General features: G+C 32.8%; 2 protein-coding genes and 2 long non-coding RNA genes across 5 annotated transcripts; 2 read left to right on the top strand and 2 right to left on the bottom strand.

The window, feature by feature from the left end:
* The first annotated feature begins 24,678 nt into the window (after positions 1-24,678).
* Positions 24,679-187,305, top strand: LOC143229545 (calcium-activated potassium channel slowpoke-like). The gene is made up of 28 exons (XM_076462028.1): positions 24,679-25,702; positions 83,458-83,519; positions 97,341-97,361; positions 105,120-105,216; positions 109,440-109,551; positions 113,016-113,167; positions 116,085-116,252; positions 119,718-119,809; positions 121,076-121,186; positions 124,084-124,189; positions 132,662-132,814; positions 138,304-138,459; positions 142,386-142,498; positions 144,295-144,453; positions 148,243-148,319; positions 159,048-159,101; positions 165,230-165,304; positions 167,988-168,014; positions 169,061-169,217; positions 169,712-169,801; positions 172,007-172,190; positions 173,879-174,103; positions 174,786-174,969; positions 177,300-177,401; positions 179,576-179,706; positions 179,855-180,049; positions 181,329-181,496; positions 182,044-187,305. Exons 1-28 carry the CDS (start codon positions 25,352-25,354, stop codon positions 182,122-182,124), a joined length of 3,603 nt encoding a protein of 1,200 aa, XP_076318143.1. The 5' UTR covers positions 24,679-25,351; the 3' UTR covers positions 182,125-187,305.
* Positions 166,992-171,386, bottom strand: LOC143229547 (uncharacterized). Its single transcript, XR_013015933.1, has 2 exons — positions 171,232-171,386; positions 166,992-169,780 (listed from the first exon to the last, which is right to left on the bottom strand). It is a non-coding gene; the product is annotated as an uncharacterized LOC143229547 (long non-coding RNA).
* A 19-nt stretch (positions 187,306-187,324) lies between the features above and the next one.
* Positions 187,325-215,365, bottom strand: LOC143229546 (enkurin domain-containing protein 1-like). The gene is made up of 7 exons (XM_076462030.1): positions 215,220-215,365; positions 206,221-206,357; positions 203,873-204,033; positions 203,399-203,584; positions 199,892-200,061; positions 191,868-192,004; positions 187,325-191,384 (listed from the first exon to the last, which is right to left on the bottom strand). Exons 2-7 carry the CDS (start codon positions 206,342-206,344, stop codon positions 191,224-191,226), a joined length of 939 nt encoding a protein of 312 aa, XP_076318145.1. The 5' UTR covers positions 206,345-206,357; positions 215,220-215,365; the 3' UTR covers positions 187,325-191,223.
* Positions 215,366-243,374: 28,009 nt separating this feature from the next.
* On the top strand, positions 243,375-255,151 carry LOC143229543 (uncharacterized). Of its 2 annotated transcripts, none has more exons than XR_013015929.1 (3): positions 243,375-243,565; positions 244,044-244,318; positions 254,979-255,151. It is a non-coding gene; the product is annotated as an uncharacterized LOC143229543 (long non-coding RNA). The 2 variants fall into 2 exon arrangements; XR_013015930.1 differs by having other exon boundaries at positions 243,384-243,565; positions 254,982-255,151.
* The last annotated feature ends 4,243 nt before the right edge of the window (positions 255,152-259,394 follow it).

Raw genomic sequence — 259,394 nt, 5'->3', positions numbered from 1 at the left:
ACTCTTTTACCAACGAATAGTGGGATTGACAGTCACATTATAACGCCCCCACGGTTGAAAGGGCGAGCATGTTTGGTGCGACGGGGATTTGAATTTGCGCCCCTCGGATTACGTGTCGAACGCCTTAACCCACCTGGCTATGTCGGGCCAAAGCATTTTCAGTAATGTTCTTTAACAGCAAAGGAAAAATTACAATAAGCCAGATAAGCAATAAGATTTATTTTAATGACTCTAATAATTAATTAGTCTACAATGGTTTGTCATTTAAAGACTTTTCTTACAACACGGAATAAGGAGAAAAAATATGCACTCACATAAATCTCTAATGATGATAATTTCAAGCGGCAAAATGATAGGTTAATACAATATTCATCAATTAGTGATGTCAAGAAAACCCACTTGTAGATAAAATATATATATAGAAACGGCTCGTTTGGGTTGAGACAATTTTTTACGCTCCTTTACGTAAAAATTTGTCTCAACCCAAACGAGCCGTTTCTACATATATAATATTCATCAATTGAAAATAGATAGTTTTATCGAATTTCTCTCTCACATTTCAGACTGGTAGTCACAACTCATGATTGTTACGAAATGTACGTGCTACTCAGTACTTCTTGCTACTAAGCAACAGTTGACGACTATAACAGTTGTAGAATTTTTAAAGTACAATGTAATACGATTGAAACTATTTGATAGATTTATTTCCAAGATTATTATATATTTTTAAAATTACTTTTGAATATTTATATTTAATTTTTGTTAATAAGAAAGTATTTTATTAAGCTTCTTGTTATGAATGGCAAATCTAGTATACTTCTAAGTGAAAAAAAATTCAGGCTCCATTTGGATACTGTTACCACTTGATGTACTTTAATTAGTGTAAACTTGTGAATCCATAAAGTCTTATGAAATCAAATCTGAAATTTAAATGAATGTAAAAATACCTCTGTAAACTTTAATTATCTATAAATTCAAACATAACAGTAGATGTCGTTGCCATAACACTCTCAAAAATGCAATTTGTAATTCATATTGAAAGATAAATGACACTGTCGTGCTATTCAAAACACATATATTTTATTCCTATTGATAGATGGCGTTGTTACATATTTATAACAATTACAAGCTCATTCTAATATAAAGTGTAACGAAAACAAATTATATTTATACATCTATGAAGTTCATTCTCTCTGTCTTCTTAACTAAGCACTTATTTTAAACAGCTCCTCATATATTTTAAAAGTTATGGCTTAAATCTTGAATCTGACTAGTGGCTCAGCGATATGTCCGTGGACTTACACGGCTAACAACCGGCTTTTGATACTGGTGGACACAGCACAGCTTGCCATCGTGCAGCTTTGTGCTTACTTAAATGCAAACAAATTAAACATAGAAAGCCGGAAAAATATAGAAAAACTAATAGGCCGCAATGGACAAATCAAGAGAATTGTGGCAAACATTCGTAACTAACTTCTTTCTAGGCCTATTGACATATATATATTTTATCAAGTTTACAAAATGTTAACCATTAAATATTTACTGAATGAATACTTTCTTCTCCATCAAGTAATAATGTATAAAATAACGTCATCGTGCATGTTGTTTATATCTGGTGGACAGATTATAGTTAAAAGTGATAAGAGCGCTAGGAGTAACCATGTTTGTTTCTTTTACTGTAGACACCTAACGGTTTTGAGAGGTGAAATACTTTAATAATATGTGTATTTGGTGCTAAATGTAAGCATGATTTACTCTGATAACATTACTGTTATCAAAGTTAGTAACAGTGGGTTTCTGTGACTGTAAACATGGCCCGGCATGGCCAGGTGGGTTAAAGCGTTCAACTCCCCATCGCACCAAATATGCTCGCCCTTTCATACATGGGGGCGTTACAATGTGACGATCAATTCCACTATTTGTTGGTAAAAGAGTAGCCCAAAATTGGCGGTGGGTGGTGATGACTAGTTGCTTTTTCTTTAGTCTTACACTGCAAAATTAGGGACGGCTAGTGCAGATAGCCCTCGAGTAGCTTTGCGCGAACTTCAAAAAAACAAACCGCTGTAAATTGTTTTATGCTTTGATGTTATCATAATAAATCTTAGTTTATATTTGTAAAAAAAAAAAAGTTTGTTTGTTTTCTTAAGTACAAAGCTACACAATGGGCTATATGAAGCAAAAATATTTTGATGTTACTGAGACATAACGTTTAAATCCTGCCCCCAAGAGACACAGCAATATGTCTGAGGACTTAAATGTTAGAAATCGGGTTTCAATACCCGCGTTGGGCACAACGCAGACAGCACATTGTCTAGTTCTGTGCTTAATTAATCAAGCATTTTAATCAACTATTGTTCAACTTAAAACAGTGTAGTTAATATCAAAGAGCCTGTATTATCTGGAAACTAACATAATTGTCATAATACGGATGTTGCTTATACCAAATTAACCATGCCAAAAATACGTTTGTGATCTCCCAGATTTTCTATGTAGTAAAATTTATATTATATATTATTAAGTACGTTAAACATCTCTTTAAATCTCTGAGATAAAATGTTCTATTCTTGAACCAAAAATATTCAATTAAAAAAACTCGATAAATAGTTTTCGTGTAATTTTCACTTTTCTATGTTGTAGTAGGAAATTATTTACTTTGAAACTAGATTATTTTACCTTTTTTTTCCATTCAACTGTAAATAATGTTTTTATTAATCAGTGTTATTAGTTGAATTTTATCTCAAGTGTCGAAAGTCTAGTTTCATGGAATTCCACGTTTTTTTAAGAGCTCGCTCAAAACACAAACTTATGACGCTGATAGATGCTGAGTCATCTCTACGCATGTTCACTTATCGATTCACAGTACTCGTGTTGTTTCATTGATTTTAGAAGCTCAATAAAAACGAAAGATCACCGCATTTGGACTAAAAGAAAAAAAAACAACACACAACAGATATACGAAATTCCTTCATCAGGTTTTAAAATTTCGAAAATTTAGATTGTTGAAACATTTAATAAACAGAAGCAGCATTTATCAAGCAAATAATTCATTTGTGAAAGTCCTATTTGTAACTGTATATTATTGCTACAGTAAAAAAAATAAATAAAAAATAACTTAATTATTACCAACACGTTCTTGCTGAAGAAAGAGAATCTAGAAATATTAAATAAGCAAACCGACTTTTGAAAAAATATATAATAATCTAATATTGACATTTGTAACATCTACCAGACAAATACCCTGTTCTAACGTATATCTTTACTTGACAAGGGTATGTAGTTAACAAAGTGGTACATCTGTTCTCAAAGGAATTTTGTGTTTGTAGTAACTGAGGTCGATAACACTGTTTTTGTTGTTTAAATTTTCGTTAGATTGCATTTTTTATTCTTGGCATAGTATAATTATACGTTAAAGTATTTCACAGAAGGTCAAACATCCCACTGCTGTCTGATAACTTAAGTTGTGCTTGGAAACCAATGGCAACAAGTTGTTTTCTAGGAAGACGAACGCCAATACGTTCCGTATTATATTTTGCTCTTTAGTTATTTATGAGTACAATAATGTTCGTAATTCAGAAGATCGATATAAAACAAAACAGACTCGTTCCGGTTCGAACTGGTTTACTGACATGGAATTAACATAGTAAAACGTCTTAACATGTGATACGCTGAAATTTATATAAATTCAAAGTAAAACATCCTTAGAAAGTCAAACTTGGATCTGACGACAAGTACATTTCGTAAATCTGATACATATCACGTATTTCTATACCCTCTTTTCCATTTACATTAAGAATACCAGTTTAGCCATGCTTTTTATACTATTTATCGAATTCATAGCAATAATAATAATAATGATATGTGTTCTCTGTATCATTCATAACTCTACACCAAAAAAAAAAAATACATCACACGTCCTCAACTATACGTCCCTTCTTAACATTACATTGATTATATCACTAATACTATAAGGCCTATGTAACCTTTCTTTGTTTACATTAAACACAAAAATAATATCACGAGTCTTCTAGATATTCCTTCTCGACGGAAAACTAAAAATACTCTCTTGGATTTAGCTTAATTATGCTAATAATGACACGTGCTCACTAATTCCTTCTTAATTTTACACTTAACATTACAATAATAATTTTTATACCCTCTAGCCTTTTTAATTTCACAGTAAACGTTCCAATAATAAGACGTGTTCCATATTTCCTTATTCACTTTACAGCAAGTGTTACGATATGTGGCACTATTTCTAATGGTGCTACTAGAAGCGGGTAGCTCCAAGCTGTGTTACTAGGTGTGGATAATTCCAAACTATGTTCTTATGGGATGAAAAATTACAAAATCTACTACTGGGAGTTTGTTTGCTTTTGAATTTCGCGCAAAGCTACAAAAGGCTGTCTGTGCTAGTCCTTCATAATTTAGCAGTGAAAGACTAGAGAGAAGGCAGTTAGTCATCACAATCAACCGTCAACTCTTGGACTATTCTTTTACTGAGATATAATGGAATTGATCGCACTTTATAATGTCTCGCGGGTGAAAGGGCGAGCACGTTTGGTGGGACGGGGCTATGAACCCACGATCTTCAGACTGCGAGTCAAGAGTCCTAACCACCTGGCCATGCCGGTCCCTACTACTAGGAGTGTTTTGAGTTTATGCGGCAAGAGAAGATGTTTCTTTATTTACTGGACTTGTTTGGTGATGAATGTAAATTTGTGCCATGTCATGCAAAATTAATCTTGTATGTCGTTTTGTATAATTCATAATTTAATATTATTTTCTGTTTTATAGCTAGTGTTAACTTTACCGTTTCATTTCAATATCAACAATAAACCATTATGTGAGTTTAATATTTCATGTCTTAAAGATTGTTTAATTTGTGTAGTCTACTTCATGGTTTAAGCATACCCTAGTGTACTTTGTAAATATATAGTTTTGAAAAGGGCAATTTTGTATTAAACTAAACTAATCAATCTCTAGACATTTATCTTATGCAACATATTCATATCCAGATACTAATTTCAGTTACATCTAAACATGAATGTCAAGTCATATCATATATATGGACAAGTTTCTTGACGTCTTGTTATAATATGCATAGCATATTCTCTGGTTTACCAGTATAAATATGCATACACTACTTGATCTTACACTCTTCAGAGAAGAATTTTCCTTGCCAGTCTAAAACATTTAAAATCTAGATATGTATCATTTAAAAAGTATTAAGTGAACGTGCTTGGGATTGGGTCATTAGATCTACTGGAGAAGTAATGTTGGCTGTAACTACGAATTACTGAAATGTTGAAAGCTTTTGGTTAACAGTACAAGATTGTTGTACACAATGAAAGAGATTTGTTATTTGTTAGATATTTCTGTGGAATGCCAACATCAGCCTGAGTCTGACAAATAACAGTAACGTCAGTAATAATCTCTAATCATGTATAAAACTCTTCAGTAATGTCTGTAATAATCTCTTCAGTAACGTCAGTAATAATCTCTAATCATGTATAAAACTCTTCAGTAATGTCTGTAATAATCTCTTCAGTAACATCTGTAATAATCTCTTCAGTAACGTCAGTAATAATCTCTTCAGTAACATCTGTAATAATCTCTTCAGTAACATCTGTAATAATCTCTAATCATGTATAAAACTCTTCAGTAATGTCTGTAATAATCTCTTCAGTAACGTCAGTAATAATCTCTAATCATGTATAAAACTCTTCAGTAAGTCTGTTATAATCTCTTCAGTAACGTCAGTAATAATCTCTAATCATGTATAAAACTCTTCAGTAACGTCTGTAATAATCTCCAACCATGTATAAAACTCTTTTACTCGTCATATTTAGGTCAGTTGATCTTTTTCTTCAGACATATACAGTCATGTGACATATATATCCCAATATCCTCGGAATAAGTTTAAGCATACTTTGGAAACAGGTCTTCTTTCAGAGTTAGTGTGAAGATGTTCCAGTCTCACCAGAACATAATCTTGTTGTGAATCTAGAGTGTTTCGGACTCACCAGAACATAGTGTTGTTGTGATTCTGGAGTGTTTCGGACTCAGTCGAGCGTAGTCTTGTTGTGATTCTGGAGTGTTCCAGTGTACAGGCCATCTGGAACTTTTCTGCTTAAGTTTTAAAAAAGTACACACACACACACACGTATATATATATATCATCTGAAAGGGTTAATATATTTACGAGGAAAATGTTAAATTTCGTAAACATTTATTAACTCATATTTATACGCTTTCAAGAGTTTTCTTAGCTTCTTGTGCCAATCAGTTTCAGTAAAAGTTCTTTTTTATCTGTGTTCTTGCAAGGCTGTAATATTTCTTCTAGACAGGTTTTACATAGACCCCTTAAAGGCAAAAGTGGATTATAGAGTCTACCTGGGGTTATATCTTGACAACTGACAGATCCAGAATAAGAAATCTCAGTAGTAATTATAACCGGATTACCAGCAGGGTACTGACAGATCCAGAATAAGAAATCTCAGTAGTAATTATAACCGGATTTCCAGCAGGGTACTGACAGATCTTACTGATCCATGGACTGAGTGATGTAAAGCCGACGTATTTAGCACATTATCCACTCTGTACGTCGTAAATAATTCTGATGACGTTGGCTCTGCCTCCACAGAAGGCATCACAGACGCCAAGAAGAGGAATACTTCATGACCTGTGAAAACACACTGTAAATCAATACTCTTTCCCTCATTGTGTAAAGCTCATTCAAAGATAACTATTTAGTTTCCAAGAGTTTCCAGTCGTTGCTCTTTCTTTTGGCTTTGTTACTGATGTACTACACTATGATATTTAAAACAGCCTTTAACTTACAATACACACTGACCATTACAGATATATTTCGTTATACTAAAATATTATATTGTAAATTTCACAGGTTGTACAATAAAGTTGTTTTAGCTATAGGTTAGAAAGAAAAAAAATGGTTTATTTGTTATTTATCGTTATCATTGTCGATGATTTATGACTTAAATTGGTGTTAAAATGAACGTCTGGCTAGTTATAAAACTCGTCGTCGTTCTTCCTCTTTTGTAACTTTGTTAATGAGATGTTTTTTCATATTATTTGTCCTCATCTTTTAACTTCACTCTAAAGAGTTGTGGCTGATTCAGTTTCATCTGACCTCCGTGTATCAGCCAGATGATGGGCGCTGACAACAAGTTGTGAAACATACACATCGTAAAAGGTGTAAATAACTGCATTTCTGTAACCTTCTGGATCATGCACTTGCTTGATAATGTGAAATAATCGAATCATATTAAGAAGAAGAACAAGCAAATTTGTTTTCAAAATAGTTGATATTAGAAACAAATAATTAGAAAATAATAAACTTGTATATCGACATGAGTTGTGTAATTTGTGATGAATAAACTGTCTTTGTTAACCTGAAGATGTCCTAAGAAGGTCGAAACGTTGTCCTTTACTTTATTTCAATAAAAATTTTAATATCCATACCATCTGTCTTCTGATACAGTTTTGAGTTGTGTAAGTTATATTACAATGTAACTGATTCATGAAAGACCACTGGCAACACTGCTTTCACATAACATTGCAGATAAGAGCTACAATATTTATTTTAATATAATAAACAGGTATGAAAAAATCTATAAAAATTACCTCTCTAAATATATATTATATTTGATTCTTACAAATATTTAATTTCCGTGTGGATTTTGACACCTCCCAGCGCATCAACGGTAATTCTGCAGACTTACGACTCTAAAAATTAGGCTTCGATAGGGCACAAAACAGATTGTCAATTGTGTACCTTTGTGCTTAACTACAAACAAAGATAAATATCATATCTTTAAAACTTTTGTAAAGTCACTGATGTAATGCTACTATAATACATAAATTCACTGATGCTATGTTACAATACTACATTGTAATGTTACAATAATATGTAAACTTGAAGTATAAGTTTCTAAATTTGTCAAGTACATTAGTAAGTACACTCTGAGTGAAACAAATCGGTAATGGACCTGTTTCTGTGTGATAATGTTTAAGCAGATTATCCGATATAATGTAGATTTCAGTCTAAAATCTCAATTTTTAAGTCAATGTTCTATGAGAAAAACGTAATAGTAGTTGTAATGTCAAATCGGATAAAACATAAAATTAGTAAGTGTTGCTACATAGATTTTTCTAAACTTCAATAATTAAAAAGCTGAAAACTTTATTTAAGTGACTGTATTTATTCTATAGCAAAGCATTTATTTATTAAACCGTTTGAGAAAGTATAATATCAGTATTGCTATATAGACTTCAATTAATAGCTTGTAAGTCAATGAAGACATAAGAATGAAAACAGTAGTAAAATCTGTGTTCTGACATACTGTACTACTTCTAGTTTGTATAGTTATAGTTATAATATCTACAGATAAAACAACTTTAAGTAGAAAGCCCTACTAAACAGAATGAATACGCAATTGTAGACATACAACTTTAGTTAATGTTTTTGTGTTCTGTATAACTAGATTTTGAATATTTTATGTTAATATGGGAAAAAAAACAGTTGTCTAAATAGATCGTAAGATAAACTAATATATGTACAGACATGAACTACAATGTACAAATAATTAAACTTTAATAGTTTAATATTAATTTTTGCTTATGAAAAGAGGGTTATATATACATGAATACATTCGTTCTACCTACTTTTCCTTTTGTATATATTCTAGTACTATTAGTTTACATGATTCAGACAAAAATTTCTGAAGTTATTTAAATGTTTTATGCTAATGTGGACTGTTCTTTAAGAAGATTGTAAATGAAAGTGATATATATGAATATTCATGAGGTATGCTATAGAAAGTTTCTATATATTAATTTTATGTATTCAGACGCTTTGTTTATTGTTGTTATTGAAGAGAAACTTGAAAGTTTAAAGTAACGGTAATGAAGAAACTAATATTGTATTAATAACTATAAAGATTTTACACAACTTGACAGAGCTTTACGTTGATCAGTACACCATCTTACGGTTGACAAATCAATAACAAAACATACACTCACTCAAATCCATATAGATTATCTCATCGTTCTCTAAAATTTTATGAAACGATCTGCCCTCTAGTATAACAATTTGGAACTATTTGTCCCTCTTAGTTTCGACACCATATTTCAGAACTATTATGTCACAGATCTCTCGGTTTCAAAAGACCCCTCACTCACTGAGGCTATTCCTTTACATACATGTGAGGTCGGTTAACAACTAAAATTTCAATACAAGCATGTGCCCTTTGTACTCTTCTTGAAAAAAACACTAATAATTCTATGATTCCATTACATCTTCCTGACATTGCAATAATCACATTAATAATAATTGACGTTACATTAAACGTACTAGAAATATGACTTGTTCTTTAGGATTTTAACTTTACACTGAATGCACTAATAAAGCCATGAGTCCACTCTATTTGTTCCTCACTTTACATTGAATATATATTATTTGCATCATTCTCGATTTTACACTAACTATACAGTTAATACAATTCATTCACTGTGCCTCTTCTTCGCACGAAACATGTCAATAACACTACATACCCTCAAAACCCATCCTGATTTTAAGCATACATTCAATATCAAGATACTTCCGTTAGACTATTCTACATTTTACACAAAACATTGTTGTCTAGTAGTACAGTATCATGTTTTCTTGCACATTACTAGATTTTATATTAAAAATACAAATGATAAAACGTATCTTTAATATCATTTTTCATTCTTACACGAAACGTGCCAACAACAACCCATGTCTTCCATACTTTTCTTAACTTAAATACACATATAACATTAGTATACTTAATTCCTTTTTGCTTTCAAGAAACATGGTAGTAATACCACATGCAATCTATAAATGCTTGAATTTGCACTAGACATATCAATAGAAGGAGTATTATTTTAATATTATATTAAAAGTACCAATAATATTTCGTGTTCTCTGTATTTTTCTTGACTTTACAATAAACATACCAATAATAATATGATTCTTTTACACCATTCTTGGAATTACACTAAACATAGCAGTAGTACCACGTATCCTATGTTTCTTCATATTTTATAGTAGTTTTTAAAATGTTATCAGTTATGTCATTACTTTATGACAGTCTGTCAACTTCAAGTCAATATCTTTATTCATTATTTCAGTGCTTTTGCCAACTCTGTTTTAATACGTTTTGCCAATTGTTATTCATGATCTTGCTAATTGTATTCCATTTATATATCAATTTGTTTACTTAAGTCTTGTTAAATATATCCCATTAGTCTTGGTGATCGCAGACCACTTATTTTACGAAGATTACATAATTAAAAAAACAACACATGGGGTTTAATTTGTTCATTATTTTTTGTATTTACCTTAATTATTATTTATTCATCCTACTATATTTTATCTTAACTGGTGAGTGTTCTTCTTGAATTAAGTCACTGATTCTTATTCTGTTTGGTATCATATCGATTTTGTACTATCTCATCAACCAATGCTCTAGTTAGAGTGGTCTTCACAAGAAAATACGCAATCCTTCATTACAGCAATTATAAGCACGAGTGACCCATAAGTTACTGTATAATTTCTAAACAACTGATTATTCGTAAAGTTCACCTTTTCGTCTATTTATTTGACTCGTCAAAACGATCCCTCGAAAAGAAGGGTTGGTTGGTTGGAGTTTATTGACGCAAAGCGCCTTGGCTATCTGCGCCAAACAACTGGTAAAAAAATTAAAAGTAAAAGTATAATTATTAAAATATGTTGCTGTTTGTTGTTTGAATTTTGCGCAAAGCTACACGAGGGCTATCTGCGTTAGTCATCCTTAATTTAGCAGTGTAAAACTAGAGGGAAGGCAGCTAGTCATTACCATCCACCGCCAACTCTTGGGATACTCTTTTACCAACGAATAGTGGGATTGACCGCCACACCATAACGCCCCCACTGCTGAAAGTGCAAGCATGTGTGGTGTGACGGAAGTAGAGAGCTAAGCGAGCCGATATAAATAGTACAATTGGTGTACTGCATAGCTTCTACATGCTCTAGGGCAAGGGAAATAACCTACAATTCGGCAGTTAACAGAGAAACTGTAGAGGGGATCCTGTGTGCAACCATGAATCACAACATACCATGGCAGAGTCCATAGAGTCCTCTGATTTCGAACCATCCATATAGATAGATATGGAAGGATGGTTTGAAAGATGTTCGGCAAATAGAAGTCGATACTTCTAATCGGAAGTATCTGCTTTCTTCAAATGATTCAAAGAAAAGTCAGATTTGGGGATGGTAATTAGCCATGGTGGGATGGACTGACCAAGGGATACAGCAATGTTATCCAAGGACAGACCAAATTCATCCAAATGCACCTGGATACGAAAGTGAAAATAAACAACGGCATACCATCTATTCTGATAAAGCATGACCCACTGAGGATGGAGAACACAACTCTAGGTGGGATGCTGTAGTAAGGATTGAAGTTTTGAATTACACAGTAAAGACAGGTGCAAACGGCAGAGGTAAAGATAAGGTTCATGAGACTGAGTGTACAGACTGCGCTGGAGAAGTGCAGAAGGCCCCATGCTGAGCCAAAGCCCCATATGGTGAACGGAATCCAACATGTTCAAGATCAAGGTCCTGGTAGAGCCATAGATCAGAGACCCATAACCTTGTTTTCATCAAGTGAGAGCATGATAGATCTTTAGCATAGAACATTGATCCACACTCCAATAAAAAGTGTGACACTCAAGACAAAGCCCTGTGGGATTCCAACTTTCTGTGGGAAAGAATGGGAAAGTGTTGAACTCACACAGACTTGGAATCGCCGATCCATTAAAAATGTTTAATAAAAATTGGCATACGGTCACGCAATCCATATGAGTGGAGGTCTTGCAGAATGTCATACCTCTACGTAGTATTATAAGCCTTCTCAAGGTAAAGATATATACAGAACCAAGATATCGTTGCTCGAGAAAGGTTTGCCTGATTGACGTTTCAAGTTGAATCAGGCGGTCCACGACAGAGTGCTGTTGTTGAAACTCACACTGTGTGAGCGAAAGGAGATTGTTTGATTCGAGGAACCATATAAGACGATCATTAACCATCCTACTTAAGATCTTACAGACACAGCTCGTCAAAGCAACTGGACGGTAGTTTGAAGGAATCTTGGGATCCTTCCCAGGCTTAGAAAAATGGAGGATAATAGCCTAACTCCAAGCAAAACGAAAAAAAAACTCATTATCTTGCCAGATCTGATTAAAAACAACCAGAAAATAGCAAGAGAGACAGAAAAGAGATGACACAGCATCTTGTAGTGAATATCATCAGTTCTGATCAATGTACTGCCCGACCAATGAAGAACTAGCTAAATTTCAATCAATGTAAAGGGGCGATTATAGTCATAGATGATCAACCCAGAAGGAAAGAGGCGATCGCTCTGTCCGAGTCTTGATGGCATAAAAGGTAGGGATGAAGCAGAAAAGCTAGATGCACGAGAAATGTTTTCTTCGAGAATCTCGGCGATGCTCTGGGCATCAGCAATTTCCTGGCCATCTGAGAGCAAAATCCAAGGGGCGGAAGTGGACTGCCCATTGACACACTGAATCTTGTCCCGTATAAGTTTGGAACTGGTAGTAGAAGAGATGCTAGTTGTGAATTTAATCCAATATTCCTTCTGGCTTTGACGTCTTACTTGCCAAGCATGTGCACGAACCCACTAAAAAGCTATGCAGTTTGAAAGTGTGGGTTACCTACGAAAGGTATTCCAGGCCCGTTTTGAGCCTTCTGTGTCATGTGGCAGGAAGGATTCCACTATGGATGAGGATACCATGGAAAACGCGTCGAGGGTTTAAGAATACATTGATCAGCTATCTGGATAATGCAATCAGTCACTGCTGCCATGCAATTGTCTACTGTATCAATGTGGCCCTTTTTTTTTAGGTATAGAAGTGGCTGGTGTAGAACGTTTTGGTTTATGGTCATGTAGTTTCTCTTTATTAGAAGAAGGTCTTTGGATCTCTATGGACTCTGCAATGGATCAAGGTCTCTATCAGTAGATGTAGAGTCCAGCAAGTGAGGTCAAAAACAAATAATCAATTAAGATTTCGGGGCCGAAGAAGAAGATGGACCCGAGGAAATGCCAAAAGCCAGAGTTAGAGGAATTGGATCCAAGGAGCCACTGAAAGGAATGGTGGAGACAGACATAGATCAGGGAGTCACTGAAAATAACGGTGGGGACAAACATAGGTCAGGAAGCCACTGAAAGGAATGGTGGGGACAGACCTAGGTTAGGGAGCCACTGGAAGGAATGGTGGGGACAGACATAGGTGTTGACGTTTACTTGTCAACTCTTTTAACTATGGAAGGCAAGAGACTCTTCGTGTGGTTTGAAAACAGCTCTGTCGGAGGCATGAAAAGATGTGTCTGCACTCCCAGAGTTTCAGTGGTTATTTGCCTTGCATAATGACGTCATGTATGTTAGATAAGGTAAAGTTTAATCGTTATTATACGAACTTCCTCCCAGCGGCACAGCAGTATATTTAAGGACTTACAACACTATAATCCGGGCTTCAATACCTTTGGTGAGCAGAGATAGATCATTGTATAGCTTTGTGCTTAATTACAAACAACATTAAAGGAACTTATAAGACTGGGGAGTTCGAAACTATATAAATCTTTAGTCGTTCTATATTAAACCTTTTAAGATATTGCGATTAGAAATATCTAATCCTAAGTATTCAAGTAAATGTATCGTGGTAAAAATAGTGGTTCAATGCTCAGCAAGATTAATATGTATAAAGCATTTAAAACCTTTACTATAAAATATGAAATGTAAAACACTATTAAAATATACGAAATTGTCTTAAAACACTATGCTGAACGTAATAGCGAAAATGGTAAACGTTTTGTTACAAATATTAATTTTGAATTTTGCCAAACCACTTGGCCCTACTTATGTATTCATTACCAAACTATTATTATTTCCACTAGGGAAAACTACATTTACTTCGCAATAATTCAAGTTGAACAACTAAACAATAATTAATTAAAAATAAGCTCAGAGTTGTGCATTTAAAACTCCCACATAGTTTTTTTCTAAAGTTATTTTGTAGAGAACGAAAAATAACATTTACCAGTATTGGATTTCCATCTACATTTCTTCATAGGCATTAAAAATGGATTATAATGATACAAACACAAATTAGTAATAGTTCTGTTAGAAATAAGTGAAATTTGAAGAACATTAAAATGGCTTGTCTTATCTCGTGCTTAAACTACAGACAGTAAATAGGTGGTATATCTGGACTCCACCCTTCATTGAAATATCGTAAAAACTGACATACTCTGACAATTACAATAAATCTTGATTTTTATGTTCCCGATTTCACTTCATAACTTCTACCAAAGACAAGATATATCCACGTGAAGTAAAAGTGAACTTTATGTTCTGTCATGCGCCAGAACTAAAATTTAACGACAGTTTCTTTCACAAACTCATTGTTTCTCCCAGCTTTTAGTGAAAGTGGTTTTGAATGTCATGGACTATTACCGAAACTGATTTACTTTTTGAAGTGTCATTATTCAGTGGCACTAAAGTTAAAACTTGTTTTAAAATAACACTTATTATACTGATCGCTAAGTGTGGAAACATTACTGCTTACCGACAGAAAATTGAGTATGTAAAACACCTAACACAACTGACGATATAGTGGTTGATAACACACAGGAAGTGTATACAAATATACTTTCGTTACCAGGTTCGTATAACAGTTGTGAAGACTTAACCTTTCAAAAAGCCGAGAAAATGTCAGTTTATATCAAATTTATTATGAAATCACACACACACAAAATGTCTTTAGTGCCATCTGGTTTGTTTGTTTGTTTAGATTTTTAGAGAAAGGTAAACAGTTACATCAGTACTAGCCATTCCTAATCTCGAACTGATAGGCTAGATGTAATACATCCAATCAAGAGCACACATCACCAATATTTGGATTACTCTTGTCTCATCGAATAGTAAGATTTGACTCTCACTCTTATAACGTGCCTACGAATCCTCATACTCAGAGTGTCACCTCTGGTTGGTGCCATCTGATTGTACTGAATGTGCCTCGAATTACTTAAAGAAATGCGGATACGTTTATAAAAATAATGTAGATATATAAAACAGAATTTTGATATTTCTAATTTAACGAAAAGAAACACTTGACTTACATTTAGTAATCTTGCTCACTCAGCTGCAATATTCTATTAATTTTGTTTTGTTTATCAAAACAATAATTTTCAATTGTTGCAATTTATCAGATATCTTAAAACTTTAGCACTAAAAACAAAGTAGGTGCAGTACCGAATTAAGCCGCTTCATTAATACGGGTTAAATTAGGATAGTGGAATGAACTTCAGTGTGATGTTTTTTCTTTATTAATTTATATGTAATTCGTAATTAGAAGTGTTCTTTTTGTTTTAATTGAGTAATGCAATATACTTCAAAGTATCTCATTCGAAAGAAAATTGGGTACAGCGATCGAAAAAAAAATTCAAAACCTAATTAAATAACCTGATTCTAAATAACTAAGAAATATCTTTAAGATAACTGATAGTAAAAAATTTATTTTCTTAAAAGAAATAATATTTTAGCAAGTGAAAATACAAGTTGAAGTACCTATTTAACGCACGGAAAAGACATAGGAATCGTGGAGGGGGTGACATAGAGGAGTCAGATCCGAATTCCGATCTCAATTTTCCTTCCTGTAGTCCTGAAACATACGTGTTAGATGTAGCGATAATTTTTCCAACAGTTTACTAGTAATAAGCGAACATATTCGTTTGTTAAATAAAAGCTTAAATTGTGCTTTACTGAAAAAAAAACTCTATTTAATTGACGTCGGTATAAACTGTTTTTTTTTAGTTTCAAAATTATAAAAAGCGTGTAATGTGCTTAATAATCGCTGTAAGACATCATTTTGTAAAACAGACAAGGATACTTTTACGTTTACTTTTATAGTAGAATAAAAGAAAAGGAGCTTGTTTATTATTCTCATGCTTTAATTGTCTATATAAATAGAAAAAAATATATATTAATTTATCTTTACCTAGAATATTCTCTTTTTTTGCAATCTGTAAATACAGTAAGTGTCTTGTTAGCATTTCTAAAGATACAGTGATTGGTTTTACATTTTTTCACTTCTTACTTTTGTCTTCTTTAATTACACAAAAAACGCCAAAGTGAAACTCCTGTCAGACTTGAGAAAAATCAAACATTTTAGAAATGTTCCGGACACAAAGAAAAAAACATAAACTAATTTTCAGAGAATGAAGGTTACTATATTCCTGACCCGCGAGAGATTTGAGTGTAGAGTCAAGCTCATCTGTCTTGAGAAACGTAAATGTTACCCATGCCAAGTCCCGCAGCTGGAAATATGAGTGGTAAATCCCTAAAGTAGAGGAATCAAGTTCGTTGCATGAATTGTATGTTGAAATAGATCCCACCTCTAACGCAGGTTAAGGTCTCATACATGACATACAGAGTATCATTTACTTAACTAAGTCCGTTGATAAAATTAAAAAAACGTTTTTCACCATATAAGCGATGGATAGAAATGCCACTCATTGAACATAATTTTTCAGCTTCCGAAATCTAATTTTCTCCGTAAAAATTACTAAAAGGTAGTAATAAATTACAAATATTTACAACATATTTATTTTCTAATAAATAAATTTAGTATTCTATAAATTGTTTAATTTCTAAGTTCAAGAGAGGTCCAGTTCAATCTACTCTTTGTTCAGTGTGTGTTGTTAGGTCATACTAGCTTCGCAAAATTTCATTTCTCATCACTAACCCTGAACACAAGTTAACAAAAGAGAGATAAGACGGACTTACATCAAAGCATGTTGACACATGTGTATGATATTTGTCTCATAAAATTAAAAATCCTAAATATTTTGTTATAATGGTTGATGAATTACAGTTGTTCTTGTGCTTAAGATTTGTTGACAAAGCAAACAATATTAAGAAAATATTGATAAGATTTTGTATTTTTCGTTCGGGCTGGTAACTTGCTGTTCAGTTATTACTGAATTATTTTGGTGAGGATTTATAGTTCTTGTTACTTGCAAATAATTTTCTAAACGGTGATGGTTTGGTGTCTAACAATTGTACAAATCACGAGTGGCTCATAACAACATATTAATTTCCACCACAATGTCACTTTTAAAATCTTCAAAATGAAATATTATGGATGAATACTTTACCCACAAATGGTATTAGTATTAGGGATGATTTTTAATTTCGTCTCACATATGGAAAAACAGTACAACTGTATCTATTTACCTGTGAAAGAGTAACATCCAAATATGTGGGAAATATCGAGGAATAAAACTCAAAGTCAAAAAGTCAAAGGCTGAAGCCACGAGAAAGAGTAATACGTAAACAAATCCGACAAGAAAACCCAGTTTCATAGAGTCAAGTTGTATTTAAACAAGGATGGTCAACAATATGTACGATTTTTGCCCTGAAGATTCAAACTCGGAAACATTGTAAAAAGAGGAAGACAATTCATAGTGCATTTTTGAATTTGGAAAATGCGTATGACAGAAGTATGAAGAAAAGTGGCTTGGAGCGGTTTGAGAAAGAAAAAAATTTCAAAAAGGTATGCCAGACTCATAATTAACATCTATATGGTCTATAACATCTATATGGTCTATCTTGTCGACCATATGCACGAACATTTATAGGGTACTCAAATAAAGTTTCGATAACAGTAGAAATGCACCAAAGATCTGCTTCGACTCCACACTTATTCATTCTTGTGCTCAATTTAATGTCGGAAAAGACTGACCAAAAATGCTATAGAACGTGAAGGATGTAGATGTTGTGGCTATACGCAGTGAAAGCCGAATAGAACTAAAATAAAAGGTAAACATGTGGAATAAACTGATGAAAAGAGATGGTCTGAAGTTAAATACGACATAAAATAAATATAAGGAATATAGTTTGTCATGATGCACAAAACGATAGAAACATTAACATTTTTAGATAACCTATAGCACGATCACAAAAATATAAATATCTATGATCGATAATTTGAAGCGACGGAAACATTGAGGAAGACATGAAAGCCGGAACAGCAAGGGAATGGATAAAATGACATGAGGTTACTGGAATCATGTGCAACCGAAAGATGCCTGTTAAAGTGAAGAGAATGGTGTGGAAATTACTTATCAGATTAATCATAATGCATGGGAATGAATGTTCGTCAATGTGGGGGGAGGAAACATGCACAAACGTTACATATGACAGAGTTGTATACAAATGAAAACCTTTCTGTTGTTGCTTTTAAAATAAGTGAAATAATACAGCATGGAGGTACTGATTCTAAATTTGGTATCAGTGCTTTGACGTCACATCAGATTTTCTCACAAAATTAATAATAACTCCTTCAGATGATTTTATGCGCATGATATAAACATAATATTATATGAAGCATTTAGAAGAAAAATTAAAATATTTCAACTTCATAACAAAAGAACTTTATTTATTGAAATATAAGTAACAGAACAGTAATATAATAAAATTTACAGGAATAATAATTTTATACTATTTTTTCATTGGCTAAATACATCATGATATGTGGATGAATTTCCTACTTCCAGATATGTTTTTTTAAAAAAAAAAAACAATCAATGAATGAGGCGTTTTACTTCGTAGAGTGAGCTATATTTAAGTGTATGCAGACATATTTGTCCAAATAATGATTGTCTAATTCTGAAGAGTAGTGATGTGATGGATAATAAGAAAATTAGCTTTCTGTAATCGTTTGGGGTAGGGACTAAAAATACAAAGTTTCCAAATAACAATTTAATTGTATACTGGTTTAGGTAGAGGGAGCTACTGGTCTTTAAATCATTTTTTTAAATTTCGCGCAAAGCTAAACGATGGCTATCTGCGTTAGCCGACCCTAATTTAGCGATAAAAGTATAGAAGGAAGCAGTTGGTCGTCACCACTTACCGCCAATTCTTATTATACTCTTTAGCCAATGAATAATGGAAGTGACTGTCACATTATAATGCCCCCACGGCTGAAATGACCGAATATGTGTGGTGAGACAGGTATTGCGAGTCGAGCGCCCTAGCCATCTAGCCGGTTTTCAGATCAAAAGGTTTATTGTGATGGCTTAGAACGTGTTTTAATTTTTTTTAATTTTACAAAATTCGAAGCTAGATTATAAATACAAGGTAGCTGGAAAGTGTTTAGTTTTTGTGTTTTACTTCAGGATTGAAAGTTGCATCAGTTAGTTTGTTTTGATGAAGTACTTGTGTGCTATCGCTTATGTTGAGCTACTATTTTTGTACAGGTAAGTTGATTTATTTTATGTTAGTTAACGCCATATGTAACGTAAACCTGCAAGAATTTATAAAAGTGTGTAGGTGTTCAAGCTTGTAGCAACACTAAAGTACAAAATAAGCGGTTTATTTCTTGTTTACGTGGACTATATTTTGAATTATTTTTACAGGTTAATTAAATGTATATGATATATTATAAAAACTCTAATGCTAGAATGACGTTACAACAGGAAAAACAAATACATTGCTATAATATTAAAAACAACAGTAATATTGCCGTATTTTGTTGAATAGACATTACTCATGAGCAGCTTGTGATTAGAAAGGTGGAATTTGGACGATTGACTCGTTATGTCCAAACATGTGCAGTCTGGTAAAAAACAGACGATTTGGGAAGTTATTAGGCCTAGTTAACTGGCAGTCGACTAGTTTTTTCCATAGTTCTTATCTGTTAGTTAGCTATTCGTCACGTTTACAATTTTCGTTTTGAATAGCTAAAATTATACGACAAAAGAACAGCCCTATTTCCCTATTGCTGCGAATACTACAGTGGTTATAGCAAAAGTGTACCATTTTCGACGTGTAGTATAAAATACGTTAGATATTAATCCGAATATTAATATACCAATAATTTGTAGTTTCGTACGTCTGTTAGCGCTGTATGACAATTCTATTCACAAGAAACGATTTTTACGTTACAGGATGCAGGCTAGGCCAAAAAATGTTTAAGAAAGCAAGAAATAAATTACTGTCATAAATAAACTACTACAGATTTAGATAACGTTATTCTCACCTTATTTAATTAGACAAAGACCTTATGTTTAAATATGTAGACTCAAAACTGCAAGAGAAGCGTTGCAGTAAAGTTAATGTAGTAACGGTCCATTGCCTGGTAGGAAATATAGGCCTAACTGATGGTGATGCTGAGGTTAGTAATACTAACATAGTAACTAGGAGTTCTAAAATTACCTTGTAAACTTATACATCTAGGAGTAAGACACATGTAGAAGTTCATAAAGTTATAAATTTTGATTCGTTACATGAAACTGATATAGAAAAGATAAACGATAAATGCAATAATATAAACTAATTTTATTCAGGCTAATGTTATTTTAAGGAACACATCTAGAGTAGTAAAAACACAAATGTTTAAGCCTATCTCTACATGAACTTCACAACTTTCGATGCTTAAGCCTAAATTTGTGTAAACAATAAGCTTCGAAAATAGATATTATTACCAAAAGATAATTTCACATACTGCAAAGCAAAATAAGTGAATATGACTGATTTAAAAAAGTGTAAGGTAAACATATGAAATCCATGAACTTTGTCAGTTCCTGAAACTAAAGTACTTTGGTCACATTATATATACAGTTTATTGTTTCTTTAGTTCAGCAATTATGATAACTTAGTTCTTAATTAAAGTCAATCTATGAAGCGCAGTAGCTTCTTGAGTGCCTTTATATTTAAAAAAAACAAACTGTATTTGAATAGCATGCCAAATGTCATACGGCAGGCTTAAAAATAACTAGTCAGTTTACGTGGCATACAACCACTATTAACTATACTAAAGGTAACATAATACTAAAGTTATTATATATAAATTATTTGCTTTAGATTAAGTACTCAGCTTCGTTGGGACCAGCTGATTTAATTCTTTATGGTCTATTTATCTTAGCTTTTAATTTTGACTTTTATTTATTTATTTACTTATTAACATTAAAAAATCGTGATTGTTAAGTGCAGTTAATTAGGAAATGAGAACTTGTACTGAACCATTTGATTTGAAATAATTCTACTTTTCATGCTAGTACGTTGATATGATAAATGATGATGGTTAGCTTACAGTTATTATAGCTGCAATGATACGACAGATCCATGAAAGAAAAAAATGAGAAAGTGAAACAAAATTATTCAATCTTAGAAAATAGAATAGTCAGAGCTATGGAGAGATGCCCTAAATATTAGTAAGTGAGAAACTTTTCCATTTCTGGTAATCAAAGACTAATTACTCTAAAATTGTTTTTCCTTGTTTAGGCTGACTTTTTTCTGATAAAACTCTACTTAGAATATTAGTTTTAGAAAAGGTTAAGGTAGAAACTGTATTTATGTCAATAATCTTTCCAATTTAGTGTAGCACATTCAGGCTAATAAGAAATGTTAGTGCTATCATGGTACACCATATTCTTTATAAAAGAAACATTAATACAAATTAAAGTGTAGTGTAATCTAGTTAAATAATGCATTAGTACTGTACCACAGTACATCAATTTGTGGCTAAGAGCAGATAAGTGCTACACCTATTTTATACCTTACTTTAAACAATAGCATAGCTATTTCTTATATCCCTTTCCACTAATAGTATCATTAATAACACATATTACGGTTTATGCTCATAAAAATCATTAGTATTATTCATTTACTTTAGGACTTTCCTTACAATATGGTAGCATAATCTACGTTATAGTTAAAGTCGACTAACAGCAACGTTGTGCTTATCATAACCTAGAATTTTTGTTTATTACCAGTATTGACACTAATTACATTAAAACTTAACTAAGATCAAGTGCATGAAATGTGTGTCCTCTTTTGGTAAAGAGCAACATTAGTGCTTTACGTATTAAACTTTATTCTGATTAGTAACTGCGTTAGTATTATTCATATAGTTTATTTTAGTTAACAGCATCGTTACTGTTTCTCGTATTATAATTTTTAATATTATTGTTCGTATTATAATTGATTTTTATTAATTGATTATTTGAACTACAAAATACAGCAGCCTGGTATGACAAAGTGGTTAAGGCATTCGGTTTTTCAGCCGTGGAGGCATTATAATGTTCGGTAGGTAAATCCCACTATTCGTTGGTAAAAAGAATAGCCCAAGAGTTAGCGGTGAGTGGTGGTGACTAGCTGCCTTCCCTCTAGTCTTAAACTGCTATATTAGGGACGGCTAACGCAAATAGTCTTTATGAAGTTTTACGCGAAATTTGAAACAAACAAAATACAGCTTATTTTAATGAATTGCATCATTGGTGCCATTCCTATTAAAACTAACCCTTCATACTATATTTAGTTTTGAGTAACTGTAACATTAACCATATTTTCTTATATTCCTCTTTGAATAATATATCATCATTACTATTTATATTATAAATAATTCACTTTGAGCGTTAACAACTCCATGGATCCTCGGATTCACAATTTAACCAGCTAAACTTTAAACCACAACCTACAGAGCGATATTAATACTGTTTATAGAATAACATATTCTAAATAACATCAACCCTAGTATTATTATTGTTCTATAGATTGTTTTCAATAAGAAAATGAGCTATTTATGCTGCAGTATTTCTAAGAACTTACGAGTGAAAACAAAGTAACATATGCAATGATACGTCAAACACACTACCTCTGCCTATTTCTGTTAGTAACAGTTTTATTCATTGCTAACTAAAACTTGTATTCCAGTTTAACAACTTCAGCTCTCAACAGCTACTTCCTCTATACGCATTCATGGTATTGACACGGAGATAAAAAGTTGATCTATCATATTTAGCACCGACAAGACTTTTCGACTAGCAGCAGGGTTCATCAGACTTGTTAGGACAAGACAGACGGAGTAGCTGTCGAAGCATTGTTTATATCATCAGATGTGTAAATAACAATTATTATGGTGTGAACTAGAAAATATAAGTGAATAGTCATTATTGTTATATTCATTTAAGTTTTTTTTCAACTAGAAGATAGGGATTAAAAACACAATATTTATTTATTTTCCAATTATTGTTCCAGTGGCAAATTTTGAGGGCTTTATAACACTAAACATAAAACTTCAATAATCGCGGTGGGCGTAACATAAATAACCTATTGTACAGCTTTGTGCTTAATAACATATTACATGGCATACTTTACTCGATAGCATTATTAGTACTGTGCATTGTGTACGATATTAAGGTTTATTTATTTGGTTTAATTTGAATTTCGCGCAAGGCTACTCGAGGGCTATCTGCGCTAGCCGTCCCTAATTTAGCAGTATAAGACTAAAGGGAAAGCAGCAAGTCATCATCACCCACCACTAACATTTGGGCTACTTTTTTTATCAACGAATAGTTGGATTGACCGTCACTTTATAACGCCCCAGGCTGAAAGGGCGAGCATGTTTGGTGTGATGGGGATTCGAACCCGCGACTCTCAGATTATGAGTTGAGTGCCTTAACCACCTGGCCATCCAGGGTTACAATATTAGGAAAAAACACACTAAAATTCTAAATTATAGATTCTTTCTATAATCTAACGAGCTAACACACCTTTTAAGCTCCGTAAAAATATATCAATGAATTAAAATCTTTAAAGAAAAGTCGTAAGATTTATTTAAAAATTAAAAGCAATCAAATGAGCTAAGAACTTTACACGAACTGGAATCTTTAAAGCTTTAATAAAACTGCTTAATAAGTAAGATAAAAAAAAATCGGTACAGATTTTCCCATGAATTGGAAATTTTAATACCTGTACAGAACTGTTCAAAATTTAAGATAATTAAAAGCCGCATAGATCTATCCATGAGTTAAAAACTTTAAAAATCACACAGATATTCCCACGATTTAGAATTTTTAAAGTTTACATATATTCTTGAGGTATCATATCTTTTGAACTCCGTACAAAGATGCTTTAGGCTTTTTAACTTTATATAGTTCAGGCTTTTTAGCTATCATACTATTTGTTTTGAAACTTTCGCCGATCTGTCAATGAATAAAACCTCCAAGATCCACATTTTCGTTCTTTTTAGCTTTCATTCCTGTTGAATTTTACCTTGACCTTGATTTTATCTTCTAGCTATCATTTTGAGCTTCGCCCAAATGTAACATTGAGTTTTTTTACTTCATGAACCTCAGATATATCAGAATTTATAGCTGCTATTCCTCTTGAGCTCAACACAGTTTTGCCCATGAATTAAAATCACCAAAATGCTCGCAGATTTGCGTCCTAGCTTGCATATTCAAAATATAAATAAATCTTGTACGATACTTAAGTGGAAAACATATTTCACCAATTAGAATATTAAAACCACGCACATATTTACCTACCATAGTGATCTAACCCCCTACAGCTTTATAAAGAGCTGCATCGGAGATACCGTATTAACAGAGATCTATCTATCTGTCTATTCTGAGCCAATATCGAAGAATCTCCATCACTACCTCTCACTGCTTCATTATTGATTGTATCCATGAAACGCGCAGGCCTACTACAGGAACATGAAGATTACATTTATTACAACGCTGCTTCTATAGAGAAAACAAATAAATTATCTCGCAGACAGGTTTCTTTGAAAACGTGATTCAGTTCGACTAATCATATACAAATGCTATACGCTATAACCTTATGACACTAAGATATTTTAGAGTATCTATAGCAGTATCTATCTCTTCTAAGAAATCCCACCGCAGTTATTGGCCTGGTTCTAGACAGACAGACAGATGGATACTCACAAGCACATGAAGCAATGGTAGCGCAGGATGCTCTATTGAACCATGGAGACAAGCCGCTTTTCAGGTTTAACAATTACAGCGCATGCGCGCGTTAACGGGTTTCGTGTCGTTTTGTTTTGAGTAACTTGCCACTGAGAGAGAGAGAACTCAAACGTTGAGTAGCGCTTTGGTTTTTACCAAGATGTGAGCATCTCTGTGATACTGTTAATTCAGTATTTTCAGTCTAAATTCGCCTTTGGTCAACACATTTATAATTTTCACTAAAAACTAAAAAAAACAACAGTAATACGTAACTGGTCAACAATAGAGTTGGAGGAAAGCTAGATAAAGGTAAAATTTCATATCTAATGTTTCTTTTCTGTTTCCTCACTTTGCTTGCAGTTTCGTGTGTTGCTTACCAAGTGGAGATTCGAAACCTGTTTCAGTTCTTGGAATACGATGCTACATTCCGCACAAGGCTCCTGGCAACATACGTTGAGGTAAATAAGTCTAGCTGAGAGAACCACCGTAATGAGCTCGAGCAGCAGCGCAGCGGCAAAAACGGACTTACTGACGACCCTCGACCCGGACGAAGAATGTATGAAGGAGAGAAAATGGTGGTGTTTTTTACTGTCGAGTATTTTCACCTTTCTCTCAGGACTAATCATTATTCTACTCTGGCGAGCTTTTGCCTTTGTTTGTTGCCGAAAGGAAAGCTCATCCGGTTCATACAGCCAAAGTGTAGTTAAACAACAGCCAAAAAGAGACCCCCATCATAAGGGAGACAAAGAGAACGAAGCCACAGAGATTGGCTTCATGACAGAGGCGAAGGACTGGGCTGGAGAACTGATATCAGGACAGAGCACGACTGGCAGGATTTTGGTAAGTCAAAGTAGAGCAAGATGTAGTTTTGTTTTTGCTAATGATGACAAACGAGATTGTCCGTTACAGTTAATACAAGTCACAGCAGCTAAAAATTTGGGGTTTCAGAAAATTTCTGAATTAACGACAGTTTTAGGAATCGTTATGATTATAATATTGTCCTCTATAGTTATACATATGAATATCATAAATGGGTACCTGCAAACACGTAAATTTAATGAAGAAAAAACAACTGATGTCAATTTACAGTAACATTAACTTTTAGTTAACTGTAAACAGTAATTACAAATTTCAAGCACTTCTGTTTTACAAATATCTTAGCAGTAATTGCTCCATACAGATAGTAGTTTACATAGTTTAAAAAAGCAGTTAATGTAAATACTAACCGTAAGATTTAAGCATTTACATTTAACAGTATTTTAAAGAATAATTACTTCATATAGATGTTGATTCACAGTATTGTTAGCCTTTCGTTTAAAGTGTAAATAACAGTAGTAAATTCCAGGCATTTACATTTTACACTAATAACGGTAGCTTACGGTTAAGCTGTAAACAGAAATTGCAATTATATTTTACAGTATTTTTCAGCTGTAGAATTACTATTACGCAATCGACGATATCTATTCTACTAGTAACACAAAACTAAATAAAAAGGGCTCGGCAAGGCCAGGTGGGTTAAGGCGTGCGACATGTAATCTGAGGGTCGCGCATTCGCATCCCCATCGCGCCAAACATGCTCGCCCTTTCAGCCGTGATGGCGTTATAGTGTGATGGTCCATCCCACTATTCGTTGGTAAAAGAGTAGCCCAAGAGTTGGCGGTGGTAGTGATGACTAGCTGCCTTCCCTCTAGTCTTACACTACAAAATTAGGGACGGCTAGCACAGATAGCCCTCGAGTAGCTTTGCGCGAAATTCAAAAATAAACTAAATAAAAACGATTGCTATAAAACTGGTGTTTTCATAAGATGGAAAGTTAGTTTGAATATTAAAGAATTAAAACTCGTATAACTCTTTTCTTCAAACTTTGTTAGATCAATGATAGAAAGCAGTCATACTGTGTAAAGCTTCCACGCTTACAACACCGTCATGCAGTGTAATAATGTTATATTGAGCAAGATTGTCATAATCAATTTATAAGCGCATTCATTACAGAGAAAATATGAGAATGTATCTATTCTTGTTAGCAAGACCTGATGTAAACTTATTTGTGGCCCCATGAAATATTATGACGCTGGATGTCTAGTTTGATTCAAAGTTGAGGCTCCTTCCTCTGAAGCTCAAGGGCCCCATGCAATTATATAGGTTATACCCTCTCTAAATGACCCGGCATGGCCAGGTGGTTTAGGTGCTCGATTCGTAATATGAGAGTCACGAGTTCGAATCCCTGTCACATCAAACATGCCCGTCCTTTCAGTCGTGGGAGCGTTATAATGTGACGATCAATCACACTATTCGTTGATAAAAGAGTACCTCAAGAGTTGGCGGTGGGTGGTGATGACTAGCTGTCTTACATCTAGTCTTACACTGCTCAATTAGGGACGGCTAGCGCGATAACCCTCGTGTAGCTTTGCGCAAAATTCACAAATTAAACAAATTAAAAATGTTTAACTTATTTCCGCGTATTTATTTGATTAATAAGATAGAAAACTGTCTTCCTTTTTCAACCGTAGAGTGCTGTGCAAGTTACATTTTATATTGTTAACCCTCGCAGATAACCCTCGTGTAGCTTTGCGTGAAATTCAAAAACCAACCTACCCTCTCTAATTAAGACATTGCCTGTTAGTTACGGTCATCAATTATGAATGCTGTTTTATTTTACCTCAGTTCAGAGGTTTATAAAAAATGCGTGACAGCATTATTTACTAAACCATTTTCTACTAGAAAAGCGTTCGCAATAACAAAGTTCCATAATTTAAAAGTGTGTTTTTTCCTTATAGCAAAGCCACCGGGCTAGCTGCTGTGTCCATCGAATAGAATCGAATCGCTGATTTTACGTTGTAAATCCATAGACTTACTGCTATCCCGTTGAGGGACTGATTTAAAACTAATAATTAAAACTTTAAATGTTTATGACGATCTATTCTGCATTCAGATTCTTAATAAAACTGTACTGTACGATATTACGATGAAACAATTTGATAATTGCATTTAATGATGTAAGGAGTTGAATTGTTATCTTTATGTTACCTTATGTGAAGGTTATATATACATTCTTTAATAAGCATGCAATAGTTCATTTATATAATTAGCGAAAATACCCAAATAAACATTTGAATATAGTTGCTTTGCTATACTTACATATAACTAAAATATTCACAAATTAAGTCTCTTGTTTATAACCAAAGTAACATAAAAATTATCTTGTCGTTGAAAGGTTGTATAATAAATAGTTACAAGAACAAAACGATGTACTTTAGTTATAGGTTTAGTTCAGGCGTAAATATTAAGTTAGTTAAGATTGTGATCAATCTCTGGAATCTACTTTTAATCAGATAATATTTGATGTTCTTAGAGTTAACTTATTTATGATAGGCACTCATCTTAATGGTGACATGTGAAGTAATAGTGTATTACTCAACGTTAATTAGTTTTGTTTACGCTACGCGTATGTGTATTCATAGTCACCAAAGTTAATTACGCTCTTCCAGTATAAATATGAAAAATGCTTGATTCTTATCTACTAACTTTAGAAAGAGATATTAAAATAAGGCCTATTTTTGTCACAAAGTTCAGCTTCACCTAGTTTTTCAATAACAAATTAACCTAGATCGTATATAAGTTGATCGTATTATCAATCAATGTTTCCCTTGTAAAAGAGATACAAAAATGTTATATTTCTGAGCTCTGGTTCTTTGTTTTTTTGTTACAAAAATAGCACTGATTAAGAAATCATGCCTCTAGAGTGAAAAATGAAAAATGATATTGAACCGTATGATATTTTCGAAATAAGCGAAGCTATTATTGGATATATTACTTTAGAGTTTAATGTAATATTTGAATAAGAAACAGTAACATTTGAGGTAACATATTTTATGAATATAGGTATATATTTCAGCGGTATAAGAACCCTTTTATTCGGTGGTTTTTCTCTTGTATAATGTGTTTTCATTTTTTACAATGCTATTATACTCAGATAGAGGAAATAAATACTAAAGAACAGACAGCATGTTTGATTCTCATTTATTTCTTTAAAGTTTCAATATCAGTTGACGTAGATGTAATTAAAATTTTCTTTTCTAGTATGATAGTTTTTCTTGCTCTTAATTTTAACACTTAAAACTACACGCTCTCTCTCTAACAAGCTGGCTAAGACAGTTAGTTTAATATGCTAATCTGTGTTTCTTTTTCGTTTATGCTATGCTTAATACGGCATTATCTTCAATAATTGAAAATGGTGTGACTGCTTCCACATAGAACAATGTACACCAACTTATTTTATAAATATAGATATATATTTAACCAGTATAAGAACACATTTAAAATTTTATATCAAGATAGGAATGAAAGTATAGGCAAAACAAACATAGATGTAAGGAAATATTTAATACATACGAAACCAAACAGTAAACATAATTCAATCTTTATATCGATACAGTATATTGGACCAAAGATCCTGAAACACAAGTATAATGTAAGATAACGAAATTGATTTATAGTAACGTTCATTGTAAAATATCTAATCCGTTTATAACAATTTTGGAAACTACATACATTTATTATAAAGTGACTTATCTCTCATAAAGTATTATGTTTGAACTACAATCGTAAATGATACAGTTGAAGAAATAAAACCAAAACTTTTATCTCTTCTTATAATATGGCAGTGGGATAAGCAGGTATTAGTAAACTCACGTCTTCTCTATATTTACTTGCTAGCTAAATTTGTTTAGTTTTCCACCCACTTACTCAGTCTAGAGAATAGTGTAGACGTTGTTCAAAGTTCCAAACAAGCATGCAGTTTGATACGCATGTAGCATTAACATGTTTTCTTTCTGCGAGGGAAGAATATATATGATCTGATGATGTTCATGGATTCTATTTAACTTGTACAAAACTGTTACAAATGGTATCTGAAGCAGATAAGTCATTACAAAGAAGATAGCAGCTCAGAAACATTCAGCAATCTTCCTGTAGCATGACTCTCCATAAGTTCAAAAGTCAGCTCAGAATGGAGGCATTGAATCATTTATATCTTTTTTCTATTTCGAAATATGATAAACTAATTCAAAAAATAAACATACTTGTACTTCTTCAAGGGTGAAACGAACAGAGATTGGTTAATTCTACCAGTTAAAAGTAACTCTACTGTGTTTAAACAGCCCCCTAATCCAACTGTTTATAATCTTCCCTCGAATTTACTAAAACACTTGACATCAAATGTTCTGAACTTTCTAAGCTTTCTAGACCTATATTATTTAACTTTTTGATCTTGATGTCATCACTACAACCTCTGCTAAAGAGAAATTACAAAATTGTAAATATAGCTTACAACAATAGCTTTACTTTTGAAAATCATAAAATGATAATACCCGTTTTGGGATAAAATTATTTTGTTTGCTTATATAATTATGGTAGTCATTCTTGAATTTTGATCAAGTTAGTTTTTCTTCCGGAAATGTATTTCTGCTAGAATATATAGGTTGTTTACAGTATTCTTTGAACCATAGGACAGACTTTGCTTTGGGCCCGGCATGGCCAGGTAGGTTAAGGCGTCCGACTCGTAATCTGAAATCGCGGGTTCGAATCCCCGTCGCACCAAACATGCTCGCACTTTTAGCCATGAGGCGTTATATACGTGACGGTCAATCCCACTATTCGTTGGTAAAATATTTAAATGCTAAATTACGGACGGCTAGTGTAAGACTAGAGGGATGGCAGCTAGTCATTACTACCCACCGCCGACTCTTGGGCTAATCTTTTACCAACGAATAGTGGGATTGACCGTCACGTATATAACGCCCCATGGCTAAAAGACCCTCAGATTACGAGTCGCACGCCTTAACACGCTTGGCCATGCCAGGTCATCTATGTTTTCAGAACAAATGCTTGCGTTACACATCTTTTGAAAAACGAACGAACACACAAGTAATTTACATCCTGTTAGATTGAAACCAAAATTGCTACGTTGCATTCTTTATCACTAAAAGAGAAAAATAAAATAAAATAAAAACGTGTGAAATAAAACAAAGAAATAAACCATTCGATTTACAGGTTCGTAAGCATTATGCCACTTCCAAAAAAATGCCCCTCGCTTTTCAACCACATTTGATCATGTAATTGAATGATTTTGCAACCTCTGTGAGAATAGTTCATAGAGGAATTCACTTATTGTCAGCGTCTTATTACCAACCCGAACTTTATAGGTTTGCCATTTTTTGCTGTGATATAAGCATATTCTCCCAGTTGTGATATGAATGAGAAACAGTCCATTTTGTGTGCTGAAGAAGTGCAATTTTGGTTAGAAGGGTGTAATCCAGTTGTTGTTACTTTGCAAAAGGTTTTTTTCTTTCTTAGACCATTTAAAAGCCAACAGTTACTTGTCATGCTGTAGAAAACAAACAAACTATAAATTGCTTCATCTGTAGCATTATTTTCTTAGTTGACTTCTTTCTACCACAAAATTCGTACACCATGTTACACCATGCATATATATTAGGTGGTTCAAAAAATAAAAAATAATGGCGAATTTGCATATCCAAATTTTAGTCACCTATAGGAATAAGAAACCTGTGTGTTTTACGACTTCAAAGTACTCTCCTCCCTAACGCACACACTTATCCCAACGGTGTTTCTACTTGTTGAAACAGTCCTGGTACGCTTCTTTTGTAATGTCCTCCAGCTCCTTCGTCGCATTTGCCTTAATCTCGGGAATCGTCTCAAATCTTCTTCCTTTCAAGGGTCTTTTGAGTTTGGGGAACAAGAAAAAATCGCAAGGAGCAAGGTCAGGTGAGTAGGGGGGTGGGGAAGAAGAGTGATCGAGTGTTTGGCCAAAAACTCACGAGTTCTGAGGGCTGAATTTCGCAGCAACGCGGTGCATCTTCAATTTTTCGGTCAAAATCTCGTAACAAGATCCAACTGATATCCCACACTCTTCAGCAAGCTCCCTGACAGTCAGACGTCGATTTGCCCGTTGTTGATTTTGTCGACGTGTGGGTCGTCAGTTGACGTGGAAGGACGTCTAGGACGCTCATCATCTTCAATGGACTGTCTACCATCCTTAAAACGTTCATGCCACTGGAAACATGCCGTACGCTTCATAGCAACATCACCGTAAGCCGTGTTAAGCATAGCAACAGTTTCAGTCGCAGATTTTCCAAGTTTAACACAAAATTTCACAGCAAGTCGTTGCTCCTTCAGGTCATTCATTCTGAAATCTGCCAAACGAAAAAATCGCACTTCACTTAAAACCGCGAAGCTAATACACAAATGAAGATATCTGCAATCGGGAAATGGCGTCGTAATCAGCTGATCTGTTCGAACCTAGCGACACCAAGCGGATTCCCCTGGAACCAACTGGAGCCGCGCAATTCAAACAGTCCGCATATTTTTTGAACAGCCCTCGTATATACAATTGAAAAACTAAAGCCTTCTTCTATTCGTTGGTGCTTTTATTTTTTTTAAACTTTAATTCTAATATTTCAGACCCTTACAATTAATGATGGAAAAATAGAAGTTACGCATCATTTTTATGCATGCATTCAAACTTGGTCATAATGCATCGCAAACAGCTCGCAAAACCAACCAAGAATGGGGCAAAGGAACCACCTATGAATGTACAGTACAGCGTTGGTTTCAAAAGTTTCGTAATGGAGATGCGAGTCTTGAAGTTGAGGAGGGCAGAGAACATATTTCTGCTGTTGGAATCGACCAACTGGGAACATTAGGAGAAAGAAACATGCGTCACACTGTTCAAGAAAATGACACAAGAATTGGGTATTGGCATTTCCACAATTTCGGACCATCTTGAGCAAATTGCAAAAGTGAAAACGTTCGAGAACTGGATTCCACCCGAGCTCAGTGAAAATAAGAAAAACAGCCGTTTCGAATTGTGCTCTAAGCTGATTTTGCGCAACAGAAATGACTCATTTCTTGATCTAATTGTCATGTGTGATGAAAAGTGGATCCTTTACGACAACAGAAAGCGATTTGCACAATGGCTTAACCGTTACGAGGCTTTTAAAAACTTTCCAAAGCTAAAGTTGCATCAAAATAAGACTATGGTTACGTATGGTGGTCTGTGGCCGGTGTTATGCATTACAGCTTGCTCAGTCAGGACCAGAATATTGCTGCGGAGGTTTACTGTCAAGAATTGGAAGAAATTCATAGAAAGTTGCGTGACAAAATTACAACACCAGTCAATGAAAGAGCACCAATCTTGTTTCATGATAATGCTCAGCCACACGTTGCTAAAATAACTCTGAAGAAGCCCAAGAAAATGGGTTACGAAACATTGCCTCATCTTCCTTACACCCCATTTTCAGACTACCACTTTCTGGATCGTTTGGATAACTTTTCACAGGACAAAAGGTTCAAGAACAGAGGAGCAGCATAGAATGGCTTTAAAGAATTTTTGAGTCATAGGACTTTTAGAGTTTTATCATCATGGCATAAATAATCTTGTTTCTCGTTAGCAAAAGTGTATAGATTCACTAGATTCCTAATTTGAGTAATAAAGTCGCTTTTGAATTTTTTTATTTTTTATTGCAGTTAAAATTTAAAATCCACCATTATTTTTGAAGAACCTAATATAATATACAAAGTGTTGTTTTTTAACTCCAGAAACAACTCACAATTGCTGCTATTGCAAGAATTACAGCAACAATGTCCACAAACATTTTAATAACTTTTTTGTTGTCATTTGTTTATACAATGAAGATCGCGCATGAGAATCTCTGCGTCTGTTTTCTTGTGATTGTATGACGCCAGGATAGGAACAATGACATTTTCATGTTCAAACATGACACTTGAGTCATGTATTGTATTTATCCTTTCATGGAATAGATGAGGTAGACAGAACATTTGCCAGAAGTAAATAAAAATCAGTCTTAATGTTGTGCTAATATTTCAGAAGAGGACTTGAATATCCGATTCTCACATAGTATGAATTTCCTCCTTTTCTGCCTTATTGGGTTTGCGACTGTGAGCAAGATAGCAGTTTTATAGTATATACAATGTCCAAACGACAACGTGATCCCAGCTGTATCAGAATATATGTCTAAGAAACTCTATTTATGTGTATAATTTTAAAAGGTGAAACAGGCTTTGGATGCTAAAATGTAAGTAACTGCCGAACTGTTTAAAATGTTAACACAAAGGAGGATCATTAGTAGATAAGACACATGTTCAAAGAAACTACTGATATCAGACCTAGTGTATCCTCTTAGTCTACTCAAGACAGATAGGGATTGTGGAGTAGACTGATCATCACGCGTGAGAATTAGTCCGTGTCACAATTTTTAGATTGGCATGATACATACAACCTGCCACTTTGTTTGAATGAATTAAACTGGTGTGATATCATATACTGAAACTTTTTTTGACATTTATTTAAAAGGAATAGTTTATTCTTGTGAATAATATTTGGGAATGAAACAGTACACTGAACCAGTCTTTCCTAAACAAACATAACACTGCTATTGTACAAATTCTTTAAGAGTTTCTACAGTGGTGACGACATTCCATCCCATGACTTGCTTTGTGTCAAGTACAAACAAAGTCTGTTATACTGTAGACATATTTTACAATCTAGCGAAGCTTGACTATAATTATATTTCTCATAAAAATCTGGATTGAGTGAAGGGTGTCGTTGGTAATGGATATAGCAAATGAAGTGTCCCTTTATCATACACCCTTCTGATTCGTGAAAATTTTTAAGGGATTGGATAAATAATGTAGTATTTAAAAATATCGTAGGCATAATACTAATGTTTTATGACAAATAGTGATTGTCCTCTGCATATATTGCTTATTCCCTTTGGTTTGGCAACCATTACATTTACATTTGTGACAAATTCTTTGACGGGCATACACATGTTCATGATAGTGATTTATTATTTCTCAATCCGGAGCTACATTAAAATTACGTAAATTTATAATACTATTCAGAAATCAAGTCCTTCAAGTGAGACATGACAGTACTTGGAAAGATATGTTTCTGTCAGTCAAATAACTCTTAGCATCATATTGTAAATATTTCGAAAGAAATGTCTCAATTAATCAAATAACCCTTCGTGTCATATAATAATACTTTGAATGTGATGTCTTAATTAATCAAATAACTCGTGATGTCATTGCAATAAAACGTGTGCTTAAATATAGTTATAAGAAAAATAGAATTTTTTTGAAGGATACTGTGTATACGTATAATACAAATACCTAAGATGTATATATATGTACCATCAGATTATTTTAGAAACGTATATATGTGTATATTCATCTTCTGTACCAATATACATAGAAAATGTTTGACACTCTTTGGAAATATATAGTTTGTCAAACATAATCTTTATTTGACCCTCTAAACACTGTCATATCACGTTTGTACTGCTCTTATATAAAAGAGCACATTGTAACGTGTTTTCCAATTTTCATGCTCTTTTTTATATTCGGAACAATATGCTAAAACTGCTAGAATATTAGCAAGCATGGTAATATCGTTCTTAATTTATTTGGTAACAATATCGATTAAACCTCACTAAATAAAATAACAGCTGTACATAAAATAGCGACAGTGTGTTGCAACAAAAGCTGCTCTACGTAAATATAATATAATCATTTACTCTGAATACATCTGTAGCAGAACCAAACGAAAACGTAAAAGTGACTGTTCTATAAGGTTTTCCTGTCTTTACATAATCAATGTGATTCTTTCCTATCAACACGAAGTAGTTAGATACAGAAGTTTTATAATTACTGGTACTTTGCTTATAAAATTGGTAATGACATAACTCGAAATGCTTTAATTACACCATTCTCAAATTTGAAAATAACACGTCAGAACAGAATTATTATGTACATTTACATATTTTAACTAAAATCAATAAATTACTTGGAGCTCATGAATTCATGTTTCACAATACGTTCTGTAAAGAAAAAAAATTAAAATAACACATGATGAGTAATTTTGACATCCTCGCCAAATATGACAAAATGATTAAAACCATCTTATTTCCAATAAAGATATGGTTTTGCATTATTTCAAATAAGTTACAACTTATTTTACAAAAACGACAGTATTTCTGAGATTCTACTTGTAACTTCTAAGTAAATCCTAGCCTTCCATCTTGTAAATACTAGAGGAATTCGGAAGTTATTTCTTAGTCTGCTATTGTCTATCGCTTCATGAAGACAACAGGGATTTCAAGATCCTCTTGATGGTTTCTTATTTCACAATAGTCTACTATTCTATGATAACTAGGGTAATTCTAAGTATCATCAAAATCTTTCTTTAGCTGTCATTAATAGAGGCTTTGAGAAGGTCTTTGTAACGTTGAAATAGGATTCGATATCTGTGGTGGGTATAGTACAAATAGTCTATTGCTAGATTTGAATTTAAAAACAACCAAACGAATTCTTAGGCTTACAATCTAAAATTTTATAAAGGTTATGAGAATCTTCCCAATACATTTTAAACATAAAAACCCAATTTAAATACTTTCAACATGTTTAAACTACTGTTAATAAACTAATTTAAACAAAAGCACACACACACAAGTTGATAGTTTTGGAGCTTGAATGAATATTATTGAGTAACAAACAGTGGCATTCTGTTGTATCTCGCTTTCTAGATGTGCATACATTATATGTTTACTCGGTGTATTTCGTGACCTTTTTTTTTTAATATCGGCTACGTTAAGATAGGAAAATATATTTTTCAGATAATTTAGCGTTTGATTAATGATTGTAGTGAAATACCAGACAAACTGGTATTAAATGATAAAGGGATACAAAAGCACAAACCACAAAGTGTCTGTAATAAATTTATGTTACTAAATTATATTATTTTGGCTGTGCCTGGAACATAGAATGTAGGAAGAAAAAAGGAAAACGAATGACAAAGATTTGCACACACAAGAGGACATGATAACGACAATTATACGAAAATTTCCTCATTGTAACGAAATTAGTGACTTTGTGTACGATATATTGAACGGACGTTTTTACATGTTAGAAAAAAAATGTTTCATTCGTTTATCTTTTTTATCTAAACAGTTTTTAAACGTTTGTCAGTTCACATCTTTTCTGACAGTACATTGTAAAACTTGAGAACTCAAGAACATCTGTTCAGTAAGACCTTACCCACTTTCAAATTTATTTAGATCGAAAGATCAAACTTCCAGATCTACATGTTTTTATGTAGCAACGTGGCGGATGATATGTTGGTGCCGAGAACTTTCTTTCTTTGGGATCCAAGTAACAGTAATTTTCCTTACGAATATTCATTTCTACTAGAATATATAAGTTGTTTTCAAGACTTTTTGAACCATTGAACAGACTTTGCTTTGAGAATTTTACCTTAGTTCTCATTTTTACGTAACAACTGGAGAATGCAACAAGTGAAATAAGAAACGTAAAAAAAAAAAAGTTGTTGTCTAGAGAAGTTACACTTGTGAAAGATCAACGTAGAAAATGTTGTTGTGTAGAAAAGTAAGACTTGTGAATGATTGACGTAAGAAAGGTTGTTATATGGAAAAGTTAGTCATATGAAATATCGACGCAGAAAAGGATTTTGTGCAGGAAATTAAGACTTATGAAAATTCTACATAAAACATTTCGCTGTATAGGATAATATCTTGTGTAAGAAAGGTAGTTTTGAGGAAAAGTATGACGTATACACACACGCTAAATACATTATCCGAACAAATTGCGGTATGTAAAGTTTATATCACAAAGAGACCTAAATATTGCTAATTCGTCTAAGCTGTTGTTGTTTGTTATTAAGCACAAAGCTGCACAGAGGGCTACATGTGCTTTGCACCACACGTGATCGAAACCCGTTTTTAGTAGTGTAAGTCTATAGGCATACCACTGTGTCACTGGGGCTTATCTAAGTTATAAAATTACTCGAATTTTTGAGTTCCTACCATATTTACATAAACTCAGAAATTTTATATAATACGTCAATTATATTAGAATACTATGTTTTCAGGACAAATGTTTGCGTTACACATCTTTTGAAAAACGAACGAACGTACAAGTAATTTACATCCTGTTAGATTGAAACCAAAATTGTCGTGTTGCATCCTTTACCACTAAAAAATAAAATAAAAACCGCATTCTACACTTTTGGAACCGTGGGTGCATTTTAAGAGTGTTGGTCAAATCAAGTTATTCAGTCTGAGAAGATCACTGATTGATTGATTTAGTGTTTTATAGCACAAAGCAGCTAGGCTATCTGCGCCCTGACAAGATCAAGCACCAGAGATGTGGTTGATGTCATTGGTTAGCTGTTTTCCTTTTAATCAGTAGTTTAAAATCATGAGTACTTTTGTGTGAATAGAAATGAAATAGAAAAAAAAGTTTTATTTTATTCTTATAATGGTCTTCCTGCTGTTAAATTGCAATTACGTGAATATCTGTTCCAAAAAAACAAACAAAAACAACAACAAGACTGATTTTAGTAAGAAACACACAGCATTAAATATAGTTGAGACAAACATATCTACATATATATTTATTCATTTTTGGGGTTATTTTCTAATTGGTTACCTTCCAATGGCTCAACCGTAAGACTAAAGGCTTATAAAGTAAAAAAGAAATGGGTTTTCGATAGTCAAGTTGAGCAAAGTAGAGATAGGCTATTGATGACCTTATGCATAACAGTAAAAAAACTAATTAAATAATTTGTCTTTTGGTAGTTGAATAAGGAAATTGTGCAACAACTGAGCGGATTATAGCCGTTTATTTTTAAATACAAATTATGTAAATTAATGCTAGGTTATTATTCTGTGTTATTCGCTACATGTTCATCCTATCATATTTCTCAACTACAAAAACAGTAGGGAACCGTATCACCCATTTTTAACAATTTAAACGGTTTTCTAATATTCCTAATCGTGTTGTTTGCCACAATATACTTGAGGACCATACTTTAACAAAGATGGTAAATCTAAATAATGCACGTAAAGTTTATTGTGAGCATGATAACCAATAATTTCGCTTATGTAAAGCCTTATACTCACATAATGTATTAAACTACCTTTTTTAGGGATATAATTTTATCTGTATCCATATAATGTACTAAATATTATTATTATTCTGTCTAGTCTATCAGTTCAAAATTATAGAACAATTATGTACAGATAGTCCTTTGTTTTACTTAGCGCGAAAAATCTGAAACAAACACATTTCATTAAATTTACTAAAGATGCATGTGTATTTGTGTGTGTGTATAAACTGAGTATTAAATGAAAGTATTTCGTATTTTGAAATAAGCAATGTAAATGAATCTATTTGCATTTGATTATTGTATACATATTACATCGCACTTAAAATACAGAACTACGAACTCAGTATCAGTTATGTGTGGGACTAGAATTTAGAAGTAACTGGATTTGTCTACTATGTGGTACGAATAAGTCGTTTGTAAGGTTTCGATTCAGTTTGTTTGCCTTACCAAACTGAATAATAATTACAATTAAAAATAGCTATGTATGTTCACACCTAGCAAGTCCCACATCTTTACCACCTAATACTATACGAAGACAACTGTGGGTATGTGGTTACTCAGACATTCCACAGAAAGTATAGATCACTGGGCAAGGAGGGGATTATTGTGTTAAATTATCATTTAACCTTTGTGATGGCCCGTAGTTGTGAAGAAGCACTGGGATCCAAAGAAGAAAAAAATTGTGTAAAATTACAAATTCAAAATGCCAGTTATAAATCTACTTAAACAATTTACCCTACTAAAACAAAACTCCATCTGTTATTCCTTCCATAATAGCTCAACTAAACATTCTATTATAACGTACTTTCATCCAAGAAAAGCCTGAGTTTAACTCATCCTTTACATCACAACAGTGTAACCAGATATTATACTCAGCCAGAGTTTCATCCATGATTTACCCAACAACAGTCCAACTGGTTATGTTACTAAGACAGAGATTCACGTATCATGAACTCCACGTAAACGTAACTAGACTTCTTACAAAACAAGTTTCATCCATTTTTTGCCTAACAAAACCAGTTATTTTAGTACACAGACTTTCTGTCTTCATTCATCCCGCAACAGCACAACCAGCTAGTTTAGAGAGTTTCACACATCATTATAACCACACAAACCGATCAACTATCTTGCTAAGGCACACTTCTGGCGATAAACAAAGCTACAAATGTATGTAAGTCTTTTGTCAGTATTATCACAACTGTGTAAAGTAACGAAAGACATTTAATGCATACCCATACAGGTGTGCTGATTTATTAGTTGTTTTTTTATACTGTATACCATATATTTGAATTTTAATAGATCTACTTGCTAAAGAAGAACCACAACCAGTGAAAGGAAGAAAATAATTATACTCAATTTCTGTAGTACATACTGATGTACATAACACATATTAATACTCGAAATGAACGGCCTTATAACACCAAAATGTTCTTTTTATTTAAATAGACAGTCAATGTGTCGCTTTACAGCTTCTTCAGGAGCGTTCAGTAAAATTCAAATTGACAGCACAAAGCTTCAAATGGTTTAAATAATAAATGATATTCGAATCAATAACGTGAATTTGTACAGTTTATTTTTGGTATATTAAGTAGTAAAGCTTATTATTGAAAGAAAACTATTGTTGAAATAACTAACTGTTACTTGTATTCATCAAAAGTTATATTAAGGTTACAAAGTGAAATAACAAAAGCATAGGGCAAAAAATAAAATAATTAAGATCATAGGCGCCATTCTCTGTACATATTTATCGTATGTCGTAGTTGTTTGATGAGAAGAGCTCTATTTAAATTGTCTATCACTGTACTTGGTGATTATTTGTACAGAGGATAGCATTTTTAAGTTTGGTGCCGTTTGCCTAAGATTATTACAAAATGATTGGCGCTTCTTTCATATTGTTATTTATAAAGAGCGTCAACATGTTCTCCAATCCTTCTATGTAGGGGTTCTTTCGGTTTCTTCTGTACCCATGTGATGTCAAATATTACATGTAAGCTACTAAAAAAACGTTGGGAACAAGTACTCATCTTTAGATTCAAACATTTTGATAAGACAGTCGCTTTTATTACATTGTAGGGTTGTGTATTGAGATTTTGAAAATTAGCTTGTTAGAGTTTTACATGTAAGTTCTACAAGTTTAGTCGGCAGTTCAGATTTCCTAATTATAATTTTTATATTTTGAGATAACTTTATCAATTAGAGATGTCATAAAATATTTTTTTGTGCGTTGTTTTTGGAAAGTTGTGTTTTTCCTCCTTGTTTATCTGTGTTTTCTCATGTTGGAAGTGCAATGTAGATTTCTGCGAGTCGTAGTCCTTAAAAATTTGCTTGAAGTAAAGAGGCGGACGTTCATCGCTCAGAAGTGATTTCAGTTCGGATCGTTTATTGTTTTTCTTTCATTACAGTTGTTATCCACACTGTTTAATTATCCAATAATTTCGTATTTTTTGAAAGCTTTGGAATGATGGGAGTTTACGTTAAGAAAGAAAGGTTTTCTTATTGGTTTGTTAACCAAAGTAGATCGTATACTATCGTCATTGTCGACCTATAGGGTAATAGAAGGTAGATTGCGTATCATCAACATTGTTAAATCCCATGGTAACACAAGGTATATTGTGTATTATTGCCATTGTCGTTTCTTAAGGCAACACAAAGTATATTATGTATTATTGTCATTGTCCATCGTTAAGGTAACACAAGTTAGATTGTATACTATTGTCATTGTCCATTCTTAAGGTAACACAAGATAGATGGCATACTATTGTAATTATCGATCCTTGAGGTAACACAAGTTAGATTGTATACTATTGTAATTATCGATCCTTAAGGTAACACAAGTTAGATTGTATACTATTGTAATTATCGATCATTAAGGTAATACAAGTCAGATTGTATACTATTGTAATTATCGATTCTTAAGGTAGAGTTAAGAAAATCTCTGTTCTTCTCGTCATTCGAATGATTCAGGGTGAATTGGATGCTGGAGTCTATAGAATTAAGAAAGTATAAAAATTGGTTTAAAGAATGGAAGACCTTGATTCTATAGTCCAAATACATTAGTGTCGGTATCTTGACGCCACTTGTCAAGTGCCTTTGTTTCAAAAGCGTGTATAAATATCAACAGCGATTCTAAAACCCGCTGAGACACCACTGAATTGGAGATACAGTTTGTTGTCAAAACGAAAATATCCATTGTGAAGGATAAAATGTAAGATATCTCAAGTTACCGCAGTCGTATACCGCTCTTTCAGCAATCGTTTTCTCTTCTTTCTTCAACATATTCTGCTCATGTTTGTCAAAGTGCACTCAGGTCGATTAAATTACTATAGAAATATTCTTTGACAGAATAAATTGTTATTCTTTTCCTACTGTTAGTCTTACTCTAATACGCTAAACATTAGGTCTATGTTAATCGTTAGGCCTATCACTTGTACAGAAGTCAACTTCACAAAGATTTTTATTATTATAAAAGAGTTAAAAGCAAACAATTATTCAAAAATGTGTTTGTAGGTCATTGATGTCGAGAGCATATGGAGTAGACAATTGAGTAATAAACATATTAATAGTATGACATGAGTGGAAACAGCAGACAGACAAAGACAATAGCAGAAGAGAGTAATGTCACAGCTAAGGAAAAATATCTTTGTCATAAAGTCATAAAATTTTACTCGCAAAATAAATAAATTAATAATATCTACACTAAACAATATTTTATGTTATGACAATCTATTTAAATTTTGTTTCATATTTTTTCGTTTTTTGGTGTGAGCTATTGTTACTCAGTATGTAAAATTTATTCTCATCTTTATTGTAATCAAATATTTTTTGTACATAAATATTTTTGCTTATAACTACAAAATCATATCTTTCCGATTCTTTGATTATGATGTTATTATATTTTTTAAGGGTTAGTTGTAGGAGATTAAAGTCGGGTTTGGCTTGATAATTCCTATGTTTTTGCAATACATTCCTGGTCTTTTTCTTCACATCCACAATTTTCATTTCAGTACCTTGACTAACATGACATGGTTTCCGCTTGGCGATATTTAGTGAGACGTTTGGAATTTGCACGATTTTTGTATCTGTAGTTGAACAAACTTCAGAAATTGATTTTTTTATTTCACTTTGTAATATTGGTAGAAAGTTTGTTTAATACAGGTAACAGTTATTTCAACAATACCTTTCTTTCAACACTAAGCTTTACTACTTTATTAAAAGTACATCGTACAGATGTACATAATAGATTCAAATATAACTTATTATTTAAACCATTTCAAGCTTTGTACTGTCAATTTGAGTTTTATTGAACGCTCCTGAAAAGACTGTAAAACGAAACGTTTTGTGTCTAATTAAATAAAAAAACAACATTTTGGTGTTATAAGGTCATTATTTCAAGTATTCAATAGACCAACAAAGATTATATTGTCATATGTGTAGATGGTTACAGTTTCATGTACATTATGAGCTGCATTATGTATAATGGTTACATATACACGCTATTACATAATACTTAACAATAGAGTAGAATGATATCTAAAGGACGCTTTGTTGTTCTGTGTATTTAATAGTAATTAACATATACACGCTCGCATGTACTTCTTTTGTATACTATATATACAAAATAAAACGTAGAAATGACATAAAAAACTACATTTGTACCAGTCACTGCAGCTCATGACCAATAATTTTTCATTGATGACACGTTTTACATGTTATTCTTTTATCAGCCATTATGATGCTCGCCCTCCCAGCCGTGGGGGCGTTATAATGTGACGGTCAATCCCACTTTTCGTTGGTAAAAGAGTAGCCCAAGAGTTGGCGGTGGGTGGTGATGACTAGCTGCCTTCCCTCTAGTCTTACACTGCTAAATTAGGGACGGCTAGCACAGATAGCCATCGAGTAGCTTTGTGCGAAATTCCAAAAAAACAAAAACAAAACAAACAACCAGCCATTATGAAATAACGGTGCAGTGTTCACCCTTCCCCCCTACCCAAGTACTACGCATATTTCTTCTCGGAGGGTTTTATGAATTGTGAGGGGATTATACGAAAGTTTAAATCAAGCAGTTAGTATTACTGTGATTTTTTTTTCGCAAAAACGTGAGGACAGCACGATACTTAAGGGCAAATACGCGTTCACAGTTTGTTTGTAGGAATGATAGTAGTGGCATAATCTCCTAGCACTTATGTTTCCATGGGAACCCTATTTGTGATAATAAACAAGCAACAAACTGTACTAGCGGTTAAAACATTCTTACTAGAAACAAGTAGAGGAACAGCAAATGGAGTTTTGTTATATGTTATTATTATTAATTTTATTTTGATGTAATGACACATCAATAATCAATCTACAGGGTGTTCGGAAAGTCAATGTGCACTTATATATTTATTAACAGACATGTTTCAATATAGAATACAGGAGGTAAATATGAATGACAGTTATAAACAATGTTGAAAGTGACCCCCGTTGGCATCAATACAGGCCTGGATCCTTCTTATTTTGTTTCTAAACATCGCTATCAGTTGCTGGCTTGAAATAGACTGAATAAAATATGATTACAAAACTGCACAGTGACTTTCCGAACACCCTGTATAAATATTACGTTACACCGATATAAGGCGTTATGTGCTATGATATTTAATCAGACGAGATGTTATTATTTAGTGGACTGAAACGTTCGCGTTAATTAATGAAACTAGGTGTATGTCGAACCCACGACCAATCCCCATCGCATCAAACATGTCCGCCCTTTCAGTCGTGAGGGCATATAGCGTTACGATAAATTCCACTATTCGTTGGTAAAAAGAATAGCCCAAGAGTTGGCGGTGGGTAGTAATGACTAGCTTCCTTCCTTCTAGTCTTACACTGCTAAATTAGGGAGGGCTAACGCGGATAGCCCTCGTGATGCTTTGCGCGAAATTTGAAAACAAACAAACAAATGATTAATGAAACCGTAACTAAAGAATAGTACCAATAGTTTAAGAAAATTACTTCATACTAGTATACTGTTCATTAAAGCAACAAAGGGACTATCAGGTTGAAACTGTTATAATACTATATTTAATATGTAGAGCTTCTAGTTGTTGTTATGATAATTTTTTGTTATATGAATCATAAAGGTCGATAATTTGTAACATCACATCATAACGAGACTGATATTGACAATTATTTTGAAAACTCTTTGTTACTGGCACTTCGTTAGAAACACAGTATCATTCAAACCGTACAGTTTCATCCATGTTAAAATAAAAAAGCAAAAACTTTTAAAACTTATATGAGTCCTTATTTTCATAAGTAAACTTGTTGGTGTGTTTGTTTTCAGGCATGCGAAATAAGATGCAGGCGGAATTTTTCTTTCTCTTGCGTGATATCATTGTTTGGTCGTCATGGTGACGCGTGCCTTTTCGAAATAACCTGTTGGTATAGAAACCTGGAATTATATTTTCTGTAAAGCTTGTAAAAAAAAACACCTTTCATTGAAGCATTTATTACATTTCATGTTTCATCTTTCATAGATGATATCTTAATCATTGAGCTGTAAGTATATCATTTAAAAATAAAATAAATATATTGTTCATTATAACCATTGTCCTTTAGCAATAACATTCTGGTTAGTATAGCACTCGTTTCTTTTAGCTTGCTAGTAAAGCCCATGCATACACCCTTACTATCAGATTGTTTTTACCAGCTTTTATATTTGTCATGCAGCACTGTAACATAAACGTTATAATGTTACCGTCAGTCTCACTATTCGTTGGTAAAAGAGTACCTCAAGAGTTGGCGGTGGGTGGTGATGACTAGCTGTCTTACATCTAGTCTTACACTGCTCAATTAGGGACGGCTAGCGCGATAACCCTCGTGTAGCTTTGCGCAAAATTCACAAAATAAACAAATTAAAAATGTTTAACTTATTTCCGCGTATTTATTTGATTAATAAGATAGAAAACTGTCTTCCTTTTTCAACTGTAGAGTGCTGTGCAAGTTACATTTTATATTGTTTTAAACAGCCAACATGAATTTGAAAGAAAAGGGAGAAATAATCTAGTTAGTTCACTAGTTATTTACAAATGCAGTAATTGTAAAAATAGTCCAGCGGATAAGTTAAATAAAGCTATTGTAACAGGAGGACAAAGAATCTGTTTATCTATTGTTAAATACAAAACTACACAACTGGCTATCTCTACTGTACCCACCGCGGGTGTCAGAACTCCATTTTTAATTATAAGCTCTTTGACTTACCTGACAGGAACCAGAAGATAATTTTTATGTAGAGTATAAATGAGTCAAATTCGACTGAAAGAAACAAAGAATTAAAAGACTGGCAGTTGATTTACTTCGAACTAAGAGTACCTTATTTCAAAGTAAAAACAACAATTAAAAACGCTATATCGTTTTTTACAGACGCTGTTTACATTTAGGATGGCTTTTTTTATCTTCCACATAACAAGTAGACTTGTACAAAAATTGCGACATAATTATTTTCTGCAAGAATAAGCTTAAATCTGAATTTGTTTAGGAGTATATGCAATTCTAAACCAATAAGACCTTTTATGAATGTCAATTAATCAACGTTTGGAATTAAATCTTATCACTATGCCATTCATTGAGGTAACATCTCGTGACATGAATCACAGAGCGGTTGGGCGTCGAACACTTCTTTCTTTCTCACATCTTTTTATTTAATCTATATAATTTCTCTATGTTGCAATACAAACTGACTCGAAAGTCGAAACTTATTACACAGTATTAACAAAGATTTTGAAGTTGGTAGCACAGTTAATGTATCCAATCAGAATCTAGGTTTTGAAAATAATGAATGAAAGTTGTTTTAAGAAAAACTCGCAACCGAAAAGAGTACGCAAGGTCGCGGTGATTAAGAGCTATTGAAAATTGAATGATTCTGTGATTATTTAGTGTTTTTAAGAATATATACAATTAAAAGTGAGTTTCAATAAATAATATGTAGTGACTTGGTTAAAAGTACTGTAATTTAGCGTGATTTCGAGAATTTACATTGCGAAATGTCACTCGTCTTTACATATGTCAAACAAATCAAACATCCTGAAACAATAATCAGAGACTTATCTACGGTACTGCTCTAGTCAGACACAACTGAAAAGGTCATTACCTAAGGGGTTGTTTGTTTTGAATTTCACGCAAAGCTACTCTAGGGCTATCTAGGCTAGCCGTTCCTAATTTAGCAGTGTGAGACTAGAGGGAAGGAAGCTAGTCATCACCAACCACCGCCAACTCTTGGGCTACTTTTTCAACAACGAATAGTGGGATTCACCGTCACAATATAACGCCCCCACGGCTAAAAGGGCGGGCATGTTTGGTGTGACGGGGATTCGAACTCTCGACCCTCAGATTACGAGTCGAGTGCCTTAACCACCTGGCCATGCCGAACCCGTTATCTAAGGGTAGAATGTGGCACAGTTTACAGCTAGATGCATCCTTTTCACGTTGGTGTTTATCTACTCTCATTAATTATAGTCATTTACAGCATACAGAAGATTTTTGTACTGTTTAAGTTTTGCACAAGTTATAACAGTTATAAGTGGAATGATGAAGCATTTTTAAAGTTAAGTTATTTTTTACAAACAGATTCAAAAGTTAAATAATTGAATGCACTAAATTTATTCCAACTGTGGTGTTGCTATGAAATGAAAAGCAGCGAAATGATTATTTAGTTTACAAACATTTAGCCCTCATTAATCCTGTAGTTTATCGAGCTGCTTTTATACGTGGAAATTTGTTTAGTTGTATTGGCTTACCTTCCTAATTTAACAATTCCATTTTATTGTTAACTTTCTTGTGTGTATGATACTTTTCATTTCTTTAGTATTGTGCCACAACTTAAAATATAGATAACTGAAGTCACTTACTGTGTCGCATCAATTTACACAAATTGCATACTTATTTACTGGCTACAGACACCCTCTCAATAATTCACTGATTTCGCTGACTGAGGTAACTGATTAGCTAACTCGATTAGCAGTAACCATCTGCTCTGGCCTAACTTCAAACTATTCTAGAACGTCAGAGAAGATTCCAGATATTAGGCCTCATGTACATCATGTGACTTTAAACTTCTTTTACGATTAGCATCTATAGAAAGTCTCTTTTGCCCCTTCCTATTATTGTGAAGTCTCTTAAATAATCTTATTATACAAATATTAAGAGTATATTAAATTTAAACTTCCATATTTGTCAATAACGTAACCCTAGACAATTAATATTTCTAGATTTATATACTTCACTAATTAAATTATTAAATAAATTATGGAAATAAAGCACAACCAAAATTTTAATTAACAAAGCTAAAACGTATTTCTTTACTCTTTTGTTGTTGTTAAACCGTCCAGTCACCAAACATATGGTGATCTTTCCTGTTGCAGGCTTTAGGAACAGGAATGTATGCTCAAAATCACGAGTTCACATGAAACGTTTCTTGTTTTAGTGAGAACAGTCATTTGTGTAGCAGTCTTATAAAACTTCAAACTTCTTTTGACATGCTGAAGTCAGTCTCAAACAGTTGGGATTTTTGCATGGTAAGTTGAGACCGTGTCACTATTTACTACGTGACTGAGAAATTCTCGTTTTTTGTACATATATTTAACGTTAAACTTGATGTTTTTTCTGTTTCAGAACCATGACCATGTTCATGGGGGTAGACTTGAACATTTAACCAAATACAAGGACAGTATCAACATTGCAGTTCCTTCAGTGTATGATTCATCATGTTTTCAAAAGTTGCATTATATAGGTGGAATCGACTCGAGTTTTAAGAACAGTTTTCATTTTGTTTTCATCACTCATTTAGATTTCCAGTAACGGGATACCAGATCTAAAGTGTTGAATTATTTGGACACCTTCCAGTGAGATCAGGCATTCATATCTCCAGGGTAATGGCAAGGCATTAATGTGCATCATAACATTAACTTGGAAAAACATCAACACAAAACTCATTCCATCCTTCTTTTTGCAAACTAAAATTGTAGGTGACAACACACTCTCTAAAGCTGAACGACCCTATACTTTAACATCCGTACTGGCTATTTTTCTATGGCTCCGAGGAAATTGCATGCCAATTGTATAACTGTACTCTCATGATCTGTTGATATATGATAGTATGTGATTTTAGTTCTACTCAGTCGACTATCTGATCACAGAAATATATTAGGTTGAGGAATAATTCGTGAGCGTTTTTAAATAATTTCATTCAAGCATTACATGCAAGACTATACAATACTTCAATGCATGAACACATTACACCCAAAACATTTATTATGATACTTTATTTCATGTAATACCTAGGTATATAGTATGCATTGTTTTAAACGAAATTGCAAGAAATTAAATGCGAAAAGCAGATGGTGTCGAAAATGCTCGATTTTGTCCACTTGACATTCCATTTAATGAGCTGAAAATGAAAGCAAAAATTAAAGACATATGAAAATCAAACACACCATCTGTTAGAGCAAAAATTATCTACCAAATGACTTGAAATATTTTGCAAAAGCGTTTCATTTATGAATATATTTTTTAACTTGAAAAAACGCTCACGAATTATTCCTCAACCCAATATTAACATACTTAGCCAGCATATCATTAAATATTTGTAGATGTATCGAGTGGACTTAAGTCTAGATTTAGTACGTCTAAGCTAAAGATGACGATGCTAGAACCAAGGTCAGCAACATCTAGCTTCATTCTGTCAAAGATTCAATTTTTAATTCACGTATAGCATGCTTTCATTCACTAGAATGAAGTGAGTGTTGAGTGTCTTGAGTAGTAGTTTCACTCAGAGTGCCTAATACGTAGTAATATACACGAGTCCCCTGGCTACTCGTGCATTGATCAAGAACTCCATTGCACGACCACACTTTAGCAGGTTTATGCTATGCTCCCTCTTGTCAATGGCCAGACCTGATGTGGGCTCTATTAATTTTCCATAGCTAAAGTGGCAGTAGATATATCTTGCTGCTAGCTCTCCTGCATTTGTTTAACAGTCACTCAGGATAGGGGGTTCCATATATCTTGATGCCTTGCAAAATATGAACAATTTGCTGGGAAATACCTCTACAGCTCAAAACCATAATAGATTTTCTGATCTTTTCTTCCGGAGTGATATGCAGACAAACACACTGATGGTAGTACAAATATTATGGCACAGTCGTGATTGTTTAATGGTTCACAGCCTGTATTTGTCACAACGACAAAATGTGTTTGTTACAGATTTATCCTAAGCAAACCTTGATCTTTCTTAAAGGCGGTTTGAGGACTGTTTTGGGAAATTCTATAATAGTTGCTGCTATTGGTTTACTCTTTTTTGTAATTTTTCAAACTGATCACCTCAAGTGTTATTACCACATAGACAACTTTCTAATAGGATGAGAGTATGTTCACCCCCTAAAGTGTTTCACAGTTTCATTTGTGACTCCTTGCCAACTAAGATATTCTTATGATTTGCAGACTTGCAGATATCTCACCTATTGAAAATCTCCAGTCAATGAATATTATCCATCGATAGTACCCTGTTTATGTAGCTTTTATCCACAGAGAGGTTAGCCAGTGCTCCACAAGTCACATCTTTTGTCAGTAAATTAACGGCTTCTGTTGGTGGATGTCATACACCAATGGCATCTAACGTCTGACTTTTAGCTTGATTGAATGCCTTCCATTACAAAGAGACCTATTATTGAGTAATTGTTGTCTCATCTACTGGTGAAACAGCTTACGTTGGCGGATTTCATCCACTAACAGCACCTCTCATCTTTCTTGAATCTCTTTGATAAAGTTTGATACTGACCAGAAATATGATTCTGTCTCTTTAGTTAGCAAACGCCTTGATGTTCTATAAAGACCACCCCACTCAGTTTTGGATAACCTAGACCATGCACTCAATGACTATGTGATCTGGCTCCCATTTGCCCTTAGGTTCAACCTATGAAGAAAATCTTTGTCAGCCACTGGGTGCTACAAATGTGGTTTGTTCTCATTTCTTGGCTTTTGGTTGTAGAGTGGTTGTATCAGGAGCCTTAACAGCAATGGCAAAAGTTTAGTATCCAGAAGAGAACTTCTTATAGACCTGATCACTCTTCCTGTATGCTGCTTTTCCTCATAGCTAATCTTTTCTCTTGGTCATCCACCCTCTGACTTTTAAAAGAAAAGCCATTTCTTCAGAACCAGCCACGATGTACTCACAAATGTTCAGAATAATATGACCACAATCATTCACCTCATGGAGAAGAAATCCTAACAGTGTTGGTGTCTATGGTCAAGGCACTAAACTTTCGTCTCCCTGCCTGTTTTATGGTATTTTCTGTTATGTGAATTTCAGTTAGAAAATGAATACGTAGAGTCTGCTAAACGAGAGGTCTGATGAGCAGAGTATTGATTTACTTTTCCTTGAAATTTAAGTCCATCGCAAAAGTTAGTCTACACAAAAAAGATACAAAACAACAATATTTATTTATAATACAGTCAGATAAACAAATAGAATAATGACAAATGTTAGTTTTGGGGTTAAGCTGTTAAGAGAGACGGTTATGCAAATAAACATTATTCGTGTTCTATCAGTAGTTCACTGTGCACACCGTCTCCTTCCTGTAAGCTAAATGGAAAACAAAATAAAGTAAAAAACTCAAATGAAAATAACCCGAGCTAAACTTGAAACAAGAAAGCTTATCCGAACAAAATATATATCTGAAAGTTTTAAGAAGTGTAAAACTGAATGAATTTACATAAACATCTAAATGAAACTTATAACATCTGCCTAACATAAAAACTTGTGATCTTTAAAAACAAAGTAAAGTAATAAAGAAAATTATGCTGCTCAAGGCACTTAACTCACCCATGTGACTTTAATCCGCCTTCTTTCAAACTCGAAAGAGCAGAGAACCCTAAGCTACCACGTTATTTGTACAACAGAAAAGACAGTTTTATATTTCGGAACATCGCTAGTGAAGTCACAGTTATCTTTCTTGTAAGAGAAAGCATTTAATGAGTAATGAGAGTGAAACTGGTGTCATGCGCAGCAAAAAGTTTAAGATGTTTACTTGAGTGACTCTCTACATCCTAATTGAACTTCAAAAAAGTAGAAATTTCGAAAGTTTTCATATTAGCTAAGTAGTAACAAAACATACATTACCATTTTATAACACACTTACAACGTAAGCCTCAAACAGTCTATGAAGTAGGTTTTCATAAGCACAGACGAAATAAGATAAAACATAGAAATATCTTCATGATTTAAAGGATATTTTGTTTTAAGGTCAGGTTTGGTCTGATTTGTATTGAATTTCGCGCAAAGCTACACGAGGGCTGTCGGCGTTAGCCGTCCCTAATTTAGCAGTGTAAGACTAGCGGGAAGGCAGCTACTCATTACCAACCACCACCAACTCTTGGGCTACTATTTTACCAACGAATAGTAGGATTTACCGTCACATTATAACGCCCCACGTCATGTTTGGTGTGACGGGGATTCGAACCCGCAACCCTCGGATTACGAGTCGAGTGCCTTGTAAGCCTGACCATGTCGGGCCTTATGTTCAGGTATCGAAATTCCACCCTCCACTTTATCTTACATTTTCTGAAGAAAATGGATGCCACAGTTATCCTACTTAAATAATAATGAAAATTCAGCTGACTTCTCTCTCTCATACATTTCAAAACGAGGAAAATTAGCTCATTTAAAAAAAAAAAGTGAAATAAAATTATTTTGCTAATATAACTATAAAACTACATATAAAGTTTCTAAAATAGAGCTGTTATTGTCAAAACACGGTTTGAAATTGAATTTGTTATGTTTATGTGCCTAAACACTGAAATACAACGTTAACGCTTTTTTTCTCGTCTCTTAAAGGTTGCTGAATCGACTTGTACCCGTGCTAGTATTAATCTTTACCACAGAATTTATATTTACATAGATTTATTGTTTATTGTATTTTGTATTCCGAAAACACAATTTAAATTTCAGAGAACAGGTAAATAATATATTTAAATGTATTATAATTAAATGTGGAGAAAACAGTGATACTGTTCACAGTTACTTTCAAATTGAATCTTTTTTATGAGGTTCGTCTGTTATAAAGCAAATAATTTTCTTCTTTTATTGATAGAACACACAATTCACATATAACATAGGAATGTTCAGGCCCAGAACGTTTCCTTAGTAAATTTTGTGTTGTTTTTTTTAAAATTCAAAGCACAAATAATTCGTTTTTGTAGCAAACAATAATAATATGAAAAAGGAATTTGTTAATAATACATATATTTATATGGCATTTCCAAGATAATTATTTGGAAACAGGCGAATGTGTTCTATATAATATTACAAAACTTACTAATTACCAAGTGTATGCGTTACAAACGATAAAATTTCATGTGTAAATTTATGTCAGCTAACGTATTTCCATATGTTATAGTTTTCCATTAACTCACTTAAAAATATTTATTCGTCACTATAAATTGAAAACTACCTATAAAATCATAAAAGTAAACCTTTTGTTGTCAATATCCAGTGTGAAATTAAATCTTTCCACCTCATCAAAAACCTTGTCATATTAAATCTCAAAAGGTACTGTTTTTACTCTTATAAGGATAGGATACTAAAATTATGCTATAAACAGAATGATATTAACAATAAGTTATTGTTAATTAAGCACGTAGCTGTAGAAATCCTTTTGTTGTTGGTAGATCTGTTAAGAAACTAAGAAATATAGCTAAAAATATTAAGTTTGTTTGGAATTAAGCATAAAACTACATAATGGGCTGTGTGTGCTTCATCTACCACGGGTATCGAAACCCGATTTCTCACGGTGTGAGTCCGCAGACATACCGCTGTGCCATTGGAGGGAAAATATCAAGTTGAAACCATTTGTTCAAAAAAATAAAAAATAATGTTCAGTACTTTCATTCATACCAGGCTTATCCTGTCAAATATAAAGAAAAATTAAAAAATGAATATTTTTTCGTTAGACAAACCAATAAAGAAAGTCAGCCAAATTCTCAATACAGTTAAAGATATAATTGATTTAATCGAAAAATTCGGTATATATAAAATATCATGTGAGTATAAAGTACCTTAGACAAGACAAAGTAGAATAAATTTAAAATTCAAAATTAACGAACACGAAAGAAATGTAAAAGTAGAAATTTGAGAAGTTTTCTTGTAAACTAAGTAGTAACAAAACGTACATTACTATTCCGTATGGTACACTTTAACAGAACACATCAATGAAACTAAACATAGAATTCAATAGGAATAAAAAGTGTTATTTTAGCACAACCTAGAAATTTAATTAATATGAATATACGTGAATCTATTGAGATAATTAAATAAAAAAAACTAAATTTAAATTATTAAAGCAGGATGATGGACCTGATGGAAATATTGTGAGTAGATAACATGAAATTCTTTGATATGCAAATTAGTCTCCTGGTAATTGTATAAATAAGGGTTATACTTTTACAAAACATTACACTCCTGAAGACGATGCATTGATGTACGTTGAAACATTTAGGGTGTATAAAACTGTTTTCCAGTCTCATCGGATTTTTTACTAATATTAATCCTGTTTAGTGAGTTATTGGTATTGTATTGTGCATTTGACACTAGAAACTGTTATATTTTTAGAATTGTATGTTAAATAATCATTGTTTTAAAATAATATTGAGCTATTGTTTTTTATTTGTACGTTTGTAGTGTGCGATAACAACTAGTGATGAAAAACCTTTTTATTTAATGCAAAAGCGCCAATAATTTAGTTATTTCGATAATCCATTAGAATTACAACTTCTTGTGCCATCACAGAAGCGCATATCCGCGAAAGCGTACGTTAATATAATGTATTACGGGTTACATGTTTTTATTTTCTTGAAATATGTTTTAACGCTAAAAGAATAGAGAACAAATGTAACTTCATTTATTTACGACATTACAATATTAAAATGGAAGTAAAATATAGTTCAGTAATGTTTTATATAAACTGTACATGCATTATTCTTAACTTATGTTACCACAATATGTATTTCTGTTATTAATGGCCCGGCATGGCCGAGCGCGTTAAGGCATGCGCTCGTAATCTGAGGGTCGCGGGTTCGCATCCGAGTCGCGCTAAACATGCTCGCCCTCCCAGCCGTGGGGGCATTATAATGTTACGATCAATCCCACTTTTCGTTGGTAAAAGAGTAGCCCCAGAGTTGGCAGTGGGTGGTGATGACTAGCTACCTTCCCTCTAGTCTTACACTGCTAAATTAGGGACGGCTAGCACAGATAGCCCTCGAGTAGCTTTGTGCGAAAAATACAAAATAAACAAACAAAACAAACCGTTATTAATGACCCGTGATGGTTTAGAGGTAAGCTTTAGTGTTTATAATGCTAAATTTAAGGGTTAATTTCTTAGACACAGCTCAGATAGTTCAAAATGCATATATATAATACTGAAGCGTAATTTACCTCATCTACGATAAACCTCTATTTTGATTATATTTAAGAAAACATTACCGAAACTTACAAACATATAATACAACTTCAGGTTATAGTAACATTATTGTAACAGACAGCACTTTCATATTAATTCTATAAATACGGGCTATGCTAACACTGATAAGACATACTTATCTCCTCAGCAATAATGACGGTGAAAATTCAAGTTTTTTAATGTGTTTTTTTTATAGATAATAAAAATATACGCTGTACTACTCGTTTTAATACAGTCTCTAATTGCATATTTTCTGTTGAATGTAATTCCACTAGGTACCGGTGATACTTAAGAACCTGCCATGTCTAAATTATTTGCCATTAAGTACTTGTGGCACTTAAATACTTGTCAGACTTAAGTAGCCGCAATACATAAGCTTTCGCCATATACCATTGGTGATTCACTTACACATTCCACAAAGTCTGTAATTATTGGATTGGTCTTACTAATTTATAAAATAAAAATACAGTTTGGTAAACGATGTCATGGGTAATTTTAGGTAACTGTTAGGTAAAAAGACATTTTATTTTAACAAAGTATGATATAAAGCAAAACAAAAATATTTTAAAATGTTTGAAGAAAGGCGCTTAAGAATCAGAAGTCTACGAGTGTAGTAAGGTTCGGCGCCAAGTTACAACTTGATATACTATATTCAGTTATTATGCCAGTGATCAAGGATAAACGTATTCCGCTAATATGGTAGGCTTTAAAAATAAATACCAAGATGGCTCAAAAGAAGCACCTGCCAACTGTATCGATCTTGTTTCCATAAAGTTCTTTCCGCGAGAATGACTATGACAATGGGTTGAATAAGGACGATGAATTAGAAACTAAGCTCCATCAATAACTATGACGATGGGTTGAATGGAATAATGAAATAGAAATTGTTCTATCAATAACTCTGACGATGGGTTGAATAAGGACGATGAACTAGAAACTAAGCTCCATCAATAACTATGACAATGGGTTGAATGGAATAATGAAATAGAAATTGTTCTATCAATAACTCTGAAGATGGGTTGAATAAGGACGATGAAATAGAAACTAAGCTCCATCAATAACTATGACAATGGGTTGAATGGAATAATGAAATAGAAATTGTTCTATCAATAACTCTGACGATGGATTGAATAAGAACGATGAACTAGAAACTAAGCTCCATCAATAACTATGACGATGGGTTGAATGGAATAATGAAATAGAAATTGTTCTATCAATAATTCTGACGATGGGTTGAATAAGGACGATGAAATAGAAACTAAGCTCCATCAATAACTATGACAATGGGTTGAATGGAATAATGAAATAGAAATTGTTCTATCAATAACTCTGACGATGGGTTGAATAAGAACGATGAACTAGAAACTAAGCTCCATCAATAACTATGACGATGGGTTGAATGGAATAATGAAATAGAAATTGTTCTATCAATAACTCTGACGATGGGTTGAATAAGGACGATGAACTAGAAACTAAGCTCCATCAATAACTATGACGATGGGTTGAATGGAATAATGAAATAGAAATTGTTCTATCAATAACTCTGACGATGGGTTGAATAAGGACGATGAAATAGAAACTAAGCTCCATCAATAACTATGACAATGGGTTGAATGGAATAATGAAATAGAAATTGTTTTATCAATATCTCTGACGATGGGTTGAATAAGAACGATGAACTAGAAACTAAGCTCCATCAATAACTATGACGATGGGTTGAATGGAATAATGAAATAGAAATTGTTCTATCAATAACTCTGACGATGGGTTGAATAAGGACGATGAAATAGAAACTAAGCTCCATCAATAACTATGACAATGGGTTGAATGGAATAATGAAATAGAAATTGTTCTATCAATAACTCTGACGATGGGTTGAATAAGGACGATGAGATAGAAACTAAGCTCCATCAATAACTATGACAATGGGTTGAATGGAATAATGAAATAGAAATTGTTCTATCAATAACTCTGACGATGGGTTGAATAAGGACGATGAAATAGAAACTAAGCTCCATCAATAACTATGACAATGGGTTGAATGGAATAATGAAATAGAAATTGTTCTATCAATAACTCTGACGATGGGTTGAATAAGAACGATGAACTAGAAACTAAGCTCCATCAATAACTATGACGATGGGTTGAATGGAATAATGAAATAGAAATTGTTCTATTAATAACTCTGACGATGGGTTGAATAAGAACGATGAACTAGAAACTAAGCTCCATCAATAACTATGACGATGGGTTGAATGGAATGATGAAATAGAAATTGTTCTATCAATAACTCTGACGATGGGCTGATTGGTAATAATCAAATAGAAATTGTTCTCTCATTAACAATGACAATGAGTTGATTTGTAATAATGAAATAAAAAGTATGGATCAATAGCAGGATTTGAGTGGAGAAAGCCGCTGTATAATGATAAAGTAACTGAAATATATTAAAGTGTGAAGTTTATTATCAACACCTAATTGACTTTTAGATTTCGGAACTCAAGCTTAGGATGAGAAAGAATCGTTTAGTTACAAAAGAAATATCATTTGAATGCAGAAAAAGTGCTTTAAAGAACACTACCTTACTCTTCAGCAAAATGTAAAAACAGAATTTTATTTTTTGTAGACTATTAAAATATCTGTGGGTGAAGATCAAATTACGCATGTGATGGTCGACTTAAAAGTTTGTAAATATAAATGTGTTTCGAAAAGAAAATTAACTAAACAATCTAATTCTTTGTCATTTGAGATATAACACTTTCTGTTATTTACGTTAAATGCTGAAATTAGGATTTGATTCAGGACTCCACACTCTTTTTTGTAACAAAGATCTCGTGCATCCTGGGAAGAGACAATGAGAAGATAGAAAGTTCTATGTGTTCGTATTGGTTCACTTACCTGGTATAATGTAGTCGTTAAACGATTAGATCTTGAAGAAATTTTGACTAAGATGTTTTTGATAACGTTGGAACTACAATTTTGTTTTTTATTAAATGGCCAAGTCCGCTTGGGGGCAAATTCTTTATTTAACTTACCTATTTAAAATTACTCCATATGGGATCTTCCAGATTTAGAATGTGGGGATGGATTTTAGAAATGAAAAAGTGTGACGATAATGCCAAGTTTTGATTACATTTGGCGTGGTTATAGGTAATTTTAAATCATAATTGCATTCTGGAAAACTAGTTTGAAAATGTCATCAATTTGGCGACTTTAGCAAATTTTGCTAACATGACGAACCTACTTCAGTCTACAGTAATATTTTTAATTTTCACTGTTTGTTCGTCATATTTTCCCACTTCATAGTTTATACTACAGGTAAAAACACCGAAATATGTTTTCGATATATCGAATTCGTTTAGATTTATTAAACAATGCTTAAAATACCCTAAACGGACATAACTCTCTCCACGGTAGTATTGTACTCAAATTAAATATAAATCATATGCAGTGGTTAAGTTTTTATTTTCATTATTCGAATTCCCGTTTTAGTCTTCACAGGAACGTTTATAGCTATTAAGTCGTGTTTCTTGTTTAGATCGTTGTAGAAGGTTTCTTTGATTAATTATGTTTTGATATGAAGAATGGTTATTTTGGTTACTGAAAAAAACAGTACAACTCCTCTAAATTTGCACAAGACCATCTTTCATCTTAAGTAACTCCAACCAAAATCCCATACTATGAAAATTCAGCAAGCCTTTCTCTTTCATTTGTCCAAATTATCCTTCTTACTTCATACAAAATTACAAACTCGTAAGCTTTTCCGCTATTAATAGTTCTTGTTCTACGATTACTTTTTATTTGATTTTACTTTTTCGCGACAATTACTATTTTTACAAACTTCTTGAAACAAATTTAATATTTGGAAATAAACGTCTTTTTTTTCTTTTTACAATTTGAACATGATTCATTATTTCCAAACCTATCAGCACGAAAACTTGTAGTTTTGTACTTCAGTGAATGCCAGTGAAAAATAAAATAAGAGAAGTAGCTTTAGCTACTTTCCATATAAAAACAACTCTCTAAAGTGCACTTTTGCTGGTTTTAGATGTCTTGTAGAACAAAAGATTTATATTCTAACGATATCAAATACAACTTGGAACCAATTTGTTTTCCGGGCAGATTGTCTTTAAATTTCAACGACCATATGAATAGAACACAATCCTAAGTTTTGTGTTTAAAGTAATTATAATGTATAAAAACAGATTTACACAGTTACTTTTTTTAAATTTTGGCGTAGTTATACGTCATAAGGCAATTAAGATTAAAGTATCCTGTATTAATTTCTATAGTTATTACTAAGGACTGAAAGTATAGATGTTTTCTCTGTTTCTTCGGTCTGTTTTCTTTTTTGATATTGTGTGTTGTTTCATAGCAAAGCCACATTGGGCTATCTGCTGACTCCACCGAGAGGAATCGAACCCCTGGATTTTAGCATTGTAAATCCGAAGACTTACCGCTGTACCAGCGAGGGACTCTTTTTTTTAAATATTTTTGTGATGTTTTGATGGATGATGTTTTACCAACGACATTTGAATACCTCACTGTATGTCTGCGGACTTACAACGCTAGAAATAGGGTTTCGATACCTGTGACAGGCAGAGCGCATATTTTCCATTGTGTAACTTTATACTTAACTACAAATAAACCGGTGACAATGAAATACGTGGAAATTAATTAAGTACAATGAACAAGGTAAAAGCTTCTCTTTAATATATTGTTTGTTTGTTTTTTAATTTCGCGCAATGCTACACGGGGGCTATCTGCGTTAGCCGTCCTTAATTTAGCAGTGTAAGACTCGAGGGAAAGCAGTTAGTCATCACCATCCACCGCCAACTTTTGGGCTACTCTTTTACCAACAAATAGTAGGATTGACCGTCACTTTATAACGCTCCCACAGCTGAAAGGGCGTGCATGTTTGGTGCGATGGGGATTCGAACCCGCAACCCTCAGATTACGAGTCAAACGCCTTAACCTACCTGGCCATACCGGGTTATTTCTCTTTAATACATTTTTGTTAAAACTACAGAATTGACTGTGGTACATGACTGATTTGTGAAATTGACTATAATTGACTGTAATTTCAAAAGCTTTTGCTATGTTTGTCACGTCTATCATGGTTTAATGTAGATTATATTTATTTTTGACATCAACCTTTAGATCTTGGTTTTAGATCTTAAACTTTACCTAAAGTAGGTCGTTCTTACGTGTTTCTAACCTGTTTTTGTTATGCCAGGTATATCCAGGAGTAGTAAGTCGTCGTAAGGTGTTTTTATTCTTTACACGTTTTGGGTAATGTAATCAGTAGGTCTTAGATGGTTCTAACCTTTACATTTACTAGGTTAAGTAATAATTCATTCTTAGGTGGCTCTAAACTTTTCATTATATAGGTTTTAAGGTTTCTATAGGACTAGGGAGATTCTGAAGGTGATTAAAACCTTTATGTTTGCAAGCAAAAACGCTAGTAATTACTAATCTAATATTCATAGCTCATTGAGAAAAAATTTTTTTTTAAGAACTACAGTTTTTCAGTACAACATTTTAAAATACACTAATAAAGATATAATCAAATCCTCATATACAGTCGTAGTGAAAGTCGTGTTCTTGTTGTGAGGAGAATGCTTTTGTTTAAAAGTGTGTTCTGTTATAAAGAAATGGTTGTTGCACATACCACAGTTATTTTTTCTAATTGTCTGGATCTTGAATATCCAAGGGTTGCAAGATTTTTGTTTGTGGTGACGTTCAATAGATGAAGAAAGAGTTTTGGTTACATACATAGGTACTAACATATTCCCTACGTTCGTCAGTGTAAGGCGAGGCGAAGCAGTGGGCTTTTATTTGGTCCTTGTAACATTTACATTTATCACGCGAATTAATTGGTTATACCAATCTTTGTGTTTACTTGGCAATTCGAAGGTTTTACAATGCCAGGGATGTCGTGAAATAGTCAGGCAATCTTGTGTGACTCAAACTTTTAACGTTTTTACAAGACCACAGGTATCCTTCAGAGAAAACGGCACAGTGAAGAAGTGCATGCTATAGAATGATTTCTCTTTCATTTCAACAGACTAAATAACCTGAAGTAAACTATTCCTCGTCATCATTTAGTCATTGATCTTAAAGTTTATTTCATGTGAACAAACTCAGTCCATAAGTAAACTTTAACTATGTTTGATGTATTGGTAATTAATTATCTACTATTCACTTAAGGTAATACACCTTAACGACCGAGCAAGAAGGAATGCTTTCCTGCTTTCATTAATAAGGGTTATTGCGCACATTTTACAGTAGGTATAACCTAGGAGGGTTGCTCACAAACAGCAATGCTTCTTACTTATAGAGAAACTTAATGTTTATCGAGCAGCTACAGAGTGAAAACAGATATCTTAGTTTTACAGTACAAAATGCAAACAACTGAGATGACAATGTAAGTTTACAGTGGATGGAATAACACCATGTTACAACAAAAATACGGTTAACTTGTGATTTTATAGTCTATTGTAAAAGTACTATACACATAGAATACAACATCGTATTTCTACACTAATCATTGAACATTTACAATATTTGTAATTTGTGGAATCACAATAGCCTTTATATTTTTGTAGTTTTTAGGATATAAGTACAGTGGTTTGTGCAGTAAAAGATTACTATTCGCATATATTGAATCACAGAATCTGTACAGTAATTTGAAATGTAAAAATAACTTCTACTCTATAAAGAATCTGTAATAAATACTTTAGTAGTTCACCACCTGATATGCTTTTCAACGTGTTCAAACTGGTCTCTAAATCTATTAAATAACGTCTTTACACTTTAAATGCAAATAATTATAATATTAATTCCAGTTACTTTCTGATAATAGTAACAGACATACTTTTCTACTTCTTGTTGAACAGTTCTAGTATTACTACTACTGAAGCCTACAGAAAATTAAACCAATACGCATATTATCCTTTACTTTGTGATGCACATCATACAATGAAACAAAAACTAAAATTAAAAGATATACATATATGTGAATTTTAGTTCTTAACGAGATAAGGCATAAATTTCGAGTTATTCAGAGGGCCAGTTATGTTATGCTACAGTTGTTGATAACTTGAGAAGGGTAGTATACTTTATTTCTTATCTATTAAAAATAAATAGTGATGCAGTAAGTGACTAACGTTTCAGATATTCCTTGTTTAACAATATTTATTACATACCTGTAAAGCATAATCTTTTTTGAATCATGAACAACAAAGACTTTTGAAAAATATATTGAATCACTGAATCTATAATATACTAATTGACCCGATAATTATCAATTTGATAAATAACTTAAAAAAACACAACAAGTTATAGCTCTACTATACCTTATTACACATAAAAAGTAGTGTATAAAAAAGGATAAGACAATTTAACTTGAAACTAACTTTTAAAATTGAGAAAATTTATCTTTAAACCACTTTTTACGATTTTATTCCCAGTGTAATACTTATTAAACACATTCTAATGTAACAAATGCCAATGCTGCAGCTAAATTAATCACCATTACTTTGTATCTAAATATAGCATTGTTTTGTGTGAGTGTTATCTGTTCTTCTCAGTTTAATGTTTTTTTAAACTGTTGTGTAGCGTCCAACACTGTTATTTGAGGGACAAATTAAGAAGAAAAAATGATAAAACTGTTCAATTGCAAGAATTTATGTATTTAAGAGATTTAGATGAACCTGGACTTTTGGTTCACCTAGTACAAAAGCCAAGTTTAAAGCAATGGTAAAATTATTGATGCTTGTCTTCGTAGCAACATTATGGACGATTTACTTTCCAAATCAATAAAAGTATTTTTCTAGTCAACTGTTAAGGGTAAACTGAAAATAACATGCAAATTCAGGAATAAAAATAGTAAAGTTCGACTTTTATTAGGTTTCATATCTGTTCTTCTCGCTAATGGGCTTAAGAAACGAAACATATATCTTTTTTGGTGTTACAGGCTAATAAACACCTGTACTGCATGGTTCCAATACTCTGTATTATACTCTATTTTCAATACATAGTTCAAGACAAGGACGTTTAAATTAGTTTTTTAAAAAAGTTGTGGCTGTTAACAGGTTCTCGTCTGTCTACCATAATAAATCATCCTGTTTTATTGTTATGAAGATTGTGTCATGAACGAATGATAATGCCTACTATGAGCTTGTAATTTTTTCCAAGGCCCAACTTTTACGTTTCTTTTTTCTCTTTCATAAAATGTACGTAAGTCGATCCTACTAATGGCTAAAAAGAGACGAATAAAACTATTATTGTGTTAATACATATTATTAACTGATAAGTATGGATTTCAACCATTCAGCTTGTTAAGGTCACACAAAAAGCAAGTCATCCCATACTTTCTATTAGCTGATGCTAGAGTGAAAGATAAATTATTTTATTAACAACATTTGTACTAACAAAATACTCCATAACTTAACAATGTTGCACTACTAACTAGTCAAATTAAACCTGCAGTATACGTGTAAGACATCAGTGCAGCTAATACACTGCAAGTGGTACATATATGCTATATTAACTACGTAGCCAAATGAGGGCATATTTTATTAACTCTGGATTCTGTTATGCAGTGTTAACTTACTTAACATATTTGATGCACTCTATGCACGAATAAACTAATAAAACAAATGAACATTTTATCAAAAAATGTAATAAACAAGTTTAGTACTGGAAACAAATATTTTTAAAGTGACTTTCATATATACATACATATCACTTTTTGAAAAACAAAATAAAAAACACCAACGTTCGCTCTCTCTTCGTTAAAGCTCTCACATAAATCCGTAACGACTGTTTATGATATGTTGTGTAATCAGCGGAAAATATTTTCAGACATGGCAATGACAATTTTCGAAGAGAAGGAAACCATTCTGCTAAATTCCTGAAAAAAATGTCATTTTGAAAGAGTATTTCTATACTAGGTTCTAAAAGTTACGAAAACGATATTCGTTGAAATTACGTGCTTGCTGTGACTCAATTGAAGTGTGCTTTCTGGGCTCCAAAAACCGAGGGCTATAATTCTAGACAAGTTTAACAGAGTAATTCGAAAGAAAACATTTTGGAGGGAAGGAGGAGCGCAACACTGAATTTTCATCTCCACTTGTAACTGGTCAATATAAATGTATCAGTATCATTGTTAGCCCTAGAATGCTGGCATGAAATTTTAATCTTTAATACCAAGTAGTGTGGGGGGCCATAATGACCCCATGCTAGCGTTGTAATGTTGATATTGTTACCACTGTTTGTGCATCTTATATTACCTCTGCTTACACATAAACTTTCATGGTTTGCAGAAACTAGTTTTTAAACAAATTTTCAAAATATTAAAACCGATAATAACGGGTGTTTTGCCTCACGATGTTATTAATGTTAACAAAAAACAACAATGAATAACTCAATACCATAACAATATTTTAAGTGCTATGATAAATAGTATTACGATACTTGTTTCGATTGGCTTACCTATTTTAAGATATTGAGTGACTATTGTTCTGCAAGACGTAAGCAAAAGAATTCGGATAAAAGGTAACAATAGATAAATTAACGTGTGTGAATAAATACTTTATTCTGTTTTATTTAGATACGTTCATTTATCATTCATTATATTCTATTCAAATCATCTCTGGTTATATTTGGCATCAGATCTATCCTGTTCTTATTTTGTCTGTTGACCTAACACGAAAAAAACAACTGTTAGGCCTACACTCCACCATAAAGATTGTAAATGTACCTTATTCAATCATATGAATATCGGTAATGGTAACTGATCAAATAGAAGTCATATAGGTTATTAGTGTATAATAATAAGTAAGTGTACTCACCACTTAACAGCTGACTTTCAAAATTGTAGTTTTATCAGCCTTTCATTACAACTCCACAACCAAAACAGGGTTGACAATTTATCGTCAAGATATATAGATATTAGAATCTAGGCACGTGTGAAATGTCTTACAGTTAGATGAACTATGTAGTGTGGTAACATTTATTATAACTGTGTTGTAGTGTGACAGTTATTTAAACACTGAATAATAACGTAAAATTATAATTTTTAAGTGTATGCATTATACTGAATATTCTCAATGTTTTATACTTATTCAATGTAAAGTATCTTGAAAAACTTACGGAGTCATTACTGGGTGATATACAAATGTTTGACACTAATTATTTGTAATTAATACTTAAAATGGTAATTATTGTCTCTTCTTTCCCCCGTAGGCCCTGCATGGCCATGTTGGTTAAGGCGTTCGACTCATAATCTGAGGGTGGAGGGTTCGAATTCCGTCACACCAAACATGCCCACCCTTTCAGCCGTGACGGTCAATCCCACTATTTGTTGGTAAAACAGTAGCCCAAGGGTTGGCGGTGAGTGGTGATAACTAGCTGCCTTCCCTCTAGTCTTACACTGCTAAATTAGGGACGGCTAGTGCAGACAGCCCTTGAGTAGCTTTGCGCGAAATTTAAAACAAACAAATAAACAAACAATCCTTCCTCCATTTAATGTGAACTATGTTGAAAAATAGCTGCCTAGTTATATATTTGTGAGTAAGACTGCTACGTATTTCTCGTGCTGTTTTGTTTTTTTATTTCATAACGACGTTTCGGACTCCATATTGAATCCTTCAATAGAAGGAAACTAATTTTTTAAGACGAAAGTGTTCTCCAACATTTACTAAAATTTATTCGTAATATTAAAATGCGATGTTATATTAACATCATGTAATAGAAAAGAGAATAACAGTAATCTTAAGAACGATCAAAACTCTATGAATAACTGTTATAGTGAATAGTTTGATATCGGTTATTACTGCATTAGTCATTTTAACCCTAAAATTGTTAATTTATCATACAGAAATTATAGGCCGTTTTGTTCACTACGTTATTGGCTAAACGATGAAAATCAGTAAAATTGTCTTTTGGCAATAATAATGTAGTATAAGAGCTCTGGAAAAATACAATATTTGTGCTCATCAGTTCATCTTTTGCTGTTGTTCAAGGCTTTGGTAAAAGTCCATTGCTTTGTGTAAACTAATTTATCTATGAAGTTCTTGTGAAGAACTAGTCATTGTACACTGATAGAACGTTCGAAAGCCACATTTACCATAATCACAGTTAAAATACAGTATTAATTTTAATTTCGCACAAAGTTACTTGGGAGTAGCGCTAGGTGTCCCTAACTTAGTAGTGGAAAACTAGATGGAAAGTAATTAGTTGTCACCACCCACTGCCAACAATGATTGACCGTCACATTATAATACCCCACGCCACGTTAGGTGATGGGGATTCGAACCCGCCCACCGCATATTGTGAGCCAAACGCGCTAACCACTAGGTGCTACCAGATCTCGTGCAAGATTGCAAGATGTTATACTTACATTAAATGCAAAGAAAATTGTGGATACACTCACAATGGGGTTTCTGTTGAAGATAAAGCAATCCAAAGGAGAAACCGTCCAAGAATCTTAGAATGTAATATAAAGAAGAAAAGAAAACTACGAAGCAGAAGGGGTTGTAAGAATAAGATACTTTGATTTTCTCACTGTGATCAGTTTCACTGTCTCAGATCTTTTACTGATAAACAGTCTTAGATATTATTGATCAGACCTCAACAAGAAAAGTAATAAAGATTAGTTAAAGAACTTCTGCTATTGCTTCTACTAAATGCTCAATATCATAGACATTACGGACATAAATAAAAACCATTTTTACACTGCACGCTGCATTGGAATGGTCCTGAGAAAAAGTAGCCTTGCTTCTGGAGGACTTCAAACCAACAGAACGTTTTTGGAATTTCATTGCGTTTTTCGAAACAATAGAGCTAGACCCTAAATATAAGCAAAGTTTTCTGTGAGAAATTTATCTAACGGATTTTCTCTTGAAGCTGCTACCAAAACATAACAATGTCTTTGTAAGACATTTTTCAACGTTGGAAACAACTGTGGAGCTCGCTGCTAGTGAATTACTTTATACGTTTTTTAGATCATCAATTATTAGCCGTCATCTCTATTTAATTATAGATATATAGTTAGGATTAAAAATATTAAAATCTTTGGAGGCTGTGATTGCGTATGTAAATTAAGATTAATATCATTCTATGTTTCGTTTTCCGTATTTTAGTTCTGAAAACAGTTTATAGTTTTGTTTGTTTGTGTTTGAAAGGGCAAGCATGTTTTGCGCGACGGGGATGCGAACCCACGACCCTCGGATTACGAGTCAAACACCTTAACACGCTTGGTTATGCCGGGCCGAAATAACGGATTACAGCTTTCTTTAGTGAATTCTGCTCGTATACGTGTTTTAAATGCCAAAATTATTTCTGTTTTGTTTTTTGTTTTTTAATTTCGCGCAAAGCTACTCGAGGGCTATCTGCGCTAGCCGTCCCTAATTTTGCAATGTAAGACTAGAGGGAAGGCAGCTAGTCATCACCACCCATCGCCACCTCTTGGGCTACTCTTTTACTAACGAATAGTGGGATTGATCGTACATTATAATGCCCCCACGGCTGAAAGGGCGAGCATGTTTGGCGCGACGGGGATGCGAACCCGCGACCCTCAGATTACGAGTCGCACGCTTAAACCCGCCTGGATTTGTTGGGCCTGAATTATTTCTTTTGTTAGATGTAGCACTACTCTAAAACGTGGTAAACATTTGATGTCTGCATTCCTTACGAGATTCAATACATATTTAAGTACTGTCCAGTGAACTACTAAACCTACTGTAACAAAAAATGTTACTATTACAAGTAGAAAGAAATAATGGCGATAAATTTCGCAACAAAATGTCAAATATGCTATGTTGTTAAATATCGACCATGAAAGAGTTTGTTTGTTTTTCTTAGAGCAAAGTCAAATTAGGTCATTTTTTCTATCCACCGCGATGAATCAAACACCAGATTTTAGTATTATAAGTTAGTAAACTTACCGCTGACTTACCAGACACAGGATAGCGTTAAACTCATTGTTTTCTGATTTACATTACATGATTTACTTATTATTTGCCCTGAAATTTCAGTATTTTCTATAATTTCGATTTTTCAAGCTAAACATCAAATGAACTTAAATGTATTCTGTAGCTGAATCACGTTAGTTTAAAATTAAGTCTTGAAGTCCTTATCTTTGTTACTTTATAAATAATTGATTAAATACTCCATCTTTTAAACTGTAATATTAAAATTAATTTTAAGATGTTAATTAATTACTCGAACTAGTAATATTTAAAATAATTTGTAATGGGCGTATTAATTACACCAAATATCAAAGTATAGTATTAAAGTTAAATTGTATGAGATGCTTATGAATTACTCCACTCACCAAACTGTAATACTAAAGTTAATTTATAAGTGTTGATTAACTATTTCAGCTATCAAACTATAACGTTAAGACCAATTTAAAGAGTGTATGTTAATTACTCCAGATATTAAATTAAAATATTTGGTAATATAATAGATATAAAGAAAAATTGCGCATTTTTGTTTCCTCATTAAGACAATATTTTTATGCAAAAATCGTTTTATCTAACGTATATGCATGTTCGCTAGCACAAAAATAATTAAGACAAAATAAATTGAACTGCTAGCCTTCTTTCAAAACCTGGACAGGTTTATTTCTAGCTTTATACAATTATGCCTATCTCGAAATACGTCTCTTATTCTGAACTGATAGACTAAAGAGAAGATAAGTTTATAGTACACACGGCAACCTCGTGCAATAGTTTTGTATTATAGTACACGCTGTCCAAAGGTGTTGAGTAAGTTTTTATAGTAACAGGATGCGAACCATGAGTCTTTGGATTCACATTTCCTACACACTAACCAGTAGACCATGCTTGCCCACCAGAAGTACACTTAAAGTATAGAAACATGTACAGCACTACATACACATTGTTCAGACGTATATGTATGTATACCTATGTGATTAGTAACTGTACATATCAGAGCCTTATACAGTTAAGGCACAATTAGAATTTCAAATATTTTAGTCATAACAAAACAAAACCAATGTCATAAGCAATATTACTCAACCTCTTGTTTTTCGCTGTGACAGCGGTAAGTCTTTGGATTTACAGTGATATAATCAGGGGGGTACGATTGCCCTCGATGGACACAGCAGGTAGTCCGATGTGGCTTTTCCATTAGAAAACACACATACACACATTCAATCTCTCCGTTTATTTTTATTCAAATCAAGGGTTGCGGGTTCAAATACCAATCATACTTAACCTTTCAGCAGTTGGGGCGTTATAATGTGACGATCAATCCTTTCCTTGGTAAAAGAATATTCCAAGAATTGGCAGTGAGTGGTGATGACTTACTGCCTTCCCTCTAACTTTACACTGCTGAATTAGGGACGACGAGTGCAGACAGCTCTCGCGTAGCTTTGCACGAAATTTAAAATAAACAAATAAATTAAACTTTAAAGTGACTGTTGCAAGAGGACTGTAAAACACTGTACATCTGTCGCATTTCATATTTTGTGTTTGATTTTGATACTTAATAGCTAATTGAAAGAATGATTGGCATTAACCTTTGGTTTGGTTTGTTACCTAGCTTTATATTATTAGTTACTGTTAACAGTTAAATGTTTAGTGCACTGTTGATATACGGTATATATTTATGGGCTTAAACATAACTATGAACGCAATAAGTGTATATGTCTACTTTATACTGACGCAAACGTAACTTTTCACACTTATACAGTAATAGTACGCGCACTTATTATGTCCACAGGTATCTTACAAAATATAAGGAGAAAGTTGGGAATTTGGAAATGTGTTTCCGTGTGTCATGGTTAGTCGGAGTCACAACACATTAAATACACATACCAACAAACTGAAATCAATGTTTGTTTAACTTCGTGTTTCCAGCGTTCACACAGTATAAAACTTCAGTAATATTGTGTAAAATACGATTTATTTATTCTTTAAGGTTGTGAAATTATTTGACATTTATTAATTGTTAGAGGACTTACACTGCTTGATTGTTTTGGGGTGTTGGCTTTTATTGGTTCGCGAAAATTATAATTATCTAATCAAACACTTAATATAATAGTTGATACAAATAAGTTAACTTAATAGGAAGTAGTTATGGTTAATCATTGAAGTATTTTGTCGAAATAGGAACCCAGTGAGTTTGAACTGTACTCTAGAAGTACATCTTTCATAAAATGAGTGAATTTTTGAGTCTAAATTGATCCGTTACAACCGACGATGATGACGTAAAGGATTATTGGGTCTGGTTCTGCATTCCCAACTGCAGGCGATAATATGCGCGCGCATTTACTTCGTTTTGGAAAAACACAGAGAGGAAGAAAAGAAAGTTTTCGCGAACGTACAGAAGAAGAAAATATGTCCGTAAAATATAGTTTAATCAGTGCTGCTCTGGTTTGTGTAGAAAATTACGTTTAACAGTGAACTAATGTCATTATCGAATTGTACAGACGTGAGAAGAAAAGGTGGCGTGTAATTTATGGGATAATAACTGCGCGTGTTTCTATTCTAGCAAAGCCTTAACAGGTTATCTGTTGTGTCCACTGAGAAGGAATCAAACATCTGATTTTAGCGTTGTAAATCTGAGGACTTACCGCTGTCCTCCTAGGAATGTGAACAAGATGTATTAGGTTACATATTCATTTTAAGTTATATAAATGTACCTATTTTTACATACCTAGAAATAAATTGTGGACGTACACGTGTTTCGACAATATGGCGGGGAAAATGGAAATATACTTTCCCTTGATCTTCAAAGTCTGGAATATTTTCAAATTTACCTTTGTTACAAATCCATAACAGTAGAAACTGGAGGTTTCTCCCTAATCCCCCAACTAATAACAGTAGCTTTATTATTGTTAAATATGAATTATTTTTCTTGTGACTAGCAGCGAAATACTTGAAAAAAATTGACGTAATCTTATACTTGAATATATGGGCTCGGACAATAGTACATATAGAAAATATCAAACGAATAAGTTAGATAGATTTAAATTCGTTTTTACGATTGAGCTTTCCTCCAGTTCAGTAGTATAAACCTCAATTAACCTCTTTTCGTCTCTCTTTCTCTTTACTGAAGTCTTTGTCAAAATCTTTATTGCTCTCACTCCATTTGACTATGCACAACCAAAATAATCCAGTTTTAGTTAAACATGTATATATCCTGTTATTTTATACATCCTAGGAATTTCCATTATAAGAGGAATTTAATTCTCTTGTCAGGTTGAAAACCCTGTAAAACAATTGCTCTGTCGCAGCTATTATAATATCCTGTTGTAATTCCAATATTCTAATATCCTGCTGTCATTTGATGACGTCGTTACCCGGCACGTGATGGTTCCGAGCGTACGGTTTATTAAACATAGCTCTGTTGTGTAAATCGCACAAGGTCACATTTGCTATTTAATAAGAAAATAAGCACAGTAAGAGAGTTACTGTGGAAGAAATGAATGTGTGTGAAGACCAGTAAATTACTACTACATAAGAATGATAATGATAGAAGCACAGTAAGAGAGTTACTGTGGAAGAAATGAATGTGTGTGAAGACCAGTAAATTACTACTACATAAGAATGATAATGATAGAAGCACAGTAAGAGAGTTACTGTGGAAGAAATGAATGTGTGTGAAGACCAGTAAATTACTACTACATAAGAATGATAATGATAGAAGCACACTAAGAGAGTTACTGTGGAAGAAATGAATGTGTGTGAAGACCAGTTAATTACCACTACATAAGAATGATAATGATAGAATGTATTTCAAGAATAAAACATTATAGCTTCAAAAACCATAACTTGTGCTGAGAAACTTGATTCTTTAAATAATTACAACTAAATTCAAAACAAAAACAAACCTATTTCAAAATAAAATGACACATTAAAATGTAAGTTTGCTGTAGATTAATAGAAATAAACGCTAAACAGTTCAAGCATATTGTTCTGTTTATATTCTAGTCCTTTTCTAATGTAAAAGTCAAAATTATTAAATAGACTAATTAAGGTTTCTCGCGGGTTTGAATCTCCGTCGGACCAAACATGTCGCCCTTTTAGTCGTGGGGGCGATATAAGGTGACGGTCAATCCCACTATTCGTTGGTAAGAGTAGCCTAAGAGTTGAAGATGGGTGGTAATGACTACCTGCCTTCCCTCTAGTCTTAAACTGCTAAATTATGGACGGCTAGCGCAGATATTCCTCGCGTAGTTTTGCGCGAAATTAAAAAATAAACAAAGAAAGTTCAGGTTTTAATTCAACATAAACTTAAAGCTGTCAAATCTTATAATTTTACTAATAAATTATATGTAATAAAATCTAACAAATTCTATGAAAACCATGTGATGTTTTTAATTATAGAAAACGAAATGTTGAATTTTTGCTTGGTGGGACTCGCAAATGAACAAAATTTATTAGTTTCCATGTAGACATATTGAATCGCAGTGTTGAGTCCAGTTTAGTTCTTAGAAGAAAGGCTGAAATAACACTACTGTTACGGTGTACATAGGAGTAAAGTGTTAGACATATGAAGGTTATTATTACAGCACTTCATAAAACTAGGATTACATTATTATTATGCTTCTGAGCATATCTAGACATACATCACATTAAAACTGACAATTTCTATTTTAAAATTAAGAAAAAGGTACTGTCAGCCGGTAATACAATTGTTGTTCATGGCCGGGTGGTTAAGGCGCACAACTCGCACTCTGAGGGCTGCTGGTTCGATTTCTCATGGCACCAAACATGCTTGTCCCTTCAGCCGTGGGAGCGTTATAAGGTTTCGGTCAAACTGACTGTCGTTTATAAAAAGAGTTGACGGTGGGTGGTGATGACCAGCTGCCTTCCCTCTAGTCTTACACTGCTAAATTAGGGACGGCTAGCACAGATAGCTCTCGTGTAACTTTGCGAGAAATTCAAACCAAACAAATAAGTTGTTCTTCTCTCTGTTATCGAAACTAAACTAATATCAGCAATAATCCATATAGATATTGATTTGAGTAGGAATAAAGTCAGTTTAACTGGTGTAGCGTGTATAGTAATAAAGAAAACATAATTGTTGTTTACACTTGCTGAATCTTCCAAGAGACTGGATGATACGGTGTGCGAAGTATGAGGATATGAAACCTTACGAGAATAATCTTACTGGCGCATGCTGAAGATGTAACTATGTTATTTCATTGGACTAGGAATGGTGCTGTTTCTTTTGTTTAGAACTAGTTGAATATCATGAACAGAAATGGATGTAGTCAGAGATCAGTTGATCAGCAATTTGACGAAAGATATGCGTGATATCTTTATGAGGGGGTAGGTGCTGATTTTGAACTTGAAAATGAAATTCAGATAGGAGAAAAAGTGTCTATATATATATATATATATCATATAGTGGTGGAATGAATAGTGTGTGTATATATATCATATAGTGGTGGAATGAATATTGTGTGTGTATATATCATATAACGGTGGAATGAATAGTGTGTGTGTATATATCATATAGTGGTGGAATGAATATTGTGTGTGTATATATCATATAATGGTGGAATGAATAGTGTGTGTGTCTGTGTACATATTAATTCTCTTTAATTCACTGACATTTAACTAGAGGCCCAGCATGACTGGGTGGTTAAAGCGCTCGACTCGCAATATGAGGGTCACGGATTCGAATCCCCGTCACATCAAACATGCTCGCTCTTTCAGCCATAGATGTGTTAAAATCTGCTAGTCAACACCACAGTTGTTGGTTGGTGGTGATGACTAGCTACCTTCGTTGTAGTCTTACGTTGCTAAATTAGTGACGGTTATCGCATATATTTATATAGAATTTCCAGAATATAAGTGGCATTGAAGGTAATAATTTTTAGTTTAGAAATTTATTTAGTATAGAAGCCGAATATGGGTCCTGAATTTTGAAATTTCCATGAGTTTGAATGCCATCTGGTGTTGTATTTGGTATTATATTACAGAAAACTTGGGTGGTAAAACGTTTTGTTTTTCAGAATCTAGGTTGCAGGATCAGAGACGTTTCCTTAATGTCTTAATCTTTTAGCAGCATTTGTTAATTCTATGTTTTCTTAGGATAGTAAATAACGTTATTGTAGAAATGATCTTACTCTAGAAAACTTGAATCAGCAAAACGCTTATGATTACTTTTACAAGTAAAAATAACTGCATTGAATAATCCGTATATATAGTAATAAAACACTGGTAGTAATGAGTTCAATATGATATGAGAAGAAGCTATTATAATGAAGAATACATGGGATATTTCAATAAAACACTGGCACCGAGGAGGTCATATCTCGTGAGCAGAAGGCATTACGCTGAATACTAAATGTAACTTAAACATGGCAATGAATGGGTCGTTACGTTATTAGCAAGAGTGATTAGACTCAGAAAACTTGAATTTTATTAATAAAATTGATGTTGAATGTAATTTATCACGTTAGGATAAGTAAATTTAGATATGTTAGTTACTTCTAAATGGGTGTCAGCTAATAATATTTGACTGAGAAAAGTAGGTTTAGGTTGAAAATTATAAGAAAATAAATCCAGATATTGTTCTTTTATTCTACTGTATGTTCCTTATGCTGGTGCTAAATAACGTATATTTTAACTACGAGTTATACATAGGCTTTTCCAGTTAATCAACTTCAAAATGTGATTTTGTTAACGTCCCCGGCTAACACAGCGGTATGTCTCAGGATTTACAACGCTAAAATGAGGGGTTCGATTCCCCTTGGTGTGCTGACCAGATAGCCCGATGTGGCTTTGCTATCAGAAAAACACAAACATTTTGTTAATTGCTCAAAGGACTTGCCACGTTCTTTAGTCATTTTAGCTAATTCATATAACTTCGAATTCAACTTAATACCGATTGTATTGTAGTATTGAAAGATAACTTTGATTTTTATTTTTAAAATCTCATTGCAAAGTACTAATGTGATGTTTTCATGACTTTTGAAGGTCATGTTCAAACACGCTTAATCTTATGAAGTTATTTTGCCAAAAATAAAAAGTAAGCAACTTGATTAAAAACTATCCTGTAAAATAAAAATTCTGGTCCATAAGCCATTTACATTAAACTTAACGAAACGTAAACTGTCAAATGCACATAGATTAGAAAATTATAAATGTGAGAGATATGTTAAATCTACAGTTTTTGTGAAAGTATTCTAAACCTGTTGAGACGTAGGTGAATATGATAAACGAACAGAGTTGTAGGAGACATAAACCAATGTAATTGTAAGAAACATGTAAACATGTAGCAAACTATAAGTAAGTGTACGAGCAGGAAATATGATAAACCAACAGAGTTTTAGGAGATATTATAAACATATGTTTCTCTGGGAAACATGATAAAGAGCTTTATTTGCATAAGACATCAAATGTCGAGATAAGAGCAAGAGATGCCAAAATCCGATTGGCATGCAGGATACACCAAGAACTGACAGGAATGCAGCTAAGTACCAGCAACGTTATCAACCATCAGAGAAGAACAAAGAGTGAAATATAAAAAAGCTGGAGAAGGAAACATACATAAATCAACGAAACTGAAAGAGAAATTTTAAACTAACGTACATTTTGGAAGTATTGTGGATTGGCTGACGTACAGGAGACATCATGAAATGTAAGAGATGTAACGGATGGTAATTAAGGAAGAGAAAGTTAGAAGGCATTATAAATCAATATATGTTCTAAATCAACACACTGACAGACGCATCGGTAATATTGTAAATCAACAGAAATGTATAATAAATTGTAGTCTAAAAAGACATCAGGAGTTCTGATAACATACGAGAAATGTGGGAGTCAGTATAAACTGACAGGCTGTATAAATGAATAGAGGTTCTGAGGCGGACACAAAGCGGCAGGGTGTCGGATATTTTATACAACACCAATGCAAGAGGTAAGTCATCAGCTGGTACAGCGGTAAGTCTACGGAGTTAAAACGCTAAAATCAGAGGTCCATTTCCCCTTCGTGGACTCAGAAAATAGCCCTATGTAGTTTTCCTGTAAGAAGAAACACACACATACGCAAGAGATAAGCTGGCGAAGATGGAGGATACATGGTACAACAAGAGAATTGTGGAAATGAAGTAAAAGAAAATTAAATAATAAAAGGTACAAGAAATACAACATGCTGGTGTGTGGGAGACACGATAACCTGAGTGAGATAATAAACATATAAATCAATTGAAGTGGAGAATATCTAATAAATCGATATAGACGCAGTAGGTTTGATATGTTTACATTTCGCGCAAAACTACACGTAACAATGAAAGACTAGATGGAAGGCAACTAATCATCACCACCAGCCGCCAACTTTTGGGCTTATCTTTTATCATCGAATAGTGGACTTGATCGTCACCTTATAACCGCACCACGGCTAAAAGGCGAGCATGTTTGTTGTAACAGGGATTCGAACTCGCAACCCTTAGATTGCGAGTCGAATGCCTTAACCTCCTGGCCATGCCGGGCACTACACAAAGGATTACTTATGTTCTGCTCATCATGAGTATCAAAACCCGGTATTTAGCTTTCTGAGTCTACAGATACACCACTGTGTCACTGGTGGACGAGTGTAAAAATAAACAAACGAACTTTATCACGAGTTTTGATTGAATAATTTAAACAATATATTTTTTTTGTTAAATCATTGTTGTTTCAAATAACAGTTTTGTATAATTTGGAACACCCGAACAGAATTAAAACTTTCATTTATGTGATCTAAGTTTATTTTGATTAAATTATTATTTTTTAAGAAAACACAGTAGCAGTAATATTGTTTTATTATATACTCAACACTCGGCAAATATTTAATTCACTATAGTAAAATGTGCCACTGTGGTTTTGTAATTTGTTTAGGGTTTGGCATGACCTGTTTGTTGGTTATGGCGCTCGAGTCGTAATTTGCTGGTTGCGGGTTCGAATCCTCTTCATACCGAAAGAGCCTACCCTTTCAGTTATGTGGACGTAATCTATTAACATCTCACTATTCGTTGGTGAAAGAGTAACCCATGAGGTAGCGGTGGATGATATTGACTAGTGCCTTCTATCTTGTCTATCTCTGCAAAATTAAAGGAGGGCTAGCGCAGATAACTCTCGCGCAGCTTTGTGCGAAATTCAAAGCAAAATTGCTTTTCAATAAAATTATTTGTTGTATTTATATGTTCACTAGAGTTTTGACGAATCATATTTACGACTATGTGTTCGTTTTAGATATTATTAGGTAATGTAGATGATTTTCTCGTGTACGTTAAGGAACTTTATAAGTAGAAGTTTTGTATTCTCACAGTAGTTTTGATAAACAATTTAGACGGTGGAATTTCATTCATTCTAAAGTTGTATACTTGAGGGATATGTAAGCTCCTAGAGTTTTAATAGATGATATAAAATAGTTTGATGATATGCTAAAGTTTTGATAGATGATGTGAGAGGTGGATAAGTTTTCTTAAGTACTTTTGTTATATGATTTGTGTGTTATCGTTAGTGGTCTACTTTATTACAAATATTTGACGAATGACGTAGAAAATAGATTTATGATAATTCTGGAGTTTTGATGGATGATGTCGATGAAGGTTACTTGTTCTAAATTTTTGAAAGACTTCATTCAGAAGTTTTGATAAATGGCGTGAAAGAATGTTCTTGTTTGACGTGATATAGAACAAGTTCTTGGTGACAGGTGAGAGAGATGAACATTTTAGACAATCAGAAACAGATCTGTTATTGCATAGTCGTTAACACGTTCAAGATGACAGGCTTTAGAGCCTACAGTGAAGAAATTGTAGTCAAGGCAGTTGGGAAGGGAGTGATAAATATCTTCACGCAACATTGGGTTACATAAATATTTAATTTTTGACAATAATGTGTTATGCAGTAATTTAACTGTTCAACATTTTGAAGCTCAGTGTTAACCAATGCAGGTTAGTATGTCATCACGTGCTAGTGGAAATATACTGGAAAAATCAGAGTTAAAGAAACACATGGAGACACCAGAACCTTATACCAACACACAAAGGTCAAGCAGTGTACTAATTGTTTGGTTAAAATATCCGACCACTAAATTAATAACGGTTAAATTGAGTTAGTTCAGAACAGAAGTGAGTCGTATAACACTAAAATCTAAATTTTGTTTACACCAAAACTGACGTTCTCGATTATGATAGTTTCTTTTTCATGGTGACATAAACGGTTTAGTAAATACATATCTAATGATAAATGTACTAACAACAACTTAGTGGAATGTTGTTTTCGGTGTTTGGTTTTTACAGGTACTCAATCAGACTGTCACAATGTAACATTTAATTTACTTTAATGTTGATAATATAAAGTGAAATAATTTGACATATAACGTTATAGGTATTTCATTAAACACATTTTAATAAAAGCCTTACTTTCTATTACTATATTTAAAAAACAAAACAATCTGTCAAGCAAATAAAGTAGGATGAAAAAAAAGGTTCGAGGATTTGAGTCCATTTGGGTGATGTATTTTACTAATATATAAACACATTTTGCTTTACTGATAATTGTTGTTCTCGCATGAATAGGTTATGTAACGTTGTACAAAAAGACTATTTGCGAAACAAGTACTTTTTTAGAAAAAAAAGAGTTAGTTATTAGAAATATCAAATTAAAACTTGGATGAATCATAACCAAATTAGTCTTTTCTTACAGTAGGTGTTTTAGCAGGTTATTTTAAGGTCTTATGAAACCAGAATCTAGGGTTCGATTTCCCGCGGTGGACAGAGTTAATTAGCTCAATGTATAGTTTTGCTGAAACAGAGAAATGAACAAACGTTCCTAGAGCACCTTCCAAAATTGTTATTTTGTGTATGGATTAAGGAAAAAACTATTATATTACAATAATATAATTTGTAAAGTAAAATAAGCACGTTATTTTATTTTTTAAGTCAACACTTGAAAACGATCGCACAATTTTCGTCTTTCTTTACACTATTTAGCACCGTGAGGAATAATTCATTTCCTTCATTATTTCACGTGACATAAATGTAGAGTACCCAGTATTCCTTCCTTTGTTGTCGTTAATCTAAACCGCTTTTAACTTATGTTTGTATGGGGTTTGTACTCATATATAACTTGACTCTTTTAAAATCACATTCCTATGTGACTAACTTCTTTACTATGAACTCGCTGCCTTTCTACTAGTAAAATGTTTTGAGCAGATGTTTATTCACTAACCACTTTCTTTTCACAAACCAATGTTAATTTAATTGGTGTATGATACAGAAACGACTTTTTAGAAACAGTGTATGTGTTTTTCTTATAGCAAAGCAACATTGGGCTATCTGCTGAGTCTACCGAGAGGAATCGAACCTTTGATTTTAACTTTGTAAATTCGTAGATTTACAGCTGTACCAGCAGAGGACTTTCAGAAACACCTCTAAAGATTAAAATTCAGACCATTTCTAGACTAAAATTTTTTTTTATATCTCAGTAATTCCTACACAAATTACTGTTCTTGTATTTTTTTTAGAATTTGTAATACAAAGTTTGGAAAGATTTAAACATTTTGGCAATAAAGTTAGTAAAAATAAAACGTTCAGTCTCCAATTAATAACAAAAATAAAACTTTTATATACGCCAACGTTTCACTATTTCTGCTTCATAAGGGCCAGTAGTATATCGAAATAAAGGAACTTGGTTTGTGAAATCCAGTTGTATTTCTGAATAAACTTTCACCCGTTTGAAACATTTATCTTCTATAGAAACAACCAGTTTAGAATAAAGGGGCCAACCACAAATGTACTATTTTACTAATAGTCCTAATGAAGCTGCAATGACGAAAAATTGTCTGACATTAAAAAAAAGTTTTTAATATAAATAATTGTTATTGCTAGCTTTTCAACCATGACTAGAATTAAGTACATTGAAACAAATTCAATTAATTAATATTGAAAAGAAAAAATGTAGTTAACAGCGTAATATCCGAATGAATTTCACGCATTTAATACATTCTAATCATTACACGTTTTTTTTTTTAATGTGTTTATTTACAACGTTGTGTACTTCTATTTAAACAGAAACACAGGATAGGTTTCATTAACTTATAGCCTACTTTCAGCCTTCATCTATCTAATTAGCTTTTGTGTCAGAAGCTGTCATAGTTTGAATTTCGTGGTATTACGAAGACAAGCGGAAACAAGTTGAAACATTTTAATAAGATATCGTAATTAAAATAGAACATTGTTTGAATTATTCAATCAAAATTCGTGGTAAAGTTCGTTTGTCTAATTTTACAATTGGCCACCAGTGACACAGTGGTGTATCTGTAGACTCAGAAAGCTAAATACCGGGTTTTGATACTCATGGTGAGCACAACATAAGTAGCCCTTTGTGTAGTGCCCGGCATGGCTAGAAGGTTAAGGCATTCGACTCGTAATCTAAGGGTCGCGGGTACAAATCCCTGTTACAACAAACATGCTCGCCCTTTTAGCCGTGGGGCGATTATAATGTGACGATCAAGTCCTCTATTCGTTGATAAAAGAGTAACTCAAGAGTTGGCGGTGGATGGTGATGACTAGCTGCCTTCCCTCTAGTCTTATACTGTTAAGTTAGGGACTACTAGCGCAGATGGCCCTCGTGCAGCTTTGCTCGAAATTCAAAACAGACCAAACTAAAGCTTTGTGCTAAATCTCCAACAAACAAAATTATTGCAATATTGGGTTTCTTCTGAAATTTCAATTACCTTTTAAATGGATGAGATAATTTTATAAGAAAATGTATTATTTACAACAGTAAGGATATACTGAGATAAATTATCTCATTATACGAGATATTAAATCTAAATTTTGAAACGATCGTGTAAGTTTTGTTCCGTTATTTATATTTTTCGGTATCTTCCAGTATTGTTTTATAAAGTGATTAAAATACACACGCCCAAAATAATACGCGAAGTTTCAGAACTTGTGTGTTTGTTTTGTTTTTCGCGCGAAGCTACATGAAGGTTATCTGCGCTAGCCGTCCCTAATTTTGCAGTGTAAGACTAGAGGGAAGGCAGCTAGTCATCACCACCCACCGCCAATTTTGGGCTACTCTTTTACCAACGAATAGTGGGATTGACCGTCACATTATAACGACCCCACGGCTATAAATGGAAACATCTTTGGTGTGACAGGTATTCGAACCCGCGACCCTTAGATTACGAGTCGAGTGCCTTAACCACCTGGCCCTGCCGAGCCAGATTCGAAACTATTTTGTTCGTTTGTTTTAAAACACATTAACTAAGAATTTCTCTTCTTCAAGTAATGATGTATAATTTTTCCACGAGTGCGTGTGCGTGTTTTCTTATAGTAAAGCCACATCGGGCTATCTCCTGAGTCCACCGAGGTAATCGAACCCCTGATTTTAACGTTGTAAATCCGTAGACTTACTGCTGTACTAGCGGGGGACTCACGAGGGGGAAAAAGATGTTTGAGTAACGTCATAAGATTCAGTTGATCAGACTCTTGTGTCAGTAAAGAACTTGAACGAAACAAATTAGGAAAAACCAAAACACGTCTCTCCAAAGATCTAGAGGAAGACAGGGCACGTTTTGATCTCAAACAGTCCTTTCCTACAAGGCTTAGCCAATCAAAAAGACTAATTACGAAAACGACAGAGAAACGATGTCTTATTGTTCTGACATTTCCTCTGGTAGAAATCGATAATGCTTTGTTCGTGTGATCTACTTAAGTCTCCCGGGGAACAGTATAATGAGGGAAAATTAATCACAACGTTACCAGGATTTGATAAAAGCGCACCTCTCAAACGTGTAAAGCTTTACTTGAGTAAATCTTTAGCTTTTTCGAATATTAAGCGGCTTAAACACGAAACGACTTTCTTTTTCTGGGATTTTAAGATTCTCTACTTTCAATGAAACGTCATTTTTTTTTTATTTATACTTTCAACGACTTAACAACTATTTTTCTCAATGTATCAGAATTAGAAACCGACTTTCTAATGCCAACTATCTAGCAATTAATTTCTCTTTATTCTCTCTCCGGATCTCTATGAAGAAAGAGTTATTTACTTTCAAAGACTTTTGAAACCTCTTTTTTTTCTTCTGTTCATGGATTAATGTGAACAACTGAATATATGTTTTATTTAGTTAACAAACTCCTTGTCTTGTCGTGCAGTGTAAGTGTAATAATTCCTGTCTTGCTTCACGTTAAAACATCAAATATTTACGTGTTTTCATGTACAAGTGAGTTTTAGAAAGAAATTATAAGGCAGTTTTGGAAGTTTATAAAGAAAGGAGAAATATTAGATGATATTTTCAAAGTTTGATTTATTATTTCATATAATGAGCTGTGTTTCTTATAAAAAATACTATTGTTATTGCATATAAGGCTTTTTACATAAAAGCACTGAAACAATTGAAAATAATAATAGCATCTTAAGTAGACAAATATATAAATATTAAATGAATATTTGAATTTAAAAATTGCATAAAAATGGGCTTCGAATCTCGCTTTTATTTGTAATCTAACTTTATGTGAATTAGCGGTGTCTTTTACGTGGTAAAATAAATAGGTGTAATATAGAATAAATTATCTACAAAGAGAAGCTGTATCTGTTACCACTTTTTATTATTAAGAATTTGTTTGTTTGTGTTTTGACTTTCGCACGAAGCTAGACGAGGGCTATCTGCGTTAGCCGTCCATACTTTAGTAGTGTGAGACTAGAGGGAAGGCAGCCAGCTGGACATCACCACCCACCGCTAACTCCTGGGCTACTATTTTTATCAACGAATAGTGAGATTGACCGTAACATTACGATTACGAGTCAAGCGCTTTAACCATCTGGCCACTCGGGGGCTATTAAGAATTTATCAAACAAATGAACATATTATTCCGAAAATTGTTTAATTTTCTAAGTTCAAGCGAAGTGTAGTATAATGCACACTTTGATTAACACGTGCTAATTGTTTATACTAGTTTTTCATAGTCACTACAAAACGTGCACACCAATGATAAGAATTTATTTATTAAAATATAGACAGTGTTTTATAGATTGATTTATGTCTAAATAAATATAATTTCTCCAAATAACTAATAAAGAATTACTACTTATGGACTTTCTTTTATTTTCTAGGTGGTGTTGGTGTTTTCTCTTAGTATAGCATCTTTAATTATATATTTCATTGACGCTTCAAGGTGAGTTTTTGTCTCTAAGAAACCGATATAACAGTTTTACTGTTTTATAATAAAACATGTTTATACATTTTATGATGTTACCGATAGAATTTGTTGAATCAGATAACTGATTTTTATATCTGTTATTAATTCATTACTATTTTATAATTTATTTTATGTTGATTTATTTGAAACTGATGTATCACGAAAGATCGGTTTTACGTTGCACAGAATCCAGTTGTTAGTGTAGGGTTTATCACACTTGTGGACTTGAAACGATGTATGCATAACACATCTTTAGACAACAGGAAGCCATCAAACAACAGCTAGTAGTACTTTCTAGCGTTTTATATCTTCACAGTGACTCGCATCAAACGTTTTGTTTACCAAATGTAGGACCATCCAAGTAAAACCATTTATAATAATGAGTTTTCGGAACATCTCACTTTCAGCATATAAATATAAAACTTGTTGCTAGTTATACAATAGTCATAGTAATATTGAGCAAAAAAAATAATAGAAGAGTTTCAAATATATACGCCATTCATTGAATACCACCGGTTTCTAATTTTAGAGATTCCATAAGCCTCTTACAAGTCAACTGGAAAGACTAAAATTTTTGGGTCATACTAATACTTTTACATATGAAATATTAGTTACATACGAATATTCTTATAAGCTGCTTTATGGTTTATAGTATAATAATTAATGGAGATTAGCTCCTTTCACATCACCGACACATGGATTATTTGTCATTTGAAATATTATGTTTATATTTTCTTGTCATTTTACAATATGTTAAAATATATTTTTTTTTGTGTTTTCGTTGAGGTAAACTTTAGATTAATAAAAGACATCGTTATAGAAAAATTTATTCTATACGTATGCCATTTGCAGAAATTTAAATTATAAAAGAAAATATTACATAGAGGTCAGTATGAGAAATATCACCAAAATGCAAATAGTGACTGAACCACAATGATGAATTTAAGAATGGAAATTAACACCAATATGGACAATTTGTATATCAGCACAAAGAAAGAAACAAATGTAAAGTACCACTAAAACTTTGAAAATTATAAGTTCACACTGTCACAATGGACACATTGTAAACTATCATTTAGTTGGACAAACTACCAGCACAATAGGCAAACTTTAAGCTATCATTAAGATGGACAAATATAAACTAACATCATGGTGAACAAATTATAAACTACCACTAAATTTGACAAATTATAAACTGTCATTAATATGAACAAATATAAATTTACATCATGGTTAACAACTTGTAAACTATAAAGATAAAAATAATTTCATAATGCTCAAAATAATCAGAATATAGCGTATCACCAAAATTATCACACTTTGACCAAACACAGACATGGTTGAAAAATGACGTAGCATTATGTCACAAAACGCGACTTTAACATAATCTTTTACCTGTCGCTGTTGATTTTTCAACTTACACAGATTTTGAAAGGCGCGTATTGGATAATTGAATGATACACGATGCAACGCTTTCTTATTATAATGTATGTTGCTTATAATTTGCTAGAAACCACCTAGAAAGATTAATATAGCAAGTACTAAATGACTAATAAACATCTGACACTTGTGTATTTTCTTGCTTTAACATGTTTTAAATCAAACATAATGTGCACGTATTTATTGGCGTACTTTTCTAAAACTCAGTATGAAGAGGTTCCTTTGTTTGTTTCAACATTTTCGTGCAAAGCTAAACAATGACTGTTTGCACATTAGCATTTCTAATTATGAGTTGATAGACTAAAGTGAAGAAACTCACATCAGTTCTTGGATCACTTTTATTTGACCGAATATTTGGATTTTACTGTCGTTTTTATGGCGAGCCTAAGACTCCAAACTGCGGAGCGAGTTTTGTTTCGGCAACAAGACACAAGCCATAAACCCTCTGATTCACAGCCCAGCTAAGCTAACCTACAGGTTACAGCCTGATTAGTTCCGTATAGAACAAAATACCTTTCAAGATGTAATATTTCAGGTGTCTAGAGATTATTTTAAAATTGATCAAAAAGAGCAAAACATCTTATTAATAGCGAATGTGTTGCTATAAAGCAATTACCATTGTCAGATGTCATTTCTACATGCACCTAATGAACCTTTGGATGTTTTTCTACGAAGGTCTTTTCATTACTTCACAAGGATATCTATCTCCCAGATTATGGAGAATCACGAGTGGAGTAGGACGGCTCGAAATATCATGTTGGAAGGAGTTTCTAATACGGTCAGATGGGTTCATGTTTGGAGCATGCCACTTTACACTAACAGCAGTCTCTCTCCGAAGGAACTTCTCTGAGATTCGAACACAGTATAGCTAGCATAGTCATCCATAAGAGCAAAGTCGTTACCGTTAGTACCAAATTGCAGCTTCATGTAAATGTTTTGGATATCATCCTTGTAGTACACTTCTGTGAAAGAGCATTTACTGGATACAAAGAGTCAGTATTGTTACTGGATTTCCCAAGAACATGATGGAGCCAACATCTTAGCAGTCATGTTTAGCTATTTATCGCTGTGTTAGTGCTTCCAAGATTGTTTTTGCACTTTGGTATGGTGTTCTGAGAAGTAAAAATAAAAACAAAACCGGGATTTACCTGTGAATAACAACTTAAAAAGTCCAAGCATAGCTTTCTTTATCCCAATATCGACGAGTGTGTCATCCATTTATTTTTCTATGGATTTAGTGTGTTGTTTCTAAGTCAAAGAGACACACATAGACTTACACAGTATTGAAGTATCCTAGATTGTAACACACTACTCTACGTTTCCTCCAAACTTAAACATCTTCTGCCATGGGCTTAGGTCAAAAGGATCACGTTGGAACATCAAAGCTATGAACAATGCAAGAATAAGTCAGATGGCACCAGAAAGAGTATCACCTGTCTAAAATCCTATCATTGGAGGTCTGCAGTACACGTGAGTGATAAGGAGCAATAGATGACCAAGAGTAAAGGGCACTACTCATTCCTCAAAACTAAAGCTTTAAACATAGCTCGGGTTTATATAAAAATCACTATTTGGTTTCGTTTGTTGTTAATCGCTAAGCTGTACAAAAGGTTATCTGTGCTCTGCCTACCACTGGTATCTAAGACTTACCGCTGAGTCATTGAAGAAGGGTGCATTTAATAGTTGAAAGCACTGAGAAACAGTGATTCTTAGATAAATTGGAGTAGTATGTATGTATGTATGCATATCATGATATATGTGCGTGTGTACAATTATATGTTATTTTCCTAACTTTATTAATTTCTTTAAGTATTGGGCTATTCTCACCTATTTTCTTCATCAAGTGTTTAGTCATGTGAATGCCTCTGATAACTTTATTTAAGTGTGTGCGTATACACACACACACATACATATACACACATATATATATATACACACACACATATATATATACACACATATATATATATACATATATATATATATATATACATATATATATATATATATATATATATATACACATATATATATACACACATATATATATATATATATATATATATATACACATACATATATATATATACATACATATACATATATACGCACACACATATATATATATATATACATAATATACATATACACGCATATATATAATATATATTATATATATATATAATATATACACATATCAATATAATATATAATACATGCATATAATATATACACATATATATATATGTATCACATATATATATATGCGCACGCGCGCATATATATAATATATATATATACATAATATATATACACACACAATATAATATATATACATATATATATATATATACATACAATATATACACACATATATATATATATATATATATATATATATATGCATATACATACACATATATGTATATACACATACAACACACACAGATATATATACACACATACAACACACACACACATACAACAGATACAACACATATATATTTATATATACACACATACAACACACACACACATACAACAGATACAACACACACATATATATATATATATACACACACACACACACATATATATATACACTTGAAAATATTTTGAAAAGAAAAATGAAACGTTGGCAATTATCACGAACAGATAGGAGTCTTCAGAATCTTTGCACGCTTGGTTTTATTATTATTTTCCTCATTCTGTTACTTTCAGAGAACACATTCCTAATTAGCTGTTATCTATATGTGGCTTACACCTTGATACGCTGGGGAAGATATAAATAAGGATTAAATTTGGTCAGTTTATGTTTGTAGTTAATTATCTAAACACAATTACTAATTTTGTCTGTTTCTTGGAAGACGCCACAGAAACTACATTTTGAGTTCAAATTTCCTGCTTCCACTTTTATTTTTTTCCAAACGTAATTCAAAATAAGATGTATTAGAATGCTCACACTCTAGAAGCCTCTACCAAATCAGAGTTTAATAGTGAATTGTATTTGTGTAATTTACTTCAACAAAAATACGTTAAAGTGTACACATGCTTAGAAGTGTATATTATTGTTGAAAGTATCCGACATAAAATACTCATTCACTCAGGTCATAAAGATGTCTTTAGATTGTGTATTTAGTATTGATATAACGAGGTCATCATTTGCACTTGATGACATAGGAAAAAAAGGAGTATGGATCAATTTGGGAAACAGGACCTTTCATAACAGGATCTGCAACAACTCATACCCAATTCGTGGTAATCAACAAACGAGAATTCACGAACACAAAGGTCAGTGATAAAGGTTGTGCCCCGGGTAACAATATCCAACGTAATTAATAGGATTCTCCGTCTCGAAACAAGAACAATAGGGTTCTCCAACATAAAGCTTCCAGTAATACGTCCTATTCAGCTGTCGCACTCTTAAAACTGGTAGTAGGAAACCATTGTACTCACACACTAGAGAATTGTTGTTTCTTATTATTAAGCACAAGGCTACACAAAGGGTTATCTGTGCTCTTCTGCCCGCCTCGATTATCGAAACCTAATTTCAATCAGTGTAAGTCTGCAAACATATCGCTGTGCTACTGGGGGGCTTCTAAAGGAATTAAATTCAGGGAGAAGTAGTGTGCTTTGGATATAACAGCCTTATGACGAAGTATCTTATAATGAAAACTATGTTGCAGGGCGATTTTCTGGGTGATGTAGCGAGTTTCCAAAATTATTTTAATACAAAGTAATCAATCTCTCTATTTCTTGGCAATTCAGCCTATGGCTAATCTAACACTTTTGACGGATTTTTATGAATTTGTTTCTTTATTTTTAAGCACAAATCTGCAGAATGGGCTTCTTGTGTTATGTTCACCACAGGGATCGAACTCTGAATTTCAGCGTTATATGTTTCAAGTTTAGCCATCTGATGAGGAGGTTAATTTATGGAAACTGGCGTTCACAGAGATTATAGATAGTTTTATTTTAAATTTCTTCATCAAGCTTTTTAATGAACATTCAGTCAGTTTCTTTTTATCAGTTATATAAACCTTTGCTAAAGCTCTCTCTGGTGTCAGAATGTTTGTAGTATTAAACCGTCTTATACAAGCGTTTATAATTTCAGAAAAAATAAACCAAATAATTCTTCTAAGTATAATTTAGGGAAAATCAGATTATTCTAATAATGTGCCTGGAAGGTTAACCATTACCGATATTTTCAGTTATAAAGCAGTATCACTTTCACTTTTGAAACGTATTTGTTTAAGCAACACTTCTCGTGGACCTTGTTTGTTTGTTTTTGAACTTTGCGCAAAGCTACTCGAGGGCTCTCTGTGCTAGCCGTTCCTAATTTAGCAGTGTAAGACTAGAGGAAAGGCAGCTAGTCATCACCAACGAATAGTGGGATTGACCGTCATATTATAACGCCCTCATGGCCGAAAAGACTTATACTTCAATTATGACAGCTTTGTTGGAGATTTGTATGGGATTAATTTAATTAACATATTAGTCCATAAAGCTTATAAAATAAATACTGTCTTTGTTTAATAAAATAATTTAATGGCATCAAAAAGTTCTTGATTGAAATCGTATTTTCATGTAAAATCATGCTTAAAGCTGTTAAGGGTAATTTGAACAAACAGTTTACGTCCACAAATATAAATATCACATTTAACAAACAGAAAATGTTTATCTCTTTACCGTTTATATAAGTAAAATCTTTAGAAACTGAAACACCATTTAACCATATTCTTAAAAAAATTGTAACCGCAAGCTCGGTTAATGTTTTTATCAAAATCAAGTAGAAGAGTTAAACGTTTCTTTAAGATGAATAATAAAATATCATAGCTGTTGAATTCTAAGACTGTTTATCAAACTAAATGCCCTAGGTGTAATTCTTGGTATCTGAGCTCTGCAATTAAAATCCACAATTAAGACATTTTGATATAACATTGATAAAACAGTCAAGTATAAAACGCCTCTGTAGAATTTCGTGACTAATCATCGTTTAACTGTGACTGTTAACTACTGTATTAAATGTTCTAAAACGATTATGTTTTTCTAAATAAAATATAGTTTAGAACGAGCTACGTACTATTAGCTGAGTTTATACCTGACACTCAATGTAATCTTTACATCTTATTAAAACTGGTTGCAGGAGAATTCACTCTCAATAATTTGACTTCCAGTATTATCACTCGGGTATTGTCACGGTAATTTCACTCCCAGTGCATTTCACCCCTTGTAAGTTTACTCTCTGTATTAATTTATTCATGTAAAAAAATAGGTTTTAGTGTTCCATAATCGCTGCCGGCTACAGTAGCCGACTGAATATGTTATAGGATAATACATTCCAATTGTTTGACGTAAACTATTGAAGGCCTTATCAACCGCGGCCCGGCATGGCCAAGCGTGTTGAGGCGAGCGACTCGTAATCTGAGGGTCGCGGTTTCGCATCCCCGTCGCGCCAAACATGCTCGCCCTTTTAGCCGTGGGGGCGTTATAATGTGACCGTCAATCCCACTATTCATCCCACTAGATGACTAGCTGCCTTCCCTCTAGTCTTACACTGCTAAATTAGGGACGGCTAGCACAGATAGCCCTCGAGTAGCTTTGTGCGAAATTCAAAAACAAACAAACCTACCAATTAGGAAAGATGTGGTTAGAGGTCAACTTGTACTAACCCTTCGTTTGAGTACAAATATTGGTTTTGTTAAGAACGACTACTGTTTCTAACATCTATCTTTGCGTGTTTTGAGAGCGAATAAACAAATTATTTATAAAAATTAAAAATGTCATTTGACACAGTTTTATGTTTGACGGAGCTGCGGTCTTTATCATCTCGTTTTTATTAAACTTTTGTTTAATAATATCATGAAATGCTAGGCATAAAAGAAGAAATTTATTTTGAAGGATCTTTTATTAAGTATTTCCAAATATGAGCGACTTATCAATATTATTTAATACCTGTCATACTAAACAGCTAGTATACGTGAACTGTAGCTGTAAGTTGTTTACAAACTAACTTTATTTAATGCTTTGGTGATAATACGCTATAACGAACATATATGTAACTTATCACAGAAACGTGTTTGTGCTACAGATTTTACTTGTTTTATAAAAACGCATTTATAAAAAAAGCAATAAACGGGTAATATCATATTTGATATGTTAATTTAATTTACTTTGAAACATAGTAATCTGCCAGATATATATATAGATCAAATATGTCTTACATCTATTTTCCCTTTTTTATTTCGTCACAAAATATCCACTTAAATAAACAGGGAAGTTCGGGAAAGCGTTGATCACTTTACTTATATCATGTCATTTTCTTATGTCCGTTGGCGATGTCAACCGATGGCTTAGCGGTAAGCATGAGGGTTTATTATTTTAAGTTTTGGAGTTAGATACCTGCAGTGGACGCATCAAAGATAGCCCATTGTGTTTGAAACGAACAAACATATCATCTTTGGAGCCATCGAAAAAATGTTTAAATGTATGTGTAGGTTGGAAATCTCGTTTTTCTTCTTCGGTTTTGCTTCGTTGAATGTACGGAACGCTCGTATAACAATGATACCAGAGACTGAAGACTCGTTGACTTCTAACGGAGTATTAGTTTCATATAGAGGGTGCCACGATAACATAACCCGTTGTATAGATTGTATCAGAGATTGAAGACTGAGTGACTTCTAACGAAACGTTAATCGCATATCAAGAATCGGTGGCGTGCCACAATAAACTAACCCAGTGTATTGATTATATTAGAGACTGAATACTCAGTGACTTCTAATGAAGTGTTAATCTCTTATAAAAGATCAGGGTGTGCCATGATAATTTAACCTAGTGTATTGACTGTATTAGCGACTGAACACTCAGTGACTTCTCAGTATCTCTTATCAGGATGCCTCAGCAACCTTACCCATTTTATAAGATATTAGAGACTGAACATCCAGTGAAGTAATATGACATACTAACTTTGTATTAGGAACAAGAAATTGACACATTAACTTAACTCAAGGTAATAGTATTAATTAATTAACGCCTAATAAAATCCTTTGACATGGGTTGACACTGGTCTAATACAGTAGGATTACACTGTCTTATATCATTTTAGAATATAACAGGATCATAACAAAGCCAAGTCTATTCAAAAGATGAGCAAATATGTAGACTTACAATTGCTCTTTACACACTTACTTGTCTATATTAGGATGTCAAACATTATCATGCAAGCGAATCCCAAAGATAATAAAAAATGCATGTCAGGGACAAAATGTAGGCTAAAAAGCAGAGTAAACAACTACCAAAAGAAATAATTTATTTTCATTTATTTTTACAATAGCAGATAAACAATTCCTAAAATACAATAAAACGTTTCGTAAAACAAAACGAAAATAATGTTTTTCTAACATGCTGTAACATGTCATCACTTTAAAGTTCTGTTGGAATTTTAAAACAAACAGTTTAAAAATTCAGAATATTTATAGGTATGTTACATTAGAAGAAAACAGAACGTTTTATTATTATTGTGCTCAAAATGTTTATGGTTTATTCATTTTATGTATTATTTCGCAGTGTAGCCTAAACTACAAAAAAATAAAATACTTTTTTTGTTCACTGTCCTTATTAGGCCCGTCATTTCCAGGTGGTTAAGGCACTCCACTCGTAATCCGAGGGTTGCGGGTTCGAATCCCTGTCACACTAAACATGCTCGACCTTTCAGCCGTGGGGGCGTTATAATGTTACGGTGAATCCCACTATTCGTTGGTAAAAAAGTAGCCCAAGAGTTGGCGGTGGTTTGTGATGACTAGCTTCCTTCCCTCTAGCCTTACACTGCTAAATTAGGGACGGCTAGCGTAGATAGCCCTAGAGTAGCTTTGCGTGAAATTCAAAAATAAACAGTTATGCCTATTTTGAGTTCTGTATCCTAGATGACATAAGGAACTCTTGGAATAAATAACATCATCTTTGTTTTATATTTTTCTTATACAAACAACCACTGAAACACAAAATTTCACAGAGATAATGTATCTGTATATTTTTTACACATTGATAAAACAACATATCCTTCTTTCCTTTTCCTTTGTGTCTATAAACATCAAATTTAGACAAATTCCACTCCTAAGATATTTAAGCTATACTTCATTTAATGCAGCAAAACCAAAACAGTTTCAACTGCTTGAAGATTATTATTAAAACCACAAATTAATTCAACAATTGATTAGTTATATAAACTTTTATTTAATTAAAAAATAAAACTTTCAGCAGTAGCTCCAGGCTGTAGAGATGCATCACTGATACAGAGATTCGGGTATGACTTTTTCTTTTAGTTTACTTGTGATAAAACCAATTTGGTGTGATTTGTTTTGAATCTTTTACAAAGCTACTCGAGGGCTATCTGCGCTAGCCCTCCCTAATTTAGTAGTGTAAGACTAGAGGGCTGGCAGCTAATCATGATCATGAACACTATGAAATTAGTCTAAATACTAGCTGGTCAAAAGTTTAAGACCATACAAAACATGTCCTAAACAGGGTAGGAAATGCCCAACAAGAGGTCTCAGTGGTGAGTTGCACGGCCGTCATTGAGAATAACTGCAAACATTCGCTTTGGCATGGTCGATATAAACGTTTGCAGAAGGCTGGCTGGAATGTTATTCCAAGTGGTGAAGATGGCTTCACGAAGATCATGCACTGTTTGGAATTGACGTCCATTTCTATAGACTTCCTTTACCATCCACCCCCAAACATTTTCAATGGGGTTCAGTTCGGGCGAACACGCTTGTGGGTCCAAAATAATCACATTATTCGCCATAAAAAAGTCCTTTGTCTTGCGGGCATTGTGGATTGTAGCATTGTCCTGCTGAAAGATCCTGTCATTTTCATACAAGCGAGGGCCTTCAGTCAATAAGGATGCTCTCTCCAACACGCCAATGTAGCCAGCTGCTGTTTGACGCCCCTGTATAGCCTGAAGCTCCATTGCTCCATGGAAGGAGAAAGTACCCCAGATCATGATGAAACCTCCTCCACTGTGTCGTGTAGAAAATGTCTCTGGTGGGATATCCGTATTGTGCCAGTAACGTTGGAAGCCATCTGGACCATCCAGGTTAAATTTTCTTCTACTTTTCTACGTCCCATGTTTGGTGCTTCTCAGGAAAGTTTAACCGAGTTGTTTCGTGGTGTGGAAGGAGACGTGGCCTTTGAAGATGTCTACGGTTTTTCAAGTCTTTCTCTCGTAAATGCCGTCTTATTGTTTTTGAGCTGCATTCTGCATCCGTAATGGATTTAATCCGGTTCGATGTTCGGCTGGTGTCTTGCCGAACAACCCGTCGAATCCTCCTGCTCAACGCCGGCGAAATTTTCTTGGGCCGACCACTTGAAATTCGCGTTCCGTATCCCTCAGGGTCTTTTAAGAAATTTCCAACAGCAGTTTTACGACGCCTAATCTCACCAGCGATAGCACGTTGAGAGAGACCTTGCTTTTGCAGCTCGACAATTCTGCCACGTTCAAACTCTGTCAACATTTTAGCCTTTTCCATGTTTTTACCCAATGTAAGATAAGAAACGTCAGTGGGAGATGTTGACTTCGCTAATGCTTGAACACAAATGACTAAATTTCGTTACGTGTTTACCGATTAACGCTTCGTTTCTGTATGGTCTTTAAACTTTTGGCCAGCTAGTATTTAGGCTAATTTCATAGTGTTCATATTTTCCCTATTAAATTCTGAAAACGTTTTTTATTTTTATTTTCCCTTTTCTTATTTTCATCTTTTGAAGCCATACTCAAATAAGTGGTTGAGTCTAACAACGCAAAATGCATATTTTTTCTTTTTGTTCATTGGCCTTAAGATTTTGGCCAGCAGTGTATATACGTACATAAATGTATTTTAATAAACAGTTAAACAATAACAAAAATTATGATAACAATGATTGTTTGTTTGTATTTGTAGTTGAATTAATAAAGATAACGAAGTATTTCTTTTTATTTGTATAATGAAAGTTTCGTACTCATGATTATCAAAAGTTTTGCTACATTTTATCTCGAAAATAATTTTTATTCCTAAAATTTAAACATTGTAGATCATTTTTAAACTACAAAAATTCATATGCTAGATGTTACGACGTATAGATTTTACTTATTAACAGTAAATAGGTATCAAAATTCCTTTTTCACAAGAATATCGAGCAAAAATCAAAATCAAATGACTTTCGAAAGATTTTGAACACCCGCAAAAACATTAATTGTGTCTTACTTGAAAATAACTTTAAAATTATACATAGAAGAACTGATCTAAATAAACTGAAGAGTAGAAGTTCTCCCAATTAAAAATGTAAAGACCCTCATTAAATAAATATTAAAAGAAATTATCCTTATACTTTTTATTATTGTTGAACCTTAAAAATTTATAATGTTCCTTATGAGAAATGTGTATAAATTTACAGTTTAGTGTATTGTTGTAGCTTCAGTCATTGTAAACATTGTTCAATTGTAATCGAGTATAACCTGATAATGACCCATTCCTATGGACTGAAACGTCGTTAGATAAATATTGAAAACTATTTTAATAGCAAGCATACCAATTACTCTCTAACTGTTTACTGTTTAATTAATAAATCCTCATTCTATAGTTACTCAGAATGTAGTTTATGGTTTTCTTTATTTCTTTATTATTTTTAAATGAAACATCTCTACAATTCTGAGGCATATTTTTGACGATGAGGAAAACGCAACGTTCAAATAAACCGTCTCCTTATAAGTTATGTTTGGAGATATAGATTAATACTACGTTAAAACATACTATTTATCTGCATTCTGGGAGTTATTCTTAGAGATGAAGATAAGTATTACATTCACAAACAAGTCATCTATATAATACCAGGAGCTATTTTTGAAGATAGTAATGAATATTGCACCCAAAACAACCGTCAACACAATAGGTAGAATTGTCTTTGGAGATGCACGTGAGTATTCTGTTCAACCCGTTTGTATTACACTGAGAGTTATGCTTGGAGATTAAGATGAATACTAAGTTCAATCATATTGTCCTTAATAATACTGAGAGTTATATTTGGAGATGGAGATTGATGCTGTTTTCAAATTATTCGTCCGTATAATAACTGTAAGTTGTTCTCGGAGGTGAAGTCAATACTACATTCCAATAAACAATTCACGGTGTATGTAATTTCACAAAACACTTTCATTTCAGGCATGCTGCTACTTACTTTTAGTAGAAAGTTTTATGTTGAGACTTAATGTATCATAGTATTATTTTATAACAGATGTTGTCAAGTAAAAAGATTATTAGGGATATTATAATATGTAACAATCAGTTCACATAACAATATTATATTTTGTCTCACAACAATACAAAGTACATTCACATAACAAAGTAACTTCTGATGCTGCATCTGTTTTTATTGGTTCACGTCATAATTTTTTAACTTTACTTTTTACTTAAATCAAGAAACAGTGCTAGTCTTTGGACTTAAAATGACAGAGTCTCAGATTAATTACATCTAATGAACCTTTTACATATCTTGTTTACTGTGCCATTATTATTATTTCAAATGACATAGACAACAACTGAACAATTGGTGAAAGAAAAAAGAAAAACAGATATGAGGGTTAATCGGATTTCAATGCTTTTTGGTAAATGTATTAAGATTTTAAAGTGTTATAAAAACAATTAAAAAATTTAAAATAGAGAATTAATTGTTCCAGGGGTCATATTGTGTAGAAGTGAAATCAGTGTTCTGATATATATTTTAAATTTTTTATAATCATAGTTTATTTTATTGCAAGTTTGAATTTTTAAATATATACTAATTTTTGCATGCAATTTATTCATAATTTCTCTTTGGCACATAACTTCCTTTTTCACACTTTGCAAGCAAAAATTATTCTTCATATGAAGAGCACCTATATTAATGTGTTTTGTTTGATTGATTCAGCTTCTTCTCACCAGATGGCTTTTGATGTTGAAATTCACTTTTAAATTATTTCCTAGTTCAGTTGTTATCACTTGTAAACTATTCTTATAATACAAAAATTATTTTATTATTGTTAATTTAAAATTACACGTCGTGATATAATTATATATATATATATAATGACGTGCTATTCTTTAAAATTGATAAAGTAAGAGTTTATTTTGTTTATAATAAAAAGTCATGATTATCTAGAAGTTTTCAGAAACAATACCATTCTTTAAAAAGTGTTTAAATATAGAACAAAACCATCTATTGAGAGATTATGAACCAATTATTTTTCCACTGTTTGCCCTCTTTGGGCAAAAATATAAAAGACTATCCACTGCAGTACAAACCTCTCTTTCTTCACTATCCTTTCTCCTTTGCTTCCTTCCTTAGCACGGGGGATCCTGCCAATGGGTGAGTAATATTTCGCTCTTTGCTCCCCACTGTCTTCTCACACGATTCTTCCCCTCACCATCACTTTAATTTAGTTAAGTCTTATGCTTCTCGTATATTTTTCTTAAAAATACTTCTTTTACATTGGCGTGTAATGAAAGATGTGAATAGATATTATATGGAAAGAAATAAAAGCTTAATTATCACTCAAAAGTTATAATAATAACTATGTTTTTAAAAATGTTTGAAAATGCAATTATGTAGAAATGGTTTTAATAGTTATTTATGATATATATTGATAGGTATGTGAAATACATTTAGTACATATGATAGACACCAGGTTCTATGTATTTTTGTAAGTAGAGCAAGCTTGCACTACGTATATATAGCTGACGAATGATCAAAGTATTTTGTTTGTTTGTTTTTCGTTTTATACGAGGAAAAAATTATCATTTGAATATGCTTTTATAAGCCCAATACTACTTTTTGAGTGTTATACTTAATGGTTATTTATCCGTTAAATGAGTGATTTTAAAGTGTCTGCAACTGTAGATACTTCTTATAACAGTTCGTTATTCTAGTTGGAAAAAATATTTTTTAAAACATAAATTACAATAAAATCGCTTTGGATATTACTATTATATAAATGATCAAACAGTTTTTAAGTAATAAACAATGTGTTTAAACCCAGTAATATTTCCAACATTTTATAAAGATCGTATTTAATCAATAATACTGATTTATTCAATGTATGATTGTTTTCGTTATTTTAAAAATAAAAAAAATATTTTTAATAAAGTGTAGTAAATGTTTACACTATACTTTTACATCCGTCATGAAACTCTTTTAGTTATTTTAATTCTCAAACTAATGCCATTTCCATAAATTGGAATTAACTGTTGAAGTTTGCAATGTGTTTATTTTCATTTCGTATTGACCAATGTTCTTCAAAATAATTTTTGATAGTTATTATTAATTCTCAATAAAGAATTGTAGTTGTTTAAAACAGCCATGACATATTTATAAAATAGCACGCTCTATTTAGTGGGATGAAATCCAAAAATTTTTTTCCATTAAGATTTTTACCCACTTTTCATCGCAGAAAATACATTTTCATATTTAGGATATCTTTATTTTTACGAAATATTTCTTTTTTTAGTTTTTTTATTACTATCCGGATTTATTGTTTCACTCTATTCGGGTTTCTAAGTGCTAGCATTATTTCGGAAAAAATAAACATCGAGTAATTTAATAACTATTTTTGAGGGACAATTTTGTCACTTATTTGAAAATTATTAATTTCTTCTGTTGCTGAATTTTCCTTTTTTATCATACCTTGTCGATTTGAAGCGTTTAACATTCTCACCTGTGTGGAAGTTCTGGTATTCTTTAATTCATTGTTTCCTCACAAATGAAACAACTTTTCAGTTTTAGACAACTCAAGAGAAAGTTATGAATACTACAATACCATTGATTTTTATGGTTGAATTGCAGTATAAAACCATGTTTCATTGTGTTTTTATACTAGTACTGTAAACAAAAAAATAAGAATAAATTGTAATTTTAAAATTCTTCACTTCAACAATACAAAGGATGTTTTAATGATACCAGTCATTATTATAAATAATCATCAGCTTGCTTTTAGTGCAGTTCAACTTCCAACTTTAGGTTAAATTTTGTTGGTATAACATTTTAAAAAATGAAAATTTCAAATTTATATCATATTTTAAAACCATTTATTCAATATGTATTTATTTATATACATATATCTATTTATTGACAAATAAAAAGTAAGCTCTGGGCTTTTGTGTTTAAATACTTTAATTTATTTTAACTTAGACAAAGAAGCATATTCTCATGATATGCTACAATTTAAATCGTTCATTTATATAAAAAAATAAAATAAATTATTGTAATGTAACAAACCTCCATAGAATTGTACTTCATATTTGAAGCGTTCTATCTATATCACATTATTACCTTATTAGGTTAAATAAAAATAATATTTTATTTATACTTAATCATGAATATTATTCATTAACTTTAATATTTTAAGAAGCTGAAGCTAAACGTCTTGTTAATCACAAATAAATGAGTAAAGTAAATGAAAGTAAATGTCATGTCAAAATAATTAAATGATCAATCATATTCAAATGATTTTCAGCTGTAATAAAAATGTTTGATAAAACTTTGTTTTATTATTACTTTCCTATACAGCAGTTTAAATTAATTTCCCAATTGTGCTTTCATAACTACATCAAGCTGTATTTTCTTTTTGTTGATTGATTGTTTGGAATTAAGCAGAAAGCTAGATAAGGGGTTAGCTATGCTCTACCCACCACGGGTATCGAAACCCAGTGCTTAGCGGTGTGAATCCGCAGACATATCGCTGTGTCACTCTCTAGGAGGGTTGTTTTTGTTGTTGTTCGTGTTATTTTACAATGTAGTACCTCAGGCATACAATGATGAAGGAAGAAGAAGCCAGCAGTTAATAATGGTTTCTATACATTAAAATTTTAGTTAAGATGAGGCTTGAGCCTACAAATAGCGATGGTTTCCTTAATAGAAAGATTCAGTTCGTCTTTCTGTCAAATCCTGGTCGATCTATAGCATTCTGGCATTTTTTCTGCAGCAAATAAACGAATTGGATCTTCTTATGAGTACAAACAAAAGAAAAACCACAGGTGTATTTAGCTTTAAATTTACTCACAACGACAGCTGTAAATTTGAGAATTTGTAACTTTATTTCGTACTTAAATTTAAATAGAAACAGAAGAATATTTTAAGAAGAAAATTTATTTTAATTTAAGTTTCTTATTTAATATTTCAAATAATATATTTTGTTAAAAAAAAAGTTTCGTTAAATTCCGTTAAAAATTGCTGTCTCAACTTTTGCTTAAATAAAGAAAAAATAGGTATTTAGGGTTTTCAATTATTTATATTCTTAGAATATAAAGGTCGTCTTTACCACAATTATGAAACTTAATAAACAAATGTTTGAAACGTTAGAGTTATTCGAAAGCTAATTTTCAACAAAAACTATTTTCAAGCAATGATACTGTAACCTTTGTTACAAACTTTAGTCTTATAAAACTTTTGTATCAAATTTAGACATAACTTGTTTTAAATGAACGATTTACAATTTAGAAATAATTAACAACATACAAAATCTAATCGTAATTTTATGCTGTTACATACTTAAAATAGTTTCGATTTAATCATTAATCAACTATTATGGTCTAAAGGGTGATATATAATAACAACGTCTTTGTTGGTGCAATTGCACCCAATAAGTCGTTTTATTTGATTATCGTGACACTGAAAAAGTTAGCGTTTTATATTATTGCGTTTTTGTTGAAACATAAATGCTACAAGATATTAACGAAAATGATATCTTATTGAAAAATGACAAACCCATTATATCAACTATGGCACAAGTAATATTGTTGTACAACAATAATCTAATTGTAGAATAACATAACTGCATTTAGTGAAAGCATCATCGCAGTTATATTAATACTGCTAGTTTTGTCAATTTCTGCTTTGGCAAAACCTGTTTTAAAATATTTTCACAAGTTTAAATGAATCAATTACAAAGAAATATAAAAAATAATCTAGCAATGAAAATACGGTCTGTTGTAGGAATTTTTCAATAAGATTGCCATTTTAGAGGTTATCGTAAGTTTGCTATTTTAGGTACCGTTGGTTTAGTTTTTTCTTTGTGATCTGAGTTACGTTTGATGTTTAAAACAATACTTTGTAATAATTATTGTTGTTAGTTACTTTTTATTAGTGCGATGACTGGCCCCGTGGTAGAGCTCTAGATTTTGGAGCTGGCAAGCCGGTTTCTAATCCTTGCTATACCACAAAATACTTCCCGTATTTTAAATTGTAGCTGCATTGTAAGATGGCGGTCGATCCATTAACTTAGATGGCAGGGTGTCGGGCGTTGATAACTGGTTTCCTTCTCTCAAGTTAGTAATTTAGATAAGTTGTAGCGACAGATAACCTTAGTAGTTTTGTTGTAAGAACAAACAACGTTTATCAGCTTTCTTTTTTAGGAATTTGCAACGTTTAAAAATAATGTATCATTACGTTCGTTTTCAGACAGTTACCAGTTTCTTACGGTCTTCCTTTTGACCCATATTGAGCTTATAAAGTTTCAAAACAATGTTTTGCAAAATCGATTTCATATTATTTCGGTTTGGCCTACGTTAATTTTATAATGTTTTAGATAAATGATTATCTTCGTTCGCTCTTGTTTAGTTACAAGTTTCCCCTAGTTTTCCTTTATCAATGTTTTGAGTTTTGGATCGCCGCTTTCTAAAAGTTTTTCTTTTGGGCTTTGTTGAAGTTATAAAGTTTAAGAAAGATGCTTAGTAAAATTCATTGTTAAATAATTGTTAGTTTCTTATAGTTTTAAGTTTACGAAGGTTAAAAGACAGATTTTATGCCTTTTGACATTATATTGAAAGTTGAACGTTTATAAACAGTATTTCGCAACATTCATTATTTCACTGTCTTAAATTTTAGCGCAATGTGGGTTTGTAAAGTTTAAGTACAGTGTTTCATGAAGTTTGATGTTGGAAAGCCATATTCTTGTTTAGTCTTTATTTACAAAGTTTGAAAACAGTACTTTGCGAAGTTCACTGTTAGATAGTAACCAGTTTCTTACAGATTTCGTTATGGTCTATGTTGAGTATTTCGCGAATTTCGTCGTTTAGTATTAACTGGTGCTTAAACGGTTTTCTTTTCTGCCTATGTTGATTTGCAATGTTTAAGAAGAACGTTTGGCAATGTTCATTGTTAGTCGTTACCGGTTATCTAAGGTCTTGTTCTGTGCTGAATTTTCAATGTTAAAAATGTCTTGTGAAACTTCTGTTGAATTATTATAAATTTCTTACAGCTTTTCTTTTAGCATACATAACATTTTTTATTCAGCGTTTAAGAAGAACCACGAAATATGTTGTTGGTCCCTTACTAGTTAGTTACAACTTTGTTATGTTTACAAAGTTTAACACGATATTTCCGAAAGTTTGTTTCTAAAATACTCATATTCTTACATTTTTAATTTTGGACAATTGAAAGCGACATCTTGCGAGGATGATTGTTGAACTATCACCAATTTCACAGTGTTTTTCTTTTGGCTTTAGTTGAGCGTATAGTTTTTAATAACAATGTTTACCAATGTTCGTTTTTAGACAGTTACTAATTTTTTACGTTTTGCTTTTGGCCAGATTTAAGTCTGCAACTATATGGTCGATGTTTGTCGTTCTGTAACATTTACTCCTTTCTTACAATTTTCTTCTTCGCTTATCTTAAATTGAAACGGTTAAAAATAAAGTCTCATGCAGTTCGTTCTCGTTCAACAATTAATTTATCAGTTTTCTTTTTCAGTTGTGTTGAGTTTGTAATACATAACACAATGTAGCGTAAGGTCCGTTGCTGAACATTCATCTGTTTCTTTCTGTTTTCCATTTGCTTTGAATTTTGAAAAATAAAGTGTACATTCTTACTTCGTGTATGTTAGTTAGTTTGAGAATGTGTTAAACGTTCATTCCAGTTTTTCTTAACCTAAATAAAAGTATTTTGCTTCAACAGTTAAGTTGTTTATTAAATTGACGAGATAAATACAGAAATCTCTTTAGGAATATAAGAAGAGAAATACGTTTAGAATTTCACTGGTTTCCTATTTTATGCTATTTTCAGCTGTAGTTTAAATTTCAGTAAAAAAAAAAAAAAAACTTTAATGCTTAGGTAATTCGAATCCTATCCACCCTTGTAACTTACATTTTCCAACAAATATTAGCTCATGATAAAGTGCCCCAAGTAAAATATGTTCATACGTGTAAGAATCTACGTGGAAACACTAGATCGTTGCTTACAAACCACAGTCGTTAAATTCATTCGTTAATAACCAACAACAATAACTATGATTGGGGTAATCATGTGATCAACGAAAACAAACAAACAAACAAAAAGATGTGGTTATTGTTATATTTTGGAAATATGTAGTGAATTTTAGTTTAAGAGTGTATAGTTCAACGTTGTTTAAAATAACGAAGTCAAGGTTAATTATAAGGTATACTAACAATGATAACTATATTCTATCAAAAAACCATTAATGATAAGGAAAAACGTGCTTAGCGTGAAATAAAAAGAGATTTGTAATTTGGTAAGAAAACAATAACTTACACTGAGGTTTGTATTTTAACACTGATAATAACAATAAGTTTATTAGTATGAAACTAATAACACAATAACCATTTAAAAAGTGGTAATAACTCATTGTCTTGGAATAATTATTATTAGAATGGACGTATTTTGACAATAATTACTCGAAGAGCATAAGCTAATAATTAGCTCCCTTTCTGGCAAAATAATTATAACTCAATTAGCACAAACTATCCTTCAATAGAACAAAAGTAATCTTGTATGCCAGATGAACTTTATCTGTATATGTTGTATTGGTAATATATTTTGTTGCTGAACTGTGTAAGTAGAATCCTAGGTTAGAAATACGGTTGTTTGAAAACAAAATAGAAAATTCGGAATTTAAATTTGGCCAGTTCATGTTTGGATCCGTTTCTTTTTTATACAGTAAGTTTACATCGCAATATGATAGACTGGTTGTGCGTATTGAAACATATCTATAACGTTAAATGTAAATTAACAGAATATTACGCGATTTGTGAAGGTATGAATTGCAAGTGTGTGAGATACATTAGCGTTACAAGATTAATTGTTTCAATTGAAAATTTGTGGTTTTTTTTCTTTAAACTACAGTAAAGTTAGGGCTGTCATAAAGGTATTTAACATTACGTATTGTAAACGTGTGCATCTTTCACTTCTAACTTGATAAAACGACTAATTACCCAGGCCTGCGATGGTTTTATTGCATTAAAACTGTTATGTCCTACAGTAATTCGTGTATGCTGAATCCCAAAATGATATCAGTTTGTGTTCGTCAATTACAGTTTTTCACGAAACGCCATATGCACTTTTACATAAGTGAACCACTTTCATTGAAATCGCGTCACGTTTTGTTATGCTTAAAATGTTGACAACTACTGGCTACAGATTTCTCTAGACTAATCGCGACCTTAGAGTCTTAACGATCTTTCTAGAACCAAAAATAGTAATAAAAAATGATAATTCGATTTAGGCAAGTTTTTCTTCCCGATTTTTTAAAAATACTTACGTGACAGAAATTAATGAATATCATTTTCGAAATATGAGTGGCTGAATTATAGAAAATCCTTTATTAAAAACCAAAACAACGTGTATCAAGTTTAAATTCGCAGGCCTGTGTTATTTACGTACACGAAAGAAGAAAAAGGCAAAGTCTTAAGTGTGAAACTGTTCTTTTGTCGTGATTTCTGTGTGACAAATTTAACATTTTGTTTATTGTTGTATAACAGTCATATTAGCTTGAATTCGTTCGAATCATGACGTAATACATGAAGCTGTAAATACCTACCTTAAAATGTTTCGATATAGGAATGGTTTTCGTGTAACAATAAGAATGTTTTGTTGAAAATATTTTTATGGTATCACGTCATAATTTGATTGTTTTAGGTAACAAACATATTTGTTAATACAATGTAAGTTAAGTAATATAAAACAATTACTGAATACAAGTTTATAAAATAAAAAGTGCTTTTGTTACTATGTTGTGATTTCTTAACTTTGAGTAAATCTAGCGAGAACGTTGAAGTCACTTTGAAGCCTATAAAAGTGATTTAGGCTTAAAATACTAACCAATATGATTCCTTCCAGCGAGGGTGTAGAGAAGTGCCAGCAGTGGTCAGACAACACCACTCAGCAGATAGACTTAGCGCTAAATATATTTTTTATGGTCTACTTTTTTATACGTGTAAGTATACGAGTGTTTTTGTTTTACATATTTAGATAATGTATATGTTTGCTGACTTTAATTATTTTTCAATAAGTAGCTTTGGAAAATAAATCATTAGAAACAAAATCTTCTTTAACACATTTTACTTATTTAACAATTTTATGTTTATTTTAGTTAACATGCAAAACTACATAACTAAGTTCTTAACATGCATACAATTATTTCGGGTGTTATATAGTTTGAGAAATTCTACACATTTTCTCTTTAATGTAATGATTTAATCGTTTGGCATAATTTCATGTATTGATTTGTTTACAATTTACTCAATATACTAGCCCGGCATGCCCAGGTGGGTTAAGGCGTTCGACTCGTAATCTGAGGGTTGCGGGTTCGAATCCCCGTCGCACCAAACATGCTCGCCCTTTCAGCCGCGGGGGCGTTATAATGTGACGATCAATCCCATTATTCGTTGGTAAAAGAGTAGCCCAAGAGTTGGCGGTGGGTGATGATGATTAGCTGCTTTCTCTATAGTCTTACACTGCTAAATTAGGGATGGCTAGCGCAGATAGCCATCGCGTATCTTTGCTCAAATTTCAAAAAAACAAACAAACTCAGTATACTGTCAGCTTAGGTCTTTCCCTCATTCGTGAATTCCTAAAAATGGACGACCTCCTGTGGTGATTCTGTTCTCTATAAACACAGTAAATGATTAAAATAATAAGCGACGTAATTTATAAAGTACAAATGGATACAGTAGCGTATGAAATGACTTTACAATATATTCCAGTAAGATTTCATCAGTATTTGAAAAGAATATTCTCATGAGAAACAGAATAATATATCAAATTTATCCCAGGACCCAAGAGCTTCCAGGGCCCTAAAGTGAACCCTGAAAGTCGGTCGTAATGCGTGCGCTTATAATGTATATTCTCTCGATTCGCTCTGTCGGATAAACTATGCCCCAACTTTTAATCTGCCTCCTACACCTCTGGCATAAATAGAACAGAATATATGAATATTTAGTCTTACTGAGCGACCCAAGTATCACACACTTCGGTTATAAATTAGGCCCAAACCACATATGTTAGTTTCACGATTCTATCCCTTTAAAATTAATATAATAATTCTTTATATTCGTTATACTAACTTAATAATAAACTGAGAGTCAACGATTTATAACCATAATTAATTTTTTTTTGGGGAGACATCATACTACATGTGTCAAAACATATGACATATATGTATATATATCCAAAAAATAAAACCACCTTTTATGCTTACGAATAGTTGTCTGTCGATTTATTATTAGTTCGTTGTACTCTGAAATGCCAGTTATGATTATCACAGTTATTTTATTTTAGAACACAGAAAGTATTAATGCATCTGTGGTAGAGTCAACGGAGGTTTATAAGAATGTACTTATAAACAAATAGTCTGCTTTGTTTTTTTATGACGATTATGTTTTCGGTTTTCAGCCAGTGTCTTTTTTTCCATTAACAAAAGAAGAAATTACTGACGTCATGCTTCTCTCTTATCGAAACTACTAGCTCTGTCACTGAATGAGAAGTAATATAAACACAACTTCCATAATTGAAATTGATAATACCCTAAGGCCCTCGACAGGTGGCTATGTCTTCTTCAGCCACAAAGACAAACTGGTGAAATGGAGTATGGATACATATAGTTACATGGGTGTAGGCCAGAGTTAGGTATTAGTTATATCAGGTTGTATCATAATTAGGTATTTGCTACACGGGTGCGAGTGTTCAGTAGGATGTTTACTTCGTGATAAAATCATAACGTGAAACGCAGAAGAATTAAACATTTTTCACAGAGCACTGACTGTTTCTCTTCGTAAAAAAAATATTTTTACTCTTCAGCGTGATATACGCTACCTGAATTATTCAGGGTTGACACCAGTTACACATTTTACGGAACCCTTCCTTATTCAGTAGTTTGGTTTGTTTTGAATTTCGCGCAAAGCTACACGAGGGCTATCTGCGCTAGCCGTCCATAATTTAGCACTGTAAGACTAGAGGGAAGGCAGCTAGTTATCACCACTCACCGCCAACTCTTGGCCTACTCTTTTACCAACGAATAGTGGGATTGACTGTTACATTATAACACCACTCCCACGGCTGAAAGGGCAAGCATGTTTAATGTGACAGGGATTCGAACCCGTGACCCTCGGATTACGAGTCGAGTGCCTTAACCATCTGGCCATGCCGGGCCTATTCAGTAGTAAAATGCAGTTTTCAGGTTCAAATATAAACAGAAAACGATTTGTTTTACTTGTTTCGTCTAGGGCACATCACCATTTTCAAATAAAAACTTTAGTGTTATGACTTGACACAAACGCTTGAAACTATCACTAAAAAAAGTGTTTTTTATTTAAAATCTGTTCAAGAGGCAATCACTTGTGGAAGAAAAATAAAGACAGATAAATCTGTTACCTAAATTGCGATAAAAGTTCAGTAGATGTTTGATGGCTGTTTATTCTAGGCCTCTTTTAAAGGATTAGAAATACCTTCTTAACCCGTAGGATAACGTAAAAACAATGTTTAAACAAATCAGTTGCGTCGAAAAATAGAAAATTTATGTAAAAATAATTTGAGCCTCTTTCTCTAATACAACGATAAATCTAAAGGGAGTCTCTTCAAAGGATATAGGTGTTCAAAATAGAATGTGTATTTCAGAATATAAGTAGTTTATAAAACTAATTTTATTATTAAAGTGGTACTAAGTGATCGCACGTTTTGGTTGGTTAACTCTTTTGCTACCAGACGTTTGATATTTCCAGAAACCAGAGAAACGTTGGAAATTCGAAGAAAGGTTAAAAGTTTGATATTTAATTGAATTGTTCTATACCTTATTAAAGAAGGTTCTTAGATATCATGGATAATTGAATTCAATGTGAAATACCACACTCATATGGCCGTTTGGAATAGAAATAGCGGGTTTACCTAATTGTAAATAAGAAGTTAGGATTTTAAAATTGTTCATATTTCTACCATAGTGTATAATATTTAGAACAAACGTTGGAGACGCCAGGAATTGTCGTAGAGTGTAATAAACATGTACTAACATCGGTATCAGTAAACGCCTACAGTACAATTGAATATGGTTGTTTGTATGTATCAGTTATAGTGCAAGCCATATTGCATACGTATTACTTACGGTGACTGGTAAGTCACAAAGGCTCCCGAAACTTTATATTATACACAAGGCAGAATTTAGAGATTAGACTGATGCAGTGTCTGACATAAATTAATCATTTATTTGGACATATTTAAACTTCATATCAGTTTAATATGACGTGAAATCATCTGCCTTTGACCCAACATTGTGCCATCATTTAGTGAAACCATCTATTGTTTATCCAAAATGTTCCACGTGCTTAGGTAATATTTTGGAATGTTTTAGGAAGAGCTTTTACCGGATTTATCGAATCAAATGTTGGTTGATATTGTAATCCTATTCATTTTCTAAGTATTGTGATGTATTACATCAAAACTGTTTTCTTTTAATAATAATAAAACATTGATACGTAAAAGTACAGAAGTGTTAAAACATGTCACAATACTGGAGGTCTTTACTTCCTGTCAACCTATAATTGAACAATAAATAGTGTTATTTTTACTGTATAACATTTACGCTCAAATAAAGCATATTTTTCAAAATATGAGAGTATCGATACATTTGAACTCATTAGAAAACAGTTCATATTGAATGTGTTAACAATATCAAAATTTCTGTCATCTTGAACTGAATTACAAAACTGAGTTTTAATGCCTGTAAGAGATGTAAGCTCGATTGTTCAATGAAATAATGATATTCGGTGGCTTAGCCATCAGTTAGAAGGTGGACACTCAATAAGAACTAATGATCCTAGAGATATTGTTTGATAAAGAGCTAACGCCCTGTTACTCCTGTTTGATAAAGACAACTTTATAAATCTGTTATACGAACATAAAAAAGAAATATTTCAAACCAGGAACACGGCTGTTTAGATTAAACCTAGATTGATACGTTTGATCAAAATGAGAACCTTTTTATAAAACATATAAAAACAGATGGCAAATAAACAAAAAGACAAATATCTAGATAAATGGATAGATTTTCAAGCTTCAAGCAACTTATTTCAAGAGGTTATTGACAATTTCTCAGCTCCAGTTGGGCGAGGAAGAAACGAACAGAAGTTAGCCTTAGACAAATGTAATTAACAAACCTGTATCTTCCAGTTTATAGCTGCGAGCGACAAGCTGTGGTTCATGCTCGAACTGTATTCTTTTGTTGACTACTTCACCATTCCGCCGTCCTTTGTCTCTATTTATCTCGACCGCACATGGATAGGTAAGTATTGGTTTACTTCTATCACTGAAGGTATATTTTAAGTTAAGCAACACAAAACAATGTAAAGAAGTAATTTAGTTACCGTCTTCTTTTCTCAACTGACACACGTAGAAAGAAAGAAAATATTTAGCCAGTGCATTAGGAATTATTTATAAGAGTCTTTCTGCGTATTTAAGATCTTAATTCCAATCAGCGAAGTTCTCGAACGAAGGAATCGGTTTCTAACTTTAAGCCGGATTTGTCACTCAAATTATTACTCCGACTTTCAGTGACCGCAATATTCATTATTTCGGCTTCAAATTATTTCTTCTTACGCAATTCAGTTTATATTTATGTAAGTTTCTTATACTGGCAAAATTTGTTTAGTATAAGGACAGTCTTTACGTGATGTAAACAACATCAAAGTAATCGTTAAGTAAAATGACTCTGCAAAACACTTGACATAGTAATATTTTTCCAGTCCTCAAACAGTCTTACACGGATTGTGAGCCAATCCGAATTGGCATGTGCATCATATGAAAACAAAAAGTTTAATAAACTCTCTAAAATTTAATTATGATATTATAAGTCGCAATACACTTGATGTTTTTGAGTGGGTTTAAACTCGTTTTACAGTAATTAGCGTGCATTTGCACTTTTTTTCAGTTGACAGTTTACATTATTTTAGTACTGTGGTTTCTAATTAATCTAAGATTTCTCAACAAATGCTTCCTAGTTTTTTGTGCTTAACTAACGAAACAAAACAATGTTACCTTCTTAAAAGTGTTTATTTAGTTTATTTAAAGAACCACTAGTTGTATCGTGTTTGTTTTATTGTATTTTAAACTGTCATTCTAAAAATCTGTGATTCGTTCTACATAATTCCTTTAACAACTTAATAATAGCATTTTTGTTTAACAGGGTAAACGTGGCTCTTTCAGTACTCAACAACAAAATGTTTCCCTCGCATGAAAAACATAAACCCGTTAAGTACGTTTTATCCCACGTTAGATGTTACTACGTTTGTTACAGATATTCAAGGAAAGGCTAACAACTAGCCGTCCCAAATTTTGAGCTAATAGACAAGTGGGAGGGCAAATATTTTGCAGCGTCCACCGCCAACTATTTAGCAATTCTAATCGACTAGTGGTATTTGATAGTCGCTCTTAAAGTAACGCATCAATAGTGTCAAAGTGTAAATCACCATTTTCTGACAACGAGAATCAAACCGCAGACACTTGGACACATAATCAAAGAAACTTATCCGTTAAATCACGTCCAGTCGTAGGATATCGCTAAAAATTAAATGTTAACATATTATAACGTAATAAAAACTACAATATTATTAAATTAGAATACAACTCAAGCTCTAATAGTAACTCATTGAAGTGCGTGATGATAAAGTTCAGTATTAATACATCGGTATGATATTAAAGTTCCAATATTAATACAATAGGATGATACTGAACTTTTAATATATGTTCAGTTTTCTCAACTTAATGAATAGAGCTAATAGCAAAAAAAAGAAGATAAAATAACGTAAGACTTTTCCTATTTCTTTCTTAACATAAACGTTAAGTTTTTATATAAAAATTACGGAGTTCAACTGCGGTACAAATTGTACAACTATTACAGTGAGACCTTTAAAAGTTGCTACATTTATAAACACGACCGTAAACTGTGGTACACACTGAGTTATCAGAAAATAGACAATAATTTAATAACAGCACGTGCAGGCACTGAGAGTTTTTTTTAACATTTTATTTTACATATTTAACGTATATGTTCTTAGATAACTAAGACATCATCTTTTATTTATAGAAAACTAATAAACCATTAAATAATAACATCATAATCTCGTATCTTTATTAATATAAATGTGATTAGCTATAATTACATAGTCTTGTCTTGTATATAGCAACATGTTTAAAGCAAAGCGTTCAATAAAAATTTGAATAGGAAAACAGTTCATTGTTTTCCGATTAACGTAATATACATATTTAAAAGATTCCCTTGTCACTCTTAAATTTTTTTCTCAGGTGACACCTTAGAATGGTTTGAATGAAAGACTGTCTTTGGAGTCGCACTTTAAAAGTGTAGTACGAGGTCTGTTCAAAAAATACGCGGACTGACGTCATAAAACAAAATGTACTTTATTTAGAAGTTACAGGTCTGGGACCCCTTCAAAGTACTCTCCTCCCCAACGGTGTTTCCACTTGTTGAAACAGTCCTGGTACGCTTCTTTTGTAATGTCCTCCAGCTCCTTCGTCGCATTTGCCTTAATCTCGGGAATCGTCTCAAATCTTCTTCCTTTCAAGGGTCTTTTGTGTTTGGAGAACAAGAAAAGATCGCAAGGAGCAAGGTCAGGTGAGTAGGGGGGGTGGGGAAGAACAGTGATCGAGTGTTTGCCCAAAAACTCACGAGTTCTGAGGGCCGAATTTCGCAGCAACGCGGTGCATCTTCAATTTCTTCGGTCAAAATCTCGTAACAAGATCCAACTGATATCCCACACTCTTCAGCAAGCTCTCTGACAGTCAGACGTCGATTTGCCCGCACCAGAGTGTTGATTTTGTCGACGTGTGAGTCGTCAGTTGACGTGGAAGGACGTCCAGGATGCTCATCATTTTCAATGGACTGTCGACCATCCTTAAAACGTTCATGCCACTTGAAACATGCCGTACGCTTCATAACAACATCACCGTAAGCCGTGTTAAGCATAACAAAAGTTTCAGTCGCAGATTTTCCAAGTTTAACACAAAATTTCACAGCAATTCGTTGCTTCTTCAGGTCATTCATTCTAAAATCCGCCAAACGAAAAAATCGCACTTCACTTGAAACCGCGTAGCTAATACATAAATGAAGATATCTGCAATCGGGAAATGGCGTCGTAATCAGCTGATCTGTGCGAACCTAGCGACATCAAGCGGATTCCACTGGAACCAACTGGAGCCGCGCAATTCAAACAGTCCGCGTAATTTTTTGAACAGCCCTCGTATTCTGTTCAACTAAGGACTAACTTAGCATTCTAAAGTCATCTAGCGCTTGACATTAAGTCGTTTGACGAGAGTCTCTTGATCAAATTTTTCCTGAAAATTATGCTAACTCATAAATAAAAATAACAATTTCATTTGCATTTTGTTCTTGGTCTACCTGGATATGCATTTCTATGGATTCATCTCGTTTTTCATTTTTCATATTTCTTTATTAGGTATTCAGATACGAAAGACGAATATCTGTATCTACAACGATACAAAATATCACCATTTTTAGACAGTGTATTTTTGTCCCATTTTTGTGATGATACCAAAATTGTATATTAGTGCAATTATTGTGCTGGTGGTTTAAACTGGTTATATATACATTTCAATTATCCATTTTGGACAACAAAGTACGTTCAAGTAGTACACATTATTACTATTGTTCTCTGTTATAGTCTATCTGATTTTTACAATGAATTAATTATTTGGCTTTATTCTCTTCTCCAGGTCTAAGATTTTTGAGGGCGCTCCGATTGATCTCGGTGCCCGATATTCTGCAGTATTTGAACGTGCTCAAGACCAGCAGCACAATTCGATTGGCTCAGCTGGTTTCCATAGTGATCAGTGTGTGGCTTACAGCAGCTGGAATCATCCATTTAGTAGGTTGAAATTACAATACATCATTACCTTTATAAAAGCTGAATCCATGCGTTTACTAACGTCTCAAACAATGTATCTATGTAGACTGATTCCAAGAGTTTACGTATACTTCAAATTATATCCTTATGCAGAATGAATCTCACTAATCAGGTATCTTGGAAACAGTACATTCATATAGGTCGAATCCAGTGATTCACGTCTTCTTCAAATATTACATTTATCCGCATTGAATCCAAGCCTTTAAGAATCCTTCAAATAATTTTATATAGGTAGTATTCGCATATTTGCAGAACTAAAAATAGGTAACCATGGTTTTAATGTCGATACCTCGGATTAAATTGGAAGAAAAATTATTATTACTGCAATTGGTCTGTTGCGGTGGATTTTGACAACAATTTCTTGAATTGGAAAAACAAATATTTTTTTCATGGAAGACATCTTACTACTTTAGGAAGGTTAGATATAACTCATATTCATTTACATTTACAATATTCCAAAGCAAGGTTCATAAAACATTTAGTTAAGACGTCTATACTAAGAGCTATAAACGTAGCTTTCCAGTGTTAATACAACAGTACAAGTATGAGCCATTCTTTGTAGTTTTCACGGTTTAAAAGTGTCTTAGGAAGCTAATTCTGTTTTACCTAAAGCGTTTAAAATGTGTCATTGCTCTAGTTCGAGAACACTGGAAGTAGATTGGTTTGTGCCAGATTGTTTACTTATAAATTAGTCTTCCAGTTGAAGTGCATTTAAAAGATGAAGACTATCGGTATTACGTTCTATATTTGTTTGGATTTATCAGAAGTTAGAGCTCTAGTTTTAGGGTTGCGTAATGATATTCAGTTGTATTGGTAGGTTTGAACTAACCATCCTATATGCTCAGTAAGAAGGTTTAATAACTGTAAATTGTGACTGACTAGCTTATAGACTTAAAGAACCGTCCCTCTTAAACTGGCCATTTTGTATGCTCAATAAGAAAGCTTAATTAACTGTCGGCTTAGACTGTAGACTGGCCTGTTTTCGGTTTAAAAATTATCGATTTACACTGATCAGCTTGTATGCTTGAAAAATGTAAGATGTCATTTGGTAAGTTTTGAGGTTTATCTATGGCCGTCCTTCCCATAAAAGAGTCCATTGTAAAATTTATGTATGTTTTGCTTCAGAAGTACACATTTTATTGTAAACGGTGAGTTGATGATAGATTTTGTTCTGCAAATCTTAAAACTGTAAAAAATAATCACTGTTTGGCTCTTGTATCTTCAATGACATCTTTTTCATCGTCTTAGAACTTCGCGCAAAATTTTACAAGGCTATAGAGAAGGCAGTTAGTTAACAGTCTCTACTGCTAACATTTGACTACATTTGTCTGATTGTATAGTAAGATTTGATGATCACTTTTAATTTACCGACGACCCCACAATATGGACGCCTCTCTGCGACAAGTGTTGGTGAACGAGAAATTATGGGATTCACATTTCGACAATACTAGTCATTAGATCATGTCTTGCAATCTTACAATATAATATTAACTGAAATGTTTCGTTCAACAGTTTGGTATTATAGAATAAAATGATGCATGATGAATATGTGCATTTTGATTTGCTCAGATTTTTTTAACTTAATTCTAATTTATACAATTAAAACTTTCCACTTAAATGTACAGTATAGTCATTTTGAGAATAATGTTTTTGTTTCTTTTCAAAGGATGTAACATTTCAGTCCAGACATCAAAAGTCAAATCACGATTAAAATTGATACACTAATTAAATCTTAAAATTAATGTTGAAAATGGATCTAAATTTGAGTTTACATTTTAAGTCCTGAAAAACCAATGAAAATGGACCTGCCACTTGAGATGAGGAATAGCTTGAAACAGTATTAAAATACATGTATCGCTTGAGTTAATGCGTTAAAAATTGAAATGAAAATATATGAGCGTTTTAACTGAGGCGTTAAAGATGAAACGTTTCTTTAAAGGTTGTACCATTTGAGCTCCCATATAAAAATGTTAAACAATTTTGAAGACGAAAGTACAATTTCTCTTAATATATTCAAATATAACACACAATTTAACGATAAATAAAACTAACTTTTTCTAAATAAAAACCAAGAAAATGTAGATTATATTTGATAATATGTTAAAAGTTTTGAGGTTATGACATCACACTTAAGGTTTTATTGTTTGTCTGTCAAGGAAAAAACTATTAGTAATATTTTATTTAAAATAAAATTTAATCTATCATTTTAGTAAAAACATCATAAAACTTAAGAACATACTAAAAATGGATGAATCATATGGATCGAAGTATCAATGTTTGTAACAATGATGAAAATTAATGTAAACCATTTGCGTTAACGCATTAAAACTCGAAACAATAATAAAATTGGATGCTTTGTTTTTCAAAACTTATAATATTAAATATGTATTTACTGCGTGATTTAAGAAACTGAAGCTTGAAATAAGAATAAAAATATAGCCTCTGAATTAATGAAGTGTTACTAAAGTTTATATGCCATTTTAGAGAAAGCACTCAAGCCTGAACAATATTGATACAGATGTACCATGTGGGTTTAGACGTTAAATCTTGAAATAATACTGAATATGGATGTATCAGACGAATCAAAACATTTAATTTTTAATCACATTTGAAAGTGTATACGCACCTAATGAAAGAACATTTAGATTTACATTACAATTTTTGTTTTATCTTTTCGGTTTATTTTGAAAAGAAAAAAATAATTAGGATAACTTTAAAAGCAAAATTCACGTCACTAAGAAACATTGTCATGTGCTCTTTTTAAAATAAGTATCGCAGATCGTGTTATGTTTGGGGAAATATCAAGTTTGTTCATGTTATTTGTGTATTTAATACCGTTAAGGTCGCTGACTGAGTAAACCTTGTGTCTTTCTTTCAGCTGGAAAACTCTGGAGACCCTTTAGAGTTCGACAACCCACACAACCTATCCTACTGGGAATGTGTGTATTTTCTCATAGTGACAATGTCAACAGTGGGTTATGGTGATATTTACTGCGAGACTACCCTTGGAAGAACTTTTATTGTTTTATTCATTTTAGTGGGTCTGGTGAGTTTGATATCTCCTCTCAACTGTTACAGTGTCTCAAAAAGTCACGGACCAGATATATAATACTTTCGTTAAAATACTTATTAAATAAATGTTAGTTTCTGAATGGAAATAAAAACTCGTGTATTTTCGCAGTACTTAGTCCTCTATGTATTCAGATATATCTTATTTAAAAAACAACAACTACTTTTCGATTCAGTTATTCTTTCTCAAATTCCGAATGTCTTGACACTAAACGAAATGACGAAACGGTATGGAAGGATATTAATAAAAACTTTAGCTTTAGCTAACATTTCGTAACAAAATAACTTTTACTAATAAAGACTCAAATATGTGGTTCTATGATTCCTTTTGTTACCTACCAGGAAAAAATCTAATAATAATCTTTTCCTTTTAAATATTTATTACTGGTGATATATTAAATACAACCATTCTTTAATATTCGTGTTTATTCGTTGTATATCTAAACTTTCATTTTAAATATTTTACCGCAGAGGCTCTTCCAGTCAAGAAGTAATAAGCACTTTGTGTACTCGGAGAATATAGATCTTTCTAGCAAAGTTATCAATGTTTGTCACCAGGATTTAAAATATTGAAGTATTAGTAATATGTAACGCTGCTGATGTGAATTTTGTTCGCAGTATTGAGCCATGTAATATTGACCGAGTTAGTTTGGTTTGTTTGTTTTGAATTTCGCGCAAAGATATCTTCGTTAACCGTCCATAATTTAGCAGTGTAAGACTAGAGGGAAGGCAGTTAGTCATCACCACTTACCGTCAACTCTTGGGCTACTCTTTTATCAAAGAATAGTGGGGTTGGTCGTAACATTATAACGCCCTCACGGCTGAAAGGACGAGTATGTTTGGTGTGACAGGGATCCGAACTCGCGACCTTCGGATTACGAGTCGAGTGCCTTAACCATCTGGCCATGCCGGGCCGCGACTGGGTTAGTGAGTCTCTAACTTCCTGTGATAATAATTCGAATGTTTTAATTAATTGAATCATGTAATACTGACCAGGTTAGTGAGGTCTCTAATATTCTGTAGTAATAATTCATATGTTTTTATTAATTGGATCATGTAACTTCGACGTGGTTGGTGGGGAAACTACCTTATTTCGAAATTGTTAGGAACAGTTGGTTTAATTAAATAAGCGCACGTAACTAACGTCAAACTGCATATTTCTACTGCATTTTATATTTTTCTTTAATAAATAAAGTGATATTAATGTTTGTTGTTTCCTTATTTGAACATTGTGAAAACATAGTTAAGGTTTAATCAGTTTTTTCCGCTAGATTTAATGGATTGAAGTCTGCGGCTTGTTAGTTTCCGTAAGTCATTTATATCCTCTCCATTTCGTTTGAGGTTCTGTTCACCAAACGTTTAGTCTTTAGTCACATCTCTAATTAGAGAAAATAAAACTCAATAAACGAAGGATCTCAGAAGAGATAACCAACCTTTAAAGGACCGATAGTAATGTGTGTTTTTTGTCTGTTCTGAACTGAAATGTTATTGATTTAAATCCTTAGAACTGTAATACGACACATTATTGTAACTAGATATCACTTAGTAAAATAATTCAACAGGTTGCATTATTGTCGCAAATCCTCTTTCAGTTTGCTGAAATGATCTATACATGTTACGACCGGCAATACCTTTTTTTGAAAGTTTCTGTTGAGCAAAATAAAACAATAAATCAAAACACGTTGAAGGGGTTAAATAGACAACTGAGGATCGAAAAAAATATAGTTCAAGAAGAATGGGAAAAAGAAGTAACATTTTTCAAATCATTGGCTAGGTTTGAGAGTGAAAAAGGGGGGGGGAGAAGAAAATACATCTTACTTTTAGATTAACCTATATCATCATGGTAAAATTTATACGATGATGACCATGTATCTTTGTAAGAGTGTCAATGAGAGAAAATACGTGAGTTGTGTTTATCTTCATTATTTGGTCGCTAATGTTGTGACACTGCTTCTGGCACATTCCTCATAATCATAGCACGTATTACCTTTTATAATCATAGCACGTGTTTTGTTTTCATCTCACAGAAGCTGCTTGAACATATTATCCATTTTTGCACTTCTTCCTCCTTTTGCATTTTCTTTTTCAAATATAATATTTGAACACAAGTATTTCAAGATGTTGTATTTTTTCATAATCTCGCAGTGTAAAATTTTGCATGTTTCGTGCACATAAATGATGCTTTATAGTTATAATTTCTTGACATTTATACGGTTTTTGTTCAGAACCTAGCGTTTACAGTTTTATTGTTTTCATAACAACAGATAATTGCCTGTGTTTGAGCTTTAGTTACTGTCATGCGCAGTTAATCAGTACATGTAGTCTAGCCCTAGGTGACTATATCCATGCTTGTTTAATGTTTCATTTTCTCCTATATTTTCCACCCTTAGGCCGTCTTTGCCAGTTGTATTCCTGAGATCCTAGAGTTAGTTGGAACTAGACCAAAATATGATGGCGAGTACAGACAGGAGCATGGTAAAAGGTACAGAATAGTAACTCCCTTTTAGCTGTTGTGCGCTGGTGTAAACGCATGATTGTGTTTATTGCCGCTAGAGGGGGTTTCTGTTCTCTTCTATAACTGCTGCAATATCGTGATTGTGGTCTCTGCTAGTTATTTGTTTTCCTTCTAAACTCGAAATAACTCTGACTTTCATCCTGCATCAGCTGATTAACTGTTGGTGGTTACCGTTGCTGAAAGATTAACCGATCTAAATATTTTTCAAAAGAATTAGTGTAAAACAGTTTTACAAAGTAATTAAACGTTAGAAATAACTCATTCTCAGACTTCTCCACTTTTTAACCCTCTTGGTATTTCGTTTTTTGAGTCTTAACAAATATACTTTATAATTTTTTTTAAATGAAGAAAGGTAGCTGAAATTATACAATGAATGATGATTCAAAAGAAACACCCAGAAAGCATTTTCAGATAACCTAGCTTTCTCCAAACACGGATGAAACTAAAGTGACCATGATAAAAAACAAAACGTAATTCAGATCTTTACCGATTAAACCACATCTTTGTGTTTAAAAATAAGATTTACATTTTGAATAAAACAAGTGTAGTCGGTTAATCTATCAGCATATCGTGTGTGGCGCTGCTTTTTGTGATGACGCATGACATGTGTTGACACGTCATCCCTGTACTCCTCACGCTCTCTATAGGCTGTCTTCGCAAGCTGGATTCCTGAAATCACGGAGTCAATCAGTCATCTATCCAGGTATGGCAGGGCTTTCAAGCAGGAACTCGGAAAGAGGTATTGTCGTGTTGTTGTGACATAATATGTTGAAAGCGTTGATTTTGTAGAGCTAAACGCTGTTTCCCTTCCTTTTTTTCTTCCATTCCTTCTCTCTATCTATCTCTCTTTTGCACGTGCCTGGTATATTCTCTCTGCACCAACTGACACCCAACTTATGCACGTGGCCGTCTGTTGACTAATCGTAGGCAGTGTTTGCTGGCTGTATCCCGGAGATCATTGACCTGATTGGCTCCCGACCTAAATATGGTGGAACATACAAGTCAGAGAGAGGAAGAAGGTAATACGATTTAAAAATTTATAGTTACGACTTTGCTGTAGAACAGGGTAGATGTCTCCTACCTACACATGTTGTTAACTTTACATAGTAGTTTCAACTTGTAACAGTTGGAAATGTTGGCATTATGATGCAGTTAACTGTTTTTCAAGAACAGGCTATTCCTAGGATTTTAGTTTTATAAACGTAAACTTAAGTTTCATAAATATATATATATATGCATATTTAATATTTTTCGCCATTTCGAAAGCTTTAACAACATGGTAAAAGTTAAGGCTTCCAGCACTTTGTTTTTATTTTCTTATAATTTTCAGTTTTAAAATTCAAAGATATTTAATATTGTAACTTGGATATTGTAGACAGAAAATAAAATTAAAGTGAAAAAATAAGATATTCTACTTAATTTATGCTTTCTCAGGTTTTAATTGTTTTTCTAAAATATGGTTTTAAAGTAATATGAATAATGCCCGGAAATGTTTTTTATTAGTTTACAGCTTCAAAGCATTTAGATATAATAATTACTATAAACGAATAGTAACAAAGAAAAAGGCTTATACTGAAAACTGATACATGTATACGAGTTTTGATCTTCTTTTATATTAAGTTGGAAAAATAACTAGTTTTCCGTTTGACCCAAAGATCTTTGAAATAAATTCGAGGTAAATTAAGTTCGTGAATCTAAATTAGAATCAATGTGGTTATTTTCGAAACTAAATAAACCACTACTTGAGTTTATAGAGATAGAAACCGATAAAATAAAAGATCCAGAAACAACTTTATTTATGGCTGACATTGTGCTATGATGACTTTCTAAAGATATGTTTGTGAATAAGCACCAACTTAATGATTTCTATCTGTTTCTAGTTTTATTAAGTGAATGTGGATTAAAACATTACAAGCTATTATTTAGGCTCAATTATTTAATGAGGTTTAAAGCAGATAGTAAGCGTTTCTTTTAGTATACGTGACTCAAAAATTAAAAACCAGATGAGCTTTCAGGTTCAAATATATGTATATATTTTTCAGCTTTTCAAAGTGACAATTGTGTTATTTTTAGTTTTTTTTAAATCAGTATTCTGTGCGTAAAAAGCCAGGGCCACTCTAAAAACATTGGTTCTAGTAATATTTCGTAACATTTTAATAATTTCATACCATTTGACCTTTTAATATAATTACTTTATACAACTGCTGTGTAACGATAAACCTTTGTTTTATATACTCAAATACGTCATATATGCATTACGTTATCGTAAATATCTCCGTTCAAAGGCACATTGTGGTATGTGGACACATCACATTTGAGTCGGTATCTCATTTTCTTACGGACTTTCTTCATGAAGACAGGGAAGATGTGGATGTGGAAGTCATCTTTTTACACAGGTAAATAAGAAAGTAAATTGGAAAAATAGAAATAAAAGTCTGAAAATAATTGTCAACACAGCAACCTTTAAATAGTGTAAAAAAAAAGTTTAAAATTCTTCAGGGGACGAACAACAAACATTATGTCAGCCAGAAATAATTAACTGATCTTTGAGTAGTAGTGCTACATTGTTAGCAAGAGGTTTGACTAACAACTGTTTTTTATTCTGCTTGCTGCACGTGCAATAAAGTTTGAATACATGTTTGTTGTTGTTTTTTAGTAAGTTTGATGATTTTTTTTTTTTTTGCACGCATCTCAGGAAATCTAGCGATGAAATAGCCATTTTTGTTCGCATGTCTTTTCAAGTAACCGACGGTTACATTAAATCGCGAGCAGTCAATACAAATATTCCGGAAAACGAAGAAAGTATTAAACCAGATCACCGAAATAAGCGAAACAGGACGTATTAACCAGACTAGGGAAAGAGTTGTAAAAAGTGAATGAGACAATATTAATATTTTTCAGTCATGGAAACATTCAAAACATTTAACTCGATAGTGGCACTATAAAAGCCAAGAAAATGTGGCCCCCCAGTGGCTCAGCAGTATGTCTGCGGAATTACAACGCTAAAAACCGGGTTTTGATACCCGTTGTGGACAGAGCACAGATAGCTCATTGTATAGCTTTGTGCTTAACTATAAACAAACAAACAAGAAAGTTTTTCTTTCTTCCTAAGACAACGTTTCGGGTTTTATGATAAGCTCTTCTTCAGGTGTTTTGGTGTTAAAAATGATAGGTGGCAGAAGTTTGGAAAGGCGTTCAGGCGTTTCACCTTGAAGGAAAATGTTGACAGCATTCTTTGGAAAGTTTTTAAAGGAGTTATTGAGAAGCTGATTAGGTCGAGGTGAAGAAGGTAGTTGAAGGTGCGACATAAATAATAAAAAACGTATTCAATCTCTACCTGATTAAGCTAGTATATAGTTTATATTTTTTGTCTGATAGTGTCCGTGGTGAAATTTATTTGGTCAAAGGTTGGTCAATATGGGCTCCTTGTAAGTAGATGAAATTAGTGTTACTAGGTTTCTGTAGTTAACATTTTTGAAGTGTATGATTATCTTGTCACGAATTATCATTTGGTTATTGATTCAAACATGGCTGATATTGTAAAGTGCTGATATTTGTATATTTTAGTTGTGGAGTTTCTTATAATTTATGTAGCACGTAGTGAATAATGAGAACAACTTCATTCAATGATTGGTTGTATAAAGTTTACTGAATATTTTGGTGGTGCAGCCTTCAACCTCCAATCATGCGTGGTTTTACTTTATTCTTCTGTGTTTAAAGTTCAGTTTTGGTATTAGGTAGTCAGATTTGTTTATGCCCAACTAATAAAATTGAGTTTTTATAAGAGAATTCATCCCCCCCATATACACAAATATCTAATTCTTTGGCATAGGAGCAGAGGATATGTTAAATCCGCAGCTGATTGTTACAAATACCGACGACATCAGTCTTAGCCTTTCTCTTGTATACGGTTATACGTTATTGGCAATAGGTAGTCAGATTTTTTATGCCCAACTAATAAAATCGAGTTTTTGTCAGAGAATTCATCCCCCCCATATACACAAATATCTAATTCTTTGGCATAGGAGCAGAGGATATGTTAAATCCGCAGCTGATTGTTACAAATACCGACGACATCAGTCTTAGCCTTTCTCTTGTATACGGTTATACGTTATTGGCAATTTTCTCTGTTCAATTTTAAATGAATCATATTTGTCTGTGTATATATGTATATACAGGCATTTGTTTTTTCTTCGCTTTATGGTATTTAAACCAAAAGTTGATCGCAGTAAAATTGTCTAATCTCCGAACATCTACGGTATTAAATACCAAATCCTTAGCAAGGAAAGTGAAAACATTATGATAAAAAGATAAAATAGAGTTCTGTCAACAACATTCGCGAACCGTCGTCTTAAAAAGAAGGAAAACATTACGCAGGAGAGATCAATAAAAGTTCCAAATTAATGCACTGTCAAAACCAACCTGCAAAAAGAATGACTAAATGTAACCTTGGCAACAGTATTACAATATTAACAACAACAAAATAGAAACAGAATTCTGTAGTGGATTCTAACTTTCATATAGTAACAAAAAGAAAGACGGTGTCGTGATGTAAACGAGATTTTACAAACGTTTCATGTGGATTCAACCAAAGGAAATATTGGTTCACTTTATGTGGATTTTTATGTAACTGGCTATAATTAATTATTATAAATATTTTATTAATGATTAATTACTATTTTAACTCCACCAAATATGTCTCAAGAAAGTGAAATTTCCACTTCTGTAGTAAGATTTCAATATAAAATAATGTATTTCAAGTACGTGAAACTTCAACTTTTATAATAAAATTTCAATAAGTAGTTCTAACTGATAGGCTTGTTTTGGATATTGAAAGACAGAAATTTCTTCAAGTTTTGATCAACAGCTCCATCATCTATAAACTGATATTTTTGAAACTCAGTAAAGAAAAACAACTAAATAACTTAAAAATAAACTTCAGGAATTGGATATTTGATTGGAACAAACAGAATTATTCTGTTGTGTGAAATAAAACCATGATATTAATAAAGTAATGTGAAAGTTTTCCTTTATGAACACAAAATACCTAATAAAGTTATGATAATGTTGGCTATTAGACCATAAATAAGTGATGGATTCGTAAAAGAAATTTCGTAAAAATAGTTTAATATTTAATTTGCCATGAGCAATATGGTGGACCAATAATTTGCCATTTCAAATAACACACCTTAAAAAATTACCAAGGCAGAAAATTTGAGTGGGTGAAATCGTCATGAACAAGGATTTAATGTGAAAAGAACTTAATTTGAACATTCTAAACTTTTTATTTCAGGAAACCACCTGATTTAGAGCTGGAAGGTTTGATAAAACGTCACTTTACTACTGTAGAGTTTTTTCAAGGAAGTGTTATGAGTCCTATTGACCTACAACGGGTAAAGGTACATATCATTTCAGAGTTACAAATAGTTGTCGCTTGATTATTCTATAAGTATTTACGTTTACCAAACACTAAATGACTAATTGAGACAAACCGTAACATTAGTCTTACATCTATGTCTATCAGGTGTTTTTATCGACCACACTGGTGGAATTATTATGTGAATAGTAATACTGATACAGTGTATATTATGTAAACCATATTAATATAGTAGCACAATATTCGTTACACCAACCATACACATCTGGTTGAAGACATCAGTAATGTGGTAATGCAGTGAGGTATATTTAGGAGTACTGACTCCTTACGAATATGAGTATTACCTACTCTATAAAGAAAGTTAACAGAAAATCTATTGTGGAGTTAACTGAATTCCAACTTGACTGGTTTGTGAAAAGAAACCGAATGCAGAATGTTTTGCACTAAAACAGTTAATTACTCGCAAAGCTCAGATGAAAGGTGCTCAAATTTCTCTGTAAGAAGACACTTTTATTAAGGAAACAAACTGAATAAAGTTTACACTGGAAGAATTAACCATTATAATTTTATTTTGATAAGGATTTATCTCCCTTTAGACTAACGTTATCAACATAATCTGGTTTCTTAACAAAAGTTGGGGAGATAAAGTCTTCTGATATTTCTAAATTAGTACATAATCAATGTTGCTACAGAATATATTAGTACAAGTCGAAGGAAATTTCGAGTGCCTTCTTTTGTGTAAAAACATACAAGTACTAAAGGTGAAAATATTTCTAAACAACAAGTGAATAGCACCACAATATTTACGTCACATTCTAAAGTCAGTTAACTTCACAAGATGTTAAATACGATTTTGGAGTCACATCGGATCATAACAGTCTATATTACTATACCCATTTATACTCTATTCAACGACTCTTCATCAGTACAATAGAATTCAGGATAGTTTCCATTGGAAAAGCTCTTTCATAAGACTGTCATGTACAAAATACGCTCCAGTTTCCCAGCGCCTATTTCAACAGCCAGGTAGCACACAAATTTATAGTCACTGCATCCGACTTCCTGACTCTTACGTATTCATATGCGATATCCACGAATACTTGTTTCATTCTCAATATACTTGAGGTATGTCACAGATTAATGGATATGTTGCTGAAGTAACTACTATGCACGTGACTTATGTCACTTTTCCAAATGTAGAGGCTTTTTGATGATACTGCTTACTATTATCTGGGTCACCTGTACAGCTTATGTCATTGATCTTTGTAGATTGACACCACAAGCAACTTAGTCCGTTTTTTTCCAGTGTCATTAAGTGTAAAAGATATCCCTATCTTGGAAATTCTAAATACCCGGGCTGAACGCGTCTACATGACTTGATTGTGTGGTTATTTTCCCAAAAGTGACTAATTTTCGGGGGATCGAAATATTTGATAATACCAACCAATATGAAAATGTAGTTCTGATAAATTCTCTTCCACTGCGACTTACTGATTTCCACGTTCAAAATTGTCTTGCTATAAGTGCTTAAAACCATGTACAATACAAGCCCCGCACACCATAGTGTGAATAATTTAGAAAAACCTTTTTGTGATCGAGAAATATTCTCCTTTCCAAATTAAATAGTAAAGAAACAACTACTGTGCTTTACATTTCATATTCATCATTCAATACGCCTTCAATCAATAAATCAAATAAAAAATTACAGTAAAAATAACGCGAATACACAATGTGTATTTGGTATCTTTCTTACTTTTGTACGGACTGGCATGGCCTAGCGCGTTAAGGCGTGCGCTTCGTAATCTGAGGGTTGCGGTTCGAATCCCCGTCACAACAAACATGCTCGCCCTTTCAACTGTGGGGACGATATAATGTGACAGTCAATCCCACTATTCGTTGGTAAAAGATAGCTCAAGAGTTGGCGGTAGGTGATGCTGCCTTCCCTTTAGCCTTACACTGCTAAATTAGGGACGGCTAGCACAGATAGCCCTCGAGTAGCTTTGTGCGAAATTCCAAAACAAACATTACTTTTGTATTTTACGACACTACAAACGCACAGTACAGAATAGCAGCATGCTTAAAGGTTTGGTTTGTTTTTCAATTTCGCGCAAAGCTCCACGAGGGCTATCTGCGCTAGCCGTCCCTAATTTAGCAGTGTAAGAGTAAAGGGAAGGCAGCATCACCCACCGCCAACTCTTGAGCTATCTTTTACCAACGAATAGTGGGATTGACTGTCACATTATATCGTCCCCACAGTTGAAAGGGCGAGCATGTTTGTTGTGACGGGGATTCGAACCGCAACCCTCGGATTACGAGTCGAGTGCCTTAACCACTTGTCCACGTCGGGCCGTATCCACGGTGAACAAAGTGAAGATAGCCCAATGGATCACAAATATAAACTCTTAAACAATGATGATCAATGAAAAAGTCAGCACAGCATGGAAATACCATTTAAAGAAACTAGCATTTACGATTCCGACTATAGTTAATTCAACAAGGTAATACACTCTTTAGAATAAATAGTATAAAACAGTACAGTTACAAACACATTTCAGCGTAAAAAAAGCCCTTTAACGAAGATTAAATAAAACAACGCAACAGAAATCCACACTTTCACACTGACTTTTATGTATTTATAGTCTAGTAACACTCTTAACATTGCTTTACTTGAACTTTTAGATTTTAATCTATTTTAGCTTTTCACTACGTGTTTATAGTAAGACACGTTTTCTTTTACAATAAAGATCGTTTACCGTGAAACCTTTTCTTGGAAAATTCTTCTTTTAAATATAAACCATCATCTGTTAGTTTTAAAGAATAGCAGTGCAAGTCATTAAGGTGAAAGGCCCAGCCTTTCGTTGGTAAAAGAGTAGCTTAAGAGTTGGCGGTGGGTGGTGATGATTAGCTGCCTTTCCTCTGGTCTTACACTGCTAAATTAGGGACGGCTAGCGCAGAGAGCCCTCGTGTAGCTTTGCGCAAAATTCAAACTAAACTTAAGGTGAAAATACTTGAAATTTTTGTTAATAAAACAGTTTTAGTTTCATGGATTTTTAAGATAAAATAGTTTTAATACATCGAATATTTGAGCTCACAAAATAATAACTACGTAAAACATGCAGAATGCTTTAGCTTTATAAAAATACTCACGTTAGACTCAATACTTGAACTTTACAAATAAAAAGTTTCTTTAGATTAAAATACACTTTGGTTTTACAAAAAAAAATAAAACATCAACAGTTCCATGCTTTCACATAATAATTCAAAGTGTATAAAACGTTTTGTTCTACATATTTACTCCAAACAATCTGTATAAAACATTGTTAGCCAATAAATTTCTTGGAGTATATAACAAATCTATTCCTCTTATCATGGCGACCTCGAGTAACGCATTTTGCCATTATTTTTGTCTTTTCCTTCCGTCTCCTATCTTTAATCAGCTCAACATAGGCTATAGATGGTGACTTGGCTGTATGGGCACCATGAAGGTTCGACTCCAGAACACTAGTAGAGGGTACTTTCAGGATGATCCAACATTGTCAGTGACTGAAATGACTGGATTCATAGATTCCTAGGTGATAGCCTCTGAAGAACCCTACATGCTAGAGATTAGCACTAGTAGGAACTCTTCTTTAGCTGCAGCAAGATTTAGGGTCGGTTCTGGAGTTATGTGTATATCAGAGTATTCATCTAAGTTATTGATAACAGGTTAAGAGGAGTCTGGAAGTATTTAATTGTGATTATGGAAGTTTAAAGTGAAAAAACAATAAATAAAGAAAGGTCAAGTTTTCACTTTTATATGTTTGGATTGATCAAACTGATTTCTTATAAATCAGAAATTCAGTTGGTAGTGTAAGATTGAAATTTGTAACAGTGACATATGGAAAATAGTATAGTTACCACTCTCATGCCATGAGTCACCATTGTCTAAGTGCTAGAAACAGAACTTAGTTTCATCACGGGTAGAAGGGGCTAACATTAGCTGTATGAGTTTCTACAAAATTGAAGTACATCCGGCTATTTTACAAGCACTTACTGCCCTCTCTTGACCATTAAATGCGATCAACTCAAGTAATGTACCTTCACTCTGATGCAAACAAGGTTTATTAGTTTTTTGGGTGATGAGAAGTTTAATTCAAGCAGAGATTAATGAATGAAAACTTTAATTAATAACTTATCGTTAAAATGAAACAAATAATATACTCTTAAAATCCCTTACTCAGATTTTGATGTGTAGTGACATAAAACTGTCAAAAATTGGATTTAACCAACACAGTACAGTTCACACTGCAACAGTTGTCTCAATCACTACTACATTTAGCCTATCTGAAGTTTTGTAGAACCATGTCATTAGGAGAAACGCCACATCGGCATTGGATATAACAGATATGATGTAACTGATATATTGTTTCCCAGTATCATTTACTTTCAATCAGAAATTCTTGTGATTAATAAAATACTGCTTAAACTGTACGTCTAATGAAATGTTTCAATTTTAAGAAATGTACACATTATGTATAAACCAATGAAAACATAGGATGTTTTCCACTGATGTGACGCATAAAGTGCGTTCAATGATTTCATTTCTTACAGATAATTTTACTTGTTTACAAATATCAAAGTTTTGCCAACTTGAACAATTTACTCTCACGATCATTAATGCTTGAAAGTCATGTAACACAATGTTCTCCTTTAATGCAGTGAAATCAAAGTAATTACTATTATCTTACCAGTCCTGGGGTTAGAGTGTTTTATTTGTAATCTGTGAGCCACAGAACCAAAACCTGTCACTGAACATGCTTGACTTCTCACCTAAGGGCGCATTAAGATGTGACGGTCAAACCAACTATTCAGTGTAAAGAGTAGCTCAAGAGTTGGTGGTGTTTTGACTAGCTGTCTTCCCTCTAGTCTATCACTTCAACATTATAGACCACTTGTGCAGATAGCCTTCGAGTAGATTGGCGCGAAATTCAACAAACAAACTTTATTTTATTAGGGAAAGTTCACGAGCTCACAAATATTTCAGTTCTAGAAACAGAATATATTCTCTCACGCACGAACATCAATTAAATGTTAGATGTAATGTGGCAAAAGCTAAGAATTACATTTCAACATCCTAACATTCTAGCATTTACGCTGTATAATAATTTTGTGGCGATCAAACATTGGTCGTTGTCAAGGTTGGTAGCTTATAGGATCATCAAGCAATAAACTGTAATTAATAGCTTTATATAAATAACTATTGATTACTAACTAGTTTTGTCTTACGTTTAGGCTGCCATTTTATAGAAGTCCAAAGAAAGCCTATACCTCTGTTGATAGTGGGCGGGCTTTGATCCTGAATTTATGTGATAGAAATTTGCTTAACTATTTACTTTACTGGGGTAGTCTCTTTCTATATAAGCTAGTTATTCTACCAGCTGTTACTTAAGCACTTTGCTCTGCCACGTCAGCCTGGTATAAGTTCGACTCTGAGGCGCCATCCATTTTCAGGTCTATGTTTTTCATAAAATTTGATCTGAGTGCTCAGAAAACATGAATCAAAAGTATTTTCAGCATAAAGATGCATTATAACCCCAAGTAATCAGTTCCAGTTTTGTCAGCTGTTCATATTAAGGCATTAAGTTTAGTAACATCGGCCGTAACTGACTATCATACAATGTCCCTAGACATCCTATTATTAACAGATGCTCAATAGCTCAGAAAGCAAGTAATGCTACTTCCCATCAGTCGTTAATCTAATAATCAACTAACTGCCTTAAGTGTTGATCAAACAGTTAATACCTGTCGTAATGATCAAGATGTCAACGTTTGTATCTCAATGAATTATCAGCATATTCTTCCTCAAGTAACATCTCTGAGACTAACAATATAAGTAATGCTAGTTACCAGTTAATGTCAGTTATCTATCTGCATGAAATGTTATAATGTAGTCTAGGTTTTTGTTCTCACTCCCCTTGAATGCTGGGGAATTATCTGTTTCATCTACCATAGATCTGAGACTGCTTGTATAGTTTGCCCACTGTGGAATGTAAGTTAAAACAACTGAGACACTTATGTTATCATGAGTGTCAGTACTTAGGGAGTCTTGCTCCCTATTTTTGGTTATTAGAGTAAAGTGTAGGTAACGTGTCTTCCAACTCTACACGGTTCTGAGCCTTCATTCAACCTCGAGTTGTATCAGTGGTGTATTTATTTTCTTACCACACAGATCGACATTACCTTTCTTGCTTCCTTGCCTGGTGCGGACTTCATCTTCCAACAGCACTTCCATTTTTCTTCTGACCACAGATGACAATAAACACTAGTGTGGTTCAACTTCATTTATTATAGTGCCCGTACAGACCTCTCTTCAGACGTCCATGCCTCCTCCATGCAGGATTTAAGGATCAGAAGTAGAACATCAGCTTAAAGCTTCATATTTTGATTATTCACTGTGATTGAAGTCGTGGACTTCTCCTAGATGTGCAACATTTTTTAATTGTGATTTATCTACAGAAAGACATTATTCCTCAAACTCACAAATTTTTCATCTGGTCCATGTTTTACCAAAACTCGAAAGTACAGAGTACAAAAGAAACACCGAAAAGTGTATTTATTAAATATATGTAAAAATCTAGAAAATCGGATATTGGAGTCACTGCACGAATATTTTAGCCTTAGTGCTTTGCCATTTAGTATTTTAAAGTGTACTGATGTTTTAAAGATTCGATTAGTACCATATCTATATAAAGGTTTAACAGAAAATGTATCACGGAGCTAAAATAATTTCTGATCTCGCTGAATTGAGGAAAGAAACAAGACTCAACTTTCACAGCAAAACTAAAACACTTTATTCATTCTGCACACGAAGCAGAGAAACACAACTCAATCAGTCGAGGAAGACGAAAGACAGTTACACTTAAATCCATGAAGAAAAATCTGAATAAAAGTTTATTCTGACTAGACTTAGAAAACCAATCACGGTATACTTGTATGAATAGGGTCAAGTCTTCCATAGTGCCTTTGTCACCCACACCACCTGGTCATCTGTTTTGCAGAATTAGAGAAAAATGGACGTCAGGTATTTTTAAGCCTATAAATAAGTTTTAGTTTAAAATACTTCAGTAAAATTTAAGGACTTTTCCAGCCACATTTAATAGGAAGTAAATACATTCCAATATAGAGATTACGCTTGGCAGCGTGTGAACAGTAAAGTAATTAATTAGCCATCGAATTTCACAGCCTGTTATTTACTCATACGCACACATGCGCAAGCGAAATTTTTTTTAAATTTGTTCACCTTTTAAACTAAAGAGAAAAGAAACATTTAGTATGTTTGATGTACTTCAGCAGCATACATATGTGAACCATATTAACGTGGTAGTACAATAAATACTGTGTGATGAACTGTACTGACGTCGAAAATAGTAGCTATAAAATGGAGCCCGGCATGGCCAAGCGTATTAAGGCGTGCGACTCGTAATCTGACGCGGTTCGCATCCCCGTCGCGCCAAACATGCTCGCTCTTTCAGCCGTGGGGGCGTTATGAAGTGACAGTCAATCCCACTATTCGTTGGTAAAAGAGTAGCTCAAGAGTTGGAGGTGGGTGATGATGACTCGCTGCCTTCTCTCTAGTCTTACACTGCTAAATTAGGGACGGCTAGCACAGATAGCCGTCGAGTAGCTTTGTGCAAAATTAAAAAAAAAAAAACAAGCTATAAAATGAATCGAACTGCACTGGTAATACAGTCGCTACAGGGTAAATTGAATTAATAACGTATTACAAATGCTTTAATGTATACCGTTCTGTTAAATTAATGCACTGTTATAATATTGATCGTATAGATATGGGAATAACATGATATATACAATGGACCTGACTGATGCAGTAGTATCAACTTGTAACTTCTAATCATAAAGTACAGTGAAAGATCCCGATTTGATAGTACCTGTAATGTCAACCGCATTAATGTGACAGTACAGTAGTTTTAATGTGAACCGTACTGATTTCATAATAGAGTAGCTCTAATACGAACCACACTGATGTGGTAGTTCAGTAGCTGTAGTGTGAACCGTAGTGACATTGTAGTGCAAAAACCAATATGAAGTGTGATCGTCATGTGTACACTTGTTTCAATGACAGTACCACTATAACCACCAATATTATAATAAACATCAACAGGAAGTCTTCGAAATATTACACAGTGGTTATTGTCTTGGATACTATCCTATCAACAACAACTTTAGTCATGGCCACCACTAGAAAGCCCTCGAGAACTTTTCAAGTGGACACTTTCAGCGCTAGTATCCTAATAACCACTATTTCTTGTTTCAACCCTCACCAAAAAGTTCTACAGGTAATATACAGTAGATTTCATTTCCAAAATCAGTGCCTATAAATAATCACTACCTTAAGTAAATTTATATATCAAGAACTTTCATAGAGTAAAAATGCTTCCCAAGACAATGTGATAGATTAGGTATTGTTTCATAGACCACGTGATATTTATTTTAGGTACATGAAGCCGATGCATGTTTGGTGCTGGCGAACAAGTACTGTTTGGATCCTGATGCAGAAGATGCTGCGAACATCATGCGAGTTATCTCTATTAAAAACTACTCTGATGATATTCGGGTTATCATCCAGTTGATGCAGTATCACAATAAGGTTAGTCTATACGTATGTTTATTGTATTCACAATTATATACAGTATCACAATAAGGTTAGTCTATACGTATGTTTATTGTATTCACAATTATATATAGTACCACAATAAGATTAGTCTATACGTATTCACAATTATATACAGTATCACAAGAAGGGTAGTCTATACGTGTTTATTGTATTCACAATTATATACAGTATAACAATATGGTTAGGGCATCATTTCGCACGCTGAGGGTCGTGAGTTCTAATCTCCTTCCCACCAAACATGCTCATCCTTTCAATCGTGGGAGCATTATAAGGTGACGGTTGATTCCACTGTTTATTAATAAAAGAGTAGCCTAAAAGTTGGCGGTGTGATGGTGATGACTAGCTGCCTTCCTCTAGTCTTACACTGCTAAATTAGACATGGCTAGAGCAGGTATTCCTCGTGTAGGTTTGCGCAAAATTCAAAACAAACAAATTTTCGTATATATTTGTTTCTTTTTATTATTAACATTAAATGATCAATATTTACAATAATTAAAATAGCATTTAGCTACACCTTCAATTCAATTACTTTTTTATCAAATCATTTAAAAAAACATTTACATGTATTCGACAGTGTCCATGTTGTGTGGTATATAATAAAGTTATACATATGTGTGTGTGTCTTTGTTAAGGGTTTCGTTTAAAATTAGACAAAATATTTGGACGTCTCACTCGTTAGTTTCTCTATTAAAAGATTTTTCCTACGCCCATATACTTTTGACGGGTCTAGAAAGAATAAATCACATATTTCAAACAGATTTTTTCAAAGTGGGCGTCGATTGCAAACTACAGTGCTTTTATTAAATAACAAAAATACAACTCGTGATAACTATGATTTATACCATTGGGCGTTAACTCTATTATCTTTTTATACGGAAATATACATATGTGATTATAACGATCGATTTGTTTTATGTATCTTTTTGCTATCACTATTTCAAAATTCATAAAATAAATAAATTTACTGTAAATTCGACTTTAAGAATAAGAATAATAAAAAAAGACATGTTTGATGACCCAGTAGTTGGACTGAGTTATGAAAAATGCATGGTTAGTGACGCACGTTTGTTGTAGATGGTTATGAGAAAATTATTTTTAGTGCGTCAAAAAGGAACTTTCCAAGCACGTTGGAATGTCGTCATATGTTGGTATCCTGGTGCCATTGGCGGTATAAGCATAATGATGAATCGTCTAAAGTTAGCAGAAAACGTTTAGTTACGAACTCGTCCAATTTAACATCGTCACTAGCTGGAAATCTAGCACTCCAATATGCTGTTTTTTCCTTCATTTCCATTTTCCAGTAACACACACCTGCACAAAAGTTTAATGAACTCCTGGGTCTAACATGTGTTACATATTATAATTTATCTCAGACGGGTCTATGATTTATAATGTTACGTACGTTACGTATTACTATTTCAAATAACCGAAAATTTGAATTTAGAAGTTACTTAAATGTCGATATATATTCAATTTATTTTCCAAGAAGATTGATACGTACAGTTTTCTTTCTTAACACGAATATATTTTAATATACAAACAATAATACAACTTATAATAATGGTTATTACAAATAATGGTTTATATACAAGAGTTTTACAAACTTACAAACAATACCGAGTCTTCTATCAGGTCTGGAATTGAATATATTCTATATTGATACACAGCTACACTTCACTTGATGGCTTAAAGCACACGTAAGTTTTTCAACGACGACAACATGTAATGTTCTCGTAGAAATACTAACGTCCGAAATTAATTCACTGAAATTCAAAATCTATTAACAATCTTGGTCAAATATCTGTAGTTTTCTGATTAATTGGCATTTATCACAACTATACCTTCCGAGGTTTATAATATTCTAACTGTAACTGAACAAACAGTATTCTATCTCTGCGTCTCGGCGCGTCGGTTTATTTACTTTCAAGCGAGATTCTCGAATGTTCTCCAATAATCGAAGATACGCTAGTGTTTTCGTGAAACATATATGTTGATTTTTACATTCGAGAATCTTCTATAAATTTACATAACAAGCGGAACTTGCGCAATACATATCCAGCAATATTCATGACATGCATCAAACTAAAACAAACACAAATATTGAAATAAATGCATTACGGTAAATCCGTTACACATATTTTTAACCTGCACTAATAGTACTGTTATACTTTTCTTTCACTAGAAATGAATAGCCGTGTGCGTTAAACAAACTAAATATATCATGGTTGTATCAGCTAAAACTGTGGAGAAACGTCACTTTTGTTATGTGTATATGTATATAAATATAAAAGTAAAAATGAACTAATCACGAACTAGATATGGAAATTAAAGCTTCACGTGACGGTATTAAGGTCGTTTATTCGCAGTTAGGCGTTTCATGCTTCACTGATCACACTGCATTATAAAATGGCGGGAAAATACAGAACATTAGTATGTTCGATTGTTGATGAGAACGTCATCATAGTCACGTGATTTATAAAATTTTCAATCATAAAATTATTCATACCACTATTTTAGAGGAATTTCATTTAATTCCGTCTTATATTTTCCAACCTTATAGAATGGTATTACACTGAATTTCGGGTGCTTTTCCTTCGCACACTGGTCTAAATGTTTACTCAGTTCGATTTGTCGCAATTCTGTGTGATTTATCTGTTGTCTGTGGATAGTCATCCTGTTTTTTAATTGGTTCCCAGTCTGCTCAATATAATCCAATCCACAACCTGCACATTTTATGCAATATATTAGAATTTTTGATATACCGTCCATCTCTGTGTTGATATGAAAAGTTTCTCCCGAACTTCTGAATTTTAAGTCTTTGCTTTCCTGAATAAGTTCACATGTTTTGCAATGTGAGTGACCGCATCGTTTGGCCCAGTGTTCCTTGGTTGACTGCTTAAACTCCGAATTTGTAAGAATTCGTTTCAAATTAGGGTCTTGTCTCTGGCTTTCCACCCAAGTTGCGTTAGCCAGATTTTATAGACTTTCTTTTTCTGATCCGTGGAGTATTTCCTTTGATGTTTGGATTATCTTGTAAATATCTGGATCATTTGGATTGTGTGTTTGTACCAAATGTATTTTTTTTTTGTCATCGTTTTCTCTTTGTTTGACTGTCCTCAGGGTTTCCACTGGTATATTGGGCAGACCGGGGATCAATTGAAGAACGGGATGACTCTCCACAGACAACAGATAAACCACCAAGAATTGCGACAAATAGAACTGAGTAAACATTTAGACCAATGTGCGAAGGAAAAACACCCGAAACTCAATGTAATACCATTCTATAAGGTTAGAGAAGACTGTGAGGAAACGAAAAAAACTATGGAAAAACAGTTTATTCATAAATATAAACCGGAATTAAATGAAATTCCTCTAAAATAGTGGTATGAATAATTTTGTGAATGAAAACTTTACAAATAACGTGACTCTAATAGTGTTCTCATCAACAATCGAACATACTAATATTCTGTATTTTCCCGCCATTTTATAATGCAGTGTGATCAGTGACGCATGAAACACGTAACTGCAAATAAATGACTTTGATACCGTTATGTAGAGCTTTAATTTCTATATATATTTCTAACCGCTAAAAGAAGGTTCGAGGACAAATTTCAATTACCACTTCTTGTTTTTTCCTAATCGTATTAATTTGTTACTGGATTATTATCAGTTCCAACTTAAATAGAATAACGTAAGACCAAAATAAATGCGACATTCTTTTATTTAATAAGTTGCTATCGCAAAGTGTTTCGGAACGGTCGGTAAGGTTAGGGTACTGGAGTGTTTGTTTTTTAATTTCGTGCAAAGCTACGAATAGTGGGATTGACCACAACATTATAACGCCCCCAGGGCAGAAAGGGCGAGCATGTTTGGTGCGAGGGGGATTCGAACCCGCGACCCTCAGATTACGAGTCGAACGCCTTAACCCACCTGGCCATGCCGGATCTATTTCGTGACGAACTACAGAAGTAAGCAGCCATTAACATGAAGGAATTATTTTTATTAAATGTTTATTGTTTGAACATTTTGTATTTTACTTCTTAGCTGTTACCTAATATTCTTCTAAGTGTTCGTAATTTGGAAGTTAAATGCAGAGTGTAAATTTAGAAATCATAGGCTGCATAGTGTTCACTCAAGATATTTGTTAATTTCTTTTACAGAAATATTGGTTTTCTATTATAAGATGATGAGGAAATAAACAGGTATTAACAATTCTAAATAAAGACATGTATGTTTTTAAAGTTACTGTGTTAGCAGTTTTCACTGTAACAATGACAAATATCTTTGAAAATAAAAATTACTGTGTGATAAGTACATACAAAGCACACTGTCCCTTTACAATTTGAAATATATCTAATTTTATATTCAAATCAAAATGTTATTTTCCTTTTTTCAATAGTACAACTATTTTTAACTCCAATAAATGGAAATTCCTCATTTTGACATAAATAACTTTGGTATCTAAGCTACCAGGTGTTATGTATATTTTGATGTGTTTTTCTCGTTTAATATTTGAAGAAATCAATAAGTAGATAATCAAGTGTAAGAAACTTTGGGAAGCTCTTTTATTTTTCCACATTGCTTTTAGACTTTTTTTTTTTTCTATAATGTTATTATCGCAAGGAAGAAGCGGTAATAGTTTTTCTTTTAAACAAGAGAAAGTGAAGTCGTTGCTGGCCTGTTTAGCTCTACAATTTCTAGAGCAGCTTTTCGAGAATTTACCCACTTGTTTCTCACTTCTACTACATCTTCTAGTTTACGATCTTATTTTATACCAGAGTAACTTTGTTTTCGTTGCCATTATTACCCCGACATGGCGTCTTCTATTACCTTGTGGTTTTACTTTTCTGCTTAAAAAGGTTTACAGCTTTTAGTGTTTTTGAGATGGTTTCTGTAGTGTAATCAGGCTGCTTATCTCTGTCTTCATCTTCAACTCGAAGAGAGGTTCATCTTGCTTCTGCACCTAAAGTAACTCTGAAAGAAGCCTAAGAACCTTATTCAGTGAAATAATATTGAAACTATAATTTTCTGGTGTAAATTTATTTTACACTGACTTTAAAATATGGAAGAAAGTTTGAGTTATAATAGAAAATATGGAAACGACATACGTCTGGAGATGTTTTAATGTCTGTACAGTATAAAATACCTTGACGAAACTTTAACCATGAATACTCTGCCTGAACAATCTATCAAATAATAAAATACCTTATGTTATTCTAAACACAATATCAAGTCAAAGTGCCTCAAAAATAATCTACCTTCAGCTTCCTTTTTTTTTTTTGAGTTAGTATTTCGTTTACGAAAATAGTACTAACTTGGTTGTATTAACATTTTAGAATCACCGTTGTAAGACCAAAATGTTTGTTATTAGGCCTAGCTTTCGAACAATACGAGACACATTAAACACCGCCTTCTCGTGTAATTGTGCTGATGTATAATTTTTCTGCTGTTCTTTGTTTTAGGCCTATCTCTTGAACATACCCAGCTGGAACTGGAAACGAGGAGACGATGTTATTTGCGTTTCTGAGCTAAAATTAGGGTTTATTGCTCAGAGTTGCTTAGCACCTGGTTTCTCTACCATGATGTCAAATTTGTTTGCCATGCGATCTTACAAAACTGTGAGTATGTTTTTCCGCTTCATTCATTGAAAAGCTTACGGTATGTTTAGAAGTATAAGTAAAGCTAGCATTTCAAGATTTAGTTATAAAATGAATTTAATGTTATAATAAAATAGTTATTGTTTATAGTTGGACATTATTATCATACAAACCTAACCACACTATACCAAAATCTCTCACAAATTTACGTTTAATTTTTTAATTAGTTAGTAAACAGTGAAAGGATAATATATAAACAGAAAAAAAATACCATTATAGTTTGATTATTACTGTTATAACGTAAGATACGTAAAACATTTTAGAACAAATTCTTGTCATTGTTCTATATGTTATTTGTGTGTTTTCATTAACAATTGCGTGCAGTTGGCGGGAATTTTTCTTCCAAATAGTATGATATATTACTGATTTATAGTGTCTCGTTCATTCTTTTTTTTTCACTTTGTATACTGTTTTTCAATTCCTTTAACATACAGTTTCTCATAGAATGAATTAATAATTTTAATAGACTATTTGACTACTTGTGTATGAGTATCTCATTAAACAAGCGTATGTGTCTCTTGTCTTGGTAAAATGCTTGATAGAATAACTGTTTGTGGAACTAAATCGTGAATAATTCTGTATTAACTTTTAGTAAGTACATCACTTTTTTCTATTTTATTAGCTATATTTTTGCCCCCCGCTGGTACAGCGGTAAGTCTACGGAGTTACAACGCTAAAATCAGGGGTTCAATTTCCCTCGGTGAGCTCAGCAGATAGCCCGATGTGGCTTTATAAGAAAGCACACACACACAGCTATATTTTTGAGCGCCAAGAATACCAAGCATGGGGCACGTGTATATCCGATTTGAATTTATAACTCATCAGGATCTTTACCCACCTATCCTTAAATTGAAATTCTTTTAGGCAGGATTAGATGAAATTAATCTGTGAGACCTTGGGTGACAATACATCGATCGAAAGGATTTTTACCCACTGATACAAAACCATAAATAGATTTCAAATCGATCAAAAGATGACGGAGCCACGAACTACAAGTTTATACTTATAAAACAAGAGGGAGTTATCAATAGCCGCGGCCCTGGAACTTCTTTTAGGCAGAATTAAAGTGAATTAATCTACGAGGGCTGTTCAAAAAATACGCGGAATGTTTGAATTGCTCGGCTCTAGTTGGTTCCAGGGGAATCCGCTTGGTGTCGCTAGGTTTGCACAGATCAGCTGATTACTACGCCATTTCCCGATTGCAGATATCTTCATTTGTGTATTAGCTACGCGGTCTTAAGTGAAGTGCGATTTTTTCATTTGGCGGATTTCAGAATGAATAACCTGAAGGAGCAACGACTTGCTGTGAAATTTTGTGTTAAACTTGGAAAATCTGCGACTGAAACTTTTGTTATGCTTCACACAGCTTACGTTGATGTTGCTATGAAGCGTGCGGCATGTTTCAAGTGGCATGAACGTTTTAAGGATGGTCGACAGTCCATTGAAAATGATGAGCATCCTGGACGTCCTTCCACGTCAACTGACGACCCACACGTCGACAAAATCAACAACGGGCAAATCGACGTCTGACTGTCAGGGAGCTTGCTGAAGAGTGTGGGATATCAGTTGGATCTTGTTACGAGATTTGACCGAAGAAATTGAAGATGCACCGCGTTGCTGCGAAATTCGGCCCTCAGAACTCGTGAGTTTTTGGGCAAACACTCGATCACTGTTCTTCTCCCCCCCTACTCACCTGACCTTGCTCCTTGCGATCTTTTCTTGTTCCTCAAACTCAAAAGACCCTTGAAAGGAAGAAGATTTGAGACGATTCCCGAGATTAAGGCAAATGCGACAAAGGAGCTGGAGGACATTACAAAAGAAGCGTACCAGGACTGTTTCAACAAGTGGAAACACCGTTGGGATACGTGTGTGCGTTGGGGAGGAGAGTACTTTGAAGGGGTCCCAGACCTGTAACTTCTAAATAAAGTACATTTTGTTTTATGACGTCAGTCTGCGTATTTTTTGAACAGACCTCGTATGATGCCGTGGATATGGTAAAATACATCATGTAATTATATCTGAAGTGGATCAAGAGATGATGGAACTATGAACTGAAAGTTTGTACTTGAAAAACGAAAAGAACTAAGAGTTCTTTTACACGACTAAGAACATGAATCCCTTAAGCCTCAAGATAATACGTTTCCTGCAGTATTCTGTTAATAAATAAGATAATTAAAAGGACGCTTTCTATCTAAATATAGTACGTCACAAATGTCGGCAAATTTAACTTCAAATATGTAATGTTTGTAGATATTATGAGGTACCAATTAAATACAGTGGAACCCCTCTAAGCGGCCACCCCTCAGATTCGGTCACCCCTTGAAAGCGGTCATTCAATCACAGTCCCTCTTTTTGTTTACATAATCCCTAATTATGTACAGTGTAACCCCTCTAATCAGACCAGTTTGTCTTAGTCCCGAAGGTGACTGCTTTAGAGGGGTTCCACTGGAATATTTAAAACAACAAAAACTCCAGAAATTCCCATGCGAAAACTAATAGAGAAATTCGATAATTCTCTGTCAATTAAATACAATATTACCTTATTTGCTTCTTTATAACAATTAAAGTAGTAAATTATCAGACGTATTTCTGTGCAAAACTGATGTGGGAAATGAACTAAAGTATTTCTATAAAGTAGTTTTGGTTAAGACTAACTCGCGTATTTCTGTATAATAATTAAGGTGTACGATTAGGTGAGACACTACCTTACATAATAATTCTATATTTTTACAGACATCGCAACCTCCCAGTTAGTTCCACAAACTAGTTTAAGCATCATGCCTCTTAGTTCCACCGCTCTAATTGCGAGAGAAAGTATGGCGGTTAATTCAACTGTTGTTACTACAAGAATTATCGCAATTAATTTCACTGATCTTGTTACTATAAGAACTATCTTGACTAATTCCACTGTTCTTATTACTATAGAAATTGTATTTAGTTCTACTACTCTAAAGAAATCTAGCAGTTACTTCTACTGCTCTGGTTATTAAACGAATTATAGTATTGGTCTAGGGATAATTATGACGATTACTTCCCTGTCATCATTAGTAAAAGAAATATTGCTGCTGTCTGCTTTTGTTACTAAGATATATATAGACGATCGTTCATTTACTTACAGTAAGAATCATTGATGTATAGTAGATTTCTTTTGTAGAAGAATTATCGCTAATATGCTTCTAGCATTGCCGAAAGAAATATCGAGGCTATTATTTTTTTGGCCCTTCTATACTTAAAGAAAATTCGCAATTGTTTCTACTATTCCGCTCTAATAGACAAAATACTATGGTTGGTGTTACGTCAACCACTATAATATAAATAAATATTCAATAATTTTATGTTTCGTCTGAATCTTTGGTTTACATATAACTTTAGAAAAATTTATTATTTACAACTATAATATTGTTGTAACTTATATAAACAGTGTAGTTATTAATACAGTTCCAATTGTAAGCAAACAATTAAAATATTTTGGCCATGAAGCTAAACACATGATTAAACCTGGAAACAGCTTTCTAGACATTCTTATATTAATTATGTTAGGAGCATGTGACATGTTCGTCCTTAAAGTTACCAACAAAAAATAAATGATTTGAACATTTACTTTGCCTATATGATTGACTATATTTTATTCTTAAAGTAATAACAAAATCGAAGGACTTTTTTCTTCTTGAAGCTCCACAGGATGTCTTTCAATAATCAGTTCAGAATTTTACACTCGAACAATTCATGGGTTTACTGTGATACTCTGAAATCGTTCCTTTTCTAAGAGTTCTGTGTGAAGTTACTTTTAGGAGAAACTTCCATATAAAATAATGCGAAACATATTGTTCTAGGAAAACTTTTTATTTGAGGATTTTTTTTTAAATCAGTTTCCGTAATTGGTTTAGTCCACAGATATGGCGTCTTGGCAAAACGACTACATGTGTGGTACAGGAATGGAGATGTACACAGAAAACCTCTCAGCTTCTTTCACGGGCATGACGTTTCCACAAGCCGCTGAGTAAGTTTCAATGTTTCCTTTCTTGTAATCACACAATAAAATGTTAGAATAGTCATTTTCAGGTGAATATTATTTTATCAACTTCAAACTGCGCCTCAAGTGAATCTAAGTTTCAAAGAAAGATAGAATGAAGATTAACTTTTTCTGTGAGGTGATTTCGTTTAAGTGCACGGTTCTTCCAAAAAGACCGGTTGGTATATCAAGTTCTTTATTTCCTGGCCTGGCATGGCCAAGCGCGTAAGGCGTGCGACTCGTAATCCGAGGATCGCGGGTTCGCGCCCGCGTCGCGCTAAACATGCTCGCCCTCCCAGCCGTGGGGGTGTATAATGTGACGGTCAATCCCACTATTCGTTGGTAAAAGAGTAGCCCAAGAGTTGGCGGTGGGTGGTGATGACTAGCTGCCTTCCCTCTAGTCTTACACTGCTAAATTAGGGACGGCTAGCACAGATAGCCCTCGAGTAGCTTTGTGCGAAATTCAAAACAAACAAACAAACAAATCTTTATTTCTAAGCGAAGCAAAAGTCAGTTACAAGTTACGATCATTATTAAAGTCTGCTTTCATAACATTTGCGGATATATTTATACAGTGTTTCATCTGTTCACTTCACGTTTAAATGAATCAGTGCAGTTTGAAAATTGCTAAGACACATTCACTTCTACAAGTTGTTGTTGTTGTTGTTAAGGGGCAATATATTTTTTGTAACTGTATGAAGAATAACTTACTCTGGCACGTATTGATTCTACATTACATGGGTGGTTTTAAATTTAACATTATGACCGTAACTTTCTCTTATTCTAATGGCTAAGTGACAGTTCTCTATACTTATATTACTAAAAATATGGTTTCGATCCCGTGGTTGGCATAGCACAAGTAGCGATGGTGTAGCTTTGCGATTAACAACAAACAAACAAGTCATGTTTATGGATAAACAACTCTCCAAGTGCAAGATTTATTTTTATATATGCACTAAAAACAAAAAGACAGATATTTTAATATTCCATTATTATTATTTTTAAAACTTGAAACTGGTAAATTTTGGGAAATGAAAGAAAACAGGAACTTAACGGTATTGGAAGAAGTTTTGATTTGTACTTTGTTAAGTTTTACAAATTATGTTTATCTATAGTTCACTGAAAGCCACATAACTGCAAATTGGATTTTTTAATATAACTTTTGTTGTTGTTTTTTTTAAAGTTTTCTAGTTTAGGGATGTCTTTGTATTTAATGGTAGTTTACTGTAAGAAAATCTTACTTTATACGCTTCATGAAGATTTTGTTCATAGTCTATAATTTTAAAAACTTGCCAGGGTCCAATAGCTTGACTTATATTAAGGTTTGTTTAACTTTGATATTGTATGATAAGCTTGTTATAAATACCGTAGCAAGGAATGCGGTTAAAACACAAACACCTTCAAAAGTCACTAGCTAAGGTCTGGTAGCTAGATTAACTTTTTTGTTTGTTTGATTAAAACATTATATGGTAAGCCTGTCGTAAACGTTGTAGCAAGGAATGTGGTTAAAGTACAAAACCTTCAAAAGTCACTAGATATATATTTCAAATTGAGAAAAATCTGATTGGGTAGTCCTTGTTGTTGTTTTTCCAACAAAAATATTCCCAACTGATTCGCAAGGGGCCTGTTACGTATTAATTATATCAATGTTGAAAGCAATACACATGCCTGTGATAGTAGAAGTACGTCTTAACAGTGGTACGCTGCTAAAGTAATAAACAATGTGTAATGTGTCTATAATTACAAATAGTCATGCTAAACCTTTTTTTTTCTTTTTTTTGCAGACTTTGTTTCGTAAAATTGAAACTTTTGCTTCTCGCCATAGAAGTCGCTAATGAGGATGGTTCCGACTTTAAAATTACTATAAATCCCAAAAGAAAAGTGAAACTTCAACACAACACTCAAGGATTTTTTATAGCTCAGTCTGCAGATGAAGTAAAAAGGTAGTTTGTTTATCTACTGATTAGGACAATTAGAGTAGTTTGTACTCAGTATTAGTACAACAAAAGTAAAGTAATATTAATGTTCTAAATACAATACTTCTTCTGAGTCTTCTATTTACCCATCTCTTTAACACTGCAATTCTGATGGCGCTGTATTCTGGAAAAAAATCAAAATCAACCAATTAGATAAATCTCTTTATGATAGATATTAACTATCAATTAGAAATATTTATTTTATATTAGTGTTAAGTACCAAAAGGAATTGTTAAAGTAGACGTTGAAAAGTCAAACTACATTAATAGCTGTCACATATAGAAACTGTATTCTATGTCTGCTCACCTGTAAGAAAGTTCTGAAAACATGAATTCATTACGTGCTTAAAATTAAATTAGACATTTGTAGTTGTTGTTGTTTTCTAATTCATAAAAATATTTTCACTTTATGTGGATTAAATAAAACCTAATCTATGAAGTAATTTTATTTTCAAATAATTTTATTTATATATTCTAATCACAATAATAATACAAACAGCATAGTCATGTTGTCCGTGTTCACTAGATAAAATCATAACGTCAAAACACCATGCACGATAACGTGCCAACGTTCATTGTCTGATTCGTGACGTCAGCGTAATTAAATGTATTTTAATTAATTAAAGCCCAGGGTAAGTCAAAGACACGGAAAATAATATATATTTTTAACTTTGTATTTATGTATTTTATTAATGTTTCTGCGATTATCGTGTACTTGGACATGAACGATAATGTATCCTTAAGATATTAATTATCATATACATTTGGAAGTACCGTAGAACATGATTAAAGACAAAACATTTGACATTCACGATACTATGTTTTAGTTAACATTGCCACCCATAGCACCCCTTTAAATTATCATTTCTTGTGATTTTAATTAGTACACAATTTAAGCTTGGTTTCATCCGCCATTTTGAGGTTTTTAATATCTGACCTACATTGAGTAGGCTGCAGTATGCTTTGAAAACCCAAGCGATACTCCAAGATATAAAATAAGCGAGGGTGGTTACAAACTTGAACAGATTGTAACTTGAAAAAAAATGTAATTATTACTATTCAGAGTTAAGAGAGTAACAATATAGATATTTATTCTTTAATTGGTTTCTGGGTACATCATCTGTTTGAACATCTAGAAGTATCAGCCCGGTATGGCGAAGTATATTAAGGAGTTCGACTCGTAATCCAAGGGTCGATGGTTCGAATCCCGGTCACACTAAACATCCTCATCCTTTCAGCCGTGGGGGTGTTATAAAGTGTCGGTCAATCCCACTATTCTTTGGTAAAAGAGTAGCCCAAAAGTTAGCGGTGGGTGGTGATGACTAGCTGTCTTCCCTCTAGTTTTACACTGTTAAATTAGGGACGGCTAGCGCAGGTAGCTCTCGAGTAGCTTTGTGCGAAATTCAAACAAACTAGAAGTATCAAACAGTAAGCTAATAACTTTCTAACTGGATACATAAATTAAGTGTTTATTGAAGTGGTATTTATTTACAGTAAGTTTGGCCTTATTTTAAACACATAAGATAGCTTATACAAAAATAAATATGATTTATATTACAATAAGATTATACATTTTTAATGCTATTTGTAATGTTAAAAATAATCCATCTTGGATTTTTAATTTTAAATACTCGGAGTAAAAAATTAATAATTTAATATTTATAATTTTGATCTCGTGGTGACGTCAGTCAAATGCGGTCGTAGGATCGCTGATTAGACTATCCAGTCCAAGATGAGATACTTTAAAATATATATATTAGCACATTAACAGAGTTCAAAGTTTTTAAGTAAAGTCATTATGAAAAAAGCTTTTTTTTTAAACTGCTACGCAACAGTGTGCGAATGCGACTTGCACATTGTTTTAATTTATAGTGAGTATAGTGGAATAATAAATGCTTGAACTTTTGTGAAAAAAAACAATTACGAAGTAAAATCTAAGAAGTAAGCTGAAAATATTATGAACATAATAATTTATAGTAATATAGCGCAAACATTACAATATTTATTTATTAGAAATATATCTATTCTAGTGTGTACAATTTGCTATTTTTTTCGTTGGTGTATAAGACACCTAGCATGATTTATTTAAAGATTTTCCCTAAAGTTGAATACTTCAAAGTAGGACCGTGTTCGTTCCAGTACCACCAAACATGCTTGCCCTTTCAGCTGTGAGGGCGTTATAATATTATAGTCAGTCCCATTATTCGTTGGTAAAAGAGTAGCCCAAGAGTTGGCGGTAGGTGGTGATGACTAGCTGCCTTCCGTCTAGTCTTACTCTGCTAAATTAGAGACGCCTAACGCAAATAGCCCTTGTGTAGTTTTGTTAAAAATTAAAAAACAAACAAAAACAAACACTCCAGTACCCTAACATTTCCGACCGTTCTGAAACACTTTGCGATATTAAGTATTTCACAGTCTTAACATTTCTGAGAACTAGTTTGACAAGTTATGGTGGCCAATTGACTTATGTGATATATAGACATACCATGCTTCATATACATTTTAGTTTAAAGTAAAATTTTTCGAAAAGTTCGTTTATTCCGGTATGCGCAGTGTTTGTATAATGCGTAGTCAAGAAACTCGTTGGGTTGGTTTTGTTCTAACTATCCTTTGTTTTTTGTCACTTGCTTGTAGAAAATACTTGATCTGCACATGGACGAATATAATTGTAAACCTGCAATTTTTTAATAGTGGTTGACCGTCCTCCTATGATAAATTATGTGGTACCACGAAATTACAAACGTGAGGTTATTTTAGTCTGAAGCATCATCTTGAGTAAGTGGTCAACTTGGATCTAAGTCTCGGAGGAGTGTAGACGGCTTGATTAATTTACAACTCCAGTAATGGTTATTTTGTATCGTTCATAAGTGCGCGTGCCAATACTTTGTGTTGTTTTAAATAAATATTGTTTAATCGTGTATGACTCTTTGTGTCCCATCCAGTTATTGTTTTAGCATAGATTCGGTTAGTTTTACTGGAATTAATTAAGTATTACTTTGCAATATATCCTGCAGAACCTCCCAGTTTTTAACGGATCCTTTTAAGTTACTCTTTCGGGAAATTAGTTTAACTAGAAACAATATTTTACACGTTTTGGACAGTAGGGTTAACAAAATAGTTAACTGTACTGTTATTACAGCCTTTGGAACAACTAAAGTCTCTTTGCACTGACGGCTACTTCATCTTGAAAATAAATTGTTAGCCACTTTTGTGATACACGTTTTTCTCCACTTTTTTGATTTTGACTGTCTACTTCATCAACAATGACGAGTAAATTGGAATTAACAATGCCTACAGCAAAGACTGTTTTTGGCCTATATTATCGTCGTCTTCTATCTAGCCAACTAACGTTGCCGTATTAAGCCGCCTATTAGTCGCCATCTTGCTTTTTTTTTTCTTGTTAGAAACTGTTACTATTTTTATAACAATTTCATTATTACAGTCACTATCGTTCACATTAACCACGAACAGGTTAGTTCACTGTAACGTGGCCATGGTAATTTGTTGTATCTAATTTACTGTCCCCTAAAACGTGGTATAAGTTTAATAAGAGACGTTTAAGTTTAATCTTATATCAGTTTATAATGATATCAGGATTAAGAATATTTGAAAGCATTATTGGAGCTAGTTCTAGAATCATTTATTATTGTTTTGTTCTATTACAATTTTTTCATGTTTGTTTGCATTATCAGATATTCTATCATATCCGTTCATAGTGAAGTGGATGTTGATGTTTTATTTCCGAGTTTACTTGCAGGGCGTGGTATTATTGCAAAAACTGCCACGAGGACATCAAAGATGAAAAACTTATTAAAAAATGCAAGTGCAAAAACTGTAAGTACTAAAATAAAGTAAGAGTGGAAGTGTTCAGTTGAAGATTTTTAAGACATTAAAGTCGTATTTGAAAATGTTTCCATAATTTTAATAGTAAATGAATAAGCAAATTTTTATCGAAATTAATTTTTATTTTTGTTTGTTTATTTTTGGCACATGAGTTTAGAATAAATAAATTATATAATGAAGCTTTATAATAGAAATAAAAAATTCGTATATCAAAGCAGTGACGGATGACTGAGTGGTATTTAGGTTTCAAGTCTGATTCTGTGAAAAATCAGCTGAAGTGTTTATTAGACAGTCTGTAAATGTTAATATTCTGTAGTTAATTTCAAATTATATTTTATTTGTTAATGTAATATAAATCATGACAAATTTATAAGTATGATTTTTAAAATGTTAGCAGTATTTAAATATACCAATAATTACAATTCAGTACTCTAATAATTATATAACGAATAACGAGATTCACCGATAAAAATAGAAATAAAGTGATGTGACAGTTTTCTAACATAGTAACGGTACATCTACAGACACAGAAAATACACTTTTTTTTTCCTTTCGCATTTATTTAGGAATCAAAATTGTACTTGTCCATAAATTGCCCATTAATATAGGAAAGATAAAAAAGAATCAAATACATTATAATTTCTGATTATAAACTTCTGTGGGTGTTTCTAATCCCAGCTTTTGCACGTTGCTTTTTAGAACTAGCTTGCCATGTTGTTAGGCTTAGCTACTGCTGTTCCTGTGTCTGGAATGATTGCTGCCTCAGTGACTACTTTCAGATGTTTATGTATATTCTTTTATCTAATGAACATTTCTGAATTATGTGAAACAGCGAATGTTTCTGTAGGTTTTTGTTTTCGTGACATGCCTGATTGTTTTGTTAGAAGTGGAATTCCCCAGTAGTTTAGCCATAAGCTTGAACGCTTATAATGCACAGATAAATCACTGTGTAGTTTTGCGATTAACAACAAGCAAATAAGTTATAAAAGTGTTAGCATTAGAAGAAGTAGGCATGTTAACATTCGTAAGCTAATTAAGTTATAAAATTATAATGTTTCATTAAAATATTTTTGAAATTACAAAAATGCGACTTTAAACTTGAAACAAGTAAATATTTAACATAGAAGCATAGTATTAAGTATTTTTAAAATAACTTGCTTTTAAATGGAGTACAATACTAGATTTACAAAAGATACTACTACAAGTGTCTTATTGACAATAGTTATTGTTCTTATGCGTTGTTATTTGTGAAGTCATATTTAGTAATGTGTTTAATTATCGTTTAAAATAAGTTTCCGTTGACTGCTATACTCTACCTATTTATAAACTGAATAAAGTAATAAACATGGATTTGGATCTATTTTGAATTAAAGGATGCAAGTTGTTGTGCCTTTCTTTTGTTTCACTTTTACTACCAGTAACTTAACTTACCTCCCAGTAATTAAAAGAGTAAACACCTGGGTGTATGAATATATATTTTGTTTTCACGTTATTTTTTCTAAATTCAACATTACCTGCATTTAATACCGAAGTAAGAAAGATTGAGTAAGGAAAATATAATTTACTTTTATATTGCTGCCAGTGTAACTTTTTACATATAGGTAAGTATTCCTTCTGGATAAATGCGACCTGCGTAATGTGGGAGCTGTTGAACGAGAGCTGAGATATTCTTGTTGGTAATTGTGTTTCTTTCTTTGCGCCATCTCTGGTGCTACAGCATTTTTTCTTTGTCTTTAGGACTAGAGTAATTACAGTTTGATTCTTCCAAATATAACATCATATGGTTTGTTTAGCCAATCGCTGTGTTACTAACGTATGTATATTTGAATTCTATACTTATTCATTCAGTAGGTTAACCCTGATGTATGAGCTTCTTCAAATTTTTACTTCTACCACCATTACCGCCACTTCTACCCAGTGGCACAGCGGTATGTCTGTGGACTCACACCGCAACAAAGCGGGTCTCGATACCCGTGATGGGCAGAGCACAGACAGCCGATTGTGTAGCTTTGTGTTTAATTTTAAACTAACAAAAACAAACCATTAATTTAAGGTTTCGTTTTTAATTTTTTGGCTTAAAGAGTCGTTATTTTATTACCTATTACAATAGTACATTGTCTTTTGTTACCATTCTGTGTTACAGCTGCTCAAAGTGTTCAGCTTCCACATGCTAACCTGTAAAACAGACTGTTTAGCAGCTCAGCTTTTCTAGCCAAACTTTCACAGGGGGTGTTTTATCCAAAGCATGTTGGCATGGATGAGAAGTTACAAAATTCTCGATTACACTCAGATGTTAGAAACTACGTCATATTGTCATGGATGAGAAGTTACCAATTTGTGTATTACATTCAGATGTTAGAAACTACGTAATGTTGACATGGATGAGAAGTTACCAATTTCTATGTTACATTCAGATGTTAGAAACTTAGTCATTCTGAAGCCATGTGGAAAGGAAAAGACGAACACCTCGGCCAACCATCTGTATACAATGTATGTTATTCCCTCACCTAAAACTTTCAGTCACATTATCTGCCCACTTCCTCAAATATATTTTAATCTGGAAAAGCCTAAGGTGTCTGTGTGAACACTTAATGTTTCATTATTTGGGAGAGAACTGCGGTGAAATGAACTGAAGGCTTGGAATTGCAGCCAATCTCCAAAGGCATTCAATCAGGAAAATGCTGGTGAGGGTGCATTTCTAGCAGCAATATTATGACACACAAACACAGCTTAACATTCATGCTATAAAGAATCTAAGTATCAAGACTCATGACCATACCCTCTCATAATCACCAGTGTGCATGATTACTCTAGATATTGTGCTAGGAATATGATAGTCAACACGCTTAACTATCCATGTTTTGGAGTAGGAAAAAATGACACATTAATGTGTTGAGATTTAGAGGTATAACCAAATAAAATCCAGTTATATTTAACAGGTGATTTATACAAGAAGCTGCACGGAATGTTTCATTCAGTGATTAAGCAATACAGATTTTCTATGAATACTTGATTGTCTAGTCTTTGGTGTTGTGAAATATCTCGGAGACTTTGGATACATCATCAAAGAGCTTCAATGTAAATTCAACTCTGATAAACGTGATTTTACTGAAACCCTGGCCAATTATGGAAATTAGCTTATCAAAGTATGGCTGCATAAGATCAACATATATCCTTGTGAATGAATTCACTGAATACCTGCTATTTAAACATCCATTAAATCATTTATACGTCACAGAAATTGTTGTTCTTAACAAAAGTAATGTCTATAGTTCTGAGAATCAAAGAAGAAACTTATGGATAAGGACTTGAGTCGGAAAATTTGGCAGCAGTAACTGCATAAATTTGCCGACAGCAAAACTCTCCATGGAACGTGCTCCTTGAAAAGGAAGATCTAGAGTAGATTTAACTACTAGTTCATCAGCTCACTCAAGATTGGCACAATCACAGCTAATGGGGTACGTAATTATCATGACTCGTGAACTACCTGTGCAAGAGAATCCTGGTATGACCAACATTTTGACCCCTCAAAATATTAAATGTAGTAGTATCTGCATTGTTGTCACGTGGCTAATATGGCAGTTATTTAACTTTAACAATTAACAGTTACAAGAAGATCATAATTAAGACATACGAAATGTCAAACTATTTATTCAAACTAGATGATCTTTGGCTAGACATAGCCATTAACTTAGAAGAGGGGAGGTAGCCATTCTACACTAAATTGGTTGAAGAGTAATTCCTTAAGTACTGGCATGAGTAATACCTCGTGTATACTTGTACGAATAAACAGAGTAGAGTTTCTGGTGAAACAATATGGTCGTCATGAGAATTATCATACCTCGTATGATCACGTACTTCTAATCACTAACTGATGGTATATCATGTCAAACTTAAGCAGTTACAGCTGGTCTTGGCTCGAGTATAGAAATCTCAGGGATGGATCTTGTGCATATAATATATGCAATAATGACCTTGAACACAAGGGATTTCCAGCTCTCTGGTCAAACGTTAATTGCTAACAACTGAAATCTCATTAAAAGTAGACTGTTATAGTATAATAATAGGAATAAATTAATAGTTTACCGACCGGTCTTGAAGGAAACTGATGGTAACTATATTTGAATTAAGAAGCTATACTTGCTACAAAAATATCGCCAGAAAACAAAACATCCACCAGTTATGGAGTATAATATGAACAGAGAATTGAAAATACTGTTTGATTCAATAATAAGTATGGTGTGTGAGGAAGCAATTATATAAAGTGTTATCCCTATTATCCCACGTCTTAAAACAAGAAAATGGTTTCCAGATCATCTAAAGTTGTGGTTGAATGGTTACACCTATAGTATCATGGAATATTATCAGAAAGATACCTATGAGTTGCTGGCAGAACTATACGACCATAAAAAAACAACATATGCATCATTAGGATTTATTATAAGATGAATAAGGGATACTAATATCACGTGTAAAACCTTTAAGCAGATCAATATGATAATGTGCACAAACACTTTTCCACTTCTTGATACAGACGAATATCTGGATACTTTGGAGAACTCCCATTGTTTCAACATAATATATCTTATATTTGGCTAGTTCAGAATAATGCCATTCAAGCTTCATAATCCACCAACCACTTTTAAGCAGCTGATAACGCTTTCATCTAGATGTATGATGGAAATGGTCTCTGAACATTTGAAGCTGTTGTTTAGAAACCCTAAAAAGGCTATTTCAGGAATTAAAATACAGATTTGAAACTAAAACTAGAAACAATGTGTACCGATATGCACAAAAGTAGAAATTCTTGGGCATGTAGTAAATAGAAGTCAGTAAATAAATTATTGAAGCCTACTAGTAAAAGGGAAGTTTGACGTTTTCTTGGCTTAGTGCTTTATTAAGACTATTTATAACACGTTTTACAAAGATAGCAGTACCTCCATCTGTACTTAATAAAATGGGCTCACACTTTGGTCGACCACAATTTGAAGAGGTCACACGATGGAATGGAAACATGTGGAGCATGCCAACAAGTTAAAATTATGTCTGGTTAACTTTTCTTGAGGTTGCCCAGGTTGGATAGCGGTAAGTGTGTGGATTCGCAATACTAAACTCAGACTTCAAATCCCATCAGTGGACATGCACAAACGTACGTTTCTTGTGAGCTGCTCAGACTAAATTTTCTTTGTCGGAAAGATTCTATTTTTAACATCAGTAGAGAAGTTGTGACATGAATTTTGTGTGTGTTTTAGTGAATTTAGCGTGTTGTGTATGTGCAAATAGTAATTGAATGTTATATTCATTATATCAGTACATTTTTTCTTAATTTCTTATATCCTAAAATTTTATATTATGTTCATCACTTATCCACATTTGCTTTTTAAATTGTGTATACGAAACGTTCTTATTTCACCATTCAATACAACATTCACTTTGTAGTTGTTCACATTGTTTCATTATCTTCTCCTGCCATTTTGTGTTACAGTTGTTCACATTATTTCACCATCTTCTCTTGCCATTTTGTGTTACAGTTGTTCACATTGGTTCACCATCTTCTCCTGCCATTTTGTGTTACAGTTGTTCACATTGGTTCACCATCTTCTCCTGCCATTTTGTGTTACAGTTGTTCACATTATTTCACCATCTTCTCTTGCCATTTCGTGTTACAGTTGTTCACATTGTTTCACCATCTTCCCTTGCCATTTCGTGTTACAGTTGCTCATATTGTTGATCTTCCACTTAAAATTTTGATTGTAATTTGTAAAATAAAGAATTATTAGATATGTCAAAAAGATTGTTTGTTTCGTTTATTTGAAAGGTTAAAAATGTAAGTTATTGTTTTCTTTTATCTCATATGTAAAGTTTATACATGGATGTTGTAAGTTTAGCTGTTCTAAAAAAAGTTCTTGATGTGATCATTGTTGTTAAAGAGTAGAAATATATCATCAACGTACCTTCTATGTAACAGTGGTTTGTAATAAAGAGGGAATTATCTAGTCATTGACGTTGTAATAATAGAGAAAAATATCTTCAAGGGTCTGACCCAGAGGTGATTTCCATCTTCTCTCCCTTTGTTTGGTCATAAAGATGACCATTAAAACCTACACCCTTGTGCAAATTAATTGAAACAAATGGTCATTTTACAATATATTCAGCATGGCGGCCGGTGTAGGCTCGCTGGACCCGCTGATTTCCTTTAATAGTCATTTTTTCACACAGACGGCGTCATTTGCTGTGTTTTGCAGTACTGTCGATCTATTTTTGGGATATATGACGAAATTTTGAGGAAAATTACGTCATTCGAAATTGCGTTAGAAGGGTAAGGAGACCAGTCAAAAAACAACTTACCAACTCAATGAAGAAAAAACGGTATCATTGGAGTCTGAAATACAAGAACTGGGTGCAAGAACAATGGAGGAAGGTGTTATTCAGTGACGAGACTAACTTATTCGTACAGGGTCAAAGAAGTCTGCATGTTCTCAGATCTCCAGGTGAGAAACTTCGAGAATTACATCAATCAGTTCGTAAAACATCCCTTGAAGAAAATGTTTTGGGGCTTTTTTAGCTACTATGGCGTCGGAGGCTTACATATCGTAGAAGGTATGATGCGAGGACCAAAGTGCATCGAAGTTTTGCAGAGAAGAGTTGTTCCAGAATTGAAAAAGAGATTTCCAGATGGATCTGGCATTTTTCAGCAAGATCTGGCTTCGTGCCACACATCGAAACTTGTGAAGAATTTTATGACTACAACGCGAATAAAGGTGCTGGACTGGCCTGGAAACTCTCCGGACTTAAATCCTATTGCAAATCTTTGGGCGATTTGTAAAGAAAGACTTTGGGGAAAAGACTGTAATTAAGGTGTGTTACCGTGATCCAAAAATTAGTAAAGATTGCAGTCAACTCGTGGACTCGATGCCAAAGCGGATTAATTATCTTCTGAAAAATAAAGGTGGTCATATCATGTATTAATTTGTGAGTAATTTTTGAATTTTCAGAAATAAAACGCAAAAAATTGAAAAAAATCGTAAATTTCCGTCTTGTTTCAATTAATTTGCACAAGGGTGTAAGTAATTGTTTTTGGTGATTATACTTTTCTACTCTTTCACAACACTTATCACACCAAGAATAGACTAGAATGCCTAAATTCACAGCATCTTTATACAAACTTCATGTATAGAAAATAAAAAATTAATACTGTTTACCCATGAGTTCAGGCTCATTACATTACTTAAACTCAGTTACCATTTTCTACCATTTTTTATTGTTATAGTTGAATCCTGCTTATATATGTGTTCAGACCCAATAGTTCACGGAGACTCTGTTATCATTTTTATTTTTGTAGTTGAATCCTGTTTATCCACGAGTTCAGACTCATTACTTTACGTCAATTGAATTACCATGGGTTACCATTTATACTTTTATGGTTGAATCCTGTTTATCCACGAGTTCAGACTCATTACTTTACTTAAATTGAATTACCATCGCCTACCATTTTTATTTTTGTAGTTGAATCCTGTTTATCCACGAGTTCAGACTCATTACTTTACTTAAATTGAATTACCATCGCCTACCATTTTTATTTTTGTAGTTGAATCCTGTTTATCCATGAGTTCAGACTCATTACTTAAACTCAGTTATCATTGCATTTCATTTTTATCATTGCAGTCGAATCCTGAATCCGGTGTTTAACTTACAGACTATGTAGCTGCGTTCTGGGCGTCTTCGTCATTATTATTTTCATTGAACAACCCTGAGTTTAACTATCACGCACCTAAAGTTTAGAAATGCTTTACAGATTTTATTAAAAATGAACAGATTAACTCAAACATATTATTAAAGCCTTATAACTCTGTACGTTTTCCCATTCCCTTACTGCTTACCACAAATACCCGTGTGACAGGGCCAAATATTCCAATAAATTTATTGAGTTTATTTCCATTATCTGTATTGTATATATAGATAAAAATCTTAGTAAAATTACCTTTTCTTATTCTCACGACAAAAAGTTTCCTGACTATAAAATCCTTCAGTACAGGACATTAAAACATATTTGCTCAGGTTATGTATATATATTTTGTGTCTGTTTTATTTAGCTTCTGATAATTTGAGGTATTTTATACTTCCTTTGTGTCACTCTTAGGTACTTTGTGGTAGCTAGTGGGACCCATGTGCAGTACATCAAACCTCGTATAACTAGTTTGATTCTCAATAAATTTTTCTAATTCATTCTCTGAAAAACTCTTGCTAGCGAATACAAACAAATATTAACTCTTTATATATTGGAAGCTAATAAAGAATTTATTTCTCAAATTTAGAATAAAAAGTTTCTCGTCCATTTATTGGTTGTTTTCAATGAAAAGCGGTTACTTCCTTTTATAAAGCTAGCATACACCCCACGTGGGCCGTTGATAGTTAATTAGCCAGGCATTTAATTCAATCTTTAATTTAAAATTTCTGTAAGTAAAACCTTAAAACATATTAGCTAAAAAGTAAAATAATGAAAGTGTGTTTTGATATTATAATTTTCACCTTATATACGAAATAAGAAAACTTTATTATGTTAATAATTCTTACTCCGTATTTAGAAACAAAAAAAAAAAGTAGTCTTAGCTTTGTCATTGTAACAATTGTCTCAACAAATCTGCCAACAAAACATTACATGAAAATTAATTTAGGCTAACCTTTATCAGTTTGCGGAATTATATGAAGATGATTCTCGTTATCTTCTTTCAAATGTAATCATGTTCTCTTTTCTTATTGAACACATGTTTGGGTCTAATTATCCAGTTCTACTTTGCTGAAAAGTATTTTATTCTTTCTAATTGTGATGAATCCATTAACATATTCTCTCACCGTTAGGTAGTTTTGTTGTTAAGCTACAATACTTAGATGCCTATGTTTATAATTTTTAATTAGAAAGTTTAAGCTAGAGAAACACAACCTATCACATAGCTATATAGTCGCTAGGTTACCAAGTAACGTTGATTAATTCACTTTTGAATTATTGATATGACGTAATTTAATTTCGTCTGTTATTTTAGGGGTGTTTTTTGAAAATAATAGTATGGAACTGAACATTATTTTCTTTAGTAGAAATCAATATCATTATTATTATTTTCAAGACAAACGTTTGATTCGTAATTGCAATAAATAAAAATAAATTATTTAAACTTGTTATTTCAGGATTTTCCTTAAACCTTTTTTACCTTTTTATGCTTTTAGATTGTAATTTCAAATGAGAGCGTTAACACATCTACGTTTCATCTTATTTTTATAGTAAATGGATTTTATGCATGAAATATTTTTCATATGGCTCAGATACTTACTCGGATCGAAATATTTCATTTTTCTAGTTCTTTATTCGTTTAGTTCCATATTTCTTTATTTCACTTTGTAATTTAAATCTCATTCATTGCTCCTTTGTAAAATAGTAATCACATTAGCACATTTTGTTCAAACATTTTAGGTATTGGATTTGCATTAATCCAAATGTAGGTGTTTTTTGTTGTTGTTTTTTGTTGAGAACTAAAATATATCCAACATTTCATTCAATGATATTACATACACTACTAGAACAAAATATTAAATTATTCAATCGATTCAAGAAGAATGAAATTTGAAGAAACCACAAATGTAACATCATGCTACTGGCGCTTACCAATTTTTTTTCATTGTTCAGAAATCTTTGAAGTCAGACATCACTTTTCGCTCAGTTAGGAAAAAAACAACAAGATATAATAATGTAGTTATAATGATATAGTTGGTTTATGGACTTTTGTGTGATTCATTAGTAAAATGCTTTCAGTTGCAAAGTAATGTCGTTTTGCAAAAACTGGTGTTAGATGTGATTATTTTAAGTGTTGTGTTTTTATTAAATACATGATAACAAACTCTGCATTGTTCCTATTAAAACGTTTCAAAGGGAAAATATCTGAAAAGGTGCTATTTGAAAGGTGTTGATTTTAAAAGCATTAAGACTACACACGCTCCACACATCTTATCTGAAGTAAAACTTTTTGTTCGTTCTGCTTTGGATTGGTTTCTTTAACTAAATTTGATTGGTACCTCTTGCGAATTTAAACGTTACAAAAATTGTTTGTCTTTCACGTTACGTAAAGTTCACAGTGGAGATGCGTTTAGTTAGCCTTCTCACCGAGGCTAAATCATTCAAAAGAAATAAGTTGTAGAATGTTCACTGGGATATTTGTTTTTAACAAACTACTCTTAATAATATATTTACATAAAAGTAAATGCCAGCTTTTTAATTTCTCTAATTTTGTGTTTCAATTAAAACGAAAGTAAGCTTGGAAATCTGTCATATAGGTTTGAAAAATAACTTGTGGTCATTGATTGTAATATTTCACAAGTTCTATTATTGTATCAATAATAAATAATTTTTAGGTTGTTGTAACACTTTATAATATATACATATATATGTGTTGTCGATATTGTGGAGAACAATAAATAAGTAGTGAAATACATATTTCAGTATTTGCCTATTTAAACAACTTGAATTTCCTTGTGGTGATGTAGCAACTTCTTATTCAGTATCCTGTGTGGTTGCATGTTATGGTGTCACCCACCCACCCCTATCTCCCCGGTTTCTAGGATACGCCCTCAATGCAAGTCTCCCCTTGCATGTATCCGATGTAGAAGAAACATGTGAAACTTGCACCTCGCCATGCACTAATCTGTTTTTGTTTCTGATCCCATGTGCAGCAGTGGCTCTTTTTAGGAAGGGTGTTATAGCAGTTCAAGTCGTTGGTAGGGCAAGTATGTTTCACGTTTCTTTTTGTCCAAATTCAAGAGAGTATTGTATTAAAAAGTTACTAAGTTAGTATTAACAGTTTTTGTTGGCACCAGTGCTATGGCCGACTTGTGTGTTGTTTTTCACTTACTTAACTTTATGAGTGAAGGTAATATTGCTGTAGCTATTTAGAAATAAAAATTTCAAGATGTTGAATGCGCATATATTTGTAAAATTTACGTTTGTTATACTATGATAAATTGATTACAAATTCTGAAGAAAATAACAGAATTTAACATTGGAGTATTTTATATCACTCGAATAAGCAAAAATATAACTAAACTGAATTTCATTGAAAATATCTTATGATAAAAATAATGTTTGAGTACACCGAGTACTTGCTACACTAATCCATGGAATACTACAAAATATTTCATGCACTTAAGGTATGGGAACGTTATAAAAATATCGTTCATTTATTTAGCGGGGATGGTGAATGGGAGGATGCTGCTGACTGGTTACATTTCTTTGATCAGTGGTTAAAGATTAGAGACAACGACAAATAACTTTAGTAACTTTGTTATAAATACAAAACGCAGATATACTAAACAGGTTATGTTATAAATATTTTCCAATATATAAACACAGACTTCATTTACTTTTAAAAACTTGTCAATAGAAAAAACAGTTTGTGTCCCTCAATAGGCTTAGCGGTAATCATCCGTATTTACAACGCCCCATGTGTTGCTTTGTGCTTAACACAAAATCAAACTAGCAAGTAGCAGAAGAAGGCTCTCGACGCTGACTAGCCACTTACTGAGCTCTCACAGTTACCGTACGAAATAATGAACGGGTAGATATTTCCAGTAACTAAAAGGGTGTGACATAGAGTACCATGAAATTAGAAATAAGTTTGCCTCATGACAATTCTGACCGCCAGTTGCAGGCAAAGGGATTAAACAGTAAACGTGTTTGTAAAGTGCAATAGATATCAGACTCCATCATAATTGACCAATTTCTTGAACGGTAGCTATGATTCCACTTCCATACTATGCCGAGAACATATAGAAAAGTTTCGTATGTTACCTAACACCGATCTCAAAGACAGTTATCTCAGGTATGTTACCTAACACTGATCTCAAAGACAGTTATCTCAGACGCAGATGAGAAAACACAGGTTTAATGGAGTACACATTGAGGACACAGAAGATTTCATATATGTGATATGCTCTGGAAGATCGTATGTCATAATTGTAGTAACTGTTACAGTAAAAGATATTGGGAAAACCACGAGACATATGACCTTGCTTATTTTGTTCCAACAGTCAGTTAAACTACTGAAGAAATGGTTTCTAGCTTTAATAGAGAAGTTTGAAATATTTAATTTCTTTCGAATGGTGAATAGCAAACACTGGACCTAAAACTTGTTGTCAATCACATCCATCCATCCATCATTAATTCTTTACATTATTATAGGCAAAAATACTCCCTAAGCAGTAATACAATAATATGCTATTTTGTAGAAATGGGTTCAAACAACAAGTCAGTCACTTAACTAACCCCATGGGGCGAGCACAATCACTAGATCTCAATCTATCTTTGAAATTACTTTTCCACAGCAATCCTCTAAATGGTTCCAGTTTGATATTGGTGTTTTAATATGAACCATTCAGTCGCAGAATTTCGCAGTCGTGTCCTCCAATGAGCATTATAACAAAATCTCGTTTTATACAATCAATAAAACTTTATTTTGCTCCAAAACACAAAGTTGTGATACTTTATGGCCTTTCGTGTGTCATTTAGTAGATAGAATAATATTTCTTTGTATCCCCCAAAGGACAATTCCATAATGCTTTTTATTTACGCGAAAGGTAAGATAGCGACATTTTGTACCCTCTAAGGGGAATGCATTAATACTTTTTAATGCTCAGTGGGCAGTGCAATAATACTGTGGTGATGACTGTTGTCTTTCAATTGTAAAAATAACAATTCTTTGTAGCCTTTATCGAGTAGCATACAAATATTTATTGTGAAATATTAAGGAAATTTTATATAGAATAACAAGGGTTTGTTAAATGGAAATTTTGTACACTTTTCGCAAACTATGTACATCGGTTTTTCACATTCCAGCTTCAATCATTACTAGATGCATTGGAAGTTAATCTTGTGAATATGGTTCATAGTGCTGTTTGAGTTTCAGAAATCACACTACTAACTGTATTTGTGCAAAGCACTCCAATAATCTAGCGCCTGTGCAACATGAGATATACCAAACTAGAATGTGTCCTGCTAAATCCAGATAAAGCACACACTCTATTGATTTTCTCCACGGAGAAGATCGTCCTTTTACTGAAATCTACACATCATATAGTAATTTTGTAATTAATATGTGTATGTATAATTATTATGTAATATGTGATGAATAACTACTTCATGTTCAACCCGTCAGTGTATACAGACATCATTCCTTATGACAAGTGGCAGCTATTTATGCATGCTGTAACTTAGTCTCTAACATATACACTTCACAATTTGGGGGCTATATAAACCTAGGATAACATCATTTATATTCACTTCTACCAAATGGCCTCATGCAATAGAAGAGGTATTATTAGATATCAGGTTGTTACAGTTCTATGTCCAAATATTAAATGCAAAGAGACAAATTCTCTTGTCAAAGCAGTACTAACCGAGTGTATGAATCTCATTACAACAAATGCATTTACCAAAAACAGAATTATTAACAGAATTCTACTGGATAACCTAGTACAGAGTTTAACAACGATAAAGTCCATCACGTGTTCCTAGATCTTACATGCATCTTCCTCAAAAAGGGAAATTTTGAAAATAGGTAATGAAACTGAGAATTGGTCAGTTCAGTCAGATTGAAACATTAAATTATACTGTAAAACCTATCAAGGCCTATTCCGCCTGATTTTTGTGCTACTGCACTCTGTTGTCCAAACAGTTCAGCCATTCTGTTACAGTCTTTTATCTTTGCACCTATTTGTCAATGTTTTCTGTAGTACAAATAGATTTTGCCATATCGGAATTCAATAGGAATTGTGATGCCATGCATAACAAATACTTATATTCTCTTTCAAGTGATACAAAATTCAGCTGAATTTCACTGTCACCTGGCCGGAACTCATCAGACACACGTTATTTGGAGTAATGGTAGTGTTGGTACAAATTACGCCATCTTCAACAAGAACTTTCTTCTCTTTTATTACAGGCATATTCTTGTTCATTACGCTTTATATGATATACGATAAGTTTATCCGCATTCCTTCAGCAAGAGTAAATCATACCTTGCTAATATCACTTCAGTCTGAATCTTATAAACCATTCAGTAAGTGGTTCCACAGTTATAAAATTGTCTTAATTTTACTAGATAATGTAATTTCTGATGCAGAACGACGCGATTGGTTCTACTGTGCAATGCAGTTTCATTGTCTAATACGCAGGTTTGTATACATTTAATTTATATTTGGTCTGCGGTTACATTTAGCATTTTCTAAAAAAATGAATAATTCAAATATGACAACACAGCGACAGTTGACTTTGAACAATGTCGTATGTTAACATTCATCATATCTCATAATGATAAACAATGTAGTGTAGATTAATACGTTTAAAGGCGGCAATCCCTGTTAAAAAGTAAATCAGAAATAATTAATTTCATTGAACTAAATTAGGCTTACGTAGGATGTTGCTGTAGAAGAAAAAATACTGTATTTAAAGATATATATATTAATTTAAAGTTTGTTCAATTTTACTATTGTAATTTTTTATTAGTGTGTTTATTTGTAAAACGTTCAACCATGCACTAGGCTTTTTTATAGTGATAACACGATCAACTATGATTTAAATCCTCGCTACATCACAGTCTGTCGAGTTGTTACTGTACAAGAGCCTAGTGCATTCTCAGAGGGATCACTATTGTTGGCTTTGTTTCTAAAACAATAAGTTTCATCTTATGTATGCAGATCACAGTAAATTTAGATCTCCAACAACAATAACAAAAGAGTACCTTCTAATAAGATAAAATTATTAAATCTTAACGGTATTAGCACTGGTGCTGATTATTTAATTTTCATTTTATTATCTTTAATGCACAAGCTTTTTGAATTGTTTATCAGAGAGGATAAAATAAACTGAATAATAAGTTAAAGGTTTTATAAATCCTAATTTATTAACGAAGTAATTTTGCTTATTTCAAATTTTGCTTGAAGAATATATATAAATGTGTGTGTGTGTGTTGAAACTTTTGTTACACGTTTTACTGAAAAAGTAACTTTCTGAAGCGACAATTGTCGAATAAACTGCAAGAAATGTGTATGTATATGTTGTATTATATCACACCGTAAGTTGCGTTGCTCGTGCATGCTCCCTCTTCTTGCACAACTGCACAAAGACAGTTACATCCTAGTGTTACTGGTTTACTTTGTCTTCATCACATATTGCATCCTTTGTTTCAATTTTCTGTTTTATCAGAAGCTTGTTCTTCTTAGTTTTACTAATAATTTTATTCGGTTTTCCACAACAAACCAACAGTTAACCCAGCGAGCGCTTCTACATGTTTCTAGTGTTGTGCAAGTTGTGACTAAAGTCAATACTGATATAAAACTGGGAAACATTGTAGCGATAAATACTTCCATCAAAACACAAGCTATGATAATCATTTTTGTTTCGCTCGAATATCTGTGAATTTTAAACACGTCATTATTATTTTCAAAAAACAATCGCACCATAACAACAACTGATCTTGAGCAAGAAACACTAGAAGAGTTTTGTTTTTAAATGAACAAAGAACTACAACGATTTAAAAGGGAACTTACTTTTTAGGCAGACGCTTTATTTCTAACAACAACATGTTTTATTGAACATAAATACCACTGTAAAGCTTTTACAGGTTTCAGGTCAACACAATTGCTCAATTAAAATACGCAGTACTCTTCTGTATTATAAGTACTGACCTGTTTTCTTCTGTGTTAACCATAACAGTTTTGAGTTATTTTTCCCATACTTGCTTACATTGAGGAGGAGTTAAAAATTCAAAACATTAACTTAAGGTTAAAATGAATAAATTCTGTTGTTTGTTTATTTCTGATATTTAGTCATAAACAACATTTCTTATTGTATTGGATTTATGAATACTTAATCTCCACTCCGCTTGAAAGCTGGCTAGAAAATGTGATCGTCATTCGTGTTTAGTTGATTGAGTTGTTGTTATTATTGTAATCGGAATCACATATACTTTACTAAATAGTTTTATAAAAATGCCATATTACCCCCGACTGAACTTTGGTTTGTAACATATTTCTCGTGATATTATACTAAAACTCCTGCTAATTATATTTTTAGTCGTACTAATATGGTAGATTATTTTGCAAAGCACAGAATATTTGTTGAAAGAATAGTTGCTAAATTATATTGTTCTAAACCTATTTAATGTGTTGCGAAGGACTTTTGTTTAATAAGATAAGACTCGAAAGGATAGTTGTAGAAATGCTATGTAGCCATATTAACGTAATTTCGATTGTGGGGCTCAAGATGTTTGAAATTCGGAAAAAAATCACGTGATCCCCTTGTCTTCTGTTAAAATAGCCGACACGTTCTTGCATGGCAGTTTTATGATAATTATAAAAATATGTACAGTACTTAATAGGATCCGATAAACAGATCTTGTGCCTATTATATTTCGCCAATTAACTGTGAGATGCATCTTCGAGCACTAAGCTACATTTGATGTGATTCGATAAATAGGTGTGTTAGATTTTACATTTCTGTAATTTTCTGTTCAATCAAACACAGAAATATTACATCTAAATGTATTTAGCCGCCAACTCTCTTCACCGGTCAAGCTCTATGTTTTAAATAAAACAAGATTTGTTGCATGAAAAACAAAGTTGTATGCTCAAGACTTTTAACTTAAACATTTAGATGTTTGCAAATATCCAAACACTGTGCGTCCCTGGTGAGTTTCATAACAGCATTAAGTATTGTCTTAATTAAAATAGTAACTTGTTAAGCCTATCGGCCGTCTGGTTGAGTTAATATTTCCACCTACACATTTGTATCTGTTGAGTCACATCTTAGCCCTTGAATCTTCTCTCTGCTTTTCACTCTGATTCTCTATGTTCTTTTGCAGATGATTCTCACCAAACTTTCACCTTTCCAACATTTACTCCGCCAGAAATACCCAAGAGGGTCAAACTCCGAGGTAGCAGTATATCTCTCTCTATATATAGTCGACTCTTTCCAGTTTCATTTATAGTTAATGTTAGAACCAGTAGTTGGAGGAACTTTGTGCTTTCACTTATGTAAAGCAATCTTATCACCGATCAATCGTTAAACCAGATAATTTGTGTTCTCTTGGCAATTACAAGCATATACTGATTTTCCTATTTTATTGTTAGGTATTGGAAACTGAAGAAATACAAATTTTTTATAAAGTCCATTTTGTTAAAGAGTGAAACAGTAGAAACTCATCGCTGTTATAAATGTGTACGCATAAACATGGGTTAAACTGGGGTGGAATGGTTCAGAACGGTATTTCCGCTTCTTCGGGATTCAAAGCATTAGCGTTCCTCCTCTTATGACTGGACAACGCTGCTACAATAAAGTGCATCTGAAAACAACGTTTTACCTATTTCCAAACTCGATTTAACGATTGTATGTAAATGATCACGTTGCTAGATCCTGGTATAGAAGAAATAAATCCATTGTTGTTTCAAATGCATACAAATATTTAGATAGTTCCATTATTAAATAATGACACGAAACAAGTCCATCCCCTTTATAAATATACACACAGATAGATAGAAACAGTCCTATTAGTAAGCATGTTAGAAGAGAATCCATTACTGTTACAAATACTTATAAAAACTGAACGGTTCCATTTATTTGGTATTGGAAAGTAAAAATCCAATTTTCTTGTAACCTCATATATAAAACAGTAAATCCACACAAAGTAAGTTATAACGGAAAAGAGAAAGAGTAAACTTTCTTGAGTTTTCCAAACTTTCATTATGGTTTAAACTTTTAATTATGTTTCGTTTAGTTTTTCTCCAAATTTAAGTAATACCTTGCTTCGTTTTTTTTAGATTAAGAAGTTGAAAGACATAAAAGAAACTCGTTCTTATTATCTTAGTTAAATGGATTTTGCTTTAATTTGCTCTAGGCATTTGCTCTTTGTTTCGCATCAATTTTTCCTAAAGCCTTTCTTATCACTCAGTGTGTGCGCACTTCACATTACCTATCTTGTTTCTAACTTTAAACTCACACCCAGGTTATTTTCAATTCACAAATCATTCTTTGGTTCTGTAAGTTGGTGCTCATTTACACCAGGAAATGTACTGTTGGCTAGCGTACATATGTATTATACATGCACTTGGTGATAATAGTGCTCATTGGTTGTTTGGAGTCACGTGACTTGTGACGCAATAGAGGATTCTTGTTCGTGAGGTACGTATGTAGTTTAACCATTCATCATGGTGTAAATACAAGTTACTTGTAGTCAGTAATATTGTTAGGTACTGGAAAAAACAGATCCATTCTTGTTCTAAAAATGTACAAATAATTAGCCTACTTCATAGATTTTGTAAATGTATTATAATTATTTTACGAATTTGCTAATTTTATGGATTAGGAAAAATAGTTACGGAAATTGAAAAGCTAAATCGGTCATGTCAAATCTCTTCCGCCACATTTAAAACTTAAATATGCTAATAAATTGTGCTATTCTGCTTCTTGAAACATTTGTGCTGTATAAGAAAACTAGGTGATTAGGCACAATTGCCTGTTTTAAATGCCTACTTGAAATTAAATACGTAAACTTTATTCTCTCAGGTGTTAATGGCATTTTTTTTTTCCAAATTAAAATAATCTCTAAAATTTCAGGTAATTCAATATTTTTGTGATTATGTACTTCTGTTTTTATTAGAATATCTTATACGACTAAACACAATGAAAGTAAACAAATATTAGTGAAGTCGGGATTTGAAAAAATATATATATTATTGATTTACTTACCTTGTAGTCCCACGTATTGATATTAGTTTTTAAAGAAATACTTCACTTTTTTCCTTTTATTTAGTGAATTGAAATATTTTATAACATAGAGTAATAATTAGACATCATGGTGTTACTTTAGAACTGAAAGTCAACTATTAATTTAAACTACTGTCTGAATTCTGAACAGCAACCTTGTAGTTTTATGATCAATTATTCTGTAAAACCAACTCCTGTAAATATCTAAATGTGTAATATTAAGGCCCGCCATACATTGTAAATTCAAATTTATAGTTTTTGTTGCGATACATTTAAGCTTTTAAAGACAATCGTTTTAGTTTAAGATGAAAAAAAATAAAAATTGTTTTTGTTTGGAGCATTTTAAACTATTATAATGTTTTTCACACTTCAACAAACGTTTCATATGAATTGGTAGTTTAAGCTAAGATTTAACACATTAGCTCGATTTCAAACTGTATCCTAATTTTTCTATAAAGACTTCCAAAGAAGTAGTTATGGGTTCACTAAAGCTTTGATTTAACGATACTTTGAAACACCACGTTGCCAACTTACACGACTGCTTAATACCGCCGACATTCTAATCTCTAAAAAATGCATCTTAGTTGCTAAATCCTACAGAAAAAAGCGCGAAAACATTTGAAAAATTTCAGGTTTCATTAATATTTTGTCAACTTGGATCTTCAGTTCACTACCTTTATTTCTTTATGAGTATTTGATTTAAATGTCTTGTTTTCGAAATATTTTGAATTTATTATCAGTTTAAACGTTTTTTTAACTTTACTATACGCGATATGAATAATAATTTTCGTTTACTTGAGTTTTATGCCATTTGAGATTAATTTTGTGTGCGAATCATTTTTTTTTCATGCAAACAGTCGATTTCTCGAAGGAACAAGGAACGAGTAAGTTTTATATTTCTCGCACGTGTTCAACGTGTAACGAAACACGCTTCATTAAAAACTGAAAATTTACCATGTGGTAATTTCGTCTGGCTTTTAAAGTTCGTTTGCATTACGTTGACTGTTTTTACAAAAAAAAAAGTTATCTGTTTTATATTACGTTTAACACTTTTTTAAGTGTTAGTAGGAAGCTGTTTTGTTAGAACCACTGTTGGATTATTTTTCAAAAGACATACTTCTTCATTAAACTTTACGTTTCAGTTTTGTAGTTTGTGTAATAAAATTACATGATCGGAAAATTTTAATTTGATGCATTAAAATACACTCATATTTGATAGTTTTAAAAATATTTTCCTAAAAAATAAAAACTACTGTTGCATTAGTTCTAATTTTAAGGCAGTAGTATTAAATAACATTACTTCTTACTTTATAGCAGTAATAAATCATCAAATATCTCACGAGGAACCCGTTGCATTTGAACTACTATTTGATTAAAATAGGAATAAAATACCAAGTGTAATGAACAATAATTAAGTGCTGCAAATGCATTTCATGGTTGAATTGTACTGCAAACGAGTTTTACGGGTTTAGCGTATTTGAAGTGAATTTTGATGCGCTGGAAGCAAATTTTAAACGTTTAACTACATTTGAAGTGAGTTCAAAGGGTTGAAGTGTATTGGAAGCGAGTTTCAGGTGTTGGAAACAAATTTTAGGAGCTGAAGTGTGTTGGAAGCAAATTTCTGGTGGTATCAAAATTAAGTTTTTTTAATATATAAATCTAAAATCAGTGAAAAATCTGATATTCTGTTTTGATGCTAATTAACTGGCTATAAAATATTTATGTATTGCTTGTTTTTAAATTCATTACATTAATAGTTTTTATCTTGATATATATATATATATTTCTTATTCTTAATCTGTGAGCCTTAACTATTAATGTTAATTTTATTCTGTTTTTCAGCTCATATACAAAAAATCGAATTTTACTGATATTATCGGTTATTATATTATTTAAAATGATATTTAATACTTTATTACTTTTCTTGTAGATACTCAGTTGCATTCTCAAACCAGTCTTAGTAGGAACAGCGCTCTCTCTCGGCAACGGCATGCGAAATCAAATTCTGCTCATTCTCAGAACAATACAACAACCTCTTCAACATCACCAAATCGTAGTGGTCGCTCTATGAATGTGACGTATGCGAGGTAACTTTTGACGGTATAGTACACGTGCATGTAATAATCTGATTTGTCATGAACAATATTTGTGTTGTTGTTTTTTTTTAGCAGCACATGTCTTCACGTCACCTTGTCTTATGTGTTTAGTATCGTATCCTTTTTTTGCTAGCGTTGTATCTAAATGAATGCAGGAATTATTTTGACTAACCGTGTGATTTAAAAGGAAAGAAGAAACACTTAACGTATAACATTTTTTTTTTTGCAGTTTGCTCGTCAGAAAATGGCTATCAAAAATGTATTCATTAAACTACTTTTACGAAAAGTTTTGTAACATTAGAACTAACACTTAATCTGTTGGTGAAGATAAACTTTTCTGCTCCATTGGTGGTTATCGACCATTAGTCCTTTAGAACTTGTCTTGAATTTAGTGGAAAATAATTGGGGTATTGTAAAACGGGTTTTACAGTGTGCACTCGTGGCTTCAGTTTCACCACACTTTTCTGTCTACTGTCTCTTTCCAGTCCCGTATCTGGCACCCAGCAGCCTTCTCGGACGGCCGCGCCCGACTTGTACTCTGGCTTACACCTTGCCTATGAAGTAAAAAAGCTCATGTATGCCACCCTTTCTCTCACTTTTCTTTTTAATTTCTATACTTCTTTCTTGTTTTCTCTTCTGATTTTAACATTTAACCCCGTTTCACTGTGGCTGATTAGTGGGAAAGAGCGCCCTCTAACAATTGCCACTAATATATCATTTTCCATTCTTTAACCGAAAGTTATTATATTCATAATATATGGCAGTTTGCTAACTAACCTGTAGTTGTACAAGAATTGGTTTGTAATAGATTTACTGCATCAATCATTCAAATGAACAGAAAAATCTTACATTGTTAGCAAATATCACACTGCTTTAATAAGTACGTGTAGGCCTAAACTTATGTCTTAATTTTTATTTGTTTAGGGAGTATAAAACATTTAAATGGTTTATTCCTATATTTAATTAATATAAAATTAATAGTTCAAACTTTGTTTATAATTTTATTACAACAACAAAAAGAGGTAATTTAATTTAAGCCTAAAACCTGATAATCAGAGGAAAAACTTCTTTGCATGATGAATAAGAAAGGGCGCTTTTACCCATTTTCAGTTTTGTTGAAATGCATGCTTGATGTTTTATACTTTAAGTCAAAAGCAACAAGGTAAATTTTGAGAAAATGCTTGAACATTCTAGAACATGCCTGAAAGACCTCTTTTATCTTTCTTCTGATATGTAAAGTGAATAAATAAATAGTTTCTATCAGGCTAGATTACTTATGAAATAAATAAAATAATCATTTTATTCATTTATTTTTAAAATACACGCTGTTATTTTGTGTAAATAATGCATAGAAAATACTATGTTTTCTTTTAATTTAATTTCTGCTTGATAAATTATATTCTGCTTGTTTTGGGTTATAAATAAACAACTATTGCTTGGCTATATGTTTAGCATTGTAAAGAATAACTAGTTTATTTATGCACGGATCTGTGTTTAATACAACTAATATAGTAAGAAACCCATCATTTATTAAAACATGTAGTTATTCTGCACTCTCTTTATATCGTGCTGTTTTCTAGAGTTTAAGGTACCATCCTCATGCTGCTAATATAATTTTGAAATATATGGAGAACTATTTTTTGTATTAAAAATTTAATAACTCAAAGTAAATAAATCACAAATCAACATACAACTCCTCTAGGTAACATGATATCGATCTAACTAGCCTATATTGTATTGTTTGGAAATGGAATTCTCATCTCTTAGTAATACTTATGGGATACATTATCCAATGTGAGCAAGCCAGTTGCATGATGCAAAGTGGATAATATTTGTATAAACTCAACATTCACAGTTCATAGGGTTTTCACTGTAATACGAAAGTTACATGTTAGTAGAAATACATAACTGTTTCCTGTGATACTGTTTATGGTAATATACTCTACTAAATATCCAACATCTAATTCAAACATAAGTAGCCTGTCAGAAAACATAATGCCCTTACCATATTTGAGTATCTGAAGATTCCTTCGGTGTCTGCTCGCAGCTAGTACAGCGGTAAGTCTACGGATTTACAACGCTAAAATCAACGGTTCGATTCCTCTCGATGGACTCAGCAGATAGCCTAATGTGGCTTTGCTATAAGAAAACACATTTTCGGTGTCTAGAATGGAAAAGCGTTTGTTTTTTACGTCAGGCTGATTTGTTTTTAAAAGTCAGAAATCACCCATTTAAACCTTTGAGTTGAAAACGTAAGTAAAGGTATAAAACAAAAAATTTCCACTTGGGGATATAAATATTAAAACACAACAAAACTTTTATCTTTAATGTTTTTTATTAAATATTGTTTTCTAATGATTATCGAAGGATTTCTTGACTTTAGAGGTCGCTCCTCATGAAGTAATTTAAAAAAACAAAACGTATAGATATTTTTTATCAAATCAAAATAAATAACGAATTAAATAAACATGTTTATAAATTTACACACATAACATTTATATAAATTAAATATATTCAAATATAAATTAATTTAAGCTTATAATCACAAGAATACACACTTTATTTAAGTAGGATTTCAAGAAAGTACCCCCAATTAAAAACTAGAGTAATGTGTTCAAAATGTACGATTCTTAGATTATAGTAGTCTAGGTTTATTAGCTTTAATGCCAGTCTGTAAGTATATTTGCACTCTGTTCACTTAATGGTCTGCCTTATTGAAAAAACAAACTAACAAACAGTAAATCAGTCGAAGAACTACCTCAATTCCATTTTTTTCTTAGGCCAACAAACCGAGGTTCTGGTGGAAATGGTACCAACAACTCAAACAAACCCGACCGTTCGTTTTCAGCAGGACTAGCTGATGATCAGTCCAAAGACTTTGACATGGAGAAGACTGACATGAAGTATGACTCTACAGGGATGTTCCATTGGTGCTCTGCTCGGCCTATTGAAGACTGTATACTGGTCAGTTCCGTAGTGTTGAACGTAAAATAATGTCAGGTAACACTTATATGTTTATATGAAAACGAAACAAAAATAACAAATGTACGTGGTAATATTCATATATAACATCTCTACTTATTTACATTATCGCGTTAACTGACGATTTAAGGTGTTAAACAGAACCCTTGTGGTTAAAATACAGGACCAGTTAGCTGACCTCTGACTTTCTAGAAGTTAGATGCTAATAAGCAACGTGCTTATTTTATTGTAAAATCGTTTTTGTTGGTTTTCAAAGTAAAACCGCGTTCACCATATTGTTACAAGTCTCTTAAATGAACAATGGTAAGACTACAGACTTCAAACGCCAAATACTGGGGTTCGATTTCCCGCGATCGACACAATGGATAGCCTAATACAGCTTTTCTCTAAACTAACTGTTGATATCAATTTATCTCTTATTCACTCAATTAAAAAGGTATATATAGTTGCACTTATATCTGCTTTCACTTAATTATTCATTCTAATTTGCATGCATATTTGTCCTAGTTTCTTATGATTTTGCTTTTTCTGAAAGTCTTTACAAATAAACCTAGAACTGTTTGTGTACAGCCATCCCTAATTTCAAAATTACAGACTGCATCTAGTCTACAACACTATATATTCTACAGTTGGGGACTATACAACGCGAATCTTGGTACGTTAACCACTAAGTCGTTCTCGCCCCTTGACTCGGCATGGCCTGATGGTTAGGGCGCTCGATTCCTAATCTGAGAGTCGCGGGTTCGAATCCCCGTTACACCAAACATGCTCGCCTTTTCGGCTGTGTGGACGTTATAATTTGACGCTCAATCCCACCATTCGTTGGTAAAAATAGCTTAAGAGTTTGCTGTAGGTGGTAATGACTAGCTGCCTTCCCTCTAGTTTTACACTGCTATATTAAGGAAGGTTAGCACAGATAGCTCTCGTTTAGCTTTGCGCGAAATTTAAAAAACAAACAAACATTCTTACCTCCACCCATCTAAAATATTCGTAAGTTTTTTTATACTTGAGGTAATTTAGGCAAAGCAGACTGTATTTGACTCTATAGACTATACAGGGCGCTAGAAAGCAGCCTCTGGGGTCAGTAATATCCTCGGGCCTCCCTTTCATTTTGTTTATTAACGTTTGCAGATTTTTCATAAAAAAAACTTACGTGACAAATTTCTCATTGAATTCGTGAAAAAGTGACCTTTGGAATATCTCACTATCGAGCTCCTCAACAGACCCTGGTGATGGCCTGACCATTTTCACATGGCTTGTATAACTATAACTTATGCATTAATAATTGATTTATTTTAATTCAATAGATTACGTTGTGTGTATGTAGTATTTGTAGTTAAAATGATTTAAGATTCAATCTTATAGTATTAAATTAAATGTGACATGCGGTCTTACAGCGGTCTTACCACTCAAAAATTACTTCCTACGGAATGCTATATCAGTTCTGGACTTTAGAGGTTAATCATTTTTTGATTTTTGAAAGGCGCCGAGATCAGAAGATGTTAACCCCCAAGCTCTCGGTAGATACAGTATGTAAGATTTTTAATACCGCTAACATTAGCGTTTTAAGCTGATATAGAAAGTAACACAACTTTTTTTTTATATTTTACTAACACTGAAATGTACTTACTTAACTCACCAGAAAATTTGTTGTCATAATAAATGTATAGGATCGTAACCAAGCTGCCATGACAGTTCTAAATGGGCACGTGATTGTCTGTCTGTTTGCTGACTCAGAGTCGCCATTGATTGGTCTGAGAAATCTCGTGATGCCATTACGTGCAAGTAACTTTCATTATCATGAACTGAAGCATGTGGTCATCGTTGGAAGTGTTGAGTACCTTCGTCGAGAGTGGAAAATGTTACAAAATCTACCAAAAATCACAGTTTTAAATGTATGTTCTAACGCTTTTTTGTACCACTCGAATATATATTGTATATCAATACAGTTACGCTAATTTTACCATGTATTCCTTTTAACTGTTTGTACGTATGTTGTTTACATATAAGTAATGAAATAGGTCACATTGCCCTTACCTTAAGTGTTACTAGAATGACTTTTTGTAGTGAATGCAAAATTTTAACGATTAGGAAAATTACGAATCTACATTATGACAATCAAAGCTTTGCGTTCATAACTAAATAGCCTGCAAATATGCAGTGCTTTAAAATAGAAACTCAATTTAGCGGTGATAAGAAACAAAACATTTACTCAGGGGAAACTATTTACCAGCGAAAGGGAAAACACTATGCGGATGAATACGTGTGTAAAGGTATTATGAATTCAGTTCAAGGAAAAGTACTTATTAAATATGTAATTGGTATTAATAATGATTTGGGATATAACATTGTGGTACCACAATTTCTATTAAACTTATCAATTTATAAATCTAATTCTTAATGGTAAAAAATGTTTTTAAGATGGTCACATGTTTATTTTGTGATACAAACACACACATATATATGGTGTAGACTTTTGTTGCTTAAAGTTCTTTTCCATAATTATTAATTTATTGTTCTGCAGCCCGGTTCTTTACATGATCTGTGTAGTTTCTTATACATTGGTTGTTTTCTCAGGGGTCACCACTTAGCCGAGCTGACCTTCGAGCTGTTAACATTAATTTATGTGACATGTGTGTAATCCTTTCTGCTAAGATCCCGAGCAGCGACGATCCTACATTGGCTGACAAAGAAGCTATTTTAGCTTCTCTGAACATTAAAGCTATGACGTTTGATGACACAATTGGAGTGTTAACTAATAGTAAGGAATCTTTTATCTTCATAAGCTAAGTAGTGAAATATTGTAGCAATAATAGTTATGATAATACAAATAAACTAATGGCGATGTGTGACATTTGTATATGGTAGTGTCAATCTAATAGAGGACATGTATATTGTGGTGTTAATTCTAGTACGTGAGTACGTGTAAGGTCATTAACCAAAGTCAGAACCTGACCTGTCTCAATTAGTTTCTGTCATATAATTATATTTTAGATGAAATCTTTACAAGAAATAAAAAAATACATTATTGATTTAAATATTCCATTAGGAAATTTACAAGTAAGTTTTATGTCATTTTGAGAAGAAATAAAAATGATTAAATTTATTTTTCACCAAAAAGATAGATGAAAAACAGTAAAATGTAATCACTTTTTTCCACACCTCGACTTTTTACGTCTATTGTCAGTTTAGATGGCAGAAGCAAATATAAAAGGCACAAAGGGTAATTTTTACACTAAATAACTTTCTACGTAGACATAAAAGTCTATCATTATTTTGTTTTTCGCTTTTCCGTTGTTGTTGTTGTTGTAACTTTCTATCTTACGTAACACATACAAGATTTTTCAGGTTACTAGCTGATTCTTTATCTTTAACTATTACAAAAGTTTTATATATTTGACTAGTTAAATGCAAAGAGGATTGCATGTTGCTTTATTACGACTACAACTTTTTACAGAGCCGGCTTATTAGGTTTAAGTCGAACGTTAAACTATATTAGACTAAAACAAAGCTCTGATTTTGTACAATCACCTCATTAGACATAGCTAAGACAACACATTGTCATAACCAAGGCTGCACGCTTCACCTCTTTAGGGTTAACCAAAATAGTACGTTTGTACCTAATTAGCTTCTTTGATTTAGATCAAACAAAATACTCGAATAGATTGATTTGTTTTGAATTTCGCGCAAAGCTACTCGAGGGCCGTCTGGGCTAGCCGTTCTTAATTTAGTAGTGTAAGAGTAGAGGGAAGGTAGCTAGTCATTACTACCCAGCACTAATTCTTGGGCTACTCTTTTACCAAAGAATAGTGGGATTGACCGAACATTATAACACCTTCACGACTGAAGGGGCAAGCATGTTTGGTGCGACAGGGATTTGAACCCGCGACCTTCAAATTACGAGTTGAGTGTCTTAGCCACCTGGCTATGCCGGGACACTTGAATAAAACCTTATAAAAATGCTATACTTATATACATCTATCTCATCAGGTTTAATTGTATATAGGACTAGTTATTTTTACATAATCGTTTGATTAGGGTTAGAAACATTACAATTTTTTTAATGAACTTATAGTTTTCCAAAACCACAAGCTTCTAATAACCAAGTCTATACTCCTGCATAATTAGCCCCCTAGCCTGAACCAAGTCTGTACATGTCAACATAATCAGACTTTCAGACATAGTCTGTGTTACTTGTTTCCAAATATGTCACATAATTGAATTTTTTTAGGCTTAATCAAGACTGCGCTTTTTAGTATGATCGGCTTCTTAGGCCTATCAAACTGCACGCTTCTACATAATCAGCTCATTAGGCTACACGTTATAACATAATCATGTTGATAAATTTAACCAAAGCTGAACATGTTTCTACGTAATTCAGTTATTATGTAAGAAAGACTTCAGATAATATGCTCATTAGCTTTAGTCATGAATTGAAAGCTTTGGAAATTCTGATGTGATAGGTTGAAAACTAAATAAAACCTCAGAGCGTTTCGATTTTGGTAAGGTGAGTTTCTGGAATAGCTTTTATTGGTTAGTTTATTTTTAATTTCGCGCAAAACTACACGTTCCTAATTTAGCAGCGTAAGACTAAAGGGAGAGCAGCTAGTCATCGCCACTCACCGTCAACGCCCTCACAGCTGAAAGAGCAAGCATCTTTCATGTGACTGGATTTCAAACCCGCGACCCTTAGATTGCAAGTCGAGCGCCCTAACTACCTCGCTATACCGGGCCGCAAGAATAGCCTCAGCTATTGTGTTTAATAACAGCTACTCTTTACGTTTTGCAGCGTAACAAACTTATTGTTTTAAATTATTCAGCTATTTTTACTTATTACAAATAAATGTAATGAATAACCGAGCATCAATTACCATTTATTTGTGAATATTAGAGACTTTTTTCTAGGAAAAAATCGTTTTTAGTCGAAAATACGCGTAGTTTTACACTTTTAACTTTCATTAAGCCCAACTGTATTATTTATCATAAATTATTCAGAAGGGTAAAAATAGTTACGTTATTCGAATAAATTAAAGTTTAAACACTCAATAATGATTATAAATACTGGACCGTTTTTTTCTTTCAATTTCATAGATCCAAACAATCAAGAGGGTTTTCCTCCACTTGGAAGTCCCGTTACACTTCAAAGACGAGGATCAGTGTATGGAACAAATGTTCCACTTATCACAGAATTAGGTAAGTGGTGAATGGAGCATATTAAATTAGTTTTGCTATTATTTCAGCACTTTTCATGTCATATACACACTTATATGCATATCAATACTTCTTCTGTTATAAACTATTTTATAAACTGAAAGTCCACAGTAAGAACCATATATACTGGAGAAACCATTTGTCTATGTAACGTGTATAATATATTTTGGACGAGACTTTATAACCAAGTTTATTACATTACGTTCTGCAATTTCAAATAGCTGAAAGTGTGTTAAATGATACTTCAAGTTTAGAAGTTACTTAGACGTCGATATGTGTCAGATTTATGATATTTGCCAAGAAGATTGATATACACAGTTTTCTTTCTCAATACAAATAATTTTAATATACAAATAATAATACATTTTATAATAATGGTTATTACAAATAATGATTTATATACAATGGTTTTACAAACTTACATACAATATTGAGTCTTCTATCTGATCCAGAACTTCTTTGATACCTTATCGAGGGTTCACGATGAGCGAATTAATTTCACGTTAATGTAGATATGATTCACTTAACAGGGAGCTAGCTAGCTCTATATTATTATTTACTGGTTTTACGCCGACAACAAGTCGATTTTTTTTCCGTTTGGTTATGTAATGTTTTCGTAAAAATATTGATGTCCGATGTGAATCCACTGAAGTAAACGGTTTGTAATATTTGAAATCGATAAACGTTTTCTGGTTAAGTATCTGTAGTTTCCTTATTAAAAAGTGTCAATCCCAGTTATGGCTTCTGAGCTTTATAGTACACCAACTGGGGCAAACTAACAACGTAAACTGTCTCTTTGAGCCTCGCGTGGGTTAACTTTTATAGACATGAAGATAGTTTATAGAAATTTCAGCCTGCATAATAATATCGGCTTTTACATACACATATATATTGTTGATTCTTAAACTTGAGAATCGTCTACAACTTTAGTGAATAGGCGGGAGTTTTGCAATAGGGATTTAACATTATAAGTTATGTACATTTCTAAATATAAATTTAACTTATACCAACATCGATATTAAAATAAATATATAATAGTAAACTAGTCACAAACAACTACGTAATAGAAAATTGCACTTTCGATGCTGAACATTACAATATCTTTCACAAACAGTATTTGGACACATGTATTTTTGTTATTTAATGGGTTATGAGTTTGTACATGTTTGTTATGCTCATAATATTCTACGTTAACACTGGAGCAGTTTTGGTTGATTTGTTTGTTTGAATTTCGCGCAGAGCTACTCGAGGGCTATCTGCGCTAACCGTTCCTAATTTTGCAGTGTAAGACTAGAGGGAAGGCAGCTAGTCATCACCACCCACTGCTCACTCTTGAGTTATTTTTTTACCGACGAATAGTGAGATTGACCATCACATTATAACGCCCCCACACCTGAAAGGAGCTAGCATGTTTGGTGTGACGAGGATTCGAACCCGCAGTCCTCGGATTACGGGTCGAGTGCCTTAACCATCTGGCCATACCGAGCTGGAGCAGTTTTGAAGTAATTAGTTTAATATCAGTAGTTGAAATGTGTTATATAATTCTGATATTTTCAAATCTCAGACAGGTTTGAAAAACTGTGAATTTTGATTGGAAAAACAACAACACATATAGTTGTGAGGTTTGATTTAAAAATAAATGCCTAGTAATGTAATTAGAATAATGTGGAAGTGAAATAAAACACTACTTTCAAATTTCTTTTAATAATAACTTGAGAGTGTTATTTAAAAAACATACACGTTCCAATGGTCACAATAATGTTTTTTTTCTCATTTTGATTTTTATCGTAGGACTTTAAAATTATTGGATTTTGAGCAAGCCAAAAAATAAACTCATTTAACTTATATTTGAACATCCAGTTTTTGAGACATGGCAACAGTAATCCAGCATATAAGACACACACACACATACAAGTTAGCAGCCAACAACGCCAAAACCAAATTTTATCACTTGATCCTCTCCTTAAGCTCAGCATAACACTAAAAATCATGTTTCGATACCTCCGTGGACAGAGCACAGATAACTCATTGTACAATTTTGCCCTTAACAACACCAAAACAAACCTTCAGTCCAGAATTTCCGCAGTTCGGTTTCTGAATTGTGACTATACTAATCCTGCGTATAATAACAACTAAGCATTTATTGTATTCTTCAGTCAATGATTCCAATGTCCAGTTTCTTGACCAAGACGACGATGATGACCCTGATACTGAACTCTACTTGACACAACCGTTTGCTTGCGGAACTGCTTTTGCCGTCAGCGTTCTCGATTCACTAATGAGTACAGTAAGTATCGTATAATTGTCGAATAATTAGGTTTGCCTTCCTGTGTGTGTGTGATTTATACTGAAAAAAATTACTACAACAGCATCTGTATATGTGGGTGTTTATTTCCTGTTAATATATACAAGTTTTAACTTTATATTTCATTTAGACTTATTTCAATGCCAATGCCTTAACTCTGATTCGCTCCCTTATAACTGGAGGAGCAACTCCCGAGTTAGAGCTCATCCTGGCAGAGGGCGCTGGGTTGAGAGGCGGTTATTGTACTCCTCAGACAATAAACAACAGAGATCGTTGCAGAGTTGGTCAGATTTGTCTGTATGATGGTCCTCTAGCTCAGTTTGGAGTAAGTCCGTTTCTGTTGTTGTTTAAGGAACGCTGCTATCATTAAGTGTTCACTTTACCTTAATATTTAACAATACTAGCATATATCTGATTCAGCTGTGATCACTTCTGTGTCTCAAAAATACCCTATTGGTAATAATAATAATAATAGGGTTAATAGTAGTTCATATGTGTAATTTAACGTTTTAATCTTGTATCTTAAAAAGTAATTATTTAAGGATTTAAACTACGCTCTCATTAATAGTTGTTTTTGAGTGTTGGTTTATTTAGTAATCTGATTTTTGTTTGTTTTGAATTTCGCGCAAAGCTATTTCAGGGCTATCTGCGCTAGCCGTCCCTAATTTAGCAGATTAGTCACTACCCACCGCCAATTCTTGGGCTACTCTTTTACCAACGAATAGTGGGATTGACTGTAACATTATGACGCCCCCGCGGCTGGGAGGGCGAGCATGTTTAGCGCGAGCGGGATTCGAACCCGCGACCCTCGGATTACGAGTCGAACGCCTTAACACGTTTGGGCATACCAGGCCACATGAAGGATGAATTAATTTTGAATTGACATTGGTAAAAGTCACTTCATAGGGAGTTACCTAGTTCTTCGTTGATCACAAGTGAAGTTTTCACAGCTGGAGTCATACAATGCCTTCGTAAAAATACTAATGTCCCATGTTAATGCACTTAAGTTAATCGTGTTTTAATATTCGAAATGTGTAAACGTTCCTGGCCAGTATCTGAGTTCCCGATTAATATGCGTTAATTGCAATTTTAGCTTCTAAGATTTATATTATATCAGCTATAGCAAACCAATAATATATACTAGCTCTTTGGGTGTCGCGTTGGTTAACTTTTATAAGTGTGAGGCGAGTGTCTAGAAATTTCAGGCTGCGCATCAATACTGACGATACTTTAGTGCTTTCGTACACACATATATTGTTGATTTTTACACTCTAAATCGTTTAAAACTTTAGTGAATAGGAAGGAATTTTGCAATACATATTTAACAGTATAAGTTGCATGCATTTCTAAATAAATATCGATATTAAAATAGATACATAACAGTAAATCCGCAACAGATTTCTTGTACACTTTAGCAGTTATACATATGGTGTTTTTAGTAGTATTTTATCCATCATGGTTAATCGATATTTATCGATGGAATTCCCTGAAACAGATATGATTTGTTGACACTAAGTGAGTAATAAATTAGGCTTCTTATTTGTTTTTACATTTTAATAGTGTCATAATGTTTTATTATGTCTATTTTTTTTTTTTCCCATCAGGAAGGAGGCACATATGGCGATCTATTTGTTGCAGCATTGAAAAATTATGGGATGCTTTGTATCGGAGTATATCGATTTCGAGACACAAGTAACTCCTGTGAGGCCTCGTCCAAACGTTACGTAATCACTAATCCACCAGCTGATTTTATATTGTTATCTACTGACAAGGTGGGTTTCTATATCTATTAAACCTGAAGTAACTAAACTAATACAGTCATTATATACAAATGGACTTTTAGTAATTGTCTTCAAAGTATTTTGAATATTTTACTTTGGTTTGCGTCTTTGTTACATTTCGTACAAAACTCGAGAGCTAGACGTCTCTAATCTTGTGGCGATAGGCGAGAGAGAAGGCCACTGATTTAGACTAATTCCTTGAATATTTCTCAATTCAATGAAATTCGTTCTGTTTCAATAGTAGTTGAGATCTCAAAACAAATTGTATAAAATATTTCTGGAATTGCATGGCTTTAATGTAAATAAATTTCAGGTTTATGGTAATTTAAACATGTATATTTTATTTATATCTAGGTGCTGTTTTTAATGTCTATTATTTATTGATTCTCTGAATAAATTGAAACTTTGAACACATCGTCTGTACCATATCGTGTGTTTTCACATTTTATCTTTCACTAAACATTTTTTGGTTCTAATTTGAACTAAGAGAGAGGACGTACTCGGTGTTTGAAAGTTTAACATCATTTTTCTTTCTCAGGTTTATGTCCTGCTACAGTTTGACCCAGGAATGGAATACAAGCCCAATAGAGGAGAAGAGATGAAAGATGACCATTCCTGACTCTTACTCTGTAGCGCCTTGACAGATGGGCCATATTCATTCATTTGATCCCACAAGTTCCAAGGATAAGTGATGGTTTACCATACGTTCCTTATTTTCACTGTGCCCAGTACCAAGAATTTGCTTTGGTATTCGGATATAATTCCAACATGTATCACTATGTTCAGTAAAACACTGACATTTGATATATTTTACAATCTAAAGTCCGTGATTTTTTTATATACATTCGCTTTCCAATACAGTACATCTTATTATAAGTATCTTTAAACAATTTGTAGTTTTAAAAAATAGTAATTTGAATTTTTAACTTTTCTCGTCAATTGTAAACATGAATTTTTTTTACACTTAAACCTAGCTCTGTTTCTCTGGGCACATTTTTTTCTTTTTTGAATTTACTATGACGTACATTTAAATCTATTCAAAGCTAAAAAAAAGTTTCATTTATATTCCAAAGATATTGTGTTACATTTATACCGAATTCTCTAAATGTTAGGTTGAATTGTCTTATCACTTATCATTATGTATGCACTTTATAATACATTATTGAAAGTTCCGGGGTCAAATGTATGAAATGTACCTGCCCACTAAGAAAGAAATGGAGTCTTTTGTACATTCCAGAGTGATTTAGTAATTTTTCAGCTGGGAGAAAGTAGAAAGAAAAAAGATGCGGGTGGGCAGGAGATGCTTCGGGATGTTGGAAGTAAATATTCGACTGTAAAATAATATCTCGAAGTAAAACGCTCAATATGTCAAGGCTGCTACAGGAAACACTTTATCCAATGTTTCTTCTTATGCTGATACTTCTCAGCACCTTAACGTACCACGAGATACTCAGAGTGATCACAAGGTGGCGCTGCTTCTCAATATTTTTACTGTGATTTGTTATATTTGGCAAATGATTCTCTAGTGTAGGAGTTCTATTTGCCTTAAATAGTTTACCCTTTGTTGCCTCTTCAAGACATTTAGGCAGCAGATTGTAATATCTCAAAGGCAGAGAACATTTTCGTTAATCTGTGTGGTTAATTCATTTTAACCTGTTTTAAAATCTGACAGCTGTTAAAGATACATATATGATGTTATTGGTACAATAATGAGTTATATAAATTAAGTACACACGCTTATGCTGTTTATATACAATAGTTTATAGTTGTTGACACACAACCACCTTGTAAGCACAGAATGAGCTACGAATGATATATCAGGAAAGTTCGAGAAATTTAAAGTCTCACACACGTTTCTAGTGATTCAAAATAATAATAAAATAATTTGTTAAAAAAGAGATAACGTTGGAACAACGAATTTATTTACAAAAAAGTAACATTTCGGGTAAATATCCTTCGTCATACTTAAAAAAATGGGACACAAAGTTAAAATTCAAAATGTTACTTTTCTGTAAAAAATTGTTTTTTTAACGGTATCTTTTTTAACGTATTATTTTATGGTTCTTGGGATTGTTACATTGTTGAAAAGTATTTGTTGAGCACGTTGTTTATTGTTGTGGAAATTATTCAAAACGTAATGGTTAAAAATTCTTCACTAATAATTATTATCTAAAGGCATTTGAAAGAGTTACTAAGCGTTGACTATACTGACTTACCAAATATACTAAGATTATATTACGAGTGGTTTCAATGTTGATTAACAAATCACTCAACATGAAACTTGAAACAGTAACGATTTTCGTATACGTAGTGGAAAATTTACTGCTTAATGATATATTAAAGAATTTTTCAGATATTTTCTTTTCTGGATTTTAGGGTTTGATCTTATTTCAATTTGACCGCCTGTGATTTTCTTTTCATTAGATATCAGTCACTATCAAATAAAGATCGTTTATTACAGAATAATTTAAAATTAAAATCACACCTGGATTTATTTTAAAAACTTGCAACCGTATTTGGCTATTTTTGTATGGTGAGTTGACTACTCAAATCACGTGCTTTAAATAATTACTGTTAATGCTATGGTAGCAGTTTATAGGCTAAGTTAATCTACACATAGTTATTGTAAAATAAATTGTATTTGCATTTTTGAAAATGCCTGGTTATTTTTAACGCAGATTGATCGTCTCTTTGTAATCAACTGAATTTAGAAACAATATATTAGTGTTTCAACTCGTTGTATAAGCTTGCTGGTTTATTATAAGAGTCGTCTAACTCAAGAATAAATTATTCGTAATATGAAAATATTTTAATAAGATTGAAAACAATGTAGAAACAGGTTAAAAAAAAGACAATCTTTTAATAACATTGTAATGACAAATCTGTTGAATCTTGAACAACCAAGTGATTGTGATTGTGGTGTAACAGTAATCATTTCATGCCACTCGTAAGAAACCGAATTTTCATAAAAGCCAAAAAATAAAATAGCTTAACAGAAACTTTAGAATATAACATGCTTTTAAATTCATATTAGATATTTAAATTTGAAATTTTTACAATTTGTGGACATTTACAATAGTTCTATTTTAAGTGTGTTTGTTTTAACTACAAAACAAAAACTGCTGCAAATGTTCAAAACAATCTACAAGTATAGCACGTGATGTTTCACTTAGAAGTCATATTAAATCAACAAAAAATTTCACATTTCTATTGTCTCAAACTACCAAACTTGTAATATTTTGAGATTTTTTATTGCAAAAAGTGATGCAACATTCATCTTGAAGCTATACATTCTAAGTATTTTGTTGTCTGAATTTTCATTTATATGTGAAGATTAGACATCAACAGTTGTTTTCTCTTGAATGTACGATTTACATTTTGATCTTTGATAGACAGCACAGAAATTTACTAGAAAGTAGAATTACCTTAATATCACTTCTAAGTCTATGTGACAACTTTTCAGACTAATTATCTTTAAATCATAACAAACGAAAGATAATGCAAGGAGTAATTTCTCATAAAACTGATTTGATATGGTTTGTTTTACTTTTCACTAAAATAAAAAGAAAATGGGGTTTAGTTGTGGCTGTAGTAAAAATCTTTGTTAAAGAAAGATGTAGTATTTAGTTTATAGCCTGTTAAAACTTCAACTACTTATTCCTCTTGCTACGTGTGTTTGTACCATAGTGTCAGGCCAGACTGCAACACAATTCTTTTTATCAGTGTGGTAGTAATTTTATCAGTTTAGAAAGATACAGGAAGATTCAGAAGAATGTTAAATACTACTGGCAAGAGGTTAGTTAGTCTTATGGATCTTTACGACTCCTATACAAATCATCAGGCTGTGGTGGTTACTTGGATCAAATATTGTTTAAAGTTTGTCTTTCAGTATTGCTAAATGGCTTTAAACATAACAATGAACTACTCTAAGAAGTTTGGTTGTTAACAATCAAAATCATTATATATCAAATCTGTTAAACTATAAAAAATAAAACAAACTGGAAAATGATGCATATTTTTTTCTTTCTGCATAAGTTTTCACAAACGTGTCAAGTTTGTTGAAATAGCAAATTGTACCATATTTGTAACTTATGTTTTCAGGAACCACTCTTCAAAGAAGTTCATATTCCTAAATAAATATAGACATTATTCAGGAAATCTTATTTTTTTATAAATATAATTTTTTAAAGCCATTATTGTTCTAAGTGATGTATAAATTGTGTGTTTTTCTGGAGGCATAGGAAAAAAGTGAATTGTGAAATACAACTAGTATATAATTAGCTAAGTTCTTTTCTTATTTTGATGGATTTTCTTAAAAACTGCCTTGTTCGCTTCTAAAGTATATGCTAGGATAAAATATAGTTAAGAAACAAGTCTTCAGATTTAAACCTAGTTAAATCTATAATTGTTTTGTATTGCAATATTCCTGTCAACTTTTATGATCTTGATAATTTTATATTTCATCATGTACTTTCGTACATTCTTTTTTAAATTGTGTCGCCCCCTTGTATTTATAATTTAGAATCACTAAAACAAAAGGTAGAATTTCAGTAATCATACTTATGCAATTTAGACAGCTTAATGTTTAATGTAATTATTACAAGTTTTACTAATAAAAATATCGATATAAATTGTTCAGGAAGAAGGTCGTACACAATAGAATTATTGAAAAGATGAGTTTTAATAACGAAAATCCATGAGCTTTAATTACCAATGTTGTGCTTGAGTTGTGAATGTATATAACATTATCTATATGCATAATTCTACTCTCTCTTTATGATATATAGTCAAGAGTAGCTGTTTTTAAATCAGATTTAAAAAAATATATATTCATGCTTGTGTTTTCACTTGTCTGGTTCATCATATTAACTTTTTTAACATGTCTACGCATGCTTCTGGAAATGAGGTTCTGATTGGCCAGGGGATTACCGACATTGTTTCACTATTCACTGATGGAAGTTTTAACTTAATGGGCTTTATTTTCCCCATGTACTCTCATACCACATGCTTTAATAGTCTGTTCAGGGGAAGAAATGGTAATATGTACAGGGAATGCAAGATAAAATAAATAAAGGAGTCTTTCTCTTGGTATTCAAATACATAGCAATCTTTTATTCATCCTCTTTCATATGATTTTATCTTTATTGAATGTGTACTTCATTATTAATTGCATACCTTAAACAAATTATACAAATATAAATAAATATTTTACTCCAAATCAAAATGATACACTCCTGTTATTTAAATGACACAATTTATTGCAGACAGAAAACACATTTAGAAAAAAACTTTCACGTTATAAGAAATTCCAAGCCAATTAGAGCCTCAACTTTTATTTATCTTAGGAAGTAAACTAACACTTCTAGAGGTGGCTTGACAATTAATAATCTTTAAGATACTCATTTTGTGGTCTTAAGACATTGTATTGACATAGTACAAAGTTTATAGAGGATTCTACTGATGGAATGTCAACAGTCAATTGTTGTACATTCAAGTAATAAGTATGCACGAACGTCTGTATACGCTTCTGAGATTATGGTTTGAAAATTGCAATTACCATATGCATATTTTTAAATATTAATTTTGATTTAATATGATAATCATAGTTTTTGTGGAAGATCTGGACACATGCATGTACAGTTTATATGATTGCTGTGTATGGCTGAAATGTAAAAGATTTAGATGTGTTCCATAAAATGTTATTCAGTGTGATATTTTTGTCATTTAATTACACGTTTCCTTTAGCCTTACTGAGTGATTGTCTCATATAGAATGTATATTCATTCCAAATAAAGATATTATGAACTTACTGATCTCAGTTTTGATCAATACATTTTTATTAGACAATGATGATGATACAAAGTAATGAAGAATAAAAATAAACTCATCTAATTTCTTTAAGTTGTGAATATTCAGACCACTGTTCATATACATTTGTTCAAGTGGTTTTCCATAAAAAATGTCAGTAACTTAACACAAAGTGGAAAGGTATTAAGAAATCCTAAGATCAGTTTATTACTAGTTTCTAGGAAATATTACTCTTCACTTTAATTTGACATATCTAGCACAGTTAAAAAGAGAGTAAAATAAGGAAGTATAGCTGGAAAATAAAATCTCATCTGAAACACACCAATAGATTTGAATATGCCCATTAGGATTGGTTTCTTTTAGCACAAAGCTACACAATGGACTATCTTTGCACTGTTGAGATTCAAGTCCTACAAGTCTATAAACTTAGTGCTAACTCACCAAATGACACTTGTTAGGAGACAACTTTAAAGTTCATTTAGTGTGTGTTCTGAGACTAGAATTAGTTAATAGTTGTTTTTTTTTAGGAGAATATTTTCACTTATGGATATTTATACAAAAAAAGTTGCTTGTTTTGGTGGCTTTAAATAAGGCATCTGAATATACAAAAAGCTGAGGTGTAGCACACTGAAGCACAACTCTGGCACCTAATATTGGAGCTATGTTCCCACACTTCAAAAAACATTTATTCAATTTATGAAATTGTCATTTATAATGAAATTCTAAACCAAGGGTCACTTTTTTTTTCTCTTTAACTGTATGTTTTGGCAGGATGGGAAGTAAGTAAAACATTATACAACACAACAAAGCTGTTAGGATTATAATGTAGTTAGAAAGAAATTAATAAAGATATGCAATTTTAAAACTTGTTTTAATATTAGTGAGTTTTATTTGGAACACAGTTTTATTTCCTTGCTATTTAATATAAAAGAAGTTGAGTTGCATGTTTTCTCTCACTAATACATGCATACTCAATTTGACTCTAAATATAATTAAACACATTCTATTTATTTAAAATGAACTCTTAAACACTTAAACTTAACCTTCGAGATCTTTACAATGATGTTACTTCACTGGTAAATTTTGGTAGGTCTCCAGTACTATAAAACTCAGCACTACACCACTGATCAAAGACCTTAATCATTATGTACAATAACAATGATAAAAGTTTTTAGCAACTTTATTGTTATTATTTTAAGTGATATGTATACGATAACTTTAACCATTAAATGTATTTATTGTTATAATGTTAGAATTTCTTAAGGCTTCACATTAGAAGACACTTCTATTTTCTCAATACAACTTAAACAAAAAAGATCAAGGCCTATCAAATTTTACTTAAATTTATTAATACCAACTTTTGTTCCTAATAGTTTCTTGAATGAAAAATGTTCAATAGTGTTAACTGCTTATCAATTTATAGTTCCTGTAAAACATCACAACAATGTACACGTTTACTTTAAAAAGCAAACTGTATCACTAGCTTGTAACATAACAAATTAATCTAAAACTGAGAGAGATGCAGGGCAGTGATGCATTACCCTCAGTTTACTTGTTATGCATATGCTATTATAAATTCATTCATGACTGTGCCATATTTAGTACAAGATGTTATACATTAAAAGAAATAATTCTTTTTAATAATTGATATCATAATTAAAAATGGTAAAGAGATAATGATGTAAGATATAACAAAACCTTCATATATCTGCATAGAATAGTCTTGTATGATAATTACCCAAATATCATTTCTTTGTACTATAATGTAATATCAGTTTATAAAGAGCCAAATGCCGACTCACACTGTAAAATAATGAGTACATTTGAATTCTGGCTTCATGTGTACCACACATAATCTAAGAGACACACAGTACAGGTTTTATCATAATCTACGCACATTTCTAAAGTAATAAAATTAATAATGATAGAGGGTTTGGCTAATTATAGTATTTAGTATTTCTACTGTGAGAACTATTTTATAATACAGTTATAATGTAACAAACAATGTACAATACTTGAAAACTGACATTCTGTAATGTTATCAAGAGAGAAAACACTGCTCTCAACAGAAACAAAGCTGATTCCCATGATGAAAATTTCCAGAACATTTCATTTGATTCAATTTTAATGTTTATAACTAAAAAAAAAAGTTATAAAACACAAAATGTTTCAAATATAGTGAGAAATACATGTTAAACTTTTATATATAAACTATTAGCATATCACAATATGTCTTTATAAGATCCACATAAATGTTTTTAGGAAATTTAAATCTCTGGAAATTTTATTTTACTATAAAACCTCAATACATTTCTGACTGCAGTATTTTGCTGACCAAAAGTAAATATTCATAATTACAAATTAAAAACATTTTAACTACTGCTTGTGATAATTGTTTTTAAATGTTAAAAGTTCAGGAAATGTTTTGTATTACCATCATTCATGAAGATCTCTTTGTGGATTTTCTTTACATACACTTTGACTATGAATGAGAAATAAGCATTCATAGATTCGTAAAACTATAAAATTTAAAACAATGTCTAAACAAGCATGTGTGTTCATCTTTCCCACAGAGGTTTTAAATTGTTTTTACACTACCTGGTAAATATCTACATGTATTGGTGCTAGCTATTTGACATTCAAAGATGAAATCCTTTTAAGATTAACCACTATACATACATATACAACTACTACTTTTCAATTCATGCCAAAATCATTTAAAGTATAGCTACAGTACATATACATACAACTAAGAATAACTACTATACACACACATAGAACTCCTACTTTTCATTCCACAACTGAAATATTTCCAAGATCAACTACTATATATAAACGTGCATCCAGAATCTTTCCAAAACTGAAATTACTACATACAGTAAACACACACCAAAAAGTTATTTACAGTTTCATAATTGTAGCTTACAAAACATTATCTAATTCTACAAGTAAACAATCCAAAGGTTTAACTATGAGACCACATTTTAAAAATAATTGCACTTTTGTTTTAAAAGACAGAACTCTTACCAGAATAGTAAATTCTAACCAGAAATTTAAAGTTCAGAGCAGAGTAACTTGAACTATATTACATTTTAATTTTCAATATCAAGTGTGGTATATTTTAGTTTAAATAAAACTTCCAGTGATACAATGTAATTATCAAACTAAATATAAAATAAAATTGAAAACTTCTCAGTTCCAGTCTGCTTTTACTGATACAAGTACAAAAGTGTTTATTCATTTACAACTAATTATAAATAAAAACATATTTATTATTCTCTCAGTAAGGCATAAAAAGACATTTGAAGAAATGTTTATGTTTCTTATAAATACCATACATGTTTTTTTTTTTAAAGACTAACAAAATAGTTAATGCACTTCAAGTTCAAAAATTCTTTATTTATAACTTCTTTGAAATATAAATTTCAAACTTCAGAAAGAACAGATATATTCTAGTGATAAACAGTTTAGTTTAGGAACTTCACTTTTCATACACAAAACATTGAAGTTCAGAAAAAATCAAGGTTTTAAAAAAATCCATCAGATTCAATGTATGTACACTTTATCAGACAATTTTACACAGTGCTTTATATACTGAATACTGATTTTAGTGTTCATTAAGTATAAATTACAATTCAAACCATAAATAACAGAGATAATACATGTGAATAGATTTGCTACAAATGTTGAACTATTTTCTTCAAAAGTATATTTCTCTTAATATTACTTCAAGAATATTATACAAATATATAAGTTTTCTTCATTCTATAACAACTATATGTACACACTAATTACAAAACATTCACAATACACACTTATCCTTTCACATCTGTGTACATGTCTAAGGTACAATCTTGGACAACTAATCACATGAGCATATTACCTTTTCTAATATTACAACAAATAGACATTACGCATCATTTTTAATCAATACACGGGGGCGAGAAAAAATGGCTATGCCTTCCTCAATCTTTGCAAGCTGTTTCTCTAACTCTTCTTTCTGATTTCTCAGTCTCAGAGTATCATTTCTTATTGGCAAAGTTGACATAGTCTTTAGTAGCTCTTGTTTATCTAAAAACAAAAGAATCACATTGATAAAGTTACCAAACCTAGTTCTTCATGCTGTGTTGTCGCCTACAGTGTGTGTAATTCTTCATGTGATTCACAGCATGCACTTGTTTTTGACATAACAACAGTACAAGTTACATTGTTCAGCATTCCTTACGTGATGTAACTTTAGTGACAAACTACACATTACTGGTGCAAATGTTTAAAACAGGTGACCTCTCCATGAAACCTTCAGTCTCCCCTCCCTTTTGGGGAAATAACTGGTATTAACACAAACAAAAAACATGCATTACATATTATAACAACATTGCTGTGATATTTTTGTCTCACTTATTGCTAGAACTACAACCTAAAAACAAATCTTCCAAAACCAGATGACTGCTTTACCCAACAGACTGATTTTGTAAAAATTTAAAACTAACCTTTCAACCTCTCGTAACTTCAACTTCAGACCATTTTACTCTATATGAAATATACAAAACTCACTCTGCTGAAGAACTGTCAAAGTTTCCTGCCTTTCTGCTTCAGAGACCAAGCTATGACCTGGAGGAATACTCGGATCCGGAATGTCTCGTAGTTTTTTCTCTTTTTCTTCCCTCCACTGTTGTTTACGTTGAACAAGACTTAAAAGAAAATAATTTTAAGACATTGCACTAATAACTTCTCACTGATTTATTTTTATCCACACTAGTAAAGAAAACTTTTTTCAGATACCTCATATATTCTATCACAACTTTTCATATGTACACAATCCTTGAAAGTAAGGGGAATTAATGTTTAATCTAATTCTAAATTTGTTAAGTCAATCTTCATGAAATTTGGCAAGTTTTTAGTAAATATGAAAAGTCTATTGTGCATAAAAAAGTAGATCTTTTAATAATATATTTTTACTAAATATTTGCTTATGAATGTAAAAATAAGTCTGACTAGTCTTGGTGCAAGGTGACCTTCATGTTTCACCTTACAATTTTTATATTTCATTTGCACAGCCTCTAGAATCTCCAAAATTAATAATAAAGCTTTATCTGTATTGATTTTCTATTTTCTCTACCCTAACTATGGCAAAATAAGCTGTAGCAAAAGATCAACTATTCAATTAATAATTAGTAAATTAATCACCCAGCAAGAAGATAACTCAAGAGTTCAAGTTACAGAAAGCAAAGTAACAAATTACATAATGCACACCTAATTGAGATTTTTTCATTTAAATTTTATTATCTAATAAGCTTTACCTTTTGCATTTTAACAGCTTAAACAGTTAAAACATATATACAAATAAAAAACAATATAAAAACAAGAAATTCACCACTAATAGGCATATTTGGACTTGAGAACATATTCAATGTGTCATTCAGGCTACTTTTTCACATTAGTTGTTAAAAAACAATTTTTGTAGCTTTCAAATATGCATTTTAAAACACAGAATAATTCAAACAGTAGAAAAAAAGCCCTGAAGCAACTAAAATTTATATGACTTTTTAACATACAAATAAATTACAAAATTATCACTTTTTTGTTTACACTCAATAAAGTCTACTTGGAAAATGGTGCTAAAATAAATTTGCATAAAAACAACAATCATGTATCTCACAAAAGAGCCTATCTTTTAGTTAAATGTATCACTGAAAATACTAAACAAGTAATTTCTAAAGCAAGAAGGGTTAGGGGAAGCTTCTGTGGTGGGTGACACAAGTTATATCAGAAAATAAAAAGGGTGGGAAATTCTTATTTTAAATTCTGGCCTGTCAATACAAGTGTTAGGCCTTCCTAATTGGCAGACATTCTGAAACCATACAAGAGAAGAAAGAATGTTGAAAAGGGAGAATTCAATGCAGAGAGTCACCACGTGGCACAGAGAAGACTTAAAATATTTCCTTTTTTTAAATTAAGAAACTATAATTGTATAATATGAAAATTTGTATTATTAGCTATTTTTTTATCTCAAGTTGAATGATATGCATGATAAATGGATTTAAATTTTGAATATAACTGTGTAAAAGGCCCAACACACAAATTCTGATCTCCACTTCTGAACATAACTGTACTTATTACCAGGTTGATTTTCAGTGCTCTGATTAACTATTTTATTAATTTTACCCATGTTTATTCTTTATTAAAATTGTACAGTTTATATAGACAATTATAATAATTAAATTATGATAAGTATGTTCCTCTTCACTTCCAATATAATTAAATGATTTATTACTATCATATTTTTCTATACTGAAACTTGTAATAACCATTTAAGTTTTATAGTAGGTATTTCAAACTTTGTACCATGAGCTAACACCTTTTACATTTCATTCAAAACATAACTCATAATTAAATATCATATTATTAGGACAAAATAAATATTTTTTGTACATTTATTATAATGAAATATGAGTTAACTACATTATAATTATTTAGTGTTTGGAAAGACCACTTCAGGCATATGATGTAATTATACATTAGATGTTAACTTTATTGTTTTACAAGTTTTATATTACAGATGGGAAGATTTTAATTATGTTATCTTATTTATTGTAGAGATTGAGGAGAGGTAGGTTTTGGTAACTATTTTTATGATTATGATGTAAAAAGTTTTGTATGTGAAACTTTTATTTTCATTAAAGTGTACTAATTTGACATATACCAGTAATGACTTTTCAAACTTTAAACCTGGATTAGGCTTAACACCTTACAAGTTTCTTTAGGTTTTATTACTATAGTATTCTAAATGGCTTTCATTTTTCAATGTAGAACATGGATGGACCATTTATTATCTTAGATTCCTGCACTAATTTTATAACATGAATGTACATGGCCTCGGAACTTATATTTTTGGGATTGAGTTTGATATGAAGCATTTAAAATTTAACCCTAACATCAAGATTGCTTCTATTACAATTACACCATTTTTGTCTATCCTGAAAATTCATGTGCACCTTACTACCTAAATGTTGATGCATTTCATTCCAACAGTTGTAAACTTCAGTAGATATTTGTACAACTTATTAAATGCTTATCAACATTTTGAAAAAGGTCTAATGTTAGGATGTAGAATAATATATTAATTTATTGATTGTATGACATACGGTAAAGTTTATCCATAACTGAACAGAAAGAAACACAGCTACACAGGAAGTACTTAATAAAGGCTTAGTTAAAATGAGGCTTAACAAAAGGGGATTAATAGATTTTGGTGTCTACAATTAGAAATAATTTGTATTATACTTGCAATCCTTGTATTTCAAGAAATATTATTGCAATAAACATACTAATTTGACTGCAAATGTATTGCAGGTCTCTGTATTTATGTGGCATTTTGTTCATTGTTTTATAATGTTTATTATTGTACTCAGGTACCCTAATCATTTGTTCTCTCATACTGTAGAAAAAGTGACAGATTTAACTTATTATAAAAATCATTAGAATTTCTTGATTGATTATATAACTAATAATATTATTCTTACATTTCATAACATTTAAGTAGAAATAAAGCATTTTCATTGATCTACATAGTTTCACAATATTAACAAGTGAATACTAGATTTGGAAATAATGGGGAAGTGAAAATTGAATTAAAATGCTAAGGTAATAATTTATTTATGAATTATCCTAATAACAAAACGTCTTAATGTAGATCTTGACAAATATTTTCACGTCTAGAAGGCAGCCCAAAAACTTAGAAGCCATGTCTAATACAGAAAAGTTATGGAATATACTTTGAGTCAGTTGTGTGGTTACAAGACAGTTTTACACAAAAACACACTATTATATAACATTTATTAAAGTTAAACTACAATATGTGCAGTTACTAAATTAATACACTAAATAACTATTACTTAAGTGGATTCTTGCAATGAATGAAAGCAAAATAAAAATAATCATTGCAATATTCATAGATCAAGTAGGTTGTTTCAGAAAAGGTTTAATGTAATCATCTCTATAACACTGTACATTGATAAGCAAAAGCCTTTTGGTGTTTCTAGCCTAACATCACTACCATTTGTACCAGGAAATTAGAGCTGTATTTATTTACTTTCACAGCAGTGTGTGATATCAGCAACCACTTGATAGTGTTGCCTTAACTAACTGCCTTTGGCCTCATCCAAGTCTAAATGCATGTACTGATTAGCTAAATTCAAAGAAAGAAGAAAAAGAAAATGGTGCAAAATTATTACTGTGTTGTGCAACTGCAGCAGTCCCTTCTAGTTAAAACATGAAATGATGTTAAATTTGCGATTAAAATCCTAGAAACAAAGTTCAATTTCAGGACCTCCAAGTGTCCAGAACTGTTCGAGATTCCAGTTCTATTTAACACATCCCTTTGCATGAAGTAAATGGAAAAAATACGAGGCTCCTCAATGACATTTTTAGTTGTCATAGCAACTTGACACCTGGTATTTATCAAGGTTTGTCTAAGTGTAGATTCTGAAGAATAACATCTTAAATATACAGTTTGAAGTTACTGCTATGAAAATCAACAGTTGACCATAGAATTTCAATTTTATATACTAGATCAAGATATGTTGGTAACTCTTGTCATCTTTAGTGATTCTCATTATGAAAATCAGTTTTACAATATATTAATAATCAACATAATTATAGACTTTTTTTGTAGGTCATCATGAACACCATCTTGAATTCGTTGTTAGACTGTTACATAATAAAAATGGTAGTTTTGAATGAAAAACATATCATACGAAGACACTTAAGGTTTAAATCTTAACAGTTGGATTTCAGGGTTATTTATAGTAAATTTAGTTAGTATACAAGTTCATTGTACTTGCATAGTTTCTGCAAGTATGAATGTTTTAATGGGAAATTAAAAGTTTTAAAGTATTTCAAAATAGAAATGGTTTACCAAATAATAGGACAGAAAATATCATACAGAATTATTTAGATGCAGTTAATAGGTTTCTTTATTTGTTTTTGAATTTTGCACAAAGCTACATGAGGGCTATCTGTGCTAGCCATCCCTAATTAAGCAGTGTAAGAACTAGAGGGAAAGCAGTTAGTCATCACCACCCACTGCCAACTCTTGAGCTACTCTTTTACCAAAGAATAGTGGGATTGACCATCACATTAAAATGCCTCCATGGGTGAAAGAGCGAGCATGTTTGGTGTGACAGGGTTTCGAACCCACAACCCTCAGGTTACGAGTCAAACACCTTAACCCACCTAGCCATGCTGGGCTGCAGTTTATAGGATTAGACAATTAAAATCTAGTGTTCCAAAACAATCAATAAATGTAACTATATCATGAACCATGCTCAAAACTAATTCTTTGGCTGAAAAACACCTTAAAACAAAACAAAACAGTCATTCTTGAAATAATACTCAAAACCTTTCTTTTTAATGGTTAAACCACCCACACACAGATAATAAGCAAAATAATTGATTTTATGATTGTTAGACAAAATCAAAATTTGCCCATTTGATCATGCTATTCAGCAAAACTGGCTGGATATTTTGTCCCCAATCCTAAATAGATATACTTTATGGAGCACTGCAAATGTCCATGACCTATTTGAAAGTTGATCATTTTTCATTGAAAGTTGATTTACATAGCTATAAATTAATAATAAATTGATAACAGGTGCAGCTGCTTTTATACTTGATGAGTATCAAATATGATTACACAAAAACAGAGGCACAAAGCTACCTGGCACAGTAAATAATTACTTTAAAAGCTTTATTTAAAGTCAAGCTTCAAATGCATCTATTTTAAAATGCTGCTTTTCTGCTGATAAAATTTTGTTTGTGTTTAGTGGATATTGAGTATTACTCTAGGCTTGTTCACTGCTGTGTATTAAAAAGGTTAATGTACAAGACAATTAAAAATTGTGAATTTAAAATCTATAATAGAGATCACACAAAAATTAAGTACACAAGACTGAAGATTTGCTACTGAAAATATGCTCAACCTACAAATCCCTATTATGATTCCACTATAAAACTGTTGCAAGTGATATCTACTGTACCATGGAATCACAACAGATATTTTGCAAAAAATGTAGTAGTAAACTTAGATTGACCTTGTTAATTTTGTTGTAAACTTTTCTATGTTCTTCATTTTATGCCATCAAAAAATAGTGTTTCCTAGTGTGTTCATTTATTGGAAGGCTGCCATGTGAAATGTTCCCTATTTTGATGTTGCATATTGTTACTCAAGTTAGTGATAGAAAATCTGAGAAAGGAACAGTACTAAGTGGATTTTCATGATTATGTTTTAGCAAGTTTTTAACAATGGAAAGTTACCACAGTTAATTCTCCCTAATCAGACAATGGTGGTGATTTTTCTACCATTTTTATACTTAGCTGAAATCATAAATGTGTATTCAATATTAATTATCACTGTTTTAGCACTATGTCATACACCTATTGCTATTTTCAAATAGTTGGTGTTAAGGTAGTGGTTGTAAGTGTTGTAAACAGTTGGCAATTTATGCAACGGTGTCACTGTTGTTTATTTTTCATGCATTATTTGTGTCACGTTATTCTAGCATACACTTCTGCATAGCAGGTTATTGAAGAACATAGTGTCATGTTGATCTAACATTGTAAGTATATTACCAAGTCTCTTTACGCTACAATAATCTGTATTGTATTATCTTAGAAGAAACATTAATCTGTCTTGATGAGATTGCTGTTTGTCTTTTGTTACATAACACTGTGACAGTGATGGAAGCTGGTCATTAAATCTGTTATAATAGTCTTTGCATTTAAGATGGTCCTTTGAGGACAACTTTATCTTTTACTTGTAGTTTCATACAACTACATTTTTATTGTTTGTAATACATATTCCTTATTTATTCTGAATATATTCAGCATTGTGGTTGGGTGAAAAAACACATCAATGCATAAGTAAATTGTTGAAAAACATGTAATATTCAACTGAATTTATTTGTATGCATGTAACTTGAAATTTATTCTTCATAAATAGACAAAAACTTAAGAAAATAATTAAGACTGGAAATAGTGTCTGCATTATTTTTTCAAACTACAAATCCATATTCTGATTTCACATTGACAGTACTTGTCAATGTTAGTGAAGTCAAAACATGAATTTGTAGCTTGAGATAATAAAGTAGACACTATTTTCAGTCTTGTTTGTTGTTTTAAGAGTTCTTAGCTGTAAAAATGAAAACATAATTTTGCACTTTGATTCAACTTGTTTCTGCACTTTCTTGACAATCCTTAACCCCCCTTTTAAATTAATAATTTTTACTAACCTTGCAAGAGTAAATATATACTAAATATATAAAGTTAAATGAAGAGTTTATTTAGTAGAACCCATTCACAAACTGATTTAAGAATAATTTTTAAACCTAAGAATATTTTTTCAGGAATAAAGTCAGAACTTCAGACTTAAAACATCTAGTGATACATGAATTTAAATATCCTAGATGTCACTATATTTATTTTGGTTTGACTATTACACAGTTAGGAACAAACAAACTTAGTGACAAATAACAAATCAAGTATATCTAATCAGATACTTAGGAAATGTGATACTGTCATACCTCAAAATATGTTTAAAAGTCTGCTTAGAGAACGTGAGAAGCATTGACACAAGTTTACATTGTTGATTAAGAAACTAAAACCACAGATAAACAAGATGGATTCAGCAACAATAACACTAGTATCATAAGGTTTATGTATGGATGATTTAGTTTTTGAATTTCACACAAAGCTTCACAAGGGCTATGTGCACTAGCTGTTCTTATATTCAGCAATGCAGGATTAGAGGGAAGGCAGCTAGTCATCACCACCCATCGCCAAATCTTGGGCTAATCTTCTACCAACGAATAGTGGGATTGATTGTAACATAATAATTTTTACTGGTAATAAATGATGTACAACACAAGGACGAATTATTAGCAACTGGATATGGTTTTCTAGTTTATGACTTTTTTTTTTTAAATTAAAGGTTATAATAAACAGACTTTACCTTAGTAATGTTTATACTTTAATAAGTAACTTATGTTACACTCCACACTTAAGAGCCATAAATAAGTTAGAGATGAGAAAGACATGGACAAATGTCAGGATTCTCATAAAAAAAGGAGACTGGAGGTTTATTTAAATATTTCAGTATAAACTTAATGGATTAAAACTTACATAATATTCAAACTTGATTTATTAACTATATTTAAATGTTATGTTTATTTGTATACATTAATAATGAAGTAGTATTATTAAATTTTGAATGTAACTCTGTGAAAGATGTGACAGACACACTCTGGCCTAACTATAACAAGAGTTAGTATAAGCTTAAGCTATCTATAAGTAATCTGATGCTGACATTATGTTGGCAAGCCTCAAGTTCACACAACTTGTTCAAAATCAACCATTTATTTTCATTTACGTAATTAATACATTCACATCAGTGACAATATTTCAAGTAAGTCTGATAAAATTAAGTTGAAATCTATAGCATGATATTTCATTAAAACATAATATCAGTACTGTTGTGAAATAGTTAAAATCAATCATCAATATTACAGTTTAGAAATACCTACTATTTTGGAACCTTCCCCAGTTGATGAAATGAGTCGGGTTTTCTTTGCAACTTCTTCAACGCATTACCTACGTGATGCACATCTGTAAAGGATGGACTTTTGGAAACAGGTCCATGATTCTGTGCTGCATTCTTAGATCTTGTAGTATTTTTCTGTTTTTCTTGAGGTAGCTGAAAATAAAATACTTCACTGTATTAAATTATATAATCAAACTTATTTATTTGACAAATAATCTTAAAAACAACAACAAAAAAGTTGACTTGTTAAAAATACACTTACTTCAAAATAAAATCTTTACTCACTCAATACTTAAGCTTCCATGATTCCATATATCTGTAAAGATATAAGTTTAACTACAGTCAAAACACAGCAATTCTTAGTTACCATCACACTTCTTTTACATAATTTCCCCTACTTGAATGGGATCGCTTTGACGCTGTTTGTCAAACAATAAAAGGATTTCTGAAAAAAACATTGTCATAGACAATTCTACTATCAACACAATACACTCAACTATTTTGTTAAATATGAATGCTTTACTTTATTATTATTGACCTATACTTAATTTTTTATTTTTGTTCTATTTTAAAAATATTTCAATAAACAAAGAACTTTAAAATATTCCAGGGGTCTTGCACTATAAGCAAATACTTCCTTAAAATAATTCTTATACATTTAACATTTATCATGAAACAAAATAAAAAACCTTAAAATAAGTAAAATGTAAGCCTAACAAGATTCCTTTCAAATATATTAAAGTATTTTAATTTATAATATATGGGTCATTCCATGTCAAATCATCCAGGGGGCTGCAGGTGACCCCCACAGAATGCCTTGAAAAAATTCACATCTGCTCATCTACCCATATAATGAAAAACTGCCAAAGATTAGATCAATATTTCTAATAGTTTCTGATTTACAGCACTCTCAAATTTAAGGCTTTTTTTTTTTGGCAAATTCATTTTTGGGCAACTTTGGCTGCTTAAAGCTGCAAGAGTAATGGTGATAGAAGGCTGAAATTTGCTACACTGACTGAACTAATCTCACAGAATTCTAAAATGGTCTTAAACCAAGTTTATCTCTCTTAGGATTTTCACAGTGAAACTGTAAAATAACCTGAAAACCCCAAATCATAAAAAAAACATTGGTTTATGTAATAAGCCATAGCTCTAAGACTTAATATGATACAAAGCTGAATTTTTTTTCTAATTTCCTATAACATATCAGTTGATAAATCAGCAATTGCTGTAATTAAAAGTCTGTTAGGTCTCCTGTAAAAACATTTAGCTGCATGCAATTTTTTATGATTTAGCTAAAAATAGCCCTACTTTAGGCCACAGTTTGACCATGTCACCAGTCATTCAGCCTTTTGAGATTTTTACCATATATTCTTACATCTCTGAATATGATCTACAAATAAAATTCAGAATGGTATTCAACCTACTTTTTGAGTTATAATTTTTTAAAATATCCTCTGACCATACGTTGTTCACTTGAAAAAAAACAACCTTCAATTCAGGTGTGTTACTGTGTGCAAATATATCCATACAATTTTGAAAAATACCTGTCAGAACTTTATGAATCCCAATGAAATATTCTAACCAGTCTTTCACAATGTTAAATAATGAAGTTGTAAGAAACAGGAAAGAATTAATTCATTTCTGAACAAGTTTATTGACATAACTAGTTAGATCACATGGCAATGCAAATGTATTGTGTATGCATTACAGTTATGCAGATATGGCTGAGTTTAAGATTTATAATATAATAAATACAAAGGGTTAATCAGACACAAAAAGTACAGTGCTACAACAGGGTATAACTGAGAAAGATTATAGTCCCACCAAACTGTAATAATCGTGACAATGAAATGTTTCAAAAACTGCTTTGGTGATAAATTAGCCTTAACAACATAAAATAAACATTGCTTTGTTCAGACAGCTTGAATAAATTTCTGAAATTCGAGTTTGATTATGTTGAGATCACTTTGACTTAGAACATAGTGGTTAGAACTACTGCCTTGCATGGTAGGTGCACTTATCAGACAAGGAATATGTTGGAAAGGAATCCAGCTTTTATATTTTTGTGACCTTGCAGGCCACAAGAACAGTTCGTTTCTTGATTTCTTCATAAATCACACCAACACATCGGAATGTTCAAATGATCTATCTTTTGTTTCCCACATACCATTCATGATTGTATATGCATGCCACATATTTCCCTGGCTGATAACTGTCATTGCTATCATCAGATCTATCTGACTGCTGCAGCATCACTTTCACTGTTACTACCAACAGTTACAACTGTGTACACATCATCACCTGATAGCCTTCTCATGTACAATTTGTTGGTAGAGTGGGGAATAAAGCTATGATGTGACCTAATACATGCTACAGTTTTACATTTTTGAGAGTGCTCAAGTAGATCAAACTTTACACAATTTTGCAGGACTGATTCCTGACTGACAAGAAAGAACTGAATGCCCTGAATGTGGTCCTTTGCCCAATGGTACATATCAGAGACACTTAAATTTTGATAATTTATTATTTTTCACAACCTTGATTTTTTTAAAGATCATATTCAGAGATGTAAGAATATATGGTAAAGGCTGATTAGAATATTTCAATGGGATTCATACATTATTTTGAAATTGTGTGGCTATATTTGCACACAGTAACACACCTGAATTGAAGGTTGATTTTTTTTCAAGTAAACAACGTATGGTCACAGGATACTTTAAAAAATTATAACTCAAAAAGTAGGTTGAACACCATCCTGAATTTTTTTTGTAGATCATATTCAGAGATGTAAGAATATATGGTAAAAATCTCAAAAGGCTGAATGGCTGGTGACATGGTCAAACAGTGACCTGAAGTAGGGCTATTTTTAGCTAAATCATAAAAAAGTTGCATGCAACTAAATTTTTTTACAGGAGACCTAATAGACTTAATTACAACAATTGCTGATTTATCAACTGATATGTTATAGGAAATTAGAAAAAAAAATTCAGCTTTGTATCATATTAAGTCTTAGAGCTATGGCTTATTAAATAAACCAATGTTTTATACAATTTTAGGTTTTCAGGTGATTTTACAGCCTTGCTATGAAAATCCTAAGAGAGATAAACTTGGTTTGAGACCATTTTAGAATTCTGCGAGATTAATTCAGTTAGTGTAGCAAATTTCAGTCTTCTTGCAGCTTTAAGCAGCCAAAGTTGCCCAAAAATGAATTTGCAAAAAAAAAAAAACAACTTAAATTTTAGAGGGCTGTAGATCAGAAACTATTAGAGATATTGATCTAATCTTTGGCAATTTTTCATTATATAGGCAGATGAGCACATGTGAATTTTTCAAAGCATTCTGAGGAGGTCACTTGGAAAATTTTCAAAAATCTGAATGATTTGACATGGAATGACCCATATAACTTGTTCTATTTCAGCACAAATAACCTTGATGACTGGATACAAACAATATGTCCTGAGACTATCATTTTTTCTCCATAACTTACAGTTAAGTCTGATGCACTAGATGACTTCCTTAAATGTGACACAGTTATTCCTTGAGTTTTGCTTGCTTTCTTATGAATTTCTTCACAGTTTTTTACTTCAGGTGATTTTAGAAGACTTTCACCTGACTCAGAACTTGTTCGTGTCATGGAACATTCAGTAGAAGGGCTAGCAGCAGCTGATGGAGACTGACAGAAATTAATACAGCATGCAATATTATGAAACTGAATGAAAAATAATACTAAAGCAATTAAAAATCTGAAATATATGGTTTCCAATGAATGTTAGAACTAAACCATCAACTGTTTAGAAATAATAATTCTAATTAACAGTTTACTTCAATTCATTTATTTATACACATAATTAACATGTAGAAATATTTTTTCAATACAATAATTTCCTGAAGTATTAGTTCCCACAAGTTCATAACACAAAAGCCACCATACACACCTGGAATGTACAAAGTTATGAATTACCTTGATGACTGACAAAACCTTTGACTGTACACAACTGTATTTGTTAGATGCTGCTGTAGCCTTAAATGGTTTCCTTACGTCCTGTTCTTTTTTCCTATGTGTGGCTTGAATTGCTCTTAAATGTTTGATATTTTCTTTTGTGAAATCTTTTGGTGGCTGTCCTAAATGAAAAGAAATAAACAGGCTAAAATCATGCAGAAAATTTGTTGTTATTACACCATGAAAAATACTTTTTATTTATAAAGCCACCACTCAAATGAAAAACAGTGAAGCTGCTTTTCCTGAAGTGAAATAAACACATATTTTATTGTATACATGCACACTATTTCTCATTACTTTCTACATGTTCTGTTAGATAGTGTATAAAACTATTTCTAAAGCTTTAAAATCATGTTTAGATTATTCTTTGGTCAAATTTGAAAAAGTATTGTGAACATTTCATGCAACTAGTTAATCTTTTATCAGAGGATAAAGAGTCACTGATAAAACCTTAATTAATTAGCTTGAATATTGCAAAAGAAACAAATTTCATGATCTACATGTTAAAGAACAGGTAGTTAGATAAAACTTAAACAACTTGAAATAATTATTGTGGAAAAAGTATTTCAAACTATTTTATTACATGAATGAATATTAAAAACTACAAGTTGAAGGTATGTACAGAAACATAAAATACTTAAGTAGCAAAATTCAGTTTATCTTTGCAGATTTGAGTACAATAACAAGAAAAACCACATGAACAACCATAAAATATTGAAAATGTGGATTGAAAATTTAAAACAAAAGCATCACCGGATGTAGAAAGTACTTGAAAATTAAACAATACATATAGAATCATGGTTACCAAACAAAGTCAAACAATACATTGGTTAAAATATTTTGTATTATAAATACATAAACTACAAATATTTCATTGTATTTCTGGACAATTAAATAAATCATATAGTGCATGCATGCGTGCGTGTAAAAGAGAGTCCAGTCAAAGCATCTTCAGGAAACATCAAGAAACTTTCAATATGCAGTCTCAACAAGAATCATCCATTTAAATCAGATAATAAAAAGTGGAAGAACCTACTGGTATCATCCATCATTGACCAAAAATACTAAAAATATATTAAACATAATTTAAATCTATGTAACCTAGTCACAGCCATTAAGCACAAACTTAAAAGAATACAAATTGCATATACCATGTCAACAAGTGAACTTCTAAAGTGTTGAAGCAACAAAAAAAAATTAAATCTGTCAAAGAATAAATCTACATCTAAGCTTCCAAAGCTTAGGCCTACCACTTTCTTTTTTTTCAATACTTTAGATTTATCTGATAGTATTTATTATATCATTAGAAACACTAATACAAATGTTTGGGAAATCAGAAGCATTCTGCCCAACCAAAGATTTCCTGATTTAATATATAAAAAATAATAACTAAAGAAGCTCTGATCTCCCAAATATCTATCATCTCCTTTTCTTAAACTATAAAGTTGCTTTTTCTATAAATAAAAAAGTGTTACACACATTTAATACACTACTGAAGAAATAAAATTGTCCAAACTGGAGACGTGTCTGACCTTCCAGAATCTTTAATCTATGACCTCATGCCTTACTGCCCTCAGAATTCAATAAGTAAACAATCTCATATCTAAACCTAATCTATTTCTTTAATGCTTTTAAATATTTTAATTACATCAACTTTGATACATTTCTTTTCAAGAAATACTAATTTAAGTAATTTGAGCTTATCCTCATATGATGAATAACTTGTCCTCAAAATGATTCTAGCAATTCTTTTTTCTGAATCCTTAATAAATTTCTGAAGATAAAAGGACCAACACAGTGACTTAGGAAATGAAAAATCAATGTTGTATTCAATATTCCTACACATACAACCTGTAAATCTGTTAGTTTTATCACTTGCAATACAACAGTGTCTAAGGCTTAAGAGTTGCATCAACAATGCCCTCAAGGCAATTTTCTTTCCTCATCCACATAATTAATAGGATTCCCATCAAAATTACAAGTGCATCGTTTCACAAACAAAAGTAAATGCCATCTGTGATGTGTTTGTCCAGCTAACTAACTAATCCCAGCTACTCTACATAAGATCATATATCAACTGCTGCAAAGTGTAACAATGAATCATTGTATTATAATAAATAATGACTGGTCCAATACCTTGTTAATAACTTACAGAAGATAATAAAAGTATGACAAACTGTATGTGCTGTGCATGGATTACTCAGAATAAAAATGTGTCTTTTCATGAAAATTATAAAAAAAAGAATTAACATTTCTAATGACCTGTTCCATTTTCAAACTAAACCACCACATCTAATTCACAAACTTACTTGGCTTAGGTTGTTTTCGAATGGTTTCATTTTCAATATCCATCAGTATCTGGCTCAATGTAGGTGAAAATATCCTTGAGCGATTATAATAGTCTAGATGCTTTACTTGGTTTTGCTGGGCCATTGCTAATTTTTAACTGTAAAAGAATAATCATATAAAGTAACAATTACATCCAGTAATGAGACCTACAATTCCTTCCATAAGTTAACAACTAAACACAAGCAGCTTACTCTAAACAGTGTTTAACATAACCTACAAACAACAAATGAAAATTTTACTCTTCAAAGCTGTTTTTTTTGCCAACTTTTGGGAAGTAATATTTAAACTCATTCTTTACTTCTCATAAATCATCAATTCCCCTTTAATGTCACTACTGTCAACAGCAATTTATTCCACAAGTCAAACAATATCAGAAAAAATAAACATCAACTGGAGCCTAGACTGTCTTTTTCCATATCTTAATCTTGGGTTCTTTTATCCTGTTACCTTCAAGTTATAACACAAAAATTAGATCTTTATCATTTTACCCTTTGGACAATCTTGTATATTTTAATAAAATTGTTTCCTACCCTTCTTTCTAAAGAGAAAAATGTTAGATTTTAACATATCCTAGTAAGGTAATCTTTCCATCCTTTTAATTATCCTTTTAACCATTTCTTACAAGTCAATATCTTTTCTTAGACAAAAAGACTAAAACTATACATTATAAGGCCTAATTAGTGATTTGTAGAGTTTTTTTTTTTATTGTTGATATGTCTATAAATACATCCTAGCATATTTTTAGATTTATTACTAACACGTGAGCATTTCTTTTATGGCTTGAATGACTTATCCACTATTGTGGTTGGATGTTTGGCATTTATTGGTGCAAGCAACTAGGCTATCTGCACCAAACAACTGGTAAAAAAAAATAAAATTATTAAAATATGTAAAAATAAATCCTGTTAAAACAAAATAAATATCAATTTTTTTAATTAAAAACTTAAATAGAGTTAAAAGGCCAATGGCCCTTAAAAATTCAAAACACAACTGAGGTGGACAATGTCACTACTGCCAATGACACTGTCCAATGTCAATGGTGAACCCATGATAAAAATACATCCCTAATGGTGCCATCACACATGGTCATAATGTCAGCACAACAGTAAAATGTGGGCTACTGTGACTTGAGTGTCACACAAACCACAAGGTGCATCAGACCCAAATAAAAGAAAACAATGAGTTAAAAACTGTGATAAATGTGTAGTCTAGCCAGGACAACTTCTTTCCAGTCTTTATGGAAGGAAGATGGCCAAAGAGCAATAGAAGGTTTGATCTCATAAGCTTGTTATTATATTGCTCACTCAAGTTGACTGCCAACTGGTGCAGAGCCAAACCATGAATACAGGACTGTAGATCATGTCTGGGACATGCAAAACAGTGCTAGCATCAGAGCAGGGAGACTTAGCTGTGATGTTAGTGAGCTCATTCTTGCAAATACCAACATGTCCTAATATCCAGAAAATTGGCTGGTTGGTTGTTTAGCATTTCATGGTGCAAAGCAATGAGGCTATCTGCACCAAACAACCATTAAAAAAAAGTAAAATTATTAAAATTCATAAAAAGAAATCATATTAAAACAAAACAAAGTCCAATTATTGAATTAAAAACTTGAAGAGTGTTTCAAAGGCTGAGGACCCTCAAAAAGCTAAACAATTTGTAAGTAGGACATCATCATCATCACCAATGATACTGTCCAGTATCTGAGGTAAACCTTGGGGCAAAACATGTCTAAAATGGTGCTATCATTGAGAGTCATAACCACAGCATGGGAGTAAAATGTGGACTATTGTTACTTGAGTGTTACACACTGATGCATCAATCCAAGATAAAAGAAAACAATGAGTTAAAAACTATGGCCAAAGAGTAATCTAGATAGGACAACGTTTTTCCAATCCTTACAGAAACAAGATAGCCAAAATCCAATAGAGGATTTTATCTGAAAAAGCTTGTTTTCACATTGCTCACTCCAAGTCGATTTCTAACTGACACAGAGCTGAGCCTTGAATACAGGATCACAGTCCATGTATGGAACAGGCACAGTAGCGATAGTGCCAGAGCATACAGATTTAGCTGTGGTATCAACAAACTCGTTCCTGCAAAAAATAACGTGGCCTGGTATCCAGAAGAACTGGACAGAAGTAGATGTTAAAGTGAAATGGGTAAGTCAGTTTTGAATATTGCCAAAAATAAGGTGAGAACTAATGTGAAGCAATTGCAGGGCCAGTAGAGGGCTAAGCGAGTCAATATAAATAGTATAATTTGAGTACTGCTTAGTTTCTATGTGATCCTGGGAAAGAGAAATGGCATAGAGTTTGGCAGTGAACACAGAAACAGTAGAGGGGATTCTATATGCACAACCATCAAACCACAACAAGCCATGACAGAGCCCACAGAGTCACCTGATTTTGAACCATCCATATAAATGAGAATAGAAAGGTGGTTTGAAAGATGTTCAGCAAATAAAAGACAGTATTTCCTATCAGGAGTGTCTGCTTGTCTCATATGACTCAATGCAAGGTCACACTTGAGGATGGTAGTAAGCCAAAGTGAGATGGGCTGACCAGCAGATACAGCAATGTCATCCAAGGACAGATCCAATTCATCTAACTGCACCTGGATACAAAGGCCAAAAAGAACAATGTCAAATCATCTGTTCTGAAAAAGCATGGTCCACTGAGGAAGGAAAACACAACCCCAGGTATGATGTAGTGGTAAGGATCAAAGTTATGAAGCATACAGTAACAATAGTTACAGACAGTACAGTTAAAGAGGAGGTTCATGAGAATATACACAAACTCTGGACTAGAGAAATGTGGAAAGCCCATGTATAGAGCCAAAGCCACTGATGATGAACAGGGTCCAGCATCATCAAGACCCAGGTCCTGGTAGAGCTACAGACCAGAGGCCCATATTCCAGTTTTGATCAAATGAGAGCAAGATACATCTTCAGCATAGAATATCGATCCACTCCCCCAAGAGGTGGAAGAAAGGAAAAAGAGAATGTTCAGTACACTTGACTCATAGCTGATTTACATATGGTATAAAAGTCAGCTTATGGTAAAGATAAGCCCCAAGAACTTTGCTGCAGGGAAGACAGGAACCACAACTTCACTGACATGGTGTTCATGATTGGGGTGAATAGCCTAATGGTGGTAAAAGTGCATGCAAATGGTTTTATAGAGAGGAAAGCTGAAATCATTTGGTGTGGTCCACTTCAGTAAATGATTGAGGGCAGTATGTAGCTTGCGCTCAATAAACCTTACAATCAACGATTGACAGGAGATGTGGAATTCATCAACATAGAGCCTGTTAGTAACAGGAGTTGTTCAGTGATGCCATTAATCTTCATACTAAAAAGTGTAACATTCAAAACAGCCATAAGGAACTCCAAGTCCCTGTAGAAAAGAATGGAAAAGTGTCAAACCCACACAAGCTTGGAATCACTTGCCAATTAAAAAAAAACTTTAATAGAAATGGACAAATGGTCATTCAACCCATATAAGTGGAGATCTGACAAAATGCTATACCTTTAAATAGTATCATAAGCCTTCTCAAGGTCAAAGAATACTGACACAAGATGTCACTTGAGAAAGGCTTCTCTGCTCAAGGTTTCAAGTGGAATCAGACAGTCCACAGTGAAGAACTTTTGCCAGAACCCACACTGGGTGAGAGAGAGAGAAGGTTGTTTGATTCGAGGAACCAAACAAGACAAGCATTAACCATTCTCTCTAAAGTCTTACAAAGACAGCTCATTAAAACAAATGGATGGTAGTTTGAAGGAATCTTAGGATCTTTCCCAGGCTTAGAAAAAGGAAGGACAATAGCCTGGTGCCGTACATCAGGAAAAATGTTCTTCTGCCATATCTGGTTAAAAACAACTGGAAGAATAACAAGAGAGGCAGGAGAGAGATGGTGCAGCATCTCACAGTGAATACCATCAGGTCTAACCAATATACCGTCAGACTGATGAAGAGCAAGCTTATGTCCCACCAGCAAAAAGGAGCAATTATAGACATAGAGACAATCAGCCTGAAAGGAAAGAGGCAATTGTTCTGCCCGTACCTTGATGGTTAAGAAAGTGGGGTATGAAACAGAAGTGCTAGATGCATGAGAATAGCTTTCCCTGAGAGTATCAGAAATGCTTTAGGCATGAGCAATTTCTTGACCATCACAAAGCAAGATCGAAAGAGGGTCAGAAGTATACTCTCTACTGATCTTTCTAATCTTGTCCCATATGATTTTGGAACTGATGGTAGAAGAGATGCTAGATGTGTATTTTAATCCAAAATTCCTTGAGACTTTGACGTCTGACCTGCTGAGCATGTGCACGGGCCCAATGGAAAGCAATGTGGATTAAAAGTGTGGAATACCTATGAAAGGCATCCAAGGCCCACTTTTGAGCCTTCCATGCTATGTGTCAGGCAAGATTCCACCATGAACAAGGATACTGTGGAAATGTGCCAAAGTTTTAGGAATGCACTTAGCAGCTGCCTAGACAATAATGGTCAGTCAGTGCTGCTATGTAGTTATCTAATTATGGCATACACATGATAGTAGAATGAAGTTCTGAGAGAGCATTAAAAGAGGACCTGTTTGACCTGGTCCAACTTCTATTGAGATACACTGGTCAGGTGGCATCAACCATGGCCAGTCTCACTAAAAGTGATAGGAAAATGATAATTACCTTGTGGATTACTGTCAATCATCCAAGGAAAGTAAGAAAAAAGTGAATGGGAGCAGACAGAGATCAACAGCAGTAAAAGACTAACTAAGTGCATGGAAATAAGCATAAGAACTAGTACTAAAGAGAGAAAGGCTGTGATCTGATAGCATATGCTCTAAGGAATGGCCCCTCACATCTATACCAGCATCACCTCAGTGTGTTCATTAACATGTGAACCAGACAATGACTGAAGAAGGTCGAAATGTTGTTCCATCCTCTACACAGTGCTTTCCCTACCCATACCAGCTGTTTTATGCAAATATGTCTGTTAATATCCTCCAGAATTAAAAACAGAGATGATAACTATTCAATGATGGCATCAAGGTCTGGCTGATCACAGGTCTCTTCAGGAGCCAGAGAGAGACAACAGAGTGATGGTATGACCCATGGAAACACAGATGGCTACAGCCTCCAACTGTGTATTGAGTGGCAAAGACAGGGTGACCACATGCTGATTGACCAGCAGTGCCACCCCTCCAAGCACTCATCCATTGTACATCCTGTCATTTCTCTACAAAGAATACTGTTGAAGGGTGACAGCACTGGCAGGTTTCAGAAACACTTCATGTAAGGAGAAAGACACAGAATGGTAAGAATCAATCAAATCCCTAATGTCATCTATATTTGAATGAAAATTCCTGACAGTTGCACTGTATCAAAGTGGTCATTTTTATTTATGTGGAGGAGAATGAGGTTGGGAGCTCTTCTGTTTTTGACCATGTTTTTTTTTTCCTCTTTTATTGGATGGAGGTCGTTAGACCTCCATGGATCTTGTTCGGGGTCAAGAGACAGGTCTCTATCTATAGACGAAGATTCCAGCAACTGAGGGTGTGAATGAATAATTGTTTTGCATCTCAAGGCTGCAAAAGAATATGGACCTGAGGAAACACTTGAACCCCAAGCCACAACTCATGGTAGAGGAATAGAGTGCATCAGCATATGTCTGAAATAGAGTGGGAGGAGGTCAATAACTTCCAGGCTTCTGGGTAGGAGATATTCTTTATAGTCTTTATGCATTACACCTCTTTCTCCTCCACCCACTTATGGCAAGAACAAGAGTAAAAAGGGTGTGAACCACTATATTTAACACAGTGTGGTTCTAATTTATACTTGTAGGTGTCATGGTTTTTGCCACCAAAATGAGCACATACTAAAGAACTATGACAAGATGTCTTTGAGAAATTGAACAATTGACACTGGAAACATCCAAGAGAATTGGGAATGTATGATTGTACCTTACAGTTAACATAATCTGATTTGACTATGGCAGGAGAACATGGTGATGTAAACATCAATATCAGAATATCAGTAGGTGTCATAATTGTGTCTTTTTAACTGAAGATTTGATGTATCACAGAAACGTCTTGGCTGGAGAGACCAGCGGAGAACTCTGACTCAGGAATGTTCTGTAAATCCCTTTTAACTATAACTCCTCAGGAAGAATTCAAAGTTGTATGAGGAGTAACCTCATAGGTATATCCCCAAATGGCCTTGAATTTCAAGGAGATTGGTATGTTGTGGTAAAAATGTTTTCAGCAAAATGTCTCTGGTGCATAACCACTTTATAGACTTGGGGAAGTCAGCAAGCTGCTCTAATCCCTTTTCAACAAAAATGAAGACATCTGCCCTAAGGACTTCTCTGATAAAGAATGCATAATTATAAACACAGGTACAGAATCTGTGATGGTGACTGCACAACAAAGTTGTTCAAGTGGTCATTCTCTAGTAATCTGGTTTTTTTTTCATTTTTATTTATTTGTTCATGAATTGAAGTATCCATAATAAAGTCAATACATATCAGTGCTCAATGACCCCACCCACCATAATGCCAAACAAGAACATTGCAGCAACACCAAGGTTTTGCGAGCACTACACCTGAACACCAGAATCAGACAGTGTCTACAAAACTCACTGTGAACGTCCAACACAGGTACTCAGTTGACCCTTGCCCAAGTGAACCAGCCGAATGACCCTGGGAGGGCCACCTGTCTACAGGAATTCAAAGCCAAGATGGTGCGTTAGATTTGGAACACTCATCCACCAGGATTCTTTCCACCCCTTCATGATTCACCATGCTCAGCAAATATGTAGGTGGATGTTTGGATCCAGAGGAGGTAAAATGAAAGTGCAGAACCTTCTTTGGGAGGTCCCCTCAACACGTGCAGGAATCCACCTGGAGGGGCTCTACTAATATGCCAATATTTTTTTCTTCACTCATGTTTGTGAGATAGTACCCATTTTTATTAAATATGTGATGCACATTATGATAACCTAAGTGCATTATAAAGTTAAATGGTTATTTGATATTATATAAAGTATAAGCCTATTAATAAAAAAAATCATTACGATGTATGAAGCTCTCATATAAAAAATATAAACAAATAAAGCAAACTGAAAATCAATTTAAAGAATTCTTTAAAAAATAATCACATACTACTCTATCATCAATATTTACTATCTTCAAAGTCATTTCAGCTTTATAGGAAATTTTAACAAAAATTACCTTTACACTGTAGATGAATATAAAAAATATATTATTTTATAATTATCTAGAGTTTACATAAAGTTCATTTTTTTCTTCTATCAAAATGTGTAAATCTCTCTAGTATGCACTACAAAATTTGAAAGACAACAAAAAATTTACAAAATGTTTACTTGTATAATAAATTCTTCAAATCACTTTATCTTAACAATTTTAGTGCAAAAAAAACAATGTATTAAACTAACTAATTCTGCTTGGTTCTATTACATTCAAAATCCTGCATTACAATAATAAAGTACTCTAACCTTGGCATGCAGTTTCATAAAATATGTCAAAGCTCAAAACAGCATAAACATACTACATTCAAGCAAGAAAGCTAAATTGCAACATTTCTGTTAAAGTTGGTATACTACCCAGACATGTAAATGAAGACGGAACAAATAGTCCTTAAAGGAATATCCTGAACCATAATTAATATCCATATTGAAGAAATTCTAGTTAATTGGGATTTTCTTTCTTTCATTACTTAATTAAGGCTACGGGCAATCCCAACCAATTAAACATTATGTATGGCCAGGATCACTCTACCTGATCAAGAGATTTTTTAAGTATATTAGGTAGCAGGATCACTAAGGAAACATTAAAGACATTTATTATTAAAGAAAGTTTAGATTAAATTTGCATCATGGTAAGGAAAGATGGTACAGACAAGTTGATAACTATAGCAACAAAGAGTGTTTAAAAAGATGATTTAAAGCAAAACAACTTTAATATTTTTAAAGTATCAACTTGAAGAGAAACATAGTAGATTCAACAGTTAACTTAGTTGCTATTATTCTACTACCAGGAGCATTAGAAGCAAAATGGACAAGGGTTCTAGTTGCAATGTATATAACTGATAACATAGTTGGATTTTACAGAAAAGTGGCATTAGGAATTATTTTAAAATTTCAGATTATAAATTACAAGTATTAATACTGCCCATTTCAGATGCTGTTAAACAACATATACACTCAAACTAAAAAAATGTAGTTCATTTAAACTAATGTTGCCAGGTTTATGTGGTTAAGATATAAGCAGTGTTCCACATGGTGAACAGTTGATAAATGGTAACAAGATCAAACAAAATGATTGTATTAATTCTGAGCAGATTAACAAAAAAATTGGAAGATTAAAAAACAACAATGCTCCTCAGACAGATAATATTTCCCCAATCATTTTGAAGGAAATTAAAGATCGGATATGTGAGCAACTTACAAAAAAAAAAAAAAAAAAAAAGTAAGTCCTTGAATAAATGGTAGATACCAGAGGGTTGAAAGTTAGGTAATGTAAATCATCTTTTCAAGGGGAGTTATAAAATCCGTCCCAGTAATTATTGACCCTTTAGCTTACATTAGTTGTGGGGAAAATTTTGGAAAGTCATTTAACAAAGCTTAGAATTTTATTGCATAGTCAACATGGCTTCACTAAAGGGAAATCTTGCATTACAAATCTTCTGACGTTATTTGAAAAGAATATCGCTTACGTAGATAAGAGTAAGGATTAATATTAAACTCATTAAACCTAACTAAGAATCAGCCTAAACTTCCATGTTACCAATAGTGTCAACAACTGAATAAATAATAAACTATCACTTACCGATATCAATCACTATGAGATTAAAAATAATAATTTTAAACAAGATTATTTATATAACAATAACAAAAAAGACATAGTCGTCATACAAGGTTATAAACTTAAACATCACATACCTTAAAATGTCCAAGACTGATAATACGTTCAAAAAGATAACTTAAAAACTCAAATTAGAACAGAAGTATCGGAAAACGAAATCTATATTTAAACTTCCAACTAATATCGAAAATTTAATATCACAACCGAGAGTGCGATCTCTCGGTAATCATTGTACATAGGGACGCATTAAAAAATTTTCATTTATTCCCTAAAATTTTTAAATAGTTTTAGAGTATCTAGTTATTAAATAAGTTGATTTTGAAATCACAAAATATTTTACTAGAATTATATACCAAATAATTATACTTAAAACTGCCGTTCTACACTAGAAGTAAAGGATGGTCTGTGAAAAAAATTCCAAATTTCAAATATATTTTTGTTAAAAAAGAACTGTTGATCGTCTAAAACCTTTAGAAACATATATTTTTATAGTGACTGTTTGATATTTAATGCATCATTTATAAGATAAATAATAAAAAAATGCGTTGAATATAGGTTAGCTACAACGCTCACAGCAAGGGTAGTTACAAGACAAGACCAACAATACAAAAATAAGTGATGTGTACGACTGCTGGGGCCCGGCATGGCCAGGTGGGTTAAGGCGTTCGACTCGTAATCTGAGGGTCGCGGGTTCGAATCCCGGTAGCACCAAACATGCTCGCCCTTTCAGCCGTGGGGGCGTTATAATGTTATGGTCAATCCCACTATTCGTTGGTAAAAGAGTAGCCCAAGAGTTGGCGGTGGGTGGAAGCTGCCTTCCCTCTAGTCTTACATTGCTAAATTAGGGACGGCTAGCACAGATAACCCTTGAGTAGCTTTGTGCGAAATTTAAAAAAACAATCAAACAAACAGTACGACTGCTGTGCTATTGGTTTTTATTTGCACTTTTCCTTGTATTATGTTTTCTAATCTTTTCTGAGCTATTGAAAATAAACTTTTCCAAACTGGGAAGTTAAAAAATTAAGGCTCCCGGGCTAGATAACATTTTCCCCAAGGGTTCTGAAGGATATTAAAGATTGGATGCGTGAGCAATTTACTACTAGTTTTCCAGTCCTTGAATATTGGACAAGTACCGGAGGATTGGAGATTAGCTAATATAAATAATCATTTCAAGGGAGGTAATAAAAATTGTCCAAGTAATTATAGACCCATTATTCTTGCATTAGTTGTAGGAAAAAATTTGAATTTAGATAATTCAGTGAGTTAGACAAACAAATAGCAGGTGGGTTTTAATTGTAATAAATGTAGAATAATGTATGTTGATTATCAGAATTTGAAATTAGAAGTATAATTTAGATTGGAAGGGCATTAAAAATTTTATGAATAGGAAGGATCTTTGCATAGTGATTGATCAGTCAGTTAAGTCATCTAAGCAGTATGCTGTTGTTAGTGGTAGGGCAAATAGGATTTTAGGTAGTATCCACATAAATATTGAATACAAGTCTAAATAAATTTTCTAATTGGTCAATGGCTAAGCCACATTTGGTATATTGTGTTCAGTCTTGGGTTCCTTATCTTAGGAAAGACATTTCATTTTTTGAAAAGGATCCAGAGAAGGTTTACTAGAATGGTGTCTGGAATGAAGAGGTTGTCTTACGAGGAGAGACAGAAATCTCTCAAATTGTTTTCTCTTGAAAAAAGAAGAGTAAGAAGGATTTGACTGAGGTGTTTGAGACTATAAACGAAATTTATAGTACTTATGGATCTTTAACAATATCACTAGTGGATACAAATATAGATCTTGGCAAGATAGGGGTTATCTTCTGCTAAGATAGTTTCATTTTCTAACAGGGTGGTTGGTATCTGGAATGGGATTCCCTCGCATGTTGTAGAGGCAGTAAATTTATGTGAGTTTAAGAAAAAGCTATATAAAAAACTATATAAGTAATAAAGGCTAGCTATGCGATTTTTTAAAATTATTTTAATCTAGTTTACAGGATGGAACTGCCTAAATGGACCAATATATCTCATGATGTTCCAACACATTATGTTGTGTTATTTGTTTGGGTGGGTGTGAGAAAAAAATACAAGTCTGACGTGTGGAACAATACATAAAATTTCGTTAAATGATATTGCTCCTAAGAATCTAGCTTCTTTCTACTTTGTTTAGAAAAACTCTTCTCCAAATTGGTGATAGAGTAGCAGTAGGTACTCCTATACAATCTACTACATGTGAATAAAACCTTTTATACAAACTAATAACCAGAAAACAAAGTTTCAGAAATCTGATATTTAGGAACAAACAAACAAAATATAAATAATATATTCATGAACAATTCGTACAATACTATTATTAATTAATTTTTGTTCACTCTGATTCAAATTTCAAAAATCGTTACGCTGTTTCTTAGATACGGCTTACTCATCGTGAAAAACTGGTCATAAACCCGAAAGCTGAGGATTAAATGAGGTTTTTACTTCTTAATATAAAGCGTGATGTACAAATAGTTTGTATGTATTGTCTATTATAAAAGAAAAAATACGCAAAATGTGAAGCAACAATGAAATATATTCTTTAAAAAATGTAAATTAAAGTAACACAAATATAAATAAAGTTAAGCAGTTACAAGGGAAGTGACTTTGCAGATTGAAAACGATAGAATTATAAGCCTTTTTTTTATTCTGTATGTTCATTTGTCAATGTCACTCTGTAGACTTGGTTTAAAATAATATGTATATATTAAAACATAAGCGACTTTATTGGTTTATTGTGTACCAGCTGTATTGTGTTATTCAATAAAATTATTTGCATTCAACACTGTAGGTAATAGTATAATATTACATAATATTACGTATATATTCAGTAATTTAATGGTATCTGGACTGTACCTAAATTATAGTCTCCCAGTGCTATAAATCAGATTTCGATACCCGTGTTGGACAAATAGCCAATTGTGTAGCTTTTTACAAATAAACAATAGTGTTTTACTGGTCCTTAAACTTATTGTTTAGGAACTTATCGTTCAAAAAGGTTTTCTTTCCAAACAACTTTTAAACTGATTGAGAAAAAAATCGAATTGTTCAATTAGACGAGTTAGTCATGTAAGAGTAATCAAAAGAAGGAAAGAAAAATTATAAAATCTTAATAATTCATAAAATATGAAAGTATACACGCCACATTTTGCTTTATTGTTTCAAGAAAGCTGTTACTAAAATGTAATTACTAGGCCTTAAACATGACAAACTATATTCGATAATTATTCGAGAGACAATAAATTAAATTATTTTTGTTTGTTTGATAAAACTTAGGGTGTATTTTAGTTTGATTGGAATTTTGCGCAGAGCTACAGTAGGGTTATCTCACCAGTCATTCTTAATTAAGCGGCGAAAGACTGAAGGGAAGACATCATTACTACTTCGCCAGCTCTTGGGCTACTCTTTTATTAGCGAAGTGGAATTGACCCTTACATTATACGCCCCCACGGCTGAAAAGGCGAGCATGTTTGGTGTGAAGGAGATTCAAGCTAGCGACCCTCATATTGCGAATCAAGCGCCCTCACCATCTGGCCATGCTGGATCTTCGGCTTGTCTTGAAAAGGAACATAATAACGAAGATAAATCAAGCCTAGATTGTTTACCAAAGACATAAAGATGGGAAGAACTAAAGAGAAACTAAGGATTTGGCTAATTGGATTAGAAAGTCTGAAAGTGCTTGAGATAAACATCTAAAACTAATAGCAATTATATTTTTAAAGGAAATTAAAGGCGAGCAGAATACTGAAACAGTGATTGGTCCCATAAAAGCTGCTATTGGCAAGAATTTTGTTGATTACTATTAGGTAGTTTAGAGTAAAAGTTTTTTCTTCTCTTTACAATATGAGATATTGGTAGCATTCCAAACCTTTAGAACATTGTGGGAATTCTAAACTCGACATTTGGTGACTTGGGGTTTCGATATGGAAGCAAGTATTTATCATTTGTGGTATGTGTGTTTTCTTATAGCAAGGCCACATCAGGCTAACTGCTGTGTCCACCGAGGGAAATAAAACCCCTGATTTTTGCGCTGTAAATCCGTAGACTTACCGCTGTTCCAGCGGGTACATCATCTGTGGTAAGTCTACAGACAACAGGCAGATTCTAAGCATTGAAGAGTTGCTAATGTTATTGTTTTGCTTTCCCGATAATAGTGATAAGATTTGCCCTAGAAACTACGAGCCAGTTAGTTGTACATCCATAGTAGTAAAAATTCTAGATAGTTTGATAAAATAAGTTTTACAAAATAATTTAGTAAAATAATATGTGTTAAAAGAAAGCTAACATTGATTCGTCAATGGGAAATTTTGTCTTATTGATATATATATATATATTCTGAGAATGTTATTTGTTACCTGCTAAATGGAGAGGGTGTTGACCTAATGTATTTTTAGATTTCCAAAAACACCTTTGATAATGTGCCTTGGAAAAGATTGTTATAGAAAATCATATCAGTGGATGCTAAGGAAGGACTAATAAATTCAACAGTGGAGCAGGTGGATGTAAGGAAGCAAAAGGTTCTTATTAATGGAGTCTAGTCAAACTGGGCCCTTGTTACAAATTGTGTGTCTCTGGTTTCAGTGTTTGGACTTTTATTTTTCTTATTTATATTAAATATATTGATATTGGTATATTTAGTAAATTAATAAAATTCCCTGATGATTTAAACTGTTGCATATTTATAGATGTATCGGGGATATTGAGGTGTTACAGAATTACTCAGATCACTTGGAGAAATATTTGACAAGTAATCTTTGTTTATAATTAGTACAATACATACAATATACAACTAAATTCCCTCAACAAATTGACAAAAAAAGTATCAAAATTATCTTTACAAGTGGTGAGTAAGTTACTTAAACTACCGAAGTAGTGCTCTATTTCTATTAATAAACCTAATAAGCTTTTAACGTGTATTTAAAAGCACACTGACAACAAGTCAACATAGGTAATTATGTCTTTATACAAATCACCTATTGGGCTTCATTTTTGCAGTTTTGATTTCCATATCTAAGAAATGTTGTTAACTTTCGTAGAAAGATTTTAGAAGAGAGAACTAGGATTAGTCTGAGAATTGAAGGGCTATCTTATGGTGATAGAATAGAACGTTTTAATTTATTTTCTTTTGAGTGGGTGCGTGTGTTTTCTTATAGCAAGTCCACATTGGGCTATTTGCTGAGCCCACCGAAGGGAATCGAGCCCCTGCTTTTAGGGTTGTGAATCCGTGGACATAGCGCTGTACTGGCGGGGTACTTTTCTTTAGAGAAAAGAAAGATAAGAAGTGATTTTAGGAAATTTGACAAGATAATTGCAGTGAAAATAGATAGGGCAAAAGGTAAATTCTGAAGATAATACGATAAGCGAGCACAAATTTAAGATTTATAATAATTATATTATAGGATTGACTTGTGAAATGTGTTGGCTTTATCAATTTACAGAAGTTTAAGAAAGAATGGACGATTTACAGAAAGATAAAGGGTGGTTTTAATTTATCATTTTATTAATGATGGGCTTCCGGCATGGATAGGTGGTTAGGGTACTTGACTCACAATCTGAGGCTTTGAATCGCGGACTCGAATCCCTTTCCCACAAAATATGCTTGCTCTTTCAACCGTGGAGGCGTTGTAAGGTTACGGTAAATCCGTGGAAGGTCATGGGTAGATATTAGAACTCTTCTCCAGATAGTCAAATCTGCTAAATTCTTAGGTGTAACATAAAGTTCCTAATTAACATGGTAAGAACATGTTCAAACAACGAAATCTAAAATTACAGTTGTAGTAACAATTATATTAAGAGTCTAACTGGCAAAAATAGAGGTAAATCAATACATAATGTATGGAAAATATACAAAATTTACATAAGTTTGTTTTTTGAATTTCGCGCAAAGCTACACGAGAGCTGTCTGCGTTAACCGTCCATAATTTAGCATTTTAAGACTAGAGGGAAGGCAAATAGTCATTACCATCTACCGCCAATTCTTGCGCTACTCTTTTACTAAACGAATAGTGTGATTGATCTTCATATTATAATGTTCCCACAGCAGAAACTGCGAGTATGTTTCGTGTAACGTGGAATCGAACCCTCATGCCTTAACTACCTGGCCATGCTGGGCCAACTTATTTAAGACTTGTAATATAATATATATGTTAATTATGAATAAATATAGCAATATTGTACCTACAAAACATTGGAAACTCAGTACTAATTGCTACTTTTCGTGTACCAAAAGCCAGGCTTCCTAAAGTTTCGACAAAATACTTTAAAATAAACTTGCACGAGAATGAGCTGTTAACCTTCATTGCTAGATATAACGTATATGATGATGAAAGGCCTAACAAATTCTACCCCCATTGATAAATGTAGTAGACTCTACTCCATACCAGCTAGTTCTGTACTTCAACCATATAATTATGTATAAATACTGTCTTAGAAGATTGTCTTTGTTAACTTGTGTGAAGGAATTGTTTGTGAGTGAAAAACTTTACACGCAATCAAATTGGGAGAATCACTTTTGCTCAAATACTTGTAAATTTATCCACGACCACGGAAAAGTTTCCAAGAGTGCGTAAGTCGTAGCATTATCATGAAGAGAAGAAGAGATCCGAATGGGACATGACCTTTTTTGTCAAAAGACCAAACATCGATCAAAAACAGTGAATTCAAAGTTCACTCTGCAAATGAATTGATATTTGGTGTAAATTTAAGTATTTGGTGTGTTCTTTTTAAAAATCATACTAAAAATTCTGTTGTAATAAAAAGAGTGAACAGAAACAGGTGTTTTAAAAGAGCGATAGAGCAAAGATTCTTAATTCGTAAGATACAGTTTGAAGATAGATAGCTCAACAGCTAACTGTAATAACATATAGAAACAGTAATGAAATTAATATGCACATTATAAGGTTCAGGGTTTTGTAAAACTTTATCAAATGTTCAAAGTCGTTCCTACGGGGTAATTAGTGACAAACATTAAAAATAACTTGTAATCTCCTTTTTCCAATACTAAGGTGTAATGTGACAATTAAAGTATCATTAAAAATGAAAGTAACACAATTAAACACAATGACCCCAATTTGACGTGCCTTGAAAAGACGTCCGAATTTTATTATTATACAAAATTGCCCCAGGAAAACATTTGCCAATTGTGTATCTGAGCACGATTTTAAGTGTAATTCAGATAGATATCCACAAAAGTTTAAAAAATGAGCAATCTCATCTCATATGTTTAATGACAATAGAAGTAAAATATCCACCGGATACCAAAGGATTGGAAAGTGGGGTAAAGAAATGCGAACTTATAATACAGATATTAAATACGATGAAAAAAAAACAGCCATCCAGGAAAGTAGTATTGTGAAAGTTTAGACGCTAGAGTTAATGTCATTTAAACGTTATGATAATCCAACCAACAGTTCATTCAAAATAAACAATGATGTTAGATGAAACAGTTTTTGTCCCAATCATTCTGTTTTATTTTACATTTGTAAGCTAAATTCGAAGATAAATCATTATTTAATATTGCAATATATGAGATCATAACATATTCTACTGAACTTCAGCACATTTTCAACTAGCTTATTTTGTATAAAGAAACAGTTTAGAGTGTATTATGTCGAATTTCAATGAATCAGTCAATGTGTAAAAGCTAAGTTTTGATCTTTTATTTCTGTTTGCATCCGATTTCAAATATTAAAGAACTTTTGTTCCAAGATATTTTTAATTAATCAAAATGAAAATATTTAGATAGCATTAATGTTATCACAAAGAAAGATAATATGTTGCTATTTCCTTACATTGTATTAATAGGTAATATTCCAATAAAGCATCTACAAAATAAAATAGAACTTATATTTAGTATTGATGGTTTTTATTGTTGTTGTTTTTTACGTATACTAAGAATTCTTAACACATGGTGGCCCGGCATGGCCAAGCGTGTTAAGGCGTGCGACTCGTAATCTGAGAGTCGCTGGTTCGCATCCCGGTCACGCCAAACATGCTCGCCCTCCCAGCCGTGGGGGCGTTATAATGTGACGGTCAATCCCACTATTTGTTGGTAAAAGAGTAGCCCAAGAGTTGGCGGTGGGTGGTGATGACTAGCTGCCTTCCCTCTAGTCTTACACTGCTAAATTAGGGACGGCTAGCACAGATAGCCCTCGAGTAGCTTTGTGCGAAATTCAAAACAAACAAACTTAACACATGATATTTATTAGTTAATGGTAATGCTATTTCACATTTTGGAAAATTACTGGAAATAATTTTTTTTTTTCAGTTATGTTATTTTCTTGGTCTCAGCTCCTTGATCAAGATTTTGTTTTCAACTCGATCTCGGTGTTGGTAACGATTTCAGCACACAGATTATTTTACATCCTTATTCTTACTAAATTAAAAAAACATACGTACGTATTTCTAGGTATCAACTAAAAAATACAAAGCAATGTGTTATACTCTCTAGCAGAGGCGTCGCTAGGCGGTGACACACCGGGCCTGCCTCCCGCATCCTCAGTCGGTGTCTTGAAAAATCATAACAGAAAACCTTGATCGATATCATACTGAAAGAAACGCTGGATATTCTCGCGCCTTTTGTCCCAAGCCCCGAATCTTTTAAGTACCTAGTGACGCCCCTGCTCTTTAGGTACATTCGGAATGTACTTATCGCATCAGATTTCAAATAGCCAAGTCTCTCTGTCTTTCCCACTAAACAAGCTCGCGTTCTGCTACGCAATACAATTCCTGTAATATTTTAATTTAACAAACTGCTACATAATCAGTAACACAAAATGCAGTTATTGTATGATTATTTGTAATAACGGCCGTTGTATTGGCCATATTAAAAAAAAATGATACACTGCTAATTACCAGGATAAAAATATTTGAACATGTAGAAATTTTGAAAGTATTGATTTACAGTGGAAACTGTACAACATTATTTACTTTTTTCAATATGATTCCCGTGTGAAAACTTTCTATTGGAGATGAAACAGACGGTTATCTGCATAGAGAATAATCTATATAAATAACATGCTTGCATTTATCTATCCGATTTTTTTTCCGCAAATTTCTCAACGAAACGCTACAGATATAATATCGTTAGAAAGACCTTTGCCCGAGGATTCCGGATTGCGTAGAGGCTTTTACCTAGTTTTTCTCTAGTCAAACATTTTAATACAAGAAGTATGTGTGCTACACGATGGTACAATGTTGTTTTCATCAAGTGACAACTGGCTTGAATTTCAACTTTATTTTTTTTATTTGCAAATTATTTCACATAAACAATATTTAATCCTCCTGTAACTTCCTAAAAAATGAACATTGCACTAAAACAATTTCCATTTAAGATTATTTAAAGTTAAATTAAATGGTTTATTAAAAACCATATGCTTATGATTTTTGTGAACACCCATTCTGACATTTCTACACAATCAGCTAAAGTTGTCTTCATTATAATTTTACATTTACCTTAATTTGCAATGATTTAGCTTCGGCTCATTTCATAGATTGTTACAAATAATTTTAACTACCCTTTTCTTTGATACTAGTTTTATTCTTCGTTTACGTGAGTTTCTTTATTTCAACTGGTAAAACTGAATGATTATATATGTTTCATACTCTGTATGTACACTATTATAAATACCATTATTTTACTTTATCGTTTACTTTAGATGTAGTTTTGTTAAATAAAGTTACGTTTACTTGAATATATTCGTCGAAAAGCGTAAAAATATATTTATACAAACGAGAATTTTTCAATCTTATAGATATAACGTCTGCAAGAAATCTTAGCTTTTAAATTACAGAATAAGGAAAATTCAAGCAAAGGGCGTGAAAAATATCCCTAATATTTTGTGAGTTGCGGTTAGTGATATATTAATCTGCTTTTCTTTCAGTTGATTATAAATTATATGTTATAAAATTTCAGACAGATCTACTGGCAATTTGTGAATGAGAGGGTAAGACAAGTGAGCATTACAAGTGGGTCTGATTTTCTAATTTATGACAACATAAAAATGTAAGATTAAAAATTGTAAAATCATGCTTTGCCTGAATAATATCTATATTATAATAATTAATTTTATAAAAGAAGCAAACATGTAAACTTATAAGCATTGTTGTTACTCTTGCTTTTATTTATAAATATTATAATATTGGTAGCACAGAAAATACATTAATGTCTGTCTTAGTCTTATTTTTAATCTCGACTCAATCGGTTTTTTACTTCACCTCTAGGCTGAATAAGATAAATTAAAGATGTATTAGTATTACATTTCTGTAAATTTTCAAAAGATAGTCGTATAGTGAACATAATCATGAATTTAGTTACTGATGCAATAGAAAAAACGTTCTTACATTGGCGCAGGAACTTACCTTTGTTATGATAGATATTCAACGAACCTCATACTTAAAATGTCACTTATATGTGAAGAGTATTGTTATTGAGTAACTAAAGAAACGAGTAAAAATATGAGTGAAAACTTAGAACCTGTAAATGCATATTCAATTGTTGTTTTGGTTTCCATATGATTTTATCTTCCTGAGGATGACTGTTGCCCCTCTCACTCACTTCCTCTATACAAAGATAGGAGGAATGATTACTTCATTTGAAACTAATAGAAACGTGAAATGAAGTAGACTGTGTCTTGATTATCCTAATCTTTCCCCTTGTTCGTTCAATTCATGCATCAGTTATATATGGTGATGTATTTTTATTTCAAATAGTATAATAGAAATTATTTTTATGGCTATAGTTTATCTTTATAGCTTTAATTTCTCAAGCTCAACAAATTATCCAGTTTAATTAGTTTAAAAGTACCATGGGTTTACAGGTAGTGAATTTTTTCTCTGAGCACTGCAGTATCAGAGAGCAATCTTCAAGTACTTCTCCAAACATCTGAAAAGAAAGTGGATTGATCAAATATCGCGTTATAAAAATTGATACTTTTTCTTAAAAGGAAAATGACATGCAGAAGTTAGAATATATGAGAGAAAGTAATGCCTAAACGTCAGATTAAAGTGAAACTACTATATGTGTTAGACTAACAAAAACAGTCAAATATTATATTAAAAGAGTTTTATTTTATAGAAAACAAGCATTTGCTTCAAAAGTCAAGGAAAGCCAAGCTAAGAATAATCTTTTGTAGGCGATTATATGTTAACCTGGCATGGCTTGGTGGTTAGGGCTCTCAACTTTTAAATTACCCTCTGATCGTGAGAACGTTGTAAAGTGTTGGTCAACTGCATCTTTTCTTGGTAAAGGAATAGTCCGAAAGGTGGAGGTGGGTGATGTTGGCTAGCTGTCTTTCCCCTATTATATTACTTTTAGTTTACAAACAGCTATTGTAGATATCCCTTAAGTAGCTTTCCGCAAAATTCAACGAACATACAAGCCATTTTGTGTCTACAGTAACATACCTTTCAAAACTCAAGCAAAAATATTTACAATATCTGAAAGTCAAAAACAATCATTTATTTGCGAACATTTCTTTTCTTTGTCAAAACTGTAATTTCAGTTACAATAAAAGAAAGATCGTAGAAATTCTCATTTTCGTGATCCAACTTGAGCGGTTTTACAGATTTTAGATTTTATATCAATAACATCAAGTTTGTACACAATAATTTAACATATATATGTATCAGATATCTTATCTTACACTTATTCATTTACTGATTATCGAGTTTCAAGTTTTAACTATATTATACTAATTTTCTGTAAGCATAAGTAATAGCACCTAAATTGATTTGTCTAAAGGAAACTTTCTACCCCGCTGGGACACCTGTTAAGTCTTCGGATTTACAACTCTAAAATCAGGGGATCGATTCCCCTTGATGTACACAGCACATAGCTCGATGTGGCTTTGCTATATAAAAAAAAAAAAAAAAAACATTAATAATCTGGTAAACTTACTATTAATAATACTCTCAACACTAGAATAGGAAAGAGAAACAAAGATTTATGGATGGAACTATTTAACTCTTAAAATTTGGCCTGATTATCTTACTTATTTTTGTAATTACGTACATTTTTTATTTTGAAACTTTGAGGAAGCTACAATCTACCGAGCAGATTTACGTTGTTTAAGAACTATTCTTTAAGTACTTATATCTGTTAAAGTGTTAGACGTTAATGAGCGATATTCTATTTCAAAAAAATTGGGATAGGCCTATATTGAACACATATTTATTAGATTGTCATAATTTAGTCTAATCAATCCATAAATTTAAGCAACATTATTTAAGTATTGATCTGTAATATTATATGCTTTAAGCTGATTTTTCCTAAAAAACTCTAACTCATAAGCTTAAAATTTTAAGCGTACTGTCCATGAGAGTTTTAATAAACTTAAATGTAAGGTACGAACTTACAACAGGTGGCTTAATGAGTATCGCGACAACGTTAAGATTTAAGCCTAAAAGTATACCAGTCTAACATTTTTATTTGTTTATTTGCTTTTGTAAATTACAATACTACTGTTTCTAGCCTATGACTAAGCAACAGGCCTCAGGTACAATAACAATATTTACGTATGTCGTCACATACAAATTAATGAAGTGTTTCTGGCTTGTTAAACATTAAAGAATCCAGTTATGCATATACATATACATATATATATCATTTTAGGTTATTAAAATGTGTATACATATTATTGCTGTTTGATTATTTCCGAGTACAGTTGGAACACAAAATCGTTCACAGTAATGGTGTCCTAAATAAATTTATTGCTAAGCATAATCGCAAAAAAAAAAAAGAAAAAAAGAATTGACATCATATGAACCTGCATTGAACTTTGTTTTCGGATATTCGTACAAAGCGACTATGATATCTAAGCTAGCTGCTTTAATTAATGTGGAACCGTCAAGACTGAAGAGAAGACAGCTACTCAATATCACCCACGACAAAGTCTTGGAAGATTTCTTTCTTTGTGATAACGGGACGTAAATATTGAAGTAGCTTATCCACAGTCCTGTATGCTAACCACTGGGGTACTCCAGATCCGACCTACGAACATTACATTTTAACTTTTCGTGACATTATTCTTTTTTTAAACAGAGATTTAGAAATGTATGGAAAATTTTTCTTTACTTAAATAGCAAGATTGAATCAGACGGATAAACAGAAATGGCTCCAAAGTCCGTTCAAAGGAACGGAACTGCACAATCTCGAGGAATTCATAAAGAAAGTGCCAGCATTTCTCAGAAACAACTATCTACTAAAACTGATGTTGTACAAGGAAAAATAAATGAAACAGAGTGGTAACTTTATATATGTATATAACATTTTTACAATGATTTTTGTATTTTACGACTCAGTAAAGATATGGAGCCGCCATACGAAATATCAATTGTTTGTGGCACTAACAGTCTTTTCTTGCTATTGCAGGAAAATGATCATGGATACAGAAGATGATTTGCTCTTCATTTATAGTTTGGTAAATGATTTTGTGGAAACAGTTTTTACGTCGTTGTCAATAAAATCTTTTAGAGAAACACGTTATCCCTTTCACGGTTCAATGTGTTGGTGATGCTGTGTTGAATATCGTGCAGGTTAGATAGATTGATACGTACTATAAAGACATAGAGATAAGTATCGACAGACAAATATATATTTGTATTTTATTTTGATATACAACGGATTAAAGTGCTCGACATATATATTAAAATGATAACACAGTATTCACTTTCACAATCATAATAAAATTACACAGTCACCAGAAAATAGAACTTAGAACGCTGGAAATATGGTTTCGATACCCATGATGGGGACAACAAGGACAGCCCATTTCGTAACTTTGTTCTTAACTACAACAAAAGTAATGTTTTATTAGAAAAACGAATATTTTTTTGGAATTGCAATGTAGTTGTTAAATAAACCGGTGAAACAATTTTGTTTCATATATCTGTATGCTATATAATATTTTATACTAAAATATCCAACCTGTAAAAACAAAATTTGTCTCAGCTTTTTCTTACAACCAGACATTTTTAATTTGATTTGCTGATGCATTGAAAAATATACTGTTTGAACCTGTTGGCGCCCTTGGAACTTTATTCAAACAAAATAAACGTTAATCAATTATTAATGTCGACTTTCTTGGTTTAGAAGTAGAATTCCCAACAGCTGATTCATGGTGTCTTGGCACAGAGCCTTGTAAAACAACGAAACAAAGGATTTCACATAGAAACCAAAAAGAATTCATGGTGTCCTGGCACAGAGCCTTGTAAAACAACGAAACAAAGGAAACCAAAAAGAATTCATGTGTCCTCCTCGTCTGCCTCTCGAACACATGTTGCCAGAAAAGTGTGGGTGAAAAAAAAACATTCATCTACTAAAACTGTTGTCAGTAATAAGACAACAGGAAAGAACGTAAATATGGATTATAGAGATGTGATTAATGAACCTCCTAGTAGAACAAAGCTTAAGGTATTTCCAAAGTATTTGAGGTGTTTTTTTTCCTTTTTTTAATTTTCGTGCTAAGATTTTTTACGTATATATTTATATGTATGTAAATCAAATCTTAGCACTATACATGTATATCAAGCTCAAAGACAAAATACAATCAAGAAAGAAATAAGATCACCGACGACGAAGAATGACAACAGTTTCTTGTAGCTTGTTAGAATGAACAGTATAGATAGCCATATTGTAACTGGAACGTCTAGTGTATTTTTAGAATTTTGCTTACGAATAGTGAGACAAAAAGCAAAGAAAAGAAAAGCTTATTCCTAAATTTCATGTCAGAACGAAGTTTTTAGAAAGAAACCCTTTTGCACTGATTATCTTTTTCAAATGATTGCGTCAAAGCAGTAGTGAATTTTTAATTAATATTAGTATTTCTGTGATTGACAGGTATGTAGGTTGACTTTAGATTATAATGTTTTGACGCTTTAAAATAGATTAAATAAATTTATGAATTAAGATGTCTAGCTGGAGATGGTTATTGTGGCTTAAAGTAGACAAATCTAACCAGAAAATGGGATTGCAACAAACAAACAAAAACAGAGCCAGTCGAGCGTTTACATATCTTCTATAATAGAAGATACACAAATGTAGGAAAATTCTAATTCTCATATTCTAATAAAAATTATAAAGCGCTATTTTGTTGACATCTTTTGCTTTATTGTGTATCTCATGTGAATGAAACATTTCTTTCAGGAATCAATATTGGCAAATTCTTTTAAACGAGATTATATCAATCATGAAACAAATAAAGATGAAAAGTGCTTAATAAGAAAAAATCTGGACAGTAAATGCTTCTTTTCAAACAAAAATCCCACATTCTCGTGGAAAAAATCAGAAACAAACCAAGAGAAAAAAATTGAAAAGATTTCCTAAAGGAATGAGCTAGAATGTTTTTCAATCATAAAAAAAAGATTCCATGAAGAAGAAATTATTCAGGAACTTCCTAAAACAAAGACACTGGAGCGTGCGTGAGTAGATTTGAAATAACTGACGTTTAAATTAAATGAATTTTTTTTTATTTCATATTAGCTATTTTTTACTACTTTACAACTTTAATCAGTACCGAAACAATAAGAAAAGTTTCATTTCCTGTAATAATTAATTCCTATATTTACTCATTCTGAGTAGAATCACGAGGCGTATGAACAATTTTCCCTGGATATAAAATTACAAAGTCTACATAGTTTTGCTTTTATCATCTATAAAATAAGACGATTAGTGTTAAGTTGCACAGAACGTATTTCTTTCTAAGTAAGGCCCGTTAAGGCGTGCGACTCGTAAGCAGAGGGTCGCGGGTTCGAATCCCTGTCACATCAAACATGCTCGCCTTTTCAGCCGTGGGAGCGTTATAATGCGACGGTCAATCCCACTATTCGTTGGTAAAAGAGTAGCCCAAGAATTGGCAGTGGGTGGTGATAACTAGCTGCCTTTCCTCTAGCCTTACACTGCTAAATTAAGGAGAGCTAGCGAAGATAGCCCTAGTGTAGCTTTGCGCGAAATTAAAAAACAAACAAACAAATTCCAGAGAAATGAAGGCCGATGGTTATATTTTTTTAGTTTTTGTGCTCGTCTTCGGTTATAGCCTACATTGATCGTTACTTTTTAGGACTCCCAAGTCATTCATATCCTTGTAAAAGGCGGGTTTTATTTTAAAATGTAAAATAAACTAAATGTCAGATGATTGAGCGAGCTAAATAATGGCGAAAAAAGTCATAACATGGTTAATATGCAATGATCTTTTGAATTTTTTTGGAAGTATGAGATCAGGTGTTTATCCAAAAAGTCAAATACTATTGTTGTGACTTTTTGTTCAAAGACCTGTGTCATGAAAATTATAATAACTTTGCCAGTCAAAGAGAAGACGTTAAATATTAATTAAAACTGTGGTTATCAATTTCTGGGAACGGCAAACTGCAACAAACGTCAGACATCTTCTAGTTGACTGACACCTACACAGGTATCGGGATTTGATTATTTTGAACTAAATTATGCAAAGACTATTACAAAGATGTCATAACGCAAAATACAGTTAGTTCGAGAACCGCGTATCTCAGATACAAACGGACGAACACAGCTTCGGTAATGTTTAAGAATGTTAAACGTGGAGAGTAAACGATTGGAAACATGAAATGTAAAGGAACATTTGTGTGGGAAGGGTTGGCTTTTCGTTTCTTTAGAAAAATTGATGAGATTAATATTATATCTAGTCAAAATATCTGAAGAATGTTGCTGTTAACGACTTTCCCAGGGGTATTTAATTAAAGATGATAATGAAACAGTTCACAGCGTTCGTATTGTCCTAAGTTGTTTTAAGTAATAATATGACTTTAGTCATCTTCTTTGACAAACACGATAATCAAATTTAAATTACACTGAGCATTTTTGGGATCAACCTTTACATTCCATTCACCATAGTAAATCTCTCTTGACATTTTTAAACTAATTACTAACTGCATTTCTTGACAAATGAGCTACAATCAAGAAAGACACATTGATGTACCATGGAAGATCTAGGTTACTTGGTTGTCTAAGCCGATTAGTGTATCAACGATTGAATTATAGTAAAAAAAACAATTTTAGGGTTAAACTTAGTTGTCTGTGTAAAGCTGTACATTTTTAAATCTTATCAAAATATAAGGGTATTAGCTGAATGTATTATTTTACGGAATAACATCATATACATAATAGCATAAAGAGTACTTAAAACCAACATATCAATATGCTGCATATATAGATACTGAATTGCAATAGATAACACTGAGATATAAATTTATTTTTAAATGTGTGAATTAGTATGATAAAATAATTATGGTACTTATCGTTTTGAGTTCTTCATATGTTTAGTATTTTTATAATAAACTCAGTTGTTAATTCATTTTTACACAAACTTTTGAGAGAAAATTCATCTTGAAGTTTAAATGTTTATATATGTATTACAGGATACAATCAACCTTTACTGATGTCGTTATTACCACAGGCAAGAAAGAACATACGGTAGTTTAAATGTTCAAGGACAATATTGTAACAAATGTTGATGGGTCTTCCACATCAGAAAAGTCTTCACTCCGAAAGTTAGAAATCGATCTACAGGGACAACATTCACTCCAGCTGGGCTCACACGTGAATTAAGTATGTTGGTTAACCATGGGTTCACATGTGAAGTAAGTATGTTAGTTAACCATGGGTTCACAAGTGAAGTATGTTGGTTAACCTTTGTGTAATTTGAGATCAGCAAAGTGTTTTCAAACGTTAACATTTTTATTGTAGTTTGTACGTTAATTATCAAAATGTTAAAGGTACTCTTCCCTTAATGTACTGGTTCTCTGAGGACTGCAGTTGTTCGGAAATGTTGAACTATTTCACAAGTAACAACATGATTAACGTTTATTTAAAAGTGCTGGCTTGCTTACGTTACACTATTTCTTTCTAAACAATATTGCTCAATACGTACCAGTTCAGTTCTGTCAACGTTTTACTTAGAGTTGAAATCAGAACAGACTATAAAGCCATGATTGGATCTACACTGGTATGTAAACTTTCTTCAGTTTTCTGTATAGTTATGATTGAGTCCTCATAATTTTGTAATGGTTGCAGTGACTTACGCGTTTAACTGTTTCAGCTGAAAGGACAATTCCCATTTCTAGCTCTCAATTAAAATTTAAGGATGTAAAGACAGAATAAATATAAGTAAGGTTAATGTCATGATGGAATATTTTTAATTGGTTCACATTTACAGAGTGGGAATAATGTTATTCGGTTTGTTTGTTTTATTGGAATTTCGCACAAAACTACACGAGGGGTGTCTGCGCTAGCCGTCCCTAATTTAGCAGTGTTAGACTAGAGGGAAGGCAGCTAGTCATCACCACTCACCGCCAACTCTTGGGCTACTCTTTTACCAACGAATAGTGGGATTGACCTCACATTATAACGCCCCCACGGCTGAAAGGGCAAGCATGTTTGGCGCGACCGGGATGCGAACCCGTGACCCTCAGATTACGAGTCGCACGCCTTAACACGCTTGGCCATGCCGGGCCTAATGTTATTTGGATCACGTATTATGGCTGTGACAAGATAAGTTATATTATATATCTATAAGACTATCCTTGTACCATTATTATGCTTATAACCTTTATATAATGTAAATAAACCAAATATAGCTTGTTGTTTTTAATAACTTACCGATATTTTCAAGAAAAGTCCCTTACCTGTTCTTTTCCAACAGGCTACATACAGCACTTGTTTATAACGAAGACCTTCTAACGCCACTTAAAGAGATATCCAAAGAAAATAGGGACAAAAATATTCTTCTTTATAAAAACATAGAATCTTCTCTAACAGTCTTTCTTTTTCTGTTTTATCTTCGATTATAAATAAAAACTGTAGAACTAACATAGAAAGTTCTTTTGCTTTGGTTCTTGAAAATGTTACCATGCGAGTAAGTATTTAGGTGAATAGTGAACAAATTAATGCCTTTCGTGATTGTTTTATATGTATTAAACGAAAAGACGATTAATAGTTTGAGTAGTTACTCTACTAGAACTTAAATTTGTGTTGTGTTTTATCTTAAAACTTATCCTTTAGTTATCTTATTCTTATTATTTTTGGTTGTACATCATAAAGAAGTTACTAGGTTGAAGTGCTGTATATTTTAATGGCCAATTTTGTTACGTTACAGAAACAAAATGCAGTAAATACAAGGCCTACTGAGTTTTTAAAAGGTTATTTTTTAAATAATATTTTAAACAGTACAACTTGTGTTTATAGATGGCAGCACTATAACAGAGCGCAGATAATTCATTGCGTAATTGAGCTCAACTGAAAACAAAGAAAAATATACTATTTAAGTATTGCATGATTCTCTGGTACTTTATGAGGCAAAAAAAGATATATTTAATATTTCTATTTGTATGTTTTAGCATTTAGATATGAAATTCTAACTTTGAACTCCACCGTGGTCGACATGTAGGCTGATAAATATGGTCAAAGACTTCATAATCCCTAATCTAAAACTGCTGATCAGAAGAAGCGCACGCCAACTATAGAGTTTTTACTAATCGAATAGCGCGTTTGACTGTTTAAATTATAACGGAGGCCCGGCATGGCCAGGTGGGTTTAGGCGTTCGACTCGTAATCTGTGGGTCATGGTTTGGAATCCCGGTCGCACCAAACATGCTCGCTATTTTAGCCGTGGGGGCGTTATAAAGTGACTGTCAATCCCACTATTCGTTGGTAAAAGTGTAGCCCAAGAGTTGGCGGTGGGTGGTGATTACTAGCTGCCTTTCCTCTAGTCTTACATTGCTAAATTAGGAACGGCTAGCGCAGATAGCTTTCGTGTAGCTTTGCGCGAAATTCAAAAAAACAAAAAACAAACAAAATTATAACGGTTCCACAGTTGAACCTTGGGTCTCAAAATATTGAACTCGGAGTTCTGAGTACTGAGATACATTTGGCCCTTTATCGTTTAACGTGGAATTCTGCTAGGTAATTTTTCCTATCAAATCTCCCAGAAATTTCTGTAGAAATAACCAGTCATTATTATTATTGTACACCGTTTTTAAATATGAACCAGTTGACATGTGTTTATTTGGCACGTTCGAATGCTAAGCTATGAAAGTTTCACAATTTTTCTTCTAATGTTTCGTAGCTTGACATTTATTTTAACACAGAGGTGCTCATATAGAGAGTTTAAAATGTTATTAACAACGATTCCAAGAAATATATGTTAACCATACTTACCGATAAAACTAGAATTGGTGATGAATTTAAGAAATAAACAAAGTGAAGTGTCTTTTTTTTACCGGATTACCAAAATCTATTACGTCCATTTATACTGTTAATCATGACCAAGTGATGCAATATTGACACTTTATGAGTTAGGTAATTAAATTGGTTGTTAAAATTGCTCAGTCGTGTTTTTTGAAAGAACAGTTAGTTTTACAAAAGTTCTTTTATTTAGTTTCAACCAACTTAGTTTTATTTTCACTACTTTTCTTTACAGAAGTGGGTTATCTTATCATTTTCCTACATCATGAATTTAATTGGCCCTCCCATTTTAGGCACCCACTCTAAACTTACTTACCGCCCTTTCTTGCCTACCCATAATTTCTCATTTTCTTCCGCTAAGATGATTTTCAATGATAACATCTAATTTTAGGGTATGACGTTATTTCGAGGGATTGTGACTCTTATTTTTGATGCTTGATATCAGATTGGTTAGTGGGCCAAGCGTAAGTTTGACTTCGCAATAAATTACCTTGTGGATTGTTAATTTAAAACAGAACACAAAAGTAAACCAACAGAATACGGAATAAATAGCACTGAAAGCTTTCAGAATTTTTTTTATGATAATTTAACTGATGATTTAAAATCATACAGAGAAACATCTACCTTATTTAAAACTATTGGAAATACAAGACTTTAGACTTAGTACAGCTCTCAAAGTACAAGCGATTCCTGTGTACAATTTTAACAAACTATGTAACGATTTCAAAAGACTCATAACGTGAATATTTGAATGAAATTAAATATAAACTCCAAATTGATTTGTTTGTGAATAAACTGACTTCTCATCTCCTACCAACTGGTGCTACGTCAACAGAGATAGAATTAAAACAAATCTAATTTGAGCCTAACTTTTTAAGGACTTTTATGATTGAATACAGGCTTTAGTTCACTCCAAAATTGCTTCTTTTTGTCATCATTAAAGTACTTGTTACTTTAAATAATTTTAGCTGTGATTTATGCTGATATCTTATTATTGGTGAGTTCTTTATAACTGCTTGCAAGGAAAGAAAATTTATAAAATAGAAATAGAGAACTACATCCAAAACACCAACGAAAAAAAGGGACTTTAGAGCAGCATTTACCAAACGCTGGTCTGTGGACCACTACTAGTCCTTGAGTTAATTTCAACCAGTCTGCAACATGTCTTGGCTGGTGAAAACACTAACACTGATTTGCGGTTTTTTTCATTATTTGATGACTGAAAGTTGCCTAAGGGTTAGCGTATATTTTTCATTATTTGATGACTGAAAGTTGCCAAAGGGTTAGCGTATATTTTTCATTATTTTATGACTGAAAGTTGCCTAAGGGTTAGTGTATATTTTTCATTTTAACAAATGGCGGAAATTTCCGTTTTCCTAAATCCGGTGTAATATAATTACAGATATTTTATTTGGTTTGTTTTTGTTTCAATTTTGCGCAAAGTTACACGATATCTATTTGTGCTAGCCGTCTCTAATTTAGCATTATTACACCAGAGAGAAGGTAGTGAGTCATCATCACCCACCGCTAACTCTTGGGCTACTTTTTTACCAGCGAATAGCGGGATTGAGCGTAATATTATGACAGACCCACAGCTGAAAGGGGGAGCATATTTGGTGTGATAGGAATTAGAACTCGTAAACCTCATATTACGAGTCGAGTGCTTTAACCACCTAGCTATACCGAGCTCATTGTATTTGGAATGTATGTCCCCGAAAATTCTTTTAGAAATTTACCGGTTCGTGACTGCCAAAAGTCTGGGAACCACTATCATAGAGGACGTTAATTGGTTTGTTTTGTTTTATAACAAACAAACAAACAATCACATATTTATAAAATCAGTTCATATCCAATTATAGTAAGCATATTCATAAAACAAACTAACATTGGACTATCTGCTATGTCCACCGCGGAGAATCGACCTCAGATTCTAGCGTTGTGAGTGGGTAAACTTATCGCTGTTTCGTCAAGGGACTAGATGATTTTATGCATGTAATGATGTAACTCATACGGTAGAGGAGCTTTTTATAATTTGTGATATTATAATTCGAAACGTTATTGTATGAAGATCTGAAGTGTTCAAACAAAAATATTAGTATTTGAATATTGACTACCTAAAGGGGATTAAAAATTATGTAATGAATAAATTAACATTTAAAATATATATCACTCAAAACAAAACGTTAGTTACGAAAGTTTAAAAATACTGAAATTAAACGGGATAGTGTATATTCCAAGTTTGTTGTTTGTTGAAGACTGGAGTTATAATATGAGCAATTTTCACTTTTGAATTAGTCAATGTAATCGTCAACAGCTTTAGCTATATGCTAGCTGTAAACAATACAATTCACACGACCACAACAATCTATAAATGTGATATAATGACTACATTACCATGTGTATGTTCTGGTCTTACCTGTCAATGCAGAAGTATTAACTGAGTTGATTGTGGTTCTAGTCGAGCGCCCTAACCACCTAATCATACAGCGCCAATTAACTCATAAGTCGTATCTGTCATAACTGGTCCACTTATTTTGGTGTGATAGGAATTCGAACGTGTGACTCTCACATCAAAATATGCTCATCATTTCAGCCGTGGTGGCATTATAAAGTTACGGTTAATCCCAATAATTGTTGGTGAAAGAGTAATCCAAGAGTTGGCGGTGGGTGGTGATGACTAGCTGCCTTTCCTATTGTCTTACACTGCCAAATTAGAGACGTCTAGCGCAGATAGGCCTCGTGTAGTTTTCCACAAAATTAAAACAAAGAAAAGTTAATCAACAGGTTATTTGTTTTGAATATGTTTCAAAAGTGCATGTCAAAAATAACTCAGAAAAGTAAGGGTGACGAAGAATAACATGACAAAAATTTGTTAATGTTCATACAAGTTATTTATTAAAATAAATAAACAGATAAATAGATTGACAGACAGTCAGAGAAAAATGGAGAAAGACGAATGTATATTGACACATTACATGAAAATAACGCAAAGAAATGTGAAAAAGAACAACTTGTATATTTATATGTACATGTGTGCAACATCGGTGACAAGTTTAAGGCGTGTGGGCATTGAAGTTTCAACAAAAATGTTTCAAACGTAATATATTAGTTTGGATTATGTTATGATTATATCCACTTTTATAATATTAGCCATAAAAAGCCCAATTTTGGATTGTAACAAATTGAATAATCGATATTTAGTAGATAGTTTTAACTGTATGATGATATCGATTTGGCATGCGTACTACAAGTGTTATGAGATTGTCAGTCGGTATTTCCTTTCGTTTTTGTTGAGCAGCCTCTCAAAGATTAATTGGTTTTTCTTTTTCAATTGAATCTCCACCGAGGTTTAGGCTGGCCATTTCATAGATTTTTATACCCAGTTCTTTCCATCTCTTCCAAATTTATACCTCTTATTCAGAAGGATATTATGTTTTGACTCAATATGATAATCTCGTGTTAAACGGATAGTCCATTAAACGTTGGTAACTCCATGATGAACTAGGATTATAAATCTTATCATCAGCTTGTAACAACCTCTTCGATTCGTCTTGTAAAATTTTCATCTTACAATAAAACCTTCCACAAGTGTCTCTCCTTTTTCCAGTTTTTGGTACATAGTCTAAAAGTTCGATCACGTTTCAACGTTTATTATTTTTTAGGCACAACGTTTCTTCTTAGATCACTTTTTTTTCAAGAATTTTCGAACAAAATAGTGCTGACACAAACTCCATGCAAGTCTGTGTTTCTGTATTTATTTAGGGAATGTTTTGAATCGATTTGATGTTGAGATTTTTCAAATAACACCATTTTTATGTTGAGATCTGTTTACCCTCAAGCTCTCAACTACAGCAAAATACTTTAATGTTTTTTGAATCACCACGTTGAAACCCTAAGTTTTAAGAATGTACCATCGAGTTTCCTTCTCATTACACAAAACAATGCTTTTTGTTCGTTTCTCACAACGTCATACCAATGTTTCTTTAAACTTTCCTTACATTTTTATATCTAACTGCGTTGTAACGTAGATAGAGTTTCGATATGTTTTACTGTAAGTTGATGCACTTATCTTATTGGTACAAGATCGTTGGTAACTTGAAACATTTGTCACAAAAGTACTGTTTCGTTATTAGTAAGTTCATGAAGCTCACTCAACCAACACTTAATTTTCCTAAACGTTCATTTTTAGTTAAGTTGTAATACTATTTACGAAGGGAATAATTACTTTTGCAATCATAAAACAATGTGTGGAAAGAACGAGATCTTGTATTTTACAATCATTATTTTTTATTCTTGCAGGATTTAAGAGCAAAATAAGTCTCTTTATTTTTCTGTGTAATCAACACGCATGAATCATGAGGTAGATAAATTAGACGCACATGATCATTTGTGAATGTGCTATTGTTTTCTTTATCGCTTATGTGTTATTCAGGAGATACACTGTTTCTTCCACCTTGCTGTGGAAGATTTAATCAGAACCTCAAACAGGAAGTACATATTAACGTGTTTTTTATAGACTCTAACTAGGTATAATTTTTATCTGATTATTGAAAACATGATTCATGTTGAATATAATCAAGGTTTTAATTTTCCCGTCCACTAAATTTGTTAACTAATACTCAGCGGAGGCTCATACAGAAATCATCTTAATATTATACAGCTTGTTAAACTTCAATCACTAATATTCCCCATTTCGTGTCTTTAATTTTTTTTAACAGCATGTGTGAACGTTATTAAAAGCGCAGCTAATCTAGATTGGCGCACGCGCGACTCCACGGGTAAACTCAGTGCTGATGAAGTTAAAGTCAATTAAGTTTAAATAAACCAAGTGCACGGTGATGACCTAATGTTACATAATGCACATAAGTGTTTATTTATATTATTATATAGTTTCCAAATAAACACCGGGTTTTTACTTCTTAGATCGTAACAACCCACAAGTTTACCAAAACAGCATCAAACATCATCACAGATAAGCTTACTGGAAAATGAATTGTAAAAATATTCCATGATGTAAATTACAAGCAAGCCGTGCTCAACGAAGAGAAACGTACTTATATTAATATATTGTCTATATTAAAAACCTCTTCATTTATAACATATTTTGATGACAACTTTTAACAATTAAAAGTGTAATAAAATTATTACATTACATTTAAAGGCGAATTATAAAATGGATGATGTTTAAATATTATTTATTACCACTTATAGTTTGTTTGTTTCGAGCTTTGGTCTTAATTATCACAAATATTCTGATTCAGTGTTTGAAAAAAGAAAGTACTGTATTATTTAGAAAACTGAGTCTCATTTAAGTAGTATGAAGACTGTACTGTTGCTAACTATATTTTCAATGTCACGATGTATTTGTTAGCTAGAGGGAGACACGAGTCATTGGTAATGTAATACGACATTAAGTTCTAGTTAGTCCTAGAAATATCTATAAGAAGAGTAGATTATAATGTTTCGTGAAGCGTCAGGTTGTTAAAATAAAAGAGTGTGTTTGTATTTTCTTATAGCAAAGCCACATAGGGTTCTCTACTCAGCCCACCGAGGGGAATCGAACCGCTGATTTTAGCGTTGTAAATCCGGAGACATACCGCTGTACTAGCGGGGGGCTGAAATAGAAGAAAGGTTACGCGCTAATTTGTACACGTTGTTTTTTTTATATATATAGTATAAACCTAACCCTAACCATTTTATAATAGTTTAAAAGTGGTTTAATCTTGTTGAAATGTTTAAAGAGAGATAGAAACTGATTTAATCTCATGAAATAAACTTGACGCTGAATTAATTTCTCTTGACAATTGAAAAAAAAAGACAGAAATACTTACTCAGAAGTGGAATATTTTTGTGGAAACTGAATAGGACTTTAAATATATTTGAAATAAAACTTCAGTTGTTAGAGATAACGATCACCAACTCAAGTGGTAAGATTTGAGCGTTACATGAGATGACGGAATTATTGATACAAGTCGAGGAGAAACATGATAGAAAATTAGAAACAGACCAAGAAGAAAGTAATAGAAAATTAAAAAAAGAAAGAATAGAAGAAAGTGACAAAATTAGAAGAGAGGAGTCAAACGAAAGAGATATAATATAGAATAATATAATATAATATAATATAATATAATATAATATAATATTTGAAGAAAAATCAAAAATATATTTGATTGAAGACAAGATCGTTGACGTTCTAGGGGACATATAGAGGAATTACCAAAACAGGGTTGAACAGGTGAACAAGAACGTCAAAGAAGTGCAGTGAAGCTGTGATTGTTAAATTTCAAGACGCACATAAAGATGAGGATGAAGTAAAGACATACTCAACATACTCAAGAACGTAGAGAGGATCATGAATGAGATAGAAAGAACTTTAGTGATAGAATAAAACACTTGGGAAACAAATTATTTAATGTGAAGATTAAACCAGCTACATTTCTTTCTGAAGTTTCTCTAGGTTTCCAACTGAAAACACCATCTAATGCCAGATATGGAATAAAAGGACTTATCTGGTCTACACCTATTATCACCACTTGTTACTGACCGATCTTCCTGAATTACTCTAGTCATAATATTGCCAAACCTCCTTCCAGAATTTAGCTGGCTAATTTAACACCAGCCAAAGGAAAAACCGATGGACTATAATGGGAATGTGGTATTGGAGTCATACCAAATTCAGTTTGAAATCTTTTTCAGAGTTGAAAAAGAAAATGGCAGACAGCCAAGTCAAATGTCTATAGTGCTATTTTATATTTAATGTAGAGACTGACTGTCGCTGTTATAATTCCTCCAAAGTGGTATATTGCAGTTCATACCGTAGACTCTTCAAACTGCAGAACACTAACCACAAGGCTCTGCCACTCCAGGTTGCATTTAAGACAAATATTTTGTCCTCTGGTTGAAGATGTTTGTACCTAAGATCCTGTTTGAAATGTGTTGTTAATGACAGATAATTCTGATGGTTAATCGTCTGAAAACAGATTATTGAATTTAAAATATTTTTGATATTTAATAGTTTGAATTAAAAATAAAAAGAAGAAATTAAATGCTGATCTTTCTTCTCGTTTTGGTTTTCAGTCAACCTTAAATTTCCTTTTGGCATTTCAATGTATGGTATTTCTATTTGTCTCTCTGTTTGTGAGTAATATCTATAAACTTCTTGCGGACCGCTTACTTAAATTCTAATAAACTTTTTTATGTTCATCTATAAAATTCTCGCTGATCATCCAGCTAAATTATAAAAACATTTTTTATGTTAACCAATAAACTTTTCGTGGATCACCTACATAAATTATAATGACATTTTTGTGTTAATTCATAAACGTCTTATAGATCATTTAGTTAGATTATAATGATAGTTTAATCGTAACCCAAAAACTTACTGTGGAGCATGTAATTAAATCATAATATAATTTTATGCTACTCTCAATATGTAGTTGTTTGTTTATTTTTTTAACTACTATTTAATTATTTATCTTGTCCCCCACTGGAGCAGCAGTAAGTCTATGGAAATACAATGTTAAAATCAGCGGTTCGATTTCCCTCGGTGGACTCAGCAGAGAGCTCGATGTGGTTTTGCTGTAATAAAACAAAGAAACTATTTATTCGTCTGTATATCTTTCAAGTTGCCCATGGTTTAAAATATATGTACACAGGCTTCTCAATTGTAATATAAAACTACTTCTCACTAAATTATCTTTAATGTTAGTTTATGTAATAATATCAGTTTCTAACTAACTTCCTCAGGACGTTTTTATTTAAAATAAATATTTTTCTATAATATTTACTAATAAAAAATACGGACAACACATTTTTTAAATACACCCGTTTTCGGTTTTTTTTAACTTCTTATTCCCTGTGGGAGATATTTTTATCTATTAATGTTAACTTCTTTTCAGCTGTACAGGCGTCACCTCTATCGTGACAGAAGTACGCTTTCTCGTATTTTTACTGATTGACCACTTTGATAAAACTCCTTACAACCAATGACACAAAGCCTTGATGAGAACCAATCAGATAGCTCGTTACTTAGGATTTAACCCAGATAATAAAGTGGCAATCTTTCACTTACTTTTTGCTCCATCATTATACAACTCGAGTTACTTTAACTTTTGAAAACTTTTAACCTAACGTATATTCAAAAGTCATTCGCACTTGTGTGGACAAAGGGGACGGGAGGTAAGAAATATTTATGGAACCTTTTTTTTCTAGTATTTATAAAGAAAAATGTTCAAGTCACATGGGGATAAAAAGCATGGATTAATCTCTTATTCTCGACTTGTTAACAACCATTGAAAATCTCTTTTTTAGAGAACACTTAGAATATCACATAATTTCGGAAGAACTGAGTGATAAATTAATAAAATACATTTATAAAATTTATTGAGAAGGTAAGCACCCCTGAAACGTTTTTTTATTCTGAATGTTCCTCTAAGTTGACTCGCTAAAAGGGGGAAGAAAAGAGACTTTAATTTGGTTACATACTGGACCAAATTCTTTGATTTCGAATGACTATCGTAAAGTGAATCGTTCAAAACTTTTTTGGAATCAATCTTCGTAGACGCATCGAACATGAACTTAATCTGTGAAACTTGAGTCTAGAATTTTTTATACCTTGTTCAAATGTAAGGATTTTCAAAAGCCCTGTTCGTTTCAGCCGCGCTCTGTGTAGGTACAACCACGTGTGTCGTCATTGACGTGCAAAGCCTTAAGTAATACAGATTTAAAATTCTCGATCGACTCGTACTTCTCCATCAGGGAATACTTTAGTAGAGATGATGTGGTTGAAAGCGGAGTCTGGAAGAGCTCGTCCTATTGCTCTATGCTTCTTGCTGGTTTTCGTAAACTTGAGCACCGTGACTTCAGTGGGTGAGACTGCACGAGCTCGAGGAATGAAAAGACTACCTGATCGAAATAGTGAGTTTCAAAAAGGTAAATAAGCTTTCCATATTTGACTTAAACTTGACTCTCTATAAGATATTCGTATGTATTACATTCTCTATATACAGATTGCAAGCGAGAAATCAGACTCGCTTTGATTCTTCAAATTTATTTACACTTAAAAATAGCTGACTTATGCTTCGGATTAAGTAATTTTTGGGGGACACGTAGAATATAATTACACACCTTGTGATAACTGAAGAGAGACATGGCACGTTGTTTGAAGCACATCAAACAACTGTATATTTTGTGTTATATTGCCCCTCGACCTAGCGTGACCTGATGGTTAGGGCACTCGACTCACTATCTTCAAGTTGCGGGATCGAATTCCGTCATCGAACCTTTCAGCCGTGAGGGTGTTATTTTGTCATGCTAAATTCCTTTATTTGTTGATCAAGTGTTGGAGGTGGTTATGGTTCAATTGCTATCTTTCTTCAAGTTTATCACTTTAAAATTATAGACGGCTAATGCAGAGTCCTCGAGAAATTTGGCGCGAGATTCAACAAATAAAAACTATTACCATAGTAATATTACCACTCCTGAACTGTATTTTCGCCCATGCTCTGTCTTTTGGAAAATTTATCATATTATTTCATATATTAATATTTACTAGATTGTCTTTCTCAATATAACAACGAAATATTATAACACCAGCACATATAGACAGAAAATTAACAACTGTTATAATTAAATTATCTAGCCATGTAATGTATTGTTAGACAGTTGTAAAGTTTGTCTTAATGCAAAGCCACATCGTGCTAATGTGTTCATTGTACGAAATCAAACCTTGAATTTTAGCGTTGTAAGGCTAACCCACCAGAGGACGTATTGTGTAATCCTTGTGGAATCACTTTAAATAATAAATTTGAAAAAAGAGTTCGAAAGTAAATTGTAACTGTAGAAAAATTACGAGTTTAAATTACAGAACATATTTTGTTATATGTTAGACTAGAAATTTAGCGAAAAGCTCGTCACCTCCTCTTACTTACTGTGAACAAGCACTATTACCAATAAGCATCCTAAGATGTTCTATAGCATTTACTTGCACGTTTTATAACAGTTATGCAACATTTCCAGAGATATTTTAAAGCTTGAGTAACTCTTCAGCTGGTGGAATGAAATAGTCTATGATCAGAAATATTGACTTAGGTTATTCTTGGAACAATGTTAGTACTTAGTATCCAGTGATTCTGGGAAGTGTGTGTTTTCTTATAGCAAACCCACATCAGGCTATCTGCTGAGTTCACCGAGGGGAATCGAACCCCTGATTTTAACATTGTAAAAATCCGTAGACTTCCCGCTGTACCAGCGGAGGACAATTGTTGGAAGAGAGATTTCGGTACAAAATTTTAAGTATAAATCGAAATAATTTCCTAGGGTTGTCTTAGTGTTTGCAAGAAGAACCTTTTACCTTATAGTCCGATGAAAAATCATGAGGTATTTATTGCGAATGATAACAGCATTGAAATAAAAAATAAACTTTTGTATTTACAGTTTATTTTTCTAGAAATACCGCTGTCTTAAATACTAATTAAAACTTAATTAATTTAAAAAATCTGCTTTTAAAACATAATTTCTGAACAATATCTTTATCAAAGAAAAGCAAATAGATTTCTATCTTATACTAAATAAATTTCATATTTAACCATATTCAACCGTGATTTGAAGGAAAAATATAGCCAAGCTCCAGATTTAGATACCGTTTAAAAAGATGTTCACGCTTAGTTCACATTAAAAGTTATGTTTTATTTTTCGAATTCTGGTCAAACTATTGGGGGGGGGGAGGTTATAAGATGTGGCGAGACCTATTGTGGTGGTAATGTAGGGATACATAATGCCTTTTTCTTGGTGTTCTGTTAGACCGAGGTTGGCATCTTCGACATTTACTCTCTTTTAGTTAAATGTACAAATATAGCTTATTTTGCTGTTTATTTGTTATCTACAACATGTAATATTGTTTTTTATTTAGTAAATGGAATAATATTGCTTTAACTCGAATTTATATGCACTGTTAGATTTAGAAAAACCGAACAAAAACACAATCATTAACAGTTTTAGATACCGACGTAATTTTCTAAAGTGATATATATCACACACATCTACTAAGTGATATATATATATATATATATATATACACACACACACACACTGTTAAGACATAAGTGCAACATTTCATTTTCTGTTTATTTATTTTAACTCTCAAGCTTCGGGTCGTAATTTCAGCAACCGTCTTCAGGTAAAGATTTAGTGAAAGTCAATTAATGAAATTTGACGCCATGATAAAAAAAAAAAGACAGACTACTGAACAGAGCCATTTACACAGGGGCGGATTAAAGTCTTTATAGACCTTAAGCACTGAAAAGATTATGGTGCCCCACATATATGTAACTTGAAATAAAACAATATTAAATTGTAAAATAATCGTTTATCTTTCGAAATGAAACAAAACTTAGATGTATGATGAAATAAAATGATTGAATTACGGAGTTATACACAATGTACATTGAAAACACACGTAGAACTTCCTAAATTTTATATTGATCAATGCAGACCTGGTTTAGGTGAGGATAAGTAATAAAAGAGAATGAAAATGGGAGAATATTGTGCATTGGAGTGTAAGGAAGTGCAACAAAGTTTTACTGGTGCCCTAAGCACTTGCTTAGTCTGTCTACGGGGTAATCCAGGACAGCATACACAACACGTATATTTGTCGAAGAAAAGAGACCGTAGTGATGTCTCTTCAGGCCTAGCTGTAGGATTACAAGCGATGTTGTCCTAGATTATAAATTATTGTTCATAAAAGCTGATAATTTCACTCGACTGTTTAAGCTTATTGCAATCTCTAGAAAAATACAAAGATATTTGACAAAGAACTAGTGAAATGAATTTAATATTGCAATTTTTATTCTTGACGTAGACCTACATGGTATATATTGTTAATTTAATACACGAGAACATCACACAAAACAATAAAACATCTTTTGAAATACATTGTAGCCTAAGAAAGTATTTTATTAACTTCTTTTTATTGTGATGGAAAGATAGGATATTAGATTTTTCCCGAGCACTACGGTACTTGAACCCGGTTATATAAAAGTACTTTACTCATTGTTTTTACCACAAGTATCAGTAATGTCTCAATTTTTCATCAATATTTTATTAATTACTGTCCCCTAAATAAGATTGATTGTACTGCCGCTGGGTGTTATTTCCCCTATCTCTTTCACTAATTGTTGTATACATGTGATGTGTGCGTACTTTGAAGAACTGTATGAGAAGTCCTTTAATTCACATGTTATAATATCATTGCTCATTAAATTTCCTGCTTGTAAATAGGTTCTCACAGGACATAAATAGACTAATCTGAATTAGTTCCAATATTTGTAACTAGACATTTACGATAAAGTTTATTTTAGCTTTCGTGACGCCATTATAGAACCCTCTCAGAACCTTCTTATCATCATAATAATTTGACCACAAATGGGTTATTTTAGCTGGGGAATCCTTAACTTTTATGAGTCCCAATTTACTCTTCTTTAGCAAAAAAGCGGTTGTTGCATTTAGAAAATTACTCTTAAGCCTGTAATAGAGTGTAACGCATCTTTCAGTATACTCGAAGACATTTTTTTTGTGCATGCTGCTATAAGATTGAGATAAATACGATCCCTGTTTATATCTGTCTGTATAATTTTGGGTTGTCTTTGTCTGAGGGATGGGACTCAACAGTCAGAAGTTGTAGTATTTGTGTCACAATTTTCTCATAAAAAAAGGTGAATTCCTAGCAGTGAACTATTTTAGAAAACAGAATTAAATGTTAATACAGTTAGGTTATTGTTTCATCCTTATTTTTTAATGGAAGTAAAACTAATTTTAGATTATCCTGGCTGAATATTTGGATAAAGAGATATCTAACTGTAAGAGATGCATTCTGGACAAAGTCTTCATCCGTATATTTTACGTTCATGAGATTATAAATGAGACCATATGCAGGCACCTTTCTTTTGGTCTCGTATATGTAAGACATACCCGTGTGTTTCATCGTATTCTTAAAATATTTGGAAGGAACTTTTTGTTTAACAGTATTCTGATTATTGTATCGGATATCAACCTTACTTCCCGATGACGCGAGTCGAGAGAATAAAAAGATTAAACAATGTTTCTGGTGAATTCAATTGTTGTTTCAACATAAAAGAATTCTGGAATTCCAAACGCCTTACAAAATTAAAACACATTGGCGACGTAATTGCTGGATTTCTGTGTGGCAACATTTACTTTAATTTTCTGTCTCCTCCATTCGAATTGTTGCTCTTTCAAGACATTTGCACAATTCAATCCATCGCTTTAGTGCAACTTTTCAAAGTACTGTTACTGTTAGATAGCTTTCTTTCATTTAGCGACTAAATTTTTTTCCTCCAAGAATTTTTTCATTATTTTGGGCATATGTACAGCATCAAGAAATGTATAAATTTTAAAAAACATTCAATGAGGAAGATGCTCGATCCATATCTCAATATTATCGAAATCATTTCCACCACAACTTATCCCAAAAACTTTCATCAGTTCCATGCAATTTGAAAAGGAATTATATTATAAAGTTAGTATGAAGGAAATATATAACCTAGAAATTAAAAAAAAAGTTTTCATTGGGAAGTTTCTATCTCATATTTTTACAACAGAGAGCTCTAAAATGCGTTTTTTGTCATTGGAATATTATCATCTTGGCCAAGATCCAATTAGTCCACAGAGTTTTTCTCATTTCGATCAGCGAGCAGAAACCATGATGCAATTTGTTCACTCTTCTGCTTATGTTTCGTATTCTTACGAAATTTTCTTGAGAAAACCTGGCTTTTTGGCAAGATCTGGGGACCAGGCATGGAATATCTTCTTATGTAGAAACTTAACTATTTCTGCAAGCCCATGTACGTTTGTAACGAATAACAATATACGAGGTCTGTTAAAAAAATACGCGGACTGACGTCATAAAAAAAAATGTACTTTATTTAGAAGTTACAGGTCTGGGACCCCCAAGTACTCTCCTCCCCAACGCACACACTTATCCCAACGGTGTTTCCACTTGTTGAAACAGTCCTGGTACGCTTCTTTTGTAATGTCCTCCAGCTTCTTCGTCGCATTTGCCTTAATCTCTTAATCTTCTTCCTTTCAAGAGTCTTTTGAGTTTGGAGAACAAGAAAAAATCGCAAGGAGCAAGGTCAGGTGAGTAGGGGGGGTGAGGAAGAACAGTCATCGAGTGTTTGGCCAAAAACTCACGAGTCCTGAGGCACAAATTTTGCAGCAACGCGGTGCATCTTCAATTTTTCGGTCAAAATCTCGTAACAAGATCCAACTGATATCCCACACTCTTCAGCAAGCTTCCTGACAGTCAGACGTCGATTTGCCCGCACCAGGGTATTAATTTTGTCGACGTGTGGGTCGTCAGTTGACGTGGAAGGACGTCCAGGACGCTCATCATCTTCAATGGACTGTCGACCATCCTTAAAACGTTCATGCCACTTGAAACATGCCGTACGCTTCATAGCAACATAACCGTAAGCCGTGTTAAGCATAGCAAAAGTTTCAGTCGCAGATTTTTCAAGTTTAACACAAAATTTCACAGCAAGTCGTTGCTCCTTCAGGTCATTTATTCTCAAATCCGCCAAACGAAAAAATCGCACTTCACTTGAAACCGTGTAGCTAATACACAAATGAAGATATCTGCAATCGGGAAATGGCGTCGTAATCAGCTGATCTGTGCGAACCTAGCGACACCAAGCGGATTCCCCTGGAACCAACTGGAGCCGCGCAATTCAAACAGTCCGCGTTTTTTTGAACAGACCTCGTACAATGAAAGCATATTTTCTGATCTCATTTCACCGGAGCTCTTTTTCAATTCATTATTATATTCCTTTAACAGTAACAACAAAACTCTATCAAGTCACTTACCAATCAATTTCTTATCAACAGTGCTGAGTTTAGCTCTTACCATTTTCATAAAGCTCATGTATTCAGCTGTTTTTGTTCTAATCCACCACTGATTCTCTTTCAACCTTTTAAGACTTGGGCACTATAGCGGAGTCATCAACTTTCTTGGGCTAGGGTTAGTTATGTTTATGTATGATTGATGCCACATCTGAAATTTCGATATTTTAGAAATACTGTTAAAGAGAATAATTGAATCACTCTGTTTATGAAATGTCATTTGACCACAGAACTCAATGCAAATGTAGATGCTGTATAACTGAAAGTTATTAATTACATTTTTCCTTAGAATGTGGACAGGGATTGCAGTTATAATTCTATTCTTTCTTTCGTTTCTTAGTTTAGTTCGAATCATAATGGGGTCATTCCATGTCAAATCATCCAGATTTTGGAGAATTTTCCAGGTGACCCCCGCAGAATGCTTTGAAAAAATTCACATGTGCTCATCTACCCATATAATGAAAAATTGCCAAAGATTAGATCAATATCTCTAATAGTTTCTGATCTACAGCCCTGTAAAATTTAAGTAATTTTTGTTTTGGCGAATTTATTTTCGGGCAACTTTGGCTGCTTAAAGCTGCAAGAGTAATGGTAGTAGAAGGCTGACATTTGCTACACTGATCGAATTAATCTCTTAGAATTCAAAAATAGTCTCAAATCAAGTTTACCTTTCTTAGGATTTTCATAGTGAGGCTGTAAAATAACCTGAAAACACAAAATCGTAAAAAACATTAGTTTATTTAATAAGCCATAGCTCTAAGACTTAATATGATACAAAGCTGAATTTTTGTTTCAAATTTCCTATAACATATCAGTTGATAAATCAGCAATTTTTGTAATTAAACGTCTATTAGATCTTCTGTAAAAAAATGTAGTTGCATCCAACTTTTTATGATTTAGCTAAAAATAGCCCTACTTTAGGCCACAGTTTGACCATGTCATCAGTTATTCAGCCTTTTGAGATTTTTACCAAATATCCTTACATCTCTAAATATGATCTACAAAAATATCAGGATAGTTTTCAGGCTACTTTTTTAGTTATAATTTTTAAAGTATCCTCTGACCATACATTGTTTACTTGACAAAAAAAACTTCAATTCAGGTGTGTTACTGTGTGCAAATATATCCATACAATTTCGAAATAATGTATGAATCCCATTGAAATATTCTAATCAGCCTTTATCATATATTCTTACATCTCTGAACATGATCTTAAAAAAAAATCAAGGTTGTGAAATATAATAAATTATCAAATCTTAAGTGTCTCTGATATGTACCATTGGGCAAAGGACCACATTCAGGGCATTCAGTTCTTTCTTGTCAGTCAGGAATCAGTCCTGCAAAATTGTGTAAAGTTTGATCTACTTGAGCATTATGAAAAATGCAAAACTGTGGCAGGTATTAGGTCACATCATAGCTTTATTAGCTGGATGATTTGACATGGAATGACCTAATTACGTAAAATTCTTCAAAATACCTCCTACATAAAGTTAGCTAACAATTGCATTTTTTTCAATTTATAATCCATTTCGTAATGAGATCCTAGTTCTTCAGTGGAAACCTGAAACACAGGTTCACTTGATGTATGATGAATATGATATATGCTATGAAAATTAAAACAATCGTTCATAGTGTAGTTGATTGTTTACGATGCTAGACAAGATAACCGTTAGAGTTTTTTACAATGACATTCAGTAGGCCACAGTGATTTCTTATAACTTTAATAAACTCAGGCTTACTTATCCACAGATATTATGGATCGTGTTTTGTACTAACAAATACATTTAAAAGTTGTAATAAATGTTGCATAGCATAATTCTATACAAACCGCCAAAATGTTTCCTTATGACTGAATTGAACGTGTTTGGCCTTTACTTGTCATGGAGTCACGTTCTGTCCGGTTTAAGTTTAGTAGCTCTAAAATTAAGGATAACATTTCTCTTATGTATGTTTATAAATCACTGATATAACATCATTTGTTCGACAAGTATTATCCTCAACAATACGGCGAATATTGGATAAACAAATTTAGTGCAACAGTATATACTCTTCAAAACAAGAAACGCAAAAGGGATATTTTTGTTATTTAAAAGAGAAATATATGTAATAACGTTACAAGCTCAGAGTATGTGATGTTACACGTGTTAAGGCACTGATTGTCAGACCAAAATGACAATTAAAGTTGTGCACTTTGAAAACGGAGGAAAACAAAGGATCTTTCGCCAAAACGCATGCGTGTCCAATAAATTTGTTTGAGAGATCTGCATGTTCTGCAAGTGCAACATGTGCAAAATCCCTATAAAAGTGATGGGTTCTCGGTTTCCATAGCTCAGTGTTAAGACACCGACACGCAATACAGTTACGCCAAGACTGACTGAAGCACAACGCAACAATGCCATTGGTCGCTTGGAAGCAGGCGAATCTCGATCAGATGTTGCCAGAGCTGTGAATTTCCACCCAAGCACCATCAAAAGGCTATGGAATCGTCACCAACAACATGGATCAACTCGTGACCGTCCACGATCGGGCAGACCTCGTGTAACCATGCCCGCACAAGATCGCAACATCCGGTTACGTCACCTTCGGGATAGGACCACCACTGCGACGTCTACTGCCTCAACCATACCAGGGCTGCGTAGGATTTCCGATCAGATCGTACGCAACCGTCTACGAGATGCAGTAATCCGATCTCGACGTCCAGTCAGAGGCGTCATCCTCACCCAGCAACATCGTCAAGCACGGCTGCAGTGGACTCGGGCACATCGGGTATGGCCTCATCGACGATGGAGGCATGTTTGGTTCTGCGATGAATCACGTTTTATGCTTCGTAGGCAGGATGGAAGGACCCGTGTTTACCGTCGCTGAGATGAACGTTTTGCAGCAAACTGTGTGCAGGATGTTGACAGATTTTGTGGTGGCAGCGTCATGATGTGGGCTGCCATCGCCTACAATGCCAGAACAGACCTTTTGCACATTCGAGGGAATCTTACGGCTCAACGATACGTCGACGAGATTCTTAGGCCCCATGTGCAACCCATCATGGTGAACGTCAACGATGTTTTTCAACATGACAACGCCCGTCCTCACACAGTCCGACTCACCACTGTCATTTTGAGACACCACAACATCAACGTTCTTCCCTGGCCCTCCAGATCACCAGATTTAAACCCCATCGAACATCTTTGGGACGAGTTGGACCGACGTTTGCGACGGCGACAACCTCAACCGCAGACTCTACCTCAGCTTGCAGCAGCTTTGCAGGCTGAGTGGACAGCCATTCCACAGGATGTGATTCGTCACCTCATCGCTTCCATGGGCAGGAGATGCCAAGCAGTTATTGATGCTCACGGGGGGCATACTCGTTATTGACGTTGAGTGACGTTAAACTTCAACTAGTGAGCGTGGACTTCGCCTTTGCAGACTTTGGATGTTCAGCAGTGAATGTGCAAAGTTTCACACATGTCATACAGAACTACCCGGAATAAACTTGTTAACAATTTGTCTCATATTTTGGCTTTTGCGTTTCCTTTTTTGAAGAGTATATTTGCAAAAGTCAAAAATATCGGTATTTTAGAGTATAAAACGCCTTAGCTGGTGGGGCATAACGGTAAATAAATATTTAAATTATTAGCAGATTTATTGTAATATATTATAGTATGTTACGTATTATAATTTTTCTAAGCCGAGTCTCCGATTTATTTTACTACGTATTACAATTTTATATAAACGAAAATTTTATTTAATTTAGAAGTTAATGGGATGACAATATGTATTAAATTTATGAAATTTGCCAAGAAGATTCATACACACAATTTTCTTTCCTAACACAAACATATTTTAATATAGAAACAACAATAATTATTACAAATAATTATTTTCATAGAATAGTTTCACAAATTTACAAACAATATCGAGTCTTATATTTGGTTTGGAACTGAATATTTTATTGACGTTCACGATGAGCGAATTAATTCTTTGTTGATACAACTGTACACTTCTCTTGACGGTTAGCTAGCTTTAAGTACACCTACGTTTTTCACCGATGACAATATCAAATGTCCTCGTAGAAATATTAACGTCCGAAGATAATTATTTGAAGTTAAATGGTTTGTAATGTTCGAAATCTGTAAACGTTTCTAGTAAAATTCTGTAATTTTTCTGATTAATAAGTGTTAATCACAATAATAGCTTCCTAGGCTTATAGTTTACTGACTGTAGCTAACCAGTGATATTGCTATAGCTATTTTTTATATTCATTAGACGAGATTCTCGAAAACTCTCTTGGCAACAAGTGATGTTTCTTTTAATAAAAGTTATTTTTAAATGAATGACAACAGATAAACTAATTTTAGACAAGATATTTTACGCAAATTGTAAGCTTTTATATCTTCACGAACATCTAAAGTTAAAAATATTTCAATAAGATAAAACAAATTTATCTTAGTATAAAATTACACTACTTATTTAGAATGCTTCAAAACAAAAACATTGAAAATTATTGCCTTAAAGATGATAAGAATTCATCTTTACTAATCTCTTGTATTTTAGAGAATATACCTGGTGTACATGTTTTATAAGTGACATTATCTCTTGTGCTTTAAAGATTACACCTGATGCACATGTTTTATAAGTGATATTATCTACTGTACTTTATTTTTATGTTTTCTTCCGAAAGCAGTCAGTTTCCTGCAACTGTCAACAGACAGTGAAAGGTGATACAGATGTGGAACGGTGGGCCTCAGCAACTACATCTTCCTTCTTTTCTTGGTTTGATTTCAATTTTTCTAATTTGACTTTTACCTTTTTGTATTTTCGTGCAAGGTTTTGCGAATAAAGTTTAAAAATGATCGACTGTGTATATACACCGCTATGTTGGTCCTACTTCCGGAGTCGGCCAGGCATGGCCAGGTGGTTAAGGCACTCGACTCGTAATCCGAGGGTCGTGGGTTTGAATCCCCATCACACCAAACATGCTCTCCCTTTCAGCCGTGGATACGTTATATTGTGACGGTCAATTTCACTATTCGTTGGTAAAAAAGTAGCCCAAGAGTTGGCGGTGGGTGGTGGTGGCTAGCTGCCTTCCCTCTAGTCTTACACTGCAAAATTAGGGACGGCTAGTGCAGATAGCCCGTGTATAGCTTTGCTCGAAATTTAGAAAAAAAACAACAACTCCTGAGTCCCCTCCAAAAAAAACCAACCAGAACACATTATACCTCACGTTATAGTCGATGTCCTTTTGACTATGTTTTGTTGTGTATCCACACTACCTTGTGGGTTCTACTTTCACACCCACCTACAAAAACTAGGGCACATATTATACCACACATTAGAGTCGTGCCCTGATGTCTATGTTTTGTTTATGTAGCGTTTTGGTTAAGTATTGTTTTGTACTATACATCTTCCATTTCATAACACATTTGGTATTTTCTATTTGATGTTATTGTTAACTGTTTAGACCATATTTATGCTTACATATATATATATATATGTACATACATACATACTGGATAACAGTGAATATTCGTTTCTACAATCAAAGGTTTCGCCATCTATGATATCACCTAAACGTACAGTATTCGAGTCAGGTATCACCAGCTTTCTTTAGCTGAAATGTCAACTGCACATCATGATTTATTTTAATATATTTGCATCTTCATTTTATTGAATCTTCAGTTCTTGTTTATAAAATGTTTATGTAAGTCTTGTTCTTGTTTATAAAATGTTTATGCATGTCTTGTTCTTGTTTATAAAATGTTTATGCATGTCTTCTGTAAGTCTTGTTCTTGCAATAAGCAGTTGAACTAGTGATATGAAAACTGATATTAGGTAACACAGAGTTAAGAAGACACAGCGAGTTTAAGTCACACTGTTTTGGATGGTCGATGCTCCCTCTAGCAATGCCATGGTGACAAGGATGAAAGACGTTCTTGGTATAGAGTTTTTCTATAGCTTGTTGCCTGCTGCTAATCAGATTTCTCGGCTTTTAGTGTAATTGCCTGGCTTAGATAAATTCATGTAACTGATAACATGGACTAAGCGGCTTCTGTATAGACTGATCTTTTGTTTTCTTTTATAAATGTTTCTGTCACGAGGACTCGATCTTCAGGCCAAATATTGACCATTTACCATCCTGGCAACTGAGTACAAAACGTTCAAGCAAAACAATCATTCAACAATAGTTAAACAGCAGAAAATACAATTCATGAGATAAAAGAAGAGCATAATGTTGATATGACACACTGTTCTAACATGATTTATGAGAATAAAATTGTATATGTTTCCTCCAATCATGAAAACAAAGTATGAAAATTATAGTTTCTAATGAGGAAAAGTTAAGACACTGACAATGTATTTTGTGCTTTATTAAAACATTTCAATTTAATTTCATTGTATATTTTAGTGATTACATGTTTATCACATGAAATAGCTTAGTTCGTTTGAAGAGAATACGGTTTTAATAGAAATGAAATAGGCCCGGCATGGCCAAGCGTGTTAAGGCGTGCGACTCGTAATCTGAGGGTCGCGGGTTCGCATCCCCGTCGCGCCAAACAGGCTCGCCCTCCTAGCCGTGGGGGCGTTATAATGTGACGTTCAATCCCACTATTCGTTGGTAAAAGAGTAGTCCAAATGTTGACGCTGGGTGGTGATGACTAGCTCCCTTCCCTCTAGTCTTACACTATTAAATTAGGGACGGCTTGCACAGTTAGCCCTCGAGTAGCTTTGTGCGAAATTCAAATATAAACAAAAACGGGAGGGATAATCTGATGTTTAAATCTGATGTACGACTGACACAAACCCTACAGTAAACTTGATGTTTAACATATCGCTCACATATCGATTTATCGAATATAAAACATGAAAGTTATACAGAAGGCTGATAGATTCCACTTAACTTTACAACAGCTGAGCATAAACTGGGAGTTTAAACAAAATGGAGGAGAATATATTAAGGAACATAGTTGAACTTAATTTTGTCATAACGGATCATTAATACTGATTGTTCCAATCTGTGTTCATTTCAGTTTTTTCTTTACATCCATTTCGACCGTACAGTTCTTAAACTTAATGGTAATATCGTGCAGTAATAACGTTTTTTTCTCTTTTATTTGAGAACCCTTCGTATCAACAATAACATAGTAAACCAAGATGTATGGATTTCGAGTATATAGCAAAACTTTTTTCATGACAGAATCTCAGAATAACGATCAACCATTTCATATAATAAACTCCATTGTTGGAAATCCTTTAAAACTTTTACAACAATTTGTTATTAGTTGCAATTACATTAATAATAAACTTCTTCATCCTGTCATGGTATCAGTTATGTTTAAATTAATGGTGTAATGTTTTGAGTTGTAGATACAGATAATGTATTCATTGATATAATATTGTTTTAGGGATAACAATAATATGAACGAGGTAAACGTAATAAACCTGGGGACATTTCCAAAAAAAAACAAAGGATCACATTTTTACATAATAGGCACATTAATGTTAATAAAGGTCAGTTCTAAAAATAGACATGCTTGGAAGTCTTATCCGAACATTGTCTGCCAAGTGCAAACTTTCTGCCTGGATGACTTTGAATGGATCCTTCGTGATGACGGGAAACCCACTTCAAGTCAAAATGTATATCAGGACTGCTTGTATAAGTATTAACTTGAAGATGATCTAAGAAGGTCTAAACGTTGTTCTGTGCTTTATTAGTAAAAGTGTGAATACCCACACCAGCCGTCCTGAAATACATTTTGATTGGATCCTGTTTTTGTTTTCTGATCATACTCCAGATTGAAAGTTCATAAAATGAAATTGTGAGGTTCTTAATCTGAGATCACTGATCACTGCATGCTAAATTGGTGTGATTTAGATTACGCAGCGCAGAAAATGCCTCGTTTGGGTCAGATGCATCATCTTTCTCCTGTAGAATTTAACAGGATTCTTTGGATGCTGCAAGGAGGCATGACTCAACCCAAGGTTATTGCTGTTCTTTGCACATCTCCAAGTGTGGTGTCCAGAGCCTGAAATAATTTCAATTGGTTTAGCAGAATCAATTGGAGACATGGTGTAGGAAGGAGAAGACTAACAACTCCACAAGGAGGCCATTACTTGATCATCTAGCATCTGAGGAGCCGCTTTGCTCCAGTTGTTAACCTCTATAACTCCTTTCAAGATGCCAGAAGATTACAAAAGTTACACAAATAGTACGCAGACGCCTTTATAAAGCTCAGTTGAGAACTGGACATTCTGCTTTTCATGTTCTTTTAAGCCTATAGCAGAGGCTGGCATAACTGCAATGGGCTAGAGAACGCAGAACGTGGACTGCCCAACAACAGAAGGCTGTACTTTTCATTGACGAGTCCCGTTACTGTGTAGATTTACTTGACAGACACAGAAGAGTTTGGACACACCATTATTAGCTCAATTCCCTTCAGAATGTCATCGAACATGATTACTTTGGAAGGTACTCAGTCATGGTGTATGGAAGCATTTCAATTGCAGGTTATAGTGACCTTTGAATCATCTGAAATGGACGTTTCATTGACTTAAGAAGCAGAGATGAGATCTTTGCATCCTGGAGATTACGATGCCTGTAAAAAATATAAATTATTATGCGAGGTAACGTCTTAGTTAATCGTACACCTTAATTATAAGGCCCAGCATGGCCAGGTGGTTAAGGTACTCGACTTGTAATTTGAGGGTAGAGAGCTCGAATCACCGTCGCACCAAACATGCTCTTCCTTTCAGCCGTGGGGGCGTTATAATGTGATGGTCAATCCCACTATTCGTTGGTAAAAGAGTGGCCCAAGAGTTGGCGGTGGATGGTGATGAGTAACTGCCTTTCCTCTAGTCTTACACTGCTAAATTATGGACGGCTAGCGCAGATAGCCCTCGAGTAGCTGTGCGCGAAATTCAAACCAAACCCTTTCGACTGGTGTATATTAGCACGTTCAAGATATCAGATTAATTTACTCTTGCCTCAATAATTTCAATTTGAGAATAGGCTGATAGAGGTCTTGGTGAGTTATAAAATCTAATCAGGTATACACACGCCCCAAACTTGGTATTGCTAGTGTATAAATATGTATAAAGA

Source organism: Tachypleus tridentatus, chromosome 10, assembly GCF_004210375.1.
Source record: "Tachypleus tridentatus isolate NWPU-2018 chromosome 10, ASM421037v1, whole genome shotgun sequence".
Taxonomy (NCBI): domain Eukaryota; kingdom Metazoa; phylum Arthropoda; class Merostomata; order Xiphosura; family Limulidae; genus Tachypleus; species Tachypleus tridentatus.
Note: the sequence above shows the minus strand (reverse complement) of the source record. Positions and strands in the feature narration are given on the sequence as shown.

Bases quoted from the DNA above. Each gene is read 5' to 3' on its own strand.
- LOC143229545 (XM_076462028.1), top strand. From the start codon at position 25,352: ATGAGCTCGAGCAGCAGCGCAGCGGCAAAAACGGACTTACTGACGACC. The intron at 179,707-179,854 runs GTAAGTATCGTA...TATTTCATTTAG, and splicing joins TCGATTCACTAATGAGTACA to ACTTATTTCAATGCCAATGC. The intron at 180,050-181,328 runs GTAAGTCCGTTT...TTTTCCCATCAG, and splicing joins GTCCTCTAGCTCAGTTTGGA to GAAGGAGGCACATATGGCGA.
- LOC143229546 (XM_076462030.1), bottom strand. From the start codon at position 206,344: ATGGCCCAGCAAAACCAAGTAAAGCATCTAGACTATTATAATCGCTCA. The intron at 204,034-206,220 runs GTAAGTTTGTGA...CTTTTCATTTAG, and splicing joins TCGAAAACAACCTAAGCCAA to GACAGCCACCAAAAGATTTC. The intron at 200,062-203,398 runs GTAAGTTATGGA...TTTTATTTTCAG, and splicing joins CTAGTGCATCAGACTTAACT to CTACCTCAAGAAAAACAGAA.